General features: G+C 39.4%; 1 protein-coding gene across 2 annotated transcripts; it reads left to right on the top strand.

Moving 5' to 3' along the window:
• The first annotated feature begins 46,893 nt into the window (after positions 1-46,893).
• On the top strand, positions 46,894-184,822 carry PCDH19 (protocadherin 19). 2 transcript variants are annotated; one of them, XM_025431748.3, is made up of 5 exons: positions 46,894-49,115; positions 52,804-53,131; positions 124,352-124,410; positions 134,444-134,613; positions 179,069-184,822. In XM_025431748.3, exons 1-5 carry the CDS (start codon positions 46,969-46,971, stop codon positions 179,656-179,658), a joined length of 3,294 nt encoding a protein of 1,097 aa, XP_025287533.1. In that variant the 5' UTR covers positions 46,894-46,968; the 3' UTR covers positions 179,659-184,822. The 2 variants fall into 2 exon arrangements, with proteins under 2 accessions (XP_025287533.1, XP_025287532.1); XM_025431747.3 differs by having other exon boundaries at positions 134,441-134,613.
• The last annotated feature ends 103,536 nt before the right edge of the window (positions 184,823-288,358 follow it).

Genomic DNA, 288,358 nt, shown 5'->3' with positions numbered 1-288,358 from the left:
GCAGTTCTATACTGAACATCCTTGCAAATTCCTGTTTCTGCTCACATGCAAGAATTTCTCTGAAGAGACTTGAAAGTAGAATTGTTTGGCTGAAGAATATTTTCCATTCAAATTTGGTAGATAACTGCCAAGTTATGTAATTAGAGTTTATGCAAATAGATATAAGAAATTAGTGCTCTCTGAACTCATTGGTCTCTCTGCTCTTGAATTATTTTTTGCCTGTTTCTGTATTGTTTTTCCTTAGTTTCTCTGTGAAGTCACTTTTCAGAATTTTACACTATTTCAGCAAAGGTAGGAAGAAAAATTGCTCTGGTTACTAATAATTTCCAGGAAATTGGAGGCACCGAGGGTGCCCCTAGTGATCGTATGATAGTAATGCAGTCCTGACTGCCTGGGCTCTGCTTGGGAAACCTAACAATGGGATTTGTCAGGGGAGAGTCAGGGTGTCTGCAGTATTTATCCTTTCCAGCTTAGAATGTGCCTACATATGCTTTTCTTTTCTTTGGGAGTCTTGAAGAACGCTTCACCACGGGTTATCCTTTATCATCACCACCCCCAAATCAAAAAAAAAGGGAAACCATGTATTTTACAGAGAATTGAGACATTTTGAAGAGCTAGTGTCATCTAGCCCTAAAACATACCCACAAGGTTTCTTCAAAATTTCGCCATAGATCTCTATTTATTCCTTCTTTTGCTTCAAATTATACCTGTATTTTCTAGAAGTTTGGCAGTCAAAATGATAGAAATAATAAATAAATAATACATAATGTATAATTCATTTGTGGTTCTTTTTATGTTAGAATTTTTAACCAGTCTTAGAGCAATTTTTTATTTTTAGTATTTTTATTTGCATATGCCTGACTACATTAGCATATACTATTCATATATCCCTTAGTGTTTGCAAAGCACTTTCACATCTAACATTTCATTTACTATTTGCAGCAACCACTACTGTCCTTCATCTTATAGAAAATGAGGCTTAGGAGACTTAGGTCACTTGCCTAAGGTCACATAGCATGTAAGTTACAGAGCCATGTTTAAACTCAGGTCTACCTAGATCTATTTTCCTTGGCAATAATATTATCATATGTTGTCCTCTGAGTTTATAAGTTAATTAGATTTTTTTGGCCTGGAAATATAAATGTGATTTTGGTTATCTTTTTTTTTTTTTTTTTTTGATCCTCTAAAGATGAGGAACCTGGGGCTTGCATCTTGAGTTGCCTTGGCCTGATAAGCAATTTCTGGTGAGTAAGAGAAACAAATGGAAGATGAAGAGTGTCTGGTAGCTTGGTACCTGGATTTTGAAAGGAAGATTCCTCAGGTGTGACTGAGAAGACTGAGCTACTGTCTAGGAGTACATTCTGCCATTTACCATTACCGTCAGCATACAAACGGTGCTGTTGGGCAATGCTGCAGCTGTCATTTGTTGAGGCTGGCTTTGTAGGTGACTGCTGCCTGCCTCTCCTGCTCAGAAGAAGGCCTTCCTCTTGAATGGTGGCACACGTGGTGGAACTACTACCTGTGTATTTTTCTTGCCACTCAGAATAATGTCAAACTGAGGCTAAATGCTAGAGTGTCCCTAGAATTTTCTTTTCCATCTCTATAATATGTATAAGTAATATTTACTGAGTACTTACTACATTCTAGGTATTATAGTAAAATTTTTACACATATGAACTCATGTAATCTTCATGATGAGGTAAGGATTATTATTATTAAATCCATTTTACAGATGAAGAAACTGATGCTCAGAGATGTGAAATAATGTTGAAAATCACAGAGCTATTGTGTGGCAGAATTGGGACAAAATTCCAAGTCTATCTAATTTTAAGGCTTTTATTCCTAACTACCACTACAAGCTTCTTAAAATGCTTCCCCCCATTTAAATAACTCCTAAAAGGACACCCAAACTATAACACAAAAGCTAAAATGGAATAGTAACAATGACTCTTTGGCATGAATGCTATTTTTTTGACAATGTATAAATGGCTTCCAATTATGGATTAAAATATTGACTTTGGATTCTCCCACATTTGTGTCCAAATCTCAGTTCTGCCTTTTCTCTCTCTCTTGATTCCCTTAACTGTAAAATGAAGATAATAATAATAGCTACCTTGATAGTGTAGTTGTGAAATAGAAATGAGTTAATACGTGTAAGGCATTTAGAACTGTCCCTGGCCCATAGACAGAGCTATGTGCTATGTGACAAAACTTTGTTATGAAAATCTAAGAGAAATCTAGATACTTTGTTGCTTCCTTGGGTGAAGATGAGTCTTATCTAAATCAAAGGGAGCAGTGGAAATGGCAAAACTGTTTGTCTACAGGAAAAACAACTTTTACTCACTTGTGCCAGTTGAACCAATATGGGGTGTATTTGCAGCTACGCCTTGTCAGTTATGGCCTGGGGCAGATTTATGGACCAATTATGCTTGTTCTCAGGCACTCTGTACATCATACTTTCTTTTTCTCCCCATGCCTCATCCACACCTGTGCCTGTGGAGGGAACCAAATACCCCTCACTTTCACTGAGGAGCCTAACTAGAAAACTTCCTCTGTGCAGTTGCTAACATTTGAACTGAGCCCTAGATATTTAGTCTAAACTCATTGTGGTATTTCAGGCATTGGTCCCTGGGCACAAAAGGATTATTTAAACCTCAAGGCCTCCAGGTATCTCTCAAACCACAGCAAATGGTTAAGTAAGCTGATTCCTTCTTTACGTCAGGCCTATACACGGTTCAGAGTATACATATTGTATGAGGCCCCCAAAGTCTCTTTCCTCTTGAATAGTAAAAAGAGATTTTTCCCTTTGCTCGTAGATGTGGTTCACAGAAGTCAGAATTTGGAAACACAGTCTAATCCATATTATGAGACGTCAAGAGAATGAGATTACATTTGGCTTTGTAATTGTTTTCTTTATTAATTTTTAGTGAAATTTTTCCCTTCATTGTAATTAGACCTAATGATTAGAATCTCTAGAGTTTGCCCTTTAAGTACTAGCAAGTGTAAAAGTGTCTAGGATTGTGAAGAAAGCTGCAGTTTGAGTTGTTGGTGGAAAGGGCAGGTTTAGGCAGGCCCTCACCCTCTAGGGCTTTTGATTTAGAACAGCATTAGGTGCCCAGAGAGACTTGGGAGAAAAGGTGCTTATAGGGGCCATTAATGAATCCATAGGGGAGACTTAATTATTTTTCTAATAATGTGGTCCATTTGTTTTTAAGATCATTTGTGGGTTCCTTATATCTTCTACTTTGTGGTAGAAAGAAAGGAAAAGGAATATTTTTGTCCTTTCTCCTCCTTGGAGTTTGGAAAACTTTGTCTTGATGACATAAAGCCTCCAAAGTACAATAGCACTAAAAGTATGGAAATGACCTTTAAAGACAAATAACTTGATATTATTAATATATAAGGAGCTCTTAGAAATTCATAAGAAAAATATGAACATTACAATAGACAAAAAGACAAAGGAAATGAACAAGTTATACACACACACACACACACACACACACACAAAGACATAAAACAATGAAAGAAAAATGGCCAATAGTCATTATTTGAAGAACAATGAACTCCCATACTCTAATAATACCTAGCACATTGACAGCAATTAAACAATTAAAAACAAATTATCATGGCCAGTGTGGGACAGTTTAAGGGAGAAACAGTTCTAGAGGAGTTATAAATTAGTCTGACCTTTCTAAAGGGCTGTTTGAGCATACAATACCAAAAGTTTTAATATATGCATATCTTTTGACCTAGCATTTTCACTGTTAGGTATTTATCTTATGGAAATAATTAAGAATATGAAAAAAAGATTTAGCTACAGAAACACAGAAGCAAAAACTGAAAGCAACTAAATATCTAAAAATTGGAAACTGGTTAAATAAATTATGGTACAGGCATAGAATAGAGTAAGATACAAAGCTATATATACAAAGTGTGATCCCAATTTCATAAACATATATTAAAAGACAAGAAAAAAATACACTTATATGATTATCTCTGGGTGGTGGAATGACAGATAATCTTTACTTTCTTCTTTTCAGGCTTTTATGTCTTTTCCACATTTCATACAGTGAGTATGTGCTACTTTTATTTTTTTCTAAGATTTTGTTTATTTATTCATGAAAGATACAGAGAAAGGCAGAGAGATAGGCAGAGGGAGAAGCAGGAAGCCCGATGTGGGACTCCATCCTGGGACTCCGGAATCATGCCCTGAGCCAAAGGCTGACGCTCAATCACTGAGCCTCCCAGGCATCCCTGTGCAATTTTTATAATTAGAAAAAAAACAAGAACAACACAGAAACAGTATTTTAAAAAAGACATTTAAACTTATCTCTGAAAGCTAATCTTTAATTTTTTTCTCTTCGAATTTAAACAATCATTTCCTTTAGGAAATAAGGAAAAACATTTTAACTGTCTGATGGGAGAATTATATAAAGGCAAATTTTTTTTTCTGGGGTCTGTGGGGAATATCCCAAGATAAAAGGATTCCAGCGGAGCGTATATATTCCAGACTGACCCTTCTTTGAAAGGTTTTATGTTACTTTTTAAAACTGCTTTATTGAGATATAATTCACATACCATAAAATTTACCCACTTAAAGTGTACAACTCAATGTTTTCCTGAGATATTGACAGGATTGTATAGCCATCACCATCTAATTCCAAACCATTTTTTTCACCCTAAAAAGAAAACTCACACCTATTAACAGTCACTCTCCATTCCCTCCTCTCCCCACCAATGGGCAATCACTAATCTACTTTCCATCTCTACAAATTTGCCTAATGTGGATATTTTGTATAAATGGAATCACATAATATGTGGGCTTTTGTGAGTTCTCATTTTGTCTAAGAATTTCAAGGTTCATTCATGTTTTAGCATGCATTAGTACTTCATTCCTTTTATGGCTGAATACTATGTAATTTTATGGATATACCTGTAGCTTTTGTTTATCCATTCATCAGTTAATAAACATTTGTTTTCAGTTTTTGGCTCTTATGAGTATGCTTCTGTGAACTCTAGAGTACAAGATTTTGCATAAAAATATATTCTATTTCTCTTGGATATACAACGAGGGGTGAAATTGCTACTACACCTTACGGTATGATGTAGTATACCATACTATACTGTAGTATAATATTATGGTATAATCTTATCTATGATTAACCTTCTGAGGAACTACCAAACTGTTTTCCAAAGCAGCTGTGCCACGTTATATTCCCACGTTACCTTCCATCCAACAATTCTTACATATGCCCTAAAGAATATGTACAAAGATGATCATGAGTGATAGCATGAACTAGAAACAATAAAATATCCATAAATGAGGGACCAGTTAAGTCAATTATGGTACATTTAGATTATGGAATACTATGTAGCTACTAAAAAGGATAAGGTACTATATATATTCTTACTAGAAAAGATACCCAAGATATATTAAGTTGAAAAAAAGTTGTAATTCAGTATATATAGTATTATTTAATTGTGTAAAATTCAATTATGACACATACTTATATATGTATAGGAAATTTCTGGAAGTATACCCAGAAATTTCTTAACAGTAGTTATTGCTGGAGAGTGGAACTGGGGTATGTTGGTGATGATCTAAAGTGTGGTATGTGAAAGAAACTTGTTTTTAAACTTAAGGCATTCTGTACATTAAAATTTCAAGTACTGTGTAGTATTTTATAATCATAAGAAAGTCTGCATTAGTAAAATTTAGTGTTTTCATTGGAGTAGATAGTTCATGCACGTTCACTAGGGAGGAAGCACATGTTTAGTAGTCTTGATAGCACTTGATTATAGTGCAGAACCTCCTCTACATCAGTAGCCCAGAGTTATTTAATTTCTTATAGCATACTAGGCCAATATTTAGGAACTCCTTTTGTTTTTATCAATTACATCCAGATGTATAAATTTATGTTATCATAAAACACATTTATAGGCAAAATTTATGTCTTATAAACATTTCAGTAAAAGCAGAGCTCTCAAGATTAAAGTAGGAATGATTCAGGAGGGGATCCCTGGGTGGCTCAGCAGCTCAGTGCCTGCCTTCTGCCCAGGGCCGTGATCCTGAAGTCCCAGGATTGAGTCCCATGTCAGGCTCCCTGCCTGTGTCTCTGCCTCTCTCTCTCTCTCTCTTTCTCTCTCTGTGTCTCTCATGAATAAATAAATAAAATCTTAAAAAAAAAAAAAAAAAAAAAAAAAAAGGAATGATTCAGGAGACAACATTGGGATATATTTGTTGGTGACCAATTTTTGGTAAATGGCATTTTCTAAAAAAGAGTTAGGCAGAACAATTTGTTATATGACAAAGACTTAGAAATTTCTAAAGTCATTTCTAGGTTAGAAAAAGAATTACTTGAACAATGTTAGACCATGTGACTACACACAGAATTTGATCATTTAAAATGAGCCAGCTGTTGACAGAAAACACAGATTTCTGCTTTCTAAAAGATGCTGCATTAAAATCCCCTTGATATGAACCCCTGTGATGGGAGATGGTAGGCACTAGTGATCAGAGTAGTTGCCCTTTCTTTTAATCAGAAAAAGTGGGTGGTCTTGGCTCTCAAATTTAGAGAGCCACATGAGCTCATCCTCACTCTACTTGGGACAGGTATAGAAACTTGCTCTGTCAAATATCTTTACAATGATTGCCTTCACTAATTCCTTTCAATTGGTTTACACACCCTTTTCAATGTAATTATAAGAAACTCAATCGAGTACCTATGGCTGTGTCAGGTATTATGTTAATATCTGTGGTGGATACAATTATGAAAGAGACTAGGTTCCCATTCCAAAGGAACTCATTTTGACGGTAGTTACAGCTAATTTATGCCCTTTTAATTTTAATGCATATCTTATATTCACATAATTGGTTATAGGTTTGTTGAGCTTCTGAAGGCCTAAGATGGATAAAGAAGATGTGGTATATGTATACAATGGAATATTACTCAGCCATTAGAAATGACAAATACCCACCATTTGCTTCAACATGGATAGAACTGTAGGGTTTATGCTGAGTGAAGTAAGTCAACGGAGAAGGACAAACATAATATGGTCTCATTCATTTGGGGAATATAAAAAATAGTGAAAGGAAATAAAGGGGAAAGGAGAGAAAATAAGTGAAAATATCAGTGAGGATGACAAAACATGAAAGAGTCCTAACTCTGGGAAATGAACAAGGGGTGGTAGAAAGGGAGGTGGGCAGGGGGTTGGGGTGACTGGGTGACGGGCACTGAGGGGGGCACTTGACGGGATGAGCACTGGGTGATATGCTATATGTTGGCAAATTGAACTCCAATAAAAAAATAAAAAATAAAAAAATAAAGCCCTAAGATGCAAATGGAACACTAAATATGTGGTCTAATGCATCTCAGGTAAACTGTTGAATTCACCATTCACCAAATGGTTCAATATGGAGCTGAAGAATGTTTTATTATGTTGTAGGCAAGAAAATTTAAGGCTATGTTCCTCTATCTCTGGCTTTCCTATCATAAGACCTGGAAACCCTAATACTTTAGAAGAGCTGTGTTTCAACAAAGTCTTCTAAATGTTAAGTTTTATTATGAGAATCCTATACTCCATTGACCTCTTGTAGTAAAAAGAAAGAAAGAAAAGAAAGAAAGAAAGAAAGAAAGAAAGAAAGAAAGAAAGAAAGAAAAGATGTGCATTTTGACTGAAAAAAATGACCTTCATCTCTAATATTATAATTTTTTAAACTTATGTCAAGGATTACTACTCCTCCCACACCATGTTAATGCTTCCACTAGCTGTACCTAAAATCGATTTTATTTTATAAACAACAACAGCAATAGCAACAATGACAAACCCACTGATAAAGGTAATTTACAGCCAAGAAGGGCTTTAGTGCTCTTCTACCCTCCTTTGCTTCATACACTATTCCTGCTGTAGGAGTATCAATCCTTAAAACTTTAGTACACATGCTGTTTTTCACCAGCCTTCAACATCCTCAGCATTTCTAAATATATATCCAAGATGATTCTATTATTATTTCTGGTACTTTTCACATCACTTGAATTTACATGCCTCTTTACAGATATTTTCTGGTGACACCTATACAGTTAATTAAATTACAGTATTCTTGATTGAGAGAAACTAATAGCATCCACAGGGAGGGACTCCAATATCCCTTCCTTATTTGGCAGTAGTTGCTCAGTTGCAGCTTCTGCTGGGAGGGGGTTACTCATTCTGTAGCTAACACTGTTAACTAGCTACCTTATGAGGGGCTGCAACTGTAGTACCTCCAGGCCATGATTTTTAAATGGCATAGTTAAAGAGATTTAAAGATGGATTTGGCCATTATACCGGGAACTTGGTTTGCTGGGAGACAGCCAGCTTAAGTCAAAATGGAAGAATTACTCTAGGTGAGCACATTTGACTTATAACTTTGAAAAAGTAACAATGGCAGCAATTCTCTGGATCTTGTGTATCTTACAGAAGTAATTTTGCGTTAAGAGTCTTGGCCAATAGCAACATGATTTCTGGCAATCAAATCTGCATGAAAGTTGACTGTGATGGGAATGGTGAATGGAAAAACAATTTTCCTGCTAAGAATTGCTTATAGGCAGCCCCAGTGGCTCAGCAGTTTAGTGCCACCTTCAGCCCAGAGCCTGATCCTGGAGACCCGGGATCGAGTCCCACGTCAGGCTCCCTGCATGGAGCCTGCTTCTCCCTCTGCCTGTGTCTCTGCCTCTCTCTCTCTCTCTCTCTCTCATAAATAAATAAATAAAATCTTTAAAAATAAAAAAACGAATCACTTTCTCTAGGCATGACCCTTCCCAGGTATATAAACTTGGGTAAGTTACCCAAACATCTCTAAGCCCCAGTTTCCATAGAGTGAAGATAATAATCCCTATATTCCAGATGAGACAGGGAAACTGAAAGGACCTCATGAAAGACTGTTTTTTTGCTGCCCCTATTCTTGCTAGTACCTACACTTCCCACCTTATGCATACATACCTTATAGAACAGATAAGGTAGGTCCTCCTTGTAAAGGTCAAAGAGTTAATGGTTTCTTTGGAGTCTTCCAGCACAATAGACAACATTTAAAGAGTGACCAGGTGGGATCATCATGAATGTTTTCCCAGATCACTGACTCCAGATACCGTGATTTCAAGATCCCTGGCTTAAGTGACTTGTGGAGGACACCTAAACACTTGTCTTTGTTTTAACCAGTTCCTTGATGTCTGAGAAGACGTGTACACCAGGACACTGTCCTCAATAAGACCGCAGGCCCCAAGTAAAGACAAGGCTCACTCTTCTTTTTTGAGTCTTTCAAATGCTCTGTCTATATCTGCACTTATTCTATATGTTCAATAAGCTCTTCTCTCAATTTCTCTTGGCTTGTGTTAGGTTTCTGTACTGCACAAAGCCAAGGATCCCCCTGGCAGGTCCTGTGGAACCCCTTCTGGGTCCTCAGACCCAGTCAGTTTTGCATCAATTTCACTTTCACTGATAGCTGTTCAACCTTCTCTATGTATTTTTCCTTACAAACACTTTGTAGTGAGAAATCATATTCTAAGCAAGTAAAGGAGGTTTGAAGCCTTAATATTCACTGTTCCCTTTGCCTGAAATGCAATCCTCCCCTACCTGTCATAACCATGAAGAAAATAAAACTATAGTCTTTCTCTTTTAATCCTTATTTCACTTTCTTTTTCTAAATATCATTTTCAGGAAAAGCCTCTTTAAATGCCAAGCTTCTTATCTTGCCACTCAATAATCTCTATAATCTGCCCACAACTTACCTTTGTACATTTCCAACCTCTGTATGCCACTAACCTCCTGCAGACTGAGCTCACCTCTGTTCCTGGGACAAAGCATATTCACTCCTACATTCACCCTTTCCTGATGCCATCCATCCTGCCCTCCTGGCTTCCTTTTCCTCATTCAAATGCTCCCTATTCCTCAAGGAGAAGTTCAAGTGCATGCCCAGCTGATATTTTACTGGTCTATCTTAGCACAGAGTAATTGTTCTAACTTTTGAATTTCTGGTTCTTATACTCATATCTATTCATATTATAAACCCTTGTAATGTTTCTTGTTTCATTGCCATGCACTGTTATTATATTTATTATGCAGATATGTTTTGAGCATATTCTATGTTCCTGACCCTGTTCAAGGAACAGAGGATACATAAATGAACAAAGAGAGACAAATTGCTGCTCTCGAGGGGAATATATTCCAGTAAGTGGAGATTGACAGATAATTATAAAAGAATAAATGAGATAATTTTAGGTAGTTATTAGTACCATAAAAAAGAAAACAGTGAAATAAGGGATCTCCATGGTTATTATTGTAAGCATGGGGGGACTTGGAAAGAACATTTCAGGCAGAGGAAATAGCCAGTGTTAAGGCCCCAAGCCTCCTGTTTTTGATTAGAATATGGGGTCTTACTAGTAAAGCGGTTAAAAAGAAAAATATACAGAGAAGGCCACCTAGGTATCTGGCTGTTGGAATGGCTAAACTTTATTTGCAGTGATTACTGCACACCTTCCTTCTTTTATTTGCTTTATAAACTGCAAAATACTATGCAACAGGTTTCCAAAACACGTCACTTGCTTATTACAATTATCCTTCAAGTTTGCTAAGCTAGGTATTATTACCCCCATTTTTTTGTGAAAAAACTGAGGAGTTAGATGACTTGCCTTCAATTGTATATTTAACATGTTTGTTGGATGTGTTTCATTTTCGCCACCACAATGGAAACACCTGAAGTCAGAGACCTTGAAGTGAAGGTAGTGAAAAGAGCTCTGAAGGAAGGCAGCCAGATGAGAGTTCCAGTCCTGACTCTTTTACTAGCCATGGAGGCCTGAGCAAGTTATTTTACAGTTTGTGGCTCAGTTTCCTTCTTTGTAAAATAGGGATAAGAAATCTAATGGGGAAAAAAAAGAAATCTTATGGGGGTGCTGTGCAGAATGAAAAAGGTAATGCAGGAAAAGCCACTGGCACAGCATTTGGCATGTTAATAAATGGTCCCACCTAATATTATCATTACAATGAATATAATAAACAATGGTAAAATAATAGTGTTTCCTAAGATCATAGTTCTCAGGGAGCTCTTTGTTCCACTTATGTTACATGTATGGTACCATTAACTATTGACTGATATTTTTCCCTGAACCTAACACAACCTCTATACATTATTATATGCGAACCTGTAAAAACATTTACCACAGAGCTTGGTATATAGTTCTTTCACTAGTGGTTGCCATTATTATATAGACCATTATTTTTATATTCCTATGTTGCCTAGCACTGTGCTGAGTGCACAGGTGTTCAAGTAATAATCAAGTGAGTGAATTAATAAATGACTTTAAAGTACAAAATGGCTTTGTTTAGTTGCAGCCAAAACAGAAAATGATTTAAAACTGGACTTTGTCTATTGTTTCCTTGTATTCCCACTGTTTTTTTTTTTTTTTTTCATTTTTTCCCACTGTTGTTTTGACTAAACTGAGAGGACAAAACATGCCTCCCTTTCCTTTCTATCCCACTCCCACTCTCATTCCCATTAGTCACTGTGCTTAAAGTTTTTTTGCACAAAGTGAGCAATCTATAACTACATGTTGAATGCACCAGTTCACATTGTCTAGAAGCTAATTTCTGTTTCTTAAACTTCCTTTCTTTCTCTCTTTCTTTCTTTCTTTCTTTCTTTCTTTCTTTCTTTCTTTCGTTCCTTCTATTTATTTATTTTAGAGAGAGAGAGCACAAGTGGAGGGAGGAACAGATAGAGAGGGATAAGCAGAATGTGCTGAGTGTGGAGAAGCTCATAACTGATCAAATTCTACAACATCTCAATGACTCACACCTGCATTACTGTCATTGAAGGGAAACTGAGTCCAAGGGTTGTGGAAATTTGTTGATGGGACTTCATGATTCTGGTTTAAATGCAATATCTTGCATAAAGCAGGTACTCAATACAAAGTTGTGGGAAAACATGAGTGAATATTGAATTAATGCATCTTTTACTCTTGCCACTAGATGCTTCTTTTGTCACCATTATGTCCTAGCAGGGAAGTCCAAGCTTTTCGTTTCTTTGTTTTTCCAGTGCTTATTGTCAAAGGCATTGCTTAGGGGCTCCCTTAGGCAATGGCATCCCAGTTGAATGCCATTAGGCAAGTCTCTCAGCAGAAGCAATTTGGCCTTTGGGTCAATCTGATGCCTTATTTTCCAACGACTGTTCTGCCGCCAGGCAGTAAGAAACTATCTGCTCAGCCTTGGCTGAGTAGGCTTTTGTGACTGTGATGCAGCTTACTAGAGATCCAGCGGAGTGGGGCTACACTTCCACCTCCAGAGACAGTAGGCTCTGAAAGTGTGCTGAGATTGAAATTGAGTTCTTTCTTGAAGCAGCAGTGGAACCTGGTTAACCCCATTAGGACTGCAGCTTGAGAACTATAAAATAGAATTTGAGACCCTCCATCTAAAGAAACCAACCATTTGTTGTCAGAATAACTATGTGTTAGTGGCCTGAGTGAGGAGGAGGCAATTCTGTTTAAAGATGTTAAGCATGATTTAAAGGGTTTTCTATTGCTTATAATAGGTTTTCATTTTTTTCTGATTAGATTTATTTACTTTTGAAGCTGGTGTATTAGTTTCTGGTTGGGAGTGTGTGTGTGTGTGTGTGTGTGTGTGTGTGTGACCTTTTTAACTTCGTACCATTATAATGCAAATGAAATTTTGAGGGTGGGGGAGCAAGCAAAACCAACCTAACGACAATGAAATCATTTTCTAAATATGTTTACAATCAAATATCTCTCTCAATAATTTGATTTGTAGGAAATGGCAGAGTGCAGCATTTTATACAGAAGCTTTTCAATAATTCATCCTCATCTCATTGATGTGCAGGACTTTGGCTAGGTTAGTGAGTGCAGTAGGTGCTCTGGAATCAGGATAATTTCATTTGAGCCCTGAAATCAACGTACCCCCTGTCTGACCCACCCATCTAATGCTGCTTTGTCCCTGGAACTAGAGGCTTTTCAATTTTACGATGTTCCTGCTGTTCCCCTTTCCAAGGTATTGGGAACATTTGAAAATTGTGTTTTTTCCTCATTTAATTTTTTTTTTAGAATTTATATTTGTATAATCGTTATCAAGCTAACGATTAAATGTCTCTGTAGAAACTCCTGGTGAATTAACACTCTCAAGTGTTAGCTTTTGGGAGCCTGGGAAAATAAGAAAGAGTGGGAGGTAGCAATTCAGGGTCTCGTACTAGTTGAAAAGATAAGCCTCTCACGGGGGTCACAAGGTCCAATGAACTTAAATACATAGGGAGTGAAGAGTCCAAGAGGCATTTGAAACCTCCAAGCTTGAGCTACCTTCAAAAGTAGCCTTTTCCTTTGGAACTTACCTTCCTGTGGTGTGAGTCCTCACAGGGTGTCTGTAAGATAGACTCTCTGGTTCTTGTGTGGGAGAGGGGAAATCTATATCAAGCTAGTTCCTGGGTTTTTTTTCCCTGGAGAATGGAGCAGGAGGAGGTAGTATAGAGGGAGAAAGTAGATAAGAAAATGGTATGGCACATCCAGTTGTCTCAATTAGAGTCCCAGAGTCTTCAGGCGGTAGTTTGCTGCGGCTTTGGCACTGAAAGAAGCCAGACGGTAACTACCTCCTTTGTAATAACAGACAGGAGACATGAAATTTGCAATTGTGCTGCTGCTGCTGTGCTGCTCTGAAACTTTGTGAAACCATTGATCTGACTTCACTGAACCATAATACTATTGATTTGGTGTCCGATCACTGGTAGGCACTTGAGTGACAGCTTGAGTGGATGTGATGTTATGTTTAAATTGTCCTTTTGTTTTCTTTCTAGTTGTCAAAATCTTTTGATGGAATGTGTGCTGCCAAGTGCCTGCACAGTCCTTATTAGAGCTCAAGTGCCAAGAGCATGTGCTGAATCATTAAACAAAATGGTGGCTCTTGGCCAAGTTCTGTTGGTCAAAAATACATAATATTTGGTTAGCCTGGTTTTCTCTGACTAGTCTAGAAGGGCACAGGGTTGTACCCTCTTAAGTTGGAGAGGGTAGAAGCAAATCATCCTTCACACCTCCCTACTTCCAATCTTATTTGTAGCTGGGATTCATGCCATCTCAGCCACATTCCTGGTTGTGCCAGGACTGAGAAAAGGTTTTAGTAGGCATGAAAATCCAGCAGGTTTTAAGTATCTTGGGCCATCACAAAGGAAGTGGGGAAAGAATCAGTGGAATTACTTTTGACACATTTTCTGAAGGTTATAATGCCAAACCAGGCCTCACACAGGCACAATATATAAAGTAGTACCCCAGTGGGAATATGAGATGGGAAAAATAGAGATGTGTGAATTTGTGGAGAACATTCCTTGGTCGATTTCAATCAGTCATTATTCTTATTTAGTGATTACATATTGAGCACCTGCTAGATGCCAGGCATGGTGCTTAGTACTAGAGATACATCAGTGAACCAGAATGACAAAACACAATTTAGGATGGAGAGAAGGACCAAATAAGTCTAACGAAGAATCCTAGATACAATGATAGAAAAAGGGAGGCAGTGTGGTGGGAAGGACATGGGCTTTGAGTCTAATAGCTCTACCATTGAATTTAAAGGAGCTGTTTGTTGTTGAGCAAATTACTTCTTTTCTTTGAGCCTTAGTTTTCTTCACTGTAAAAAAATAAGGTGCAAATAATAGTGTATACCTCAAAGAATTTGTTGCCAGAATTAAATGGGAATATGCATGTAGAGTTCTGGCCCAGGGTCTGACACTACTAGTTTACTTAATTGCAGTGTGAAGGAGGAATGGAAAATGGTGGTGGAGGAAAACACAGTGAAAAGCATATGAAGATTCATGGACAAAGATGAAGGTTCATAGCCAGTAAAGAAACTATTGCAGTGGGGCACCTGGGTGGCTCAGTCAGTTAAGCGTCTGACTCTTGATTTTGGCTTGGGTCATGATCCCAGAGTCCTGGGATTGAGCACCGAGTCAAGCTCTATGCTCATCAAGGAATCTGCTTATCCCTCTCTCTCTGCTCCTCCCTATCCTACTGTCTCTCTCTTCCTGAAATGAGTAAAATCTTTAAAAGAGAGAGAGAGAGATTGTTGCAGTAATACAAGTGAGAAATAATGATATCCAAGTCTAGAACGGTGGCAATGGGGATGGAGATGAAGGGACAAATGCTTAAGGTATAGAGGTAGAATGGATGAAGATAAGAGTAAGGAAGATGCTAATCTCCAAGTTTCTAGCAATGATAATTGGGTCGATAATGTTTCTCTTTATGGAATAGAGAATAAAAGAAAAGGGGACTTGGGATAAATCAAATATGAAGTATCTGTGGTACATCCGGGTGTGTATGAGATGCCAGTAAATATGCAATTAAATACATAAGTGCAGAGCTTAGTGGAGAGGTCAGGCCCAGAAATCCATATTTGGAAGTTGTCTGCAGAGATTGAAGTTTTAGCTATGAGATATTTCATGAAAAGAGTATGGAGTGAGAAGGGAAGAGAATCAGGGACAGATTCATGGGGAACAATTTGGCAGCCTCTTCCTCCTATGTTTTATACTCTTCCCACTTTTCCAGAAAGGGATTTATGGGGTTTTTATGCCTTCTGAGAATTTTTCTTTTGTGTAATTGATTTAGGAGTCTTCCACAAAAGGAATAGGTAGCTGGCATTTAAATTATATCTGTGTTGTTGTTGTTGTTGTTGTTTTAGCAGATGGGAACACAGAAGTGTAAGGAGCTATCATGAAATTGTCAAGGTCATCAAGCTAGCACCAGACTCAGGACTCCTTCTTGCCCATCTGCCCATGTCAATTCTTTCTTTTCAGTCCTTTGTAATGAATCTGTCCACTCCTCTAAGTCTAGGTATGGCATTGTGAGTTACTCATGCCTTGAGCTCCTTCTCTATAATGACATGTTATAAGATTGTTTGTGTTGGGATGAGGGCAAAAGATAAGGAATGGGAAGCTCTATTTTGAACACAAATTACCACTGTAGACAGAAGAAGCAAAAAGAAGTCTGCGGGAGATGATGACACTATGCAGTTGGGAAACAAAGAAAGAGGAACTGAACAAAGTAGAGTTAAGAGAAGTAGACATGTAGAAAAAGAAGGAAAATACTGTTTAAAGCACTCAGCATGAAGTAAGAATCCCAGGAGTCAAGAGATGAAAGTGGTGGAGGTTATGAATACATGTATGTATGGCAAGAAGCTTGTTTATTTCCCCTTCAGTTTATTCAGTTTGTTTATTTTTAAGATTTTATTTATTTATTCATGAGAGACACAGAGATAAGGAGAGGCAGAGACACAGGCAGAGGGAGAAGCAGGCTCCATGCAGGAAGCCTGATGTGGGACTTATCCTGGGTCTCCAGGATCACGCCCTGGGCTGAAGGCAGCGCTAAACCGCTAAACCGGGGCTGCCCTATTCAGAGTTTGTTAATGGAGGTCCACCAGCAGGAGATGGGCAGTCCATTTAGGAATGACAAGGACCACTAATCTAGGATTTACCTATGCTTGCTGGAGGTGAAAGCCCTTGCTACTAAATTATTTCAAGTGAATGCACCAGCTTAAGCAGGGATCTAGTCATCTGGCTGGGCCAAGTGTTTGAATTAATGCTTCAGCCCATGACAGTGAAAGTAAAGTCCTGAACTGGATTTCCATATTTGTTTAATATGGACTCAGGGAAGAGCCCAGGATGAAGGTTGAAGCCTCTGTTTGTTTAAAGAGGCATGCAGAATTTCAAGAAGCTTCATTTCCATGAATCAGTGGCTGAAATGTGACCCCCTAATCACACTGTGAGGTTGAGTATGTTTTGTACTGACTAGTTTCAGAGGGGAAACTTTAACTTCTTTGGCATTAGCCTATAGAGAAATCATGCCTTACTGCTCCAGTACTTTTTTCATCATCCCCGGTGAATCAAGAACAGCAACAGGAGGTTAAGTACTGGTTGATGGGATTGTTTGTTTGCTTGGTTTCTCTCCTAATCTCAATGCTGGGAGCAGGTGCCTGTTTGGCAGCTCTGGAGCCCTGGACCATCTCACAACAGCTTCAGTCATGAGTCCCCAACCCACAGCCTCTCCACAGGGTCTTTTTGCTTGGCAGACCTGATATGGCCTGGTAAACAAGGCTCACCAGCTAGCATCTACTCTCTGGAAACTAATTTAAGAGTCTCCCCCTCAGTACCCCAACTGACCTGCTGCAGACAGATCCTTCTGGTAGGATCTATGGGTAAGGGCCTTTGTTTGTAGAAAGAATCATTCAGCTTCAGACCCCTAGATTCTGAAGCTCATACCCTCTTCCTTAAATCTCTTTACCAATACTCCCATTGTTAACATGGTAAACACTTTCTTTACCAAGTACTTCAATCCTGGCCAGATTAATACCTAGGAGCTCTAAATGCTGAAAAGCTCTTGATTTTCCCCCATATGTAATTCAAATGTGAAAATACTAACTATAAAATAAATGTAGAAAGTCCAAAAATATTCTGATTTTGACATAATGACTATCTTGCTTTCTAAATAACAAACATAATAATAATTTTAAAATTTTGGGTAAATTTAAATAATCTGGCAGTGGCTCCAGACTGACTCTAACAGAATCAGGGGAGAGAGTCTACTTCTGCAGAGAGACCACTTGAAGTCTATATGTAGACGATGTGGAAACATTGGGGTACAGAGTCAATGGCCAAGAAATAATTCTTAAAACATCTTTGGTGCAAAAAACATGGTTGTATTAAAGCATGGGGACAGGACCTGTGGGCAGAAGGGACTACACTGGGGTTGTGAGGAATGGCTGATTCTATACCTTGGAGTTGGGGGAGATAAAGACAAAAGGAAATTTCCAAAAGGACTTTCATATACTAAAGAAACTCACAGGATCCTGGAGGCCTAGCTATTGTCAAGCTGAGGTTGTTTTTCCCTCTAGAAAAGCATTAACACTAAGGCAATTGGGAGTTCCTGGAGGAATGTTTTACTCTGCCTGCCTCAGGTATTTGTCAGTGGGTTGCAGGTTATAAGAGAATTTAATTTTATCTACATTTCCTATTGCCTTTGTTCCTCACATCTTTCTCCCCTGAACAATTTTGACCCTTAAATCTTTGAGGTTGCTGAGGGTGGAAGGTTTCTCTTCTGTAACTTCTTTTTGCTGAATAGGGGCACAGAGATGTCCCTATGATGTGGGAAACAAAGGCAGAAGAAAAATTACTAAATTTCCTTACTAATTACAGCCCATTGACAAGTCCTTGAAACAGGCAGAGTGACATTCTCCTAGAGACTCAACTGCCTGGATATTGACACTTTGCTAAGGGCAAAAAGCAATCTTATCCTGACCCCCAGGATCCTATATGTCTAGTTTAACATATAAAAATTCCTTTCAGAACTTCTTTATCTCTACCACCCCCACCAAGATATATATTGGCAATCATCCCCCAAAATATGAGCCATCAATATATATCCAAAGGGTCTGAGTGAGTAAGGGACAGGCAGGGCTAGATAGTAGCGGATTACATGAGCAGACACACATAAATCTCAGAAATGCTGAGGTATAACAAAACCAGAGATAAGGGAAAAAACCAGACCACCCTGCCCTGGGCGTCAGAGATGGGGGTCTTTTTATGGCAGTCACATTGTGACCAACAAAGAATAACCAGACCCCCAAAAAGAAGTAAGCCATTAAAGATGTCTTTACTCAAACCAAGATGTCATAAGAATGTTAAGGCCACAAGCTCCCTGATTAGTTCTAAATAAAAGACTTGTCAGTGGAGGCCCATGTTAGTAACCCTATCGGGATCCCTTTCACTCCTGAGAGCTTTTTCTGCATCCTTACTTAATAAAACTCTCTCGCTTTACTCATTCTCCTTTGTCTGTAAGATTCATTCTTAGACTCCATAAGACAAGAACTTCACTCTCCTATTTCACCTACCTATGGGTTAACAATTGTCAGTTGGGGAACTTAATATATAGGAGTTACCAAAGGAGGAGGCCGCCAATCCAACATATATAAACCTCCTTGAGTAGAAAGTATCGTCTGTCAGTTGGAAGTGTGGCAGTGAAGGAGTCTTGGCATTAGGCAGGGAGACACCAGAAAAGACAACAAAATAAGGTTAATATAATAAGAAAGAGAAGCCCAATAAAAACAGCCTTTGATAGTTGACTAAAATCTTTCTCCAGTCCAGGAGTTTAACCAATCACTAAAGGAGAGAGAGTTCATTTAAAATGCCAATTTGAGTATATCTTTTCACAATTCTGTTACATTTTTGTGATATCTAGAATATATACACAGCATCTTGTGTTTATGCTAGCACATGTTCCACCTTGTGCAGTTAAAATATCTAATGTCATTTTGAGAGTCATTTAAGGTGTTAATGATATAGCAAGTGGTGTTAGCCATCACAAATCTCTGTTTTGAGTAGTAAGCAATCAGGTATAATAAGTCATCTTCATGGAAACAAAAGCAAAATGTAGGTTAATGGTTAGAGCAAATTATAAACCCAGTGTCTGAGTCTCAAGTGCTGTCAGTGAGATTTTTGGATGTCAGGCTTGAAGCATCCTCCGATGGAGTGGTAAGAGGCTTCAGGAATCAGATGGGTCTTTCTGGTTTGTAATTCAAATGTCTCTGGTGATCCTTTTGAACGGCCCATTATAAGAAGGAATTGTCAGCTAAGATAGGTGAACAGAAAACAAAGAAAAATATACAAGCTTCATCATTGTTTGAAGAAGACTCTGAGATCCTTTTTCTTAAAGATTTTATTTATTTATTCATGGAAGATACAGAGAAGGAGAGGCAGAGACATAGGCAGCAGAGGGAGAAGCAGGCTCCATGTGGGGAACCTGATGCAGGACTCGGTTCCCAGACCCCAGGATCATGACCTGAGCCAAAGGCAGAGGCTCAACCACTGAGCCACCCAGGTGCCTCTTGAGTTTGAGATCTTCTACAGGTTCACGGGTTCTAATTTTATTGCAGTGGGAGTATGTAATATGATCTGATATGGACCTTTCCATTTTGGATTTAAGTCCCCTGCTGTATTTGATTCCAATCTTTTATTTATTTATTTTTTAAGATTTTATTTATTTATTCATGAGAGACACAGAGGGAGAGAGGCACAGATACAGGCAGAGGGAGAAGCAGGCTCCATGCAGGGAGCCTGATCTGGGACTCGATCCCCAGTCTCTGAGATCACAACCTAGCCGAAGGGAACGCTCAACCACTGAGCCACCCAGGTGTCCTATAATTCCAATCTTTTAAATAAACCATGTCACCAAGACTTACATGGGATGGACTTTCAGTTATTGTTAAATCAGTTTTTGGGAGTATATGATCATTATACTCATTAAATAAATTATGAATTAAACCAGCTTCAAGTGAATAATTTATAGAGCACTATAGTCTATCTATTGATAGGTCTACAGTGAGAAAAAGCTTTTCATATACAATTGTTGGGGGAATCCATCCCATTTTCCAGTTGTTCAAATAATCATATTCCCATGGGATCCTGTTATTATCTCCAAAGAATAACAAGCAAAAAGATAGTCTATATATGCACTATTTCGCTGAAGTTTACCTCAAGTTGTCCAGGATCAGTTCTTAGGGCTTTTAGGAGAAAAGTAGTTTTATTTTTAGTGACTTTAAGTCAAGAGAGTGGAATAAGATTAGAAACCTTAGTTGGAGAGCCATAGCCAAGTATTTGAGGAAACCAGAAAAATTCAGGATCTAGTCTGGTTTATAATAAATAGTACTAAAATTTAATTTCTACAAGGATGTGTTATTGAAACATTTTCTCTCTATAATAGCCCTCATTTTAAATCAGAGATAGCCAAATCAAGACTAATTCATTTGGAAAACAAGTCCAGTTTTAACAAACTTGGCCTAATTATTTATGTAAACTCAGCAAGAATAGTGATTGATCATACAGATCTTTTATTTTTTTATTTTTATTTTTTTATTTATGATAGGCACACAGTGAGAGAGAGAGGCAGAGACATAGGCAGAGGGAGAAGCAGGCTCCATGCACCGGGAGCCCGACGTGGGATTCGATCCCGGGTCTCCAGGATCGCGCCCTGGGCCAAAGGCAGGCGCCAAACCGCTGCGCCACCCAGGGATCCCCATACAGATCTTTTAAAATCTGCTTTGCTGGAACTTTTTATAAAGAATTTCAATTGACCTTTTAGTACTCTCTTTAGGCCAGAAACCAAGCCAAGTGCTTGCCATCAGACATGCCTGCAATACCTGTAGATTTAGGTGAATTCTTCTTCTTGAGGCCCCCCAAATACCCTGAGGTTCCTGCACCTGTCAGGAAGTGACATTATTTACCTGGTAAGGCTGCTAGGAACTCTGTAAGCAAGGTATCAGGTCAACATTTCCAAGGGGCTTTAAGGCTCCGTGTTTTATAAACTTGGCCTCAATCCTTTAAAGCTCTTTGGTCATATCTGAGTCTATGCATGCCTCTCGAATATGACATTCCAGTCAAAGCTTTGGTAAAACAACAGATGTTTCTAAATGGTGCCCTGTTATAAGAACAGATTCTTATTGAATTTATGCAAATAACTACGATTGCCTCGAAAGAAAGAGTGTTCACTGAGAGTTTTTTAATTTCAGAGGGTTTAGGTAGAGAGAAAAGTTAAACACTTCAATTTGTTCACAGAGGAATATTTTATCCTATTTCTGTATATCTTGGATATCCTAATAGAAAATTTTCTTAATCTGGAAGAGCAAACATTAGAGAACCAGCGATGGTTCACACAAGAGTCACAAAAATAAAACCTTTCTCAGTTTGGTTAGTTCTGGAAATTCTTACCAATTTTAAATATACCAAAGGCCTGTATTTGCCAAAAGTCCTTTTTTTTCTTTTATTTATTTATTTATGATAGTCACACAGAGAGAGAGAGAGAGAGAGAGAGAGAGGCAGAGACACAGGCAGGGGGAGAAGCAGGCTCCAGCCCGACATGGGATTCAATCCCGGGTCTCCAGGATCGCGCCCTGGGCCAAAGGCAGGCACCAAACCGCTGCGCCACCCAGGGATCCCTGCCAAAAGTCCTTTTTATAAATCTCCTTGAAGATGAAACATGTTTCACAAGACAATAAAAACAAGAACTATAAATGATGAAAGACTCAAAAATGGACATGGTCAAAGATCTGATGAAAGGTTACAATATAGCTAGCAAGGAAATCTGGACACAGCACTTTAACAGAGTTTGTTTGACAGTGCTTTCCAAGTAACTTAACATACCAAATAAAAAGGTGTAATTAGCCAAAGGGACTTCATTTACAATTTAAATCTTGGGAAGTTTGTTTAAAAACCTCAAAAAGTTACAAAGCACATACCTAAATAGGTTTACAGATCATTACAAAACTTAATTATTTAACTAGAGTGGCAATAAGAGATTCCGAAGGCAAATATGCAGAGTCATATAGTTGTTAGAAAACTTAGTGAATGGGTGACGGGCACTGGGGGTTATTCTGTATGTTAGTAAATTGAACACCAATAAAAAATAAAAAATAAAAAAATCTAAAAAAAAAAAAGAAAACTTAGGTCCTTTAACATTGAGATTCACATATTCAAAGACCTGATAAAGGAAAAACCTAAGTTTTGGTTTTCTGGGAAGACAAAAGAGAAGAAAAAAACTCATTTGTTTATATTTTCTTATCAACAGATCAGTAATCCAAGTAAACTTTGTCTTCTGAACAGAAAGAAAAGCAGAATTTCAATCTTACCAATGTACTTTTAAAATCCATTCACTTCAACTTAGTCCTGACCACATATAAAATTCCTTTCCAAAGATTTCCCTTCATAAACATTCTACAACTTTCTTTGCATTCAGATTTTATCCCAAGCCTTTTCTTTCTAAACAACCAGTCTCATTTAGGACAAAATTACCTTCAACAAAAATATATTCCCCTTCCTTATACTTTTCTTACATATCTCCTTTTCTTCATGCAGAGTTGCTTTCCTTATTTTCATCAGTCTTAATTGCATTTAGTAGGATTTTAACTCTTAGAAAATTTAGTCTCCAGTGAAGACTAGTAACCAATTGTGAACTGTTATACCAGAATTCTTTAGATGGTTAATTTATTAATACATTTCATAATTTTAAAAACATAATTTTCCATAGTACAATCTTATAATTAAGCACAAATTGTATTTACCAACAGACCCAAGTATCCTTAGTTTTCTTCAATAAAAAACCAAAAGCAAAAACCTAAATTCAGTAATCAATGCTATATCTCATTTGGAAAAGGCCTAGATGTCCCATGTATTCAATCTCATTTATTATCCAAGCAAAACTTTAAAGTCTCAGGTTACCATAGATTTTGAAAGCTATCTTAACAATCACCCATGGAAATTCTTAGACAAACAAAATTAATCACAATCTTAAGTCTTTTTTTGCTGACAAATTGCAACAGAGATAACATGAGCTTATTTGACCTTCAGCAAATTTTGATAGAATAAAAGCTTCATATTTAATGTTGATAACTCTAAAGACATGTCTATCTTAATTAAACCAACAGACTTAAATTAGTTTAAATACCAAATTATGTTCCCTTTGGGTCCACTTAAAAGACAATGAATTTGTTCCCCATTGTCAATTTTTACCTGGAGCACCCATGGGGGAAATCTGAAGTGGGCAGTGTAGTCCAAGGGGAATGCTCTTTGCTCCTTGAGAGCAAGGGTAGAAGGAGGAACCAATGCTGCTAGAGGCACCAAGGATGGTACAGTAGCCACTTATACAGGCTGCACCCAAGCTTATGCATAAACAGGAAGACAGAGAGGGGAAAGCAGAAGAAATGAGGTGCTGCCAGGAAGGCTAGAGGCAGATAAAAGCTGGCAGAGGAAGAGATCTCTCAGTCCTAGAGCTCTTCACCTTGGAAGATGAAAAGATAGGCACTCCATGTCAGGTGGGAGCATCAGGGAACTTCTCTGAAACAAAAGGAGTCTCAATAGCTGCTTGGGAATGTTCCTTAAAGTCTCTGTCCTGAGGTAGATTAACCAGAGACAGTTGGCTCTAATTATAGCCTTTAACCAGGGAAATGAATGAGGGAGGAGCCCCCACATACAGCTAGAGTAACCTGAGTCTATTAGGAGGAACAGTGAGACAGAGTCAGCATCACCTTCATTAAGGATGGCCTGTGTTTCCTCCAGCGACCTGGATTTTGTCAGGAGGAGGCATATTTAGATAATTATTATCCAGTATATCAGGAGGGAGCTTACTGGCCTGGTTAGTGGCTGGACACATTCTGCAAGAGGCCCTTAGGTTGGGGGTCCTGATTTAGGGCCATGAAGGCCTGGACCTAAGGTACTTCCATCCATTTTCCCTGTTTTCTACAGAAGAGATCTAATTGATCAATCACCAGTCCTTTCTTAAATTTTCCAATCTGAATTGTTTCTAGTGGGTTAAAATGCATCCCAAGAGAGAGTCCTTGGGAACTGTAGAAGAGGGAAGGCCCATTATGAAAAAGCCCCTCCAACTCCCATGTGGTATCCCATGCAGGATATATCAGAGGTTCTGGGTATTAGAAGTTACTGGAGGCATTCCTTGAAATAAATTGTTATTGATCACCATCCTGCCATAAAAGCTCTATTAGGAGGGATACTAGTATCCCCCCACTTTCCCATTGCATACCAGGCTACAAATGGGTGCTGATGAATATTTCAAAATACTGTGCTCTGCCTTTGCTGTGAAGGTTGTACTGTGAAGGCTAGAAAAACCTGACTTAAGAAAAGTTTTACAAGGAGGAGTTACTCAATTTTGTAATTGAAATAGTCAGTAGAGGGCATTGATGGAAAACAGTAAAAATAGAAATCCATCATAGAGGGAGGAATTAAGATGGTAGGGTAGTAGGAGGATCCTGAACTTGCCTCAACCTTTGAATAGAGCTAGATTGACATTCAGCTATTTTGAACAACAGAAGATGATCTAATGAGTTAGGAAGCAATCTGCACAGATGGAGGGAGAGAACATGGCAGTTGCAAGGCTTATCTTGACAAATAAATCAAAGCACACCTACTTAAAGGCCCCAACACTCCCCACTATAAGCAAGGAGGAACTCTGTAGAGGAAGGACCAGTGGGAAAGAGCAGCCCAAAGACAATAGCAGAGTGTGCACAACACACATCAGAAACACTTCCTCAAGTTTTGTTGTTGTTGTTGTTATTGCTGTTTTGATTTTTCTTTTTCTTTCCTCCATTCTCTTTGGACAAAATGACCAGACAGAGAAATTCACCCCAAAAGAAAGAACTGTAGGTAAGACTGCCAGGGATTTAATCAATACAGTTAGAAGTAAAATACCTGGACTAGAATTTTAAAGCAATGATTATAGAGATACTAGCGGGGCTTGAAAAAAGCATAGAAGACACTAGACAATCCCTTATTGTAGAAATAAAAGAATTAAAATCTAATCAGGCCAAAATTAAAAATGCTTTTACTGATATGCAGTCACAAATGGAGGCTATAATAGCAAGAATAAATGAAGCAGAAGAGCAAATCAGTGATCTAGAAGACAAACAATGGAGAATAAGGAAGTTGAAAAGAAGAGAGGAAGACAACTACTGGATCACAAAGGGAGACTTCAAGAACTCAGCGATTCCATAAAGCAAAATAATATCTGGAATATAGGGGTCTTAGAAGATGAAGAGTGGAATAGGGGGACAGAAGGTTTATTAGAACAAATTAAAGCTGAGAACTTCCCTAATCTGGGGAAGGCAATATGTGTTCAATCCCAGGAGGCACAGAGAACCCCCACAAAATCAATAAAAATAGATCACCTTGACATATAGTAGTGAAACTTGCAAGTGTCAAAGATGAAGACAAAATCCTGAAAGCAGCTCAGAACAAGAGGTCCTTAGCCTACAAAGGTAGAAACATAAGGCTGGCAGCAGACCTGTTGTCCACAGAAACCTGGCAGACCAGAAAGGACTGGCAGGATATATTCAATATGCTAAATGGAAAAAATATGCAGCCAAGAATACTTTACACAGCAAAGTTGTCATTTGGAACAGAAGGAGAGATAAAGAGCTTCCAGGACAAACAAAAGCTAAAGGAATTTGTGAACACTAAACGAATCCTGAAAGAAAAATTAAAGGGATTCCTTTGAATGAAGAGAGACCCCCCAAACTAACAAAGACCAGAAAGGATCAGAGACAATCTATGTGAACGGAGACTTTATGGGCAATACAATGAAACCAATTAATAACAAGATTAAAGAAACACATTGATGATAATACAATAATAGTAGGGGACTTTAACACCCCACCTTACAGCAATGGACAAATCATCTAAGCAGAAGATTATTCACCACAATGAAGTGGTAATTATTCCTGATCTGCAAGGGTGGTTCAGCATCTGCAAATCAATCAATGTAATATACCAGATTGATAAAAGAAAGAACAAGAACCATATGATCCTCTCTATAGATGCAGAAAAAGCATTTGATAAAATACAGCATCAGTTCTTGATAAAAATTCTCTGCTGTATAGGTTTAGAAGGAACATACCTCAATAACATGAAAGCCATATATGAAAAACCCACAGCGGATATCATCCTCAATGGGGAAAAACTGAGAACTTTTCCCCTAAGGTCAGGAATGCAACTGGGATGTCCACTATCACCACTGTTGTACAACATAGTACTAGAAGTCCTAGCCTCAGCAATCAGGCAACAAAAAGAAATAAAAGAAGTAAAAGAAGACATAAAAGACAGCAAAGAAGTCAAACTTTCACTCTTCGCAGACAACATGATACTCTATGAGGAAAACCCAAAAGACGCCAGCAAAAAATTGCTAGAACTGATACAGGAATTCAGCAAAGGTTAGAGGATTGCAGCCTGAGCAATCAACATAAAAGTGTTCCAATAAGTCCATACTCCTTGAAAAGCCCCTGAAATGAAAGTAAAGGAAGAGAAGAGGAATTACTCACCAAGTTTGCACTGAGGCTCAGAGTCCAGATGAAAAGACTCAAAGCCTCATGAAAGTATGCCAAAATGATGTGGAAATGTTGAGGTTCAGAGCTGATGGCCAAGAAGGATTTCTTGAGTTATCTTTGGTGTAAAAAAGATGGTTTTATTAAAGCATGGGGACAGGACCTTTGGGCAGAAAGGACTTCACTGGAGTTGTGAGGAATGGCTGATTATATACTTTGGAATTGGGGGAGGTAAAGACAAAGGGAAGTTTCCAAAAGGACTTTCATATGCTAAAGAAGACTCACAGGATCCTGGAGGCCTAGCTATTGTCAAGCTAAGGTTGTTTTTCCCTCTAGAAAAGCATTAACACTAAGGCAATTGGGAGTTCCTGGAGGAATGTTTTACTCTGCCTGCCTCAGGTATTTGTCAGTGGGTTGCAGGTTATAAGAAAATTTAATTTTATCTACATTTCCTATTGCCTTTATTCCCCACCTCACAGAGATTCCATATCCCAAAGCTCACAACCTCCTTCCCCAACTCATTTTACAGACTGTTCCACACAAATATGTCCTTGTAAGGTACTCTGGACTGATCCTAGTGAGCCTATGTCATCATTCAAATGGACTGTGCTTCTCTTTGGGAAAGTACCAAAGAGATCCCAATTGCACAGACTGGTCCAACTTGTCTGAGCTACCTGATTCTCTCTTAATGCTTGATTAGAAAAATCAATCTGGTTAATTAAAGAGGATCATTCTGGCAACCCCCCAAATCTTCAAATTCACATCTTTCCTTGAATGCATGGCTTGACATCAGCTGTTGTTTGTGGGAACTTCTACCAGAATTTTTGCTTGGCTGCCCAATTTTCATATGAAAGAATTCTTCCTTTCCTTTGAGCAAAGCTATTACTGAGGTGTAGGTGGTTTGGGCTGAAAGAGAGGATGGATTTTCTCAGTTCTGTAGTGTGGCAGAACAATCCATCATTAAGTACACAGATAGCTCAAGGGAAACAATTCAAAGATTAGCCCAAAGGGTTATTCCTTGATTTGTTCTCTGTGCTGTTTTTCTTTTCTTTCATTTTAGCGAAGACAAAATTATTGCTGATGGGAGATACACCTTTTTTCACATGAGCACATGCAACACTGACAGTCAACTTCGCTGACCCAAGTAGAGAAGTATAAAAGCCTCTAGCACAAGGAAGTTATAACCAAGAACATTGTTTATTCAACTGAACCTTAAAGCTTATTGTTGATTAGATTTAAATAATTATAAACCTACTGGTATACTTCCACCTATGTAGGATTCAGAGAAATTGAACAGGGATCACTGTACTATGTGTTCAGTTGCTAAGCAAGTCTTGAATACATAGAGAGCTACTTGAAGTAGCCAGACTTATGTCCTTACTCTAGCCTTGGGTTTATGTCTATGCCAGGGAGACCTAGGGCTGGTGTTTGGATGAATTCTTATTCTGAAAAACACTTTAAAGTCTCTGTTTTACTCATTGTGGCTCAATAAGCTTATTTCTATTTAAAGGATAGCAGATTTTATTTTTCAAAGGTAATTACATCTGAAGAATCTTTTATATTAAATAATGCAATGTCTATGTTGGATTGGTTTATAGAAACATGCAGCATTTTGCTTCCTTATAACTGTTCTTCTTGCAGCAAGCAACCAACCAGAAATATTAGTGAACTTGACTTGCATTTGGAATGGGAAAAAAAAAAACCTACTTATACATCTTCCAAACTGGTTCTGGAATCACAAAAGTGGATCTGTAACTCCATAAGTACACACTATTTCCCCCAAACAAAGGAATATCTTAAAATTGTGTGATAGATATGGTCAGAGAAAAGATCACTAATTTACTGATAAGAAAACAGAGCTATGGCCTCGTTAAGTGACATTCCTAGGTGTAGTGGGTTGAATAGTGCTCCCCAATTAATTTCCACCTAAAACCTGTGAATATGACCTTATTTAGAAAATAGATCCTTTTCAAAAGTAATCAAGTTAAGATGAAGTCATACTAGATTAGGGTGTGCCCAAAACCAATGCCTGGTATCTTTATAAGGAGAGGGAGGTTTGGTGTCAGAGACATAGAGACCATAGGGAAAAAGACCATGTGATGGCAGGCAGAGCTTGGAGTCATGAAGCTACAATTCAGAGAACTCATGGGGTTGCAAACAACCACCAGAAGACAGAAGCAAAGCATGGAAGAGATTCTTCCATACATACAGCCTTCAAAGAGAGAGTGAATGGTTCTGCCAACACCTTGATTTCAGACATCTAGCCTCCTGAACTATGAAAGAATAAATTTCCTTTGTACTCAGGCCCCAGTCTGTGGTAATTTGTTGCAATAGCCCTAGGAAACTAATACATCAGGGTTGCATAGGTAGTAAGTAGTAGGTCCATGGATGGAGTTTGTTTTTTCTGAACTCTAGTGAAGTATTTGTTTTTTCCAAGACACCTCAGTGCCTCCCTGTCAGTGCCTCTTCTCCATCTACTCTCACTGTCCTCAGTAAAAATAAGTTAGGGAAATCATTATCTTTGGGATTTATGGCATTTTGTATTTTAGGGTGTTCTAATTATAAGAAGGTAGGTGACAGATTTGAGTTTTAAGAAGACAGTAGTGTAAAAATCCCATAGATGCTGTCCAAAGGCAAAACTTGCTATAGTAGGTAATTCATGGCATGTGGAGAACGTATTTCTCCTTTCTGGTTTCTCCCACTAAGACTGTCTCAAAACAGAGCTGTAATGAGCACAATCTATCTCTGTTGCTAACCTATGATAAAATTATGATAATGATGAACATTTATTAAGTACCCATAGTGCAAGGTGTTACTTGTTCAAAATGCATAAATGACCTGGTCCCCACTATCATAGTGTTTACCATAGTATTGGCACCGTGTAGGTGTTGATTAATGCTTTGAGCTGATCTGCTTAGAAAACACCACAATCGTTTATACTTCTGAATGTCTTTTGTGAGTTCTTCTGCTGACTCATGTTCTTTCAAGTATACTGTGGTTGGAGACCATAAAAATTATAGACTGGAAAATCTGGAATTTCCATAATCATCAAAATACTTTTGAGTCTACTTTTCTCACCAATTAGGAAACAAGTGTAGACAGATGGAGTGACATTCCCAGGAGTAGTGGATTGAGTAGTGCCTCTTCCCTCAAATTCATGTCTACTTGGAACCTGTGAATGTGACCTTATTTGGACATAAGATCTTTGCAGATGTAATCAAGTTGAGATTATTAGTTATGTTGCTTTGGTTTTTGTTCTGAATAAATGGAATTTTCATAGGTTTCTCTGCTTCTAGATATCCTTGCTATGGCTCCTTTAAGCTAGCAGTAGTTCTGTTATAGGGAAGAGCTGGTGATGGTCCCAGAACCACATATCTTAAAGCTGGAAGGGAACTCAAGATATCATGGTGAGCCACCTGCTTTAGGGTGACTTTCCATTTTACAGATGAAATAATCAAAGAATTTCAATGACTTGATAAAGATAATACATTTGATTAGTAATAGATAAAATCCAACATTTTTGAGTAATTCCTATTGGTCAGACATTGTGCTAAGAATTTTATGTGCATAATCTTATTTAATTTCTATAACAACCTTATGAGGTAGATATTGTTATCCTATTTTAAGGAAGAGAAAACTTAGGCACAGAATGATTAAGTAGTTTTCCCAAGGCAGTAGTGCTAGTATCAAAATCATGTGTCAGCATTTATGTAGCGTAGATAGCATTGTGACCCAAGAAAGTCTGATTCCAGAACCTGAGCATTGAATCACCACATTATACTGTTTAATGGTTAGAGTAAGAATCAAGTTATCTTGCTCTAGAGATTTAGTGAAGTGATTCCCAACCATTGTACAGGATCTATGAATCTATATATATGTTTCAAACATTATCTGTAGACTAAAAAACAATGTGACCAACTAATATTTTAAAATAAATGCTGGTTTTGTTTGGGTTAGCTGTGAATTCATTTAAAAGCATTATTGAATTAAGACTGGCTTCTTGCCACGATTCATTTGATTAAATCAATGACTACTAAAAGAACAACCTCTTTTTGGGGAGTCTAAAACACTTGATCTGGAAAGGAGCCCTTGTATTCATGAAGGGTATTATGAACCACAGGGAGAATGGAAAGAGAGCTCAATTTGGAATCAGACAGATCTGGGTTTGAGTCTTGGTTTCTGTTTACTTCCTAGCTGAGTGACCTTGGGCAAGTCCCTTTATTATCTTGGCTTCATTTTCCTCATTTGTAAGATGATATTCTATAAATTATCTCTTTTTTTAATATTATAGTGTTGATTGATTTTTTATTGGAGTTCAATTTGCCAACACAGAGCATAACACCCAGTGCTCATCCCACCAAGTGTCCCCCTCTGTGCCCATCACCCAGTCACCCCAACCCCCCTCCCACCTCCCCTTCCACTATCCCATGTTCATTTCCCAGAGTTAGGTGTTTTGTCACCCTCACTGATATTTTCACTCATTTTCTCTTCTTTCCCTGTATTCCCTTTCACTAATTTTTATATTCCCCAAAAGAATGAGACCAAATAATGTTTGTCTTTTTCCGCTTGACTTATTTCACTCAGCATAATACCCTCCAGGTCCCTCCATGTCGAAGCAAATGGTGGGTATTTGTCGTTTCTAATGGCTGAGTAATATTCCATTGTATACATAAACCACATCTTCTTTATCCATTCATCTTTCGATGGACACTGAGGCTCCTTCCACAGTTTGGCTATTGTGGACATTGCTGCTAGAAACATCGGGGAATGTTTTTGGCAATGTCAGATGCAACACTTTACATTAAAGTATTTTATATTAAAAATAGAGCTCTGTAGGAATATAGGAACATAAGGTGAGCATTATTATTCCTCTGTGATACTCAAGGAATCAGGTTTGGTCCTGAATACTGCCTTATGTCAATTTTACCCACAGTTGTTCTGTATACTTTGTTTTTAAATCTTTGTCACTAACATGAAGATAACCTAGGGAACAGGTCTATTTCCCAGAAAATAATATTCATTCCTAGTATGAGCTCTCTTCACATTCTAGTCATGCTTAGAATAGTACATCTTTTGTGAGATGAGGATTTGGGGTGGTGAAGAGGAAAATACGGCATGCCAGCTCTTCTGTGGGTCACTATGAGTAGGTCACAGCCATTCTGGGAGACCCTATATCACTTTTTCTGGGCTGAGAACTAGAACTAGTTCTCTATTCTATTCAACTAGGAATGGAGTCCAGCCAAAGAGAGGAAGAACTGTTTCTGTCTCTCTCTGTTTCTCTCATGTCTCTCCTTTCCCAGCTTTCTAATCTCTTCCAGTGGCATTGTTTATTGAAGCAGAAATACAAAAGAACAAATTAGATCTATCTCTAGCCTTTTGAGTAACATGAAAACACTGTTAGACCCTTGGGGTTGGGTCTGGTGATAGCAGAGCTTGAAGGAACCTCATTTATAGCCCTGCATATATCTTAGTCTGATTTGGACACTGCTGTGACTTTTCATTTCCCTTTGATCTTAGTCATTTATAACTGCTGAGCTGCTCCAAGGTTTTGCATGAAAAGTTTAGCCCAAGCTTCTGGAGCTGGAGCTGTGCTGCCACCACCTGGAATTGTGGGGGAGTTCAACAGCAATTGTCTTAACCTTCCTCCTAACAGCCAGTCATCCACAGACAGAACTTTGAATTAATTCTGAGAAAAGTCCTTTTCTCTGGAAGGTTTCGAATTCTTTGGGACTTGAGTATGGAAGGGAGTTTGGTTTCTGAACTGTCGAATGAAATTTACAAGGTTGGAATTAATGAATTCTTAAACAAACTTCTTATATGCTTTACCAGCCACAGCTATCAATTATGATTAATAAAATAGTGCATTAGTAACCTAGGTCTGACCAGTGCTGAGGCACGATTAATCTTGTGGCCCAACTGTTCTGCAACTCTTTTTGTTAACCTCTTGCCTGAAAACACATAGGTCTCAAGAGAGCCTTGGGCCTTCTTGTCAATTATACTTGGAGCCCACAGTTAGTGCTTTATAAGACCTGGGAAGTATAGGAAAACCAGTTGTCTGTTCCATCCTCCTATTATCAACCTATGCAGAGAGTCTTGCCTCTTATGTCCTTGGTTCCATCTACATTGCTGTTTGTGTGCCATCATAGTCTATCTTCAGCTGACTTCAGTTATGAGTCTTGGCAGAAGATAAAAATGAGCTTAAGTGCTTGATCTGCTGCATTCTTTGGGGTCAAGGAAAGAGTAGGGGTTATCTTTTTACAGATAAGTGAAACCTAATGTAAGATGGATAGGTCTTATAGAAAGGAATGGTCCTCTGAACTTTGGAGATGGTCCACATATTAGGCCTAAAGCAATCATATGGATAGCATCAATAGAGCTATGATTTGCTGGGTTCACTCTCAGTGAGACTTGCTTTATGTTCACTTAGAAGAAGTTGGTTATTTGTATTGGTCATCTGACTGCTCTTAGACACATTTAATTTTCATTATGCCAAGGCAAGTCCTAAAGAGAAATGTCATAGGCTTGGAACACACCACAGTTCTGGTGAGGTCATGAGTTCTGACAGAGGTGGAAATTGTGGAAGTACACAGGAGAGTTCCAGGACTTTCTGTCCGCGAGAGTATGCAAACCATAGCAATACATGGTTTTACAGATATACTGCCAGTGTTGCCAGAATTAATAATTTCCATTTCTACCACTAGGTTTTATACTAGCCTCTACCTCCTGATCTTTTCCTTACATTGTGTGATCTTTTGACAAAGCTCTTACTGTTTTTACTAAAACTTTCCTGGTCTAATTGCTAGCAAATATCTTTAAAAATTTTTTTTAATTGGAGTTCAATTTGCCAACATATATCATATCACCCAGTGGCTAGCAAATATCTTGAAGAAAATCAAGTTTGCTCAACAGACCATCTCTTGGCAGTCAGTGAAGTGTCATCAATGTAGACTGCCTTAGGTGGTCTTTAGATCTCAAATTAAATGTTACTTCCCTAGGCCTTTTCTGATCATCTGTTCTTTTTTTTTTTTTTTTTGTATCAACTGTTCTAAAGTCAGTTTATCCAACTTCTTCTTTGGTACAATAGCTAGGAAAACATGCTCTAGAGTCAGACAAATCCATTCCTGGCTCTGCCTACCACTACCTATGTTACCCAAGTTACTTAGCCTCTCTGCATCTCAGTTTCATAGTAAAACAGGCATAATAATAGTACATACTTCAGAAGGTTGCTGTAAGGATTAGTTATGATGCATAAAGCATTTAGAACAGTGCCTGGCTATCATCATCATTATTTCAGCCCATGTTTGAGTCTTAAACATCATTTACTTTAACTTGAAATTGTTGTAGGTGTCAGTTTGTCTTTTTTTTTTCCAGTTTCTCCCTCCCTGTTTTAAAAGTTTCATGAAGGCAGAAACCATGTTTGTATTTTTCTTGTTCATTCGCCTTTCCCTAGTGCTTAGCACACAGTAGAAACTCAATAAATACTGTCAAGTATGCGAATGATAATTTAAGAAAAGTTTCCTAAACTCAAATATCTATTTCCTCCAAGTTCCTATTACAACAAAATCTCTTTATAACAAAAAGATACCTAGATCTCAATCAATAGAGTATTTTATTTCAAGGAACATTTATGACAAACAAAATGCCAGGGCATGATATTCCAAGCAGTCTTTAGTGTCAGTCTTTTTCTTTTCACTATTGCCTTTGTTTTCTCCAGTTACTTATGACTAGATCTACTAATGGGACTCACCTCTAGGTCCAGGCCCAGAGCCTAGGGATATCATTCCAGACATAAGTAAGGTAAAGCGATTGAGGATTTAGTATAGGGTATGAAAATTATAAAGGTACAAACACATTAAATTACTTAAATGTGTTGTATAAATAGTGAAGTCCCTTACCCTGACATGAAAATGAAATGTGTTAGAGATGTATTCAGGGTAACTGTGTCCAAGCCACAGGTTCTATTCACTCTACCCTCTGTCACAGACAGATCTCTAACAGAACTCTATCTGTGCTTATTACCTGGAATCTTCTGCTGATACATCCTGCCCTCTGCTTCCTTAAAACATTTTGGAACTTCATGAATTCCTTGGATACAAGCCAAGGAAGACATCCAGCTGCCGTTACTGATACCAGCCTTCTCCGATTTCCATTACCTCAGGTGTTAGTGTTACTCCCCATTCTTAGCAGCCCTAACTCCTGAACTCACTCTATTCATATGGTTTTGGTATATGTTGTACTGGAATCACATTTGTGTAAAAATTAGCAGAAGGTAGAAGAAGCCATCCTAATTTGTTATTTCCAAGTAAACCACAAATCATAAAAATGTTATTAATTATTAACCAGTTCCAAAGCCTTTGATGACACCACTGACCTCCACTATAAGGTTCTAAATATGTGTTCTAGCAATCAAGGCTCTGCACAATAAATAGTCTCTACCTACCTTTTCAACATCAACTCCCATTACTCCACTATATGAAGTTTCTGTGAGATCCAGGGGTAGAGGCTTTCTCTTTGTTAGTAGCAGCTTGGCACTTTCAATTGTATCTGGCACATTGTGGTGCTCAGTACATATAAGAGGTAAATATCCCTAAGTTCTTTGTGCTATGTTCATGTAAAACATAAAGTACTTTAAGATAGCATCTCACTCTACAGGTGTCATCTCATGTAATTCCCCAGCTTTATGAAAGGGCTATTATATTAATTTGTCTAAGTTCACTCAACAAGGGTAATGGTAAAATCAGGACTTGAACTCAGATCTATTTATCCTTAGAGCTTGTGCCATTAAAAACTATACCACATCACTTTAATAGTGTTTGTAGAATAAATACATGAACCAAACTACTCTTCATTATTTCCCTAAAGCAATGAAATTACCGCAGCTTATGTGCCTTTACAAAGACCCTTTTCCTCCCCTGAAAGACTTTCCCACGGCTTCTAGGTGCTCAGTCGTTCTTTGGACTTAGGCTATATCAATGATGAACACTGCTTCTCTGACACCTGATAAATGCTTCCTTGTATTTGTAGTTTTCCTTTTATGATACCCACAACTAGACTGTAAGACCTTGGAGGGCAAAATCCACATCTAACACTGCTATTTAGTCTCAGTCTTAAGCATCAAGTATAGCCACTTAGAACCATTAAGTTACATTTCCTAAGGGTGATGGCTTAAGTGAGGACAAAAAATAAACTGAAGCTAGGTCCATTTTTAATTACAATTGGTAAGAAACCTATATTACATGAGGATGTATTAAAACATAACATCCTTTCATGTGTAAATATTAGTTACTGGGATGAGAGATTGAAGGAGCAAGGAAGAAATAGTCCTCACCATAACCATCATCTTTACAAGTAAATTTGCTTCAGAGGTTGAATTATCTTGTTATGTATGCCATCTATTTTAGACCGATCTTTTGGGAAATTCCAGAAATCAGAAATTAGTTGCCTAGACTGGACATAGTTATTTTGCAACTATGGAGTAATTTACATTTAAAAAACTGCTTTATGGTAATTATAATGTTCACTGGAGATCAAACAAGACTGAACAGGAAACCTGGGAGGGTCTTCAAAGGCTTCCTGATGACCAGGACTGCCTCTGGTAGGAAATCTTTGGTTAAATTCTATGTAGATCTCTTTTTCTCAAGAGAGGATCAGATTTCATTGATCTCCAGGTTCCAAAGCGGTTCATGAACCCTGCTGTTCTGGATCTGTGACAGCTATTTATTTCTTGTGGGAAAAGGAACTAAATTAAGCATCTTTATTTTACTCTCCTTGGCTAGAAAAATCTAAAGCTATATTGAAACAGGTTAATGGTCCACTAAGTAATATTAAGAGCCCTAAGTTATAAAGGAAAGGAGTCCTATACGTGAATCTCCTGTAATGTACAAGTGAAGATGTAAAATTCAGAGTTGTGAATTCTCTTCTGACTCTTGTAGGTGATTACCTTTGCTGGGGTTTTAATCTGGTGGTTTCACAGACCATGAGATCAAGTATGACGCTCTATTTAAAAAACATATGTATATATATATATGATATTGTATTGTCATGTATGTATGTTGATATGTGTGCTATGATGATGTAACTTTCTATTCCCTTTACATTGGGAAGAGGGGTCTGTGGAAGATGTTTTCATATACATTGACATTGAAGAGAGACTATATAATTTTCCCCCCAGATAGCCCTGATCTCTGCTATGGAGCATGCAATTTGATTACCTTGCTAGGGTTTACTTGTATCGCATGACTAACAAGATTATTAATAGCTATCAAATTATTCAGTTCCTTAAAGATGCAGTCACTGTGCTTCTCTCAATGGTTTCTCACAGCAGCAAATTCTAGGCTTATTAGAAATTGGCCACCAATTTTAATTTTAAGTATATTTCACTTAATTAAATTAAGCCCACTCTTGCTCTCCTGAAATGGCATCGAACATCAGAAGAGCTTTCCTGTCTCTCTCATCATGTCCTCCATGGTTGGAAGAAATAAGGCCCAGCTTTTCTCACTTCTCATCTTTGGGATGAGTCTGTCTTTTTCACTTTACCTTTTATTTCTGAATGACCCTGCTCTTGACCCTGAGCATGCAATCTGAGAGCTGGTTGGGGGTGGAGAGTGGGGAGGATGTTCTGGAGCTCAGCAGATGGATCCCAAGAGCACAATGGTTTACCAGCCCTCCTGTGATTGTTGCCAAAACGCCTTCCTGTTTTCAAAAGTGTCTCGTCCCCTGCTCCTTTGTTTTACTTTGCTAGGAGACTGCAGTTCTGATTTTGCTAGGAACCAAATCTCGTGTTTCAAGGAAATGCAGCTGCTTGTTTTGGTTGGTGGCTCGAAATAGAGAATTTTTCTACCCTTCCTCCCCAACCTCCCACCCACCCGCCTGTGAACCCCGTGGGCTGGCTCATCATCTCCTGAAGCATTGATTTCAGAAGCTGACTATTTGCTTTTGATTGTTTGGCTGGGGCTACAACGAAGTCATTGATGGATCTCATTTTGAGCTATCATCCTGTCTACTCTTTTCAGCCAGCCTTCCAGAACTTATTGCCTGTTCCCCCAAATGCAACTGCACAGCTAGACAGTAAGGTTTTCTCAAGTTCCACCTTTTCCCAGGGTAGAGAACACACAGAGCTCCGTGGGCCTCAAGCTGGGCCCGCTCCTCTCTAAGACTGCTAGTTGTCCTACCAACCCATCATTAGGAATGAGACTTAATTTGATCACTGCTGCCTAGGCTGTTAGCCCTAAGTAGATACCGCCTGGTACTGATGTCGCTGCATTTTGTGATCTTTGCTAACGGAGACCAGCCAAGCTTAGCCAGCTGGTGTCTCCTGTGACACAGGGCGCTCTCACTTCCTACTCTTCCTAATTGCCAGCTTTGGGGAGAAAGGTCATTGGTTCTCTACGGCTGTTTTGGCCCCAGCTGCAGGCAACAGACACAAATTAATATGCTTCCCCTCCCCAAGTCCAGTGTACCAATATGCAAATCATTGGACTCCAAATCAGGATGCGTTCTCAGATGGCAAGTCATTGTTTTCTTCTCATTCAGAAAAGGTACATAACTTCTTGGCTGCTAAAATGATTTTTCTGTCACTTCTGCTCTGTCTGTCCCCTTTGTGGTGCTCTTTGTCTCCTTCTGGGATCTCCCTCTTTCACTTTACTCTCCACTGCCCCAGGGCCTGTCAACCTGAACAAATATTATGCATTATGCTGTTAGTGGCACACGTGACATGCCTTTGGTACTAACATTGCCAGCCCAGGTAACATAACTACATCTGTTAAATTGGCAGCTCGTCATGTTTATTAGTTTCCTTTGTTTTTTTGTTTTTGTTTTTTTACCTTTGTTTCTTTTTTTAAATTGGCATTACCCAACTCATAAGTTTCCTAGTTCTGTGCAAAATCAAGTCAGTGGAGCAGCTGGAACTCCCAGGGAGCTACATAAGGCCTCACCTGAGTTACGGAAGAAGCTTTAAAGGAGCCAAGAATAAACTTAGGCCTACCCTGGGTACCTAGAACTAAAGAGTATACAACAGGTCTGGTGTCCTCACTGAGATTGTCTTGGGCCCAAGATACCTACAGAAGCCCAGGAAGTTGGGTCATCAGACTGACTTTTGTGTTCCTCTGCTTACCAGTTCCTTTGGCTATTATTGTCTATTTGAACCCAATGCAAAAGAGTGTTAAGGCACTAAGTTCATACACTCACTCCAGCTCTATCACCATATATCTCTAAGTTTTACAAGATCTGGCTTGTTTTTTCCAGTCCTGTGGACATCTCCAAAAAGAACTCAGCCTCCAGTAAGACCAGACAACTAGATAGATTTTTTTTTTTTAATTTGGAAAGCTGATCTTCAAGACCTATCCTGTAGGGCTGATATTCTGGTCAGAGGTCTTTCAGCACCCTCAACCATTCCTTCTAGTGATATTTCTGCCTCTTTTTCTACCTTTTTTGCTTCAACCTCTCCAGAAATAGCAGAAGAGACTGTGAGAGAAGTCTAGGATGAGAGTCAAAAGCCAAGCCCTTGTCTGGAGGTCTAATCTGAGGGAGTTACACATGGTACAGAGGTTTCTAGGATCTACCTACTAGGTGGCAGCTAGAGTTTGGGGGAAGCAGTGCAAAAAAAATTGGCTTGCTGTAAATGAGGGCACCCCTAGTCTGTATATTTCCAATCATCTCTCTCTACCTTTATTTTTAGAATTCAATTTGTATTTCAACTGGTCTTTAAGGTCCTTTATTCCGTGATAGTTTTTTTTTTCCGAAAATTGTCAAGAAGGCATTTACTTTAGGAGTATGTGTGGAATATCACTCTTACCTTCCTCCTTGGGATGAGAGAAGCAGCAGTGTGGGAAGGCTGGGCATGATATGATCAGAGTGCCTTTGAAGGGAGAGCTTTCTGTTTTCAAAGTTAGTGGTGGGGAACAATAACAGTTGGTATAAGTTTGCACCTAGAAAGTTAGCATTTGAGATCCACTGGGAGAGAATTCACATGAAAAGGTTGAGGCAATAATGCTGTGAGCCCAAATGGTGCTGTCAAAACATCACAGGTAGTCACTGCAGGGTAGTGCAGAAGGTGTTAGAGACTGGTGTCATTTATTGAAATGTATCTGCTGATTTAGCCTTTGCTAATTAAATGGTCCCCATGATGTGTGTTTATTTAGGGACAGTTATGAGTTTTGCATCAGCAGGGGTTTGGCCCTGTGGGAAGTGCCATTTCTAAAGAGAGGAGATAAGCATGGTGGGGACTTGGGCATAATTTGTTCAGGGATGCTGGCCTTGTCAAACCGGGAAGACTGGGAGTGATTCGTAGGTTTCTGTCCCTTTTCCACCACTGTTCCCCATGTCTCTTGTATTTATTGGAAAGGGCAAGTGACAGGGCCATGGTGGACCATTGTAGCACTTAAGGAGTACTTTTATCTTTGTTTCTCTGCTACAGCTCCCTGGGTGTCACTGTTATCCTTTGTCACAGGGTGGGAAAGGGGGTGGGGCTTAGGAGGAAGAGGGAGGAAAAAGTGCAGGAGACCTCAAAGACTTTTCTTAGCTCCCTTCCCTAGTTTTCCTGGTATTTCAGAATGGTCAGAAACAGCATCCAGGATGGTGGAAAATGCTTCCCATTCCTGCCCAGCAAGTCTACATCACTGGATGCTGCTTTTAATGGCTTTCCTTGTGATGCCTGGGACAGTGTGTGTGTGTGTGTGTGTGTGTGTGTGTGTGTGTGTTTGTGTGTGTGTGTAGCAGGGTGAGGGGACTAACTAGAAATTGGGCAATCACTTTGGGCAGAAGGGAACAGAATTTTAGGAAGCCATCAACAAGATGCACCTCATTCTAGTTCCTCTTCTAGAAAAATCCATAGTACATAGAATTGTGTGCTGCTATTAATCAACTGAATTTAAAACTTTATAAGGGCAAGGACCATTTTTTAAAAAGAATTTTTTTCAGTCCCTAACACAATGCTGGGCACACTGCCAGAATTTGTTGATTTCACAAGGGAAGTGGTTAAGTTTTGTGTAGTGAGGTCATCTTGGCAAATCATTGAACTGCTCTGCAACTTTGCTCCCACATATGAAAAGTCTCTTTACCTCCTAGAGATATTGTAAAGATTAAATAAGATGATGACTTTAATAATGACACATTCCAGTATTGTGCTGTGTCCTCTATTTTCATTTTTCATTTTCGCTACTTTAGGCATTGTAACCTAAGTAAGGAGACCAGATATGCAGGCTGGCAAAAGTTGGACTTTGGCTATTTTTAAAATTTGAAAAATTTTTTATTGTATTCTATTATTTTTAAAATATTTTCTTTTTAAAAGATGTTTTATTTATTTATTCATGAGAAACACACACAGAGAGAGGCAGAGGCATAGGCAGAGGGAGAAGCAGGCTCCATGAAGGGAGCCCGATGTGGGACTCGATCCAGGGGCCTTCAGGATCATGCCCTGAGCCAAAGGCAGATGCTCAGCCGCTGAACCACTCAGGCATCCCAAGATTTTATTCTTTATTCATGAAAGACACACAGAGAGAGAGACAGAGGGAGAAGCAGGCTCCATGCAGGGAGCCTGAAGTTGGACTTGATCCCAGGTCTCTAGGATCATGCCCTGGACTGAAGGTAGCGCTAAACCGCTAAGCCACCCAGGCTGCCCTTGGCTATTTTTTTAAATAAAGCTTTTCTTCCAAAGAGAAGAAGCTTCATCAGACAGCTGGTCAAATTGGTTGGGTAGAATGGGATGCCCATGAGATGCAACAAATGGTGAACTAGAAGATAATCCACATTTTTGCAGCAAAGGCAGAAGGATGTGTGAGGGGGTTGGAGGAAACAGAGAAAATGGAGTTATTTGAAAGCTAATCTCTTTGGAGCTTGAAGCAAACATTTTAAAAGTGCATCTCAGAAAGCTCCCTTAAACTTGTCACTGCTATAGTCTTCATATCTTTATATCTTAGTAATTACCATAAATTTTTACCTTTTTGAACAAAACCTTTTACCCTATCCTTATCAATTTCAGGACAACAAGAATTATCCTCACACATTGGGTCAATTTAAATGTAAGGATATCCCCATTTTGGTCTTCTTCCACTGCCCTTCAGCATTGTTTCGGTGGTGAGGCTGAAATTTTAAACATCAAAAGAATCTTACGGATTTTGACTCTGGCTTTAGTGACTCAAAGGGCTGCCTTGGCCCAGAGAGCTGGCCCAGGGTGCCCAGCCCTATAATTGGTATCCAGGGCCTAGTGTTTCTCAGCAAAAGTTGGTTCAAAAATACTGAGGACTGTCACTAGATGTCCCTCTTGTGTCTCTAAAGAGGCTGAGGAGGCGGGGCTCCCTTCAGGATTGAAAGGAAGCTAAAACTGAGAGAACTTTCTTTTTTATTGTCCTCATCCAGAATGTTTTTATTAAGTTAATTAATAAATTCCTGATCAGGTAGATACTTTTTGCCACTTATTTAGCCAATAGCATTATTGGAGCATAATGATCAAGTGTGCCTATTAAAAAAAAAAAAACCACACATATACTGGGAGCAAGTGGTGTTAGGATTATCTGTAGCAATAGATTGGGAGGATGGAAGAGCTTTATTTTGGAGGGGAGGTGTAACTATTACTTCGAGCTTGAGAGTGATGTGAAAGAAAGAAAGTAAAGGCACAGTCTTCTGCTTCCCTCAGAGCCTGGCTTCCATAAAAGTGGTTTGGTATAGCTGGAAGTACTTGGGGTGCTCTGCTTGGAAAGGAGGGGCACCTGGAGTGTGAACAGTGAGCTGGAAGCAGGGAACTCGATGCCATCTCCTTAGTGAAGAGCACGTTTGTCTCTGCAAATGCAGAACATGTCTTTACAATGTGATTTGCAATTACAAAGGTAATGACATTGTACGTGAATTGAATTCTCCTATTTATCTTTAAAAGACTGCAGAATATAGACATTCTATTAGCACTCCCCAAAGTAAGAGGTCCGCAGCCCTCTTATCTTGTGTGCATCTTCACGGATGCCACGGCAACGTTAATCATTTTACCTGAGTAATTCTTCCATTTCTCATTACCTGGGGGATTGTTAATGGCTGAGACTACTTCTCAGACTCTTTGCTCCCGCTCAATCAAGCCGTGGAGGCGCCAGTTTACTTTTATTGATCAGTGGGTTCCTGACAGCCTTCCCCCCAAGGAAGCAGCATCATCCTTTTTTAACTTAAAGGGGAACAGATCGCCTTAAAGTTTACAGCTAAAAGCTTCTAAGCATAGCATGCAAAAATTTTAGCATGCTGCTAATTGTTCTGTTTAAATAGTCCAAGCAATATTTCAGAAAGCTGCCAAACTCCGAACTCACATCTCGTGATCAGATAGCAAACCCATTTCAAATGCCTTTTTAGGCCTTTTTAATTAGACTAAGATGCACTTCATTCCCACTCCACTCGCTGACCTCAAAGGTAAATAACTGTGATAAATCAAATGAAGCCCTTTCTTTGCGGAGCTTTGAGGTGCGCCCACGCTGTCTGCCATGTTGTACTCTCCCCTACTACTCTCCCATTTCTACAACCGGGTCTGCAGAAAACTGGGAGGACCACTGGGTTCCCTTGAGCCACACCTCTGCTGTCCATGCATCTAAAAGACCAAAATTAAATGATACTCATTGGAGATGCTTCGACTTTTCGTCCTTTTGTTTTGGGCTCAATTGCATCCTAATGTGAAAGAGTGAAAGGATCCCCACACAGAAAGCAAATCAGGTCCCCCCCCCCCACCCCGCACCCTCCTCTTGGTTTCTGATGCATGTTCAGGGGGTTGTAACCTCACTCCTGAAATAATTCCTTTTTGTAGGAGGAAGCTGTCTTCTCCGCCCCGCCCCCTCCCCGCCCCGCCCCCCACCGTAAAGGGTGCTAAACTAGTTCTTCTTGGAAGGAGAAATATTATTTTAAAAGAAGCTGGGTTGCTTTCTGCAAGAAGATGGCATTTTTGAGAAAACCTATTATGTTTCCAAATGCCATTTCCCCTTTTCTTGTTTAATGTTTTTAAAGGGCAACAGTGAATCTCATTTTAGGCCCACAAGCTTGGGCCAATGTCGCTGGGGCTAATTATGGGTTTGCTCACCCAAGACTCCCAAATATCCGAGACGACTCACTCAGAAGGCAGGCGTACTCTTCCAAATATTGTAAATTCGGGAGCCAGTCCCCGCCACTCCCAATCTGTGATGAAACAAAACAAAACAAAACAAAAACAAACAAAAAACCCAACTTGTTCAGCGGGGTGATTTTGCTTCTTCCTGCTGGTGACCTTAAGTAAGAGCCACAGAACGGAGCGCGGAGGAGTCCCCCTCTGTCCTCCCGGCATCTTAGTCTGGAAGCTGAATTTAATGTCAGCCCCCGCCAGGCCGGCCTCCCGCTTCCCGGCACTGGCACAGGCCGTCGCCAGCACTGCCCGAGAGTAGCGGGCAGTCCCCGGGCCTGAGACCCCGCGGGAAGGCCAGGGTGCCCCGCACACCGGCGCAGGCTCCAGCTGCCGGCCACCCCTACGGGGGCTGCGCGCCCCGCTCACAGCTCCCGCAGGGCTGGGGCTCTCCTGGCATGGCGCTGCTCCACGGCGGCCGTTCCACCCTCTCTTCTCCAGCATAGTTTATTTACAGGGAGCTAAATTCTCCAACAGCATGGAGTGAGGGGTGACCAAATTCGTCCAGCCCTCTCCCCGGTTCATTCCCTGCGACACAGACCCCATTTGATAAACAAGCATCAGACAAGAGCGAACCGAACCGGGCCGAGGGCCCTGCTCTGGGAGAATATGTGCTGCGTTTGCCGGGGAAGGAGGGATGGAGGTGACGGTCCGGGAGGATGGCCGCCGCGGTTCTCAGCTGAGGTGAAGACTCACCGGCCAAGAGCCGGAAGAATGACCACCTCGGGGGCGCCTTCTCCTTTCCTTTTTCTTTCCAACATCCGAGGAGAGGAGAGGAAAACAGAGAAGCAGACAAAACCCAGGGTGAAGAGACAAAGAGGGAGGGGGAGGGGAGTGAAGAGAGAAAGAATATGAATATTATAGTCAAGCTATGAGCATATATGAAGGAGATGAACACGCCGAGAGACACAAATCCTCATCTTTCCTGCAATCTGCAAACATGAGAGGTGCACAGCTCCCAGGGATGCTCGGCCGCAACGCCAGCACGTCCGCCTCTCCACTGCACTCAGTCCTCTAGCCCCCGCCTGCCCTGCCCGCCTGGCCTCCTCAGACTCCCGCCCCGGCTCGGCGGGCCGGGGTACCACTGGGTCCCGCCCGTGTGTAAGTTTCCGGCTGACCCCGCCCCGTCCCGCCCCGCCCCCCGCGCCTTGGCCCCGCCCCAAGCCCAGAGCCCGCTGGGCGCCGAGCTGATTGGCCAGCGCCTGGCGTAGCCCGGCTCGGCAGCTCGGGCTCTCTCTGGCTCTCTCCAGACTCCACCGCCAGTAGTTTGCGGCATCGGGAGCAGCAGCAGCAGTGGCAGCAGTAGCAGCAGTAGCGGCGGTGACGGGCGCAGGGGGAGACCGACCAGCGGGCGCGGACGACAGCACAGCTCCAGCACACCATGCCGGACTTGCCCAGAGGGCAGTGGCACTCGCGTCTCTAGCCTGGCGCAGGCCCTTGGTGCGTTGAGCTCAGCGACGTTGCGGCCGAGCGCATTCATCGGAGATCCAAAACCTCCCACCTCTGCTTGCTCACACTCAACACTCACAGTCCCTGCACCACACACTCACTCTTCCTCTCTCACACATTCACACACAGCCAGACAGCAAGATAAACCTCCCGAGTGCGACAGCGTCCAGGAGGGAGGGAGCCCAAACGCAGCGCGGCCAGCTCCTCTCTGGGAGGATGGAATCAAGACGCTCCCGCAAGTAAACTTTGGCGGCGACATAACCGTCGACCGTGGCAGCTGCTGAGGCGGACCTTAGCGACATTCGACTGAGCTAGGAGGATTTCCTCCCATAGCCGCGGCGGCGGCGGCGGCGGCGGCGGCGGCGGCGGCCCTCAGAACGACACCCCAGCCTAGACCAAGGAAGAAGGTGAAGCCCCGGGTATTCGCGGCAGCAGCCCCGCCTCTCCTGGCCGGTACTGTCGTCGCTTTCCTTCCTCTCTTCCCCATTCCCCGCCTCCCACCCCCCACCCCCGACCCCCGGACCTTTAGAAAGAACTGGACTTTGATTTTCTTGGATAAATCACCATCGCCTCGTTTTCACAAACTTGACGTGGAGGCTCGGGCTGCGTTGGTAACTTTGATTTCCGAGACGCAGATGCCTGCAGTCTAACTGCTCTGTGGAGGGGACTCCGAGCCCACCTCCAATCTTGGACAGGCGCCCCCCCCCACCCCGCAGCCATCTGAAGCCAACCTCAGCGCGAGGGAGCGCTCTCTTGTCTCTGCAGCCTCCCCCTCTCCCTTCCCCCTTCTTTTGCGGGCCCCAGGACCGCCCTCCGGCTCAGCTGGATACCCAGGCGCCTGCGGCGCTTGACAGCAACTCAAAGTCCCACCTTTGATAATCCTTTCTCCCTAACAGACCTTGAAAAGGTCAGCGTGCCCCCCCTCCGACCTCGGAGGGCGCGTTCCAGGCGGGGTCTCCCTCTGCAGCGAGCCGGGAGAGCTGGAGGGAGGTCTTTGCGCATGCCAGGTGAACAGAGAGCGCGTTCGCCAGCGCCTGTGCGGGTGCGCCGCGGCGGGCCAGGCAGTGCCTGAGAGGCTGCACCCCCACGGTCCTTCAAGTCTTCGCCCCAAGTGCGATCCAGACTCATCCTCCCGTCTACCAGGCAGCTCAGACGGCGTCGGACCCGCAGCCCTGAGCCGCTGCGGCCAGTCGAGCCTGGCTAACTTTGAAGGGGGAAAACTGAGGAGCCGGGCTGGAGGGAGGGGGCTCGGGGCCGCGCGGCGCTTCCTTGGTCCCCCGGAGCCCCCAGGGCCCCCGACAGTCCCCTCCGAGTCTGCTGCAACTTCAGCGTTGGAGCCGGCGCGGGTGTCTCCCCCGCGCCGCCGGGCCGCCCTGGGCGGGACTCCTCCCGCGGCCTCCGGGGCCCCGGGGCGCGCGCAACAGGCGGCCCGAGTCGGCGGGAAGCTGGAGCGCCGGCGGCGTCGGCCTCGGAGGGGAGTGGAGAGGCGAGGCCAGGCAGAGCCCCGCGCAGCCATGGAGTCGCTCCTGCTGCCGGTGCTGCTGCTGTTGGCTGTACTGTGGACGCAGGCAGCCGCCCTCATTAACCTCAAGTACTCAGTAGAAGAGGAGCAGCGCGCCGGGACGGTGATCGCCAATGTGGCCAAGGACGCGCGCGAGGCAGGCTTCGCTCTGGATCCACGGCAGGCCTCTGCCTTCCGTGTGGTGTCCAACTCAGCTCCGCACCTGGTGGACATTAACCCCAGTTCAGGCCTGCTTGTCACCAAGCAGAAGATTGACCGCGACCTGCTGTGCCGCCAGAGCCCCAAGTGCATCATCTCGCTTGAGGTCATGTCCAGCTCAATGGAGATATGCGTGATTAAGGTGGAGATCAAGGACCTGAACGACAATGCGCCCAGCTTCCCAGCAGCACAGATTGAGCTGGAGATCTCAGAGGCGGCTAGTCCTGGCACGCGCATCCCGCTGGACAGCGCCTATGACCCGGACTCGGGCAGCTTCGGCGTGCAGACATACGAACTCACGCCTAATGAGCTGTTTGGCCTGGAAATCAAGACGCGTGGCGATGGCTCACGCTTTGCAGAACTTGTGGTGGAGAAGAGTCTGGATCGCGAGACACAGTCGCACTACAGCTTTCACATCACTGCACTCGACGGCGGCGACCCACCGCACCTGGGCACTGTTGGCCTCAGCATCAAGGTGACAGATTCTAATGACAACAACCCGGTGTTTGGCGAGTCCACCTATGCAGTGAGCGTGCCAGAGAACTCACCTCCCAACACACCAGTCATCCGCCTCAATGCCAGTGACCCAGACGAGGGCACCAATGGCCAGGTGGTCTACTCCTTCTATGGCTATGTCAATGACCGCACGCGCGAGCTCTTCCAGATCGACCCACACAGTGGCCTGGTCACAGTCACCGGTGCCTTAGACTACGAAGAGGGCCACGTGTACGAACTGGACGTGCAGGCCAAGGACCTGGGGCCCAACTCCATCCCGGCACACTGCAAGGTGACCGTCAGCGTTCTGGACACCAATGACAACCCACCAGTCATCAACCTGCTGTCAGTTAACAGTGAGATGGTGGAGGTAAGCGAGAGCGCCCCCCCGGGCTATGTGATTGCGCTGGTGCGGGTGTCTGATCGAGACTCCGGCCTCAATGCGCGCGTGCAGTGCCGTTTGCTGGGTAACGTGCCCTTTCGGCTGCAGGAGTATGAGAGCTTCTCCACTATCCTGGTGGACGGTCGGCTGGACCGCGAGCAGCATGACCAGTATAACCTCACAATCCAGGCACGCGACGGCGGTGTGCCCATGCTGCAGAGCGCCAAATCCTTTACGGTTCGCATAACCGATGAGAATGACAATCACCCGCATTTTTCCAAACCTTACTACCAGGTTATTGTGCAGGAGAACAACACGCCTGGCGCCTACCTGCTTTCGGTGTCAGCGCGAGACCCCGACCTGGGTCTCAATGGCAGTGTCTCCTACCAGATTGTGCCGTCCCAGGTGCGGGACATGCCTGTCTTCACCTATGTCTCCATCAACCCCAATTCCGGCGACATATATGCGCTTCGATCCTTCAACCACGAACAGACCAAGGCGTTCGAATTTAAGGTTCTGGCCAAGGATGGAGGCCTGCCTTCGCTGCAGAGCAACGCCACAGTTCGGGTCATCATCCTCGATGTCAACGATAATACCCCGGTCATCACGGCCCCACCCTTGATCAATGGCACAGCCGAGGTCTACATTCCCCGCAACTCCGGCATAGGCTACCTCGTGACCGTTGTCAAAGCAGACGACTATGATGAGGGTGAGAATGGCCGGGTCACCTACGACATGACCGAGGGCGACCGCGGCTTCTTTGAAATAGATCCGGTCAATGGGGAAGTCAGAACCACTCGCACCTTTGACGAGAGTTCAAAGGCTTCTTACGAGCTTATTGTGGTGGCCCATGACCATGGCAAGACGTCTCTCTCCGCTTCTGCACTAGTCCTAATCTACCTGTCCCCTGCTCTCGATGCCCAAGAGTCCATGGGCTCGGTGAACTTATCCCTGATTTTCATTATCGCGCTGGGCTCCATTGCCGGCATCCTCTTTGTCACTATGATCTTCGTGGCAATCAAGTGCAAGCGAGATAACAAAGAGATCCGGACCTACAACTGCAGGTAGAGCCAACTTTTTTTCTTTCCTTTGTCTTAGATGAAAAAGGTGTATCTGTGTCTGTGTGAAAATCCCAGTGCTTTTGTTTACTACTTAAGTGCATGCTCTGTACATACTGTGCTTCTTGGAGGGGGAAAGTTTGTGGCAGTCCAAGTTGATCAATTCTTTTGATCTAACAATGTGCTGGAAGACAATCATTTACTGTTCCAGTGGTGGATTCTGTCACATAATGATGATGAGCAGTAAAGCAATGATCATTTTAAAATTTGCGCAGCTGTCTCCATGAAGTTATGTCAGGAAAAAAATGAGAGAGGGAGAGAAGGAGAGAGAGAGAGAGAGAGAGAGAGAGAGAGAGAGAGAGAGAGAGAGACTATTTTCAGCAAAACCACCAAGTCCCACAACTTGATTTGAGGGGCACAGTGTTTTGAGGACAGATACTGAAAGGAGAGGGAGTGCTGCTGGTTGCCTGGTCCTGTTGTAGGGATAAGCTGAAGAGACCTGTAATTGGGTCTCTAAGGTAGGAAACAGAGAGTTGAGGGAAGAGAAAACAGGAATGTGTGGTGAAGCAGGTGACTAGTGTTTTTACAAAGTGTGTTCTTGGCTTGTTTTGTATCCATTCCCCAGACATCTGGCTATGTAAGGTGAAATTCTACCAGTCGCATATCTTTTCAAATATCTGGTTGGTTGGTGGGGGTAGAGACCAAACATCTCAATGAGGGATAGGACTTTGCTTCCAGATGTTGCAGTAAAAATAGCAATCTTCTGGAGCTGATGGTGCTTTTCTGTATTGTGGGTTTATGCTGTGGCATTAAGATCTGGTCCCTACCAGTGGATGTCACTATGCGTTATTGTGTTACACTTTTTCTTGAAGTGTATGCAGGGTGTGTGTGTGTGTGTGTGTGTGTGTGTGTGAGAGAGAGAGAGAGAGAGAGAGAGAGAGAGAGAGAATGAGAATAGAAATGCAGAAATTAGAATGACAAGTAGTATTTTAAAAACAAGATTTCCTGATAAACACATTAGAAGGTCTTGTTGAAGCCCTTCCTTACAGTTGGATAGAACAAATTAACCTAAGTATTTCTGGAGTCCAATTTAGGATAATACATGTAATTTTTTCCAGCAATATCTCATCGAAATGGTAAAAAAAAGAAGTTGTTTCTTTAGTTTGCTGAAATCGAATGATGGTGCTGTTTCCAACCAAGGTGTGCATGTGCTTCCAACACACCTACACATCCAATGTGTCTTTTGTGCCATCTGTGCTTGCACGTTAATCAGTCAAAATATGTTCCTGTAGGTCCAATTTGTATTTGACACCATCTGAAATGCACACTGCTGTGAATTAGAGCCCCCTGAATATGTAACAGCCATGCAATTATTGTTTCCCTTTTACTATTCTCTGCATTACACAAGTTAGTAGACAAATGCTAACCACACATGAATATCAATCAGGTGCCATAAAAGAGCAGCTGCAATGCCTCATAAATGCTTTAATCCTGTTACTAGTGAAATGGCCGTGACTTTTCTTTCCTTCAGATCTGAGTCATTTCAGATGGGAGAAATGGAAATTAATATTTCTCTTACCTTTGAAACCTGTGACTGCCAGTGGCAATTTTTACAGGAGAAAAGATGCAGGGTCTGTAAAATTTTATTTATATGGAGATAATAATGATAGAGTAGACTCTTTTTAAGCCATTTTATTACTGTAAAGTAACTGTATAAGACCCTTTTCTTGATGAAAAACAAATCATCCTGAAATAAAGATAGTGAAGGCTTTGCCACTTCTTGGTGATGTATGACTAGAAGTGAGAGCTCTTTCAGAGAGCTTGTCAGGGAGATCATTAAACAGGGAAGAAAGCATTTGAAATTAGAGAAGGAAAGAGAGAGAGAGAGAAAGAAAAAGAAAATCTCAGTACTCTCCAACTTCACTTACATGTGTATTCTGTAAAGAGCTCTGTTCCCTATGATGGTTTGGGATTAATGGAGTACAGTTTAATTAAATAATTGGTCAATACAGAAAGGGCTGCTCAGTGAATGCCTCAGCTAAGTAATTGGACGGGGCGTTGCCAAACTTAACCATCATGGGTAAACAAAATCATTAAAACTTCCCATTGCTTCTGTAAATAGATTAGAAAAGCAAATAAACCCTAGTCCTGAGGTCTTTGGGATTTTTTCTGCTCCCAAACTCCAGTAGCATCAGCTTGCCATCACTGCAAGTCTGCTGGAACATAGAGTGAAAGGACGAGGGGAACATAACTGCTCAGCTCTAGGAACATCCCAGGGACAGAGTAAGAATTTGCCTCTAGAAATAGGCAATCTCCCTGTATGCTCAGATGTTTTAGAAACGTAAAATTCAAGAGCCTGTCTTTCCCTGTATTAGGCAAGAGGTTTCCTTTTCTCAGCCTCTCCGGAACCTCTTCCTCAAATGCATTCATTTATGAGACTTGCGAGGTGATCTGCAATTGCTGCTGAATTGGGCTCCGTTTTTGTATTCAGACAATTAGCTTTGTTGAGCGAGAACACAGTCACAGTCTTTCCCTTGTAAAGATCAACCCATATAATTTATTAACCCGATTGTTTTGCTGATTATTGCCCAGAAATTGAATTTTCAAACAATAAGGTGAATCATTATGTGCAAAGTAATAAATGACTTTGAGACTCTGTCTACATTTTAATGTATTTCTTTTGACACGTCTCTTAAGGCTTGATGTCTTTGGTGCACATTGCTGGGTCTGTGTCAGTGTTAATTAAATTGAGCTCTTTATGTTCCAGTTGCAGCACAGCTGCTTGTAGGTACACCTGAATGGAGGAAGGATGCTGAATGCACTAACCTTTAAATTCCTTTGCAGTAATTGTTTAACCATCACTTGTCTCCTCTGCTGTTTTATAAAAGGACAGAACAGCAAGTGTCTGCATTGCATCTGGGTTTCTCCCATTAGCAAGAAGCAAGACAAAAGGCAGAGGAGAAAGTTAGCCTAAGGGGAAAGAGGTAAAAAGCATTTCCCCTCATTCGAATGGGTCTGGCTATCAGATATCTCCAGGAGAGGAGGGGGCAGGGTGGAGAATAGAAGGGAGCAGGGCTACGGCAAAGGGAAGGAGGGAGTGGAGGAGAGAAGCTGAGGATCCCTCAGATGATGGCGTCTGATCTCCTGCCCTAGTCCAAAACTGATCAGGTTAATCAAAGGGGAATCTGACTGAAAGTGTTCATTCGCCACATGGCAAATACCTGGAGGAACTGGAGAGGAGGTTTTTGTTTTGTTTTGTTTATTTCCTTCCATCATTTCCTCTTCTGGTAAATTAATACTTGCTTTGGATTTCACTCAAGGGTTCTTTTGGGTTCCAGGGGAGCTCCACATTTGAGCATTCTCATGCTCTCTCTCCCATAGGCTCAACTTTCCATGTCCTCCCCACCCTTTCGAAATAGACACTCACGATGAGAAATTCCACATCCAAAGTATAGAGACATTTTTGGGGGATGGAGGAATAGGAGGTTTGTATGTTTAATGTGAAAACTGTATGGCCCTTAGCTTGTTTTCACATGTAAACAGCGCAGGGAGAAATCCAATGATGTAATGCACCAGAATAAGAAAGAAGCTGGAGCAGAGGTGGGGTGCAACCCTCTAGGGTGCTTAAGATTTATTAATCAATGCATGGTTTGGGAGGGCCTTAGCAATACATGTTGCCTTTTTTGTCACATAGAATCGCTGAGTACTCCTATGGGCATCAAAAGAAATCAAGCAAGAAGAAAAAAATCAGTAAGAATGACATCCGTCTGGTACCCCGGGATGTGGAGGAGACAGACAAGATGAACGTTGTCAGTTGTTCCTCCCTGACCTCCTCCCTCAACTATTTTGACTACCACCAGCAGACACTGCCCCTGGGCTGCCGCCGCTCTGAGAGCACTTTCCTGAATGTGGAGAACCAGAATACCCGCAATACTAGCGCCAACCACATCTATCATCACTCTTTCAACAGCCAGGGCCCCCAGCAGCCAGACTTGATTATCAACGGTGTGCCTCTGCCTGAGGTGAGTGCCAGTGTGGGACTCCATGAGGTCCTCCCAGACCCCTTCTTCTGCTACTCCCTGGACCACTTTGGTCTCTTTGCTGGAGAATTCTCTGGCAGGGATAGGGAGAACTTCTCTGCCTAAGGCCATTTCTGTAGTCTGGGTTTGCTACTGGAGTCTCTTGGGGGCAGAGGGTAACCCAACATATTGGGCCTTTGCAGGAGTGGATGTTGGGAGTGGGAGCTCAAGGGGTCTGTGCCTTTGAAATCTCTGTATAGTCTTCTGGCATAATGTGAATTTGCTCCACCTGTTGCAAATGTGATGCGTTCGCCAGCCATTGGTACCTATACTCCAGTATAAGTGGCAGAGAGATCAACATGTAGTGTTAAAGATGGGTGAACCCTAGAATGCTCAGGGACCAGTTTCCCAGTGTGAGAGTGATTCCGCTCCAGGAAGCCCCTTTTTGCTTTTTCTCTGGCCATGTATATGCTTTGCCAAGAATATGGATGGGTTGGTTAAAGGGAGGCAAATGAAAAAATTAAAAAGCCACTTGGCCATTTCTTGGTAGTTCTTATGGTGACATCTGACAAACGAGGAGGTGGAAAGTGTCACTTATTAATGAACATTTCAGAAATTAACTATGATTTGAGTTAGCTTTGTTTAAAATGAAGCATTTTTTTAAACATTGTGTGGTCCGATGTTTGCCGGCTCTTAAAATACTTCAGGGTAGTAGGGTGATAACACAAATGATGGTGGATGGGTGGGTGAGTGGAAGGCTATAAAGTAACAGTTCTTAAGTTGATTTCGTTTTTCCATGAATTGCTTCAGCCCCTCTTTGGTTGGAAATTTGATGCACTAGAAGGCAGATGCCCTCTTCCAGGCCACTAATGAAAGGAATACTGTATATTTGAAAGGCACTTCCACATTTTTTGAAGCACCTGCACAACCCTTGTCTCTTTTGATATTTGCAATACTTATCTTGATAGATTGCCCTTCAGTAGATGATGAAACAGAGGTCCAGAGATGGTAAAGGAGTTGTTCAGACTCACAAATTAAGGCATAGAGAGACAGAGAGAGAGGAGGGGAGTAGGGAGGGAGAAGCAAAGGGAGAGGCAAAGAGAGAGAGAGATGACAGACAGACTAGATCTCAGGGCTCTGTAACTCTCTGGCAAGTGTTGCTTTGGTGACACCTTCCTGTCTCAGAAATAATTCAGCCTGACATACCTAGGCTATGATGCATATAAAATGGTCTCATAGTATTTGTATCAATTTCACAGGGCAAAGGGTTTTAGGACTACCCGAACCAATCGCTTTTCTTAGTTTCCTGGAAAATAATTCTCATCAGAAATAATTGGACCAAACAGCAGTGCTTCTAACGAGAAACTGATGATATTCTGCTAGCAACAAAAGCACCAATATTTTCAGTCTATAGCTCTATAAATAAGGATTTATTGAAAATCCAATATCATGCTACATAGACACAGTTATAATCATGGATATCAATATATACTACTAGGAACTAGATCATAGACTTTTTGGAGGACTACTTATGGACTACTAAGAGTTCTGCAATGGAGAGGAAGAGATAATTCTATGTAGTGGAATCAGGTAGACCATGATTTTGAATCTGGGAAAACCTTTTGGTATGGAATCCCTCCGAGTCTCTCTTTCCTTATCTACAAAGTTGGTACCCCTATTGTTGTGCAAGGTTGGTCCAAGGAATAATATGACTTTGTGTAATGTAAAAGGTATGACACGTATGTGTTCTCTGAATCGTAGATCTCTTCATTAGACAATAATTGGAGAATCCTTTATAATGGCCTGCACATCAGAGTGTGTCCCTGTAGACACTGTAACTTAAGAGGATTTTAAGTTGGTTTTATATAGATAACACCTACGAAGTGGTGTGGTTGGTATATTCATTTTGGACATTAAACAATGGAGGTGAAAGATAGCAAGGTTATTGGTTCAGGTGCTGTCCTCTATTGCTTGTGGAGATAGACCAGAATAATCATCTGAGTGCTTGGTGATTATTTATGTAATCAATTCAAGGCACTAGAGAAATGTGAACCCTGGTGCTTATGAGATATTTGGAGGAGACGGGAGACATATGACTGTCTGCATGGTTTACCTAAGATCTTGGTGTTCTTTTTGATTTTCCTATAGGCAGAATGAAATGAAATATTGCTTGAATCATTTAGAAAAGCCATTGAAAGTCTGAATTCTGATCCTATCCCCAACTTACAAAGCCACATGCTCTCCTTATGTAACAAAATCATGGAGATATAGTGTCTAGGGCTAGTCAAAGGCCAAGGCAGTGTGTACTAGACATAGTGAGGTTAAGTGTGTATTTCCAGTGTGCAGTCCTGTAGAGTTCAATGGACAAACCCACTCAGAAAGAGGAGAGACCCTCTCACAACTGAGCATAAATCAGGCCATTTAACCTGAATCTGTCACAAAGTTATGCATGGGGAGAATGACACTTCTCCTTTTCTTTCCATACCAGAAGTGCTTGAATGTGGACTAGATAGAATACTTAGGTACAGTGAAATCTACAGAAGAGCAAGAATGGTTGATTCATACATCTATACATTCAACATTTAAAATTTGTTAAAGGTCTACTTTTTTCTGCTCTAGGCTCTGGTGTTCTAGAAATGAAAAAGATGTTCTCCGTAAAGACTGCTAACTCTGGGAAACGAACTAGGGGTGGTAGAAGGGGAGGAGGGCGGGGGGTGGGAGTGAATGGGTGACGGGCACTGGGTGTTATTCTGTATGTTAGTAAATTGAACACCAATAAAAAATAAATTAAAAAAAAAAAGATGTTCTCTAGTCTCAAGGAATGCACATTTTAACAGGGGAGACAAGCAAACAAGTGGTTTTCAGTATGGAATGATTTATGCTACTTTGCGTTCAATAAGATGTTCTCCATTCATAGGATAGTGATATCCTGATATATTTTCTACCTTCTCTTTATATTTTCCTGTTAATTAATTAATCTATCCAAGAAACCGCCATTAATTAAGAAGTTAGAGTGGTAAGAGCTATGATGTGGTAAATATGAGATTCTTTGGTCATTTCTGTATTCAATCTTATGCTGCTTACATTTTTCTTTATATCATTTCATTATACCATTCTTTTATTTGTTCATGAATTAAATCCAATAGCCTTTGTCGCACACTTAGAATGTACTAGACACTGTACTGCGTGCCCAGTATCCAAAAATAAAACACTTGATCCTTGACCCTAGGGAGTTTACAAGGAGACAGACAAGTAAACAGGTCAATTCAATTCAGGATAACATTTCTTTTCTGAGCTTATGTTACATTATTGCTCTCCAGATTGGGACCAAAATACTTACACATTAGGTTTTTCTGCTGGGCTACCTTGTCACAAACCCACCCTTTTTGTTTGCTGCAGTCAGTTACAAGGCTTACAATGACATTGTAAAGGAGTCAGATTTTCTTCCCTGTAGCACTCCATCACACTTTGTCACCATGGCATTAGATATCAGTAAGCATTATTAGAGGATCCAGTGTGCTCAGCTGTGTGGCAGGTACCATGGGGATCCCAAATAAATATGAGATGCAGCATCTGCCCACGGAGAGTTCAGTCTGGTTGGGGAGCTAAGATCATCCAGTGATTTCCCTGCAAGCAATATAAGAAAGTCTCTAACTATATGTTACTTTGTAGACTTCTTAGTACTCCCCTTCTCTTTCTTCCTTGGCAACCCTGCTATCATTTATATGTAGACTTACCATTCAGATTCGGTGCTGCCTTGTGGGTAACTTTTGCATCAGTGTGCAAATTTAGCCACATCTGAACATTGTTGGCTCTAGAAACCAGAGGGAATGTAATGTTAAATGCAGTTAAGTGGATAAGGTAAAGGGAATGGAGCACTAGGCTAGGAACTCAGCCTTTTAGTATCACAGAGACTGTCTTGCCTTGAATAAAGTATCATTATTCACCGGTCTTCTGATGTTGGCCAGGAAATCAGCTATGTGGATTTTGTGGTTTTGTATACAGATTTGAAGTGGGAAAGTGGAGGATCTCTTTGCTGTTTACAGAAGAATTTTGTAGAATTAGTGATGTCAGGTATCCCTTAAATATTTTAAATCAAAGGGTGAGATTTGCATTTCTTGGCAACTGGTATACTTAGTCCATGGATTTAGTATATGCATAAGTGAGTGTATGTGTGGTGGGAGGAGAGTGAGAAGAGGGGAAAAGAGATTGAAAAAGAAAGAATGGATAAGAGGGAACAATAATAGGTTTGCCAGTTTGCTATGATTTTTCTGAAAATATTCCACCGTTTTTAGAGTCTCCTTATTATGGCAAATACTTTTTCTTCCAATGTTATGAAATGGAGACATGCCTACTGGGCACCCCTGGTTGCTGGAAAGTGTTACTCCTTTGTTCATCAGCATCCCTACATTACCCTTTTTGTCACCCAAGCTGAGATCATAGCTGGAAGAAGAAAATGCAATTCATTTCTTCTACTGCTAATGGAGACTTGGGTGAAACCTCTTCCTGCTGTTAGGAGGGGTCAAATGGCCCAGACAGTCTCTTTGGTGAGGCATTTTAAAATTTTAGTTCTCTAATGTTGAATGCTTCTGAGCTGACACTCTGAGAGTGTCATAGTGGGCAGAACCATGCTGAATTCTAGCCATATGTGTATGGGGATTTATAAATTCATTTTTTATTGGTGTTCAATTTGCCAACATATAGAATAACACCCAGTGCTCATCCTGTCAAGTGCCCCCCTCAGTGCCCGTCACCCAGTCACCCCAACTCCCCGCTCACCTCCCCTTCCACCACCCCTAGTTCATCTCCCAGAGTTAGGAGTCTTTCATGTTCTGTCTCCCTTTCTGATATTTCCCACTCATTTTTTCTCCTTTCCCCTTTATTCCCTTTCACTATTTTTTATATTCCCCAAGTGAATGAGACCATATAATGTTTGTCCTCCGATTGACTTATTTCACTCAGCATAATACCCTCCAGTTCCATCCACGTCGAAGCAAATGATGGGTATTTGTCGTTTCTAATGGCTGAGGAATATTCCATTGTATACATAAACCACATCTTCTTTATCCATTCCTCTTTCGATGGTCACCGAGGCTCTTTCCACAGTTTGGCTATTGTGGACATTGCTGCTAGAAACATCGGGGTGCAGGTGTCCCGGCATTTCATTGCATCTGTATCTTTGGGGTAAATCCCCAGCAGTGCAATTTCTGGGTCGTAGGGCAGATCTATTTTTAACTCTTTGAGGAACCTCCACCAGTTTTCCAGAGTGGCTGCACCAGTTCACATTTGTATGGGGATTTAGATTTTGGTTTCAAACTCTATCTTGAGTTCTCTCTGTTGCTCTATCTTTTACTAGCAAATGGTAGCATCTTCAATATGAGACATTCTGAGGGTGTATGTGTGTTCTGCTATTGACACTGAGCAATTTCATAAGTAGCCGTGGAAGAGTTTGCAGACTAAGGAGGTATGTGGCAGACCAAATTGAACACTTCAAATTATCTAATAGGAAGTCTCAATGTGTGTTATCTCAGTGTAGATAATGAAACTAAAACATCAGTTAGGCTTTGAAGAAAAATAAACAGAAAGAAATAGCTCAGCATACTTTGGTCCCTAAAACAGTTTTAAAGTTAGGGATATGCAAGGATTTGAGTGAAACTGGGTTAAGGAACTAGAAAAGCAGCCACAAACCTATTAGATGTCAGATTCAGAAATCTGACATTCAGAGTCAGAAATCACTGGGAAATTAATAGGTTTGATGAGGCTGGTTTAGAGAGCGAGGAAATGACACTGCCTCCAATTAAACCAACAAACAGTGAGGGTTGTTTTTTTTTTTTAATTTTACTTTTCTTGTTTCAGCAGCATCTTGGAACCATCTAAGTCTTATCCCTAAGGGTCAAAATAACCCTCAGGCTGCAGAAGGAAGCAATGGAAAACAGTGCAGCCCACATCTTTTCAAGTGTAGTCACTCCAGTTTTCTTTAAAAATCAAAGGCTCCACTACTACTAGGAGACATTCTAGGGCCACCCATTGCCTACATTGTATCTTATTGGGCCATTCACCTCTACCAGAGGCTGTGTTTCCCAGTGGTGATCTGCTTGCAAGATGTGTTCCAGAATAAACCGTTCCTCTGTCGTCTCCATGCAACTGCCGCAGAACTGAGTTAGTTTACATTAGTATTTGCTAATTTATTATTATCATTCCTTATTGGCAATTAGCTGGTTACCTTAGAGATCACTTCTCTCCCCATACACCTTCACTAAAGTTGAGCTCAGACAGAGTGCTTGCTAATGATCCTGAGATTTCTCTCCTTGGGGGACAGGAGGCAGGACATTTTCCATAGAGGGCTCTGAGGCTTTGGAATTCCTCTTATCAGAGGACCCCTTGTTTTGGGTCCTGGTGGCCCTACCTGGTTGTCAATCAGACTTATAAGGTGGGAGTTGCTGCCTCTCCTTGCTTATTCTGGCCCCAGTCTTTGCTGTGGTTTTGGTATGCTGTGCCCAGAGGCTGAAGGTAGGGGCGTGGGGGATTGCTTGTTAGGAATTAGAGGGCCCCAAAAGGATGTAGTCACCTCCTGACAAAGCTGGAGTCTTTGAATTGTGGCGCTGCAGTGGATCTGAGGCGGCTGCTTGGAGTTTGAGATATTAATCCCTCTGCTTGTGTATCTCAGTTTTCAGGGCTTTGGGGAGACCAAGCTTGGCTGGATCGAGTGTCTCAGATGTGGGTAAATGAAGCCATTTGTACAAGAGGCTGCGTGTGAGAGGCAGGAGGCTGGCTCTGGAGCGGCCATTTTCTCCTCCTGAGAGGAGGCTTAATTTCTTGATGTGTGACTGGCTGGCCTTTAATGTGAGCCTCATTTACTTCTAACAATTGAGATGCTTGAAGTGAAAGTCCCAGAGGATCAGTTGTTTGTAGAGGGAAATGCTCTTCAAGTTACATTTCCTTTTTGGCTGTTGTGGAGTGACTAGTGGTTTTTGTGTGGGCTGTATGGTGAGGGTCGCTCTGCTTCCAGTTGGTGTGCCCATGCTGCGAGCGCCTCCCTGTGTCACCCCAGGGAATGGTGTGGAAAGGACCACAGCTGCCTGGAGAACCGCTCTCTCTGCCAGCTTGAGGAACTTGGGCTCCCATGCCTGAAATCTCATTTGCTATATCATTCAGCATTTTGCTTAGAAATATTGGCTAGGACCACATGGCTCCACAGCATCCCTGGAAGAGATGTGAGAAGGATCCAGGGTTTCTACTCTATAATCATGAAAATGGATTTGCAGAGAGGACACATGGCTCAACCCCGTACACAGCATTTGGGGCCAAACTGGACTCCATTCTGCTTGACCGTTGTTCCTCTGGTACAACTTCGAAGTGCTGTCTGTCACAGAATAGAAAACCTGACTGGATGTCACAAGAGAGCCTGTGGATATACCTTTGAAGGGTAGTTGTGTTCCTGAAAAGCTGTGCAGCAGGTAAGCATTTTGTAAATTAGACCCTGTGTTAATCACAGTGATTGCATTCCATATTAATAAAACCCGGTGGTGGATTCTTTCATAAAAGAAAGAGCCCCATGTAATGTGAATAAACAACTCCTGCCTGGTTTCCTTTGTCAAGTCTGGATTTTTTGCATATCTTGTTTGCTGAAAGTGAGATTCCTCACATTGGCGAGATTTACAAAACCTTTGAAAAATGGGCCAATTCCTTCGTCTCTTAAATTCTCACGGTTTGGCTTTCCTGGTTGAATTTCAACTTAATTAAAATATGTAAGTACATGATATTTAAAATACATAGAGTCCAGAGAAGACAGGTATATATCACCTAGATTTACCAAATATTATGTTTCATATTTGTTCCAGATTTTATTTTTTTAAAGATTTTATTTATTTATTCATAAGAGACATACAGAGAGAGAGGCAGAGACACAGGCAGAGAGAGAAGCAGGCTCCATGCAGGAAGCCAGATGTGAGACTCAATCCCGGGACTCTGGGATCACACCCTGAGCTGAAGGCAGACGCTCAACTGCTGAGCCACCCAGGCATCCCTTGTTTCAGATTTTAAAAAAAATTAAAGGTCACAGCTACCCCCTTCCTGTTCTATTCATCTCCCTCCATTCTTTGTAAGTCTGTGGCTGGAAGAACTGAAGCCCCTCAGGAATGTTCTTGGTGCTTCTTGTTTTAGTCTCCTGAGCTCACTCCTGAAAGATACGGCTCTCGCTTTGTTGCTCCAGGTTCTGAAAGCTCTCCCAAGTCAATAAGTGTTTCTCGGGTTGAGTAGAGCCTGGGAATTACTTTGGAAAATGAAAAGGCTCTCTTATAGTGCTTTTAAATTTCAGCTTTTGGGGAAGTAATATTCTACTTTTCGGAAAGAAAAAAAAATGAGAGAGTTAGATTGACAGACAGGTGTTAGGGTTAGCTATCTTGAGTTTTGTGTAGACCATTTGTGATTGAAGCAGGCAAGAAGCTTGATGTGAAGTCTTCATTCTCCTTGAGCTCAGTGTTCATGGATTAGCACCAGGACTTCTTCATGTCAGATGCTTAAGCACTGCCTTGATGTGCATAGTCTTTGGATGCTCCATTAAATCTCTGAGTGCCAGGGTGGCCAGTTTTCAGCTTCTCCCACTGGGCCCCATCTGGCTGCTGTTCTGTGGCAAGCTGCTCTCCCTCACTGCTACCAGCTCTGGCCTTGGTGGTCTCTGCTTTCTGGATTATTTTTGTTTCTAAATCTGATTTCCAGAGCATGAAGGGCACCTCTTCTCAGATTGTGTAGTTTAGTCTTCTCAACAAAATGAATTCTCTGTGTAAACTGGCGGGAAGATAAATTCAATCCAAAGACCAGACTCTCCTTTTAGGGGAGTGTGTGTGAGTGTGTGTGCATGTGCGTGTGTGTGTGTGTGTGTGTGTGTGAGAGAGAGAGAGAGAGAGAGAGAGAGAATGATCTACTCTCACCCACTTATTCTGCCTCTGTGGTAATTGAGCCTTTGTGGGCTGGGCTGGCCTGATTATATACATGTCTATGAGTTTAGGCCCTCAGAGTCCCCCTCCCCACCCTATGACAGTCTGCTGATTGCCTTCCTGAGGAAAACCTCAGTAGCTCAGTAACAGCAGGGTGTTTTTCCCCCACATGTGAAGGCAGGGCACCCCAATTTGATATAGCCCAGGAATAGATCTCCTGGGGACTATTTTTAATTGAGAGCTCTACTTAGGGAGCAGCCAAATAATCATTGCTATGTGTACAATCCAGCTTAGGAAAGCTTCATAGGGAATTTCAATTCCGTGGAAATTATTTTCTAAGGCTCTGTTTCTCTTTTTGTGCCTTTTGGACATAATGCCATTTCAAACCCTCCTCTAACCTTTTCATTCACTTGGCTTGAGGAAACCTTATTTGGGCTGCCTATGTGTATAGGTACTTAGCCATAAAACCATACCTTTTCTTCTTTTAAATATTTTATTTATTTATTTATAGATTTTATTTATTTATTCACTAGAGACACAGAGAGAGGCAGAGACATAGGCAGAGGGAGAAGCAGGCTCCCCTCAGGGAACCTGATGTGGACTTGATCCCGGGACCCTGGGATCACGACCTGAGCCAAAGGCAGACGCTCAACCACTGAGCCACCCAGGTGCCCCAGCCACATCTTTTCTAAGCAAAATGTATGAGCAGGGATCAGTCTGCATTCAGAAGGATTGGCTTGATCTTTGAACAATTTTTTTTTCAACTAAAGATATCTGTAATCTAGCATACATATTTGAAACTTGACATGTTCGAGGCATGCAGGACATTGAAAATATAGGTCTGAGCAGAGACATCTGGCTATAGGTAATGGTGAATGGCTTGCTGGAAGACTGATTTCCTCCTCTGTGCTGCCAGGTGCAGAGGCCCATGGTAAGGACACAGGTACACTGCATTCAGAAGACTGGCATTGACTATGATCTTGCCATATTGGTCATTTCTTTAACTGGTGCATTTCCATTTTCTCAAGTATAGACTCTTGAGCAGTGGAGCATGCTAATGATAACATTTGTTCCTAAGAGCATAGGGGAAAGAATATATGGCATTAGCATTAAATAAAGGCTTTTTATGGAACTTTGTTTGATTTTTTAAATTATAAGACAATTTGTGATAGCTATGGCTCTTTAGAAACACATCTCAACTGCTGCATAAGAAACACCAATTTTTTATGTGGCCTGTGAGCTTGCTAATGGGGTGTATATCCTTACACCTCTAGGTCATTCTTATAATTTTGCCTCTACTGGGTAATTTTTTAGAGGTGGAAAAAGGCATATGCCTTGTTGCAGTAAGAAATAGAATAAGAAAATGTTTGAAATGTAAAGAAAGTGAAACTGTCTTTACACAAACTATACTTTGTAGAGTGACCTGATAGAGCAAAACTTTATAAAACTAGTAAGCCATAATACCACGGCACTGGGCACTGTTGGAATGGCCTCAGGGGACTCAGTCTTTGCCCATCTGATCACCTGGTGTCCTCAAGAAGAGATCATGGAAGGTAGAAAAAACTCAGCAACTGCAAAGGTTTGTGGCTATTCACGGTGCGATATTTGGAGGTATGGGCATCAAAGAATGTGTGACATTTGCATTACCTTGCTCTCCTCACCCTCTGAGCCTAGCACACTCCATCAGGACAGTTATCTCTAATGTGTGAGTCACCCCAAGTCACTGTATTCCCAAAGGTAACAATCTATAACTGTAATTCTGGGATAGATGAGGAGGTCACTAGCAAAACCAATGAAACGGAGTTAAAAATCTGTAAAAGAAGAGCTTTAGTTCATGGAAATCCATTATTACTAAGGAAACCACTACAGGACATGGAGAATTCTGAAAAATCTGGACAGATGCCAAACTGCATCAACCCTGGAACAATTATGTGAGGAGATTCGATCAGGATATCTCCAAATTCTTTTGCAGCTCTGACTGTAATTCCATGAATTTTATAGCATTGGTTTGAAGGGCTTCATATAGCTGACTGCATTAAGATTTGAGTCCATGTGATCACAACAGCTGCTCTGTAGGTGATATTGAGGGTAAAGGACCTAGCTATGACAGGTGACACAATAGGTATAAGCCTTTAGCTTTTAAATGAGGGCAGCATATTCTGTGTCTAATGTGGGTTGTGTGTCAAATAAGTAGCTTCTCCATTCAAATAGGTTTTCCTGTCCAATGTAAGTTCTGGCATAAAGGTAGCAGTGAGCATACTAACCTTGCTTCAGTTGGTCTGTACTTGTTCTAGGGATGTGTAGCAGAGACACTCCTCTTGCCTGGTAATAAGAACACAAATTCACTTAAATATAAATTATGTTGATTATCATGCTACCTAAAATTTCACAGATCTGGAAGTCACCAAGGTCTCCTTTTTAAGATAGGTATTCTTGAGAACTATTTTTTATATCATGATAAATTATCTAACCTTTCATATGGTGGAAGGCCAACATTATGGAAATAAGCAGCTTTTTATTCCATTCTGAGGTCAGTCTAACCAAATTATGCAACTTCTAATGCAATTGCTTGAAGCTTCCACTTTGAAAGTTTTCTCATTTTAATAACTCACAAGAGATAAATATTTTAGCTACTATTCATGCTTAACAATATTTTTCACTGATTATCATTCTCTTTGTGACATTTGTTGGCATGAGGGGCAGTTAGTTCACTGTGGCTTTGCTCATTTTGTTGTTTGTTATAGATAATCAGCAAAGAGCCAAAATTCAGTAAAACATGTAGTTTTGTTGTTATTTTTAATTTCAGGCCATAGGAGGCTCACTGAGCCCTACAGCATCAATATATATGGAGCACTTGGGGGTTTTGCTTGAGAGCCAAAAATGAGGTAGATTTTCTTTTAGAGTAGATTTGATTCTAGGATTATTAAACCATTAAACTCACTGCATGTTGGAGACTGGTGTTCCAGAATTTGGGCCACTGTCTGTAACAAGGCAATCTATTTCTTGCAAAAAGTGAACTACTATTTCAGGGGAAGGGAAGGTCAGTTGGGGAGCCCTTGGGAAGCTCTCTTTTACTTTTAAGCCCCCTAAAGAATATTTTTCAGGGGCTCCTTGAAGGCAGGGCCAATCCTAATATTCCGTTTGTATGGTGTTAGGTGTTATTAAGTTTTGTTACTTAAAAGTTTCTACAGTGGTTGTTATGCCCTGATCTTACTCTAGGTGAATCCTGCCCCTCCGTGATGATTTGCCTCCAGACTTTAGTGAATGGACTTTCTGTTCAAAAAAAATATTTTGGCTTGAAAACATTCACTCATTCACCCATCTACCAAATATTTGTAGATCATCCTTTACTGACCAGCTCTGTACTCAGCTCTGAGGGATAGAGAAAGTATAAGGTACTTACCCTCATAGTTTATGTATTACTGAGGAGACAAGAGGAGAGGTTAAATACATTAAAAAAAAAACAATGGGGAAAGTAAGGATGATTTACTAAATGGTGCTATGTGATTATATTATTGGAAAAAATGTTTTTATTCCCTACTATATAACAAAGTAAACTCTACATAGATTAAAGAGTTAAAATTTTAAGATGAAAATGCAAATAATTAAAATCAATTGAAAAGGACTTCAGAGGATAAAAGCAATGGAAATGAACACAAAGAAATAGACCAGCAGCTCTATTGAAATTTCGAAAGGTCTATATGTCTAAAAGAAAATAAGCTAAATTAAAAATAAACTATAAGCTGGGGAAATGTTTTAAATTTGTATAGCAAAGAATCTGTATTTATTAATTCTATAAACATTTATATAGTGCTTACTATATGCTAGTCAGTATTCCCGGTGCTGGAGATATAAGGGTGAATAAAACAAAGTTCCTGTCTTCAATGAGTTTATAATTTTATGCATACAGACAAACAATAAACAGATAAATATATAATATGTTAGGTGATGATATGGAGAAAAATAAGGAAAGGTAAAGGTAACTTGTTGTGTAAGGAATGAGGGTTCTCTAGAAAGATCAGGGAAGACATACATCTTGGATAAGGAGACATTTAAGCAATGCCTTTATATATAAAGAGCTCTTTCAAATCAATAAATAAGACAAATACCACCATATAAAACTTATGCAAAAGGCATAAATAGATAATTCATAAAGAGGCTGTACAAATGGCCAGTAGATACAAAAATATTTCAAGCTTAATAACTTAATAATAGCAATGGAATGCCATCATTAATTTTTAACTACAAACACTATACGTACTTATGAAAAAGTCTAACAAATATAGGAGCATATAAAATAGGAGCTAAAGTCTCCACAGCTCTTTCCTTATTCATCCATTACCTCAGGGGAACCACAGATAACAATTTGATGTGCGAGGTGTCTTATTTTTACTTATAGAATTAGGAAAAATTAAAAAAATTATATTCAGCATTGGCAAGGGTATGGTTATCATATACTGCTACATGGAAAATAATTGATAGAATTTAAATTGATATAATCTTTCCTGGGGGCAATTTATCAATACACATTGAAAGCCCTAAAATATCTAGCTGCTTCTTCTGGAAGTTACCGTAAGGAAATGATTTTAAATTTGCCTAGAAATTCATGTTAAGGGCTGTTAAATTTTTTACAATTTATAGAATAAAATATTGAAAATATTCTCAATATCATCAGTATATGAATGAGTATATATTATGATATGTACATTGCTAGAGTACTGTGAAGATATTAAAATAATATTTTGAGGAATATTTAATGATGCAAGAAAACACTCTGTTACATACATTAATTGAAAAAAATAAAAAAATGAAACAACATGTATAGATTGATTCTAATTGTTTAAAAATATATATGCATAGAAAAAATACTGAAAAAAAATACTGGAAGGAAAATTAGCAAAGCATTAATAGTTACTACAAGTTTCAGGAAATCAGGCAATTTTTACTTTTGAAATATACTTTTCTAATTTCCCAAATTTTCTATATTGAACATGCATTATTTTTGAGATCAGAAAAGCAATTACTGGGCACCTGAGTGGCTCAGCTGCTGAGCATCTGCCTTTGGCCCAGGGCATGATCCTGGAGTCCCGGGATGGAGTCCTGGGATCGAGTCCTGCATCGAGTGCCCCATCGGGCTCCCAACAGGGAGCCTGCTTCTCCCTCTGCCTTTATTTCTCGGTGTCTCTCATGAATAAATAAATAAAATCTTTAAAAAAAAGAAAAGCAATTACTTAAAAGAGGTAACTACTATACAGTATATATTAAGGACCAAAGAGGTGGCATAAAATTATAAATTATTCTGAGGCAGGACATATCATGTATGTGTTTATTTTCCTTTTCAATGGAGGTCTCTGTCAGATATAGGTTCACATTTAAAAATATCCCTTTTCTTTACAGTTTACCTTTTAAATATGAGAAATAAAATTATGAAAAATAGTTTTTCCTTCTTCACTTTTCTTGCCCATATGTATACTCTTGTAAAAGTAGATATATCTCACCAGTGTTAGACATCTGGTTCACAAATTTTAGTTTTAGAATGAGAGATTTTAAAATAGTAACAATTAACTGTACAGACTTTTAATACTATGAAAATGAAATAAGCTTTGGTCTAAGGGTCACTTTTGGCAAAATATAATTTTCAGTGTCCTTTTCAGGACCAAATAACCAGTTTGAGGGAGGACCTTTTAAATATTCTTCAGTATTTGATTTCATATTTGGGCTTCTCGAATCTGAGGCATACAATAGTCCCCAAGAATTTGGAACAAAGGAAGGAGAGAGTTAATGAATTGATTGTTACTGAGATGCTCAAAATTTCAAATCAAGCCTTGGCTAAATGCACAATTTTTTCCAATAAAATGAAATGAATTCAGTCTTTCTTTTCTTTCTTTCTTTCTTTCTTTCTTTCTTTCTTTCTTTCTTTCATTTGTTCCTTTTTTTTTTTTGCTTTTTAATATTTTATTGAAGTCAACCTTTTTAAGAAAGGCACATTTATTTGTTGGAGCCCCCATTTAGTAGCTTAACTTTGTACAGCATAAATAAAAAAACCAGCATCCTTTGGAACACCTCTTTAATTGATGGCTGTATAAACTTCTCATATAGTAAATATTGCACTTAAATACAAAATTGTTTATTCAGTGGCCCTGTGTAGATACCAGAACTATTTAGATATTGCAAAGAAGATATGTATTAAAAAACAAACAGATGCTTCACCCCCACTCCATAGCTAATCGAAGAGAATGTCATCTGTACAATGTCATCTTGATTGTAGAAGTGTTTGTCTGCTATAGGAAAACATCTGTGGCCTGATTCTGTAGTCCATCCCTTGGATAAATAAATGGAGATCATGGCCTTTGGTTGGATTGTATTTCTTATATGTGTAATCATTTAACTAAATTGAGTTTCAGTTCAAAGGATATGTTTTTCATGTTATAATGTGGAGTATTTGATAAAAATAAATACCTGCTGCTTTTGTGTGTGGGAGCACAAGAAGAAGGGACTCACAATTAAGGGAAATTAAGGAAAACACCACTACCTTCTTCCCAAATTCTCTATTTTCTTAGTTCTTTAATGTAAAATTCCTCATTTAAAGATATACTGAGAATGCTTACAACTTGGTTATGAAGCAACTTAAGATTCACATTGTCCCTTTGTATGTAGCTTAAAGAGGACATTGTTTGGAATAGAAAAAGAATTTTCAGGAAAATAAAATATTTAATTGATTTTAAGCCAGAATTTGAAAGAAGTTAGTGTGACAGAGTGTTTAGGCTGAAGAAAATAAATTGTAATGCTATGCAAATTCGTATCACCACTTAAATGAGGATAAAACTGCAGAAGGTGATAAGAAGATTAAAAACAAGGAATTTTGTTTATTGAATTCTGATCCTATTGGCAGTTGACAGTCAAGGCTCCGAGGAAGGCCCTATTAAACACATCGTGCTGTGTAGGATGTATGCAAAGGTCTGATTCTGAACTTGTTTATGGGCCCTGAATCGGCCTAAAGACCTTGGTGTTCTCCCTACCTCCACTTTCCATGACTGCTGTTGCTTAGGATCCAAGAACAGAATTGATGTTGTGGCTGAGATGTTCTTGTTTACTAGTGCCATTATGAGGGAGACTGAGCCACCTAGGGAGATACAGATACCCAAAAGCCCCTTGCAACAAGTGATGATCATCTTTGAAGACATGTCTGTAAATGTCCTGATTGTTTGAATGCAGTATACTATCTGACTTTTACTTTAGAATTATTAAGAAACCTGTTGCTCTACGGAGGAAAAGTAGGCTGGGTCCTATTATCTTTTATTATTGTTTTCATTGATTACTTATTATAAAATCAGTTTGTTTCCACTGTGAAAAAATGGAAAAGGGCAGAAATATTTCAAGAAGTTGGAAAGTCATCCATAATTCTCCCACTCAAGGACAACCATCATTAACTTTTTTTATGTGCCTGACACAACAAAAATGCCAATAAAAGTTATTGAATTAATGAAAAAGCATTCATATTTTTGCTGTTTTAAGGATCACTTTATTTGGGATAATTGTTTCTTTTCCCATCTTTATTTTGCATCATAAGAGTTTTTTTGTATCATTAGAAAATCTCCCTAAGCCATCTGTTTTTTGGTGATTGAATTGTATTTTGTTCTATGGATAAAATTTATTTTACTCAATATCTAATGTTCACCTTTTAAGTTCTTTAAATTTTGTCCTATTATAATATCCTGTGATATCCTTATACATAAATCTCATTGTGATCTCTGATTGTTACGTTAGAAAAAATTCTCTAGAAGTTTAATTGTTTTATCTGAAGGTTTACATGTTTTAAGACTTCTGATATATATTTTCCTTAAAAAAGTACCGATGTGCAGTTCTACCAACAGTGTATAACAGCCCATTTCGCTGTATTCACAAAGCATTATTATAATTTTAAGTATAGTCTGGTGAAGCCATAGGGAAACGAGCAGTCTCATATATTGTTTGTGGGTATATAAATTGGTACCGGCCCCATGGAGGGAAATTGAATAATGTCCTTCAAAACTGTGGATGCATATGCGATTTGACACAGCAATTCCATTTTTAGGGTATTCATCTTATAGATATGTTTGACCATGTACAGAATGATGTAAATACAAGGTTATTCACTGATGTATTATTTGATATGACAAAAGTGAAAACAACGTGTATGTCATTTTTAAAAATGAATATAATATTTAAAAAATGAATGTTTCATATCTTGATATGGAATAATCTCTAAATATATTGGTAACTAAACAAGGAGAAGATTCAGAAAAATATGTAGGCATAGTATCATTCAGATGAAAAAGGGGAGAAGAGAGAATACATATTTTATTGGTTTATATATGCATGAAATTGTATGAAAGAATACACAAAATAATTGGAATGTATACCTGTTGGGAAAGTGGCCAATGAGAGGATAGGGAACAAGAGTGGGAGGGAGAATTATTAGTTCCATAGATGAAAATGGGTTATCTAACTTTAGTTTAAACCTGTTTTGAAAAAAAAATCTCCTTTTGTTGAAAAGAATTTTTTCAGTGTGTTGTATGACTTTTAATTCAGTTTATGCTTATTTTTTACAGAGTGTTGTGGAAGGAATCATATACAAAAATTTAAAAATTATTTATATGTATATATACATATTTATGTATTTCACATTTTTCCAGTATCCTTATGAATCTTTTTTTAGGGTTGTAAAAATATCTTTATTATTCAAAGTACTGAAAAAATTGCTTTTGTGAGTTTAGTACTTTATAATCCGTGAATGCTTTCTCCCTATGAATTTTTTATTGTGTTTTTAATTCCTTAGGAATTTATTTTGGCATATTATTAGAAGTGACAATGTAAAAAATATTTTTCTAGATGGTTAGTTGGCTGATTTAGTATCATTTATTGTTTATTTCTCTTCTTTCCTCACTGCTTTCTAGTGCCTTTTTTTAAAGATCTTTATTTATTTAGAGAGACAGCACATGCATGTGCACATGAGTTGGGGGAGGGGCATAGAGAGACACCATGCTGAGCCTGGAGCCTGACCTGGGCCAAAATGAAGAGTCAGTTGCTCAAACAACTGAGCCACCCAGGTGCTCCTTACTTTTTTTAAAGTAGGCTCCGTGCCCAGCGTGGAGCCCAATGTGGGGCTTGAACTCATGGCCCTGAGGATCAAGACCTTGAGCTGAGCTCAAGAGTCAGATGCTTAACTGACCGAGCCACCCAGGCACCCTTCTGGTGCTTCTTAAAAACATCATGAAGTTTTTATATACATGAAGTTTTTATATACACTAGGATATACTCTTTCCCAAGCTATTCTTTTTAATTTTCATTTTTTATTTAAATTCAATTTAGTTAACATCATTAATTTCAGATGTAGAGTTCAGTGATTCATCAGTTGCATATAACACCCAGTGTTCATTACATCAAATGCCATCCTTAATGCCCATCATCCAGTTACCACATACCCCCACCCACCTCCCCTCCAGCAACCCTCAGTTTGTTCCTTAGAGTTAAGAGTCTCAATGGTTTGCCTTCTCTGTTTTATCTTATTTTATTTTTCCTTCCCTTCCCCTGTGCTGATCTGTTTTGTTTCTTAAATTCCACATATGAGTGATATCACATGGTATTTGTCTTTCTCTGACTGACATTTCAAATAGCAGAATACCCTCTAGCTCCACCCACATCGTTGCAAATGGCAAGATTTCATTCTTTTTTCATGACCAAACTATTTTTTCCCACTGATCTGTTTGTCTACTTCTTTACCAATACCACACTGATTTAATCATTACTGGTTTATAATAGATTTTAATAGATGGTAGGGTTAGTTTCTCTTTATCCTTTGTCTTTTCACAAAAAGTTTTTCTGTATTCTTTTAGATAAGCTTTGGGATCATGTTAAGGTTTAAAAATGTTGGGATTTATTTATTTATTTTTTAAAAGTAGGCTCCACACCCAGCATGGAGCCTAATGCAGAGCTTGAACTCACGACCCTGAGATCAAGACCTGAGCTGAGATCAACAGTCAAATGCCACCCAAGCACCCCCCACCCCCGAAATGTTGGGATTTTAACTGGAAATCTGCCAAACCGATAAACAAATTTAGGAAGGATTAACATGTATATAATATTTCGCCTTTTTATCTAGGAATGTGGCATCTTTCCATTTTAGTCACTTTCATTCTAATATCATTAGTAAATTCATATAGTTCTCCTTACATTTTTTGTTAACCTTATTCCCAGCTATTTCATAGTTTTGCTATTATTTTATTTATTTTTATTTTTTTCATTGAAGTTTGATTTGCCAACATACAGTATAACACCCAGTGCTCATTCCATCAAGTGCCCTCCTCAGTGCCCATCACCCGGTTACCCCAACCCCCTCCCACCTCCCCTTCCTTTGTTCATTTCCCAGAGTTAGGAGTCTCTCATGGTTTGTCTCCTTCTCTAATTTTTCCCACTCAATTCCCCTCCTTTCCCTTATAATCCTTTTCACTATTTCTTATATTCCCCATATGAGTGAAACCATATGATGATTGTCCTTCTCTGATTGACTTACTTCACTTAGCATAATGCCCTCCAGTTCCATCTACGTCGAAGCAAATAGTGGTTATTCGTCTCTTCTGATGGCTGAGTAATATTCCATTGTATATATAGGCCACATCTTCTTTGTCCATTCATCTGTTGAAGGACATCGTTGTCCCTTCCACAGTTTGGTTGTTGTGGACATTGCTCCTATGAACATTCAGGTACAGGTGTCCCGGTGTTTCACTGTATCTGTATCTTTGGGGTAAATACCCATCAGTGCAATTGCTGGGTCATAGTTTTATTTTTAACTTTTTGAGGAACCTCCACACAGTTTTTCAGAGTGGCTGTGCCAGTTTGCATTTCCACCAACAGAGCAAGGGGGTTCCCCCTTCTCCACATCCTCTCCGGCATTTGTTGTTTCCTGTCTTGTTAATTTTCACCATTCTCACTGGTGTGAGGTGGTATCTCATTGTGGTTTTGATTTATATTTCCCCAATGGCAAGTGATGCGGAGCATTTTCTCATGTGCTTGTTGGCCATGTGTAGGTCTTCTTTGGTAAAATTTCTGTTCATGTCCTTTGCCCATTTCATGATTGGATTTTTTTGTTTCTTGGGTGTTGAGTTTAATAAACTCTTTATAGATCTTGGATACTAACGCTTTATCTGATATGCCATTTGCACATATCTTCTCCCATTCTGTAGGTTGTCTTTTAGTTATGTTGACTGTTTCTTTTGCTGTGCAGAAGCTTTTTATCTTGATTAAGTCCCAATAGTTCATTTTTGCTTTTGGTTTTTTTTTGTTGTTGTTGTTTTTTGCCTTCATAGATGTATCTTTCAAGAAGTTGCCGTTATTTTAACTGGGCTCTTTTTCCATTACATTTTCTAAATGGATGATGCTGATCGAGTATGTAGGAGAGCTCTTAACATCTGCAGCTATATTTTGAATGTCATCCCTTCTTGTTTCCTTAGACAATGCTTTTCACTTGGGTGCTCTGGGAAAAGGAAGGACTTGGAGTTATCCAGCTGGGAATAGAAAGGACACACTGGTAAGACCTTGGATTCTGGATGCAGACTGTCTTAGAATTCTGAGTACCCTAGTCTTTAGCAGAGTGATTTAGGGAAGTTTTTCTCTGTGCTTCAGCTTCGTCATTTAAAAATGAAAGTAATAGTACCCACCTCATAGAGTTTTGTGAAGATTCAATGTATTAAAGCACCTGACACAAAATAAGCCTTCAACAAATATTAAGTAGGGATACCTGGGTGGCTTAGTGGTTGAACTCTCCCTTCAGCTCAGGGCGTGATCCCCAGGTCCTGGGCTCAAGTGCTGAATTGAGCTCCCCGCAGAGATCCTGCTTCTCCCTCTGCCTATGTCTCTGCCTCTCTCTCAGTGTCTCTCATGAGTAAATAAGTAAATAAAATCTTTTAAAAAACCAAATATTAAGTAGCTGTTAATTATTATCATCTCTTTATGCCAAGGAAGACATAGAAACTGTACTCCTAATTTGGAAGAAAACAGATTCTCTTCTCCCTTAACAGAGTACGGGGTGGGGGGCAACACAATCCAAGTTTTTAAAAAATATTTCATTTATTCATGAGAGACATAGAAAGAGAGAGACATAAGCAGAGGGAGAAGCAGGCTCCCCATAGGGATCCCAATGCGGGACTCAATCCGGGGACCCCCAGATCCTGCTCTGAGCCAAAGGCAGAGGCTCAATGGCTGAGCCATCCAGGCATCACAAGCAATTTTGAAATGAAGGAAAACTTCCATTTGCCTCTATTTAATTGTTACAAGTAAATTCTACCCCAGCATAATTTTTTGCTTTTAGTTCACGAATTCCTTTTTATTTATGTAATTTATTATTTTTTAAAGATTTTGTATATTTATTTATGATAGACAGAGAGAGAGAGAGAGAGAGAGGCAGAGATACAGACAGAGGGAGAAGCAGGCTCCCAGAAAGGAGCTCGATGTGGGACTCGATTCTAGGACCCCAGGATCATGCCCAGCAGATGCTCAACTGCTGAGCCACCCAGGCATCCCACAACCCAAACAAGTTTAAATAAACAGGTAATTTACTGGCTCACATATCTGAGAAGTCAAGCTGTAAGGCTTGAAGCAGGGCCTCAAATGAGATCATCAGTATCTGATTTTCCTCCATTCACAGGCTTCATATACAGGCAGGCTATCCCATCGTGCTCCAGAATGGCTCCAGAATACATAGCCTTTTTCATTCAAACACATAGGATTCTATCAAAGGATTCATTGGGTCTCATTTTTTTAACATATCTTTTTTTTATTGGAGTTCGATTTCCCAACATATAACACCCAGTGTTCATCCTGTCAAATGCCCCCCTCAGTGCCCATCACCCAGTCACCCCATCTCCCCACCCACCGCCCCTTCCACTACCTCTTGTCCATTTTCCAGAGTTAGGAGTGTCTCTTGTTTTGTCACCCTCTCTAATTTTTCCCACTCATTTTCTCTCCTTTCCCTTAAAATCCCTTTCACTATTTTTCATATTCCATATATGAGTGAAAGCATATAATGATTGTCTTTCTCCGATTGACTTATTTCACTCAGCATAATACCCTCCAGTTCCATCCACGTCAAAGCAAATGGTGGGTATTCATCATTTCTAATGGCTGAGTAATATTCCATTGTATATATAGACCACATCATCTTTATCTATTCATCTTCTGGTGGACACCGAGGCTCCTTCCACAGTTTGGCTATTATGGACATTGCTGCTATAAACATTGGGGTGCCGGTGTCTTGGCTTTTCACTGCATCTGTATCTTTGGGGTAAATCCCCAGCAGTGCAATTGCTGGGTCGTAGGGCCCAGCCCTACGATCTATTTTTAACTCTTTGAGGAACCTCCACACAGTTTTCCAGAGTGGCTGTGCCAGTTCACATTCCCACCAACAGTGCAAGAGCGTTGCCCCTTCTCCACATCCTCTCCAACATTTGTTGTTTCCGGTCTTGTTAATTTTCCTCATTCTCACTGGTGTGAGGTGGGTCTCATTGTGGTTTTGATTTGTATTTCCCTGATGGCCAGTGATGTGGAGCATTTTCTCATGTGCTTGTGGGTCATGTGTATGTCTTCTTTGGTGACATTTCTGTCTGTTCATGTCTTTTGCCCATTTCATGATTGGATTGTTTGTTTCTTTGCTGTTGAGTTTAATAAGTTCATTATAGATCTTGGATACTAGCCCTTTATCTGATATGTCATTTGCACATATCTTCTCCCATTCTGTAGGTTGTCTTTTAGTTTTGTTGACTGTTTCCTTCGCTGTGCAGAAGCTTTTAATCTTGATTAAATCCCAATACTTCATTTTTGTTTTTGTTTCTCTTGCCTTCATAGATGTATCTTGCAAGAAGTTGCTGTGGCCAGGTTCCAAAAGGGGTGTTGCCTGTGTTCTCCTCTAGGATTTTGATTGATTCTTGTCTCACATTTAGATCTTTTATCCATTTTGAGTTTATCTTTGTGTATGGTGTAAGAGAATGGTCTAGTTGCATTCTTCTACACGTCACTGCCCAATTTTCCCAGCACCATTTATTGAAGAGACTGTCCTTTTTCCAGTGGATAGTCTTTCCTGCTTTGTTGAATATCAGTTGACCACAGAGTTGAGGGGCCATTTCTGGGTTCTCTATTCTGTTCCATTTATCTATGTGTCTGTTTTTGTGCCAGTACCGCACTGTCTTGATCACAGCTTTGTAGTACAACTTGAAATCTGGCCTTGTGATGCCCCCGGCTCTGGTTTTCTTTTTCAATATTCCCCTGGCTAATCAAGGTCTTTTCTGATTCCACACAAATCTTAAGATAATTTGTTCCAACTCTCTGAAGAAAGTCTATGGTATTTTGATAGGGATTGCACTGAACGTGTAAATTGCCCTGGGTAGCATAGACATTGTCACAATATTAATTTTTCCAATCTATGAACATGGAATATTTTTCCATCTCTTTGTGTCTTCCTCCATTTCTTTCAGAAGTGTTCTATAGTTTTGAGGGTATAGATCCTTTACATCTTTGGTTAGGTTTATTCCTAGGTATCTTCTGCTTTTGGGTGCAATTGTAAATGAGATTGACTCCTTAATTTCTCTTTCTTCAGTCTCATTGTTAGTATATAGAAATGCCACTGATTCCTGGGCATTGATTTTGTATACTGCCACATTGCATGAAGGCCTTTTTACAGGACAACATTTATTCTTTTTATTAGTGGTTCCTCCTAGGTTGCTCATTGTCCTTTATTATGATACTCATCCATAGTTCAGTTGTGAAATGGGATGAGGTCCTACATAAATCAGAGTTGGCTAGAGAGAGCAAGCCAGCAAGAGAGCAGAAAGTCCTTCTCTGATGTTATCCTTTGTGTTTTCTTTCTAGAGTCAGTGGATATCAATTTAGGCCTTAACTGACATTTTCAACCTTTCTCCTTCATGACTCTGTGCTGGGCATCTCCATTAGCTAGGAAGCTCTGGAGATGGCAATTTCATGGACCACTGGCTTAGGGTTGTGACCTACACTTTAATAAATACTGCCCCAAGCCTTTCTTCTCCTATGACCTGCTGCTTCCGCAGACCTGGGCTCTGTTTCAGGGCCACTGCTTTTTCTCCTTTCTTTCATGCAAGTGACTTACAAATGAATTTTAAATAGCCAGTTCATGGTGAGGAACTTTTGAGCTCAGTTTCCTAGGACAGTGCTCTGTCCCATACATGCCTTCCTTCTACCCAGGAAACCTGTTGTTGGTGTCTTTTATTTAGGGATTCCTTTCTTTCTTTCTTTCTTTCTTTCTTTCTTTCTTTCTTTCTTTCTTTCTTTCTTCTTTCTTTCTTTCTTTCTTTCTTTCTTTCTTTCTTTCTTTCTTTCTTTCTTTCTTTCTTTTTTTCTTTCTTTTCTGGATTTTATTTATTTATTCATGAGAGACACAGATAGAGAGGCAGAGGGAGAAGCAGGCTTGATGCAGGATTTGATCCCAGGACCCCAGGATCCCGACCTGAGCCAAAGGCAGAGGCTCAACCACTGAGCCACCCAGGTGCCCCTACACTCTTTTCTGTTTTCTTTTTTTTTTTTTTTTTCCAATTTTGGGATGGAATGTAATGGCCTAGGGCAAAGGCTCCAATTCCACTTTTGCCACTTGGGGACCAATTTATACTTTGGGGGGTTTTAGGGAAGTGCCACGAGGCTGGTGAGAGGTAGGAAGGGAGAACAAAAACTTGATTCTCTATTATGATATTTAACCTGAATGAAATGCATGAATCGTGGCAAGTGTGGTCTCACTGTGAGTCATTGCTGCCAACAAAATAATAGGTATCTGGGTGCCACTATTTCCTAATCAGGTTTTTTTTTAATGACTAGATATTGTTCCCTATAGAGTTAGCAGTTGAGTACCAATCACTCTGTGTTCATTTAAGTACAAGCTGATCCCCCCGACCCCTGCTTTTAGCTTATACACTTATAATCCATGCACGTACAATTAAAATGATACCCAACTGCAGCTCAGGGTTTTCTTTGAATTTGTAGCAGCTTTTGTGCTTTTGTGAGCAGGGAAGGTTGTTGCTTTGCTATAAACCCCAGACCCAGAGTAAACCTCAGCTGTGCTGTAGCTATTTTGGACGACAAGTTTCGAGTTGCTTGTGTGTAATTGCCCATATTACATCATCTTAACCATGGTGAAATGTGCAAAATACAAAGCTTATTTAATGATTCGTTTCAGGTGGACAGTTCCTCTGAAAGCAATTTTATAAGGGTTCCGTGCATGAAACAGATTCTCCCCTTTGTTCTCGCTTTCTTGTTCAGGTGGAAGGTAATTCAGTGATTGATAACAATGTAGCAGAGAGAAGTGTATCATAATACATTGAGCCTCGTAACCTTGACAGTCTACCTAAAACCTTCTATGGGATGTAGTTTCCCTTGGTGCAAGTAAAGAACCAAGGGGAGAAAATTTCCCTTCATGTGAAATCAAATGAGCACTAACCCCTAGTGAAATTTAATTTCTCTATCACTGAGCAGCAGGATTAAAAAAATCTATTTTCAATGACCACAAGAAGCTTGGATACATATCACTCACTGATCTTAGCTGGTTTCATTTTGTCAGGTTTTGCTGTCCTTTGTCATGGCAGATGTATGCCATACCGAAGATTTTAAAATGTCTCTGTTGGTGGATTGCATTAACTCATCTTTAATTCACATATGTGAAATTTCGCTAAGCTAAGACCTTTTGGCATTTTCCTACCAATGTTAAAAATTTGCAGACTAGGTAGTAGGTCATGTCTACTCACCTATTAGTAGGAAGAGGAATTTTAAAATAACATCTATCTTTGGCCATGGACCTTATATATTGCACACAGAATGCAGTTTGGTAAAAGGCCTTATAGATAATATTTCAAAGTGAGAAAAAAAGATTGCTTAGAATCTGAAAAGTCAGACATGGATCAAATAATTCTGGGCCTTTTTATTGCTGAATAATGGACTTTGTAAATACTGTATGTCACTATTAGATCAAATGAGAATGCATAGAGTGCAATACTAATTGGTTCAGTATCAGGTGATGGCCTGTTTGCAGAATACAATGAAATTATGTTATCAATATAATGTTTTATCGACTCCTGGGTTTACAAAATTAACATAATAATAAACATAGCATAAGCACTTGCTGTGTAAGTTGTGGCAGGGAATAGGGTTTTGATTTGGAATTTGAAAACGGAATTAAAGGTGATTGAAGCAGAAAGGCTGTGGCATAAGATTTTTGCCAGCGTTTCTTGAAATAACTAAGTATATCTGGGTGTTTGAGAGGAATAAAATCTAAAGAACAGAGACTTGGGGGATGTGTTCCATAATGCTTTCTTCAGGCTTCTGCCAATATTAGCAAACTCTTTTGTTGAATATTTTAACTTGTTTTGGTATGGATATTAACTTATTTCATTATATACTTTTTCTTCGCGGTGTCTTGGTATTCTAGATGCTGGTTAAATAATGGTGAACAAAAGGGACATAGTCCCTACCTCCATGGAGTGGGGAGACAAAACCCTAATATAAAATTACAGTCTTTGCTAACTCTGGGAAACGAACTAGGGGTGGTAGAAGGGGAGGAGGGCGGGGGGTGGGAGTGAATGGGTGACGGGCACTGGGTGTTATTCTGTATGTTAGTAAATTGAACACCAATAAAAAATAAATTAAAAAAATAAAATAAAATTACAGTCTTGTGAAATAAGACCGTTATACAAGACACAAAAGGGGCAACGTGATCTAGTCTAGGGAATTGTGGAAGTCTTACTTGGGTTGACACTTGAAGGGTGAGCCAGAGTCAGTGATGCAAAAAGCTGTGGGATGGGGTCATGGTTGAGAGCTGAGGAGTAGCATGTGTGAAGACCCTAAGTAGGAAGGAACTTGGTGGAGCCATAGTGAGAGTACCAGTGGCATCAGAGCAGGTGGGCAAGTGGAAAAACCTCACATGCTGTGTGGCTGGTAAGGTATGGATCTGAAGTTAAACTATTGGCCTAATCTCAGGGAGACCTTCCTCCCTCCCCCCAGGTGGTTAGAATCTGAGCACTGAAGTTCTGAACCCAGGCATTGGTTAGAAAAGTGGAAGGGGCTGAGGTAAGAGGGTAGTGGTGGTAGTTCAGAGTCTACTGTGAATTCAGCAGAGAGCAAATTCATTTCAGAAAAGCAGCCATGAGGGACACCTGGGTGGCTCAGCGGTTAAGCCCGTCTGCCTTCAGCTCAGGGCATGATCCTGGAGTCCCAGGATTGAGTCCAAACATCGGGCTTCCTGCATGGAGACTGCTTCTCCCTCTGCCTGTGTCTCTGACGCTCTCTCTGTGTCTCTCATGAATAAATAAAAAAAATTTTTTAAAAAGAAAAGCAGCCATGAAAAGAACTGATTTCAAAGTAAAGAAAGAAGCAGCCTGCAGCCGGCTTCAGATGGATGGTTTATGACTTAAGTGCATTCTTACAGTGTCTGCTCGAGGGCCTTTTGTGGCCACGCAGCACCCACACATGATAGTGGGTGGTATGCAGATGAGCTCTGTAAGATGGTGTTTATGGCACATGCAAGGCATAACTAGTCACATTCACGATGTGGGCAAATCAGTAGTTTCAAGGCAATATTTATGATTTTTATCATCTTTCTTGGCTGCTTTTGATAGAGAAGAAGACAAGATTTTTTTCCTCTTCCTAGTTCCTCTAGATAAACAGACAGCAGGCCTCAGAGAAGAAAGGACTCATTCCTTCCCTATTTCCTGTTTGCAGTCTCAGCTTCTTTTTCCCTCTTCCCTTTCTGCTCCATTTTTTTCCCTGTGAAGTTCTGGTTGATAGTCAGCAGAGGGCGCACGAATGCACCAAAATCCAGCCTTTATTCCTCTGGCCACAGAAATTTCATTGTCTTTCTCTCTTCATCTTTATATTTCCCAGAGACAGAGGTGCATCTTGGCCTTTACTCTCTGTAATATTTGTATCAAGGGAAACCATTCCCCACCTATTTTTAAAAGGTGGGCAAAAGCTACCGTCTAGATGAAAAATAGAAATGGATTGTGTTCTTGAGATCTGGGAGGAAAGTGTGTGTGTGTGTGTGTGTGTGTGTGTGTGTGTGTGTGAGAGAGAGAGAGAGAGAGAGAGAGAGAGGCTGTGATCACAGAGTTGCTAGTACCGTGCGTAACTCGTTTGGGAAGGACTCATTTTGCCAATAGCAAGATAGACTGTCTGGGCTCTTCTTTTTTGCTTTCTCTGGGCCGTTGTCCTCATAGCAGCTGCCCTGCTTCTTGACATGTCCTGATAATGAGGATGATGTGGCCAGGGGGAGATTTATCTTCCCCAATTTGACTTCTTTATTGAATTTGCTCCTTGCTGAAGTCCAAAGAGGATTGTCTCCTCTTAACTGTGTGCTCTGTTCACTCTGCCCAAGGTCAGAGAATCCAGCTGTGGCCTGTCTGCCTACAACATCACTGGTCTTACAGAGCAATCTGCATATGTCTGTGACAGTTCTGTGCCTGATGTGTGAGAGGCAGAGGAAAGCTAGTGTAAGCTCTTGGCATGGCAGTGCTGATGCAAGTGGAGACTTGTTTGTGTTAATGACATAATCAGAAAAGATGACCAGGACCCAGCTGCAGGGAGTGAGGAGGTGTGCAGTTTAGTATGGTCTTCTGACAAACCCCACCAACTTCACATTTGTCTGCCCTTAGTGCCAATCTCCTGATATCTTAACCTGACTTTTGTTCTGGTTTGCTCAAACAATTCTGGTGCCACAGAGAATTGCTCAGCTGGTGGTAGTTATACTGCTAGCACGTTAATATAAATACAGGGCACTTTATAACCAACTAGTCATAATGATAACTACACATGAGGAACAGGCAAGGTTTAGCATATTCTGCCTGTTGTAAAGCATCAGCCACAGTTAACATTCCTCATAAATAATAGTGATGGCTCCAGAAGGCCATTTTTCATGAAAATTTCCTTACTGCTAGCAAGTATGGAAAAAAGCTGTACCAAAGAACAGGTTATTTAGAAAGCAGAGTGATTTCCCAATAAAATGCTTTCCAGCTTTTCCCTTTGGGGCTCAAGGAAGCCCTCCCCCCTCCATTTCAGAGATCCACATGAGTAGATTGCATGTTAATTGGTGAACCTAGTAGCAGTGTTCGTACTTCCCATGCCAGCAAAGTGCTAATACTATAAACACAAAGGACATTTAACACAGTAATTGTTTCTGATGGAGCAAGTGGCACTGTCAGCTTGCTGTCTCATGGATGGCTTCTGTACAATGGGAACAAGATTGGGAGTCAGGCCCAGGCTCCTCCTTGGTTTTGTGTGGCACAAACGAACAACTTAAAAAATAAGTGTTTGTATAGCCAAGGTCATTTCTGCCCTTTCTCAACAGACTTGCAATCCTGGACTGAATACTTATCTGGGTTAGTTTTGTGTCTTTGGAACAAACGAAATTTCCAGTGACCAGTCTGGTTAATCACCAGTGCTTATTCCCTCTTCCCTACTATTTTGTATCAGGTTTCCTTTTACTCCAGTATATTGGATTTCTAATCACATCAAACCCTATTAGGCTGCTTTCCATTCATAGAAGATTAGATTCCCTTATACCTCACTGCCTAGCAGGATTTTCTTCACCATATGTAGCGTATTAGGTTCCCTTACATGGGTTGATGCTTGTTAAGTTGTGTTCCGTGCTGTGTAGTATTGAATTCTCTTTCTCATCTGCAGTCATTGGGTTGTTAATTACATACTTGCAGATTTGCTTCTTCTTAACATGTGTAGCTCTCCACAAGCTCTGACTGAACACTTCAGTCCCCCAGCCAGCCATGTCTGCTCACAGGTTCAGTTCCATTCAGCTGTGTGATATGGGGCACCTCCACCTCCCTGTACGCCAGAGTCGGTGCTAGATCCTGCAGGGTTTATAGATGTGAGTGTGGGATACTCCTCGTCTTCAAGGAGTTTACAGTCTGCTGGGGTCGGGGTAGGGAAGGGCAGTGTATAAGATGAACTATGTGCATGAAGGCTAAGTGTTGGTTATACTACTTTCCTAGTAACAGTTTATTGTTTGGCATACTTAAAACACCTTAGAAGGCAACTTGTTACTTATAATGCCATTATTATCATCTCTCTGTTCCAAAATGAAAAAAAAAAATAAGGAAAGACAATTGTGTGGAAAATGGACATTTTACCAGGTTCCACTGCAGGTTATTGGAAGAATTATGATAAAACTCTGGTGTCTTTTTTTTAAAGATTTTATTTATTTATCAATGAGAGAGAGAGAGAGAGAGAGAGAGAGAGGCAGAGACCCAGGCAGAGGGAGAAGCAGGCTCCATGCAGGGAGCCCGATGTGGGACTTGATCCCAGGACTCCAGGATCATGCCCTGGGCCGAAGGCAGGCGCTAAACCGCTGAGCCACCCAGGGATCCCCATCTCTGGTGTCTTTTAACACAGTCCTGCTTTCATATGATTTCTAATATGCGATTCTAAGAGATACCCATTAGACATGGATAAAGTCATTAAAATTCATATGTAGATTATTCTATTACATGAATGGACATTACATGCAGACAAGGATCTACCTCAATTTTTTTTTCTTTTGACATCAAAATATTTTGCAATTTTATTCATCCCTGGAAAGGAGGGAACCAAAAGTCATGCAAAGGAGTGTGAGTCATGGCTTCCCATAAGCAACAGAAGGGGCATTACTAATTGTGATCTTAATGCTCCAGAATCTCAACTTGGTGGCAAATCTTGTGTCTCACATTAATGTAAATATTGCCTAATTTCTTCTTCACATAGCTTCTCATCCCTTGAACACTTACCATGTGCCAGGCAGCATTCCAAGGGCTTTATTGTAGCATCTCAGTGATTGCTCACCATAAATGAACCTTCTATATATTTGCTGTCATAAAAAAAAACGATCCAAGTTTACTGGCAACAAAGGGATGTGTTTTGTATCTCTTTCTGCCAGCTCAACCAGAACGCTTCACTAATGCCAAATTTCTAATTGGCTGTGAACAGTACTTATAGCATAGTCTGAAGCTTAGAATGACAAATAGTCATCTGAAAAGACATGTAGTTTAGAAAAAAAGACCTTGATAATAAATAAAATTATTTGATATAGGAATGGAATAAAAACCAAGAATTTGGTTCTTTTTTTCTTCAATACCAAAACATTGTGCCTGCCTATATCTATCTATCTATCTATCTATCTATCTATCTATCTACCTACCTACCTACCTACCTACCTATATCTAGATATATATATCTATCTGGAAGGGAGAGAATCAAACATTTTTTTAAAGATTTTATTTTTTCATTCATGAGAGACACAGAGAGAGGCAGAGACACACAGGCAGAGGGAGAAGCAAGCTCCATGCAGGAAGCCTGATGTGGGACTCCTCCCAGGACCCAGGGATCATGCCCTGAGCTGAAGGCAGATGCACAACCACTGAGCCACACCAGGTACCATGGAAGAGAACCAAAGTTAAGGCAAAATAGAAAGAGGTGAGAGGACCAGTACTTTTGGAATGTACTCAGCCTTTTCAAACTAGTCAAATACATAGTGTTTCTAAAACCCAGAGTAATGATAACTGCATTTCCTATTCTTTTTTTAAAAGATTTTATTTATTTATTCATGTGAGACACACAGAGAGAGGCAGACATAGGCAGAGGGAGAAGCAGGCTCCCTGCGGGGAACCTGATATGGGACTCGATCCCGGGACCTCGGGATCACGCCCTGAGCTGAAGGCAGATGCTCAACCACTGAGCCACCCAGGGGTCCCTGTATTTCCTATTCTAATTGTGTAATGTAGAGAGATTTTACTGGCCTGCAACTGTGGCAGCAATATTCAGAATTCATTTTTCAAAAGTGTGTTACTATTCCAACATATGGACTGTAACACTGTTGCATTAGAATAATGAAACGTTGATCTTTCAATTGAAATGCCCTGCCTATTTACTTGACCAAGGTCATCACCAGTTGTCAGGGGGCTCTTTCTTTTCTTTTCTGAGGCTTGTCCTTATTGCATAGGGCTTAACATGCACATCTGGATATAGACGTTATTATTCTCTAACATTGTCCCCTGCTATATGTAATGCAGCATCCTCCTACCCTCACAAACACTCTTACCAGGGATCCCTGGGTGGCGCAGCGGTTTGGCGCCTGCCTTTGGCCCAGGGCGTGATCCTGGAGACCCGGGATCGAATCCCACATCAGGCTCGCGGTGCATGGAGCCTGCTTCTCCCTCTGCCTGTGTCTCTGCCTCTCTCTCTCTCTCTGTGACTATCATAAATAAATAAAAATTAAAAAAAAAAAAAAAAAAAAAAAAAAAAAAAACACTCTTACCAGAGTATATTACCTTCATAATTCAACTAGTCCATATTTCATCTTCTTTTGAATCCAAGACTTGTGATCCTAACTTACAGTTTCAGAGACATAGTCAGTTACAATGTACTCTATTATTCCTTACACGTCTACGGTTTCCACTTTCCCCTGTTGCTGACTATAGTCTATAAAGACTATAGAGTCAGTCACTGCCTCAAATCTAGCTACTCTTTTTCACATGAATAGCATAATGGTGAACATTCTGTACAATGCCTGTGACTCACATAATCACCATGCAAAATGCATCATTCATAAATTGTTTAGTGTGACCTTTTGTACAGTAGCACTAATTATTATTATCACGGAAGCCCAGTAAACCAGACTGGTAATTATCAGGGATTTATTTGAATGGACAGCTAAGCTATTCTTGGCAAGTTAGTCAAAGCAGTTGTCATGACAGCCATACAAATATGTCTTATGAATTGGGTTAATTAGAGTAATTAATAACTGTTAGTTTGGCCCCCTTTCCCCAGGGTATTGCCTCAGCATTCTCAAAAGGGGAGAGGTAAAGTTTAAAACAAAGTTTGCCTCCCTCTTCTAAGAAAGCTACTTTTGAAGTCAGTGAGCGCTACCTAGCCTCCAAAGGTGGCTCCCCTAGAGAAACCCTGACTTTTGCAGGGTTCTTCTCCCCTAGAGAAACTCCTACTTTTGAGGGTTTCACAGTCAGCAAGCACAAGCCATACTGACAAAAATGTAGTTAAAAAGAGGAGCTAAATAGTTTCTGAAGGCTGCTGCTTTCTTTTTAGTCACCTATGAGAGCTCCCAAGGGACCATCCCCCCAGCTTCTACTTTCCGCAGAGCCCTGCTTTGTTTTTGCTCAGCTACAACTTTCTTGCCCTGCTCTCTAGCCTGCTCATTGTATCAATTTTCTTTTCTTATTTTTCCCTCACAAGGAAGTTGTGAGTTTTCCTCACCCAGGTTTCTGCTCTTCTGAGGTTTTCCAAGTTTTAATTCTGTTGGAGGACCTTTTTAAAAAATGCCTTGGGGACCAAGTAACATTGCTTGGTGGCGTTTTTGCTCTTTTTTCAAAGAAAGAAAAAAGGGGCTGGCTTTGAAGAGCTTTTTGTCTTTATCTTCCCTTTAAAAAAAAAGAAGGCAAAGGTTAAAAGTCCAAGTTTCTTCTTTTTTTCTTTTTTAGATTTTTTATTTATTTCAGAGAGAGAGAGAGAGCAGAAGCACAAGTAGGGTAGGGGTAGGAAGCAGACTGCCCTCTGAGCAGAGAGCCTGATATGTGGCTCCATCCTAGGACCCTGGGATCATGACCTGAGCTGAAGGCAGATGCTTAACCAATTGAGCCACCCAGGTGCCCCACCAAGTTTCTTTTCTGTGCATTTATGTGTATTAATATGTTTTCTTTACTATAGTGCAAAGAAAGGGAGAGGTTAAAAATGAAACTGTTTCTTTTTTCAATGAGATTATCCTTTCAGAGGATACTGTCGTTTGCAAAAAGAATTCAAGCCTTTTCATAATGATTTTGAATAGCAAATTGATTTTTCCCTGTGTCTTCCATAAAATAGGGGAAGTGAATACAAGGAGGGAAGGGGACTGAGGACATTAGTTGGACGCCAACTGTATGCCAGTTCCTGGGCTCAGTCAGTGCTTTTCATATATTAGCTAACTTAATCCTCACAACAGCCCAGTGATAATGGAAACGGTATTATCCTAGTTCTACAGATGAAGAAACTAAAGTATGTAAAGGCTAAGTAATTTTTCTGAGGTCACACATAATCAGGATATGTACCTAAGTCTCTCTGACCCAGAGTCTTTCTTCCATACCTCCTAGCACAGAGTTCCCCAGGACAGTGATAGGCTACTAGGCTTCTAGTACTTTACTAATTTCAGATACCTTGTCTACACTCAAAAGGTCCATTGACTAGGAATGCCCATTCTTTCTTGCTTTTCTGCCTCTTTGGCAACTGAAAACTGTCAGGGACTAGTAATATGACTTACCCATAAAATTTCAGTTTGGGGACAATTCTGGTAAAAAGCATTTAGTAGAGGGGAGTAGGCTAATACCTTAGAAGTGTACATAGAACTTTCCTCCCATGTCACAGGGAGGTGTCATGATCAGGAAAAGGCAGCTTCCTGGAACACCTGGGTGGCTCAGTGGTTGAGCGTCTGCCTTTGGCTCAGTGTGTGATGCTGGGTCCCGGGATCAAGTCCCGAGTTGGGCTCACTGCATGGAACCTGCTTCTCCCTCTGCGTATGTCTCTGCCTCTCTCTCTCTCTGTGTCTTTCATGAATAAATAAATAAAATCTTAAAAAAAGGAAAAAGTAGATTCCTTCTCTGTTTTACATGAAGTTGCCCTGTTAGGGAAGAAAGGCTTTGTGTTGTGTGAAGTGGCTTGGTGACAATTGGAGGCTACACAGGACACATGGGAGATGAAGGTGGTTGCGGTCCACTGAGTAACCCTGCCCTAGTGAAACAGGACCAAGTCCGAATACCTTAGGGCTATGCCAGGCCCATTTTTTTTCTGGTGTGCCCTTATACAATTTAGAATTAGTACTGTATTTGTAGTATTTAATATTTTATGTAGCTTTGTCTGGTCCATAAAAAAACATTCATTCAACAAATAGTGATTGAATAACTACCTCATGTCAGGTATTGTTTCCATGGTTCCAGGAAGAGCAGTGAACAAGACAGACGGAAATTTTTACCATCATGGAGTTAACACCCTAGTAGGGGGAGAGAAATAATGAAAAGAATTAGTGAGGGACATCTGGGTGGTTTAGTGGTTGAGTGTCTGCCTTTGGCTCCAGCGTGATCCTGGGGTCCCAGGATTGAGTCCCGCAGTGGGCTCCCAGCGGGGAACCTGCTTCGCCCTCTGCCTGTGTCCCTGTCTCTCTCTCTATGTCTCTAATGAATAAATAAAGTATTTTTTTAAGAAAAGAATTAGTGAAACATGGTATTTTGGAAGATAAGTGCTATAGAGAAAAATAAAGCAGAAAAGGGGGATTGTGATTATTGGAGACATTGTGCAAATTTAAGTAGGATGGTTAGGTAAGGCTTCAGTGGGATCTAATTATGTTCCTTATCACATCACACACAGACTCTTCTTCAGCCAGGCTGATAGTTCATTCATTCATTAGTGCCTACCCTCCCTACCTTTGTATCCTACCAGGCACAGGATACACACATTTAAGAACAAAACAGACATTACTTCTATGTTTATGGAGCTCAGAATATAGTGCAGGGGACAGGCAGTAAAAAAATATTACACAGATAATGACTTGCAATCATGATCAATGTGATGAAAAGCAGTACAAGGTACTAACATGTACCGTGCATGGAGGACAGGGTACACATACTCATTCTGTTAGGATAAAAGCCACAGAGAGACCACAGACAGCATTTAGTCTCATTGGATTATAAGGGGAAGGGCCATAGCAACATGATTACAAAATAAATCTTACTTGGCTGAGGTTGTGTCTTAGGGATCCATGAATTTGTGATTTCAGCTGTCTGCCATAATTGCATATAGGTACCTTTAGCTTCCAACCCAGCAGATTACTGGCAGTTGATTTTAAATGCACAGACATACATGGATATATTTTTCTGGAAAACAAATAAATGACTGAAGTGGTGAATTGTGGGCCTGCTAGAAAACTGACTTAAAAGGAGGGAAAGCATTAATGAAGATAATAGCTGATTTTTAGAGCAGAGTGTCTATTTGTTCTTCTCCTTTCATTGTGCCTCCAAAGCTTCAAAACCCCCTAAAATGAAAGATTGTAGGATAAAATGCATCCATTTAATTTTTAAACCATGGAGAGCAAAGTATTTTAATGAGGAAATATATTATATTATTCTCCTATAAACCAAGGGCTAATAGCCTGGAACTGGTACTTTGGCTCCCTAAAAAGTCCAACAAGACAAGCCAATTACAGACTCTGGAACATTTTTATTTTTAGTTTCTCATAATAGCTATTCATTCTTTGCTATGGTACATTAACTGGGAAACAAGTTCAAATGAGAGTTTTGGCATCTTTAGAATAATTGACTATATTTACCAAACTCTTAATAATGCAGAGAGGTTCATGCAGGGAGGGATAGAAGAGCAAAAGATTAGGTAGGGGAAAAGTGATCCAAGAAGGCATGACTTTCAAATTGACATCTGTGGAATACGGTTTAGCTTCGCCTTTTTTTTTTCCTTTCAGTTTATTCTTCAAGTATACAATAGTTTGGTTATTTATGCTGATTTCTGCCTTTATGTATAATATGGTGTTACTTTGGTGAGCAGGAATAATTAGTTGTTTACAAAGAGTGCAATAGGCACAGCTGTGATATTCTTCTCCATAGCACCATCTCTAGCAGTCCCCAACTGTCCTCTCTATCTGGGTGCATTGGTAACACTGTTAGCTGGCTTGTTCCCTTTCCTTTTTTTTTTTAAGATTTTATTTGTTTATTCATGAGACACACACACACAGAGGCAGAGACATAGGCAGAGGGAGAAGCAGGCTCCCTGTGGGGAGCCCAATGCCAGACTCGATCCCAAGACTCTGGGATCATGACCTGAGCTGAAGGCAGATGCTCAACCATTGAGCCACCCAGATGCCCCTGTTCCCTTTCCTTTGAAGTGGACTTCCTTTTGTTTTGGAGACCTGTTGTTTTTTTTTATCTACTCTTCCTGCAGTGGCTCTCCTTGCCTATCTGGTGGTCTTTTTGGAAGTTGCAAACCAATGTCAATCTGAAGTGGAGCTGATAATGCCAAATGGAAGGAATCTTTGGGAAGTATAGAAATGTAGTGAGGGAAGAAGTTAAAGTTAAATGAACTGCTAAAACAAATATAATCTTAGGCCTCATTAATGAAGTAGAGTTTCCTGATTATGAGATGAATTAATCCCTCTGAACTTTATGCTGCTTGGATACATTGGAGTATTATATTCAATTCTGAATGCCTTATTTCAAGTAGCACACTGACAGTAAGCTTCAAAGAAGGTTAAGAAACTGGTAAAGGGCCTGGAGAACATATCACTTGTGGGACAACATTTGTGTTGGTTAATTATGAGGGAGGCAAAAAGTCAGTAGCATGAAGCCAGCATTATCTATCATTGGGCTGCACTGGGCAAATGTGTTGAACTGAAGAGGCTAAAACTAAAACATCATCAAAGCATAAAACCTTCTTTTTTCATGTTTGGACTGTGATTAGTTTGAGTAAAAATATGCAGACATGCCTCAGAGATATTGCAGGTTAGGTTGCAGACCATCCAAATAAAGCAAATATCGCAAGAAAGGGAGTCAAATCAATTTTTTGTTTCAAAATTTTTTTTTTGTTTTCCTAGTGCATATGAAAGTTATGTTTTCCATTATACTGTAATCTATTAAGTATATAAGAGTGTTATGTATAAAAACATACATATGTCAATTAGAAATAGTTTATTATTTTATTATTTTTTAAAGATTTTATTTGTTTATTCATGAGAGACAGAGAGAGAAAGAGTGAGAGAGAGAGAGAGTCAGAGACACAGGCAGAGGGAAAAGCAGGCTCCATTCAGGAAGCCTGATGTGGGACTCAATCCCGGGCCTCCAGGATCACACCCTGAGCCGAAGGCAGACGCTTAACTGCTGAGCCACCCAGGCATCCCAATTAGAAATACTTTATTCCTAAAAAATGCTAACCATCGTCTGACCTTTTTTTTTTCTGCTGGTGTTGGGTCTTGTCTCCATAATGATGGTTGTTGACTGATCAGGGTGGTGACTGCTAACGGTGAGGTGGCTATGGCAATTTCTTAAAATAAGACAACAATGAAGTTTGCCACATCAATGGACTTATCCTTTCACAAATGGTTTCTCTGTAGCATGCAATGCTGTTTGATAGCATTTTACCCAGTGTAGAACCCCTTTCAAAATCAGATCACATCTCTCGGACTCTGCTGCTGCTTTATCAACTAAGTTTATGTCATATTCTAAATCTTTTGTTGTCCTTTCAACAATCTTCATAGTGCCTTTACCAGGAGAAGAGTCCATCTCAAGAAAACAATTTCTTTGCTTATCCATCAGAGGCAACTCTAATCCATTAAAACCAAGTTTTATCATGATATTGCAGCAATTCAGTCCCATCTTCAGACTCTAATTCTAGTTCTTTTGCTATTGCTACCACATCTGCAGTTACTTCCTTCACTGAAATGGATCTTTGATCCATGGGCTGCAGAGCATATGTTATGTTAGCAGGTATGAATACATCATGAACCTCATTATACATCTCTATCAGAGCTCTTGGGTGACGAGGTGCATTGTCAATGAGCAGTAATATTTTGGAAGGAATCTCTTTTTCTGAGAGGTAGGTCTAAAAATAGGCTTCACATATTCAGTAAACCATACTGTAAACAAGTATGCTGTTGTCCAGGCTTTGTTGTTGCATTGATAAGAGCACAAACAGAGCAGATTTAGCATATTTCATAAGGGCCTTAGGATTTTCAGAATGGTAAATGAGCATTGGCTTAAATTTAAAGTCACCAGCTATATTGATTGCTTACAAGAGAGTCAGCCTAAGCTTGAAGTTTTGAAGCCAGGCCTTGGCTTCTCCTCTTTAGCTATGAAGGTCCTAGATGGCATCTTCTTCCAATAGAAGGCTGTTTCATCTACATTGAAAATCTTTTGTTTAGTGTAGCCATTGTCATTAACGATCTTACCTAGATCTTCTGGATAACTTGCTGCAGCTTCTGCATCACAACTTGCTGCTTCACCATGCACTTTTATGTCAAGGAGACAGCTTCTTTCCTTAAACCTCATGAGGCAACCTCTGCTAGCTTCAAACTTTCTTCTGCAGCTTCTTCACCTCTCAGTTTTCATAGAATTGAAGAGACTTAGGGTCTTGCATTGGATTAGGCTTTGGCTTAAGGAAATGCTGTGGCTGGGTTGAGCTCTCTAGACCACTAAAACTTTCTCCGTATCAGCAATAAGGCTCTTTTACTTTCTTATTATGTGTTTGTTCAGTGGAGTGTGTTCACTGGAGTAGCACTTTCAATTTCCTTGGCTAACTGGCACAAGAGGCCTAGCTTTCAGCCTATCTCACATTTCTATATGTCTTCCTCACTAAGCTTAATCATTTCTAGGGTTTTGATTTTAAGTGAGAGATGTGTGACTCTTCCTTTTGCTTGAACACTTAAAGGCCATCGTAGAGTTATTAATTGGTCTAATTTCAGGATTGCTGTGTCTCAGGAGGCCTGAGAAGAGGGAGAGAGATGGGGGAATGGCAAGTTGGTGGAGCAGTCAGAACACACACATTTATCAATTAAGTTTGCTATCTTATATAGGTGCAGTCCGTGGTGTCCCAAAACCATTACAATAGTAGTATCAGAGATTAGTGTACAGCCAGAACAAAGACAACAATAATGAAAAGGTTTGAAATACTGTGAGAACTTATCAAAATGTGACACAGACATTCAATGACCAAATGCTGTGGGGAAGGTGGCACTGAGAACTAGCTTGATACAGGTTTGCCAGGAGCCTTCAATTTGCAAAAACTGCAATGTCTCTGAAGGGCAATACAGTGAAGCACAATTCTTTTTTTTAAAGATTTTATTTTATTTTTTCAAGAGAGACACAGAGAAAGAGGCAGAGACACAGGCAGAAGGAGAAGCAGGCTCCCTGAGGGAAGCCCGATGCGGGACTCAATCCCAGGACCCCAGGATCATGACCTGAGCCAAAGGCAGCTGCTCAACCACTGAGCCATCCAGGTGCCCCAATGAAGCACAATTAAAAGGGGTAATGCCTGTGTACATTTTGAACCCAGGGCCAGCTAATTATTTGACTAGCACAAGAGCTTTCACATACACAGTGTGGAAAATCAGTTCGCAGTTCTAAGACTGAAACCTGATGGATCATTGGGTGATTGTGGACATTTCACTTCCCCTTGTAGAATGCTCTGTATTTAATCTTCTCATTAGTAATGAACAGATAATCACTACTGCCAGAGGCAGGGTTGTAGAAAGGAAGGACCTGCTGGCTAGTAGGCTGGCTGTCTTCCATTCTTCTTGACCCGCCTTGCGGCTTTGTGGTGGTGCACTTTCAGTGGAGTTAGGAAGGAGTTAATATCTTCCAGAATCCTTCGATGTGCCTTGTTTTCCTACTAGGAATATTGAAAAGATGAACATGTGGTAGGAGATTTTGAGATTTTTCTGGCATTACAGACTCTTTTCCCAAAACGCACTTCTAGTAATAATAAGTCCAAATGATAGAATAAATATTAACTTATAAAAATAAAATTTCAATAAGCAAATTTTATGAAATGGTCGACTGCCATTGTATCCTCATTATTATTAGAACACAGAGAGAGGTCATTCATACCTTTATTCTCTGTCTTCTCATGCCTTATTTATTTTTTAAAGCAGAGCAGAGAAAACTTTGTGAGGCAAGAGATAAAAATTGTCTTTGTTTACAAAGAAACACGGTATGTACATTGTTGGCTCAAGGCCTGTAGTAGACAGTTAAGAGTCTGGCTTCAGAGTGATCCATACCCTGTTATGCAGGAAAAGAAGACATCAGAAACATTGCTTTCAGAGTAGAGACGATGTTTCTGAAAGAGTCAAGATATCCTTGTTTCTTCTTGCGACCTTCCCTCACCTTGGGCTCTGTATAGGGTCAGGCTTCCAGGGATGGCACACATTTAGCTGATAAGTGATGTGGAGGGACTAGAGCCCAGGCAGCACCTGAAAGGCAAGAGGGTTGCCCCAGAACTTCCAGCTTCTGGAAAAAAGGCACAGTGTCAGGTGATCAGAAGAAGAATGGAACAAGCATCAAATACATGTCTTCAGACCCCATGAAAGGTGAAAAAGTACTTCCTTTGCTCCCTACCAAGTGTGTAAATTTTATGGTAATCTTTTTGTACTGCTTGAGAGTGAGTGTGTCTGACGAGCTTAGGAAAATGAAGGTCTCCACCTACAGGCTGCTATCCAAAAGAGTTCGTTCGTTCGTTCTTTCTTTCTTTCTTTCTTTCTTTCTTTCTTTCTTTCTTTCTTTCTTCTTTTTTCTTTCTTTCTTCTTCTCTTTCTTTCTTCTTTTTCTTCTTTCTTTCTTACTTTCTTTTTTTTCCCCTCTAACAAGTAGACTAGGGGAAGTTTTAAGAGGCTAGCCAAGCTAGGGTCAAGTTGCTCAGGGTTCATCTTTATGCAAAGGCTGCAAAAAGAATTTGGAAGTCATGAACATCTGACCACTGGAGAAAACCTTTACTGGCTCAAAACTCAGTCTCTGTGGTTTAATTAGCTACTCACTTGGACATTGATTTTTCTAGCACTTGTACTAATGTAACTTGTCTTCCAAACTTTACAGAAGAGCCAACCCAAATCCAGCTGGATTTGTGGCTGCAGGGAAGTTGCTTGATTTTCTTAAGCATGGCTTATACTCTTTCCCCTGACACTCATATATAACTTGTAAAATCAAGAATTAGAACTAGAGAGAAGCAAATTCTTCCCCCCTTAGATATCATGTGTCTGAAGACAATTCTTCTTTTTAAAAGATTTTATTTATTTATTCATGAGAGACACAGAGAAAGCGGCAGAAACAGGCAAAGAGAGAAGCAGGCTCCCTGCAGGGAGCCCAATGTGGTACTCAATCCCCAGACTCCAGGATCACACCGTGGGCCAAAGGCAGACGCTCAACCGCTGAGCCATCCGGGTATCCTGATTAAAGACAATTCTGATGGTGTTACCTAGAGGTGCCTTCTTGGTTGCTCTCTCCTCCATGCTCCACATGTATATACCATTATAGCATTACAGTGCTACATTATATTTGTGTCTTTACTTGTCCCCAGTGCTAAAATATGGGCTCCAGAACTCCTGGTATCTCAGTGATTGAGCATCTGCCTTTGGCTCAGGGTGTGATCCTGGGGGTCCTGGGATCAAGTCCTGCATTGGGCTCCCCGCAGGGAGCCTGTTGCTCCCTCTACCTATGTCTCTGCCTCTCTCTGTGTGTCTCTCATGAATAAATAAATAAATAAATCTTAAAAAAATAAATTTAGAAATGTGATCTCCTTGAGGGCAGTACTAGAAATCTAATTCATCCCCATATCCCTAGTATCTACCATGGGGCCTGGCACATAGTCTTAACAGTATTTGTTGACAATGAATTAAAGTATTTCTGCCCTTAGCTGTGCTAGCTGCCATTTGTTCTGCAACAGGTGGTCATGGACAACCAGGGAGCATGAGGCAAATCTTCAGTTGTAAGGAGGGCTCTGAATGATCTCTTTTCACTTTTTATTCCTGTCCTTTCTCATTGCTCCCATCCAGCAATTTTCACTACTCTTTAGACGTCTACAGGTTGTGCAAAGAAAGGTCTTAAACACAGCGTAGGGTTTTCTGTGACTTTTATGCCTTTTCACCAGGAACTGATGGCTTTGTCATTGCACTCAGCCTTTATATAGTATGGTCAAATCTAATTAATTGAGACTAACTTGGGCGCAGGCCATTTGGAGTTATAGGTAGAAAAGAAATGCAGTTTTATCACTTGGAAGTTCATAGAGTAATAAGAAGTAGACTAACAAAGCCCTTGCCAGGAAGTTTTACCAAATAGAAGTCCTTGGACCTGCTTTAATGAATAAATAAGAATGGTGTGCAATTAACATATTTATTGATTGTAAATTGCTTCTAAAGTGCTTAAAACGATGTATTCTCTTAAGTAAACACTTCCCTTGTAATCTTGTTTACACCATAATTTGCCCAACAAACTTTTAAAAAAATAGTTATGCAGCCTAGCTCTATGTGAATGATCACCAGATAGGAATCAGTGATCTCTGAACTACAAGCATGAAAAAGCAAGTAAACTTAAGAATGATGCTTTGAGAAAGTGGGCAGAGCAGATTCCTCCCTTATTTAGATGTTGTTGGTGATAGAGATAAGAGCTTGGATTTAGTTCTTCATTCTTATTTAGAGAAGAGAAAGCTCCCTCCCTCAGAAAGAAGCAATACTTGCTATCATTCTAGCCCCCCTCAGTGGTCTAATGCCAATTTCCACTGAGGCAGTGAAATGAGCAAATTTACCTTTTAGATAATTTCTTTATGATCAAACAATCCTCAGTGGGCAAAATTATAGAAGATACTGTATTTTGATTGCAGTTTATTTCTAGCAATTATAGATGAGCAATTTAAGTGGCAACAAAGCAAGTAATTTGCTAGAATGAGGCTGTATTTCACAAAGCTTTATCATTCTACTTTCTCTGGATCACTCAGCTAGAGACAGTCTGTTTCCTTGGGTGTATCATGCATTCTCTTTCTACAATATCCTGAGGAGAAGTTGCTCTTCTTAATGATAGGATATTTGTAAGAAATGATTTACACATCATTTGCACTAAGTTTCACTTTTTCTTCCCATGATAAATCTAGCTGACAGAACATAAAACATTTAGCCCCACTCTTTGGGGACTTCTTAAAGGAGAAATAGCTGGGCAAGTGGAAAAAGATGAGACCTGGCTTGGGTATCAGAAGATGATTTCTAAACCCATGCCTGTGTTTCTATTAACCAGCAGTGTTGCTTGGGGGTAGTTTTGAGGTTCCCTGGGCTCACTTCCTGGTCTTCAAAAAAAAGTGTGTGTGTGTGTGTGTGTGTGTGTGTGTGTGAGAGAGAGAGAGAGAGAGAGAGAGAGAGAGAGAGAGAGAGAGAGAGATTGATAGATAGATAGAGAGAGATGGGGGAGAGAGACTCCCAAAGGTCTTTTTTTTTTTTAATGTTCTCTGGGTATATGGTTTTGTGATGGTCATGAGTTCAAAAAGAAATTTTTCAAAGCCTGCAGTGAACAGCATAGCATTGTTAGATTGCACTAATGATGTGAAAAACCTTTGCAAATGACCATTTTTGCAGTAAAGCAACTGACAGCTCTATCATGATCTGAAGAAGAAATTAATATTGCATAAAATGATTTTTTTTTAATTCATGAAGGCTAAATCTCAGAAGGGACTATAGATTGAAAGAAAAAGCAGTAAGTCAGCCAGTTGGGCTTCTATTTCCTGCTGCCTATAAAGTTAGACTGAGTGGCAGGTCTCCTGGTCCAAGAAGCAGGAGTCTTCATTTCTTGCCCTGACTCTACCAATACTAGGCTATTTGATCTTTAATTCAAAAACTCTGGGCCTCAGTTTTTCCGTCTGTTAAAAAGGGGAAATGATACCCTGTCTATATATTTCTGAAGTCTGCTGTGGTTATTGGAAAAGGGCATAGGTGAAAAACAATTGCCACCTCAATACAAAGTACTGTTTAAGAAAATAACATTTTAAATTGGACCATTGAGATAGGAAGCTCTACAGGTGTTTCTAATTCTGTTAGATTGTAAACATCTCCTTTAAAGGTGTGGATTGCATCATGTTTGATATCATGTATATTACATACCGGTTTCTTAATATTAATAAACATGGATTCTAAATCTTTAGGTATATTATAAGTCATGCTTTGGATAAATAAAAGAGATCAGAATAGAAAGATAGGAAGACAGTTTTTTACTTGAGCCAGTTCTCCCTCCTGTCCAAATTTTTGAAAAATATTTAAACAAATACAAGTCTAGGAAGCACAGGAACCTTTTTTTAAAAGAGCTTTGCAAATCTTACATTTCTGATTCAGTCTATGAAAAAGACAAGTGAGCTCTTCCTATTTCATAGACATGTCTAACATCTGCTATTATTCAATTAACAAACAGTGGGTGAGCACCTGCTGTGTGCCAGGAACAGTGACAGGAACTAAAGATATAGACAGTAAAGATGTGGTCCTTACCCTGAAGGAGTTTCCAGCCTAGTGGTGGTGAGAAATTGGCAATACAATGTGTTACATGATGTGATAGAGATAGTGTACTCATTCTATTTTCCTAGTTCACCAAGTGCCTCCCATTTCAGAACTGGAGAGTCCTAAGTCACAGGCCACCAGTCTTGCTCTAAGGCAGCATTGCTCAATAGAACTTTATATGATGATGGAAATTGATATATCTGTGCTGATAGGGTAGCCACTAGCCACATTTACCTATTGAGCTCTTGAAATGTGGCTACTGTGATCGAGGAACTAAATTTTTACTCTTACTTTTGTTAACTGCAATTTAAATAGCTATATGTCTCTATCCTATTGGACAGCACGGCTGTAAGGAATGGTATAGTGGGCCCACAGTCAGGCTCCAAGGCAGTCCTGAGTTGAAATCTATCTTGTTGTTCTGGATCTTAGAAAGCCCTGGTCAAGCTGTCCCCATCCTTTAATGCTGTTTTTCTATCCACATACTACACTAGTCTTTGTAGGTCTCATTTCCAGCTGACAGCTCTGAATTATGCATGCTAATGTGCTTTACTTAACCCTGGGATGAGGTTTTTTTTTTCTTCCTTCCTCTTCTTTCTTTCTTTCTTTCTTTCTTTCTTTCTTTCTTTCTTTCTTTCTTTCTTTCTTTCTCTTTCAAGAAAAGAGATTCTGTGACAGTTAAGTCATAACAAAGGAAGAAAATGGGGTGAAGGAAAACTAGTTTATAAAGGCTTTTAAAATGTCTCACATCTTGATTTTCACATAATTTCAGATGGTATGAGGTCATTTCAGCTCTCTTTAAGCTGAGTTTTCTCTGTCTCTCTCACACACAGTCACACAGATGCAGACACACACACACACACACACACACACACACACACATTCCAGCTAAGGTGTCTTGTTACAAGATTGGGCTCTTTCTTTTCCTACTGAATCAGCAATTACAAAAAAGATTTTATTTATTTATTCATGAAAGACACAGTGAGAGAGGCAGAGACCTAGGCAGAGGGAGAAGCAGGCTCCCCATGGGGAGCCTGATGTGGGACTCGATTCCAGGACCCTGGGATCACGCCAAAGGCAGACACTTAACCACTGAGCCACCCAGCCCCCCCCCATATATACTTTTTATCTCTCATGCCAAAGCCAAGAATGATTACTGCATTATTTCTTTTTCTAGTAGAACAGATAGGGGGAAAATGAGCTAAAATGCCCTAGTAGGGAACTCCAGAAAGAAAACTCTTCATAATGTTCAATGGGAATTTAGTTGGAAATAGAAATAAATATGCAAGGTATATCAAGTTTATGATTTGATGATCAGAATACCTGTCATATGTCTAGTAATACAGTCCTAGAAAGTACCTTACATATTTTATTCGATCCTAAAACCAATTCTGTAAGATAGTTAGAACAGATGTTATTTCTATTTTATAGATTAGGAAATTGAGATGAGGTTCAGTGATTTCTTAAAGGTCACACAGCTGGTAAGAACTTTCTCTATTTTTACTTTGAGGGCTCTGAATTTGGAGGCTTTCTAGAGATTTCTTTGAATATTCTGTGTTCTTTTCTAAGCTTATAACCATCTGCAAAAACAGTTGCCAGGGTGCAACTGCTGGGTCGTAGGGCAGGTCTATTTTTAACTCTTTGAGGAACCTCCACACAGTTTTCCAGAGTGGCTGCCAGGGTGACTTATGGCCCTAAGGGAAATAGTGTCCACCAGGAACAAGCATTTTATATATCAAAACACATAGGTATAATGTTCTTCCCTCACCAAAATTGTATATAATGTGTGTGCGTGCCCACATATATGTGTGTGAATTAATACATGGCTGCCCACACCTCAAACAAAATGTTTGTTATCAAGTAGACACATTATTGAGCACACCTGGATGAAGAGTGAGTGTGCCAGTTTCCTTTGACAAAAGGGCATATGTATATATAGGAGTTAATGAAGAAAGGTGTCTAAGGGTATTTGAAAGCCCCGCAGGAAGCTGGAGAGGAAGGGACTGAGAACAGGGCAGGGAAAAGAAGGTAGAAATCAATTGCACAGGCTAAAGTGGTATTGACTGCCTGACAGAGAGTACGATGTTATGTTTCTTTTTTTTTTCCAGAAGACAGTACATATTTTATTTTTATTTTTATTTTTTTATAAATTTATTTTTTATTGATGTTCAATTTGCCAACATATAGAATAACACCCAGTGCTCATCCTGTCAAGTGCCCTCCTCAGTGTCCGTCACCCAGTCACCCCCACCCCTCGCCCACCTCCCTTTCTACCACCGCTAGTTCGTTTCCCAGAGTTAGGAGTCTTTCATGTTCTGTCTTCCTTTCTGATATTTCCCACTCATTTTTTCCCCTTTCCCCTTTATTCACTTTCACTATTTTTTATATTCCCCAAATGAATGAGACCATATAATGTTTGTCCTTCTCCGATTGACTTACTTCACTCAGCATAATACCCTCCAGTTCCATCCACGTCGAAGCAAATGGTGGGTATTTGTCATTTCTAATGGCTGAGTAATATTCCATTGTATACATAAACCACAACTTCTTTATCCATTCCTCTTTCGATGGACACCGAGGCTCCTTCCACAGTTTGGCTATTGTGGACATGGATGCTATAAACATTGGGGTGCAGGTGTCCCGGCGTACAGATACAGATTGTATCTGTATCTTTGGGGTAAATCCCCAGCAGGGCAATTGCTGGGTCGTAGGGCAGATCTATTTTTAACTCTTTGAGGAACCTCCACACAGTTTTCCAGAGTGGCTGCACCAGTTCACATTCCCACCAACAGTGCAAGAGGGCTCCCTTTTCTCCGCATCCTCTCCAACATTTGTGGTTTCCTGCCTTGTTAATTTTCCCCATTCTCACTGGTGTGAGGTGGTATCTCATTGTGGTTTTGATTTGTATTTCCCTGATGGCCAGTGATGTGGGGCATTTTCTCATGTGCTTGTTGGCCATGTCTATGTCTTCCTCTGTGAGATTTCTCTTCGTGTCTTTTGCCCATTTCATGATTGGATTGTTTGTTTCTTTGCTGTTGAGTTGAAAAAGTTCTTTATAGATCTTGGATACTAGCCCTTTAAATGATAGGTCATTTGCAAATATCTTCTCCCATTCTGTAGGTTGTCTTTTAATTTTGTTGACTGTTTCTTTTGCTGTGCAAAAGTTTCTTATCTTGATGAAGTCCCAAAAGTTCATTTTTGCTTTTGTTTCTCTTGCCTTCGTGGATGTATCTTGCAAGAAGTTGCTGTGGCCGAGTTCAAAAAGGGTGTTGCCTGTGTTCTCCTCTAGGATTTTGATGGAATCTTGTCTCACATTTAGATCTTTCATCCATTTTGAGTTGATCTTTGTGTATGGTGCAAGAGAGTGGTCTAGTTTCATTCTTCTGCATGTGGATGTCCAATTTTCCCAGCACCATTTATTGAATGGTGTTATGTTTCTGGCAGGGTTAATTTTTTTTTTAGGTTAAGTTTGGGATTATTCCTGATCTTTGCTGCTTGGAGTCTGGTGGTAGAGGGAGAGGGAAGTATTCCTTTTCATTTTTTTCTTTTTTAAATTTCCCAGTTTTAATGAGAAATAATTGACATAGGTCACTGTATAAGTTTAAGGCACAGAGTGTGATGGTTTGATTTACATATATTTTGAAATGATTACCACAGTAGGTTCAGGTAACATCCATCTTCTCATAGATACTATAAAAAGAAAAGAAAGAAAATAAGAAAAAATATTTTCTCCTCATGATGAGAACTCATAGGATTTACTTAACAACTTTCCTAAATATCCTATGGCAGTGTTACCTATAGTTATCATATTGTACATCACATCCCTAGTACTTATTTATCTTATACCTGGAAGTTTATACCTTTTGAACATCTTCCACCAATTTCCCCTCCCCCACTCATTGCCTCTGGTAACCTCACATCTGACCTTTATTTCTATGAATTTGGTATTGTTTTTTTTTAAATTCCATATATCAGTGAGATCATACAGTATTTGTTCTTTTCTGACTTATTTGACTAAGCATAATGCTTTCAAGATCCAACCATGTTGGGACACCTGGGTGACTCAGCAGTTAAGCGTCCTGGAGTCCTGGGATCAAGTCCCGCATCAGGCTCCCTGCATGTAGCCTGCTTCTTCCTCTGCCAGTGTCTCTGCCTTTCTCTCTCTGTGTGCCTCTATGAATAAATAAATAAAATCTTAAAAAAAAAGATCCAAGAAGGTTGTCAAAATGGTAGGATTTCCTTGGTTTCTTAATGGCTGAAAAATATTCCATTTCTGAGAGGAGGGGCAAGATGGCAGAAGAGTAGGGTCCCCAAATCACCTGTCCCCACCAAATTTCCTAGATAACCTTCAAATCATCCTGAGAATCTACGAATTCGGCCTGAGACTTAAAGAGAGAACACCTGGAATGCTACAGTGAGAAGAGTTGGCGCTTCTATCAAGGTAGGAAGACGGGGAAAAAGAAATAAAGAAACAAAAGGCATCCAAGGAGGAGGGGCCCCGCGAGGAGCCGGGCTAAGGACGCGGCGAGTGTCCCCAGGACAGGAGAGCCCCGTTTTTTTTTTGTTTTTTTGTTTTTTTTTGAGAGCCCCGTTTTGGAGAAGAAGGAGCTGCACCAACCTTCCCGGGCGAAAAGGGGCTCGTAGGGAGTTAGAGCAGGACCCCAGTAGGGCGGGGAGGCCCTCAGACTCCCTGGGACACTAACAGACACCTGTTCCCCGGGGAGAGCGCCACACCCCGGCGGCCGAGCTCCCTAAAGGGCTGCAGCAGGCACGGCGGGACCCGGAGCAGCTCGGAGGGGCTCGGGCGGCGGCTCCGCGGAGGGGGCTGCACGACCTTGGGAGCAGCTCGGCGGCGACGGCTCCGGCAGAGGAAGAGGCTCCATGTGGAGGCGGCTGCGTGGCCGGGAGCGCGATCCCAACAGGGCAGACCGGGAGCACAGGGCGCAGGGACACAGCCCAGGATCCAGCCTCCCCTGGGACAGGCAGAGGCCGGGAGGGCCCAGGACAGCAAGGACGCTCCTGCCCCAGCTGAGCACATCAGCGGCCCCGCCCCGGAGCCTCCAGGCCCTGCAGACGGAGTTCCTGCCTGAATCCAGGTTTCCAGAGCTGCCCCAGCCACTGGGGTTGTTCCTTCAGGGGCCTCACGGGGTAAACAACCCCCACTGAGCCCTGCAACAGGCAGGGGGCAGAGCAGCTCCCCCAAGTGCTAATACCTGAAAATCAGCACAACAGGCCCCTCCCCCAGAAGACCAGCTAGACAGACATGTCCCAGGGGAGTCAAGGGACTTAAAGTATACAGAATCAGAAGATACTCCCCGTGGTTTTTTTTTTCTTTTTGATTTCTCATTGCTTCCCCCACCCTTTTTTTCACCTTTCTTTCTTTTTCTTTCTCTTTTTCTTCTCTTTTTTCCTTTTTTTCTTCCTTTTTTCTTTTTCTCTTTTCTTTCCTTCTCTCTCTCTCTTTTTCTCCTTTTCCCAATACAACTTCTTTTTGGCCACTCTGCACTGAACAAAATGACTAGAAGGAAAACCTCACCTCAAAAGAAAGAGTCAGAAACAGTCCTCTCCCACAGAGTTACAAAATCTGGATTACAATTCAATGTCAGAAAGCCAATTCAGAAGCACTATTATACAGCTACTGGTGGCTCTAGAAAACAGCATAAAGGACTCAAGAGACTTCATGACTGCAAAATTTAGATCCAATCAGGCAGAAATTAAAAATCAATTGAATGAGATGCAATCCAAACTAGAAGTCCTAACGACGAGTGTGAACGAGGTGGAAGAACGAGTGAGTGACATAGAAGACAAGTTGATAGCAAAGAGGGAAACTGAGGAAAAAAGAGACAAACAATTAAAACACCATGAAGATAGAATAAGGGAAATAAACGACAGCCTGAGGAAGAAAAACCTCCGTTTAAATGGGGTTCCCGAGGGCGCCGAAAGGGCCAGAGGGCCAGAATATGTATTTGAACGAATCCTAGCTGAAAACTTTCCTAATCTGGGAAGGGAAACAGGCATTCAGATCCAGGAAATAGAGAGATCCCCCCCTAAAATCAATAAAAACCGTTCAAAACCTCGACATTTAATAGTGAAGCTTGCAAATTCCAAAGATAAAGAGAAGATCCTGAAAGCAGCAAGACACAAGAAATCCCTGACTTTTATGGGGAGGAGTATTAGGGTAACAGTAGACCTCTCCACAGAGACCTGGCAGGCCAGAAAGGGCTGGCAGGATATATTCAGGGTCCTAAATGAGAAGAACATGCCACCAAGAATACTTTATCCAGCAAAGCTCTCATTCAAACTGGAAGGAGAGATAAGAGCTTCCAAGACAGGCAGGAACTGAAACAATATCTGACCTACAAACCAGCTCTGCAAGAAATTTTAAGAGGGACTCTTAAAATTCCCCTTTAAGAAGAAGTTCAGTGGAACAATCCACAAAAACAAGGACTGAATAGATATCATGATGACACTAAACTCATATCTGTCAATAGTAACTCTGAATGTGAACAGGCTTAATGACCCCATCAAAAGGCGCAGGGTTTCAGACTGGATAAAAAAGCAGGACCCATCTATTTGCTGTCTACAAGAGACTCATTTTAGACAGAAGGACACCTACAACCTGAAAATAAAAGGTTGGAGAACCATTTACCATTCGAATGGTCCTCAAAAGAAAGCAGGGGTAGCCATCCTTATATCAGATAAACTAAAATTTACCCCAAAGACTGTAGTGAGAGATGAAGAGGGACATTATCTCATACTTAAAGGATCTATCCAACAAGAGGACTTAACAATCCTCAATATATCTGCCCTGAATGTGGGAGGTGCCAAATATTTAAACCAATTAATAACCAAAGTGAAGAAATACTTAGATAATAATACACTTATACTTGGTGACTTCAATCTAGCTCTTTCTACACTCGATAGGTCTTCTAAGCACAACATCTCCAAAGAAACGAGAGCTTTAAATGATACACTGGACCAGATGGATTTCACAGATATCTACAGAACTTTAGATCCAAACTCAACTGAATACACATTCTTCTCAAGTGCACATGGAACTTTCTCTAGAATAGACCACATACTGGGTCACAAATCGGGTCTGAACCGATACCAAAAGATTGGGATCGTCCCCTGCATATTCTCAGACCATAATGCCTTGAAATTAGAACTAAATCACAACAAGAAGTTTGGAAGGACCTCAAACACGTGGAGGTTAAGGACCATCCTGCTAAAAGATGAAAGGGTCAACCAGGAAATTAAGGAAGAATTAAAAAGTTTCATGGAAACTAATGAGAATGAAGATACAACTGTTCAAAATCTTTGGGATGCAGCAAAAGCAGTCCTGAGGGGGAAATACATCGCAATACAAGCATCCATTCAAAAACTGGAAAGAACTCAAATACAAAAGGTAACCTTACACCTAAAGGAGCTAGAGAAAAAACAGCAGATGGACCCCACGCCCAGCAGAAGAGAGTTAATTAAAATTCGAGCAGAACTCAACAAAATCGAGACCAGAAGAACTGTGGAACAGATCAAGAGAACCAGGAGTTGGTTCTTTGAAAGAATTAATGATAGATAAACCATTAGCCAGCCTTATTAAAAAGAAGAGAGAGAAGACTCAAATTAATAAAATCATGAATGAGAAAGGAGAGATCACTACCAACACCAAGGAAATACAAACGATTTTAAAAACATATTATGAACAGCTATAAGCCAATAAATTAGGCAATCTAGAAGAAATGGACGCATTTTTGGAAAGCCACAAGCTACCAAAACTGGAACAGGAAGAAATAGAAAACCTTAACAGGCCAATAACCAGGGAGGAAATTGAAGCAGTCATCAAAAACCTCCCAAGACAAGTCCAGGGCCAGATGGCTTCCCAGGGGAATTCTATTAAACGTTTAAAGAAGAAATCATACCTATTCTACTAAAACTGTTTGGAAAGATAGAAAGAGATGGAGTACTTCCAAATTCGTTCTATGAGGCCAGCATCACCTTAATTCCAAAACCAGACAAAGACCCCACCAAAAAGGAGAATTCCAGACCAATATCCCTGATGAACATGGATGCAAAAATTCTCAACAAGATACTAGCCAATAGGATCGAACAGCACATTAAGAAAATTATTCACCATGACCAAGTAGGATTTATCCCCGGGACACAAGGCTGGTTCAACACTCGTAAAACAATCAATGTGATTCATCATATTAGCAAGAAAAAACCAAGAACCATATGATCCTCTCATTAGATGCAGAAAAAGCATTTGACAAAATACAGCATCCATTCCTGATCAAAACTCTTCAGAGTGTAGGGATAGAGGGAACTTTCCTCGACATCTTAAAAGCCATCTACGAAAAGCCCACAGCAAATATCATTCTCAATGGGGAAACACTGGGAGCCTTTCCCCTAAGATCAGGAACATGACAGGGATGTCCACTCTCACCACTGCTATTCAACATAGTACTAGAAGTCCTAGCATCAGCAGTCAGACAACAAAAAGACATTAAAGGCATTCAAATTGGCAAAGAAGAAGTCAAACTCTCCCTCTTCGCCAGTGACATGATACTCTACATAGAAAACCCAAAAGCCTCCACCCCAAGATTGCTAGAACTCATACAGCAATTTGGTAGCATGCAGGATACAAAATCAATGCCCAGAAATCAATGGCATTTCTATACACTAACAATGAGACTGAAGAAAGAGAAATTAAGGAGTCAATCCCATTTAAATTGCACCCAAAAGCAGAAGGTACCTAGGAATAAACCTGACCAAAGAGGTAAAGGACCTATACCCTAAAAACTATAGAACACTTCTGAAAGAAATTGAGGAAGACACAAGAGATGGAAAAATATTCCATGCTCATGGATTGGCAGAATTAATATTGTGAAAATGTCAATGTTACCCAGGGCAATTTACATGTTTAATGCAATCCCTAAGAAAATACCATGGACTTTCTTCAGAGAGTTAGAACAAATTATTTTAAGATTTGTGTGGAATCAGAAAAGACCCCGAATAGCCAGGGGAATTTTAAAAAAGAAAACCATATCTGGGGGCATCACAATGCGAGATTTCAGGTTGTACTACAAAGCTGTGGTCATCAAGACAGTGTGGTACTGGCACAAAAACAGACACATAGATCAATGGAACAGAATAGAGAACCCAGAAGTGGACCCTGAACTTTATGGTCAACTAATATTCGATAAAGGAGGAAAGACTATCCATTGGAAGAAAGACAGTCCCTTCAATAAATGGTGCTGGGAAAATTGGACATCCACATGCAGAAGAATGAAACTAGACCACCCTCTTGCATCATACACAAAGATAAACTCAAAATGGATGAAAGATCTAAATGTGAGACAAGATTCCATCAAAATCCTAGAGGCGAACACAGGCAACACCCTTTTTGAACTCGGCCACAGTAACTTCTTGCAAGATACATCCACGAAGGCAAAAGAAACAAAAGCAAAAATGAACTATTGGGACTTCATCAAGATAAGAAACTTTTGCACAGGAAAGGATACAGTCAACAAAACTAAAAGACAACCTACAGAATGGGAGAAGATATTTGCAAATGAGGTATCAGATAAAGGGTTAGTTTCCAAGATCTATAAAGAACTTATTAAACTCAACACCAAAGAAACAAACAATCCAATCATGAAATGGGCAAAAAACATGAAGAGAAATCTCACAGAGGAAGACATAGATGTGGGGAACAAGCACATGAGAAAATGCTCCGCATCACTTGCCATCAGGGAAATACAAATCCAAACCACAATGAGATACCACCTCACACCAGTGAGAATGGAGAAAATTAACAAGGCCGGAAACCACAAATGTTGGAGAGGATGCGGAGAAAAGGGAACCCTCTTCCACTTTTTGTGGGAATGTGAACTGGTGCAGCCACTCTGGAAAACTGTGTGGAGGTTCCTCAAAGAGTTAAAAATAGACCTGCCCTACGACCCAGCAATTGCACTGTTGGGGATTTACCCCAAAGATTCAGATGCAATGAAACGCCGGGACACCTGCACCCCGATGTTTATAGCAGCAATGGCCACAATAGCCAAACTGTGGAAGGAGCCTCAGTGTCCATCGAAAGATGAATGGATAAAGAAGATGTGGTTTATGTATACAATGGAATATTACTCAGCTATTAGAAATGACAAATACCCACCATTTGCTTCAACGTGGATGGAACTGGAGGGTATTATGCTGAGTGAAGTAAGTCAATCGGAGAAGGACAAACAGTGTATGTTCTCATTCATTTGGGGAATATAAATAATAGTTAAAGGGATAAGGGAAGGGAGAAGAAATGTCGGAAGTATCGGAAAGGGAGTCAGAATATAAAGACTCCTAACTCTGGGAAACGAACTAGGGGTGGTGGAAGGGGAGGAGGGCGGGGTGTGGGGGTGAGTGGGTGACGGGCACTGAGGGGGACACTTGACGGGATGAGCACTGGGTTTTATTCTGTATGTTGGTGAATTGAACACCAATAAACAATTATTTTATTAAAAAAAGTAAAGAAAATCCATTTCTGTGTGTGTCTACGTGTGTGTGTGTGTGTGTGTGTGTGTGTGTGTGTATAAAACATCTTCTTGGGCACCTGGGTGGCTCAGTGGCTGAGTGTCTCCTTTGGCTCGGGTTGTGATCTGGGGCCTGGGGATCGATTCCCATCCACATCAGGCTCCCTGTGAGGAGGCTGCTTTTCTCTCTGCCTATGTCTCTGCTTCTCTCTGTGTGTCTGTCATGAATAAATAAATAAAATTTTTTTAAAAAATAAAACAACAAGTGTTTATTTACCGATGGATACTTAGATTGTTTCCATGTCTCGGCTATTGTAAATAATGCTGCTTTGAACATGAGGGTGTGGGAATATTTTCAACTTAGTTTTCATTACCTTTGGATATGTTCCCAAAAGTGGAATTGTTGGATCATATGGTAGTTCTATTTTTAATTTTTTGAAGATCCTCAATACTGCTTTCCATAGTGGCTATGTATTAATGTACAGTTCCACCCATAGTGCACAAGGGTTTCCTTTTCTCCTCATCCATGCCGGCCTTTGCCGTCTCTCGCCTGTTTGATGATGGACATTCTAACAGGCATGAGGTTATTATATCTTATTCGGGTCTTAACTTGCATTTTCCTAGTGACTAGTGATGTTGAGTATCTTTTCATGCACCTGTTGGTCTTCCATATATTTGCTTTGGAGAAATGTCTATTCAAATCCTTTGCCCATTTTTTAATTGTGTCATTTGTATTTTTGCTATTGAGTTGTGTGAGTACTGTATATATTTTGGATATTAACCTTTTATCAGATATATGGCTTGCAAATATTTTTCCCACTCCATGGGTACTTTTTTCTCATTTTGTCGATGGTTTTTCTTTTCCCCTTTGCTGTGCAGAAGCTTTTTAGCTTGCTCTAGTCCCACTTTTTAAAAAAATTACTTATTTATTTGAGGGAGGGGGTAGAGGGAGAGAAAGAATCTCAAACAGACTCCCTGCTGAGCATGGAGCCTGACACAGGGCTTGATCTCATGACCCCGAGATCATATCCTGAGCCGAAATGAATATTTGGAGGCCCAGTTGACTGACCCATCCAAGTGCCCTGAGTCTCACTTGTTTTTTATTTTGTTGCTTATGTTTTAGATGTCATATCCAAAAAATCATTACCAAGACCCATATCAAGGAGCTTTGTTTCTTTGTTTTCTTCTAGGAGTTTCATAGTTTCAAGTCTCATATTTAAGTATTTTATTTATTCATTTTGAGTTAATTTTTGTTAGTGGTGTATGATAGGGGTCCAGTTTCATTTTCTTACATGTGAATATTTAATTATCCCAGCACCATTTATTGAAAACAATGGTTTCTTTTTCCCATTGAGTATTCTTTGCTCCTTTGTAAAATATTAGTTGACTTTATATACTAGTCTTTGTTTCTGAGCTCTCAGGTTAGTTTCATTGGTCTATTTCTATTTTTATGCCAGTCCATAATATTTTGATGACTATAGTTTCATAGTATACCTTGAAATCAGGAAGTGTGATGCCTCCTGCTTTGTTCTCCTTTTTTAGGACTTCTTTAGCTATTTGGGCCTTTTGTGATTCCACGTAAATTTTAGGAGTCTTCTTCCCCCTGCTTCTGTAAAAAAAAATGCCATTGGAATCTTGGCAGGGATTGTATTGAATCTCCCCGCACTATTTTTTAATCTTCCTGCAGGAGGAAATTGCTCTAGCTGTGTTCACCACCTTTGAACTTGTCGTGTTTAAGCAGGCTAGGTTATTTTTTTTCCCCTCTCAAATAGTATACCCAGTTAGCCAGGCCTTTTTATACTTCTATTTCATTGCATTTTCTAGAATCTTAATGAGATGTGGCCTAGTGGTATGAATGAAGGATACGGAGTGAAATGTCTTGAATTCTAGTTGCCAATGTGTCACTGCTTCTCGCTAGTAGAGGGCAAATCTCTTAACCTCTTCTATCTGGCCATTAATGGGGTTAATAATATTTATTTAGCTCCTAATAGTAGCAGGAGAATTAACTAGTTAATGTTGGTTAAAAGGCAAAAAAAGGAAAAAAAGGGAAGAAAGAAGTGGCAAGTTTTTGTGTATTGTGTCCATTTCCAAATGCTAATTCTTTTTTTCAGGATGATATTAACAGGTGGCATCTGCTCTGCTGCAGTCATTAAGGACTTCATGGAAGTCTTGCTGGCTGGATGAGAAGCAAAATTCTTCAGTTCTGTGCCTTGAGCTCTGTACAAAATGCACCTGCCTTCAGCCCCAGTTTCCAACTTGGGTGTCTATTTTCTGCCCACCTAAAAATATTCATTTCCCTTATGGCTTCTCTAAGGTTTAGTAATTTTTCTTTCTCCTGAAAGCCTTTTTATTTACTGTTACCAGTGCAAAATGACTATTTTGTTTCAGCAGTGGGAGAAAATGATCCTTTTTATAAAGGCTTGCTAAACATTCTGGAACACTTTGTAATATAAAGTTCCATATACATGCGAGATGCTTTAGTGATTGTTGTTCTGTTGGTGCTTTGCATAACCACATTACAGATTTCTAATACTCTGACAATTTCAAGCTGCTAATGGTATTAGCCACTTTGTGAGGTGTAATTACGGCTTTACTGTGCATAGTCGCCAGCACTCTTATGTCAGATGGTAGCCCTTTGATTAGTCTCTGTTTTCAAATTAGGTCAAATTCTAACCTGCCCTTACCTCACACCTTGGATAAAATGAGAAAGTGTATTAGGATTTGGGAGGAAAGTTAGGGGCTTTAGGAGAATGAGTAAACATTTCCATTACTTTCTTGAATTCTCTTCCTATTGCTTCTCAGTTATTGTTCATGAAGTGAAGCTAAGTTTTGAGTGCTTTCTTGCCTCCAACAGTGATTTGCTGCGGTGCTTGTTTAAGTTGCTAGAAACTTGAGGCTAGTGTCCAATGCCCTTCATTTAAACTGCAGACATAATTAGAGCGTTGCCACTGTTAAGCAACCATGGAATCTGATTTTGAGAAATATTTATTGTGCCTCATTAAATTTGAAACAAGCGCTTAAAAGATCAGAAAGATCTGTTTTTATTTTTTTTGTGACAGCAAATATAAGTGGATGCTGTGTACACATATCTTTGACTCTACACATTCTGCCGAACTGAGACATGCCTCTGTTTGCCATGGTAGTAATCAGAATAGCTGCACCAAAAAGAGGACTATGGAGAATTTCATTGACCACGAACAAGAAAACAAGCTAATGTATTGTATCTAATTAGAAAACATCAATATTAGAAGGGAACACAGTCACAATTTCTAAGATTGTATATTACTTGACTGGTTTTGGTCAGCATGATCACATATTACAAATTCAAGCAACAAGCTGGTACCAGGGAAATGAATTTAGAATGATGTGCTAAAGCTGTTATTCCTTCAATCTTAAATGAGCCTGTGGAGGCAACTGTGTTTTAAGTGATATATAGTATAAACAGTGAGATTAGGGTTGGAATTGGATTTGGGGGTGGTGTTTTGGCCCACAGGCACAGGCACAGGGCTGCACAGTTTTCCCTCCAAATATTTTAAGTCTTGGGATGCCTGGTCAGTGGTTGAGCGTCTTCCTTTGGCTCAGGGCATGATCCCGGGTCCAGGGATCGAGTCCTGCATCGGGCTCCCTGTGAGGAACCTGCTTCTCCTTCTGCCTATGTCTCTGCCTCTCTTTGGGTCTCTCATGAATAAATAAATAAAATCTTAAAAAAAGAAAGTCATTCTGAGGAAAATCGGTATGAAGCAGACTAATCACTTCCTCGATGTCATCATCTTGTGTTTGCTTTCTATCTCAGTAGTTGGTAATGCCAAGAACAGAGCTCCTGAGAATTTTTCTGGTTTCTCCTGTTTTTGTGACCTGTTCTAGCTGAGTCAGTATTTAACATGGCTGTAGTACTTAACCTGTGTGTTTGTTTTCTTGGCTGTTTAAGGAGGGAATAATAGTTGGCACCTGCTTGTAAAGAACTTTGATATTTGGGGATGAAAGGCACTCTGTGCCTGAAAAATAACTTTAATATGTTGTAGTTACATATTTGGGGATGGTGATTGGACTTCAGTGTTTGTTCCACTGGCAAATGTGATTGATAGCTTTTTACTTCTCAGGGTGAATTTTGTTTATGTGGGATGAGCTAGCATGGCTCACGTGATTGGATTCATTTTATTTACTCTTTAGCTACTTTTTTTAAATAATAAATTTATTTTTTATTGGTGTTCAATTTGCCAACATACAGAATAACACCCAGTGCTCATCCTGTCAAGTGCCCATCACCCATTCACCCCCACCCATTCACCCCCACCCCCCACCCTCCTCCCCTTCCACCACCCCTAGTTCATTTCCCAGAGTTAGGAATCTTCATGTTCTGTCTCCCTTTCTGATATTTCCTATCCATTTCTTCTCCCTTCCCTTCTATTCCCTTTCACTATTATTTATATTCCCCAAATGAATGAGACCATATAATGTTTGTCCTTCTCCGATTGACTTATTTCACTCAGCATAATACCCTCCAGTTCCATCCACGTTGAAGCAAATGGTGGGTATTTGTCTTTTCTAATGGCTGAGTAATATTCCATTGTATACATAAACCACATCTTCTTTATCCATTCCTCTTTCGATGGACACCGAGGCTCCTTCCACAGTTTGGCTATTGTGGACATTGCTACTATAAACATCGGGGTGCAGGTGTCCCAGCGTTTCATTGCATCTGTATCTTTGGGGTAAATCCCCAGCAGGGCAATTGCTGGGTCGTAGGACAGGTCTATTTTTAACTCTTTGAGGAACCTCCACACAGTTTTCCAGAGTGGCTGCACCAGTTCACATTCCCACCAACAGTGCAAGAGGGTTGGTTCCCTTTTCTTCGCATCCTCTCCAACATTTGTGGTTTCCTGCCTTGTTAATTTTCCCCATTCTCACTGGTGTGAGGTGGTATCTCATTGTGGTTTTGATTTGTATTTCCCTGATGGCAAGTGATGCAGAGCATTTTCTCATGTGCTTGTTGGCCATGTCTATGTCTTCCTCTGTGAGATTTCTCTTCATGTCTTTTGCCCATTTCATGATTGGATTGTTTGTTTCTTTGGTGTTGAGTTTATCCAATCTTCAGCTACTTTTACTCACAATGAGGTCTTGTTGATTTTGCATTTGTACATAGAATAGGCATTAACTGGCTCTTTTATTTATTTATTTTTTATTTTTTTATGATAGCCACAGAGAGAGAGAGAGAGAGAGAGAGAGAGAGAGAGAGAGGCAGAGACATAGGCAGAGGGAGAAGCAGGCTCCATGCACCGGGAACCCTATGTGGGATTCGATCCCAGGTCTCCAGGATCGCACCCTGGGCCAAAGGCAGGCACCAAACCGCTGAGCCACCCAGGGATCCCCTTAACTGGCTCTTGAAAGTTTTTTATAAGCAGATACTACTTAATAGCTCACAATACTCCCACAGAACACTTAGAAAAATATCCCAGAGCCTTATTCAGAAGCCTTTGCTCATCTATTTAGTGGTATGGTGCTTAGCCTAGTCTTTCAGCAGGCTTTTGCTTCTGAATTACATGGATTCCTGCAGAAAGCTGATGTGTTTCTCAAGGTCTTTGTAGTAAAATTTGCAACTTGGTTGCTCTTCTAAAGGCAAAACTTTGACCCAGTCAATGATGAAGGCAGAGAAAAGCACTTTCCCTGGGCTGATAGAGGTAGTCTGACCACATTGATGGTGCTACTGAAATTTTAGGAATGATGATGAAAGGCTTCCAAAAGGGGAACTCTTTCAACTTGAGTTGTTGGATGTTAGTTAACCACATGGCCTGTATTTTCCATAGATAGCCCTTTCTTGAAAGCCACTGGAATCCCAGAGTTCTGTTTCACATGTAGAAAAGTAGCTGCCATGCTGTCAATCTGTGACTCAGAGAATTGCAATCTGGCAAAGCCTTATCTTCCTCCAGAAATTTTATCTACTTTGGTTTGGAAACACTATCTTGTGTCACTGCTGCCATTTCCAGTGATGGGGTAGGACTGATGGATTTAGATGGGTAGAAAGCACCAAATTGTGTCAGCTTATCCTTGGCAGTTATATCCAGACTACTGTATATTTATAATGTAGTAGTTGGGAGTGAGGACAGAGAACAAATTGTAACTACAGAAGGCAGTGTGTAGAATGGATGCTTTCTGAGGAAATAGGACCACTTGGCCTGATAGAATTGGTCATCTGCTTTAATGTGATAAGTAGCCTCATTATTAATTTCTTCCATGTCTTCTCTGTTCATTCATTGATACATTTTATGAGTACTTGCTAGGTGTCCAGCCTTGTGACATTGAGAGCTCAAAAGGGAGCTTCCAGTCCAGTTGGAAGATGAACTGACATAGTACACATGAAATAATCATAGAACCTAAGGAGATGCATAACTATGCTGCATAGTCTGTACATAGTGCTGAGAAAATGCCAAGTAGTGTGGCATGACCAGTGATGTGGATATATTAAAAATGAGGGAAATGAAATATGGGAGAAGTAGAGGACTGATCCTGGATGACCACTCAACTAAAGATTTGATTTAGATTTAATGCCAAACCCATCGAGAAACCCCTGTATGTAAAGTGTCCCTTACACCCCTAGAAAGAGAAGTGCTATGATGAAAATAGTAGGGGAGGAAGATTATCCACACAGCGTTTTTTGTACATTGGGCTAGAGTAAAAGGCAAATACAGATGAGGAAATGGAGGCACAAGGTGAAGAAGGCTGTGGAAATGGAGCTAAAGGAACGTATAGACACACTATTTCTAAAAACTTTAAGAATCTTATAACCCATTTGATAGGAGAGAGAGTTTGCCTTTATTTATGATGTGAGTTTGTACATATAAGAAATATAAAGGCCAGATCCTCCTATGTGAGTCACCTACCCTCATCAAGCCATTATGGTGCTATTTGGCTCTATGAAGTAGCAGTATAATTCTCAAAGTTGTGCTCTAGCAGCCTATGTATAAATATATACATAAATCTGCAGGAGAATATGTGCCACTCTTTGTGTGTGAGAGTTATGTGTGTGTGTGTGTGTGTGTGTGTGTGTGTATTTTTCATGTTTTTCTGAATGGTTGACATTTTAACCATCCCTGATAAGAAGTCCATTAGTTTGTGGCCTCCTTGGAGCTGCAACCTATGTCATTTTTTTTCATCAGCAGGTTTTGGTGCATGTTTATTGAATGGATGGATGAATGAATGAATGAATACAAGCCTTTTGTTTTAGAATCCTAGAATTTTTGGAGCTTAAAGAGAACAGTGACATCATTCAGGTTATTCTCTTCATTTTATAGATAGGTGAATTAAGGCCTGAAGAGGATTAAGGAGATTTATTCAAGGCCATCAGTGGCAGTGACAAACATGGGAAGGAGATCCAGGTTGTCTCACTATACTATATTGCTCACTCTAGTATAAGTGGATGTTTGTGACTATGCATTTGGGAGAGAGAGAGAGAGGAAGAGAGAGAGAGAGAGAGAGAGAGAGAGAGAAAGAAAGAAAGAAAAGAAAGAAGAAAGAGAGAAAGAAAGAAAGAAGAAAGAAAGAAAGAAAGAAAGAAAGAAAGAAAGAAAGAAAGAAAGAAAGAAAGAAAAAACGAGAATTAGGCATGAGAATATGAGAATTAGGCTTGAGATATATGTAGGCATAGATACTGGGAGCTTACTTACTTGGCTTGTTTTCCAGTTCAAGGTAAATATGAGCTTTCTAGTGATGGCAGCTTTAGGGATGGTGCCTTTTATTCCATCTTCACTAATTCCTGCTTCAGCTGCTGCTGTCTGGATGAATGAGCCTTTGAATATACATTCTAGCTGGAGGCATGTTGGCTTTGTTTTTATATAGAATTTACATTTTTATTTTTATGTGTTGCGGATAGGAAGTAGGAAAAAGTCATTTGTCAATTCATTTCCTAAAAATGCTTTTGTGAAGAGCTGTCATTTGAACATCTAAAACAGCAATTGGTTTTAGAAAAGGTTATGGGTCTTTTCATCGTTGATCAATAAATACAATTACCATTATTAGACATCAGCAGTTTAAAAAGGACTAGCATTTTAAAATCAGTTTGCTGTGCATCTGATTTGGGATTCCAGTTTTCCTGTTTGTATTGCTAAAATGATTAAGAGTTAAAAATTAAAATAATTAGATAGCAGATTGCAATTAGGATGCTTTTCAGTTTGATGGGACTTTTAAAGCATTTTTAAAAATGGCTATTTATTTTAAGTTGAAAACTTTAAGGTTTGAGGAATATCTGTTTTAATCTCAGAAACCTTTTTTAAGCTTTGTGTAGTGACCTGGGGAGTTGTGCCACTGGGCAAAAGATTCTAGTTCTGGATATTTGCATTTATTAGTTTCTTTCTCAGTCGGGTTGAAGTCTCTCCTGGTGATAAATGTGGTGCTGAGGCAGTCACAGTCACTCTTTGAGAGACTAGGGTAAAATTCAGTGAGCTGTAAGAGTAATGCAAAATGACAATTAAAGTAGGGCATTCTGGTACCTTGGGGGCCTGACAAAATGGAAGAATTTGACTTCTGATGTGCCAGACTTATTAACATAGAGACATAATAGCATACCACCTACCCAAAAGTCTTGCTTGGAAACCTCACATATCCAGAAGGGAGCTCAGAATAGAAAGCAGTAATCAAAAAGAAGCGTCTGAAGCAGGTAAAAAATAAACAAGAACCAAAATATTACACAGAAGTCTCTATATTTATTTTTAAGATTTTATTTATTTATTCATGAGACACAGAGAGAGAAGCAGAGACATAGGCAGAGGGAGAAGCAGGCTTCATGCAGGGAACCCAATGTGGGACTTGATCCTGGATCCCGGGATCAAGCCTTGAGCCAGAGGCAGACGCTTAACTGCTGAGCCAGCCAGGCGTCCCTAAAAAGTCTCTATATTAAAGATCATGTAATTTCCCTCTTAGAACAACAGTATTTCAGCTGTCTGCCCAGATCTGAACTCTTATTTTCTAGACAAATGGAGTTTCTTAAGAACATGGTAGAGTAGAAGTATCAAACTCTACTGTAATGGAAGAGGAGTTGTTTTTGATTTTTGATAGCACTGAGAGGTAATAATACTGTGTGTTTGATAGCAAGGTGATGAAGGACATATGTTAAAAATTAAAGGCAAGAACTCAAAAAACAGAACACTTTGAGGTCAGTGAATGTACCATCAAAACTTGCATGGTACAGTGATTTATGTTTAGAAGGGTGCTTCTAAGTAACCAATAAACAACTGTACAATACCCTTCAGAAACAACGCAGAATGATTAGGATTTTAAATCAAAGTTTTGGTTCTCGCAGAGGAAAGCCCTAAGGTATCTAAAAAACTCAGCTATCCAGAGGTACTTATTCATCAGGTTTTCAGAAAATCAAGGTTTTATTAAACCTAAGCCAAATGAGAAGTCTGTTCTCAATGAGTTCCTAGGATAAACACTTCTAGATAAAGAAAGGATTTGGGAGACATATATGGGAGACATATATGAGTCTTATTTTTCCATTCCAACTGAGATTGGAAATAGAAGTTTGCTCTAGACTCATTTTTTAATGTCAAAATTAGGTTTTTCAGAAACAAATGTTGTTCTTGTTTTCTTTACTGTGTTCCTGTGTTAACTTGGCTGTCTCATTAGAGATGGGGACATTTCCTAGTGAAATTAATGTGACATTTAGAGAAAATTTCCCCTCTCAAATGTTTCATGTTATTTGCCATTTAGAATACTTAGAGAGGGGATTGGAATAATGTCAAGCAAATTTTGATAAAATAGGGCTAACCAGGAGCCAATAAATTCATGCAAAAAAGAAAAGCTCTTTTATTATTTCTTTAAAAAGTGTATTTTTGCTCTAGTTCTTTAACCTATGTTGAGATAACCTTGACAGATAATCTGGCAGGAGAGATGCCATCTTCTAAACAACTGGGATTGCATTAGAAAACACAGCACATCATGTCAAAGCCTGTAGTCAGTCCTTTGCTCAGGACAGTTCTCTCCTCTGAATGTACATTTGAAGTATCTGGGAAGCTTTAAAAAATACCAAAGGCTGGGCCCTATTATAGACCAATTACTTCAGAATCTCTTGGAGTGGGACCTTGGCAACAGTATTTTTAAAACCCCCGAAGATTCCAATGTGCATTAGGGCTGAGAACCACTGGATTAAGATGTGCAAACTATTCATTAAGAACAGGTTATTTCGGGGACACATGGGTGACACCTGCCTTTGGCTCAGGGTGTGATCCTGGGATCTGGGATTGAGTCCCACATCCGGCTCCCTGTGAGGAGCCTGCTTCTCCCTCTGCCTGTGTCTCTGCCTCTCTCTCTGAATGGAGAGATGAATGGATAAATAAAATATTTTTTTAAAAAAAGAAAAGATTATTATTTTTCCTCAGGCTGGTCTGAGTCTCATTCTTTGCTCCATCTGAAGTGCAGGAAAAGTGTAGAATGTCTTTCAATGCACAGAAGTTGGGTTTGAGCACATACCTTGAATCAATATGAACAAGAACACTTGATGTGAATATACACAGACCCATAATAGGCTATTTGTGGCCAATTAGCTCAGTTGTTTGGAATGTAGTATTAATGGGGCCAGAATAGTGTATGCTATCAATTAGAATAATTCTGTTTCATAGTTTGCTCCCGTAACTCCAATCAAGTGGCCTCACAAAAAGACCTGAGACAGATTACAAAGACAAAAAGACAGTGGGATGACTCAACATAGCAACATCCACTATGGGAAAATTGGTTCTAGAAATCTGCTGCATGCCTAGTGCTTCTAATTTCATGAGGATGCAGCATAGGGTATCTGCCTATTATGGTCTGTGCTGGTTTTAGGAATGGAATATTTATTTACATATGGACCCACAAGAAGGGGTGGTTTACTCTTTTAGAGCAAAAAAAAGAGGGAAGAAAGATAGGAAGCTGACAAACTTCAGTGATACTCTTTTCTACCTATAGTGGCAGATCATACCTGGCGTGTTTGCCCAGGTTACCCAATCTGGATCTCAGAGTAAGGGAAAGGGAATTTTTTAAAAAAGATTTTATTTATTTATTCATGACAGACACACACACACACAGAGAGAGAGAGAGAGAGAGAGAGAGAGAGAGAGAGGCAGAGACACAGGCAGAGGTAGATGCAGGACTCAATCTCGGGTCTCCAGGATCACACCCCCAGGCTGAAGGCGGCGCTAAACCGCTGAGCTACCAGGGCTGCCCGGGAAAGGGAATTATTAAGATCTTCACAAGCAAGCCTTATAGACTTGTTTCTTCTTTTACTCAGTGCCTGCAAGAGGGAATCCACATGGTAGATATATTATTTCATTAGGATCAAGACATAGTATAGTCACTGGGGATAGAATTTGAATGGCTTTGTTTATTTGCCCATACCCAGAGTTCTGGCGCTATGACTGGAGGTGAGGTCTTTGCAGAGGTCCATACTGCACACAGTATGGATAGTACACACAGGTTGGATGCCTTTTATGCAAAGCTATGCAAAATACTCTATTTGAAAACTGGCTTCTATCCAGAGTGGCTGCACCATTTCACATTCCCACCAACAGTGCAGGAGGGTTCCCTTTTCTCTGCATCCTCTCCAACATTTGTTGTTTCCTGCCTTGTTAATTTGCCCCATTCTCACTGGTGTGAGGTGGTATCTCATTGTGGTTTTGATTTGTATTTCCCTGATGGCAAGTGATGCAGAGCATTTTTTCATGTGCGTGTTGGCCATGTGTATGTCTTCCTCTGTGAGATTTCTGTTCATGTCTTTTGTCCATTTCATGATTGGATTGTTTGTTTCTTTCCTTTTGAGTTTCATAAGTTCTTTATAGATCTTGGAAACTAGCCCTTTATCTGATAGGTCATTTGCAAATATCTTCTCCCATTCTGTAGGTTGTCTTTTAGTTTTGTTGACTGTATCCTTTCCTGTGCAAAAGCTTCTTATCTTGATGAAGTCTCAATAGTTGATTTTTGCTTTTGTTTCTTTTGCCTTCGTGGATGTATCTTGCAAGAAGTTACTGTGGCCGAGTTCAAAAAGGGTGTTGCCTGTGTTCTCCTCTAGGATTTTGATGGAATCTTGTCTCACATTTAGATCTTTCATCCATTTTGAGTTTATCTTTGTGTATGGTGCAAGAGGGTGGTCTAGTTTCATTCTTCTGCATGTGGATGTCCAATTTTCCCAGCACCATTTATTGAAGAGACTGTCTTTCTTCCAATGGATAGACTTTCCTCCTTTATCGAATATTAGTTGACCATAAAGTTCAGGGTCCACTTCTGGGTTCTCTGTTCTGTTCCATTGATCTATGTGTCTGTTTTGGTGCCAGTACCACACTGTCTTGATGACCACAGCTTTGTAGTACAACCTGAAATCTCGCATTGTGATGCCCCCAGATATGGTTTTCTTTTTTAAAATTCCCCTGGCTATTCGGGGTCTTTTCTGATTCCACACAAATCTTAAAATAATTAGTTCTAACTCTCTGAAGAAAGTCCATGGTATTTTAATAGGGATTGCATTAAATGTGTAAATTGCCCTGGGTAACATTGACATTTTCACAATATTAATTCTGCCAATCCATGAGCATGGAATATTTTCCATCTCTTTGTGTCTTCCTCAATTTCTTTCAGAAGTGTTCTATAGTTTTTAGGGTATAGATCCTTTACCTCTTTGGTTAGGTTTATTACTAGGTATCTTATGCTTTTGGGTGCAATTGTAAATGGGATTTACTCCTGTTTGGAGTTCCTCAAAGAGTTAAAAATAGACCTGCCCTACGACCCAGCAATTGCACTCTTGGGGATTTACCCCAAAGATTCAGATGCAATGAAACGCCGGGACACCTGCACCCCGATGTTTCTAGCAGCAATGTCCACAATAGCCAAACTGTGGAAGGAGCCTTGGTGTCCATCGAAAGATGAATGGGTAAAGAAGATGTGGTTTATGTATACAATGGAATATTACTCAACCATTAGAAACGACAAATACCCACCATTTGCTTCAACGTGGATGGAATTGGAGGGTATTATGCTGAGTGAAATAAGTCAATCAGAGAAGGACAAACATTGTATGTTCTCATTCATTTGGGGAATATAAATAATAGTGAAAGGGAATATAAGGGAAGGGAGAAGAAATGTGTGGGAAGTATCAGAAAGGGAGACAGAACATGAAGACTCCTAACTCTGGGAAACGAACTAGGGGTGGTGGAAGGGGAGGAGGGTGGGGGTGCGTGTGAATGGGTGATGGGCACTGAGGGGGGCACTTGACGGGATGAGCACTGGGTGTTATTCTGTATGTTGGTAAATTGAACACCAATAAAAAATAAATTTATTATAAAAAAAAGAAAAGAAAACTGGCTTCTTCAACATGACGGTATCTTGAGATGTTCCTCAATGCTTTTCCTGCAAAGCCACTGTGCTCACAATTTCCTTTTTTGCTTTTTGTGTCTATTAACTTTCTTGAAAAAATGATTTTTTAAAAGATTTTATTTAATTATTCATGAGAGACACACAGAGAGAGGCGCAGACATCAGCAGAGGGAGAAGCAAGCTCTCCACAGGGAGCCCAATACAGGACTTGATCCCAGGACCCCAGGATACAACGAAGGCAGAGACTCAACCACTCAGCCACCCAGGTGCCCCTCTTGAAAAAAATGTTTTAGTACGTTTGGAGGCTGAGATGAAATGTGTTCATGCTATTCTTTTATTCCTTGAATGAGGTCAAATTCTTGATCCTATTTGGGGTTTCAGGTTCCGTGGAAAGCGGGATTAAGTTAACGATTTCCAGCATTTCCACCGTGAACCATGAAAAATTCAGTGGAACTTTCTCTTTGGATTCATGTCCCTATTCTATATATGAGGAAAGTGAGGCATGCAGAAATTAGGTAATTTACCCAGGGTTGCACTTTGAAACTAGTCATTGAGTACTTAATCCATTTCCTGTTTTAATTAGATAGCATGCTTTCTAACAGGTGGAGACTTCCACTTGTTATATTATATATTGTATTGAATATTATAAAAGAGCACATTTACCCAGGACAATTTTTGCCTATTATGTTGGGATAATAATTTATTCAAGAAATGCTTGTTGATCGACTTACAGATGGATGACTTCTTCCAGCAATACTTCCAGCATTGTATTCCCAATGCCGCTTCAAGTCTACCTCATCTTCCTGTAATTATATTTGCAGCAATTTCAGCATCCATTTTCTTTTATTTTCATTATTTTTATTTTTTTCAGCATCCATTTTCTTATGAACAGATTCGAAATGAACTGACCTTTTTGATTTTTTACTCTCCCAATCCATTCCTTATAACAGAACCAAAAATCATTTGTGGTTTACATTAAAGGGGATTTTATCCCCTAGATAAAAGCAGTGTGAGGGGATATTACAGAGGCCATCATCAAATGAGGAACATGTAGAGGGCATGAGCATGCCTGAGTACAAGACAATGGTGGTATGTAGTTACCTTCTCAGCACTCTCTCCTACTTGCTCACTGCTGTCATCCCCAGCTACTCTAGATACTTAGGGTCCCCTCTTCCCCAACTGTTAGCTGTTTGGTACTCACGTGGTAGTTGGATTTGCTAGCACCTATCCTATTTTTTCTTCTACCAATCTCTGAGTTCCTTGAAACCAAAAGCATCTAAGAGCCTAGCACTGTTAATGTCTGACGGCTAGTCATCTGAAAGCTATCTGCTATTTTGTTAGCTAGATAGCTGTTTTGTTTCCTTTTTCAGGTACTTTTAGTCAGTGATTTCAGAAGGCCCTAAGGCATGGTGAGAATGGTGAGGATTTCTGGTGGAATAGCAGGAGGGTGGAGATGTTATTAGGCATTTTCCAGTAGATACAATGGTTCAGTGAAAGTAGTACTTTAGTGTTGGGGTAAGGTTCACCTTCCTAGGACTTTCAGTTACTTCCGTGTCAATTTTTCTCTTCATTCCCACCTTCTAAGGCTGCCCCCTTTGGGTGCTCATTAACGGTTTCCCATCCCATATGGCAGGTGTTCTGCATTTGCTTTTGTAAAGCTGTTGCTCAGGCAGTCTACTGTAACCAGATTAGGCAGTAGCGTTTTAATGATAGGAGCTGAAACAGGGTTTGCTTGCAAACTTCATGTTTCACACAAAAGGTTTTGGCACCCCCTGTGGACTGCCCTTCACCCAGTTTCAGGCATAATACTTGTTTGCCTTTATATCTGTTAAAAAAAAGGGGGGGGGCTTCCTGCATAACCAATGCTGAGCAAAATGCCTTAAAGAGAAGTGCAGAGTTTAAATCCACAGTAGGGGATTACCTTGCCTGCATTTCCCTATCCATGGAATAAATATTTTAACTTGTTAATTATCTACTACTAATAAAAAATACCTTTGAACTTCCAGTCAATTTGATGGGCACAGAATTATATCCGCTGGGAACGGGAAGCAATTAGTTTCTGTAAAGATTGTGCGTCATGCTGTATCTTCCTCCAAGTGGTTGTATGGTCAGTAGTCATGGTATTCTAGGGGATGTTTGTATCAATTTCATCTTGGCCTGCAGTTGAGGGCTGCCTCCACAGAACCCCCAGGGCCCTAAGAAAGCGGCAGAAATTCTTGAGGCTGTTTTCCCACTATGGCCTTGGTTTCTGATTCATTCATTGCTTCTCACACAGCGGAAAAACTCCCCCCTAAGTAGAACAGTTTGGCTCTCTTCATGAATCATCTATGTAACCTTTTTAATCTTTTTTTTCCCCTTTGCAGACTGAAAACTATTCCTTTGATTCCAACTATGTGAACAGCCGAGCCCATTTAATCAAAAGGTATGTTGATTTGCTTGTCTATTTCTATGACAAAGCTTCACTTAATAGAAAAAGCAAAACAGATTAAGCTTTTTAAATGATGCCTTTGGGGGATCCCTGGGTGGCGCAGCGGTTTGGCGCCTGCCTTTGGCCCAGGGCACGATCCTGGAGACCCGGGATCGAATCCCACATCAGGCTCCCGGTGCATGGAGCCTGCTTCTCCCTCTGCCTGTGTCTCTGCCTCTCTCTCTCTCTCTCTCTCTCTGTGACTATCATAAATAAAAAAAAAAAATTAAATGATGCCTTTGTTTTTATGTCAAGATTTATTTATTTATTTTAGAGAATGTGCACGAGTTGGGGGGGTAGGGTGAGGAGCAGAGAGAGAGACTCTCAAGCAGATTTCCTGCTGAGCGGGGTGTCTGACTTGGGGCTGGATCTCATGACCCTGAGATCATGACTGGATCCAAAATCAAGAGGTGAGTGCTTAACCAACTGAACCACCCAGGTGCCCCATGATGCCTTTGTTTTTGGATTTTAAAATGAATGCCTGTTTTTGGATTTTAAAATGAATGCCTGTCTGCTTATTGTAAGAGATTTGAAAAATTCAGAAAAACATAGAAAAATAAAAATCGCAGTAATTCCACTACCCGAAAATAATCACTGTTGGCATTTTACCATTCTCCTTTACATCAAAATGTATGCATAGACACAAATTTTAAAAAAACTGGGATCATATTAAAATAGTTTTATATGATGATTTTGATATCTGATATTAGAAAACAGATATTTTCAAAATCATGTTGATATCAAAATTCTTGTTGCTCTTCGCTTTCAATGGAGAGAGGCCTTAAACAATTTCTCATGTGGAACTTTCAGTGAATTTCAAGATTGCTGTGCTTTTGTTTACTTTGGAATCATTTTAAAGATATGTTAATGGCAATAAACTAATTTCTAATCTTTTAAAAACGTTATAGGTAAGACTGGAAAAGAAAAAAATCTTTTTTTAAAGATTGATTGATTGATTGATTTATGAGAGACACAGAGAGGCAGAGACATAGAAAGACGGAGAAGCAGGCTCCTCACAGGGAGCCTGATGTGGAATTCGATCCCCCTACCCGGAATCATGCCCTGAGCCTAAGGCAGATGCTCAACCGCTGAGCTACCCTGGTGTCTCAGAAAAAAAAAAAATCTTTGCGTGATTCAACACTTCTTAAGATATTTGGAAGTGTTTCAAATGTAGCATTCAAAGTTAGGATTTGTGGGGTACCTGGGTGGCTCAGTTAAGCATCTGCCTTCAGCTCAGGTCATGATCTGAGGGTCCTGGGATCAAGCCTGGTATGGAACCCGATGTCGAGTCCCACAGTGGACTTTCTGCTTGGCAGGATGCCTGCTTTTTCCTCTCCCTCTGCCATTCCCCCCACTTGTGCTCTCTGGTTCTCTTTGTCTCTCTGTCAAATAAATAATATTTTCAAAAAACAAAAATACAAAAAAACCAAAGAGGATTTGTGTGATTGGTTAGTCATAACTGTTATCCATATAGCCACAGAATACCGAGCTGAATACTGCCAAGGAAGATTCCATCTGATGCAGTGGGTACCAAGGTTCAGGGAGCCCTCTAAGGAGGGAGCACTAAACAAAGTGGAGAACTTACTGGGCTGAAAAACCAGTACTGACTATTCACATGATGCCTTTATTACTCTTCATGCAAATATCCTCTTGAATGGTCCAGTGGTTATTCTGCAGCTAAAATGGAATCAGAGTGTGTTTGTTAAAATAATATAAATAAAATAAAGAGAGAAGCAGGGTCTATTGGAGCTACAGTAGAGAAGATGTGAAAATTCTATTATTTTGCTGGCTCCAATCCCATAAATTTATCTCACCAGATGAGTATGATTTGAAGAATAAACTGGCTTGTTGAACAAGTCACTTTAATTCATATTTAATTTAATTCATGATGCTGCAGTAACCCCTGAAATCATGCTAGGTTTATCTGTATTGGTCTGGAATTGCTTGTGAACTTAAGTGATGACCATTAATTATTGTTAATTAAAATGAATAGCCCAGCATTACTGGTCATAGCAGTTTGTAATTTTCTTGAGAGGTTGGGAGAAATCTACTTTGAATATTTTCTTAGCTCACAGAATAAACTCAAAATGTAAGGAATTCAAAATTACCTGACTCATTTGTTTTAGGAGAAAAAAGGCCCCTCTTTATGTGTGCTGTTTAGAGTAACTTTGCAGCAGAAATCTACTTTATTTTTATTTATACTTTATTTTCTGCTTTAGGACTGTTATTTCAAAGCTTCTGATAAAAATTCTGGTAAAAGCAGATTTTTTTTTTTTTTATCTTCACCTGTCCCTTGGGCTAGCTCTGGGTCCCTGGGAATTCTATGACCAGGTTAAACTTTTGCCGTAAGTCTGATTTTCAGAGCAAGGCAGAAAGCCTTCTCCTAGGGACCCTCGCTGTCTTAGGTCAGCCCCGAATATACAGTGCCCAGGCTGAATGATGAGATGAAAACTTAACATTTAAACATTTAGTTTTTGGGATACATGTATTTCCACAGCAGCTTTGGGACTCCCTAGAAACCTCTGATTTTGGTTAATTACTTTATATGTTTTGGTTTACACACAAAATGCACAACCTGGACTTAACACAGGCTTTCAGTGGAAAAGTCTCCTGATGTTGCCTGAAACCTAAAATAGTGACTTTTTACCAGGGACCACTTTGATTAAGAGGAAACATCTGAAAACTCAGGGACACATGCATTTTTGCCAGATTCTGTTTTTGGAACATTGACGGCTTTGGAAAACCACAAAGGCCTTGGAATTTACCGGATCCATTGAGTTTAGACAAAGCACAATACCTGGAAAGATACAGGAAATCTCGTGTGCTATGCTTTTCTGGGGACTAACCATTTTAAATGTAAAATGTGTGGAAAATGTTAAGAGAGAGTTATAACACCAGGTGATAAAAACCATGCAAACTATGTTCAAATAGCTCACAGTGATGTTTGAAAGGGGTTTCACTGTATGTGGTTTCTTGAGGATCCATTTATATGCATGGAAAAATCTCCCAGCCAGGAAATTCTGAATCTTGTTATCAGTTTTAATTTTACCACCAAGTCCTGTTTCTTTGAATCCAATTTCAGGAGAATTTTGAGAACTTCTTTTCCTATCCATTTTCTTTCCCTCTATTTATTTTCTACTTACCCAAGGATGCTTCTTGGACCCTTCTCTTCGGCATTCTCTAGCAGTTGTTAACTGTCTCGTCCAGACAGTTTACACACAGGCTGCTTTTCCACTCTCACATCTGTTTACCTTGGGTAAACCAATGGAAAGACAGGGAGCAAGGGGGTTCCCTTAAGCACAAATCAAGGTTGAAAAGGGTAGAGAGTGGATCTGGAACAGAAAGGGAAGATAAATGTCACATCATCTTTGCACCCCAGAATCTGGTGTCATATTTATGTAGTTTTGTTGTTGTTTTCAGAGCATCACCTGCAACCTGCAGGTGTACCCACGGCTTATGTCAGAATTCCAGATTAATGAGCCAAGATGGTTTAGAAACTTTTTTGGATGTGCTTCCTTCCTGCTGTGTTTGTTTCCCTGGTATCTTCTCAGAACAAGGCAAGCCAGCAGTTGCACTTTGCCCCTGCTGCAACACTCTCTTTCTTCATGCTTGGTTTCTCTGCTGCTATCTAATGTCTACTCCCACAGTGCTTTTGGAGCAATATCAAGCGGGGCATGAGGCTGTAGCTCAAAGAAAATGAAGCAGGAAATGAACAAGATAGTGAAGCAGGGTGGAAGGGAAAATGACCATTGGCTTCTAAAGCATACATAGTGCTTTCCTTTTCCACCCGATGTGTTCTGGAGTTTTGCTGCACCTGGTATAATATCTTGTCTATAACAAGTGCTGGTACATGTTTATTGAATGAATAGATGAAAGAAGTTGAAGAAAATCTCAGCATTTTATCAATGGAAATTGGCACGAAATATCCCTCTAAACCAGTAATTTCTGACCTTTAATATGCATTAGAATCACCTCGGAGGGGATGCCTGGGTGGCTCAGGGATTGAGCATCTGCCTTTGGCTCAGGGCATGATCCCCGGTTGGGGGTTCGAGTCCCGCATTGGGTTCCCTGTGAGGAGCCTGCTTCTCCCTCTGTCTATGTCTCTGCCTCTCTTGCTGAGTCTCTCATGAATAAATAAATAAAATCTTTTTTTTAAAAGAATTGCCTGGGAGGTTTGTTAAATGCAGAGTCTTTTAGCTCCATCCCTAGAGAATCTCCAGTTTTCATAGGTTCCAGACGTGATTATGATGCAGGTAGGAGGTCCAGGAACCACTGTAGAATCATCCTTATATCCTCTAAATATAGTTACAATACTTTTACTTTCTTCTCATTCTTACTCTTACGTGGCATTCCTTGGGCATGTGGTCTCACCTGCTAGGAAGATATGACCTGTTTCCGTTCAGATTATTCTGTCTCTGGGAAAGATTTCCAATATTTTATTTTATTTTATTTTATTTTATTTTATTTTATTTTATTTTATTTTATTTTATTTTATTTTTTTTGATTTCCAATATTTTAAAGGGTAAATATGGGTCAGAATTGGAATAATGTTTATTCATTAAGCATTTTCTATGTAACTCTCATGTTCAGAGTCTTGCTGTAGGTGTTTTCACACAAATCTGTTCCTTTGTTGGCCACCAGCGCAGTAATAGAAACATTTGCATTTACAATACCATTGCAAATGGGTACCCCTAATTTATTGTCCTACAAAAGTTGGTTTACAAGTCTTTCATTTCCCAAGAGGTACACAGGTAATAAAACAAGTGAAATCAGCATTTTTTATGCCTGGCATAAATTGCTATTTGTTTTGGGTGAGTAGCCATTTACCAGGCTGTTTTACAATTTGCAGCATCTTGCTCCCAGGGCCTTAAACTGCCTTACCCAGATCCATTCATTAAGCCACTAAATGTCCTGACAAGATTAGAATAAGTGGTACTTAGTTCGGCAGATGGGAAAACTGATCTTTTAGTGGGTTCCAGGGTTTGGGGGAGGGGAGTTACACCCCTTGCATTTTTTTTAAAACATCCTATTATTTATTTTTTTAAAGATTTATTTATTAATTCATGAGAGACACACAGAGAGAGGCAGAGACATAGGCAGAGAAAGAAGCAGGCTCCCTGCGGGGAGCCCGATGCAGGACTCCATCGAGGATCTGGGATCACGCCCTGAGCCCAAGGCTGATGCTCAACTGCTGGCCACCCAGGCATCCCATCCCTTGCATTTTTTTTTTTTCAGAGAATACATGACTACCTTTTTTGGAGTCTTTTAAACAATTTTTATTGAGTTTAAAATCTTAATTCCAGTAGAATTACCATACAATGTTATACTAGTTTCAGATGTACGATATAGTGATTCAACAATTCTTTTTTTTTTAAAGATTTTTATTTATTTATTTATGAGAGGTATAGAGAGAGAGGCAGAAACACAGGCAGAGGGAGAAGCAGGCTCCATGCAGGGAGCCCAATGTGGGACTCGACCCTGGGTCTGCAGGATTATGCCCTGGGCCGAAGGCAGGTGCCAAACTGCTGAGCCACCCAGGGATCCCAGTGATTCAACAATTTTATACCTTACTCAGTGTTCATCAGGATACGTGTACTCCAAATCCCCATCACCTCTTTCACCCATTCCCCCACCTACCTCCCCTCTGGTAACTATCAGGTTGTTCTCTATAGTTAGAAGATTTTTCCTTGGTTTGCCCCTCTCTCTCCCTCTCTCTCATTTTGTTTTGTTTCTTAAATTCCACATGTGAGTGAAATCATATGGTATTCATCTTTCTCTGACCTATTTCACTTAGCATTATACTCTCTAGCTCCATCCATGTTGTTGAAGATGGCAGGATTTCATTTTTTTTGTGGTTGAATAATATTCCATTTTATATATAAATATGTATATTTACATATATTATCTTATATATCATATATATTATATATTATATTATACATATTATGTTATCACCAAATGTATGTATAAATGTCATATATATATATATGTATATATATATATATATAAAACCTCTTCTTTATCCATTTATGTAGCAGCAGACACTTGGGCTGCTTCCATAATTTGGCTACTGTACGTAAATAATGCTGCAATAAACATAGGGGTGTATATAGCCTTTTGAAATAGTGTTTTTGTATTATGGGGATAAATGCTCAGGGATGGGATTACTGTATTGTAGGATAGTTATATTTTTATTTTTTTGAGAAACCTCCATACTATTTTCCACAGTGGTTGCACTAGTTTGCATTCCTACCAACAGTGCATGAAGGTTCCTTTTTCTCCACATCCTCACCAATACTTGCTGTTTCTCATGTTTGTTATTTTAGCAAAGAATACCTGACTTTTTATACTCACACTACCAGTCCCAAATAGCCAATCCTTAACTATTTTATTATTTCTCTCATTTCTATAAAAAAAAACCAAAATCTCTGAGATGGTTTGTAATATTTAGATACATATAAAAAAAGGTGATCAAACTTTAAAAAGGTGATCAAGCTTTAAAAAGATAGCCAATCCTTAACTATTTTATTATTTCTCTCATTTCTATCAAAAACAAAAAACAAAATCTGTGAGGTGGTTTGTAATATTCAGATACATATAAAAAAGATGATCAAACATTAAAAAGGCATACTTCCAATTGGGTGAAGCTAAATAGTGATCCTTGGCATCCAAATCACTGCAATTAAACATTATATTTATCATGAAGCTTTTGAGAAGCCAATACAAAATGGTAAGTACACCAGGGCATATAGTTCTCATTTTTCAATAAACAAAGGACACACATTTGACAGGAGACTTTCTTTTCCTGTTCCTGAATTCTAGGAGAAATTAATATAGCATACAGTGTTTGACTATAGTTTATGGAAGATATAGAGACATTATTTAAATACCCATTTCCTATATCAGTTAGAAAGAAAGACCACAGGTGTAATATTTAACTATAAATCAATGAAGACATTACCATATGGAATAATGATCATATTAAACAATTACCATTTATTGAGCATTTGTGTGTACCCAGTACTTCATGTACAGTATTTCATTGAGTCATCCAAATGACCTTGTGAAGAAGGTTTTAGAAAATGCATTTTATAGACAAGGAAATTGAGGCTCAAAGACATTAGATAACAGGCCCAGTCTCCCATAGATGAAGTGGGATAGTACGATTGTCACTTATTCTAATGACAGTGCTCTTTCCTCTATAGTCTGAAAATCTGGTAGAAAAGAGTTTGAAAGAACCTAAAGCAGTGATTTTCAGCTGAGTGTGATTTGGCAATGTATGGAGACCTTTTTGGTGTAACTTCTGGAAGAGGCCCTACTAGCATCTAATGGGTAGAGGCCAGGGATGCTGATGAACATTCTACAATGTGCATAAAATATTATGCTAAACATTCTACAATGTGCATAAAAAATTATGCAGCTTAAAATGTCAGTAATGCCAAGGTTGAGAAACCGTGGTCTAAGGGATGGTTAATTACATTGTCCTTATACTCCTTAACCTATGTCTCCAGCATATTTTGTCAACTGCTGAAATGCACCCAATTCAGGGTTGAAGTCTCTGGCTTAAAGCAACAATTTTGTGTTCTAGATTAAAGAAATTTTCATGTGCTGCAGATACCAGAAATGCAAGTCAAAAATTAATATTTGGTATAAAAATATATGAACAAGGCAGGTCATTTCCCTTCTTCTGAAATACAGGAGTCCATATGGACAGGACCAATTTTTTTTTCTAAAAGACAAACTTTGAATCTGTTCAAGCTATGGGATTAGTATTTACAGGACGCCCCAACATCTGTGCGGTAAAGCTAGAAATTGTTACACGCTCTAAAGCCTGTACTTCCAATTGGTCTTCTTGACCATAAAATAATTTTAGGATGATTGTTTTTTTTTAATGATAGTCACACACACACACACACAGAGAGAGAGAGAGAGAGAGAGAGAGGCAGAGGGAGAAGCAGGCTCCATGCATCAGGAGCCCGACGTGGGATTCGATCCCGGGTCTCCAGGATCGCGCCCTGGGCCAAAGGCAGGCGCCAAACCGCTGTGCCACCCAGGGATCCCGGATGATTGGTTTTTTAATAGAACTGCATACTGGTGGGTCCACAGGGCTGAGTAGCTGCATGACATAATTTTGGAGGAGCTGAGTGAATTGGCTTATTGAATGATTTTAGTTTTAATACAGGTGATGCTCAGTGATCCTTCCTGAAAGTAATTAGCAAACAGGTCAATGTTTTACTCTCTCCTGCTCTTCATTTTCTTATAATTATGGCTTTCCAGTTACTGCCCTTTTGATCTTTTCCTTTTCATATTCATGGCAGCAAGCATTCTACATCTAGATTGGTTATATATTAAAAATCTGCTGTGATTCCTTTTGACCAATGTAGAGAATGACAATGTATCTATTGTGTCCATGGCATAGCTCTTCATCATATATACCGAATGTTCTTATCAAAGCCTCAGAGATCCAGGCCTGTGGATATTCAAGGTTGAGGACATCAAATGAGTTTACACTATCATCTCTACAGGCTCTCTTTTCAGAGGTACAGTAGGTCTGTTGAGACTTACCCTAATTCACAAGCATGACACTCTGTTATTAAGACGACAACACATTATCTTGATACTTCCTCACTGATTGGGGAATGGATTCACCATTCCACTAGGTATTTCAGATGCATAATTTATGGTCCTTAGTGTTGCATATCCACAGATTCTGTCAGGACATACAAAGTGTTAGAAAAAACAGGTGGGGCCTCTATGGATGTACCTTATGTATTATTCTCTATTTTTGTGTGAGGTTCTTGGATGGCATGTTTAGTGCACTGTATGGTGGACTGATTTAACAAATGCAAGAAAAATTGGCCCATAAACTCCTCAGCTGAAAGTTTTCATATTTTTAGCTTAACTACACTCACAGTTTTATTAGAGCTCAACTCTCTGCTTCTCTTATATCTTACTGTGCATGCACCAAGGCTCTCCTCTTCTCAGCGCCTGCCTCTCTTTTCCTTTGAATCTATCTCTCTGAATTTCTCAGCTAAAACTGACCTGAGTTCTCTGGTCCTGATAATCCTTTCTATTTTAATTGCATTACTTTAATTTCTGCCACTTCAATTTTTGCAGTTGATTAGTAGACCTCTTTGGAGAAGCAATTTACATAGTATTTAAGGGCCCAGGCTCTGGAGCTAGACTGACTGGATTTGGCCTTAGATCTGTTACATTTCCTCAGCTATATGACCTTGGGCAGGTTATTTAACTTCCTTGTGCTTCTGTTCTTTCATCTATAAATGGCAATATTAATGGTACCTTTCTCTTATATAGTTGTGATGATTAAAAAAGTTAATTCATGTCAAGCACTTAGAACAGTGCCTTATGTGTAGTAATTGCTCAGGAAACATTAGCTATTATTTTACTTTGATTACATAAGAAGAGAGAAAACCTTCTGAAATGGTAATATTCTTTGCAGGTGGTTGTTTCAAATTTCTATCTTCTTCCACCTTGCCTGTAGTAATGCATTGAAGATAAGTGAATGAAAGTATTAGCTACATCAGCATTCAATACTCGGAACCTCTCTGCAGTGTTAAGTTCCATTATCTTTGTTTTTTAACAAAATTATTTATTTGTTTGTTTGTTTATTTATTTAAGAGAGAGAGAGAGAGAGAGCACAGAATCCTGTGAGAGGGGCAGAAGGAGAGGGAGGGAGAGAATCCCAAGCAGACTCCCCTCTGAGCACAGAGCCCAACACAGTGCTCGATATCACAACCCATGAGATCAGGACCTGAGCAAAAATCACAATTTGGATACTCAACCAACTGAGCCACCCTGGTGCCCCAACTTCCATTATCTTTAAACAGAAATTTCTCTTTTATCTACTCTTTTTGACAGTCCAGTCACTGTTGGCCTCACCACAGAGATGATATCATCCTGGCTCTGAAAGATTTTAAAGATCAGATTATCACAGTTGTAAATTATCATTCTTTCTTCAACCCAGCAGCTCTACCTTCAAGGACTTAGAGGGCAACAGCCTGAAGGATAGTGGTCATGAAGAGAGTGACCAGACTGACAGTGAGCATGATGTCCAGCGGAGCCTGTATTGTGATACTGCTGTCAATGATGTGCTGAACACCAGTGTGACCTCCATGGGATCTCAGATGCCTGACCATGGTAAGGGCTGATTGGATGTAAGTTGCAGCTATGATCCCAAAGAATCCAAATATTTGTAGGTACATTGTACTACTTTACTGTAGTAAGTGTCATCAAGGTGTGTACTGTGCTTATGCCTGAATAGCATCTACAGAGTTTTGAGATGTTCTGACACTTGACCAGGTTCTTCATCCTCCCTGAGTGGATCTCCTAGGTTTGTATAAGGTTGCAGGCAGTTTAAAAGCTAACTACTTATTCATATTGTGTACATTCTTTTTAATAATAACTGCACTGAGCACATAGAAAATGAGCAGATACTTTCTCACCAGGAATAAATGCCTCATTTTACATGAAATTTAACTGATCAGTTGAGTTGCACAGAACATAGCACTAATGACACCAAAGGGGTGGATTTTATTTCTATATCAGGCTGGTTAACATTACCCAGAGAGAGGCTCTGTTCTCTGACCACAGATTGTATACCCTTTACTGAAGAGAGAAAGTACCAAACTTCCCATTTTGTTTATGGGGTGGGTATGCCAACTCCCTCTAGCTACCACACACATGGATGCCATTCATTGTAGGAGAGACTAGTGTAAGAAAACATGGCTTATCAAAGTAATATTCTGTGCATATGAAAAACATCTCAAAGCAAATCTCAGGAGTAGCATTCTCATGTATGAAAAAGAGTCTATTTTTGTGAATGCAGCCACACATGCTTTAGCAAGAGGAGCTATTTAAAGCTGTGGTAGGCATAAACCAGGGTATAAAAACATTAGCAGAGTTCAGCAAAGGCAGAATATTCAAATGGACTTGGGCACAAATGTCATTTTCAATGTTTTACGGATGCAAACATGCTAGGAAAACAGCCTGTCTTTTTCAATTAAGAACTATGAATTCAGCTTGGTGTTTAGGCTCAGTGAAGCTTCAGAATGCTTGGCTATGTCTTGAGAGAAGCTAGACGCAAGCTCAGCTGGAAGCCCTACTGCTAAAAGACTTAAAGATGAGAAAACAAAATATGGTGATTATGTGCTGGTCTTCAGCTGTTTCATTTCACTGTAAACATCATTAAATGCTTTTTGTTTTGGTCTTATAAATGAATCCAAAGGAGAATATTACACAATTCAAAAAGGGAAATGTTTTTCATAGAAAAAGGTTTGTCACTGTAGATTCTGTTAAATTGTCTAATCCATCCCCTCCCCAGCAGACCCAAGTGCCAATGTCTGTAATATATAGAGGTCACTACTGATTGTGCACTGCTGTTTTCCCTAATTGGCAAGTGGTGACATCCACAGAGATAATATACTTTCTGGGCAACCTTTCTAAGACTAAAGATGAAAAACTAGACATTTATATAACTGAAACAGAGACTGTTTAATTCTCAGAAGATTAGTAGTGTGTCATAGGATACAGACGAGTATTATCATTTACTAGTCTTGTATCTCAAAAAAGTGATTTTTCACTATATCAGAAAGGGTTTTAGTTAGACGCTTTTAAAAATGAAGTGAATCCAGAAAAGGAAAAGGTCATAATTGATTCTCACTTTATACCTGGATAGAATAACTCTGTTTAAATTTTTGTCACATTTTTCTAGGAAAACAGTATTGGTGGAGTATGCTTAATTTTTCTGAGGGACTCTTTCTTCCAAATGGGATGTATTATATGTGTATATATATAATACATTATACATTATATATATATATACACATAATGTATTATATATACAATGTATTATATATGTTATATACTAATGAGAGTATTCTAAAGCAAATGTGTGGCATTATTCCAAGACTCTCCTACATAAAAGATGATTACATACACACACACACATACACACACACGTGTACCCAGACACCTTTTGCTGTTTAATTTTGGCAACACTTTCATATTTTTTCTCAGTATTCAGGTTGCTTTTATGTATCTTATTTTTTTCCCCATCATTCAAGCAGTGGCTAAATCTTAAGCCAACCCTTGAATTTGCTTTTTTCAATTTGGTTGAGTCATTAAGCTTTAGGTACAGACAGAATTCTGGTCTTGCTTACCTCTCAGGCTCTACCTTATGATATCCCCATACTTCTGAGCTTTCCATAATAGTACTTAATTGTTATATCCCAAATCAACTCTAAGCTAAACACATAAATTGTGTCACTTCAGTTATTGCTACCTCAAACAACAGCAACAATCTCAACAATTAACATTTTTTTAAAGATAGAGCACAAGAGAGAGCGCATAAGCAGGGGGAGCAGGAGAGGGAGAAGTAGACTCCCCACTGAGCAGGGAGCCCAATGCAGGGATGGATCCCAGGACTCAAGGATCATGGCCTGAGCCAAAGGCAGATGCTTAACTGACTGAGCCACCCAGGCACCCCAGCAATTAACAGTTTATAGCATTTTACTATCTCTAATAGTAAAATGGATGCACATAATATTTCTCATTTTATCCTGAAGCAGAATAGTTGAAAGACAATCATGGAGCAAATTTACCACGTATGCCTGATCTTGTAACCATTCTAACTAGAACAGTTCTAGATATATTCATTCCAGGGCAATACGGTATTGTTGCTTCTGGGGACTACCAATTTAGAAAGATCATGAGGGAAAATGGAATTTCCTCTGGACTCAGACCTGCACTGAAAGTCTCAAGGATTCCTTGAGGGAAAAAAAATACCAACAAAATAAAACAAAACAAAAATACAGACCCAAGTCTCTTTGATTCATTGATACTGTAATAGACATTTCAAACCCAACTGCCCTAAAATCCTGGTGGTTCCAGAGATGGACAGTTCTTGAGGTTTTAGTAAATGACTCTCGAGATAAAGGTTATAAAGACCTTGTCAGACTAACTCTGATCCTGACAATATTTCTTCTGGTCCTGTCAGAACCATTCAAAGTTGGGCCAAATATATCCAATAGAGTGTATCTTACACCTTTGTTTTGGCTTACCTTGGATTTCATGTCTGTAGTCTTCTGTGTTTTCTGAATTGAATATTAGCACAGCATTTTTCTTTGCACATATATGGACACATGATTGATAGGGAGTGTCAGGATTTTCAAAATAAAGATAATTTTATGCATCTGGTAATTTTTTCCTTGAGCAGGAATGGGTTGTTCAGTGAGCTATTATTCTTTTGCCAACATTTGAGGAAAATGTACAAATTATATTTGCTCCCCACTTTCCCAGACACCTGGGCCCCATGCTTCTTCACACTGCGAACGTTTCTTTGGGTTTTATTAACTGTTATAGTAGAAGGACGCTTGGTCTGAATGTCAAAGGTGCTTCATGACTTTCAGAGTAAAGGCCTAAATCCCTTAATTTTCAGCAAACCATCTTGAGAACATTCCTAGGGATGGAACCCAGAACCAGTATATTCAACCAAAGAAGGAGAATATCTGGAAGGCTTTTGCACCCAAAGGGCAAAGCCAGGGAGGGGTTTAGCCACTTGAGTTTGACTTGTGTTTTGACTACCCACCCTAATACATTTGTGAGCTGGGTCAGGCTGGAGATAAGAAGGAAGGACAGGAATCTCTGCTTTCTGGATTATTATCAATCCTGGTATCCCTCTCAACATGCCTAAGACCAGGTCACTTGGTTGATGAACTGGCTGAGCTGAATTTCCTTGTTTCCAGGTGATTGAATTACAAATTCATTTATCATTTTGGTGCCCTTAAATTAATATGTCTCAGCGTGTCCCAGTAATTCAGCTCTTATTGTTATGGCTTCCCAGAAAAGAAGGTGATGGAGAATTGTTTATCCTGTACTTCCTACTCACATATAGCATTTTTGGGAATGCTATCTCTTTGGAGCTCTCAGAGTGCCTTGAGAATAAGTAAGTGTTGTCACTCAGAATATTTTACCACCTGATTTGGTTCTTGAGGTGATTTGGTGCTGAGCTTGGGAGTCACATTCAAATCCTTTAACCAATTCCTTCCCTTCCTCAATTTGACGAATTTGGTAAAATTACCAAATTACCAAATTCAGGCAGGGCCAAGAAATTTGCCTTATGCATGCAGCAGTCTCCAAGAAGAGTAACTGACCGTTATTAGAGAGGTCAGAGGTGCCAGAGGTTCATGGTTTTGTTGCAAAATTAGGGGTATCACTGGGCTTGAATCTCCTCCTTTCAGAGTTATTTCTGGGCTGAGTAGTGCTGGGGTTAATAGGCTTCTGTCTCTTCTATGCTTCTTTGCATGACCATTTGTGATGACTTGGATATACAATTATGCTTACTTAAACTATGTAGTCCTTTTGGGAATCATGTCCCAGAACTATACATACTCATCCCAAGCTCAACTTATTTGTTTCAAATCATACTCAGTCTCTCTTTATGATTTTAATTATTGATTATAAATTCATCAGCTGAAAAGATGACTCTAATTGATCTAATGTGGACCTAGTTTAGAGTTAACTACAACACTGAGTTGGTTTTCCTCCCCTGCTAATTGATACCAAATGGAAGCAACATACAGAAACTCACAATAACATCTATCTGCTTTCGTATCCAAATGCAATATAATGATTGCTTTATTTCTGGAATTGTAAATCCTTCTGCATTTTAAACTTGTTTATTTGGTAGTTCATCACCTGAATATCATTTAACAAATTTTTTTTTGTGTAAAATATGGTTTGGAAGAACTTGATCTGTGCCTGATGCAACTGCTATTACAAATTAGCCATGAAAATATTCTGTAGGTTTCATACTATGCATAGTCTAGTTTCAATCAGAGGTGTATTAAGGCGTTTACACTTCCAACACTCTACTAGCATTGTGTAATTTTATTTCCTCTAGCCTTTTATTGAAATTATGATTTAGTGACTGAACATCCTTTGCTTATCCTTTTACCTATCCCCCTGACTCACCTCTCACCTTACTAAATTTCTAAGCATTCATTTCAATTAGTCTCTTGGCAAAAGAGAGTTCTCAGTGGAGAATATTTTGTGACATTGCAAAGCAGTGTGCTACTGGGCTCCAGAAATGGTAGCATGGGCCAGATGTTTATAAGAGTAATTGAAAATTCCATCTTATCAGAATAGCATTTGCTGTCAAAAAGTTTTATCTTTACTTCAACAAAGAGGTTGATTAGATCCCCCTGGACCTGAATTAGCATCTTTGAGGCTAGATATACTGTGCTGCAATTCATGTGGTTAGTTCTCCCCTGGTTTTGTTCATATAGAATCTTTTAAAAATGTCTTCAGCCTCATGAATATATATGCCAGGTGAAATGTTAAATTACTTGAACAATGGAATGTATGTGTATATAATGAATCCATATATGTGACTTTCAGCTGTTTTCATCTATCTTGGATATACAGTATTCTAATGCCAGGTGGGAACAATCCACGAATAGTTACATATATTTCACCCATTCATTTAGCAATATTTTTGAGTGTCCACTGTGTGTCTGGCTCTGGAAATTGAATGTGTCAATTGCTGCTATTATGGACTGTGAAAGTTCTCATCATTTTAACTTTGCTTATATCTGGCATTTGCTGAATTGACCAAGGTCAGCTCAATGATGAAACTAATTTCATCAATGATTTTAGAAATTGTTATAAGAATAGATCCTGGTACTATTAAAAACTTTATTAATATTGTGTCAACAAAGCAAGAGAAATAATGAAAGGAGACTTACAATCAAGACCATATTTTTAATAAGAATATCATGAAAGACTCTTCCTTGATGTCCTAATTTGAACAATGTCACAATGATAAACATTTTCTTTTTAAATCCATCTGCTATGAGGCTGAACTACTTGCTTACTTTTAGTTAACTTCATTATAAAACGATAGGTTTAATCTCTAACATGCCCAGTTACCTTGTTGGTTTAGAGGCACTCAGTGGTACTCAATGCCCAGTCTGCCTTTTTTTCTGATGTTCAGGAACTTTTATTCATTCTCAGTCTCAGCAGTGGCTGGGCAGGTGGGAATAGAGGGACAGATGGATACTTTTGTTTATTTCAACTACATTGCTGCACCAGATAATTGGCTCCTTTCAAAGCATTATTTACATTTTATTGGCAAGACAGTTGCTGGAATAAAAAGTTGTCTTTAACTAATGGAAACATGCATGCTGTTAGCAGTTGTTTGCTAGCATTATTTTGGCATGGACCTTTTGGTCAGAGAATTTTTCTAGGGCAGTTCTCTTCATCTGCTTTGAAGTAGAAACAATGTGCTCCCCTGTTTTTTTTTTTAATAAAAATGTTTTCCTGATCCACTTGGAACTTTTAGTTGTCTCATATTCAATTTCTATTTTAAAATTTATTATTTATAATTACCTGTGGAAAGGGATTCATAATTCATCAAGAGCATAAACGTCAGGGTCTTTCTTGACTGGTTGACACTAAAATTTTCTATATTTTTAAGTACTTATAAAGCATTGGAGGATGGAAATTATACAAAGGAAGCATACTGGACAATTAAGACTTATATTCTCTAGGAATTTTTGGCCCAGTAGCACAAATAGACCAGAATGGAATAGACTGCATAGGATCAGTGAAGAAATTAATTATTTGAGCTGGAAAGCAATATACATTTCAAAGGACACATTGGTGTAATGGGATCCCTTTGGAGGAATAGTGGAAGTGAGGCCCAATATAGTAGGCTAGATAAAATTATGCTCTATTTGGGTAATTTGCTAGGTGAATGTTTTCCAATTGCTTTATGATAAAGCAAGTTCTGTAGGCCATGATAAATAGGGACACTGCCAATGGGATAACAGATGAGAAGCAAAGTAAGTTGTTTTATAGGGCTGGATCATATGGGTTGCTTTGCATACTCAAAGTCCATTGAAATGTCAAGATCATCATCTACTTTGGGTCTTTCTATTTAACGACATTTTTGTCCTCTCATAAGATGGTTAAGAACCAAAAACTCCATCAGGATGGGAAAACATAAATCTAAACTTGTCATTTAAATATTTATGAACTTGTTATTCTGTTTGTTTTCCCTTAACCAGTTGATTATGAAATAAATATGGGGAACCAAGTCCAACCATAATTTAAAAGGCAATTTTAAGAATACCAAAACCATGTGTTATTTCTTTATTGTATGGCAATATACGCGTGAGATGGTTTTCCTCTTTTATAGATACTTTTTGTCATCCAGAATTATGTCTTAGCCCTAGGTATTTTTGATCTCCGTCTTTACCAAATGGATGATTGCCTGTTTACTTTGGGCCAAGGAAAGGTAATCTCACACATCTACTTTGGAATTGTGGCTTTTTGAAAGAAAGTCTTTTCCATTTCTTTTCCTCCATGACTTATCCCCAATAAATCCCCAAACGTGGAAAAATCAATAAGCTCCAGACTGGAAAATGTTTGAGTGGCGCTTAGAGCCATCATTAAAATTGCTTTTTTGAGACTTACAGCTCAAGGTGGGCAGACAAAGCTGATTCTTTTGCAACTGGGCAGAATGGAGTCCTATAAACCAATTATTCTGCCACATAGAGAGAATACAAAGCAGTTATCCATAGCTTGGTCTAAAGAGATTATCAGTGAGATACCAGTCTCTAGAGTTGTTTTGGAGCAAATCATTGGGGGTGGACATTTGTGTGCAGGTGACAAAGTCAGAAAGGTGTTGTGGGATTTTAGGTTTTATGGTGAACCTTGAAATTCACTCAGTCTAAATTCTACTCCATCATTGGAGAATTTTGCGAGATGGTGTGTGACAGAGGTAATATGAAAGGCACTGAATACAGAAATGGCAAAAGTAGTTTATCAGAAAACAAGCTCTTTGTGGCTGAATTCGTTCATGAGAGGCATTTTGTATTTTGAGGGATCCTGGTAATCAGAAATAATAGTTCTACTCCATTATTCTTTGTAATAGTACAGACAACAAACTTGCAAACTGTTAAATCTGAAATAATAGATGATATCATTTTATCATAACTTAGTTTTTTATTATTTTTGTTTATTTGAGAAAGAGAGAGCACACATGTGAGTGGGGGGAGGGACACAGGGTGAGAGAGGAGAGAATCTCAAGCAGGCTTCCTACTGAGTGTGGAGCCAGATGCAGAACTCAGTGTGGGGTTTGATGCAAGGCTTGATCCCATGATCTTGAGATTATGACCAGAGCCAAAATCAAGAATTGGTCATTTAACTTACTAAGCCAACAAGGTGCCCCATCAGTTAGTTCTTTGAAACCTTAGTAATATCCATGTTAGTGGCAAATGGGGCACTTTAGGTTCACAATTTAGTTTAACAGAAAGATTTTCAGTTTGGTATAAGTTAGAAACTTAAGAACACATTCATCCTCTTCTATCCCAGTTAGCTAAGCCCTAAGTTCTTGCTAATTCATGGTCTAGTATCTAGACTCCAAGTGATGCAGGGGGGTAACTGTTATCTGCCTTAAATAAAAGCATAACTCATTACATTGACATTTTAAATACATACCTCTGTAAACACTGCTGTAATCACCTGGAGAAATTTGGTAGCCTTAGTTGATTGCAGCAAGGCAGCTTTCCAGTTATGAGTTTGAAAATTTGAAGCCACTGGGAAAGATATGTTTTCCAATTTGTATGAGGCCACTTTCTTCACCTTTAAACTCATATAGTTTCTCCTGGATAAGAGGAATACTACAGATTCCAAGATATTTAGACTGGTCAAACTGTACCAAGGCATCAGTTAGTAATACAATTCCTGGATCATATGATAGTTTTGTTTTTAACTTTTTGAGGAACCTCCATATTCTTTTCCAGAGTGGCTGCACCAGTTTGCATTCCCACCAACAGTGCAAGAAGGTTCCTTTTGCTCCACATCCTTGCCAACACCTGTTGTTTCTTGTGTTTTTTATTTTAGCCATCCTGACAGGTATGAGATGATATTACATTTTAGTTTTGATTTGCATTTCTCTGATGATAAGTGATACATCTCTTCATGTATCTGTTGTCCATCTGGATGTCTTCTTTGGAGAAATGTCTGTTCATATCTTCTGCCCATTTTTAACTGAGTTGTTTTTCGGGTGTTGAGATTTATAAGTTCTTTATATATTTTGAGATACTAACCCTTTATTAGTTATATCATTTGCAAATATCTTCTCCCATTATGTAGGTTGCCTTCTAATTTTGTTGATTATTTCCTTTGCCATACAGAATCTTTTTATTTTGATGAGTCCCAATAGTTTATTTTTGCTTTTGTTTCCTTTGCATCAGGAGACGTATTTAGAAAAAAGTTGCCCTATTGTTGATGTCAAAAAAAAAAAAATACTGCCTGTGTTCTCTTTTCAGATTTTTATGGTTTCTGGGGTGCCTGGGTGGCTCAGTGGTTGAGCATCTTCCTTTGGCTCAGGGCATGATCCTGGGGTCCTGGGATCGAGTACCACATGGGACTCCCTGCAGGGAGCCTGCTTCTCCTTCTGCCTGTGTCTCTGCCTCTCTCTCTGTGTGTGTCTCTCATGAATAAATAAATAAAATTTTTGAGAAAAGAATATTTATCTGGTTTCAGGTCTCACATTTAAGTCTTTTAAAAAAAAAGAGATTTATTTGTTTATTTTAGAGAGAGAGTGGGGGAGGGGCAGTCAAAGAGGGAGAGAGGATCTTTTTTTTTTTTTTAATTTATGATAGTCACACAGGGAGAGAGAGAGGCAGAGACACAGGCAGAGGGAGAAGCAGGCTCCATGCACCGGGAGCCGACGTAGGATTCGATCCCGGGTCTCCAGGATTGCGCCCTGGGCCAAGGGCAGGCGCCAAACCGCTGCGCCACCCAGGGATCCCGGGAGAGAGGATCTTAAGCAGACTTTGCCTGAGCATGGAGCCCAACTTTGGGCTCAATCTCATGACCTTAAGACCTGAGTGGAAACCAAGAGTCTGAGGCTGAACCAACTGCACCATGCAGGTTCCCCTCACATTTATGTCTTTAATCCATTTTGAATTTATTTTTGTGTATGGTGTAAGAAGGTGGTCCAGTTTTCTCAACACCATTTGTTGAAGAGACTGGCTTTTTCCCATTGGGTATTCATTCTTTCCTGCTTTGTTGAAGATTTATTGACCATATAATTGTGGAATTATTTCTGGATTTTCTATTCTTTTTTTTTAATTTAAATTCAATTAGCCAACATATCATTAGTTTCAGATGTAGAGTTCAGTAATTCAGTTGCATATAACATCCAGTGCTCATCACATCATGTGCTCTCCTTAATGCCCATCACCCAGTTATCCCATCCCCCCTCCCCATTCCCCTCTAGCTACCCCTAGTTTGTTTCCTATTGTTTAGCATCTTCTAGATTTTCTATCCTGGTTTATTGATCTATGTGTCTGTTTTTGCACAAGTACCATACTGTTTTGATTCTCTCAGCTTAGTAATAAAACTTTAGGTATGGGATTGTGACACCTCCAGCCTTGTTCTTCATTCTCAAGATTGTTTTGGCTATGCAGGATCTTTTGTGGTTCCAAACAAATTTTTGGATTGTTCTAGTTCTGTGAAAAATGCTGTTGATATTTTTGGTAGGATTGCATTAAATGTGTAGATTGCTTTGGGCGGTATATATATTTTAAAAATATTTGTTTTTCCAATCCATTAGCATGGAATATCTTTTTCATTTCTTTGTGTTGTCTTCAACTTCTTTCATTAGGGTTTTTTTTTTCATTAGTTTCATTAGTTTTTTATAGTCAGTATAAAAACTAACCTCTTTGGTTAGGTTTATTCTTAGGTGTCTTATTATTTTGGTGCAATTGTTTTCTTAATTTCTCTTTCTGCTGCTTCATTATTTGTATGTAGAAATGCTATAGATTTCTGTACATTGATTTTGTATCCTATGACTTTGTCTATCAGTTCTAGCAGTTTTTGGTGGTTTTTTGGGTTTTCTTTTTTTTTAGATTTTATTTATTTATTCATGAGAGACACATCTGTGTCATCTGTAAATAGTGAAAATTTTATTTCTTCGTTGCTGATTTGGATGCCTTTTATTTTTTGTTGTTGTGTTTGTTGTCTGAGTGCTGTGGCTAGGACTTCCAGTACTATGTTGAATAAAAGTGATGAATGGACATCCTTATCCTGTTCCTGATCTTAGGGGAAAAGCTCTCGGTTTTTTCCCATTAAGGATGATGTTAGCTGTGGGTTTTTAATATAAGGCCTTTAATATGTTGAGGTGTGTTCCCTCTAAATCTATTTTGTTGAGGGTTTTTTATCATGAATCGATGTGCTTTGTCAGATGTTTCTTCTGCTTCTATTGAAATGATCTTACGGTTCTTATCCTTTCTCTTATTGGTGTGATGTATCACATGGATTGATTTGCAAATATTGAACCACCTTGCAACCCAGGAATAAATACCATTTGATCACGGTGTAGGATTTTGTTAATATATTGTTGAATATATTCAACAATTTGCTCATATTTTGCTCATATTTTGCTCATATTTTGTTGAGGATTTTTGCATCTATGTTCTTCAGAGATATTGGCCTGCAGTTTTCTTTTTTTAGTGGTGTCTTTACCTGGTTTTGTTATCAGGGTAATGCTGGCCTTTTAGAATGAATTTGGAAGTTTTCCTTCCTTTTCTTTTTTTGGGAATAGTTTGAGAAGAATAGGTGTTAACTCTTCTTTAAATGTTGGGTAGATTTCACCTGTGAAGGCATCAGGTTTTTGTTTTTGGGGAGATTTTTGATTACTGACTCAGTGTCTTTGCTGGTTATTAGTCTTTTATGATTTTTTTATTTCGTCCTATTTCAGTTTTGGTAGTTTTTATGTTTCTAGGAATTTATCCATTTCTTCTAGGTTGTCCAACTTCTTGGCATTTGGTTTCTCATAATATTCTCTTATGATTGTAGTTCTGTGGTGTTCATTGTTATTTCATCCTTCTCATTTGTGATTTTATTTATTTGAGTCTTTGTTTTTTTCTGCATAGAGGTTTATAAATTTTATTTATCTTTTCAAAGATCCATCTCCTGGTTTTGCTGATCTGTTTTATTGTTTTTTTTTTAATTTTTAAAAAATATTCATTTATTTTTGAGAGGGTTGGGGAGGGAGGAACAGAGAGAAAGGGAGACAGAGACAATCTCAAGCAGACTCCCCACTGAGCACAGAGCCCAATGCAGGGCTCGATATCATGACCATAAGATTCTGATCTGAGCTGTAAACAAGAGTTGGATGCTTACCCAACTGAGCCACCCAAGTGCCCCATGTTTTTTTAGATTCTATATCACTTATTTCTGCTCTAATCCTTATTGTTTCTTTCCTTCTGCTTGTTTTAGGTTTTATTTATTGTTCTTTTTCTAGCTTCTTTGGGTGCAAGGTTAGGTTGTTTATTTGAAATTTTTCTTGCTTCTTGAGGTAGGCCTGTATTGACATAAATTTCCCCCCTTAGAGCTGCTTTTGCTGCATCCCAGAGGTTTTGGACTGTTGTATTTTCATTTGTTCCATGAGTTTTTAAACTTCTTTTTTTATTTCCTGCTTGACCCAGTAATTGTTTAATAGCATGTTGTTTAACCTCCATGTATTTGTGGTATTTACAGATTTTTTTTCTTGTGTTGACATGTGTCATAGCATTGTGGTCAGGAAGTATGCATGGTATGATTTTGACTTTTTGAATTTATTGAGGGTTTTTTTGTGGGCTAATATGTGATCTATTCAAGATAATGTTCCATGTGCACTGAAAAGAATGTGTATTCTGCTGTTTTAGGATGGCATGTTTTGAATATATATGTTAAATCCATGTGTTCCAGTGTGTCATTCAAAGCCGTTGTTTTCTTGTTGATGTTCTGTTTAGATAATTTGTCCACTGAATTTAGTGGGGTGTTAAAGTGCCCTAGTATTATTGTGTTATTATTAATTAGTTCTTTTATGTTTGTTATTAACTGTTTTATTATTTGGGTGCTCCTATGTTGGGTGCATAACTATTTACAATTGTTAGATCTACTTGTTGGATCGTTCCCTTTGTTATTATGTAGTGTTCTTCTTTTCTCTTATTACAGTCTTTGTTTCAAGTCTATTTTGTCAGTTATACGTATTGCTATTCCAGCTTTCTTTTCACATGCATTTGCATGTTAAATATTCCTCCATCCCATTACTTTTAATCTGCAAGTGTCTTTAGATCTAAAATGGGTTCCTTATAAGCAACATATAGAGGGTCTTGATTTTTTTTATTCATTCTGACACTCTGTGTCTTTTTTCTTTCTCCAAATTTTTATTTAAATTCCAGTTAGTTAACATAGAGTGTAATATTAATTTCACATGTAGAATTTACTGGTTCATCACTTACATACAATACCCAGTACACATCACAACAAATGCCCTGTTTAATACTCATCACCAATTTAACCCATCCCCTTGCTCACCTCCCCTCCAGTAACCATTAGTTCATTCTCCATAGTTAAGAGTCTGTTTCTTGGTTTGCCTTTCTTTTCCCCCTCATGTTCATTTGTTTTTTTGTATCTTAAATTCCACATATGAATGAAGTGGCATGGTATCTTTCTCTGACTTCTTTTGCTTAGCATAATACTCTCTAGCTCCATCTATGTTGCTGCAAATGGCGAGATTTCATTCTTTTTTTATGGGTGAATAAGATTCCATTGTCTTTTGATTGAAGCAGTTAGTCCATTTACATTCAAAATAATCATTGATAGATATGTATTTATTGCTATTTTATTGCTGTTTTATTACTTGTTTTGTGGTTGTTTCTAAAGATTTTCTCTGATTCTTTCCTCTCTTTCTTCTTTCATGTTTTGCTGACTTTTTTAATTATATATTGGATTTCTTTCTCTTTATTTTTTGAATACTTATTATTGGCTTTTGATACATGGTTACCATAAGGTTTGTTCATAACCTCTTCTCATATAGCAGTCTTTATTAAGCTGATGGTCATTTAAGTTTGAACCCATTCTTTTCCCCTTTCCTCCTTAAATTTTAGGTGCATGTTACTATATTTTATATCCTTTATTTGTGACTTATTGACAAATTTTTTACAGGATTATTCATTTTCACTAGTGCTTCCTATCTGTATACTGTCACTTTTGGTCTTTCCTTTCCACTTCACATGTTCCTTTTTAATGTTTCCTGCAGATCTGGTTTAGTGGTCATGAATTCCTTTAGTTTTTGTTTGTCTGGGAAACTGTTTATCTCTATCTATCTCTAAACTGTTTATCTCCTTCTATTCTGAATGATAGCCTTGTTGGATGAAGTATTCTTGGCTGCAGATTTTTTCCCATTCAGCACTTGGAATATATTATGCCACTTTCTTCTGTCTTACAAAGTTTCTTTTTTTTTTTTTTTTCCTTACAAAGTTTCTATTGAAAAATCTCCTACTGGCTTTATGGGTTTCCCTTGTAAGTTAATGACTTTTTTTTTTTATTTTGATGCTGTTAGAATTTTTTCTTTATCACTGTATTTTGCAAATTTAATTACATTATGACTTGGTGTCAGTCTTCTTTTATTGAATTTGATGGTGGTACTGTGTGCCTCCTGGATCTGGATATCTGTTTCCTTCCCTAGATTAAGGATGTTTTCAGCTATTATTTTTTCATATAAATTTTCTGTCCCCCTTTCTCTCTCTCCTTCTTCTGGGACTTCTATAATATGAACATTATTATGTTTGATGGAGTCATTGAGTTCCCTAATAGTATTCTTGTTTTGCATAATTCTTTTTTCTCTCTTTTGTTCAGCTTGATTACTTTCCATGGCTCTGTCTTCTAGATCACTAATTCATTCCTCTGCTTTTTCCATCCTGCTGGTCATTCCATCAAGTGTGTTTCTCCTTTCATTTATTGTACCCTTTATCTCTACTATGTTATTCCTTATCGTTGTGTTAAGGGTCTTATTCATGTCTTCCACTCTTTTCTGAAGTCCAGTGAGTATCCTTATTGTCATTGCTTTAAATTCTCTATCATGCATGTTACTTACATTTGTTTCATTAGATCTCTGGCTCTGGGCTTGTCCTCTTCTTTCATTTGGGATAAATTTCTCTGTCTTCTCATTTTCTCTGCCTCTCTCTATTTCTCTGTATTAAGAAAGTCAGCTGGGTCTTCTGCTCTTGAAAGTAGCGACTTTATGAAGAAGAGGTCCTGGAGTGCCTGTAGTGCAGTGTCCCTTGTTCCCCAGAGCCTTATACTTCAGGAGAGTATCTTATGTGTGTTGATTATGCTATGCTATTGTGCCTGAGTCACTTTTCATTTCCATGTAGTCATCTTCACTGACTCTCTGCCTTTTGTGGTGCGAGCTTGCTCTCTGTGGTTTTAGTAGGACCCAAGCAGTCCAGCTCTGGTGGGACCTGCCAGCTGGAGAAGTTGGGAGCGGGGTAGTGGTTTCAGCAAAATGTGTGCTGGGCTTGTAGTCCAATTCCAGGTCCTCTGAAGTGCTCTAGTGCCTGAGAGCTAGGTGTCAGGAAAGCCAGGGACATGAGGCTAGGTGCAGTGTGCAATGCTGGCTGGGGGCATGCTGCTGAGCACAGTGTGGTTTGGCTTGGTGTGATGGCTGGGGTGGGTGTGGTGGCTATGCCCAATGTGCAAAAATGGCCTAGGATGTGTGGCTTGGCATAGTGCAAGACAGTATCTATAGATACCCGGCTGGGAATGGCATGAGGCAGCTTCTGGGGATATGTGGCTGGGTGATACACACAAAGGTGTCTTGGGTGCACAGCCAAGTGTGGCACTGCAGATGTGCATGGCACTTGGTGGCAGCTGTGCACCAGGCAGCTGGTAGGGGGCATGTTCAGCTTTAACAAAATTTGCCCTGAGCCCAGGGCTGAGGCCAGCAGGGTTGGGGTGTACAAGTCTTCAGGAGAACTTGTGCATGTGGTGCACTGCTAGGTGGTTAGGTAGCAAGTGTCTGTGCAGCCCTACCTCCGGCATGTGTCCCTGTGCTTATGTTATGGGATGGGGAGGAAAAAGACTCCTTCTAGCTCCTTTGTTTTCAAAGTCCCCCAAGGTATTCAGAAATCAGCACGAACAGATCTGTCTCTCATTTGCCCTGGTGTCTTATAAACTGGTTTTTGTGTTGCCCCTCTGCACAGGCTGCTGTATCTTTAAGGGCAGTGACTGGCTATCACTGGTTCTCTGGGCTCCACCCCAATGTTGAGTTTGCTGACCTCTAAAGCTCCAGGTTAGAAGCCCCACTGGTTTTACAAGTTCATATTTTCAGCTCTTCTGGTTTTAGAGCCAAACTCTATGGGGATTAGTCTTCTCTTTGTGAACTCTGTGGTGGAAGGGCTGGTTTTTAGGCTCTCTCTGAGCACACAGCTTTTACCTCCAGTGGGTGGTCTCCCTCTGCCTTTCTGTCCTTACTAACCTTCTAGATGTAGCTTCTTCTCAATATTTAGTCATAGAGTTTGTTCTTCTTCCAGTCTTCAGATTGCTGTCCAGTTTATCAACTTGGATGTGGATGATATCTCTTTGAAAATGGAGCGATCTCAGGGTCTTCTTACCCCACCATCTTCCCAAAATCTGAGAATTTTGTCCTTTTAATTCAAGGAGCCATTTTATTCTAGATACATGCTTCATATAAATATCTGTTCCATTTCTTTCTGGAAGAAAAACGGATGCACTGAGGGTTTAAAGACTTCATTAATGTCAAAATGCAAATCAATGGCAAAGTCCAGAGTAAAGACCTAAGTGAGAATTCTTTTGCTTGACTCACTGACCATCAAACTGCACGTTTTAGAAGTTGAATGATTATCTGTGAGTAACCTATTAAGTCTGAGTTTCCCTATACTGGATGGTTTTGCTGAATGGCAAAATGAGCATTCAGAAATACCATTGTCTATGCACAACGTGGATTGTTAAGACCTGGCGCAAGACCTTTGTACCAACTGTCAACTTAGAAGGTGTTATTAGGCTCTCAGAGCTCACCGAACACTTTAAGATTTATAATTGATATCAACTGAAGTTGAAGGCAAAGATAACCTTCCTCCTTTGACTATAAGAGGGCCCTAGTTAGCTGTAGGGTAGGTATATTGAGTCATACTAGCCTTCTGCTGACATAGCAAGTGAGCACTTCCTGAATTCAGCTGATAATCTATGCAACTAATGAGTCTGCAAACACATTGAGGTGCTGGAGCTGGCACCAGGAAATCACCATTCCAAACTAACCATCTCTTATTAACCTTTTGGTGTTTCCTTTGTGACTCTAATTAGAGACCCCTAAAAGTATCTGCTTTGGATCTTTGATTTAAAATACAGTTTTCTAAGAGACACAGTCCACTTTAAGGCTTCCATTAGGGGATCCCTGGGTGGCGCAGTGGTTTAGCGCCTGCCTTTGGCCCAGGGCGCGATCCTGGGGACTCGGGATCGAATCCCACGTCGGGCTCCCGGTGCATGGAGCCTGCTTCTCCCTCTGCCTCTCTCTCTCTCTCTCTCTCTCTCTGTGTGACTATCATAAATTAAAAAAAAATAAAAAATAATAAAAGGCTTCCATTAGTATGGTGTCTCTCCTCATGAAGGAAAATGACTGACTTGTCATTCAAGAAAAGTTTGTGTTTAATTTATAATGTCCAATAATTTAAATGCCAGAAAAAGTTGCTTCTGTAGTTGGTATAATTTATGATGCTCTCCAGGTTCCAGTGGTACTGAAGTGGGTGGCAGATGTTTCTATCAGCATTGTGTGTTGACAGTCTGAAGGTACCCATTCCCAGCTTGTAGCCTTGCTTGTCAGACTGCCTGTCTGCCTTTTGCTTTGGACATAATGCCTTTAGGGCTTAGGAATGTTTTTTGCTTCCTTTTTGCAAGATGATGATCCAAGGAATGAGCATTGTACTGTTGGATGAAGGGAAGTCTTCTGTGCTGTATAAGAGCTGTGTAGTTCAAAATGATAGCTTATCAAATGGGCCTACTTAACATTGAAGCTATTACATTTGCATGGCAAAGATGAAGGGGCAAACATTTCTTGCTGCTGTAGTGTCCTATCTCATTCCATCGTTGGTAGTTTTCACACCCAGATGTAAAGTGCATCACTGAGCAAAGGGCGTTGTGACATAAGTGTTCAAAGTATGTTGGACCCATGTCTTCATCCTGTGCTTTTGTTTATCCATCTCCAGCACCTTTAAGTGCCTCATTTCTCTTAAATAAAAATTATCTAAAATAAATGACTTATATGACCCTTGAGGACAGAGTCTCTGGATGAGGAATTGGCTGTTTATTAAATAAGTGAGATTTGTGATGTTAGACATTATTTTATTTGATTTAGAAAAGGGTATTTCTTCCAGAAGCTTAATATTAATCATCTTGGATCTTTTAGAGATTAAAATATCAATACCAGAAATGTAGGCACAGAACTAATACTCTACTTGCAGCATTACTTAGAGCCCCTTTGATATCTTAAGTTTTCACTGTCATCAACATAGAATGTTTAAAGTGTTGAAACATCTCCAAAATAATTGTGTCAGGGAGTTCATGTTGTAATATATTATTTATCCCTTACAGCAACCCTGAGAGGGAGACAAACATAGAATTCCAAAAAGTTAACAGAGGAATGACAGCTATTTAAGCTTAGACTCAAAGTCAGAATCTTAATTGATTAACTAAGAAGAGGAAATTAAAATGAGGAGTTATGAGAGAAGAAAGATCCAAATATCTACAGTTGAAACTCAGGTTGACAGGGACAGGAGGGGCATAATCCAGACTTCCCTTAATAGGTACTAGCTAATCTTTATATGTACTGAGAATTCTAATTGTCATTAGAATCTTCTGGATAGATGATCTACCATGAATTCAGGCTCTAAATAATATGAGCAAGTCATATTGAGTCAGTGCAACTGCTTCTACTTTATTCTATTCTCAAGATTGACATCACTTGTCTGCCTGTAAATCCAAAGGCAAGCATAGAATCATGGTGACTAGGAGTAGAGATTTTGGAATAAGACAAATCTAAGGTCCACTCATATCTTTGGCACTTAATAGCTATTGACCTTAGTCAAATTACTTATTTTTTTCTTGAATCCTCAATATTCTCATCTGCAAAATGGGGATAAAATAAGTTACTTATCAGGGTGGTTGTGAGATGATCCAGGTAGGATACTTAGTATACTTCCTGGTGCATAGTAAGTGCTCAAAACATAGAAAGTGCTGTACTATAGAGATTCAGTTAGTAAAATACCCTCTTTGCGTGATTTCAGGGACACCACCATCCAAAACCTCTTACCTATTTGCTGCTGTCTATGATCTGTTTAACAGAGGGCCAGGCATTTCATTTTACATTAACGGTTCAAACCTCAAGCAACCCTTGGGAAGAGGGAATGCATTTATTCAAATTTACACTAAGTTGTTAAATGACTATTAGATTGTTTCTAAATTTAGAATTTAGCCTATATGGGGAGATGGTTTCTAGAATATTGAACATTAAGAGTCTCAGAGGGGGGAAGCACAGAAAAGAGGTGCTAAAGGTGACAACCTTCTGAGTTTTCCCAGAGCCATCAATGTCTAAAGGAACATTGGGTAACTGTTACTTGATTTAGTCACTGTCAAATGTCTGGATGCTGAAAAGCTGCCTTCACTTTTCTGAATTAGCCCAGATTCTGGTTTGAGGAATTATAGGATGTCCACCAAAGGTTTTTATGAAACTTGGAAGAGAGGTTTGTGTTAATGTACATTATACAATGCACATACTCTTGAGCACCTGTGGTGAGGCAAGCAAAGCTATAATTCTTTTCTGGTGGCATTGACTCTGCTTTGCTCTCTCTGTGTAAAAATGTGCATGCTCCAACCCCCAGAGTTTCAGTCCTTCTTTCCTCCTCTCCCTTTCTTGCTTCACTGCTCTTAAATGGCTAATGGATGGCAGATAACATTTTGATTCATTTTTTTGGTTCCTACCTCATGCCAAGACTTTCATTAAGAAATAAATAAGGAGATATATTTTTCATTTCTAGTGTTCCTTTATAAAAGTTACCTTGCAAAGGATCCTTTCTATTCTTTTTTTTTTCTTTTCTGCAGGTGGACTGAAAAATGCACAGCTTTTACCTGAAAGGTCATATCTCCTTGTCATATGAATGAGCTCACAGCAGGTCCATAGTGACAGTGTCATCTAAGTAATGATGGGAACTTATGTGTCTTTGGATTTCTGCCCTTTTTTTTGTAGTGGAAAGAATGAATTTGTTAATGATAGAAAAGTCTCAACCAAAGTCTCTTATAAGATCCTTTCTATATAAATCTCAGGAGAGAGGCACTCAAATATACAGTTGATAAATGATTTTTTTCACTACTGACTTGTTTAGAGCTGATTGTCTTAAGGTAAGTTACATGGCTCATCTTCTCTGGTTATAGTGTGTTGAATTTAGCTGGCAGGGTGTGGTTTTGTAGCATAAAATGTTTTGGCTTGTAAAAGACCTTATGACATGTTTGTTTGGCAACAAATGGAGGTGGAGAGGGGGAGAAGAAAGAGGGTGAGGGAAAGGAAGTAGGGACAGATAGAGAAAAAGAGAGAGGGACGGAGAAAGTGAGGGAGAAGAAGAAGAAAGGGGGCACAAATACACAGAGAACTGTGTGGGAATTAGGGATATTAAAAAAGAATTTATAGGGACAAGCACTGTGTTTTTGAACAAAATTTTGAAAAACTTTCATAGCTTGAAACATTCCATGATCAATGTAACTAAGACTGCATAATTTTTGTATTCCTAAAAATCCAAATCTATGTGCTATATGCAAAATGCTAAAAAGATAATTACAGCCTTAAAATAATGCCATGTTTCCCAGGGGAAACTGAGAATTATAGTTTTCACTCTATTATTTATTCATCACAGAGCCCCAGATAAGTCACTAACCTCTCAAAATCTCAATTCATATATTTATAGATGGGCTGATGAGCAGTGTCGCAATAATGTTGCTAAGACTAATAACCAAAATGATATTTCTATTTGTATAATACCTTTTGTTAGTACAGTATATATGTGAATCGGATAGCTGGTTTTTTTTTTTTCTTCTGTGTCATTCTCCTCCCTGGCCTGTTGACCTGAGCACTTTACTTTCAGCACAATCTAGTTTAGCAGAAAGAGAGCACTGACCTGAGAATCTGGGGCTTTCATTTCTCATCATATTCTGCAAATTAATAGCTGTGTGACTGTATACAAGTTACTTGTCCTGTCTAGTTTTGGGTTTCTCATCTGTAGAATGGAGGAGTCTGGTAGTACTTACGTTATAGAGTGGCTGTAAGGATTAAATGAGATCATACATACAAGGCACTTAGAAAAGTGTTGATTCTATAGTAGACAGTCAAAGAATGATAGTGATAAGGTGAGGCTGATGAAGTCATTCTTCATTTGGCTTATTTTCCTTCTTCACTTGTCCATATCTTTTTTGTATGTTAAAATCTTGGGCAAAATTGAAGTCCTAGAAGAAAGAAATCTTTCTTGACTAACACTTTGCCCTGATTTCTCTTCTACTTGGCACATCTTCCACACCTATATACACAGTTTATATCACATTAATTTACTTTTTACCTATTTTTAATGTAAAAGGAGGGGATTGATAATTGTTAGGAGCCTTCAACTTCTAAGCTCTTTTATTCTACATTTTTGGTTCTGGGCACAATTTTTTTAGATTCCTGAGCACACAGCCATTTGCCAGTGGATCTGTAATGAGTGCCATACTCAAGTTAACAGATGGTATGGTGTGCTTGCTTTGAGGGGTAATTGCTCTTTCATCTTAATTTCATCCCTTTGGCATTCCTTTCTCTTTTAAAAAAAAGATTTTATTTATCTATTCATGAGAGACACAGAGATAGAGAGAGAGGCAGAGACACAGGCAGAGGGAGAAGCAGGCTTCATTCAGGGAGCCCAAGGTGGGACTCGATCCCGGGTCTCCAGGATCACGTCCTGGGCTGAAGGCAGTGCTAAACCGCTGAGCCACCTGGGCTGTCTGTCCATTGGCATTCCTTTCTTGAAAGCTGCTCAATGGCAATGTCATGAAACATGGGGTAAAAATCAAAGTGAAGTCTATTTTAGAAAAAAAATACAGTTAAAAAAAAAAACTAAGGACCAGTGAAGTTCTTCCATGGGAGGGGCGTTTCACCCTAGTATTAGGAGCCAAATAAGTCAAAGGGTACAATGGACTTAGATTATCTGTTCATTCCTTTTATCCTAAGCAAAGTGGCTATTTCTAGTTGTTAATTATCTCTATTTTCCATAAATAAAATTTAAGACTTCTCCTCCTCCTTGGCTAGCATGTTACAGTTTTGCCTGTTCTTCTTAAAGTCTAACACTCTAAGCCAAATCTTGAGTTCTTTCTTCTATGGGGTCAATTGTAAACTGCTAACTTTACTACAGACTTTTCTTCCATCTTTTCTTCTCCCTCCCCCTCTCTCCACACACTTTTTCCCTTGATATATCTTGGAGATATTTTCAATGACATTAAGTGAGATTTTTTTTTTTGGTGTAGTAGTTCATCATTCCCTTATAGAAGGTTTTTATGGCTTCTTTTCATTTGGTACAGTTTTCTTTATCACTTTTTTCCCTCTTCCCACATAGCTCATAGCACACTAGTATGAGTAGAGAAGACTTTCAGTGAACAAATCTTGATCAGTTCATTGCTGTGAACACTACTGAACAACAAATGCCATCCACCAATGTTTGATCCTCGGGGCAGTTCTCATCTACCCCATTTTACAAATGCCAGAGATGAAATGACTTATTCTTAAGATAGGGCAAGATGAAAGAGAGTTTGTGTTTACCAGCTTTGTTAATGTTACTCCAGGGCATTGTTCTATTTTTTCCTTTTTTTTTTTTTTGGTATATTTTTTATTGGAGTTCAATTTGCCAACATATAGCATAACACCCAGTGCTCATCCCGTCAAGTGCCCCCCTAAGTGTGTTCTATTTTTCCATTTGAAGTCTCAAAGCCTACTGGACTAGCAGGAAGTTCTGAAAGGACTACCTCCTCCAGTTTAGAAAGGATGTTACTTGGGGAAACTGCAGCAGAATATAACAGTGAAGCCAGAAAGATTGGAAAGTCAGAAGCATATATTATGAGATAGAAGGAAATAACTGGTGTGCCTAACTATCCCAGGAAGCATTTTTGATAATACCCAGGTGTATCCACAGTGGTGGCATCTGTATGGATACTGGCCTTTCACTTTGTTTCTTACATTTTACTCTTTGAGTGGGCCTGCTGTGTTATCTGTGTCACTGGCAATTCTGTTGACCACAACACTTCAATTGAATCACAGCTTGAGTGTTCTTGGTTTCATTTCCTCTAACCTTGCTGGTTTCTTGTTTGTGTTAGGGTTTAAAACTTTTTATTTCAAAAAATACTTGATGAAATTCAAGTCTTTAGCTTCTGTTCCACTCATCATTTCCTCTAATCTGGGCTGTTTTGTATCGAATGTTTTCACTAAGATAAATGCTATATGTTTTGTCAGATGGACCAGTCATTCTAGACTGTGGTGTGATATGAGCATTTTGGTGATGGCCATTTCTCAAAGATGATCTAAAAGATATCTTCCATATTGTTAAAACCCCCTGTGATCACTCTTTACTTGCCAATGGCTATTGAAAAATTCTTATTTTCCCCTTTTTATTGGGATTCTTGTGGTATAGGGGGGAAAGCCCTGATTCCGGCATCTGGATTCAAGTCCTGGATCTGTTACTAACTCCATTTGTGATCTCGAGCAACTTACTTTCTCTCTTTGGGCCCCAGATTTCTCATCTGCAAATGAAGAGAGTTTGGACTGGGATGATTTTTATATATAGGGGCTAATTACTGTTGATAGTTTAGGACTCTTTATTTTTCATTTAGTCTGAAAAGATTATTGGGGAACTGGAAGGGATTTTGGCTGGATTTTCCTCTGTATTTCTAAAGACCAAAGGAGGATGGGAAGTCTTAGTCATGGGGTTGTAAAAATCATTCCATTGTAGTGAGGGAAGTCAGTATGAAACACTGGTGAAGCTAGCTTGTGTTAAACATTCTGATTTTCTTTTTCCTCTTTGACTTTTGTTTGCATGTGTTTGGCTTAACTCTGCTTTTAAATGTGTGTATTTTTTATGGAAATGGTCCTCCTTTCCTTTTACGCCTGCTTCATGTTCTCATCTTCCTTCTCCCTTACTGAATCATTAATTTCTGAATAGTTTGCAATTTTCAACTTAATTAGGTCTTTCCCCTAAGTGAAGAACACAGCTGTTTCTTCCCTGTTGCTTTGGCAGCTGCCTCCTGCCTTTCCCAAGATGGAATCATTAGCTCTTTCCTTTGATTTCTTAGTTGGTCATTAGTTCAGGACTACTAGCCCATCTCCTGGTACTAGAACTCCCAAATATCATGGCTAGAGTTGCTCTGATAGCCTTTGGTGCCCTTCAATCTTTTGGGGGTTTAATTCTAAAGAAAAGATATTTAGCAGTCTTTCAAAGTTTCATTTGCCTCATTATCTCCTGTGATTCCATTCTTCAGCCTTTTGAGGTGCTACATCATCTATGAGGAGAATGTAACCTAATGTCCATGATGTGGTTTTGATAGAGAAATAGAGGATAAGAAGATCCTAAATGTACTTTGTCTCTGAATTAAATGGCCCCTATTTGTCCACTTCACAGATTTTTCACTACAATTCCTAAGAAGCCCTGTTGCCCATTGGTCTTTTCATTTTGCTTTTATGTACCTGTGTTTCAAAAAGTGATTGATGTTTTTCTCTAGATGCTTTGGCTTTATTTGCCCCTCTGGCCTTTAATTTTGTGATTACTCACTTTGATGGTTAATTGTTGGGATGTTGCCCTTACATCTAAATATCAAGTTAGTTTCCGTACTCTACTCCAACTCTCTTCTCACATTATGCTTCCTGTTAATCAACCAAAAGCCTTCTGGATTGTTGGTTTAGCCATGTGGTTCCAGATGTGTTTGGTGAAGGCTGGTTTTGCTTCCTCACCTCAAGTGCCTCATTCAATTGAATTCTTCATACTCAGCATATTAGGTATCTTGTCAATATTTCCTTCTTAGGTCTAGATTTTAAATTTGAATACATTCTCTGTGTGTGGTTATTTTTCTCAAGTGATGAGATCTGTTGCAGCAGAGAGTCAGAATTAGCTCTGTACCTGGGAGAGAAAAAAGCACAGAGAGAAAGAGCACTGCTCACATTCTCAGAAGGAGTATTCAAGGGTGAACCCTTGGTGAAATTGTGTCAATGGTGTGACCATATCTATTTGCCTGCATCTTCTCCATTTGAGATCCATTATAGGCATCCAATGCTCCCCTTGGGTTTTCTTAGTTTCTGTCACCATTAACCTTTCTGCTAAGGGCCCTGCTTTCTCAGACTTTCTTTGCTTGTTTTCTGCTTCCCACATATAAACTTATCTGTTCCATGTTCCATTTCCCCAAGGTCCTAATTATTTGAAGGGACCTGTTGAACTTTCCCTTTGCAAATAGCATTTAATATCTTTTTTTTAATTGAAGTTTAGTTGACATACAATATTACATTAGTTTCGGGTGTACCACATAGTGAATTGACAATTCTATACATGATGCTATGCTCACAATAGTGAGTGTAGTTACCATCTGTCACCACATGATTTTATTATAATATTTTGACCATATTACTATGCTGTATTTTCATCTCCATCATTTATTTTATAAGTGAAAGTCTGTGCCTCTTAATCCTCTTCACTGATTTAATGGATGATAATACAAAGAAAAATTAATGGTGGCAAGTGGGCCACCAAAGCAGCCCTGATGAGGGTGGCATTTGGGTCACCAAGGCAGCACTGATGAGGGTGATGTCTTTAACATGGAGTCTCTCCCAGCATCTCATCCTTGATATCTCACCATCATTGGCTACATGGTCTAAGGATAAGGCCAGCTTGGATGCCATCTCTCCCAAAGAGTCAGAGTTTCCTGATGAATAACAATACTTAACATGTGGTGAGTTCTTTCTTTGTGCTGGGCATTCTTTAGCTTGGCCTACATACATTTCCACTTTAAACCATCCCATCAAACCCAGAAGGCCAGTGATATTATTCCTATCTTATAGATGGAAAAAAAACCCCAAGCTGCAGAGAATAACTAAGTAACTTCAATACAATAGGGGTCTTAAGTGGTAGAACTGGGACTTGAACTAGGCAGTGCTGCTCCAGATCCCATAGTCTCAGACCCTATGCTACCCTGCCTCTGGAAGAGAGATGGTGCCCTTTCCAAATGTGCACTTCACTGAGAAGAGCTGGATTCAGATGTGCTGTAGGGTAGTAAGTTTCCCTTTGACAAGGAGCAGATTAGGTCTTGAATTGCTCCAGTAGAGGTGACTTATGTATATGTCATTTTTTCTTGAGAGAAGCTTGCCTTTGGATCCATTGCTGCAGCAGAAAGTTTTGCTTTTGCTTTTCTGTACCCCCCAAATTAGCAGTGTTAAAAATTTTCTTCACCAGTCCCTATAACTTTGGGTCCTCAGTGGGAATGGTTGCCAGATGCCTAGGGTCAAGCTTACACTCTATTTCCCCCTACTTTTGGAGCTGATGGAGCTGTTGGGAGGTCTCTCCATGGTGTTGGTGAACAGGAACATGGCAGACTCATGGGGTGGGGGTTCTATGAAGGGGAGAGAAGACTCACCCATGCTATCAAGGGCCAGAATGGCCAGAAACCCTGCCTCACTGAGGTAGTGCCAATATTTTCATTATAAGTAGCTTTTCCATCTAGTTGTATAATGAATTGTTTTCTGAGGTGGATGGTTGGGCTCCCTGTTACTACTGCTTTTCCTTCTGGGCTGAGCTTTTATTGGCTGTTGCTTGCTTACCAGCAGACAGAAAGCTTCACCCCGTGGGCTGCTGTAATCATGGTAATGAACACTCTGCTCAGGAAGGGAGCTTTCTCTTTCTTTCCCAGTAGCTGTTACCCCAACACTGAGAATGTAATATATTCGCTTATTCATTTATCAACAGGATTAAATCCAGAATGAAGCAGGGAGCAGTCTTACCCAATCTGTGCTTCGCATGTTTTCAAGGTCTGCACGATTCCAGCTGTGTAAACATGATTGAAGAACTTAGGAATTGCCTAACAGGGGATTGCAGTTTGGGAGAGGCCCATCATGGCTGGGCTGGAGCCAGAAATTCTTCCACCCACTCCAATCCACACCCTGTGAGGTTGGCTTGCTCAGCTTCTAGAGTCAGAAGTGAAAATGGGGCATCTGCCGTTAATTATACTGTCTCACTGCTTCTTATCAGTAGGGGATGAGAACTAGGTAAGGGCTAGGAAAAACTAAAGCCATATCCTCAAAGATGCTCCAGTTGTGGTGCTAGGAAACAAACCAAGGGAAGGCATTGGACAAAAATAAGAAAGCCCTAGGCAGCCCGAGTGGCTCAGCAGTTTAGCGCCACCTTTGGTCCAGGGCGTGATCCTGGAGACCGGGTTCAAGTCCCAGGTCAGGCTCCCAGCATGGAGCCTGCTTCTCCCTCTGCCTGTGTCTCTGCCTCTCTCTCTCTCTCTCAAGAATAAATAAATAAAATCTTTTAAAAAAATAAGAAAGCCCCAAATATTAAATATGACAATAAAAATAAAATATCAAAGTTATAGCTGCATCTATATTTCATTTGATTCTTTCTATGATCACTGGAAGCAAGAGCAGAAAAATACCATGTCCAGAGAGGACCAATTTGTTCTGATATCTGAACTCAGCTTTGTTACTGAGATTTGTTTACATAATGACTAGCTCAGTAATGCTAAAGACTTTTAATATATTAGCACTATTATCGTGGAAGGAGTTGTGATTTCTCCATAACAAATACAAATATTAGAGATCATCCATCTCATAGAGCCTGAGATCTGTCTAGTAATTATTCTGTTCCTCTAAAGAGGCATATGGGCATGCATATTCCTGAGCTCCAAGGTATGGACTTTCCGATTGGGGAAGGTCAGTGTTAAGTAAAACTAAGGCAGATGGCTTTCCACTGGGTGTGGATGCCAGGAAGAAAATAGAACATTACCTTTTAAATGTAGTGGGATGCTATTGCATTTAGGGATAACCTAATTGGTTATATTCACACGCAATACAACTGACTATTGAAAAACTATCTTCTGAGCAACTTATTTTATTTTTTAGCCTTTTTATTATTTTTAAGTTATTTTTTGCTTTTGTATATTTTTATTGAAGTTCGATTTGCCAACATATAGTATAACACCCAGTGCTCATCCCGTCAAGTGCCCCCCTCAGTGCCCGTCACCCAGTCCAGCCTGCCACCCACCTCCCCTTCCACTACCCCCTTGTTCATTTCAGAGTTAGGAGTCTCTCATGTTCTGTCTCCCTCTCTAATATTTCCCATTCATTTTCTCTCCTTTCCCCTAAAATCCCTTTCACTATTTTTTATATTCCCTGTATGAATGAAACCATATGTTTGTCCTTCTCCGATTGACTTACTTCACTCAGCATAATACCCTCCAGTTCTCTCCACGTCGAAGCAAATGATGGGTGTTCATCGTTTCTAATGGCTGAGTAATATTCCATCGTATACATAGACCACATCTTCTTTATCCATTCATTTTTCGATGGATACCGAGGTTCCTTCCACAGTTTGGCTATTGTGGACACTGCTGCTATAAACATTGGGGTGCAGGTGTCTCGGCTTTTCACTGCATCTGTATCTTTGGGGTAAATCCCCAGCAGTGCAATTGCTGGGTTGTAGGGTAGCTCTATTTTTAACTCTTTGAGGAACCTCCACAGTTTTCCAGAGTGGCTGTGCCAGTTTGCATTCCCACCAACGGTGCAAGAAGGTTCCCCTTTCTCCATATCCTCTCCAACATTTGTTGTTTGTTTCCTGTCTTGCTAATTTTCATCATTCTCACTGGTGTGAGGTGGTATCTCCTTGTGGTTTTGATTTGTAGTTCCCTGATGGCAAGTGATTCAGAGCATTTTCTCATGTGCTTGTTTTCCATGTCTATGTCTTCTTTGGTGAAGTTTCTGTTCATGTCTTCTGCCCATTTCATGATTGGATTGTTTGTTTCTTTGCTATTGAGTTTAATAAGCAACTTATTTTAAAGCAGTGTCTCTGAGACACAATATTCTTTTTTTTAATGATTTTATTTATTTATTCATGAGAGACAGGCAGAGAGAGAGAGAGAGAGAGAGAGAGGCAGATACATAGGCAGAGAGAGAAGCAGGCTCCATGCCGGGAGCCTGATGTGGGACTCAATCCCGGAACTTCAGGTTCACACCCTGGGCCAAAGGGAGGCGCTCAACCGCCAAGCCACTCAGGCGTCCTATGGGACACAATATTCTTTTGCAGAATGGAAAGCCTCTGGTTTGAGAAGAAAAGCCAGTTTGGTAGAGTGCTGAGTTTTTATCATATGGGAAGTGTTCAAGAATAGGATGGGGAAGAAAATTCAATAAATTACCTTTCAATGCAATTTTGGGATGTCAGGGAAACAAGAGACTTCCTGGAAAGTTCTAGGCTATGATGTATACACATACATTCTTTTGTTCACAAGTTGTGGGAATCTGAAGAGGCATAAACAGGCCTCTATATTACCAGCAGGGCATATGGGAATCCTTACATCTTCTGTCATATCTAACCAGAGAGGGGGCCTGTCAATACCGTCCATGTGGTATGCCTGGAACTTAAGACTAGGATGCCTATTAGTGTTATGCTGAATGCAATGCTGTAATTGTAGCATGTGCAGAGCATCCTGTAACACTTAGATCCTGGATGCTTTTTTGAATCATTAGGTATGAGCACTATGGGTGCCATAATAGCACTAGAATTCTGCAGCTGAAGAGGAAACACATTTGGCTTGTACTTCATCTACAATCACTTACACTTAAGCTATTGATACTTGATTGGGATCTGTAGACTGCTGGGCTTGTGCTACGGGACTTCTAAGCATATTTGATGGATGGAACAGACAGGGAGGCTATAGATTTTGGCAAGCTGTAGTTCCCATTAGTCAGGATGACTGTATCTGACACTAGAGATTCCAGCTCACCAAAATGAAGCTTATTTCTCTAGGCTTTGGCTGATGGCCCAATGATATTAACGTGAAGAACAGGAGAGGACCAGTGTCACATTAGACTATGAATTTCCAATGAGCAAATAGTTGAGTAGTTTACTGAATACCCTGTTGATTTTGGGGGCGGACATAAATTCATGGCAGCTTTTTTAGAATTCAAAGGAACTGTAAGTTTTACATTTTTATCTTATTATAAATGTTAACCATTTACTCTCCTAATAGGGAAATGTGGTCTCTTTTCTTACAGGGTGTGCAGAGTATGTTTGTAGTTGTGCAGTTAATATTCATCTCCAAGTTTTTCTTGTAAGGGGTGCTGGGAACATAGCTTGATAAGGACATTCCAGACACAGCTGTTTCTAATATTTGGTGGGGCCCCCACAGAGGCATTAGGCTTATTGTGAAGGTTCCTTGGTGGGAAGGAGGAAATGTCCCAGAGAACATTTTTTTTCCATATTGGTGGATTTTCTGTCAGACTTGACCATTGCTATTGCTTCTGATTGCCTCCCTGTAGCTTCCCTGGAGATGTGAGTTTCTAGGCAGAAAGATTTGATGTGATGAGGAAAGGGCTACAAAGCTGACAGAAAAGTCTGAACAGAATGGTGAAACAAAAGGCTATTTTGGGCATGGCAGAAACAAGTTAAATACTATGAAATGGAGAAAAGGGAGATGAGATGAAAAAAGAGGGAAGAGAATTAATTCATGGGAGCACTTATTTCTAGGTGGGAATAAAAGGTCCACTGAACTCCAGGGGAACTTTCCTTTATGCAATGCCTGTGAATATGTTGAAGTTCTGTAAAGGCAATTCCATCTTAAATGCACTGGGGGAGCTGATAAGCTGCAGTTCGTGGATTACACTATCTAGTGCATAATCAATGTACTATTCCCATGCCCTGGAAAATCTGCAGGGTGTGGTCAGGAGAAAGGAAATAGAACAGATGGAAGATGTCCTCTCAGAGTTTAAGAGCTTCCTTAAACAAAGGCAAGATGTGAGCCTCCCCTTTTACACCTCCAGCAACCTTTCTGAAAACTACCTTTGAAATTGTCTGGCTTCTTCCCAGTTCCTCAGTAATTTCTGAAACATTTTAGGTACTCTGATTAGTTTTGCTTTTAAAAATAAAAGAAAGTTGGTTTGTGTGTGCTAAAAAAAGAATCATCTGGACAATCTGTGCCTATTTGGGTGGTGCACAAGAAAGGCGAACTCTTGTATCAATCTTTATTCCCTCTGTAAACACAGATGACCAAAAGCAAAGGCTGTTATTAATGGTAATGCAGACCAGAAAAAAAGGCTATTATTTTCAGTCTGTTGAACAATACAAAAATGCTTCTCAAGCACTGTGTTCAGATGTTTCTTTTTATTAGTCGTCACACAAGAAATTAGACTAATTTTAAACAGTTCATTTTCCCACTCTTGTCTCTGTAAAATCATTACTCATGAGTGGTTTCTTTGTTGAAATACCGCTGACCTCCCATATTGGAATGGATAACAAGGTGTTAAATGTATAAACCTTTCAATTTGCATGAACTCTGGAAAAGGTGGGGGAAGCAAAGATTCCCCAGGAGAATAAAACCATTTGTCAATGTCCTATATAAGCATCTTATCCAGGAATCTATGTCAGCATTGCAATTCTGTGTTGTGTTGTGGTCTGTGTGTGTGTGTGTGTGTGTGTGTGATTAATAACAGGAAAGAGCTCTTTGAATGCCAGCAGGAGGTTTAGAAATATAATTCTGCATCTGCCCCACTCCTCTCCTTTCCAGTATTTTTCTACCCCCTGCCTCCAATCCAAGACCATTAGGATATTGATAAAGGAGTTGGGCCATGTCTTAATATATGAGCAGATGATGATCCTTAGCTCTTCAGCTAGGCGCTGTTTGCATTTTGCCAAAGCTGATTATTTTATCTGCAGTTTTAATAAGAAGCCAGATTATTTTCTGTTCACTAACTGATAGAAGCAAATTAAAAAAATATTGCAAAGTAGAATCAAGATAAGAAAGCTCTAGGGCCAAAGAAGGCTTTTTCTTTAATTAATAATTTCAGTTTACTCTTAGAATATTTCTATGCTAGAATCCAACATTTATACTAAACAAGTCTGCACCCTCCCTCTCTGTAACTGCCAGATTGGAATCTCAGAATAGAAATCATGCAGGCTTGAATGAAGCTTCAAATTCTCTACTCTCGGTGCTGTCTTGTTTTCTGAACATAGAACTAGACTCCTCAGGGCTTCTCTAGACACAGCATGGTGTTTCTTCATTAGGTACATGTTTTGCAGACCTAGTCATGAGAGATTGGCATTTTAACCGACAAGGGGCAAAACACAATAAAATGGAGTTCAGGAGATGTAATGTCTTGGAAAAACAGAATATTATTCCAAGGGTGTAAAGATACATGATCTGTACTAAATGGACAGTGCATTTAAATTTCACCAAACTCGTTTTAATAACCTTTTTATTTGTTCCATTGATATATTTTGCAGCTTTATTGAGATATAATAGACATATAATGCTCCCTTGTTTTAACTTGTGAATGGAAATGAGTATTCAGAATGATGAGGACTGATGGTGGTGTGTGCACGTGTGTGTATGTCTGTGATATATTTCTGTGGCTACAATCTAGGCTTACTATGCATCAATACTTACATGGATTCTACTAGAATTGTGTCAGAGTGTCTTAACTCAGGTCATCTCCACCAAAAAGCCTTTTGCTACTCTTATATTCAGAGATGGGCCAACTCAGAAAAAGCCCTCACAGCTGTGGCCCAAAGACATTCCAAAACTTCTTTGATGCTTCAGCCAGAGCAGCCATACTTTCTTTCTTTCTTTCTTTCTTTTTTTTTTTTTTTCCATACTTTCTTTCAAAGAAGAGTTGGACAAGCTATGGGCCAGGGGGTCATACAAGAACTGCCATGTGTTAAAGGTGTAAAGGATTTTTTTTCTCCCTAATAAGAGCAGCAGGACAAGCATAGGATGCCTTCAAATGATCAAGCTTCCCCAAAGAATAGATTAATTGGTCTCACTTCTGAATTTGTCTAATTGCTTTTGAGGCAATACCCTGAAAAATGGAACTTGCTCTTTCCTACTAGTATGATTTTTTTTAAAGATTTTATTTATTTATTCATGAAAGACACAGAAGGAGAGAGGCAGAGACACAGGCAGAGGGAGGAGCAGGCTCCATGCAGGGAGCCCGATGTGGGGATCCTGGAACTCCAGGATCACACCCTGAGCCTAAGGCAGTTGCCCAACCGCTGAGCCACCCAGGTGTCCCTCCTACTAGTATGATTAAGTGGACACCTGAAAAAAGAATAATTATGAGTATTTCTAAGGAAAAGAGCAAAAGAGTCAAACTGAGCATTGTCCATGAAAGATAGAGAATGACAAGTAAACATAGAATGTGGTGTTTGATCCCTTCAATTTTAGTATTCATTATTCATAGTTATTATTCAGAAATCCCAGCACAAATGTTAGCCTGCACCCCAGTGACACATTTGCATTTTATTTTAAGTTGATTTCTACCTGGTTTTGCAAACAAGGATTTAATGGTTTTGCCTGTCTCTCTCCCTCTCCTGCTGTAGCTATAGCTCGTCTTTTTCATCGACTGACTTCTATCCCTTTCACACTCTTTATCGCCATCATCTGTTTCATTCCCTTATCCTAGATTCATTCATTCCCCACACCCCCCATCCTCCCTCCCTCCCTCCCCCTAATGTTCTAGGAGAAATGATTTCTAACACGTAAAAGTGATATTTGAATAGATTCCCCTAAGGCAATCAATTTACTTTTAATTTGTCTGGAACTAAGCTTTTCTTTGTTGCAATGAGGAAGGATTGAAACTGCTGTAAAATTTATTAGCTTCCAGGAAGATATTTGAAATGAATTTTTTTAATGATTGTGCTGTTTGCTGTACCCAGAAGCGGTGTCATAGCAATTACAGTATTCCAGATGGTTGCTGAAGTTACACTGCAACATGAAGATAATGCCAGACTTTTCGCTGAGGCTTTTGTTGGTAATGAATAGTCAACCTAGATAGTTAATAGATATTAGTCTTTCTGACATTCCCGTGTGCCTCCAGAGTCTGTTTCTAGTGACTCCTACCTAGCTGATGTCATGACATACACTATCTTTTTGAATCATTGCAAGGGACAGTTATTGGTTTACTGAACACTTTATTTTCCAAATGTGAAAGAAGTGATTGGAGAATTGCAAATGTTGTTTCTTAGTTTTGTCACTCAGTAACAGGAACATTTTGGCAGTCAGGAATCTTCAAAGAATTTAGAAATCACGGTTGCACCATTTTGACTCATGTATAGTATTGCCTGAATGTCCTGGGACTTGACTGAAGGAAGTGTCAGTTTCTGTGAAGAACACCAGACTTTTTCTCCCTCCAAAATTAAATTTTCTTTTTTTAAAAAATTTATTTTAATTTATTTTTTTTCAACATTAAATTTTCATTAAAAAAGGGAAGTTTTTTTTCCTCCTGGCTAACCTACCCTGTCACTCCTGCTTTTTTTTTTTAAAGATTTTATTTATTTATCCATGAGAGAGAGAGAGAGGCAGAGACACAGGCAGAGGGAGAAGCAGGCTCCATGCAGGGAGCCTGACGTGGGACTCTATCCAGGGTCTTCAGGATCACATCCCCGGCTGCAGGCGGCGCTAAATGGTTGAGCCACCCGGGATGCCCTCCCTCCTGCTTTTTTACCAGTCTTATTCATGCCATCCTCACTGTGTGTTCTGTCTAATCCCCTGAAGCTCATGACCAACATAAGAGTGGCTTTTTTTCTCAAGCTAATGATCTGTTAGCAATTTCCTTATTTTCCAGGAAAGAGTAAAACCAAGTTGGCAGCGACTTTAGTTCAGGGCTACTTATACACATCATATGAAGGCTCTGTCTTGCCAGCAGCAGCAGAACTACCTGTAGGATGTGTGAAACAGTCTGGCTGTTTTTAATCTACACAAAATCAAACAACTGGTTTGAACTCTTCACAGAAGTGACTAGGTGTTGTAGGTGTCCAACGGATATAGGCTAAGAGGCTTAATTCTGTGGATGTTTTAGAATGAAACATTAAAAAAAAGGTTCCACTTTGCTCAGAGTTTCAGTATTTCAGTGTTCCTCCTTTTGGGGGAATTGTTCAATGGCCTTCTTTAACACCTCATATTTGACTTGTAAAAATACTTTTTCAAGGCACCAGGGTGGCTGAGTGGTTGAGCATCTGCCTTCGGCTCAGGTCATGATCCCCTGTCATGGGGAATCAAGTCCTGCATTGGGCTCCCTCAGGGAGCCTGCTTCTCCCTCTGCCTAGGTCTCTGTCTTTCTTTCTGTTTCTCCCATGAATAAATAAATAAAATGTTTTTTTTAAGATACATTTTCAAATAGTTTCTAAACACCCAGGTGAAGGCCAGCACTTTGTCACATGATTTTCTTTACCACAGAAGCCAAAATACAAAGATTCCAGTTTAGTCCATTTCTGCTTATCTTGGTCACCATGAATACCTCTTATTTCTTAGTCTCAATTTTCCAGGCAGCCTTCTGCTTCATTTCCTTGTTCCCCATGCATCAGCACAAATGATGTATACTTACATGCATCTTGAAATCTCTTTTTTGTGGGTTGAATGGAATTGAGTCCTAGTAGAAAAATGAAAACTCCACAAACTATTGTGATTGTACCAATTGCAACTTAGAATTGTATGACTTTACATGCTACACTCTCATCTGCCATAAATATTCAATTCTCAAGCACTTCTACTTCATTATGCTTTAACTTTCTCTCTTTGACCAGCTCAACATTGAAGATGATTCAATTGCTTTGAATTCTGGAAGGGGCATCTTTTAATGTATTTTCCAGTTGCACTGGGAGTAAGTGATTTCAGATGCATAGATGGTGAATGAGAAGAGAGGCTTATATGCCATTTGGCATCACAGAGGCCAAGTGATGGGTGGCACTTGCTGATTGATGCTGATCTGTTAAATGGTCTAGGACAAGATTGGGGTCCATCAGTTTTTGGGTTTGCTGGGTTTTTTTTTTTTTTGCAGCCATCCATTCCATCCAAAGCTAAAACATTACTTTACAGATTCCTGCTATATGACTAGTTAGCCCTCCTGAAAATACCACGCTCTGCCAATCAGGGCTGCCTTTTTTCTTTGCCTATCTGCTGTCTTTTGGCAACATCCTTTTGGCGGGCTCAGGAACTTTGTTCCTATACCCTATCCCCACCATGCCTTTCCTAGGTATCTCTCCCTCTAGACATTTGCAGCCTTTTTTTTAACCCCACAAAATCTCTCCTATCCTGGGTTCCCTTCACCCATGATTTTGCTAGATGACCAAAGAAAACCCAATGATCTCAGTTTGGCAGTGGATTCCTTTATTTTCACAGGGACCTTAATGCTTGTACCCAACTGAATGAGAGATGTGAGAATTTCTTTCTGTGTCAGAATGGCTGGTCTTTGGATAGCTCTTCTTTGGCATCCATCAAATAATGCCATGTAGGTGTTTTGAATACCAATCACAGTTCTGGCGTCTTACCCCTCCTGCCTGTTGCCTGTCAGACCATAGTGCTGTAGGAAGGGCTGCTAACAACGAGTAGAATGCTAGAGAACAGGACAATAAAAAGAAAGCATTAGGGAGGAACCAAAATGGCAGAAAATTCTGAAAGAAAAGGAAGAAGGGCGTGAGAAAGAGACAAGCAATTGTTCATAGCATGATTTGTGATTTACTTATTACACTAGAGTGGCTGCAGAGTAGCTTGGTGTCATTGGTTCATGAATCTCTGGGAATATCTCAGCCTTCACTGATGTGCCCTTGAATATTTTATAGATGGAACTCCCAACTTTTCTTGCCAAAACTTTGGGTCTGTTAGAAAGTGAGTGTAAAGTCCAGATAGTGCTTCCAGCTCCCCTTCCTCCCTCCCTCTCTCCCTTCCTGGCCTTAATTTTGCCATACATATTTTAATTAGTTTTGCCAGAAAGAGTCAGCATCTGCAATTGGTCTACTAAAAGGCTCACTATAGGGCCCAGTTTGGATTTATATTTTATAGGAATTAGCAACAGTTTTGTTTGATGCCAAGAAATAATGCTTGATCTTTGAACAGCACATTCATTTCCTCAATAGATGCTTCTGCTCATTTATTGTTACCTTATCAGAGTACAGGTCCTATTAACTATTGTTAGAATTGAAAACTCCAAGGCGGACATCAAATCATGACACATCTCTTTAAAATCTGCACATAGTGTTTAGGAAACCACTGAGAGGCTAAGATGACACTTGACTTTAACGTTTCTCAAGTGCTATATTTATTTTATTGTTTCTGACACAGCTACCTAGTGTTCTTAAGTTTTTGTAGTTTCTACCAAATAGAATAGTAATTTCCACTTTTAGGAGTTGTATCAGTAGCATAGTATCTGGTGTGTTGACCAAGGTTCTTTGTTTTATTGCTATCACTCATATATCTTTTGTAAAAAAGATTGTTTTATTCATGAGAGACAGAGAGAATGAGAGAGAGAGAAAGAGAGAGAGAGAGAGGCAGAGACACAGGCAGAGGGAGAAGTAGGCTCCATGCAGGGAGCCCGATGTGGGACCCGATCCCGGGACTCCAGGATCACGCCCCGGGCGGAAGGCAGGCGCCACACCATGGAGCTACCCAGGGATCCCATCATATACCTTTTTTTTTTATCCAATTAAATTAAACTGTTACAGAGTACCTGCTCTATGCTGGACACTATGCCAGCTTCTGTGGGTATGGGAGGGATCAAAATAGATATAATCTTTGCTCGTTTTGAATTTATATGCTAGCACTGGATATAGATACTAGACAACCATAAGGAGTGCTATAAAAAGAGGTGGTATACAACATACCCTAGTCTATCTAAGAGATCAGGGAAGGATTCCCTGAGAAAGTTAAATTTAATTTGAGGTTTCAGGGATAATATATCAATTATAAATAGTGTTCAACTGCTGGTAATAAAGATCCTCCTCTCCCACGAAAGAAAATGAATCAATGGCTAAGAGGGAGGCTTATTTTTCTGCTTATATGAAAGAACTTCAGGTCTAGTGAGGTGAATCTACAATATCTTTGATATCTCAGAGCTCTTCTGTCTGTCTGTTCTGCTTTCCATAGCTTCAATCCTCAGAGTTCCCAGTAGTAAGATGGATACTGTAGATCTAGCCATTGTGTCTCCATTCCAGACAGGACAAAGCAGGATGGAATAAGGACAAAAGGGTCCCCCAGCTACATCACCCCCTCCTCCTTTTAAGGAGTTTTTTTTTTACATCCTGCCTTCATAACATCAATCACATGGCCACACCTATCTATAAGAGAGGCCAGGAAATCCAGTTTTTTAGCTGGCATATTGCCAATCCTAAGAAAAGAGTGGTTCTATTCCTAGATGTTAAATGGAGGTATGGATATTTGGTGGGCAGTTCATTATGTGTGCTTCAGATGAGTAAGAGTTAGGTAGGTCAAGAGGGGATATTTCCTAGCAGTTATGTTTTCTTGATTATAGGCATACATGACAAATTTTGACAACACTTACCTGTTCATAATTGGCGCTCCCATTCCTTCAACTATATCTTCCAAAACTTGGCCCTGCTTTTGTTGTAGATTATTTTGTTCAGAGAATGATGCAGATTGAGCTAAGTGGATACATATGAGTACAACCTAGGAAGCTTTTCTGATTTACACATCACTTGGCTTGTAGGTTATGTTACCACTGCTACTTAGAAGGAACTAACTACTTGGCTCTTAGGAACTGGAACTCACTTTTACTTTCCTTTTCTGCCTCATTGACTGCAGATCACTTCTGAGGAGGTGATACATTGCTCTTGTAACTGATACCTTGAACTATTTTAGTGTTAGAGTTTTGTCTCTGATCATTGGGATCTTTGAGTTAAATACATCCAAACTCTGAATCACAAGAAAGAGCTGCAGCATTATTGAACACATCCATTGTGTCTGGACATCTATACAAACCCAACAGAGCCTCTCAGCTCTTCTATTCCATCAGGTCTTTGAAAGTTTTAGCAGAGTCTGAGATGATGTTTTCATCATTTTCTTTTTTTTACTTTGGGGCCATGTGTAGGCTTTTTCTAGTGAGGAAGCACATTGTTTGCCTCCATCTGAAGAGACAGTGGTTTTATGAGGAGGGTAACAATTGCCCCAAAAAGTTTTCCTAATATTTGCACAAAATAACATATTCTCTTCTTTTGCTATTTGAACTACTTCCTTATCCATCATATCTTAATCATTGCTCTTATGCCTTTTATTTAAGATGTAATTTTTTTTTTGCCAGACGTTTAAGGTTACTCTCACCAAGGTCCCTAATGACAGATGACAAATACATATGACCACCTACATTGAGGAAGCTTTATTTTCTCTCTGTATTTTCTTTTTTTTATGAATTTATTTTTTATTGGTGTTCAATTTGACAACATATAGAGTAACACCCAGTGCTCATCCCATCAAGTGCCCCCCTCAGTGCCCATCACCCAGTCACCCCTACCCCCCACTCACCTCCCCTTCCACCACCCCTAGTTCGTTTCCCAGAGTTAGGAGTCTCTCATGTTCTGTCTCCCTTTCTTATATTTCCCACTCATTTTTTCTACTTTCCCCTTTATTCCCTTTCACTATTTTTTATATTCCCCAAATGAATGAGACCATATAATGTTTGTCCTTCTCCGATTGACTTATTTCACTCAGCATAATACCCTCCAGTTCCATCCACGTCAAAGCAAATGGTGGGTGTTTGTTGTTTCTAATGGCTGAGTAATATTCCATTGTATACATAAACCACATCTTCTTTATTCTCTCTGTATTTTCAACTTTTTGTCTAAATTTGATTTAAGGACTGGCTTTGAGATGTGTGTCCCACTTCCAAACGTATACATTTTATTCATTCATTCATTCGTTCGTTCATTCATTTATTTTTGCAAATCTTAGGGACAAGTTCAGAATTAGAGAAGACCAATTTGCAAATTCCTCACTGACCCCTAATTTTACGTACATTTAAATTATAGACACCTGCCGCCATTTATCTGTACCTGGTAATGTCTTTGAATTTCCACAACTGTGTGTGGATTTTAGAGGTTTACATTTTGCCTTGCGTAGGCTCAGGTCAAGATGTAACAAGGTATAGAGGCATAAATAAGCATATAAGAGGAATCTTAGCAGGGAACTAGTGAATTGTTAACTGACCTCTGTTTCAGCTGGAGCCAGGATCTTGACAATTTTTTTTGACAGCTAATTTTTACAAAATGGTTCAAAATGGATACAAAATGGTTCCTCTCTACTCTTATGCCTCCATCCCTAGCCACTATACTACATGATGGCAGGCAAATAACCTCTACCGGTTCTGTGCAATTCCAGAAGTAGTTTCTTCACATTTTTACATCTGGTCTGTCTTCATTGCTGTTCTTAGGGGGCTTTGTATTGTGACTTTCTCACCTTTAATATGCAGTTTCCTTACTAAACTGAAGTTTTGGCTTTTGAAAAAGTAATTTATCTGCAATACATTTATGAATGTAGATTACCTTTGGCTGGGAACACATTCTTCCTGTCTGTCTATATTCAGCATGCTTTCTTTCCTATTTTATATGGCTATAAATACTAAAGTTAGGTTAGATTTTGTTTTAATTGAATTGACACAAATGTCATCAAGTGTTGTTCAATACTAAAAATGAGAAGCAGCAAGTCACTGCCCTTAGTAAGAATTTCAGGAAATAAAGATATCAAATCTAAGCCAGGGGTGAAACATTGTGAGTAAATGAGTCTCTAAGATTCAAGTCTTTGCTCACATTGAGGCAAGAGCAATGAACATATAAGTTCACATAATTAATCCAAAAAAATTCCTATTTTTTAAACCTCATATAGGGCTGATATAGGCTTAGTGAGATTGGTGGGTAGGCTTATTATCACATTCCCGGAGGAGCGGAGTTTATCTTTTCCTCTTCCCGGAGGGTTATTTATCCATGTAGGCAGTGGGTAAGTTGAAATCAAGTACTATCTTTGCAGAGAAGCTTCTAAGACTGAGTTCCCTGCTCTGGTCTTCCTAAATTCATAAGATCTTACAGGTATCTGTTTCTAGGACCTCTGCTCTTCTTTTGTGTGTGGTGGGGATCCAGGTCTTCCCATGCTATTTATTTGAAGCAGTCTAATATGGGGACGAGCACTGTGCTTGCCTTCAGTGTAACACATGGATGGCGTTCTCCTACTTAATTGTGTTGAAAAAAAAAAAAACTGCATCTCCAAATTGGAAGGCAACTACTTGATACTAAAAACTTAAAAGGAAATGAGAGCTGTATGTTCAGTTCATTGAGATGATCTTGCTAGATTATAATTCACCACTGTTCTACTTGAGGTGTGTGAAAGTGGCCTGTAATATCAACCTGAAGGTCGCCTGAGGTTTTTCTCTTAATGGCTTGTCGTATGTCCATGGTTCTAGGGTTCAAAGACCAAGTTCTTCATGCTTTTGTGCTGTAAATTAGGGGAAAAAAGAACAGGGATCTCATAGCCTTCTGGACATTTTTTTTTTCCTTTTTGCTGACTTCCAGGAAACTCTTACTCAGATTTATAGAAATAAAAGCTAATTATTAAAATGTTCCCCCGCTTGCACCCCCTTAATCTTCACCTCAAAACAAATACACTAATTCTTTAGAGTTTTTACCTTGGAAGTTATATGGATTTCAGAGGAGATGGGGAGGATAAAACATCTTTTTGGGGGACTCTGAACATGGTATTCTGTCCTACTGGAGGGATCTTGGGGCTTCCTAGGAAAACACTGCATTTAGATGAAACTGATTATGGGTGGATCATCTGTACACTCTTCCACAAATGTTTGAGTCTATACAAAGTAAACGTTTCTTAAGTTTGTTCCAACATGTTTTCCTTACTTTCGTACTTTCTGTCTCCTAGAAACATACGCATTTTGAATGATGATAGGCTATCAGATGGCAACACTGAGAATTTGCAGGGAAGAGGCAGAGAAAAGGCTTTGAAAACTATTTTGTAGAGGTGGTCATGCAACCCACATGTGGAACTATGCTGGAGTTTGCAGAAGCATTGCCCTACCTATGGTGGAAGGCACTTATCTTATTGGTGATAATGCTCATTTGTTATTTGGCTTCGTATCTGCAAAATTCTGAGTGTTTTATTCTCCACCACTGAAAAGGAGCATAAAATGGCCATCTTAAAGATAAATTGGCAAATTGTGTCCCAGTACACTGAAAGGGTCTGAACTTTGATTGGCTTTTCAGTAGTTTAAAGTAGGTCAAAGGCCATTTTGTGTTGTGTTGAAATCTGGACTCAGCCTGGAGTAGGCCATGATATTTAGCTGCTTCCAATGCCTTTTTTCCAAATGATAAGGTATACATCCAATTCAACCATTATTTCTTGAGCCTCCCATTGTATGTGCCCATTTACCAAAATAACCTTTGGTAGATGAAACAGAACATTGCCTCTTTACTATCCCATTTTCTATTTAAAAATAAGAAACAAACAAAGAAATACAAGTGTATAAAGAAAGATGTGTTATATATAGACTGTATCAGGCAAGACCCTGAATTTCAGACTTCTTCCCCCAGCAAAAAAGCAATCACAGCAATATCAACTTTATTTTGTCATGCTTTTTTGTTTTCATCTTTACAGTCTCTCCTTATCTCCCTACCTCCTCCAATTCTGCCCCAAGGTTTTCTGTAAATGTTAAACTGCTCGTATCTTGATGCACTATACAATGTAATAAAAATTTTGATTAGGTAATCCTCATACAAGAATGTAATATACATTTTCTTAATGTACTGTTGGATCCTATTGGCTAGTATCTTGTTGAGAATTTTTGCATCCATGTTCATCAGGGATATTGGTCTGTAATTCTCCTTTTTGGTGGGGTCTTTGTCTGGTTTTGGAATTAAGGTGATGCTGGCCTCATAGAACGAATTTGGAAGTACTCCATCTCTTTCTATCTTTCCAAACAGCTTTAGTAGAATAGGTATGATTTCTTCTTTAAACGTTTGATAGAATTCCCCAGGGAAGCCATCTGGCCCTTGACTCTTGTGTCTTGGGAGGTTTTTGATGACTGCTTCAATATCCACCCTGGTTATTGGCCTGTTCAGGTTTTCTATTTCTTCCTGTTCCAGTTTTGGTAGTTTGTGGCTTTCCAGGAATGCGTCCATTTCTTCTAGATTGCCTAATTTATTGGCGTATAGCTGTTCATAATATGTTTTTAAAATCGTTTGTATTTCCTTGGTGTTGGTAGTGATCTCTCCTTTCTCATTCATGATTTTATTAATTTGAGTCTTCTCTCTCTTCTTTTTAATAAGGCTGGCTAATGGTTTATCTATCTTATTAATTCTTTCAAAGAACCAACTCCTGGTTCTGTTGATCTGTTCCACAGTTCCTCTGGTCTCGGTTTCGTTGAGTTCTGCTCGAATCTTAATTAACTCTCTTCCTCTGTGTAATATACGTAAAAATAGATGTGGAAAACTAGGGCTACAAACCAGACATTGAGATGAACAATTTTCCAATGGATAAGCAGAAATTAACCCTGGGTCCATGCTTTGATGAAACCCATGTAGAAAGCCTCTCTGAGAGTCAAATTAAAGCCTTATCATTAAATGAACCTGATTTGAGAAGAGAAAAAAATGTCTCACCAATAATTATGAATTCTAACTGCTGAGTTCTTCTATGTTAGGGTTAAAGTAATCCAGGAAAGCTATCTTTAAGAAATATGACCGTAATAAAACTGCAGATGAGAATAAGGAGGGATGGCTAGTGGAGTATAATTAAATGATGCTCAGCCTGTGAGTGATATGTGCATAGGGTCATTTGAAACTTATGGGTCGGTTGAAAGGAAAAGATCTCAGTATATTCCTTCTAATGGGAAATCAAGTCATGTAAATAACTTCGTGAAGATATTGGCTGGTAGAACTGATGGTCAAAAAAAAGTAAAGTGATTGGGTTTTTGAAGAACATACCAATCTTTTTTTTAAGATTTTATTTATTTATTCATGAGAGACACACACAGAGAGAGAGAGAGAGAGAGAGGCAGAGACATAGGCAGAGGGAGAAGAAGGCTCCCTGTTGGGAGCCTGATGCAGGACTCGATGAGGGACTCAATCCCAGGACCCTGGGATCACGCCCTGAGCCAAAGGCAGATGCTCAACCACTGAGCCACTCAGGCATCCATCCTGCGTGATACCAATCTAAAATTAAGTAGGTGGAAGCATAGTTTTCAGTGCTGTTGCTCAAAAATATGGCCAAGGCTTCTCAGATATACTGACTGTTGGATTCTCTGCTCTGCCCCCATTCCCTATTCTGTTGGAACCAATTTCAAATGCAATTGAGTTTTAGCAGGAGTTGTTGATAAAAATGCTGACTCTCAGCATCTTGATACTTCAGGATAACCTTTCTTTAATATACATTTTTTTTTCATCATAACGTGTTTCCCTTTAGGTTAGTTTTGTCAGCAGTAGGAACAACAACAAAAATAATAATAAAAGAGAAGAGTATACAGGGGGAGATCTACAGCCTTTAAAAAATCCAATTCTTCACACTTGTCCCAAAAGGCAATAAAGGACTATCTAAAAGTGTCATTTCCCAAAAGGGCCTGTGGGTACCTAAGAAACCAGAACACTGGGGAGTAACAAAGATTCCTGGGAAAAGCTGATGTAATTGACATTTTATTTTCTCCCAACAGATCAGAATGAAGGCTTTCATTGCCGGGAAGAATGTCGGATTCTTGGCCACTCTGACAGGTGCTGGATGCCCCGGAACCCCATGCCCACCCGCTCCAAGTCCCCTGAGCATGTGAGGAATGTCATCGCGCTGTCCATTGAAGCTACTGCTGCTGATGTTGAGGCTTATGATGACTGCGGCCCCACCAAGCGGACTTTTGCAACCTTTGGAAAAGATGTCAGTGAACACCTGGCTGAGGAGAGGCCCACCTTGAAAGGCAGGAGAACTGTCGATGTGACCATCTGCAGCCCCAAGGTCAACGGCGCTATCCGAGAGGCTGGCAATGGCTGTGAGGCTATTAGCCCTGTCACCTCCCCCCTGCACCTCAAGAGCCCTCTGCCCACCAAACCCTCCGTGTCTTACACCATTGCTCTGGCGCCCCCGGCTCATGATCTGGAGCAATATATCAACAATGGCCCATCTCGTCCCTCTGAAGCTGAGCCTCGTGGAGCTGACAGTGAGAAAGTCATGCATGAGGTCAACCCCACTCTGAAGGAGGGTCGTGACAAAGAGTCTCCTGGTGTGAAGCGTCTGAAGGATATCATTCTCTAAAGCAGTCTCGGGGAAGAACAGAGAGAAACCATGCTGGTTATCGAAGAAGCAGTGGCTGGTTGTTTTAATTGCTCACCAATGGTTGGTTCTTGAGTGGCTGTTATTTCAGAGCTTTCCCTAAATGTATTGTTTATAAGTGACTATCATTCTGTGACAATCCCTCTCGTTTCAACAGGCAGCAGGGGTGTTCATTTGGAGCAAATTAGCTTTGGCTTGAGTTGTTCATGGGGCCTTGATGTTGGGGAAACAGAGACAAATTCAGTTGGGAAAAGTATTATGTATTAAGTGTTTGAATTTATATATTTTTCTATGTCAAATTATTATAAATTACCATTGTGGAGGATTACATTTAAAAAAAAACAATAACAAAAAGAAAGCTCTGGACACCTTTAATAAGCTTGCCACTGTTTTGTAGTGTAGACAAGTTAATGGTCATTTATAGTGTACTATTCATTGATTCAGTGATGTGAAATTGAGCCCCCAAAAGGTTGTTTCTGAACCTTGAGTACTTTCCAATGCCGCTACTTTGCTGTGGACACCCCTGCTTTAAGAACCCTTTTGCTAGCTGTGCTATTGTTGTATTTGATATTGCAAATTGCTATGTATGTGGTGATGGCAAAAGGCTTTTAGAAGTTGGTGTTTTTTTTCTTAGAAAAAATTAAAACTACAGACAAAAACAAAGTGCAACAAACTGAGATGGCAAGTGAATGAGCAACACCACACATATAGATTCAACACTTGGAGGACACTCACTCACGGAGGCTACCCACATAGTGGTTACTCACCACCTTGCAGAGTATTTCTCCTGCCTTTCAGTCTTCTGCCGAGATCAGTGATAGATCATCACAAAAAGTGGTTTTTGGATATTCTGCTATCTACTTTACAGTTGTCAGAACTACTATGCTGAAAGTTTTATGACATCAGTTTTTTAAATTTTCAGGCCCTAAATGGGAAGTTATCCATTTCCAGGCTTAGAAATTCCCTGTATCCAATCGTCTAAAACTCAAAAAGACTGAATCTATCTTGAGATCTAAATTAGCATCTTTTCAGATGCACTCTTCCTGATTCGGTGTTTCCCAATCACAATTAGAATTAGACTGCAAAGCATGTCGGGGGCTGGAATTGAGAACTCCGTGTTGTTCTATATTGTAGGATTATAAATAGGAATAGAGTAAGCAGTACAAAGTGTACATTTAGGAAAAGACAGGTAACCAGTAACAGCATCACTAATCCAATTACTGTGCCTTCTAAATGGAGACACTTGGACACTTGAACTCGTCTTTTTATGACTAATACTTTTTTAAAATTAAGAATGTGAACAGGAAACTATTAACATGAAAATCCTTTAGATTTAGCTAACTCTTTGCTGTAGGCTAGGAATACACCTTTTATTAGTAACAAGTTTGTTATGCACATTCTTTTTTTTGTTTAACATTTCTCCAAGTCCTCCATTTATTGTCTATTAATATTTAGTAGTCAACATAGTATTCTTGCAGCCTAAGAGTTCATTATTTAAAATTAAACAAAATAGGTCACCTTGGCTCTGCCTTGGTCTTTAGAAAGTTGTTTCTAGAGAAACAAGTTTTGTAGTTCTGTTCTCATTTGTTTTATTTTTTTTGGAATTCAAGAGTACCCAGGAAAAAGGCTTAGAGGTTAGAGCACTAAAATGCAAACAAGGATTTATTTTCTTAAGTTTAGTTGGATAAGTGAGCTCTTTTAAATGTTTTAATTATTTTTGTCTGAGTTCTTGGCTGTATTTATAGGAATATTTTCTTTTATGGGGGGGAGGGTTTTGAGGGAGGGTAAGGCAGTAGGGATGGGGTTAAGTAGGAGAGAATATTTCTGAAAAAGAACCTATAATGAAGCTATAAATTCATCCTTATTTCTTATTCAGTGCTGAATACTACTACCTCATGCAAAATATTGGTGTGGCTGCAGATTTCCCTCTGAAACCAATACCATTAGAGATCAATTACAATAACATCTTCATTTCAGCTCATTTCATTGTCTCTCATACACTTTTTTTCTCCCTCTTTGATTCATTTCATCTTAGTAGTTTTGAATTAGGTATTTGTGTTTTCAAGTGACTATTTGATGAACGCATTAAAATTATTTTTTTCCTTTAAGTTATGATGGCTGCCTGTAGAATTTAGACTGTTCTTCACCTGATCCATCCTGATGTTATATTGTTAGCTACCACATCAAGGTCACTTTCAAGTCAGATTTGACAATTTTTGTTCAGGTGTATTTCCTGCTATGCTCAGTGGGAATGAGGGAGAACTTGAGAAGATTGTGGCAAGTGGGAATATTAAATGTTATATGGCCACTGTGCCAGAGAGGGCACTGGCTGCCATGTCTCTTACCAGCCAAGTTTAAAATGGTTAGAGTAGCAGTGGCATAGATTTTGCTCCCCCCCCCACCTTTTTTTTTTCCAGAATTCAGTTTCAAACTATAGACCAATTCTTTTTCCTTATCAAAATACTTTTTTTTTCCTCAGTGGGAAGTCAGAGTTTTTTTGGCTCCCAAACCCTTTACTGAGCATGTTTAGAGAAACATTAATGAAAAAGAAGCTTTTTCATTAAGAAAGTATCTTTTTTTCCCCCTCTATAACTGTCTGATGTATACATACTCCTGGAAGCACAAGGGCATCCTAGGAGGGCTAGTTTTATAGACAGGCTATGCCTGCAAGCAGGAATTTTGTGCATGGATCCTAGATTTCCCTTTGGCTCATGTTCCACCCTCCTCCTTTTCAGTATGTCTGATGAAAAGCCACATAAGGCCAGAAGGCCAAATATTCTTCCTTTTCCCTCTCCAAACATGTTACACATTTAAATCTGAGGGAGAAGTTTCAGTTCCTAAATCCTAGGGAGTTCTATTCCATCTATTCTGATGTCCCTTTTGGGAAGGAGTTGGTGTTGAGGCATGACTTGCTTTTCTAACAGCTACATTGGGCACATCCCTGGGCAGGTAAACTTTTTCATGCAATATATAGGATTTAATTTACATTGATTGCTTTTCCCCAAATAGGGAATATGCTATATACAAGGAATTGGAAGAAGAAGAGAGCCATGCTATGTGGAATCTCTTTTCTCTATACTGACTAATCTTTGAACCTGTCCAGAATGAAACTTACCATATCTTTGATCCTCTTAAAGCCAGGAGAGTAAATTGTGGTCCACCTTATTGCCCAGATAGGTAATGAGCCAAAGTATCCTGCAGTTCCTGAAGGGCAGTTTTTCTCAAACTGTAGTCTTTGAACCGGCGGCAACTACATCACTGTGGGAACTTCTCAGAAATGGTTAATTCTCTGTTCTCATCCAAACCAATTGAAGCAAAGCTCTTGGCAGAGAGGCCTGGTAATTCCTATGTATCAGATGCCCACTAAAGGCTGAGGGCTTGTTAAAGCATGGGTTGATTGGGCCTCACGCTTAGAGTTTCGGTAGGTCTGGGATAGGTTCTGAGTCTTTGCCTATTTAAAAATTCCAAGGTGATGCTGATGCTGCTGGTCTGGGGACCACACTTTTGAGTATCACTGCTCCAGAGTAAACCTGCTTAATAGAGCTAATTGCACCTAAGGTGCCCATCTAAACTAATGTGTTGACATGGTGACCTATTGATCATGAATAAGAGATGTTGGAATATAGTGTAGAACTCTGAAAATTAGCAACACCCAGGGTATCGTCTCGATAGTGTTCCTTCAAGAACAGCATACAACTGATCGTAGGATGGGAATTCAGTTGAACTTTTTATGTTACTCTATCATGTCATTAACAAGCAAAGGAAAAGTGGTCAAATTGAGGCACCAAGGACAGAAGACAGTTTGGGGAGAGGCAGGGGTGTAGGAGAAGCTCAATCAGGCATCCAGGGTGGGAAAAGGATTATTATTGTACATAATAGCAATTCTGGCTAGAATTCCAATGCCCTCTGTGGGGTCATTTTGATGTTTGAATGTTCCCCAAAGCATCCTAACAAGTCTGGTCCACTTGGCTCTTTACCCAGGGTAATAAGACCCTAACTAACTTTGAAAACCTGGCATACATGACCTTAAGAAGTCCATTGTATACAGTCCTAGTGTTTGCCTTCTCAGTAAAATTACATTTAAGGATGTCATTTCATGAGTCAAATTGTATCTGCTGACACTGAAGTGTATTGAGATGTTGTTCTTTAGTTTAAGTATGTAACAAAGTAATATTCAAAGGGGATGTGTGGGGGTGGGGCTGGGACCGGGTGGCTTTATATTGATAATGAAATATTCCAGAGCAAAACACATTGTCCTAAAGAAGTTGTTGCAGCTCTCTTTGTTTTCTTGTGAGGCTGGAATTGGCCTGTGGGTCACTTATTGTGCAAAAGTGAATTAATTTCTAATAGAACTCATATTGCTTTTGTAAAACAAAGAAAATCAACCACCTTGTCTGAAATGTATATTGTAAGGCGCTCTTGGTAAAGAATAACCCACGAAAACCTGATCTTGATTGGAAAGCACTGTAGGTCATTAGGGAAAACTGATGATGCTGATTGTTGCTCCAGCTGTGTTGGCAATTAATTGACCTTGTTACTAACTGTAAGTTGCTGTTGACCTTAGCAAACAAACGGGCTAACACCGTTACAGCACTGGTTAACTAGATTTTTACTGGCACTGGCTGGCGTTCAAATGAGGAAGGCTAGGATACAGACTTTAATGACCAAGAGCCAGACTAGCTCAAGCTAGAAATTAAGCAACAAATACCTCCTTGTGCTATTTGAATGCTAAGGTATTAGTTGCAAAAGGCTTACGCCTTCGCTCCTCTAGTGAGGGGAATGAGCCTGATGACACTATTACTGTTTACCTGTCAAACCAGGGTGGAAATTTAGAGGGATGCAAGTACAGTACGTCTCATTAAGCAGTCTCTGTTGCTGATTATATGAAGATGGAATTGTTGTATATGCTGATTTGTATGTTATGTACATTTTCACAGTGATTGAATCATTGTAAAAACACAGAATCACCACTCTGTTTTATGAAGATGATAAAGCAGCTTTATTAAATTATTACAGTTATGTTTTAAATGGTGTTATCTGCCACATTGTTTCCTTTTATCTGGTGGTTCTCTGTTTCCCCCTTAAATGTGTTTTCTCTGCTTCAAAAATTCAATGCATTTTAGTATTAAAGGCTATTATGGAAAAATTGTTGAGTGTTTGGTGAGATGCGTCTTAGCATTGGTTGGCTGTAGGATGTGGTAATTTTTAGGCCAAGGAAGTAACCAGCCCTTGGTGGGGACACTGGTGTTCAGGCCCAAAGGGTTCCTCTTGCCTTTTCCACTTCACTGGGTTGCCAAGTCTCCAACTAAGGGGGGGCTTCTTCCTTCGACCAGGCTCTAGTCATTTCCCGTGTGCCTCTCCCCCTTCCTATCCTAGTTAATACCATTTTCTGAGGAGAGAGACCCATTCATATCTAGAGTGGCAAAGACTTTTCTGGGTGGTACTTTAAAAAAAAAAGATTGATTTATTTACTCATGAGAGACACGCAGAGAGAGAAGCAGGCTCCCAGGGGGGAGCCCGATGTGGGACTCGATCCCGGGACCCTGGGATCACGACCTGAGCCAAAGGCAGACGCTCAGCCACTGAGCCACTCAGGCGCCCACTTTCTGGGTGGTACTTTAATTTTAATTTTTTTTTTAATTTTTATTTATTTATGATAGGCACACAGTGAGAGAGAGAGAGAGGCAGAGACACAGGCAGAGGGAGAAGCAGGCTCCATGCACCGGAAGCCTGACGTGGGATTTGATCCTGGGTCTCCAGGATCGCGCCCTGGGCCAAAGGCAGGCGCTAAAGCGCTGCGCCACCCAGGGATCCCTGGGTGGTACTTTAAACAAGAACACTAAAACCATTCTTTAAGAATCACCATTTCAGGCCAACTTCACAGTGGGACTTCTCTGAGGAATCAATTTTTTAGAAAGGTGAGAAATAGTAGACGCTGATAGCAGAAGAGAGTTTGAAACAAAGATGACGTGGCTGCCTCCTTGATGCCTTCCGATTTGAAAGTGAAGCAACAGGAGAGGCTCTGACTTTGTACGTAACAGGGCTATGGTATAAGTCCCAATAATCTTGCTTTATCTAAACTGTTATTCTCTGGGGCTTAGCACTTCGGCTGTAGGTATTCATTCTGGCAGAAATGGGCAGAAAAAAAAAATCCTGGTAGAGTAAAAAAAGGGGCATGGCAGAACATTCCCAAATAATGCCTTTAGTGGTTAAAGGCTAAATTGCTTCAGCATGACCTGGTATCTCTGGACCATTAAAAAAAAAATCTCAAGGAAATCCACTGTTTCCCTTGATCTCCAGCTTTCTGCTATCCCTGCCCACCTGTATTAAATTGAGATTGCATCTCATCCCCCCAGAATTAGCTTAAAGCTGTAGCAAGAGCCAGATATTTGATGCTGCAGTTTAACAGATGTTACATCAGAATGCGAATGCAGACATGCTGGGACAAATGAAATCACATATGCAGATGTATATACAGATGTTTACACAGACTCACAGATGTTCCTAAAGGTGTATTGGAAGGAGGCTGATCTGTCACTGTCTTGGAGGCCATTAAGTCACAGGAACCCATTTTGAGTGCTTATGTAATTAGTCCACACCAAAAGTGCAAAGTAGTTTCTCTGACCCTCTTCCATTTACCTTTTTTGGGGGGGGGGTCCTCAAAAAGGAATGGCAACTCCTCTTTAAAATAAGATCCTTCAGGGCAGCCCGCGTGGCTCAGCGGTTTAGCGCCACCTTCAGCCCAGGGTGTGATCCTGGAGACCCAGGATCGAGTCCCACATCGGGCTCCCTGCATGGAGCCTGCTTCTCCCTCTGCCTGTGTCTCTGCCTCTCTCTCTCTCTCTAATGAATAAATAAATAAAATCTTTAAAAAATAAAATATCCTTCAGGGATACCTGGGTGGCTCAGTGGTTGAGCGGCTGCCTTCAGATCAGGGCGTGATCCCGAGTCCCACAGCGGGCTCCCTGCGGGGAGCCTGCATCTCCCTCTGCCTGTGTCTCTGCCTCTCTTTGTGTCTCTCATGAATGAATAAATAAAATCTTAATTAAAATAAGATTCTTCAAAGAATGAGCAAGAGAAAAATAAGTAGTCACAAGATGAAGGGCATTCATACATGCAACACCAGTACATCCAAGGTCATGGACAACTACTGAACCTCTGCCAAAAGTGGGAGAGTTACTAAATCAGAGACATCATGTCAAAGCTATTAAAAGTTGTAAAACAAAACAGAGCAAATTATTTAAATTGCACACTTCTTCATTTTGGTAACTTGTGACTCACCTCATCTGTCATTGATTTTTGCTGTGTGTGGGGTCAAGAAACCATGGTGGGAAACTGCCCAAGAAGGCAGATTCTGATAAGAAGTGACAGCTGCTTGAGGGACACATAAGACTACCCATTTTCATTATTTTGGTTTTGGGGTATAGATATGCCACCACTTGTAAGGGGATGGGACCCTTAACCTGCAAAACAAAATTCTCCAGGATGGGATCAGAGAGGTTTTCTCTTAGAGTTCTAGGTCCTAACTTTCCTTTTGTTGGCAAATGACCTACTTGTATGTCTCACACTTCCATCATGTGCTGCTTTGGATGTGGAGGAGAATGAGTGACAAGCGACACAAGATTTTCTTGGTTATATGCAATTACTGGCTCACTGGCTATAACCCTACCTCATTCTTTCAATGATCAATGCTCTGGAGGGAGTCCACAGAGCCCTGGTGGGAACCTCTGCCGTTGCTGCCCAAAGGTGAGGGGGAAATTGTGCCAGTGGCCCCAACACTTCCCCGCTTTCCTTCTCCCTGTGTGTCAGTGTCTCGACTTCCCGCCAGGTGCCCAAAGCCTTAATTTTCCTTAGATGTCCAGGTTTCCAGTATGCTCCCCTCTCCCCAACCGGAGTCTTCTCTCTTATGATTGTCTTCCCCACTTCCTTTTCTATTCCAGATTATCTCTAAAATTTAGCTGTATCCCATCCTTTCTAGAGTTCTCTACTCTGCTAGGGTTTAAGGGAGCCAAACTTTTTAAATTGACCATCTACTATGTGCCATTTTACAAATATCATCTCATTTCCTCCTCATAGTAACCTTATGGATGGATGATGATATCTCCATTTTATATACACATAAATTGAGGCTTAGAGAGCTTAGGGGACTTACCCAAGGTCACATAGCTACCAAGCAGCAGAGATAGGATTCAAAACCATGTCTGTCTACTTAGAAATTATTACTCTTTTCAACTACTCTTAAGAGACAGGTAATCAACCTGATATGTTCTTCCTTACTTAAATATTAACCAATGGATGCTAATGTCCCAAGGCATTTATCCACCTTGAAAACATATTGACATTTTAACTGAGGTCTTTGAGAACCCAATATCGTGCCCCAAAGAAGTGATTATAGCAGTGTGATTTTCTAGCCAGAGGGCTTTTGATCAGCCTCATAGGCATCTCACTACTCTCTCTATACCCAGTGCCTGCCTTTCAAGTTGCATTAGTCATGCATGACAGGACTATGGCTTCTTTTAGAGTCTGTGCACTCTAGCTAGTCAACAGCCCTTGAAATGAAGGTCTGGTAACCCCATATTCATCTGTCCCTCTGGGTTTCAAGCAATCTGTCAAGGCTGTATTCATGTGTGTTACAGGTCAGCACAGCTGGAGTCAATCCCAATATATGTTCACAATAGGCCCTGGTGACTTTTTAGATCCAGAAAGTTGGTTGAAAATGAGGGAGGTTGAGGGCTATAAAGCAGGGTGAGAGTGGTGGTGGGGAGGGGAGGCATATTTGAAAACTAAATAGAAGCCCCAGACTATTGGAGAAGAATATCAAGGAGTTAAAAAAAAATAGCTGGGAAAACTGACTGAATCATTTGTGAGCACTTGGCCACCAGAGGCCTAGGAATCGGTTGGCATGCCTGCCTCATAGCTCAGGTGTGATTGAAGAGATGTTGATAGGCCCCCAAGGGACCGTTATCTGGTCCTTCTCAGTCAGGAAGGGCCCTGACACAGAGCTAAGCCTAGAAGTGAGGTCAGACAAGGAAAAAATGGGAAGGGAGGAATGATTTCGATGCTTAAAGTCTTTGGTGATGAATTCATCAACTTCCCCAAAGGAGGCCTTGATATAAAGAATTTAAAGACTAATCTATTTAAAAATTCCTGTTGTTGAATGGTTCTTGTCCAGTTTGCCTTGGTGGTCCAGCACTTTCTCAGTCTGGGATGTAGTTCTCAGGGTTTTGGGAGGCCAGACCTGAGTAACATGCAGAGCTAAGCACTGAGATGCTTTGCCAACACTATTCTAGCATTCATTTTTTTTTCTTTAGCAGAAAATTATGGAGTTTCGGGGATGCCTGCATGTCTCAGTGGTTGGGCATCTGCCTTCGGCTCAGGGCATGATCCTGGGATCCTGGGATTGAGTCCTGCATTGGGCACCCTGCAGGGAATCTGCTTCTCCCTCTGCTTGTGTCTCTGCCTCTCTCTGTGTGCCTCTCATGAATAAATAAAATCTTGACAAAAAGTATGGGGAGTATCAGAGACCAAGACAAAAGTATTTTATGTCCCAAAATTAACATATAGGAGCTTCTCAGAAAGTTTCTGATAAACTTCCCTCATTCCCACTGCCACCACTTACCTGAATGACTGAAGTCATCTCCTAATTTGCCTCCTCTCATCTACCCTTGCCTCTCTTTATCACATCCTTCACACTGCAGCAGGAAGGATCTTACTAAAATACAGTGCTGGTTAAATCACAATTCTGCTTAAAACCTGTCAATGGCTTCTCTGAAGATAAAGTCAAACTCATTAACATGGACTAAAGTGCTTTTCCATTTTTTGAATTGTTCCCCATAGTAAGGAATGCATTTTGCATCATGACTTGATAACACACACATATAACTGAAACAAACATTTCACAATACTCATCCTTGTTACTCTGAGTGCACTCTGAGATTTTCTATTCAAAACTGTATGCCAAGGGTAGCAAACTTTTCGTGCAAAGGGCCAGATGGTAAATATTTTAGGTTTTGTGGGCCATAGTCTCTGTTGCAACTGCTAATCTTTACCATTGCAGTGGTGTACACAAATACTTTCATTTACAATCCCCAGGACTTTGGGGATCTCCTGAAGATTCCCCAGTTTTCAGATGCAAAGCACCCCACTCTCTGTCCCAGGTAGAAAGCATTCTAACTAGAGACATTTCAGTATCACACAGTGCTTTATTCACAGGGCCAGATCTTGAGCACCTCCACACCAATGTCCCCTTTATATGTAATATTTAATTTTTTTTTTACTATTTCTTCTCCTTGAAGTATTTATGAATGAAGTATTTATCTGATTTTGATTAGCAGGCAACGAGAAAAAATAATTTTCATGATCACCAGAGTGGGGAAAAAATTCAGTGAGTCACAAAACAAGGTCTATCCCCTTTCTCTTCTTCTTTCTCAACATATAAAATGCTTATATGTATGTACTTATTTACATACATAGATATGAGAAGTAAAGCACAGTTAACATAAATTTAATCTCTATCCCAATTTCATAAAATGAATCTTTTCAAAGAATGCAATTTAGAGGGAAAAAGAGGTACCCTTTTTTCATAGCATATTAGTTTGAGGTTTTAGATCATGTTGTCTACAGACCGTATGCATTTTGAGGGAGAAAGCTGAAGCTCAAATCTTATAGTCAGCTCTAGAGTTGTTTCTTCATACAGTTTCTTTCCTGACTTCTTATTCTAGTGTTTACCATGGTGTTTGAGAAGTTGGGCCAATTATTTTCCTCTTTAGCCTGCCTCTTTCTCCTATTTTCAAGCATTAATCCACATCTGAACTTCCCAGGAAATCTAGCTGTGTCCAACTGCCTTCTACACTGAGCTTCATGTATTATAATTCTACCCCTACAACCTTGAGCCCATTGCACATGGCCTGAGCTTTGAGGGGCCTGGGAAAAGCCTTACTTCTGAATGCTTGCTGAATACCAAACTTTTTGAAGAATGGATTGACAGTGGATTGGACACTGGGGAGACTAAGTAGAAAACTCTTACTATAATCTATGCATGAGGTATGAGGACCTTAATTAGGATAGTGATAGTAGCACTAGAAAGAAAACTGGATAGGTCTTATTATGTGATTAGAGGTGAAAGGGCAAGAATGAGAGAAAAGAGTTGGCAAATGGGAGAATTTATAATAGTCTGATTTGAGAAAGATGATCATATAGTACAATTTTCTACCTGATCCCTCAATCTAAACAGTCCTACCGACACACACACACACACACACACACACACACACACACACAGACTTATATACCTATGTGGTTTCTAATTCATTTGTTCTTCCAACAAGCATTAACTGAGCACTTACTACATGATAGGCAGTCTGTTAGGTGTTGGGGATGGAATAGTGAACAGAATAGGCAAAAACCCTTGCTATCATAGAGTTTATATTCTATGGGGAACATAGACAAGATAAATGAGTACAATATATATTATGTCAGATTGTGATACATGCTAAGGAAAGGAAAACAGTGAGGCAGAAAAGGGGGATAGTAAATGTCTAGGGGGCTACTGAAGCTTTTGTTAGGACAGTCATGGAAGGTGTCACCAAGAAAGTAATTTTTGAGTAAAACCTAAAGAAACTGATTTAGTAGCCACATGGGTATCTAGTCCAGAGAGAAGAGGGAGGCCTTTCTGGGTTTTGAGCAGAGCAGTAATCTGACACAAAATTTAACAGTATCACTCTGACCAATGGATTACAGAGGCTCAAAGGCAGAAGCAGGAAGACCGATTGGGAAGCTCCTGCAGTAATGCAGGCTAGAGAAAGTGGTAGTTTGAGCCGGGGTGATGGTCATGAAGAGGCTAAGAAGTGATCCAAGCTGGATACATTCCTTATTGCTTCCTTGTAGCCAAAAGTGGGAATATCATTATCAATAGAGAATCAACACTAGAGAGTGGAGAGAACAATTGTAAAATGCTAAGGGAGAAATGAGGACCTAGGGGGTAAGTCAGAATAGGGCCACATGGGAGAGAAAAAGCAGGCAGTTAGAATGTTTGAAATCAATTTTTAGGATCAGGTGTTTCTGACTCCACAGAGCAGATGATATAGGCATGTTCTATGCCTTTCACAGTGTTTATCTCTCCATAAGGTAACATGATTTGCAGCATTTTGAAATAATAAACTGGCTCTTTCTTATGTGTATAAATTAGGGAGATACTTGTTCTTCTACAAGCTAAATGAGGCAAAAGGAAATTCTAATTGGCCCTGGGAAAAGTAATTAATGGGTCAGAACAGCCCTACCATTTTTTTTTTTTTTTTGAGGAGTACTCCCTGTAAGAGTGGGCTCTAGGCAAATCCTCTATCTTTTCTGCTCCCTGATTAAGTGTGGGATGCTACTTCTGGGGTTTGGGACCATCTAAACAACTTAGATGGTAGAAGGCTGGAAGCAGAGTAAGGAGTATCTGCCAATTGTTATGGCCTTGAGGGTTTTTTATTATGAAAATATGCAAATATATATATATATATATATATAGTAGCCGAGAGAATAGTATAATAAATGTGATATCCCCATCATCCAGCTTTGGTAATTATCAGTATACTTGGGCTTTGTATTTCATAGAGAATGAAGGGAAATGTGAATCCTGGGTTAAACCTTGTCTTTTGGAGTTTTGACATTTTGATCTCCCTGTGATCAGAAGACTCAGCATATGATTAGTCTGGTCCAGAAATAGGAAGCATCTCCAGGTTTTGCAGACTGAAGAACAACTGAGGGCAGAGAGAGGGGGAATGCTAACTTTTAAAATTGGAAAAACTCTACAAAGGAAAAGTACAAAACTCTGAGCTTTTGATGGAACACAACTCTCCAGAGGTTACGGAGTTGGTATGATTAACTTCTTTATCCCCGAAGTTGTCAGCTTTGTTGATTAATTCTACTTGGGCTTTTCCTCTTTTCCTTTCGATGAAACACTAATTCACTGTTACATTTTAGCATTGAAATCCAGGGAAAAAATAATATGGTTTCCAATAGCTATTTTTGGTCACTATTTTTTATGCAGTACATTGGCTTTTTAAAGTTCTAGGTCTAGGTTTCTTGAAAGACGGAACATCTTTACAGTTTTCCTGTAATATTTTCTCATATAATAAATCTCAAGATTAACTTTGCACCATATTCACTACTCTCGTCTCTGAATTTTTATTGTGTTGGGGCCAAAAAAGTTGTGTGTGTGTGTGTGTGTGTACTTGTGTGTGTGTGTGTGTACGGGGAAGGGTGCTTAGGAGGTTCTGGGTTCAGGTGAGAGAGAAGAGGGAGTATTCACAAATGTTTCCACTCTTTTGGTCAGCGATTCTTGCCAATAAAGGATCAAACTTAAACATGGGTATAATTCTGCTTAGAAAATAGCTATTATGACACAAAGAACTATCTGGTGAGGTTATATCAAGGAAAGTCATTCTCATTTGCCATAGACCGGGGTAGTGGTATAGAGGACTAGGCTGGATGCCAGAACCTCCACCCAGGTGGAGCTTGAGTTGACCATATGGTAGGTTTGTTTTTCACTTGCTTAGTTTCAGATGGCAGGTCAAATATTTGGCCTAGACCAATCCCTTCTGAAGTCTCCAAAGGCAGCTGAAGATGTTTTAAATCCCTCCCAACACTGTCAGGGAGCTGCACCTGGCTTTGATAAACCATGGAGTAATGTGCCAAAACAGCAACCTCAGTCAGAAGGCAGTGAACACAAGAGGGCTTTCCTTCCCAGGACCACATAAGAAAGAGAAGTGCACATTGGGAAACTGAAAGTTGTCACTTAGTGGTGGTAATACTTCTGAAACAAGTATTCCCTGACTATCCTAACCGAAGTTTTTGTAACCCTCTAGATATTTACTATCCTCTTTCCCTGCCTGGGTGCTCTGTTTCTCCTTAGCATTTATCACAATCTGACATGATATACAGACACTGACTGCCTAGCAATGTGACACAGGTAAGAAAGCTTTGCTGAGACCGAGGGCTTTCATTTTTCCATCTGACAACTCAGGCCCAACCAAAAGGAGGTGAGATTCAAAGACATTTCAGAAAAATAGAAATGCTATCCAGATTGGCCCTATTTAACATTTATAGATACAGCTGGCCCAATGGGGAGCAACTTCCCACATAGGGCCCTATGAATGGCACATCATAGAGAAATAGAGCTTAAATAATATTAACCACTGTTCAGCATTTAGTAGGTGCCAGGCACTACCAAAATAAAACATATATATTGTTATTTAGTCTACCCAAAATGACAAGATAATTCTCTTACCGGTATTCCCATTTTGTAGGTGAGAAAACTGAGGCTTGGAAAGCCTTTATGTGATTCAGGTTCAAACATCTAAAAACTACCAGAAATGGGGTTCCTATACAAGTAGCCTTATCTGAAAACCCATAGTTTTAGCCAGCATGTTATTTTTGATTTTTTAAATTTATTCTGTTTAGATATCTTGAAGTCATTTTCTTTTTTTAAAAAAGATCATTTATTTATTCATGAGAAACATAGAGAAAGAGGCAGAAACATAGACAGAGGGAGAAGTAGGCTCCTCACAGGGAGCCCCATGCGGGACTCTATCTCCAACGGGATCACGCCCTGAGCAGAAAGCAGACAACCCCTGAGCCACCCAGGTGTCCCGTTATATATAATTTAGGATCTGGAAGAGACCTTTGTGGTCCATTCAACTCCCTAAATTTACAGATGAGGAAAATAAACCACAGGGGAGGGAAATGACTAGGCTGTAAGATCCACAGATCCGTGAAGGCAGAGATCATAACTATTTTGCTTACCATGTGGGTCCCACTACTAATTTCAGGATCAAGCCTATAATATATCATGGATATAGAATAAATTAGCAAAATGGAAGGTGTGAATCATGGATACATGAGATCTTACATGTCTGACATTCTATTTCATTTGAGCCTCAGAAATTTTTCTTTTTTAAAAAAATATTTTACTTATTTATTTGAGATAGAATGCAAGTGGGGGTGGGGGGGAGAGCGAGAGAGAGAGAGAGAGAGAGAAGCAGACTCTCCTCTGAGCAGGGAGCCTGACGTGGGGCTTGATCCCAGGACCCTGAGATCATGGCCTGAGCCAAAGGCAGATGCTTAAACGACTGAGCTACCCAGGCACCCCAGAAATTTTTCTTAATTACTAAAGGTATGTACACAATATTTGATGCCGATGAGGGAGGCAATGGGCATGAAAGGTCAAACTTCAGTAGCTTTACAGTTTCGCATGATGGAGGGCTGGTACAGACTCAAGGAACAACATTCATTTATTCATTCTACCAACAGTTTTTGAGGTCCTAACCTGTGCTAAGCACTGCACTAGGCCCGGTAGTACAGCTGTAAATGATAGCTAATTTTCATATATCTGTATAGGGTCTGTTCTAAGTGCTTTGTGTATAAGCAGTCAGCACATTTGTATTGAACACTTATTGTATGCCAGGTATGTTCTGGGATGCATAATTGAACAAAACAGACAAAAATTCATGTCCTCATGGAACTTAAACTGTAATCTTCATGGCACATTTATGAGGTTGATTCTATTTTTAGTCCCATTTTATAGATGAAGAAGCTGAGACAGATAACTAACCTGTTCAAGATCTCACTGGCAGGAAGTGGCACAGCCAGGTTTACACTAAGGTAGTATGGTTCTCAAGACTACTTTTAACTATTGCATTCTATTGCCTTTCCAAGAGGAATAAGAGCCTTTGCACTCGAGTGCCTGAGGAACTATTTGGGTGAGAGTAGGCAAGAAAATGAACAACTGTATAACAAAAACAGCAGTAGCTAACACTTACTGAGTGCTTACTCTGTTCCTGTCTTTGTGTTAAGAGTTTGATGTATTTTCTTCCATTTCATCCTCCTAACAGCCTGAAGGACAGGTAACATTATGGCCTCCATTTTACAGATGAAACAATTGTTGGGCTCCATATTCCCATACCTGTAACTACTGTAATGGAGGGCTCTCCAAATAAGTTTTTAAAATACATTACCCAAGTTCATGAGCACAGTCTACCTAATAGAATAACAAAATGGTAACCTCCCCACCCACAGCCTTTGTTTTTACTTACTGTCAAACCACTAATATCATAGTTTGATCTTTGGTAGCTTGTCCATACTGTAGGAGCTATACATGCTTTGCTGTGACAGTCTTCTCTGAAAGGCCACTTAAGTTTGGTTCTCAGTTTCTGAGATGTTGCTGGCCTGATGTCTCTGGAAGTTCGGCCAGATTTTACTAGTTCTGCAGACTTCTGTTGTAACAGCATTTTTAGGGAATTTAAAAAAATGGGACTGTGTCCCTTGGTGAAGAAGCAGCTCCATGAAGAAGCAGCATGGTGTAGTGGCTGAACTTCTTATCTTTAGACTCTTATAGCCTAGAATTCAAATCCAGTCTACTACCTCTTTCTAACTTGGCAAGTTACCTAACCTTTCTGTACCTTAGTTTCCTATTACTTAAGGCAAATTCTAGAAGCTTTAAGAGGAAGACAAAGTGTATATTTAAAAAAGTATTAGAATTATTTATTTTTTCAGTGTTGTGTGTGTTGTGTGTGTGTGTGCACGCCATGAGTATGAAAGTAAAGACGCAATTTCACTGTCCCCAGTATTCCCAGCCCAACTAACTACGATACAAAGAAGTATTCTTCCCATTCATTCAGCCATCCTCTACGATTTTCTCTTTAGAAAGTGCTATATAATAGAATCACATATAAAACTGTATTTCATATCTATCCTAATAATAAGAGTTCACTCTTGACCACATTTGTTAAAATGAATATTAAATGATTTTCCACTTATTGTCAAATGTTAGCCAACTTTCTATCTACCTCTAGTTATCATGTAACAGTTGAACATTAATATTTATTACTAGATGTTAGCAATTTTATAGAGCTTTGCTTCAAATGTTTGGTGCCTCACAATCTGTTGGCACAGAAAGTATAACAAAGCAAATGACAGAAGAGCAGATTATAATGGGGTCTGATGGTTCATTTTTAAACGGGAAACCTATTTCCAAGGAGAACATCTGCTCTTAATGTGGAGTGCAGGGCCATCTCTGGAGCTATATACTTTCAGCAGATGGAAGTGCGTGAACTGGAAACTCATAGAGCATGAAGTTTGTCACCTCACCAGATTTCTTCCTAGATAGTTCCTTGTCTAGTAGCCTTGAACCTGAAAATGCCAAATGAGTACACATTGTCTTCTGAGTAAAAAGATCTTCCTGTGTGTCAATTTCAGCGTTACTCTTTGTTGAGAACCTCATGGCTCAGATTTACATGTTTCCTTGTACTGTATACATGGGGAGATCACTGTCCATTTGTTTGTGGATGCATTTGTGAGAATTGAATGATAAAGTCATGGCTGTCACATATGGAAAGAACCTATCAAGTCAGTTAACTTCCCCCTAATCGTGGCAGCACTGTTCCCTCAACAATCAGTCTGGCCTTTGTCCAGTTTCTCTTTAAAGAAAAAGTATTTGCAACATTCTCTTTCACATAAGACCTTTACCCTCCTGAGTATAATGCTTTCTTCCCTCTCCCCACCTTTTTTTAGTCAATAGTTCTCTTAAGACAACGAAATCTATACCGTGTTAAATTACTCAACGATCTAAAAGTAAAACCTTATTATAATATGGCAGGACAGTGCTAAAAGAATATCGTGTGTTAGTAAATTTCTGTTATGTTAGCTTCCTATTGTGCCGAGAAGTGAAAAACACAGAACCTTTAACAGAACAACTGGCTTTTTAAGAGCCTCACTACAACATAGGGTAGCTGCAGTCTGAGGGTTACATTTAACACAATATATTTACATTTTGAAAATGACAGTCAAAATGTGATCAGGAAACTCTAAAACTTTGTGCCAAATTGTCATTCCTATCTGTAACAGGAAACGACAATATATTTGATATATTTGGCTTAGTACCTATGGTTGATGGGCTAATGGACACTAGAAATATGTAGATGGATAGGTTTAGATAAGAGAAGCTAGTAATTTACAATCACTTATCAAATAACATTTCATTCAGAGTTATGAATAAACCATAATAAACACAGTGCTATGATTTGTAGTTGAGCATCGATAAAAGAAGATGAATAAGAGTAGTGAAAAAAAAGCGATAGGTAGAAGAGTTAAAAAAATCACTGTAAGTAAAAGACTTTTCATCACTTACCCTTTTGTGTCTCTGGGAAGAAGAGTTTTTTTAACTCTTTAATTTCTGAGCAATAAAAATGAAAACAAAGGCATTGGCAATAATACTACATACACATTGCACCTTAAATATGTGTAAACCCTCCTAGACCTACAGAGCACTTAATACTATTCAACGGCACTATGTCATTCAACAAAATCCGAATTGACTACCTACTCCATGGAAAGCCCTGTGCTAGGTGCTATAGGAAGAACAGAAGGGTATATCATTAACTCTTTGACACATAAAATGACAGCTTTCAGAGCCCTGTCCAATATGCTTTCTTCTCCACATCCCCTTTATTATATTTTGTATTTTTAACAATCCATCCACATGTGGCAGTCTGTAGTACCCAGGCTGACTAAAGAGGCTGCTTATCAGTGAGAGGATTGCAATCTAAAGAGACAAGTATTGGTGCATAATTTGTGAAGCTTAAAGGGCATGTTTCAGGCAGTAGCACTTCCATGAATCTAGCCCATCCTATAGGACTAAGGACTAGAAGACATCAGAAGTGCCACATGTGTGTGAGTTTGCAGATGCCTAATAACCAGTTATTAGATCTGGGTTTGAGGATGAGACAGACTTCTAGAGTGTTATTTGTTGGGTATATATAGTCACGTGTCCGAATACTCTGACCATTTGGATGTTGGGCTCTTTTTTTCTTCCATTTGCTGTATGACCTTTTAGTGATGTGTGGCTGCTCAAAACTATTTAGATGTAAAGTTTGGAGCACTGAAGCCTTTGGCATTTTGCATGTGCATGCATTAACATTTTTCAAAATAGAAAGTATCAGATTTCTTCAGAGGGTTCTTTTCACTCATTTTTCGGCATTTCTGATTCTAAGCAAAACAAAAGATCCATCCTGCCTTGTACTGGACCTACTTTAAAACTGGCCCTGGGATTTTCCCTTTCTTCTGTAGAATTTTTTTGGTGAAGCATCTGGAAGTCAATCAACAATGTCCAGGGAAAAACTCGGTGGGCAAGAGTAGGAGAATAAATCTTAGCGTTCTTATTAGAGGTTAAGAATGGCAGTACTCATCAGCAAAAGTCGTAGCTAACATGAACAGGTACTTCCTGTGAGCCAGGCTTTGCTTTAATTACTTTACATGAATTCTCTCACTATAACTCTGTGGTTTAGGTAATATTTTTGCAGTTGAGGCAACTGAGGCCCAGAGATTAAATAACGTGCCCACCAACTCCCAGTCTTAATCAGCAAAGCTGGGTGTCATACTCAAGCAACCTGGCTTTGGAATGCAAGAAGAAGAACCACTAGTGTCCCACCCTGGGACAGACCTGAGAGTGGTGTCCCCTGGTAATTGGCATTAAAAGAAAAATTCTCTGGGGATTCTGATGAGCTTCCAAGGTTTAGAAGTTCTGTTTGAAAGTATGCTGACCTTACTTTGAAAAAGAGCCAGTGCCCAGGTCTGAGAAGAAAAGGGAGGCAGACAGTAGAGATACTCATGAGCCATAGGATGATAAATACCCACCATATGGTCAAAATGACTCCCACTGCCTCCCATTGAGGGAAGCAGACACTGCATATGAAATGTACTGTTTATTTTCTTGTGCAGTGGTTTCAGTTGGAATTAAGTGTTTCACATCAGACAAGGAATTAATAACAAATGATCTCCTTCCTCAGTGGTGCAGTAACAAATATGTAGTAATTTGAAGGCTGGAAAGAAAATGATTACTCCCAAAGATGCAATAAATATACGATATGCTTAGAGAGTCCTTGGATGAAATGAACACTGAAGGTGCTGCTAGCTGTACTTTCTGCTTAAAGAAAAAAAAGTATAGTAAAAAAAGCGACATTTAAAAATGCTGTCTGATCTGTCAACATTTTGTTAACGTGTAATACCTTAAGGACACAACTTAGAAGTAGAATCTTCAGTGAAGCAAAAACTGATTCCTTCTTCACATCACAGGAGAGGAAACTAGAACAGCCAGGCATAAAATGTTGCAGTTTAAAAGCAACTTGGTAGGATAGGCTACTTCTGCCTCTTTTCTTTCTCTGCTTGGTCTCTGGAAAGGGCAATGGCCAAATGCTATGATTTTCTTCAGCAAGGTACCCTGATACCTGCCCTCAAGACCCATTTCCATTCTATTGTCTTAGCGCTTACAGTACTCTGGGAGATCTGTTGTTTTTCCTCCTCCCTCTGCCAAGCTCCTTGTTTTAAGGACTCCAAGGAAACCAGTCTTTATATTCAGTTGACCCTGGCCTTGGCCTAAAAGCAAGAAGCAAGAAAGAAGTCCAAGGCCAGAACCAGCTGCTGCTGCTGCTGCTTGTATTATATTGTAGCTTGTGTCCAGTCCTTGGGTCTCTTCGAATGGCCCTACCTGCTTAATGCTCGCCACAACCAGCCTTTCTCTTGCTGGATCCTAGTATGCAGAGCGCTACAGTGGGAGGCAGTAGCACCCCATGTTGGAAATGAACTTTCATCGTCCATTGAAGACATTTTTTGAAATACATTTAGACACATAAGAAGTTGCAAAAGATGTGCAGGGAGGTTCATACACTATTCACCCCTCCTTCCCCAATGTTATTATCTTGCATGACTATAGCTACAGTATCAAAACCATGATGTCAGTGTTGGTATGATCCACAGAGCTTATTCAGATTTCACACAAGTCAGAGTCACACCTATTTGTGTGTGCTGCTGTGTACGTACATATAGTTTTATGTAATCTTATCACGTTTATCTGTCTTGATTGTTGTAGCTATGTAGTATGCCTTAACAGCAGGAAGAGTAATTTCTTCCTCACTTTTTAAAATAAAGATTTATTTATTCATGAGAGACAGAGAGAGAGAGAGAGAGAGAGGCAGAGACATAGGTAGAGGGAGAAACAGGTTCCCTGTGGGGAGACTGATGCAAGACTTGATCTCAGGACCCTGGGATCATGCCCTGAGCCAAAGGCAGATGCTCAACTACTGAGCCACCCAGGTGGCCTTCTTCCTCACTTTTTTAAGAAAAAAAAAAAACCTTCCCTTTATTATTGCCTCCTTTCCCTAATTCCATTCAAGAGTGACTCATCAGCAACTTTTCCTACCCCTAAATTGGCTATGGCTAAGAGTTCACGCTATCTAGTCTGAATGGAGCTAGTGCATTCTGGGAATGGACAGAGGAACCAATTTCCTTGGGAGGATTTCCAAGGATTACACAGCTTAGATTTTCCTTGGGGAAGAGAATGAGGAAATTGGAAGATATGTTTGGTTTGTTTTACTACTAACTCTTAAGAAATGCACTCCCAACATCTTAGCCCAGGTGTATCACCTAAAAGAGGTGTCTGATTATTGCCTCTGTGTTTATTTTCCATTATGGGGAAACTGTAAAACACAGGGGTCAACCCATTGGCCTAACTGAAAAAATAAATCAGAGCAGAACAAAACACCTTTAATTTTCCAATATAGTCAAGTGAAAATTTGAGGAAAAATTATATCCTGGTGATGTGGTATAATTTGGGGTGTACACCAAAGTGTCCTTAATTTTCAGTGTTTCTCCCCATCTGCTGACTACTGATATAGTACTTCATCCCTTTAGCATAAGCTTTTAAATCCCTATAACATGCAGGTGTTCATGGGAGGGCTGATGCTTTCAATAGTTTTTGATAATTTGCATCTTAGTATGAGCCTGTGTATTTTATCTTTTCTTGAGACAGATTTTTATGGGGTAAAGCCTATGACAATGCTAGTACTGGAAGCTTGAGAAAGCCAGAGAAGGGCCCAGAATAGAGGGGTTGATGGCTCTGAGGACAAATTTTGTGCCGATCATTGTATTTGCTGAAGCAAATTTTGCCTTAGACTCTCAGATTTCTGAGCCAACTGTGCAAATCATCCTTCTCTTTTACTTAGATGGTTATCATTATAAAAACAAAACAAAAACAAAACCCAGATCTATCTTTGTTCTCCCTATTCTCTATGTTCTATTGACCATTTGGTTATTCTCAGATTGTTTGAGGAAGTTTGAAATTAAGACACTTAGAATACTGCCATATATGTGAAAGGAGAGACCCCATTTAATACATCCAAATCATTTGAATTCTATTTTAATTCAATTTAATTATATGTGGTTCAGTTCAATTCAACATTTATTGCATGTTAAGCAAATGCCAGGCACCAAACTCTGGTGATGAATGTGTGTGTTAAGCCAATACAGAATCATTTCTGTGACATGATATTGATACCGAAACTAGTCACTCACTTTCACCAGGACACAAAGTGACATTTTAAAAAATAAAGACAAAAGGCAGCTAGGTTATGAACTGAAGATGAAAAATGGATTTCTGAATGGAATTCACATCTCTGAGTCAAACTGAGACATGCTCCCTGGAGTATGAGTCCATAACTTCCTGGCTTTACCTGGTCTGACATGTCAGCAGTGGATCAGAGGGCTGCTGAGAGGAAGAGTGGGCTGGGACATAATAGACCAACATAGTGTGATACTGATACATTCAGCCACAGAGCTAGCATCTATTATTGGGATTTATTCCTAAAAATGGTTGTGGGTTGATGCCTCCATTACAAGCCTCACACTCTTGATTTCAGTGAGCTGCATACCAGGATTCACATTATGTTTGAAAAGAGATACAAGCTTGTGCTGACTTTATGTCAAGCTGGGTAAGTGCAAATGGGTTTGAAACTTAAAACACTTTCAGTTGCTCCTCCTGTTATGTTGACCTATTGTGTTGCCTGGCTAACACAACAGTAGCCTTGCTTCAGAAAATGATGCTTAGCTAGTTCTTGGATCCAATTAAACTTTGGAAGCTGAGAAGGGAATCCAGATCAAACAGAAGTGAATTTCTACATCATACACCAAACAGCTTCAAGTTGCTTCTCAGGCTGATTCTCAGAAGTGAATACCCCCAGGTAGAGACTTTTCAGGCAAAGTCATCTTCTTCATGCAGGAAAGTCATGTAGCTAGCTGAGCCTGGATGAATAGCCACTGTGACAATCCTGGCTAGAAGGTGTCTAAAACTTCTTAGGTAACTGCAAGGTGTTTCTCATGCTATACAGGCAGAACTGGTGTAGTGTGTGTAGGGTGTCCAGGTCTCTTTCTTGGCCCTCAAAGCACAATCACCTGAGAGAATCACTCATGGGGAAGCTTCACATCTTCCTCCTACCCCCAACTCTTCTGATATACAGTGGTGAGCCAGTAAGGTCAGCCTATCACACTTTGGGACATGCCACTGACAACTGCATGAATGTGAGGGAGGTGAGGTGAGAGGCAGGCATGAGAAATATGTCAGATCTTGATGTACAAAGACTTATAGCATGCCCTTCACTTCTTGTAAATTGAGAGGCCTTTTAGTGGTAAGGAAAGTTAAAAGCAGGCGTGATGACTGATTTAACTGCCTATTAAGCAAGATCTTCTAAGTTGAGGCTTCCAAAGCAGGTTCTTCTTGTTTGTTCTTTAATGAGCTGCTTATAGGTAATATTAATGAATTGAAGAGGCAGTGGGAAAGTACTTCACTCTTTGCCTGCCTCAGGTGTCGCTCAGTCAGTAACTGGAATCTTTGTGGGGGACAGACTTGGAGACAGGAAACACTGTGGGAAGGAAAACTTCTGGCCAACTATTTGTAAAATCAAATCAAATTATTTAGAAGCCATCTTGAACTTTTGAGGCTTTTCCAGGTCATCGTTTTTGCCTCCTTCTCACTTCTGGGGATTGCTTCCAGGGTAGGAATAAGGGAAGTGTGAATCAGTAAAATCTGTAACATGTCAGCATCACTGGTCAAAAGGTTCACTGGGAACATGCAAAAAATGTTTAGCTTTCTGATAATCAAAGAAATTATAATTAGAATCTTAAGAATTTCCCCCCATTAAAATAGTAAAGAAGGCGGGATGCCTAGGTGGCTCAGCGGTTGTGTGCCTGCCTTTGGCTCAGGGTGTGATTCTGGAGTCCTGGGATTCAGTCCGGCATCGGGCTTCCAGCATGGAGCCTACTTCTCCCTCTGCCCGTGTCTCTGCCTCTCTCTGTCTCAAATAAATAAATAAATAAATAAATAAATAAATAAATAAATAAATAAAATCTTTAAAAAATAGTAAAGGAGGGGAAAGGGAAATATTAGAGCCGACAAAAGGTGTGATGAAATAGAAACACTCAAATGGTGCTGGTGGTTATAGAATTTGGTACAACTCTTTTGAAGATAATTGGACAGTTTATACCTTTTGATGTAATAATTTAATTTCTGGGAATCTATACAATTTAAGTGAGTGATATTAAGAGATAAAGTTTTAATCACATATGTGCTTATTGTTATTTATTTATTTTAGTCAAGTGGAGGATATAACCAAAGTGTATGAGAGTGTGGGAATATAATTAAGTACATTGTGGCATATCCACACGATGCACTAGACAGTCATTTAGTCATTTAAAAATGTGCTTATAGGACACCTGGGTGGCTCAGTCAGTTAAGTGCTCAATTCTTGATTTTGGTTCAGGTCATGCATGATCTCAGAGTCATGAGATCGAGGCCCACATCAGGTTCCATGCTGTGCATGGAGCCTGCTCAAGCTTCTCTCTCCCTCTGCCCCCCCCCCCCCGCTTTCTCTCTCTCTCTCTCTCTCTCATTCTCTCCAAAAAAATGTGTTTACAAGGAGCTTTTAATAGCATGGGAAAATACTTATGTTATAATATTAACTGGATAAAAAAGCACAAATTTTTATATAGAGAGTAAACAGCCATATGTAAAAATATGTGTATAAATGCACAGTAGAAAGGATGGAAGGAAATACAACTGAATGCTAACAATGGTTGAATTTGGGTGGTGGAGTTATGATTGATTTCTCCTGATTTCTATTTTTTCATTTTCTCAAATTCTCTACACTGAACATGCACTATTATTATAATTGGGAAAGAATTTTATTCAAAAAATGTTCAGTGGAGGTCTGGATGGGAATCGAAAATATTGACAAAGACAAATTTGGGAGGTTATCCAAGAGTTCTATTTAGCTATGTTCTTTCTATTTTTGTTTACCCAAGAGAGTTGAAAAGTAGTTATATTTAAGTCTCAGGCTATGTGGCCCTGCACAGATCATTTTATTCTGCACATTATTCTGACTCTTTAAATGACTTTGTCCTAGGCCCTATATGGGAGAAAAGAAAAATACTGTTAGCTATCTTTCATTGAATGCTTACTATGTGATGGGCATTAGGCTAAGCTCTTAGCATTGATTATTTCACTTAATCTTCACAAAGGTAAGTTAATGTTATTATTATAATACCCATTTTATAGACATGAAAACTAAGGCTTAGAGAAATTAAATAGCAATGTAAAACACACAAATAGTCAATAATAGACTAAAAATTCAAACCCATGGCTCAATTACTATATTTGACAAACTTGCTTTCAGTAAGTGGGTAGATAATAACTACAAAAAATGTTTCAGATTGGGGTGCCTGGTGGCACAGTCAGTTAAGCATCTGACTATTGGTTTTGCTTAGGTCATGCTCTCAGGGTCATGAGAACAAGCCCCATATTGGGCTCCATGCTCAATGTGGAGTCTGCTTGAGACTCTCTCCCTCTCCCTGTTCCCCTCTCCCTAGCGTGCTCTCTCTCTCTTTATAAAATAAATAAATAAACAAATCTTCAAATAAATGTTTCATAGGTGCATGAGTGGCTCAGTTGGTTAAGCATCACTCTTGATTTTGGATCAGATTGTGATCTTGGGGTTGTAGGATTGAGCCCAGTGTGGGACTCCATGTCCAGTGCAGAGTCCGCTTGAGTTTCTCTCTCTCTTCCCTCTGCCCCTCCAACCCCTTGCTCTCTGAAAAGAAATAAATAAAATATTTTTAAAAAATGTTTCAGATTGGACACTTTAGCCTGAAAGTATCAGGAAATTCTATTAACAGTTTAAGCTACAAGGCTGCTATATTTTTATTTACATGCAAGCCTAGAAAAGTAGGTTATTCCTGGGGTGTTCCAGAAACTGTGTGATTCCTGGGGCCTGGATAGCCATCCCTGAGATATTTTTTGGTCTCTCTTCAGAGTTTTAAGATGGCCACAGAAGTATTAATGCATCATGTGAGCATCATGTCCTCACATGAAAGTGTTCTAGGAAGGAAAAAAATGGGAGAGGATCTATTTTTGCAGATTTTTCTTTTTATTATGGAGAAAAATGTTTCACAAAAACCTCTACATCAAATTTCTTTGGGAGACAATTCTCTTTTGGGAGGCAATTCTCCAATGGCTAATTACATTTCAGTATGTCTTATGAGCAGAGGCCATGACTGTCTTTGTTCTGGACTATTTTTCCAAGGATATTTGTGTAGTGAATAGCCTTAGAAGATAGAGATAATGTTTTCTTCCAGGGAAAGAAGCAGGCCTGTTTACTGCCTATTTTTTTTTTTTAATTTTTATTTTTTTATGATAGTCACAGAGCGAGAGAGAGAGAGAGAGAGGCAGAGACACAGGCAGAAGGAGAAGCAGGCTCCATGCACCGGGAGCCCGACGTGGGATTCGATCCCGGGTCTCCAGGATCGCGCCCTGGGCCAAAGGCAGGTGCTAAACCGCTGCGCCACCCAGGGATCCCCTGTTTACTGCCTATTATAAAAGATTTGTGCTTGCTAAACTCAGGATTCCTTTCCTATAATCTATTGTACTAAGTGCACAGTTGTCATGTGGCTCTCTTTGTATTAACCGATGGGAACTAGGGATGAGAAAAGAGGCTCAAGAAAATGTTGATCCTCTGGTTACTAATGCTGCTGTGGGTGGAAAAGTCTTTTTGTCTCTGGCTCAAGATTTGTGCATCTTCTACCAGCATCCGTAACACTATGGCAGGTTAATCTGTTATCTAGTAAGTAGGGTAAAATCTCAGACACTTCACAGTTCCTGAAAGTTTTATTGGTTATAATATATTTCATTTGGTCACTTCCAGCTGTGAGGAAAACAAAGATAGAGATTGTATAGCAAGGAAAATGGAATAATCATATCTGGCCTAGATAAATTAGAATTCATTCCTGAGGCTTGGAACATTGCTCCTCCAGCCAAGGTTTCTTTTGAAAGAAAGTAGGGAAAATGGTTGTTGAGGAGGCAACCAACAATGTTTACCATAAAAATGACTGTCATAAAGGGATAATGTGACCTGTAGTTTAAGACAATGAAACTGAAGAGTGTAGCTTCAAAGGAAAAAAAAAAGTTTGTTTGAGGGCTTGGAATTAGAGAAGGCTTCATAAATGAGGAAATAATTTATATTTTAAATTATATTTAAAGATCTTTATTATTTAAAGATAGAATCTTTATAGACTATGATGAGAATGGCCAGACTGGTAAGAAGATGTTCCAGGCAAAGGAATGGCATCAGTCAAGGTATAGTGTGAAAAAAACCACATGGCCTATTCAGGGAGTAGAGATGAGTTAATTTGTACCCTAAAGTCCATTTTTCTTTTCTTTTTTTTAAAAAAAGATTTTATTTATTTATCTGTGAGAGGCACACAGAGAGAGGCAGAGACTTAGGCAGAGGGAGAAGGAGGCTCCCTCTGGGGAGCCTGATGCAGGACTTGATCCCTAGGACCCTGGTATCATGACCCAAGCCAAAGGCATACGCTCAACCACTAAGCCATCCAGGTGCCCCTAAAGTCCATTTTTCTAAAGTATTCCCCAGAGTAAAGATGGAATACTGTGGTTTATAACGAACTCTGTGAATTTTGAAAAATCATTTAGTCATTGTCTCTCAGTAGTGTCACATATAAGATGAGACTGGTATTTACTTTGCAGAGTCATGGTAAATAACAATATGGATAGTGGCTCTGAAGTCACATGGAGGCAAAATGGCCAAAAAGATGTCATTACTATAGTTTATGCAATTTAAGGGCAAATCAGTTGAGAACTATCATTAAATAGCTTATCCTCTTGAAGTTCACATCCTGTAGACAGCATCAAGATATATATGAGGATCCAGAAGTTTGGCTTTGAGACCTAATTTACTCCCTCTTGATTTATTTTTCTCATTTATAGAAAAAAGGCTATGAATTAGGGTTTTCAGTCTTATATTTTATATATTTCTAGATCAGGATAATTACTCCCAGTCATATACAAAGAGTTTGTTCTTGATATCCCCCACTTTCTCCTACTTAGCACACATAGATATCACATGCTGGCAGTATGATGCATACACATACTAAGACGCAAACTTTGATCCTACTAAATATTTTTGTGTCAAACTGATGTTGAAACTCTAGCTCCCTTAAATCATTCTGTAGTAGGTTAGGTCAGGATGGGACTAGGAACTGAAAGACTCTTAGTTTTGATTTATGTTTATTTATTTATTTCTTTGTTTATTGTGTATAGTTGACATGAAATGTTGCACTAGTTTCAGGTGTACAACGTAGTGATTCAAATTATACATTATGCTATGCTCACCACAAGTGTAGATTTCTGTCACCAGACAATACTATTATAATACCATTGACTGTATTCTCTATGCTGTACCTTTTATTCCCATGATTTATTTATTACATAACTGGAAACCTATATCACCTACTCCCTTTCGATCACTTTGCCCATCTCCTTAACCCTTAGTTTTAGAACTGGCATTTAAGTTAATACATGTTAGATTAGTTTCTTGTTCAATGAATTCCATTAGAGTGAAAGCTTATTTCTAGAATTTTTTCTATCTGCTATTTTTAATGCCCTATCAAATACATTATCAATTTGTGTGACCCATGATGGCTCCATAACTCAGCTCACAGAGGAATTAGAATGAGACCAACCTCATGGAGAGAAATCTCCAAGTCATCAGTTTTCAGCTTTCATTTTCGAGCTTCCTTTGTCATATCCTTCAAAAACCTGTCACTATGGAGTGGCCCTTTAGTGCAAAAGGGCAGGAAAGAGCTCAGCCTGTTTGGTCTGTCATTCTTTATGCACTCCTTTGTGATGGATAGAAAAAGGCAGTAGGCAAGGAATCTTGTTCTGAGAGCCTAGAATAGAAGGCCTGTGAGAAATTCATCTAGTACAGAAGTCAGATGCAGAGGAGATTCTTATGTCTTGGTGCTTACTGCACTCTGGTTCTCATGAAAGACTAACAAACTCAACAATTAGCAGTGCCACTCATGGCACTGAGCTCCTACTGTATGCATACTTCTTCTAGGCACAGCTGAGGAAGAATAGGATGCATGATTACAAGGAGTTTGCCATGAACTTGGGGAAAGAAATATTTTTTGGGGGTAGCCAATGACTTATAGTAACATCTGCAAAACAGTAAACAAGTGAGTGCTAATTAATATGACACAACTAGAATAAGCCCAGAATTAAGAGGTGATCATAGTGGAGAAGGGCTAATAAGGAAAGGCTTCCCAGAGGAGGAGAATTTTAAACAGAATTGAATGAAGGAAGTCCATGACACATACATGTAGTGCTCCTGGCACCATTATTTCATGCAGCAAGTATTTGGTATCTGTTGTAACATGGCACGATGGAGGGAGGATACTTTGGGGGATACATGGAGGTTCAAAACTCCACCTCTGCCTTCCCTCAGGAGTTTCCAATCTGTTAATGAGGTTCACTTCTTCCTCACTCCTGATGTTTCCTTCTATATAAAATGATATCCCATTAACATAACACTCTGGTCTCTCTCTGCTCCTCATTCCATCCTCTTTTGAGGAGAAGGTATAACTGTTCTGATTAGTGAGTTTGAGAGAGGATGCTCGGCAGGTATAGCTCAGTAGTGCTCTATGCTTTGCTTGAGAGTCTTGTAGCTTATGTCTTTTGAGATACATTTTAGTCTGCTCCTGAATGCCTTAAGTCATATATGTGGAGGACCCCACATGGGAGGCCTGCTGACTTACACTGCCACTTATGACAGGGAGTTAAGTCTATCTAGTTCTGTTTTTTTCAGATTCAGGAAGCTCACCTAAGCTATGTCCTTAACTCTAGACCTCAGCAGTAAAAAAGAAGGTGATATTTTATTTTCTATCATCTGAATTGTTTATCTAGAAGTCAGTTGACTCAGAAGTCAAAGGAACACTATTTATTTGGGGTACCTATTCTACCCCCACCAAAGTATAATAGGAGGTATGAAACAAATCCATATGTAATTATAAGAAAATGTAAATGTGGGCAGCCCTGGTGGCCCAGCAGTTTAGTGTCACCTTCAGCCCGGGGTGTGATCCTGGAGACCGGGGATTGAGTCCCACGTCGGGCTCCCTGCATGCAGCCTGCTTCTCCCTCTGCTTGTGTCTCTGCCTCTCTCTCTCTCTCTGTAAGTCTGTCATGAATAAATAAACAAAATCTTTTTAAAAAGATTAAAAAAAAAGAATAGGTGAATGTGATATGCAGCATAAATGTGGCTTGGACCCTTTAATATTTTTCTCTTGACTCTGCAGAGGCTGTCACCAATATACGGTCTCTTTTGAAACTCTCAACATTTACAGAATGTTGCTGACTGGCCACTTTTCACTTGCTTCCAACTGTCTCTTGACTTTCTGATTGTTGATTTCCAACTCTTCCTCTCATTTCTAGTCCTGGTCTCTCTCCTGAGTATCTGACTTGTATATTCAGTTGCCTACTTGACATCTCCATTTGGATGTTACATAGCTTTACTCCAATTTAAACGACAAAAATTGAACTCTTGGGGTAGAATTCTTGGAGTAGAATACCCCAACCTGTGTCTCTCCCAGTTTTCGTCATCTCAGTAAATGGCACCATCATCCATCCAGGTGCTCAAACAAAATATCTTTGTGTGGTCTATATCGGTGTGGTGGTTTGATCATGCTTGCCTCTTGGGTATCATATTTCTCCTTTTTTGTGTGTATTATAACTACTGTGGTTCTCAGGGTATCAGGCACAGGGTGGGCACTCAATCGATATCTGTTGAATACATCTCTTTTATTAATTACACCTGATTATAGCCTTTTCAACTTGTTGTGGCAGTTTCTTTGTCTTTGGACCTTCCCCTGCCCTTGAATTCTAGCATCATCTTGCCCCTCTTTAATCAAGACTAAAATGTGCTTTTGTCCTAGTGCAGTGCAGATAAATTACTTTGAAAATTCAGAGGAGGGGACTAGGATGGGTGAATTATGGAAAGTTCATGGAGGAAGAATAATTTGAAGTAGACCTTGAAAGAAGCAGGATTTTGATATGTGGAAAGATGGAGGCAACGGAATGAGACATTACTAGTGAAGAATTCACTAAGGGGAAAATGTGGAGAAAGGTAGAGAAACACGATTTTGGGAATATAACCAATAAATTGATCTGTGAAGAGGTATATTGGAAGCTACAATTAGAAAGGTAAGCCACAGGTAGTTTGTGGAGAGATCTAGGAAACAAATCTACTTGGTAAAACTTTGCAAGATAAACTCTTCAATAAAACTGTCAAACTTTAAATGAAAGCTACATAGACAGAGTATGAAATTAAAGTCTGTCCCATTAGGTAATGACCAATTTTCCTGTGAGATAAATGTTGGTTGAGTTTTGGGGAATTTCACAGAAATATGCTACTTTTGACAATGTTAATATTTCTTGCAAAATTCTTCACATCCTGAACATTCTCTTGGATTTGCTGTGAAATTCTGCAAGTACAATTATTCTCCTTGTCATCTCTTGAAAACAAATGTTTCAGGTTCATCCATTCTGTGGATACTCCAATTCTCCCCTGGATTCTAAGGGCAAGCTCTGGCCTAAGACAGTAGAAATACAGTGTTGGGAGGGAGTATTTTTCAGTTAAGGAGCCTCCATTGGCCTCAGCATCAGGGAATAATTAGTGTGTAATGTAGAACAGTGTGAGAAATTGTTCAATTTCAGGAAAAACAATTGTTGAAGAGAAAATGGATCCATTTCCCCAGTTCCACACTTGAATACATTTGTGCTGGCTGCCTGCATTTGTGAATTGGAGGCCACCCAGCAAGTTGCTGTTTTTAGCAGTGATTATTTCACCAGACTCATTTACATCTCTATTTTTGTAGAAATGCTTTCTCTTTGGGGTGGGCTCCACTGGGACAGGGTGTGTTCCTCAGACTACTGAGCATTGGCATGTATATAAGTGCAAGGAAGGAATGTTTTCCTCACTTCAGTCTGACTTAAAAGAACTGAAGAACTACCTTCTAAAGTGGGAAGAGTCCTCATATAGGAAAGTGAGTAGACATTCTTTGAAGCTTCAGAGAACAGATCTAGGACTAATTGACAGAAGTTCTAAAGAGGCAGACGTTGGTTTAGCATAGGAGTTTTGTCACAATCAGCTGCTCAGAAAGGATGAGCTGCCTAGTCAGTTAATGACTTTTGTATCCCTGAAAGTATTGAAATGATGTGGTAGAGAAAATTCCTGCACTGGGTGGTGGGAGGTAGGATAACCTCAAAGATCTCTTTCTAACCTCTGTGGTGAATCTTACTGCCTGTATATCAAATTCTACACGTTTTAAGATCAAGCCCTAATCTCATTTTCTGCAGAAGGTCTTCTACAGCACTTGTCCATTTTCCGTACTTGACACCAATCATTTATGGCCTTATGTTGTTAGTCCAAGGTGTCAAAAACAGCTGTCCCAGATATAGAGAACACAAAACCCCCTGCCTTTCTTACAGATGATATATACAACAGCCTTCTCTAACTTTTAACCTATTTCTAAATTTTACCCTAAGCTTACTCCCTACCCCATCAGTTTGGCAATCCAGGATGGGGTGAGATCCAGAGAAGGGATGAGGATATTGATTTTATACATTATGTATTTTGCACTTACCTTGTAAGTCTCAGGGAATAAAATACATTAGTGAAGAAAACAGAAAAATATTCCTGCCCTTATGGAGCTTACATGTATATCAAATACCAGCACATAGGAGGCATTCAATATATGCTAACTTCCTTTCTTCTCACATCTCCTCTGCTTATTGGACATCACCTGTGTACTGTGTGCTTACACATGGTTGAAACAACCCCCAAAAGTAGATCTTCTCATCTACATTCTTATGTCAGAATAATGGAAGATCACAAGATTAAGTATTTTATCTAAATTATAAGTAGTGTAAGTATAAGTTGAACATGGGTCTGTCTGATTTCAGACTCATGCTTGTGCATTAGGCTGCTTCCAAGGAGCATAATGTTTCTTGGCTATCCTGTGGGTGGTAACTTCCTACATAGCAGAAGATCATCTTTTGTAATATTATTATTTATTTTTATTTTTTTTTTAAATTTTTATTTATTTATGATAGTCACACACAGAGAGAGAGAGAGAGAGGCAGAGACACAGGAAGAGGGAGAAGCAGGCTCCATGCACCCGGAGCCCGACGTGGGACTCGATCCCGGGTCTCCAGGATCGCGCCCTGGGCCAAAGGCAGGCGCCAAACCGCTGCGCCACCCAGGGATCCCATCTTTTGTAATATTAAATTATGGTCTCTAAAGGCATGACCCTCATACTTTAGGCTGAATAAGAATCACATCGGAAGCTTGATAAAAACAAAGATATGAGAATTCAAATGAACCTGGTAATCTTCACTTTAATAAGTATCTGCCTGCAAATAGCTTTGATATTCATAGGCCATAGAGCATACTTTTAAGGACCTAAGGTCCTTTACAGCTTTAACACTTTGTTTTTTTTTTCTTTTTTAAAGATTTTATTTATTTATTCATGAGAGACACACAGAAAGAGGCAGAGACATAGGCAGAGGGAGAAGCAGGCTCCATGCAGGGAGCCCCATGTGGGACTCGATCCCGGAACTCAGGGATCACACCCTGAGCCAAAGGCAGACACATAACGACTGAGCCACCCAGGCGTCCCAACTAACACTTTGTTTCTATGAGATTTTGACTAATTCCAATATTGTTATTTATAATATGTAAGAGCAGTTGTGAGATTCATTAGCAGTCAGTGTAGTTGTATTATCAACTCCAGGACCACCTTCAGCACCATCAGATAAAGTTGTCACCCATATGTAAGCCACCTTATGGATATTTTGTTCTTCCTGGGGAATACCTATGCAAGGGGTAGCCTTTTCTCCTCTGCTGGGACTTCCTGGCTGGCTGGCTGGCTAGCCCATACAAAATCAACAAAACCAAACAGTTTGAGGGTGGGCTTTATAAAGCTATTAAAGTACAATTAGTGACTTGTTTTTAGATCATATACCTTGAGGATAGTCAGTGTTATGGATTTGGACTATTCAGCCCTACTGAAGGTCTGGTTTTTTCCACTCACTGAATTTACTTTTCATGATCATGATGCTATCTCCCAGCACCTTTTGAAAATACTGCCTTTAGTGGACCCACTGTTGATAGGAGAAGTTTTATGCTTTGGGGCTTAAGTGCTGAACCTTTTGTTTTGAGAGTAAGATTGATTGGGTACTGGCAATGGGCAATATAGGGTTTCAATACCTGAATCTTGGAATTCACATGCTTTTCCATTCAACAACAGTATAAGAGGTTAGAGTCTCTCTCACATTGTGTTAGCATGGTTCTGGGCCCTCAATCTGCAGTTGATTGATTAGTCACAATAATAATAGCTAACATTTATGGGTTATTGACCATGTGTCAGCCACTATAATAAATGTTTCACATGCTAATCACTTTGTTCAATTCTCCTGACACTTCTTGTCTGTACTTTTATGGTCTTCATTTTACAAATGAGGAAACTAGCTGGAATTTAGAGAGCTTAAGTAACTTACTCAAGTGTACATAGCTAGGAAGTGATAGAGCTAGAATTTAGATCCAGTCTAATGGCAAAGCTTTCCCCTCTATTTTCAACCTGTGTATTCTATGCTTTATAAAAATAAAAGGGCAATATATTCGAGGAGCTTGAATATTTGGATATGAGATTAAGGGTTTACAAGTTAAGCTGGAAAAGAAAGGGATTCAATCATGTTTGATTTTCTCAAAACATAATTTTTTTGCTAACATGTCTGCTTTCTCTTTTTTACATTAATAAATCTTTTCTATATGTCTGTGCTCTTAGTAAATAGCTAATGATAATGGCTGCCACCTGTATTCCTCAAAAATGGATCGAAAGTTAGAATGCAATTACAATTAATGTGCATGAAAATGAAAATTGTCAAATTAACACGGAGTATTACAGTGCAGAATGTAATGTGGCAACATTTTCAGCGTAGAAATAAACATGGACTAATTAGGCATCACTGCTCCCCACTGATGAGTCCAAAGCCACACAGCTACTTTGTCCCTTATCTCTCTCTATATGGGAAGTATCTCTAAAAGTAGCCAGAGAAAACATAGCTCAGTGCTTGCTTGGATCCCAGCCTTCTCTCTTCCTCTCCCCTTTACTTCTCTGTACTTATATTGTAGAGCCCTATTCCTCTTGGTATTTCTTATTGTTGCTATTATTCTTATTATTTATTTTCATTTAAAAATAATCTCTGTTCTTGTAAAAATTCAAACTGTAAAGAAAAAGCAAAAGAAAAGTAAAATCCTCTTTTTTCTCTGCCTCTACTCTGTAGTAGCCTGTAGTCACTTAAGTTCCTCATACATCCTTCTAGAAACTTTGTATGCATACAGGTATTTATGCACATACACAAAATCATATATAATTTTTACAAGTGTTGATGTTATCATAGTCTTTGTCAATCTGATAGGTAGAAAAAATGGTATCATATTGTTTTATTCTACATTTCTCTAATTACAAGTGAAGTTGAATATGTATTTGTATGTTTGTTGGTGATTTGGAATTTTATTTTGTGAGCTGCTCATTTTCTATTTTTTCTCATTAAGTTTTAATAACTCCTTGAATATGAAAGAAATTGGCCTTTCTTCTGTCACATACATAGCAAATATTTGTTCATAGTTTGTCATTTATCTTCTGCTTTTTTAATGGTTACTTTTTTTGCATACAGACTGTTTTAAGTTTTATGTAGCCAAATTTATTGAATATTTTCTTCACAGATCCCAAGTTTTATATCTTTTTTTTTCCAGGTTTTATATTTTCATTTGAAAAGTATTTCCCATTCCAGTATTACTTTAAAATTCCTTTCATGCTTTACTTATCCCTCTTTTAAAATAAATTTAAAATTTTTGTTTTAAAAGTAATATTGAGAGATTTACTGGAATTAGATACCATGAGAACGCTCCTAGAGGATTCCTAGAAATACTAGATAAATTATAATGTGTTCTATTAAATATGTAACTTAGCTCTCAGGAAAGTAAAGCATATTGTTAGGATTCAGAAACAGAGAGGTGGAAGCAGAGAAGTGAACATATATTTTACAATATGCCCTAGAGGAAGGTGCAAGAGGTATCAGGCTTAGTAATCTGAAGGTTCATGTTTTAACATCTGTATGAGGATAAAAAATAAAACCGTGGGTCATTGCAAAGTGCCTTTTATATAAAACCAGGAAGCCAAAGGGCTACAACATCAATGAAATGATGGACTAGAAAAAAATTACATGCAATAATACAGAGAAATAACAAGGAAGCCTATCATTGTCTGGCATCTGAGTGAGGAAGAAGTCTTTCCTGAAAATTTGCAATAATAGGTCATATTTCTCATAGATTTGGAATTTGTACTTACACTACCTTCAGGGCTAGGAACTCTCAAGCCAGGTACTAACATAAAATTGGTTCCCAGTAACAGATTTGAAGAACTAAGATTGTTAAAATGTCCATATTACCCAAAACTATCTACAAATTCAATGCGATCCTTGTCAAAATACCAATAGCATTTTTTCACAAAACTGGAACAAATAATTCTAAAATTTGTGTGGAACTACAGAAGACCCCAAGTAGCCAAAGCAATCCGAACAAATCTGAAGGCATCACAATACCAGATTTCAAGATACACTACAAAGCTGTAATAAAACAATATGGTACTGGCACAAAAATAGATGCATGGATCAATGGAACAGAATAGAAAACCCAGAAATAAACCCACTTTTCTATGGTCCATTAAACTATGACAAAGGAGACAAGAGTATGCAATGGGGGAAAAGACAGTCTCCTTAATAAATATATAAAGCTGGGAAAATTGGACAGTGCATGTAAAAGAATGATATTGGACCACTTTCTTACATCATACACAACAATAAACTCAAAATGGATTAAAGACCTGAATGTGAGACCTGACATCATAAAAATTCTAGAAAAGAGTACACCAAGTAATTCCTCTGACACTGGCTATAGCAACATTTTTCTAGGTATGTCTCCTAAGGCAAGGGAAACAAAAGCTAAAGTAAATGATTGGGACTACATCAAAATAAAAAGCTTTTGCACAGCAAAGGAAACCACCAACAAAGCATAAAGGCAACCACAAATGGAAGACGATATTTTCAAATGATATATATGATAAAGAGTTAGTATCCAAAATACATAAAGAAAAAAACCCAAACAATATGATTGAACAATGGGCAGAGAACCTGAATAGATTTTTTTTTCAAAAAAGACATACAGATGGCCAACATACACACAAAAGATACCCAACATTACTAATCATCAGGGAAATGCAGATCAAGACCGCAATGGGATATCACTTCATACCTTTGAATTGATAACATCAAAATGACAGGAAATAACAAGTGTTGGAGATGATGTAGAGAAAAAGGTAACCCGGGAGGAGGGGGAGGATGGCGGAAGAGTAGGGTTCCCAAGTCACCTGTCCCCACCAAATTACCTAGATAACCTTCAAATCATCCTGAATATCTATGAATTTGGCCTGAGATTTAAAGAGAGAACATCTGGAATGCTACAGTGAGAAGACTTCGTGCTTCTATCAAGGTAGGAAGACAGGGAAAAAGAAATAAAGAAACAAAAGGCCTCCAAGGGGGAGGGGCCCCGCGAGGAGCCGGGCTGAGGCTGGGGCGAGTGTCCCCAGCACAGGAGAGCTCTGCCCTGGAGAAACAGGAGCTGCACCAATCTTCCCGGGAGGAAAGGGGCTCCCAGGGAGTTAGAGAAGGACCCCAGGAGGGGCGGGGATGCCCTCAGGTTCCCGGAGACACTAACACACACCTGCGCCCCGGGGAGAGTGCGCCGAGCTCCCTGAAGGGCTACAGCGCGCACGGCGGGACCCAGGAGCAGCTCAGAGGTGGCTCTGGCAGAGGAAGAGGCTGCGTGCAAAGGGGGCTGCGTGGCCAGGAGCGAGAATCCAGCAGCACAGGCCCGGGAGCACTGGGCACCGGGACACAGCCCAGGATCCGGCCTCCCCCCGGGACAGGCAGAGGCCGGGAGAGCCCAGGACAGCAAGGACACTCCTGCCCCGAGCTGAGCAGATCAGCGGCCCCGCCCCGGAGCCTCCAGGCCCTGCAGGCTGAGAGGTCCGCAGTTACTGCGGGAGCTGACTCCAGGGCTCCAGAGCTGGCCGCAGCCACTGCGGTTGTTCCACCTGGGGCCTCATGGGGTAAACAACCCCCACTGAGCCTGCACCAGGCAGGGGCAGAGCAGCTCCCCCAAGTGGGAACAGCTGAAAATCAGCACAACAGGCCCCTCCACCAGAAGACCAGCTAGACAGACAAGTTCCAGGGGAAGTCAAGGGACTTAAAGTACACAGAATCAGAAGATACTCCCCCGTGGTTTTTTTGTTTGTTTGTTTGTTTTGGCTTTTTTTGTTTGTTTGTTTGTTTGTTTTTGTTTTTTAATTTGTTTCCTTCCCCCACCTTTTTTCCCTTTCTTTCTTTTTCTTTCTCTTTTTCTTTTTTTCCTTTTTTTCTTCCTTTTTTCTTTTTTTTCTTCCTTTTTTCTTTTTTCTTTTTCTCTTTTCTTTCCTTCTTTCTCTCCTCTCTTTTTTGCCTTTGCCCAATAGTACTTGCTTTTAGCCACTCTGCACTGAGCAAAATGACTAGAAGGAAAACCTCACCTCAAAAGAAAGAACCAGAAACAGTCCTCTCTCCCACAGAGTTACAAAAGCTGGATTACAATTCAATGTCAGAAAGCCAATTCAGAAGCACTATTATACAGCTACTGGTGGCTCTAGAAAAAAGCAAAAAGGACTCAAGAGACTTCATGACTGCAGAATTTAGAGCTAATCAGGCAGAAATTAAAAATCAATTGAATGAGATGTAATCCAAACTAGAAGTCCTAACGACGAGGGATAACAAGGTGGAAGAACAAGTGAGTGACATAGAAGACAGGTTGATGGCAAAGAGGGAAGCTGAGGCAAAAAGAGACAAACAATTAAAAGATCATGAAGACAGATTAAGGGAAATAAACGACAGCCTGAGGAAGAAAAACCTACATTTAATTGGGGTTCCCGAGGGCGCCGAAAGGGCCAGAGGGCCAGAATATGTATTTGAACGAATCCTAGCTGAAAAGTTTCCTAATCTGGGAAGGGAAACAGGCATTCAGATCCAGGAAATAGAGAGATCCCCCCCTAAAATCAATAAAAACCGTTCAACACCTTGACATTTAATAGTGAAGGTTGCAAATTCCAAAGATAAAGAGAAGATCCTTAGAGCAGCAAGAGACAAGAAATCCCTGACTTTTATGGGGAGGAGTATTAGGGTAACAGCAGACCTCTCCACAGAAACCTGGCAGGCCAGAAAGGGCTGGCAGGATATATTCAGGGTCCTACATGAGAAGAACATGCAACCAAGAATACTTTATCCAGCAAGGCTCTCATTCAAAATGGAAGGAGAGATAAAGAGCTTCTAAGACAGGCAGGAACTGAAAGAATATGTGACCTCCAAACCAGCTCTGCAAGAAATTTTAAGGGGGCTCTTTAAAATTCACTTTAAGAAGAAATTCAGTGGAACAATCCACAAAAACAAGGACTGAATAGATATCATGGTGACACTAAACTCATATCTCTCAATAGTAACTCTGAACGTGAACGGGCTTAATGACCCCATCAAAAGGCACAGGGTTTCAGATTGGATAAAAGAGCAGGACCCAACTATTTGCTGTCTACAAGAGACTCATTTTATTTTATTTATTTATTTTTTAATTTATTTTTTATTGGTGTTCAATTTACTAACATACAGAATAACCCTCAGTGCCCGTCACCCATTCACTCCCACCCCCCGCCCTCCTCCCCTTCTACCACCCCTAGTTCGTTTCCCAGAGTTAGCAGTCTTTACGTTCTGTCTCCCTTTCTGATATTTCCCACACATTTCTTCTCCCTTCCCTTATATTCCCTTTCGCTATTATTTATATTCCCCAAATGAATGAGAACATATAATGTTTGTCCTTCTCCGACTGACTTACTTCACTCAGCATAATACCCTCCAGTTCCATCCACGTTGAAGCAAATGGTGGGTATTTGTCATTTCTAATAGCTGAGTAATATTCCATTGTATACATAAACCACATCTTCTTTATCCATTCATCTTTCGTTGGACACCGAGGCTCCTTCCACAGTTTGGCTATCGTGGCCATTGCTGCTATAAACATCGGGGTGCAGGTGTCCCGGCGTTTCATTGCATTTGTATCTTTGGGGTAAATCCCCAACAGTGCAATTGCTGGGTCGTAGGGCAGGTATATTTTTAACTGTTTGAGGAACCTCCACACAGTTTTCCAGAGTGGCTGCACCAGTTCACATTCCCACCAACAGTGTAAGAGGGTTCCCTTTTCTCCGCATCCTCTCCAACATTTGTTGTTTCCTGCCTTGTTAATTTTCCCCATTCTCACTGGTGTGAGGTGGTATCTCATTGTAGTTTTGATTTGTATTTCCCTGATGGCAAGTGATGCAGAACATTTTCTCATATGCATGTTGGCCATGTCTATGTCTTCCTCTGTGAGATTTCTGTTCATGTCTTCTGCCCATTTCATGATTGGATTGTTTGTTTCTTTGGTGTTGAGTTTAATAAGTTCTTTATAGATCTTGGAAACTAGCCCTTTATCTGATATGTCATTTGCAAATATCTTCTCCCATTCTGTAGGTTGTCTTTGAGTTTTGTTGACTGTATCCTTTGCTGTGCAAAAGCTTCTTATCTTGATGAAGTCCCAATAGTTCATTTTTGCTTTTGTTTCTTTTGCCTTCGTGGATGTATCTTGCAAGAAGTTACTATGGCCGAGTTCAAAAAGGGTGTTGCCTGTGTTCTTCTCTAGGATTTTGATGGAATCTTGTCTCACATTTAGATCTTTCATCCATTTTGAGTTTATCTTTGTGTATGGTGCAAGAGAGTGGTCTAGTTTCATTCTTCTGCATGTGGATGTCCAATTTTCCCAGCACCATTTATTGAAGAGACTGTCTTTCTTCCAATGGATAGTCTTTCCTCCTTTATCGAATATTAGTTGCCCATAAAGTTCAGGGTCCACTTCTGGATTCTCTATTCTGTTCCACTGATCTATGTGTCTGTTTTTGTGCCAGTACCACACTGTATTGATGACCACAGCTTTGTAGTACAACCTGAAATCTGGCATTGTGATGCCCCCAGATATGGTTTTCTTTTTTAAAATTCCCCTGGCTATTCGGGGTCTTTTCTGATTCCACACAAATCTTAAAATAATTTGTTCTAACTCTCTGAAGAAAGTCCATGGTATTTTGATAGGGATTGCATTAAACGTGTATATTGCCCTGGGTAACATTGACATTTTCACAATATTAATTCTGCCAATCCATGAGCATGGAATATTTTTCCATCTCTTTGTGTCTTCCTCAATTTCTTTCAGAAGTGTTCTATAGTTTTGAGGGTATAGATCCTTTACATCTTTGGTTAGGTTTATTCCTAGGTATCTTCTGCTTTTGGGTGCAATTGTAAATGGGATTGACTCCTTAATTTCTCTTTCTTCAGTCTCATTGTTAGTGTATAGAAATGCCACTGACTTCTGGGCATTGATTTTGTATCCTGCCACGCTACCGAATTGCTGTATGAGTTCTAGCAATCTTGGGGTGGAGACTTTTGGGTTTTCTATGTAGAGTATCATGTCATCGGCGAAGAGGGAGAGTTTGACTTCTTCTTTGCCCATTTGAATGCCTTTAATGTCTTTTTGTTGTCTGATTGCTGAGGCTAGGACTTCCAGTACTATGTTGAACAGCAGTGGTGAGAGTGGACATCCCTGTCTTGTTCCTGATCTTAGGGGAAAGGCTCCTAGTGCTTCCCCATTGAGAATGATATTTCCTGTGGGCTTTTCATAGATGGCTTTTAAGATGTCGAGGAATGTTCCCTCTATCCCTACACTCTGAAGAGTTTTGATCAGGAATGGATGCTGTATTTTGTCAAATGCTTTCTCTGCATCCAATGAGAGGATCATATGGTTCTTGGTTTTTCTCTTGCTGATATGATGAATCACATTGATGTTTTACGGGTGTTGAACCAGCCTTGTGTCCCAGGGATAAATCCTACTTGGTCATGGTGAATAATTTTCTTAATGTACTGTTGGATCCTATTGGCCAGTATCTTGTTGAGAATTTTTGCATCCATGTTCATCAGGGATATTGGTCTGTAATTCTCCTTTTTGGTGGGGTCTTTGTCTGGCTTTGGAATTAAGGTGATGCTGGCCTCATAGAACGAATTTGGAAGTACTCCATCTCTTTCTATCTTTCCAAACAGCTTTAGGAGAATAGGTATGATTTCTTCTTTAAACGTTTGATAAAATTCCCCTGGGAAGCCATCTGGCCCTGGACTCTTGTGTCTTGGGAGGTTTTTGATGACTGCTTCAATTTCCTCCCTGGTTATTGGCCTGTTCAGGTTTTCTATTTCTTCCTGTTCCAGTTTTGGTAGTTTGTGGCTTTCCAGGAATGCGTCCATTTCTTCTAGATTGCCTAATTTATTGGCGTATAGCTGTTCATAATATGTTTTTAAAATCGTTTGTATTTCCTTGGTGTTGGTAGTGATCTCTCCTTTCTCATTCATGATTTTATTAATTTGAGTCTTTCTCTCTTCTTTTTAATAAGGCTGCCTAATGGTTTATCTATCTTATTAATTCTTTCAAAGAACCAACTCCTGGTTCTGTTGATCTGTTCCACAGTTCTTCTGGCAAGAGACTCATTTTAGACAGAAGGACATCTACAGCCTGAAAATAAAAGGTTGGAGAACCATTTACCATTTGAATGGTCCTCAAAAGAAAGCAGGGGTAGCCATCCTTATATCAGATAAACTAAAATTTACCCCGAAGACTGTAGTGAGAGATGAAGAGGGATACTATATCATACTTAAAGGATCTATCCAACAAGAGGACTTAACAATCTTCAATACATATGCCCCGAATGTGGGAGCTGCCAAATATATCAATCAATTAATAACAAAAGTGAAGAAATACTTAGATAATAATACACTTATACTTGGTGACTTCAATCTAGCTCTTTCTATACTTGATAGGTCTTCTAAGCACAACATCCCCAAAGAAACGAGAGCTTTAAATGATACACTGGACCAGATGGATTTCACAGATATCTACAGAACTTTACATCCAAACTCAACTGAATATACATTCTTCTCAAGTGCGCATGGAACTTTCTCCAGAATAGACCACATACTGGGTCACAAATCAGGTCTTAACCGATACCAAAAGATTGGGATCGTCCCCTGCATATTCTCAGACCATAATGCCTTGAAATTAGAACTAAATCACAACAAGAAGTTTGGAAGGACCTCAAACACGTGGAGGTTAAGGACCATCCTGCTAAAAGATGAAAGAGTCAACCAGGAAATTAAGGAAGAATTAAAAAGATTCATGGAAACTAATGAGAATGAAGATACAACTGTTCAAAATCTTTGGGATGCAGCAAAAGCAGACCTAAGGGGGAAATACATTGCAATACAAGCATCGATTCAAAAACTGGAAAGAACTCAAATACAAAAGCTAACCTTACACCTAAAGGAGCTAGAGAAAAAACAGCAGATGGACCCCACGCCCAGCAGAAGAAGAGAGTTAATTAAGATTCAAGCAGAACTCATCGAAATCGAGACCAGAAGAACTGTGGAACAGATCAACAAAACCAGGAGTTGGTTCTTTGAAAGAATTAATAAGATAGATAAACCATTAGGCAGCCTTATTAAAAAGAAGAGAGAAAGACTCAAATTAATAAAATCATAAATGAGAAAGGAGAGATCACTACCAACACCAAGGAAATACAAACGATTTTAAAAACATATTATGAACAGCTATACGCCAATAAATTAAGCAATCTAGAAGAAATGAACGCATTCCTGGAAAGCCACAAATTACCAAAACTGGAACAGGAAGAAATAGAAAACCTGAACAAGCCAGTAACCAGGGAGGAAATTGAAGCAGTCATCAAACACCTCCCAAGACACAAGAGTCAAGGGCCAGATGGCTTCCGAGGGGAATTCTATCAAACGTTTAAAGAAGAAACCATACCTATTCTCCTAAAGCTGTTTGGAAAGATAGAAAGAGATGGAGTACTTCCAAATTCGTTCTGTGAGGCCAACATCACCTTAATTCCAAAACCAGACAAAGACCCCACCAAAAAGGGAGAATTACAGACCAATATCCCCGATGAACATGGGTGCAAAAATTCTCAACAACATACTAGCCAATAGGATCCAACAGCACATTAAGAAAATTATTCACCATGACCAAGTAGGATTTATCCCCAGGACACAAGGCTGGTTCAACACTCGTTAAACAATCAATGTGATTCATCATATCGGCAAGAGATAAACCAAGAACCATATGATCCTCTCATTAGATGCAGAGAAAGCATTTGACAAAATACAGCATCCATTCCTGATCAAACCTCTTCAGAGTGTAGGGATAGAGGGAACATTCCTCAACGTCTTAAAAGCCATCTACAAAAAGCCCACAGCAAATATCATTCTCAATGGTGAAGCACTGGGAGCCTTTCCCCTAAGATCAGGAACATGACAGGGATGTCCACTCTCACCACTGCTATTCAACATAGTACTGGAAGTCCTAGCCTCAGTAATCAGAGAACAAAAAGACATTAAAGGCATTCAAATTGGCAAAGAAGAAGTCAAACTCTCCGTCTTCGCCGATGACATGATACTCTACGTAGAAAACCCAAAAGACTCCAACCCAAGATTGCTAGAACTCCTACAGCAATTCGGTAGCGTGGCAGGATACAAAATCAATGCCCAGAAATCAGTGGCATTTCTATACACTAACAATGAGACTGAAGAAAGGGAAATTAAGGAGTCAATCCCATTTACAATTGCACCCAAAAGCAGAAGATACCTAGGAATAAACCTAACCAAAGAGTTAAAGGATCTCTAACCTAAAAACTACAGAACACTTCTGAAAGAAATTGAGGAAGACACAAAGAGATGGAAAAATATTCCATGCTCATGGATTGGCAGAATTAATATTGTGAAAATGTCAATGTTACCCAGGGCAATATACACGTTTAATGCAATCCCTATCAAAATACCATGGACTTTCTTCAGAGAGTTAGAACAAATTATTTTAAGATTTGTGTGGAATCAGAAAAGACCCCGAATAGCCAGGGGAATTTTAAAAAAGAAAACCATATCTGGGGACATCACAATGCCAGATTTCAGGTTGTACTACAAAGCTGTGGTCATCAAGACAGTGTAGTACTGGCACCAAAACAGACACATAGATCAATGGAACAGAATAGAGAACCCAGAAATGGACCCTCAACTTTATGGTCTAATAATATTCATCAAAGGAGGAAAGACTATCCACTGGAAGAAAGACAGTCTCTTCAATAGATGGTGCTGGGAAAATTGGACATCCACATGCAGAAGAATGAAACTAGACCACTCTCTTGCACCATACACAAAGATAAACTCAAAATGGATGAAAGATCTAAATGTGAGACAAGATTGCATCAAAATCCTAGAGGAGAACACAGGCAACACCCTTTTTGAACTCGGCCACAGTAACTTCTTGCAAGATACATCCACGAAGGCAAAAGAAACAAAAGCAAAAATGAACTATTGGGACTTCATCAAGATAAGAAGCTTTTGCACAGCAAAGGATACAGTCAACAAAACTAAAAGACAACCTACAGAATGGGAGAAGATATTTGCAAATGACCTATCAGATAAAGGGCTAGTTTCCAAGATCTATAAAGAACTTCTTAAACTCCACACCAAAGAAACAAATAATCCAATCATGAAATGGGCAAAAGACATGAAGAGAAATCTCACAGAGGAAGACATAGACATGGCCAACACGCACATGAGAAAATGCTCTGCATCACTTGTCATCAGGGAAATACAAATCAAAAGCACAATGAGATACCACCTCACACCAGTGAGAATGGGGAAAATTAACAAGGCAGGAAACCACAAATGTTGGAGAGGATGGGGAGAAAGTGGAACCCTCTTGCACTGTTGGTGGGAATGTGAACTGGTGCAGCCACTCTGGAAAACTGTATGGAGGTTCCTCCAAGTGTTAAAAATAGACCTGCCCTACAACCCAGCAATTGCTCTGGTGGGGATTTACCCCAAAGATACAGATGCAATGAAATGCCAGGACACCTGCACCCCGATGTTTATAGCAGCAATGTCCACAATAGCCAAACTGTGGAAGGAGCCTCGGTGTCCATCGAAAGATGAATGGATAAAAAAGATGTGGTTTATGTACACAATGGAATATTACTCAGCCATTAGAAATGACAAATACCCACCATTTGCTTCAACGTGGATGGAACTGGAGGGTATTATGCTGAGTGAAGTAAGTCAATTGGAGAAGGACAAACAGTATATGTTCTCATTCATTTGGGGAATATAAATAATTGTATAATTGAATATAAGGGAAGGGAGAAGAAATGTGTGGGAAATATCAGAAAGGGAGACAGAACATGAAGACTCCTAACTCTGGGAAACGAACTAGGGTTGGTGTAAGGGGAGGAGGGTGGCGGGTGGGGGTGAATGCGTGATGGGCACTGGGGGGGGCACTTGACGGCATGAGCACTGGGTGTTATTCTGTATGTTGGTAAATTGAACACCAATAAAAAGTAAATTTATTTTTAAAAAAAAAAGAATTAGGGATCCCTGGGTGGTGCAGCGGTTTGGCGCCTGCCTTCGGCCCAGGGCGAGATCCTGGAGACCCGGGATCGAATCCCACGTCGGGCTCCCGGTGCATGGAGCCTGCTTCTCCCTCTGCCTTTGTCTCTGCCTCTCTCTCTCTCTCTCTCTGTGACTATCATAAATAAATAAAAATTAAAAAAAAAGAATTAGAAACCAAAAAAAATAGTATATAAATTCTCATCTTTCACTGTTTTTTCTTTTTCTATGATTTTGTGCAGAATTAATAATTGTATTTAATGTGGAAACAAAAAAAAGATGATCAATAATAGTCAATCTCTATATACAGTACTACATTGACAGTAATAAACTTCAAAATATCCTAGAAAATGCTGTATGTGGTGAATGCATTTGTGGGTATTGGTGTATGTGTGTTCTAAATCTATACTCAAAAAGTCATAAAATATTTTATTGGGAAATAAGCCCTTCAAATTTGCTTATATTTTATTGTTGAGAATTTTAGCATATTCATTGAGGATATTCTCTAGTTTTCTTTTTTATATTCTTTTCCTTATTTTAATATCACGATAATGCTGGTCTCATAAAATAAGTTTCCTCCTCTTTAAAGTTTTGGCCCATACAGTTAATCAGATGGCATAAATAACTCTTTAAATATCAATAATCACTCTAAATGTAAATGTACTAAATTCTCCAGATTCAAAGCAATCCCCAACAAAATTCCAACGGCATTTCTCACAGAAATAGAAAAAAGATTTGTGTGGACCCACAAAAGATGCTGAATAGCCAAAACTACCTCAAGAAGGAAGAATAAAGTTGGAGGCAGCACACTGTGATTTCAAACCATCTACAAAGCTATAGTAATCAAACTAGTATGCCTCTTGCATAAAAGACACATAGATGACCATTGAAAAGAACCAAGAGTCCAGAAATAAACCCTCACATATGGTCAAGTGATATTTGACAAGGACATCAAGAATACCCAAAGGGGAAAGGATAGTCTCTTCAGGAAATGGTGCTGGGAAAACTAGATAACCACATGCAAAAGTACGAAATTGGACCCTTATCTTACATCACTAACAAAATTAACTCAAAATGGACTAAAGACTTAAGAACTGAAATCATAAAACTTCTTGGGAGAAAATATAGGGGAAAAGCTCATTTACGTCAGTCTTGGCAATGATTTTTGGACATAATGCCAAAAGCACAAGCAACAAAAGGAAAATTAATAAATGGGACTTCATCAAACTAAAATAAATTAAAAAAAGCTCTGCACAGCAATAGAAATAACCATGAAATAAAAAAAAAACAATCTAACAAATGGGAGAAATATTTACAAATAATGTGTCTAATAAAAGACTAATATCTAAATTCTAAAAAAAAAAGAAAAAGGGAAAAAGGTAACCCTCATGCACTGTTGGTGGGAATGTAAATTGGTACAGCCACTGTGGAAAACAATATGAAGGTTTCTCAGAAAATTAAAAATAGAAATATCAGATGATCCAATAATTCCACTACTGGACATTGATACATAGAAAACAACAAGAAAAAAAAAACTGATTCTAAAAGATATATGTGCTCCTGTTTGTTGCAGCATTTTTTACAATGGTCGAGATATGGAAGCAACCTAAGTGTTCATCAGTAGACAAATGGATAAGGAAGATGTGGTATATATACAGAATAAAATATTAGCCATAAAAAGGATGAGACCATGCCATTTGCGACAACATGGATGAATCTAGATGGTATTAAGATGAATGAAATGAGTCAGACTAAGAAAAATAAGTACCATATGATTCCATTCATTACTGGAATCTAAAAGAAAAAGAGAAATGAGTGAATGAACAAACAAAAATCAGAACAATCCTGTAACTACACAGAACAAACTGATGGTTGCCATGGAGAGGAGGAGGCACTAGGCAAAATGGGTGAAGGGGAGAGAGAGATGCAGTCTTCCAGTTATGTAATGAGTAAGTTACAGGAGTAAAAGTCACAGCATAGAGAATCCAATCAATGATATTGTAATACTGATGTAACAGAACAGATGGTAGCTACACTTGTAAACTTAGAATAATGTATAAACTTGTCAGATCAGTAAGTTGTACACTTAAAACTAATGTAACATTGTGTGTCAACTATACTCAAATAAAAAAATAAATAAAAATTGAAAAAAGAAAGAAAAAGGTCAAAAGATCTGCATGCACATACCACTAAAGAGAAAATCTAAATGACCAACCACATTGGAAATAAGGGAGAAAAATTAAGCCTTAATGAGATACTACAAAAATGGACCAAATTAAAATTTTACATTAACTATTGTTGACAAGGAACAGTGCAACAGGAATTCTCAGGGCTGGTGAGAACATAAATTGGTACAATCTTTTTTTTTTTTTGGTACAATCTTTTAATAAAATTGTTTGCACTATGTAGCAAAGTTGGTTATATGGATAGCAGAGTGTAGGTCAATTTCAATCCTAGATATATACCATAAAGGTACTTGTGCATAAGAACATCAGGATATATATAAAAGAATGTTCAGGCCAGTAGTGTTCTCAATACTCAAAACTAGAAACCATCCAAGTATCCGTCTACTGATAAAGGGATAATGAAGTGTGGTATATTCACATAATGGAAAATTAAGAATGCTGTAAAAATAAATGTGTTATAGCTAAACAAAAAATGAATAGAGGATTTTACAGCAACATTGAGTGAAAGATGCAAGATATAAAAAGTATATCAAATGCAATTCATTTTATATAAATGTAAATTGGTACAAATACTGTAGAACGCAATTTGGCAGTAAGTAGTAAAGATTCACATGCTCTATAACACAGCAAGTCCACATTTAGGTATATATCATAAACCTCTTTAGATAAACACAGAGAGATCTTTGTAAGTTTGCTCACTGAAGCATTGTTTTAATAGTCAAATATTAGAAACATCCTAAATATACATGAACAAGAGAATAGTTAAATACATTCTGATAAAATGACACAATAGTGTAGTGTGGTCAGAACCAAAAACTAAAACTTCATTGAAACTGAATACTCGGGATCCCTGGGTGGCTCAGCGGTTTGGTGCCTGCCTTGGGCCCAGGGCATGATCCTGGAGTCCCAGGATTTAGACCCACGTCAGGCTCCCTGCATGGAGCCTCCTTCTCCCTCTGCCTGTGTCTCTGCCTCCCTCTACCTCTCTCTACCTCTCTCTCTCTCTGTGTGTGTCTCTCATGAATAAATAAATCTTAAAAAAGAAAACGAATACTCTAGAACTATATGTCAAACAACAATATATCAGAAAAAAGCCCTCTATTATCTATCTATCATCATCTATCATCTATCTATCATCTATATCTATCTATATCTATCTATCGAGAAAGAGACAGCAGGGATGATATCAGCAATAAGGCAGAATAAAAGGCCTTACACCCTCCTCTCCCTCAACACACCAAATCAACATTAATACTTGAACAAATTCCCTATGTGAGAAATCCAGAAACTAGTTGAAGGGCTTCTGTACCCCAGGTGAATGCAAAACCAGCCACATTGAAGCCAGTAGGTATATTCAAGGCATTCTTTCATTATAATCCCTATCACTGAAACAGCACTATATGATTGGAGGGAAATTAACAGCCCCCAGCATTTCTCTGGAGAGGGAAAGAATTAGACCACATGTCTAACATTCCAATTTTCCAAGGGTGACCATGGGACTGTCTTCTGTTTCACCTGAAAGCATGGACAGGACCTGGCACACTCCTAAACCCTTGGAGGCCAGTGAGAACAAAGACGGTAGTTTGAATGAGTACATGAAATCATTTGCCATTGCCCCTCCTCCTGATCAGCACAGAATAAGTGGGTGAAAAATGTCCAGATCCCAGATTCTCCTGGAGAATTGAAAAAGTTGGAACACATGTCCAAAGTTCCAGCTTTTTCAGGAGTTTTCCAAGAAATAAATTTCTGCCTTGCCTGTCTCAGAGGGTTGACAAGGACCTGGCATACTCTAGAAACCTGGGGCTACTAGAACAAAGATGGTAATTTGGACTAGTAGAAAGAGGCTCTCAGAATCTGTGGCAGGGCTAATTGGTGTGTGTGTGTGTGTGTGTGCGCACGTGTTTGCACATGCGTGTGTGTAGCAGCAGTAAGAAACTGCCATGCATTTGGTGACTTAGTGACTTAATACAAACCTATTATGTTTAGTTGTGACTTAATACCAACCTATTATGTTAAAAGTTCTGTAGGTCAGAAGTCTGAAATGAGTCTCATTGGACTAAGGTCAAGGTAACAGCAGGACTGTGTTCCTATCTAGAGACTCTCAGGAAGAATCCGTTTCCTTGCTTTTAGAGGCTGCTCATGATCCCCTTCCTCCATCTTTCAAGACTGCAAGGTCACATCCCTCCGACAATTCTTCTATAGTCATGCCTACATGAGGACTTGTGATTTGATTGGACTTATCCGAATAATCCAGGATAATCTCCCCATGTTATGTTGCTTGATCACATGTTTTAATCACATGTACAAAATTCCTTTTGTCACATAAATATATTCACAGGTTCTAGCATTTAGGTGGACATTTTGGAAGGCCATTATTGTGCCTGCCACAATACATCCATACTTCTCTATGTATCTATATCTATCTATCCACACATTTATATATACATAAACATTTCTTTACATTTAATGATAGGTCATGAACTTTTTTTATGATTTCAAATATACTTGAAAACATACTTTTTAATGACTACATAGTACTTAATTACATGGATTATAATATTTTGTTCAATTAATTCCCTTATTTTAACACTAGTATTTTAAGAAGTAGTTCTGCAAGAATATCTTTTTGCATATATCTTTGGGTATCTCATTATTTCTTCTGAAATTACTTGGACAAATCTGTCATATGTCTCACTCATCTTGAATGCTAATAACTTATTTTTAAGAGACTTTCTTGAAAGTATTTACCAATATGTATTCTCACCAATTTCAATGAGCATATCCATTTCCCCATCCCTTTACCAACACATTATACTATTCAAAAACAAACAAAAATCCTCATTAGTTTTGTACGTCGTACCTCCATTCTTTCTTTTATCAACAGCTATTTTTAGAAATTTGCTCAGGAGTTTTGCAACTATGTGTTGTCATTGGGCTGGTCCGTAGATTCATTAGAGCAGAAAGACAACTCCCAAAGATGAAGGGAAATAGTTTTTTTTTTTTTTACTTTGGAGAAGTCAACCAATTTACACCAAGAACTTCCTATTAAATCTACTAGACAGATTTCCCACTTCTTTCTTTGTTTCAACAAACGGCAAGATATTTGCAAATGTAAAGGTAGGACTTTATGAGGTTTGTTATATTTGACAGTTCTTCAATGAAGGATCATTCAGGTTTGGGCAAAGAAAGCTTTCTGCTTAAAAAACTGATCTGGACCTATATTATATTTTAGAATGGTTATTCCTGCATTAAAAAAAAATGAAAGCAGCATATTAAGAAATGTGTATCCAGAAGGATGGAGTAATGTAATGAATATTTACTTAGCACTTACATGATAGTCAGGGTTCTAGTAGGAAACAGATTACACACTCAAAGGACCACTGAAAAGACACTGATGAAGGGAACATTTACAAAGGTGTGAACAGGATTATGGGAACCAACAAGGGATGATGAAGTATCCTGAGACTAGTAACAGTAGAAGGTGATCACCATCCTAGACTTTAAGGGACAAAAGGGAGAAAATGATGCTACTATAAACTGGAAAGGGGATCCATAATGAGAGAGCCACATGAAGGGAACTGCCAAGTCACAACCTGACAGAGAGGGGAGTGGGTGGAATAAATAATCTGAGCTTTCTCTCCTATCTTATTTCTTGCCAGTACTGCTCATTAGGCGGACTCAATTGAAAGCCCAAGGGAAAAGGCACCCAGCCAACATAGTCAATAGAATTTTTCCTCTTAAGGCCCAGAGTGGAGCACAGAGAGGAGAATGAATATGGAAGCATAAATAGAAAATATCCACCAAATCCTATATATCAGACATTTTATGAATGTTAGCAGACATAAGCTTTATAATAGCCTTTGAGTTACATTTTATCCACCCCCTCCTTATTTTACAGATGAGAGATGTGATGCTCAGAAAGGTTAATATCTAAGGTAGCATAATTATATGGTAAAACTAGGATTCAAACCCAAGTCTGTCTAACACAAAATGCTATGCCCTCAATCTACTATGAGACACTTCCTCTCACATCTTTATTTAGGACTTCTACGTGTCAGACATAGAGCTGCAGATTGCTGCAGGGAATGCAAGGAAAAAAGTCCCTTCCTTTTAAGAAGTTAAATCATTCTTCTTTATATGCATTATCTCATTTAATCTTTTTAACAACTCTATGAAGTAGAACAATTATCACCATTAAACAATTTTTAACAAATAAAATTACCATATTTTTGTACCTTTTATTCTGTTTAATAATCTTCCTTGGAGATGGATTCTTAGCATTTCATATAGATCTACCTCTTTCTTTTAATGATTGTATGGCAGATGATTAGGTAGATATATCATTTATTTAATCAGTTCCCTATTAAAGGACATTTGAACTGTTCCAGTTTTGTGCTAGTATAAATAATACTTCAGTGAACAATCATATACATTTCTCTTGGCGTACTTTTGTGAATATTGCCTTAGGTTAAATTTCTAGCAGTGGAATTGCTGAGTAGGAACAGTTACAATTTTGATGGATTTTGCTAAATTGTCTCCAAATACTTTGTATTACATTTCCTCCAACAGAGTGTAAAAGGCCTTTACTTCTATATGACAGATGGAGAAATTAAGGCTTAGAGAGGTTAAGTAAACTGCTCAAGGTCATAAAGCTAGTAAATAGTAGATGTGGTTTTGCACACTATCTGTTTAACTCTAGAGCTCTCATTTTTACAGACTACATTATAAATAACAGCAAAGAGAAATTGTTTAGTTGTAAGTATTTTAAGTTCATTTACTGATCATAACCTTTAATAATGTGATTGTTTCCATCTGATTTTCTCTTTTGTATCATATGATCTAGAACAAGACTGAGCAAACTACAGTATATTGGCTAAATTTGGCCCACCACCTGTTTTATTTGACCTGCAACCTAAAAATGGTTTTTGCATTTAAAAATGATTGGATAAAAACAAAAGAATACTATCTGTGACACATAAAATTTTCATAAAATTCAAATTTTAGGGTCCATAGATAAATTTTTATTGAAACACGGCCATCCATGACCATTCATTTATATGTCATCCAATGAGGCTACTTTAATGCCATAATGGCAGAGTTGAGTGTTAGTGACAGAGACTGAATGGCATACAAATCCTAAAATATTTACACTCTGACCTTTCCTAGAAAAAGTTTGCTGGTACTTGTTTTAGAACTACAGAATCAGTCATCTAACAAATATGTACTTATTCTTTATCAGACAATACTCAGGGAACAACTTGGTTCTATGATTTTCAAATTTTCTTTCATTTGTTGAACCCCCTTTTTGAGTGAAATATTACCTAACCCCAACTATAATATAGATAAAAGCAGAACTTCTCTGATCGGTGTCATGATAGGGACAGGTGTCCAAGATTCTTACATGACTGGCTTTCCTGTTGGTCTTTCCTTTTGCCTTCTCTCTTGGCATTTCTTAAGGAATTCATAGCTCTATAGGCATATGAAATCTAAGGCCTCCATGGAATGTCATTTGAAAATTACTGGTACAGGTGCACCTGGGTGGTTCAGTGGTTGAGCGTCTGCCTTTGGCTGTGGTCATGATCCCAGGGTCCTGGGATCAAGTCCTGCAACAGGCCCCCCTCAGGGAGTCTGCTTCTTCCTCTGCCTATGTCTCTACTTTTCTCTCTCAGTGTCTCTCATTAATAAATAAATACAATCTTAAAAAAGGGAAAATTACTGGTATATTTCATTTCTTTACTTTTAAAGAGAATAATAAAGACGCAGAAAAGTTAAATGATTTACCCAAAATAATCCAGTGACATGACTGAAGTTATAACCCAAGTATCTGGATTTGAGTGTATGTGGGCCAGGGTGGTCCTAATGTCCAAACAAATAAAATTTGTAAATAAGGTCAGCCTTCTTGGTAGATGAAGTTTCTTCTGATCAAAGTTTTTATTTCTTTTCAAATTTTTATTTAAATTCTAGTTAGTTAACATATAGTTTCAGAAGTAGTATTTAGTGATTCACCACTGACATATAATACCCAGTGCTCAATCATACCCCTCCTAAAAAACAAATCAAAACAAAGAAAACCCAAACAAAAAACAAGTATCCTCCTTAATACTCAACACCCATTTAGCCAATCCCCCACCTACCTCCCTCCATAAACCCCCAGTTTGTTCTCTATCATGAAGAATCTTTCATGGTTTTCTTACCTCTCTCTTTCTCCTTCCCTTATGTTCATCTGTTTTGTTTCTTAAATTACACATATGAGTGAAATCATATGGTATTTGTCTTTGACTTATTTCACTTAGCTCAATCCATGTCATTGAAAATGGCAAGATTTCATTCTTTTCTCAGGCTGAGTAATATTCCATTATAGACACACACTCCACAGCTCCTTTATGATATAAACATCAGGGTGGAGGTGTCCTTTTGAATCAGTATTTTTGTATCATTTGGGTAAATACCTGGTAGTATAACTGCTGGATCATACAGTAGTTGTATTTTTAACTTGTTGAGGAACCTCCATTCTGTTCCCAGAGTGGCTGTACCATTCAGCATTCCCACCAACAGTGTAAGAGGGTTTCCCTTTCTCCAAATCCTTACCAACATTTGCTGTTTCCTGTGTTGTTAATTTTAGCCTTTCTGACAGGTGCAAGGTGGTATCTCATCGTGGTTTTGATTTATTTCCCTGATGATGAGTGATGTTGAATATCTTTTCATGTGTCTGTTAGCCATCTGGATGTCTTCTTTGGAAAATATCTATTCATGTCTTCTGTCCAATTCTTACCTGGATTATTTGTTTACTGGGTATTGAGTTGTATAAGTTGTTTATATATTCTGGATACTAACCCTTTATCAGATAATGTCATTTGCAAATATCTTCTTCTATTCTATAGGCCATCTTTTAGTTTTATTGACTCCTTTGTTGTACAGAAGATTTTTATCTTGATGAAGTCTGAATAGTTCATTTTTGCTTTTGTTTCCCCTGCATCTGGTGATAGGTCTAGTAAGAATTTGCTATGGCTGTGGTCAAAGAGGTTACTCTCTGTGTTCTCCTCTAGGATTTTGATGGTTTCCTGTCCCACATTTAGGTCTTTCAACCATTTTGAATTTCTTTCAATGTATGGTGTAAAAAAGTGGTCCAGTTTCATACTTCTGCATGTTGCTGTCCAGTTTTTCCAACACCATTTGTCAAAGAGACTGTCTTTTTCCCACTGGATATTCTTTCCTGCTTTATCAAAGACTAGTAAACCATATAGTTGTGGGCCCATCTCTGGGTTTTCGATTCTGTTTCATTGATCTATGTGTCTGTTTTTGAGCCAGTACCATACTGTCTTGATGACTACAGCTTTGTAATATAGCTTGTAGTCTGGAATTGTAATGATTCCAGTTTTGACTTTCTTTTTCAGGATTGCTTTGGCTCTTTGGGGTGTTTTTGTTCCATACAAATTTTAGGATTGTTTGTTTGAGCTCTGTGACAAATACTGGTGGCATTTTGATAAAGATTGCATTAAATGTGTAGATTACTTTGGTTAGTATGACATTTTAATAATATTTATTATTCAAATCCATGAGGATGGAATGTTTTTCTATTTCTTTGTGTCCTCCTCAACTTCTTTCATACATATTCTATACTTTTCAGAATATAGACCTTTTTCCTCTTTAGTTAGGTGTATTCCCAGGTATCTTACTGTATTTGGTGCAGTTGTAAATAGGATCAATTACTTGATTTCTTTTTCTGTTGCTTTATTATTGGGGTATGGAAATGCAACCGATTTCTGTGCTTTGATTTTGTATCCTATAACTTTGCTGAATTCATCCATTCATTCTAGCAATTTGTCAATGGAGTCATTACAGTTTTCTGCATTAGTATATTTTTTTTTCTGCATTAGTATATTACATCTTCTGCACATAGTTAAAGTTTGACTTCTTCCTTGCCAATTTGGAAGCCTTTTACTTCTTTTTGTTGTCTGATTGTTGAGGCTAGGACTTCCAGTACAGTGTTAAATAGTAATGGTGAGAGTGAACATCTGTATCTTGTTCCTGAATGTAGAGGAAAAGCTCTCAGTTTTTCCCCATTGAAGATGATATTAACTGTGGGTCATTCATATATGGCCTTTATGATGTTGACAAATGTTCCATCTATACCTACTTTGTTGAGGGTTTTATTAAGAATGGATGCTGTACTTTATCAAAAGTTTCTTTTGCATCTGTTGAGAGGATCATATGGCTCTTATCCTTTCTTTTATTAATGTGGTGTATCAATTTGATCAATTTGTAAATATTGAATCACCCCTGCAGCCCAGGAATAAATCTCACTTGATCATGGTGAATAATTTCTTTAATGTACTGTTGGAGTCAATTTGCTAGTATCTTGTTGAGAATGTTTATATTTATGTTCATTGGGGATATTGGCCTGTAATTCTCCCTTTTAGTGGGGTCTTTGTCTGGTTTTGGAATCAAGATAATGCTGGACTTGTAGAATGAGTTTTAAAGTTTTCCTTCCATTTCTGTTTTTTTGGAACAGTTTGAGAAGAATAGATATCAACCTTTCTTTAAATGTCTGGTAGAATTCCCTCTGGGAAGCCTTCTGACCCTGGACTTTTCCTTATTTGGAGATTTTTGATTACCGATTCAATTTCTTTGCTGGTTATGGATCTATTCAAATTTTCTATTTCTTCTTGTTTCAGTTTTGGTAGTTTGTATGCTTCTAGGAATTTATCCATTTCTTCCAGATTGCCCAGTTTGTTGGCATATAATTTTTCATAATATTCTCTTATAATTGTTTGTGCTTATGTGATGCTGGTTGTGATCTCCCCTCTCTTATTTGTGATTTTATTTATTTGGGTCCTTTCTCTTTTCTTTTTTATAGGTTTGGCTAGGTGGTTATCATTTTTATTAATTCTTTGAAAGAACCAGCTGTTTGTTTTTTATCTGTTCTATTGTTTTTTTGTTTCTATATTGCTTATTTCTGCTCTAATCTTTATTAATTCCCTTCTTCTGCTGGCTTTAGGCTATATTTGATGTTCATATTCTGGCTTCTTTAGGTGTAAGTTTGGGTTGTGTATTGAAGACTTTTCTTGCTTCCTGAGTAGGCCTGTATTGCAATATACTTCCCTCTTAGGACTGCCTTTGCTGTATCCCCAAATTTTTGGACTGTTGTGTTTTCATTTTCATTTGCTTCCATGTATTTTTAAAAATTTCTTCTAAAATTCCTGGTTATGCCACTCACTCCTTAATATGATGGTCTTTCATCTCTTTGTATTTGTGGTCTTTCCAAATTTTTTCTTGTGATTGACTTATAGTTTCATAGCATTGTGGTCTGAAAATATGCATGGTATAATCATTATCTTTTTGTACTTGTTGAGGGCCAATTTGTGACCCAGTATGTGATCTGTTCTGGAAATTGTCCTAGTACATTCAAAATAAATGTGTATTCTGCTGCTTTGGAATGAAGTGCCCTGAATATATATCTGTGAAGTCCATCTGGGCCATTATGTCATTCAAAGCCATTGTTTCCTTTCTGATTTTCTGCTTAGATTATCTGTCTATTGCTATAACTGTGGTGTTAACGTCCCCTATTGTTATTGTATTGTTATTAATGAGGTTTTTTTTATGTTTCCTATTAATTGGATTATATATTTGGGTGCTCCCATGTTGGGGGCATAAATATTTACAATTGTTAGATCTTCTTGATGAATAGACTCCTTAATTATGATATAATGCCCTTCTTCATATCTTGTTACAGTCTGGTTTAAAATATAGTTTGTCCTGGGTGCCTGGGAGGTTAGCAAGTTAACCCTCTGACTCTTGGTTTCTGCTCCGGCTGTGATCTCAGGATCCTGAGATCAAACCCTGTGTTGGGCTCTGCATTCAGTGTGGAGTCTGGCTGAGATTCTTTCTCCCTCTCTCTCTGCCCCTTCAGCTCATGTGCTCTCTCGCTCACTCTCTCTCTCTCTCAAATATATAAATATATATTTAAAAAATGAAATAAAATCTAGTTTGTCTGATATAAGTATGGCTACTCCAGCTTTTTTGATATACATTGTAATGCATGATAGATGGTTTTCCATCCCCTCATTTTCTTAAAGGTTTTAAATATTTATTTATTTGAGAACATGTGAGAGAGAGTGTGTGAACATGTAGGGAGGGGGGGAAGAGGGAGAGAGACTCAGACTCTCCATTGAGCAGGGAGCCAGACACAGGGCTGAGTCAAAGGCAGACACTTAACCATCTGTGACACCTAGGTGTCCCTCTATCCCCTCACTTTCAATCTGCAGATGTCTTTAGGTTTAAAATGAGTCTCTTGAAAAAAAAAAAGCAAAAAAAATAAAAATAAAAAATAAAACGAGTCTCTTGTAAGCAACATATTGGTGGGTTTTGTTTTTTATCTGTTCTGATACCCTATGTCTTTTGATTGGAGTATTTAGTCCATATACATTCAGAGTGATTGTTGATAGATATGAATTTAGTCCCATTATATTACCTGTAAAGTTGGTGTTTCTGGTGATGTTCTCTGCTCCTGTCTAGTTTTTGTTGCTTTTGGTGTTTCCCGCCCCCCAAAAGAGTCCTCTTTAATATTTCTTGCAGGGCTGGTTTAGTGGTTACAAAATTCTTTAGTTTTTATTTGTCTGGGAAATTCTATCTCTCCTTCTATCCTGAATGACAGCCTTGCTGGATAAAGTATTCTTGGCTGCATATTTTCCCCATTCAGCATGTTGAATATATCATGGCACTAGTTTCTGGCCTGCCAAGTTTCTGTGGACAGATCTGCTGTAAATTTCATCTGTCTTCTCTTGTAGGTTAAGGACTCCCCCTCACCTTGCTGTTTTCAGGATTCTTTCCTTGTGTGTGTATTTTGTGAATTTGAGTCCAGTATGTCTTGGTGTTTGCTGATTTTTGTTGAATTTGACGGGAGTTCTCTATGCTTCTTGGATTTTGATGTCTGTTTCCTTTCCCACCTTAGGTAAGTTTTCAGCTATCATTTGCTCAAATAAACCTTTTGCCCCCCCCCCCTTCTTTTTCCTCTTCTGGGGCTTCTATGATTCAGATGTTATTACACTTTAAGGAGTTACTGAGTCTACATTCACAATCCAATACCTTTCTTTCTCTATTCTTTTCAGTTTCATTGTTTTCTATAATTTTACCTTCCATATCACTGATTCATTCCTCTGATTTGTCCATCCTCATTGTTATTGCATCTAGTCAGCTTTGAAACTCACTTATCAATTGTTTATTTTTGCATGACTAGTTTTGAGTTCTTCTATCTTTGCAGTAAGGGATTCTCTAATGTCTTCTATGCTTTTCTCAAGCCCAGCTAGTATCCTTATGATTGTTGTTTTAAGTTCTGGTTTAGACATCTTACTTATATCTGTATTGATTAAATCCCTGGCATTTACTTCTTTCTGTTCTTTCTTTTGGGGTGAATTCCTCCATCTTGTCATTTTGTCTAGGTATCTGTGTGTGTGTGTGTGTGTGTGTGTGTGTGCGTGCGCGCGCGTGCGCTTGTTAGGACAGTCTGCTATATTCCTGCTCCTGAGATTAATGCTTGTATTAAGAAGAATACCTATACCAGTCTTGGGCCTGGTGCTTCAGGAGGTTTTTCAGATTTTCAGAATGTGCACTCTGCTTTTGTGTTTTGGCTGCTCCTTCTGTCAGGTCAAACCTTTGCAGAGATTCTCTTTACCCGCAGTGGGGGTTGTTCAGACCTTGTCCACCATGTGGCAAGTTTTAACTAGCTGTGTTTTGGTCTGTTTGTTTAAAGAAGCCAGATCTCTCCAAAAAACAAAACAAAACAAAACCCAAAGAATCTAGATCCTATTCCCCCTAGAGCTGAAGCTCTGTAGCACTCTATGATTAGTAGTCTTGGTGCATGTGAGGGGTTTGTGCTGATCTTCTGAGGGAGGGGACTGCTACACGGATTCTCAGGCAGACTTGCCTCAATAGAGATACACCTGCAGGGCACAGTGGGGCAAGACTTGGTGTGAGCCTCTCCAGCCTCCACTGGGAGGTGCTGTGTTTTTCACTGAATTTGGTCAGTGCATATGGGTGGAGGAAGGAAATGGTGCCACCCTGCTCTCTTGTCCTGGGAGTGGGGAGTTTGTGCCTGCTACTCTTCATGAAGCCCTCACAGAAGAGCAGGCAATCATCCTGCTTGTCCCAAGCTTCTGTCATGTCCCTGCCTTCACCCTGCGTCTGAGCTATCTGCCTGCCAGGTGGCATAGTACTCCTTTGTTTTTTCTTAGGTGCGTGACTGGGTTTCAAAACTTCAGATTTTAGGGACCTGTGCTGATCCTCTTGTGGAAGGGTCTTGTGCTGTGGCTGGGTCTGATTTGTCCCAGAAAAGTGGTTGCATGTCCCACAGTGGTTCAGAGTTTATGGTAAGCCACAACAGAAAGCTAGCACCAATGTTTGCTGCCCTCAGCCAGTGTCTTTGATCCTATGCTAGTCAACAGGGCAGCACATTGGCACCACCAGTTTTTTTGTTCCTGGAGAGGCTGTGCCACCTCTCCCAGATGCATTCCAAGCAGGGGAACTGTTTCTCCCTATGTGACCCAGGGGATCCTCAGACCATACTGCCCACTCCCAGGCCTCTGCACTCCTTCCCCACTGGAGCACCGCTAAACCCACCAGGCATGTACCCAGTGATGACGCAGATTTCTAAACTTCAGACTTTGAGCTCTGTTGCTTATAAAAACCACAAGTTTTTTTTTTAAAAAGTTTTTTTTAAAGCCTCTTTCCTTTTCCCAGCCAATGGTTTTGGGGAAGCGTTTTCTAGTGCAATCCCTTACATGCTGCTTTCACTTTTTCTTTCTCATATTTTCTCCCTTTGTACCCTCAAAGCAACTCTTCACAGCTCCTACCTTCCATCATGTGGCTGTTTTTTGTTTTTGTTTTGTTTTGTTTTTTTACCTGTAGATGTGAAGTTTGTTCTCTTAGTCCTCAGATTTATTTCTTGGGTGTTCAGAATGATTTAATATTTATCTAGCTGTATTTGAGGGATTATGCAAGTTTAGCGTCTCCCTACTTCACTACCATCTTAACTCCTAGTCTCTTCTGACCAAAGTTAATATAGACTGTCTATACTGGAAGTGTAGTTATAAGTCATTTAGTTCAAAACTTCCATTGCTTCCATTGAGAAGAAAATATGAGAGAAAAGTAACTTTCTCAAGGTACATCAGTGAGTTGCAGATAAAGCTAAATTTTTGGTTCATTTTTAGAGACATTTACTTAAACTAGGCTATCTCCTATCCCACTATTGGTGTGCTTATCTTTGAAGGTAAGTTGTCCACTAAAATCCTCTTTCAAAATATTTCAAAATATGCAGAAGTAGAGAGGTAGTATATTAGCATTTAGTTAATCAGAAATGAAAAAGTCTTTAGCATCTTTATCATAGCATCAAGTGACTGGGTGAGAGTCTGGCTAGAAGAAGAGAATTAAAAAGCTAGTTAAAGTTAGTCAGGAGCTGGCCTTACATGTAAAGTTATAATCTATGAATGTTTAAGCCAGCTTTTAATTACTTGGGAATAACCACCCAGACTTCTGACTAGCCAGACCACACCTTGTTTTGCTGCTTACCTTCTGGGTGTTTTTTTTTTTTTTGGTACTTTGATAGTTGCTCAATATATGATAAAAGTGTTGGTGAGAGGGGTTATAATAATTAGCTCAATACATATCTCATGACCACATGTTGATATATCTTTTTTTCCATTAGTTTAGTCATTGAAATGTTTTAGTTTCCATTAGTTTAGCCATTTGGTGTTTTGCTGAGATGCTATAGGGGTAATTTAAGTATTTTCTTTACCAATAATCTTTTTTTACAGCATAGAGTTGAAGACGTTTTCTGGGTGTACAGATGTAGGTGCATTTTTCTATGTCCTCAGAGTTGTTTGAACAACATGATTCATTGACGTTAATAAATGGTAATTTCTTCTCCTTAAGGGATCTGGGATAGCCAACTCCAGTTTCATTGGAACTGTAAGTATTCTCTGATTTTATAATCCAAGAGTAGTATTGCTTCCAGCTATTCTGGAACAAGCCTTGAAATGTTGCCAAGTGGCTGCTTGATGGTAAAGTGGACTTTGCTGGCATAGTAGATACTTTGATCAACCTGACTGACAAGTTTCTTTTCTGAGGAAGCTGAAAAGATTACTTAAGAAAAATCTCTATTTCATGACTGGATGGTAGACTCTTAACTCAGAAAGATTTTTATAGGATATATCCTGAAAGAGGGTCAGATGTTATAAAAGCTGTATTATGGGTCCATTGCACTTTTCAGTTTCTTATAAGAAGGGCTGGAAGGACCCATCCTTCAACTTGAGCAATCAGGTTGGGCCTGAAAACTTGATTCATGGATATTCAATAAGAACCACTTACATTTTGTTATAAGTTAGCTTATGGGCAGTGGATTGATCTGTTTGGCAGGGTTCCTGTGGGAGAAACAATTCTCTTGTTCTCTTGAGATCACTGGATCTTCAATGGAAAGTTTTTTTTGTCTGTTATATACTCCTGGTAATATGATAATACAGTCAAGTTGTTAACATGCTTTTTATTCTTTGCTGCGACAGTTGTCTTTCTTAATCAGTAGTTTTGCATAATTAAAAACATTATAAACCTTAAATTGGAGACACAATCAGACATACTTGAGCTCTCTTTGGAGAACACTGGCTATCTCTGAACAATAACCTGACTTCTGAGTCAAGCAGTAGCCCCCAACCTGACTGCACTCTATCTATAGACTGTTATAGCCTTTATTTAGTCACCAATGTCTGAAATTAAATTCACTTTCTGAATTAGCTACAGTGATCAGACATGCTAGTTTGCGTGGGGACAGTTAATACTGTGCTGGCTGATATTCTATAGGGCCACCTTGTAACAAAATACCCTGTTGATTCTGGTTATTCTTTCCTTCACTGTATGGCAGAAGGGAGCAAAGAATGAAAAGCTGACAGGTTGCAGTCACTGGCAAGAAACTCTACTATTCACTAGCTTTTAAGATAATCTTCACTGCCTCAGAACAGGGTAATTCATGGAAGCTCTTTCTTTTATAATATTGCTTCCAACCTGAAGTGCAATTTTGGTTTCAAAGGCTCTGCATTAAGGAGACTCCTGATCGTTTCAAATGTCTTTGAAACATGACATCAAAGAGCCCCTTTTTCTGCCAATTTCACTCCCAGTATTACCTCATTTCAGGTTTCTTTTCTTTCTTTTTTTTTTTTTAAACTCCTTGGCCCATCCATGAGCCTAATGTTCTCCAACTTTCTAGAAATTCTCTTTGGGAAAAGTATTCTCAAAAACAAAAAACATTCAGGCTTAATTTGTCACCAATACAGCCAGGAAAATCTTGACCAGGAACTATGTTTTTAAAAAATGTGCCATGTCACACATACATACACACACATGCAAACACACATGAACCAAACAAATACACACACAAAAAAAAAACTCAATAAAAACTCATTATCTTGGGCATTTTTATAAAGACTACTTTAAATCAGGATAATATAGACTCTTTCTGTGTTAGTAGTTACTATTTTTTGATTTTATGCAATATATTTGATGCCAATGATCTGTCTTCCTCAGGTAGTAATCTCAGCTTATATAGAATAGCTCTAAATAGATGAAGTCTAGAAAAGGTTTCTGAAAATCACAAACCTTTGCATCTACATGCGGTAGTGGCATCACTGTGGATTAAAAGGGATCTGTGATGACAGCAGTGAGGGTAGCTTGGGTAAACTTTTTAGATTGGTACCAAGAAAGGCAAAGCTTCATGTTGCAGGGAGGGATGCCTGGCATCCCAAAATCTCTTGGATAGATGGAATGTGAATTTCTTGTTTGTCTTCTCTCCCTCTCCATCTCTCTCTCCCGCTTTCTTCCTCTCCTTTCACTTTCTTTCTCCCTCTCTCAAAATAACATTAACCACAGTTGGATCCTCAAATATTGAAAGTGACCAACATTTGGATATTATAGATTGAAGTTCATTGGGATTTGGCCTGAGGTAGTAAACAAGATCCACCAGGTTTTAACAAATTCCTCTAATATCTCTTAGAAATACTTCTGAAATGGGTACTCAATAGTGTGGATCCTAAGACAAAACTTGAATGTGGCTCTAAAGAGATGGCAAAGTTTGGGCAAGAAAGGATTATAGGAAGCATAATCCTAGGAATTTTAGAGCTTGAAGGAATTTTAGATACCATACAATTTTTTATTGTAATATACCAACAATATTAAAAAATCAAAACATGAGAACTAAGAAGTTTTGCTAACTTTGAATTTTTCCAACTAGAGACATTATTAAAGAAAAATATTACCATTTCTATTATCACCAGGTAAAAAAAATAATGGCCTTATGTGGTCCTATACCAATAAATGCTTAAGTTCAGAATTTTAAAAATTGAATAAATTTATCTTAATGAAAAACTTACTTCGTTGTCTTTATCTCATTTTTGCTCAGGAATGACTGGTAAATATTCCATCACTGACTGGTACCTGTCTATGGACTGCTACTTGGGAACAGTTGATTTAATCCAACTATATTCATTTTACAGTTGAATAAATAAATGGGGGCCCAGAGAGGGAAAATAATTTGCTTTGGGACCTGCAACTGGTTTGTGATAGAGGTGAAGCTAGAATAGGGATCTTGTAAGTTTGGTTCATGATTCCCTACAGTCCTACCATAGAACATGAAATGAGAAGGACTTTTTTATATCACAGTCCATATATTATGACAAGACTTTAAAATATGATTTATGGCAAAATTTTAAATGAAACATGATTTTTTTTCTCATAGCAGATGCTACTGCAAACTCTAGCTTAATAAATTTGTCTGGAACAACTTATGTAAGTTTAGGGCTGTGCCTGTCTATATAAAGAGATGAATGTGATTTGAGGTATATGACTGGTTGCATTGATTTAATTTATTCTTCCATTATCTATTTGACTTTAAAAGAATAAGTGGAGGGAGAAGTTAAATACAAAGAATGATTTCCTAAGTCAAATGGTTGTGAAAATTGTTTAAATTGTATTAGTGTCTAAATATGAAACCTTGCCAGGGGCTTTAGCACAGTTTTTAATTTTTAATTTTTTTAGCACAAAATTTTTGTGAAGAGGTTGCCTCTTCACATCACTTTAAATATTTTTGTTGAGTTAGAGTCAGTCAGAGAATCCAGTTACTATGTGGAGCCTCAAATGCACAAATTTACATTGCATAACAAATGACTCAATATGTGCCACCTTTACCTAGGAAAATCATGAAGAGGAGGAATTGAAGGGGCACACATCCTCACTTTATTATCAGTATTCACACCACAACCTACAGATCCCTGGGAACTCAGTGCTATCAGCTACCTACTTTTTCAAGTGCAAGACTGAATTACGTGGCCAACTATGTACACCTAATCACAGATTAAAAGGTGACTGGCTCACAGAGCAGAGATGGGCAGGAGGAGGCATTTCTTTTCAGAATAGTCTGTTGCCTAAGTGAAAATATGTGAAGGATTCCATAAAGGGTTCAGTATCCCCAAATAATGGTAATTTTATACCCCAGTAATTCATTCCTTTGAGATAATAAGGTGTTTGTTTCTTATCTTCTCTCCCAGGGAAGGAAGGGGAAGAGACACAGTATCAACTTTTAGCACTTTAGTCCAGATTTTGTTCACAGAATTTTAGGGCAATAGTTATTCAGAAGCCAGCTGAAAAAAGTAAATTACTGAAATAAAGAGGAAGGGGAGTGAGGCTCAAGGGGGCTGTTTGAGAGAGGAAAGTTGTGGGATGTTGTAATGGCTGTCCTCATTACCATAGAGGTAGGAGGAAGAAATTTGGGACCTTGGCTAGGAGTTAAGAGGGTAGGAAGGTAGGAAGGAGTTCTTAAAAGGCTACAAAGGTTACCTAGGTACCAGCCATCTTCCATTACCAAATGGTTTCTATTATCTCAAAACACTGTTAAGAGGTTCCTTGTGCTCATATTTACAAGCAGGGAGAATAGGGCCTCATAGGAAGGTCCAAATGGCATCAGAAAGGGTTATGTACTCTTGGAATGAGGGTGGGAGGTGGGCGGTATAAGGAGTTATGTTGAGAGGGTGCGGCAAGATGGCGGAGGAGGAGGGTCCCCAAGTCACCTATCCCCACCAGCTTACCTAGATAACTTTCAAACCATCCTGAAAACCACGAATTTGACCTGAGATTTGAAGAGAGAACAGCTGGAACACTACAGAGAGAATAGTTTTCGCTTCTAGCAAGGTAGGAGGCAGAAAAAAATAAAAATAAAAAAGAATTAAGTGGGGGAGGGGCCCTGCGAGGAGCCGGGCTATGGGCGGGTGGTGAAAGCCTCTGGGACAGGAAAGCCCAGCCCCGGAGAAGCGGGAACTTTAAAAAATCCGCACCGGATTCTTCCCGGATGAAAAGGCGCTCAGCAGGGAAACCGGGCAGAACCACAGGAGGGGCAGGGGAGCCTCCAGTCTCCCGGAGTCACTAATAGAGGAAGTGCTGCCCCGGAGGAGAGCGCGCTGCACTCCTTGGGCCGATCTCGGTCAAGGGCTGGAGCGCGCCCCAGGCGGGGCCTCAGGATCTCGGGAGGGGGCTCCAGTCGGAGGTGGCTGCGCCCTGCTGCCTTCGGGAACGGTGGCCCGGGAGCGCGATTCCAGCAGCACAGGCCCCGGATCCCAGGGCACCGAGGGGACGCAGCCCAGGATCCTGCGCTCCCCACCGCTGACAGGCGGAGGCCTGGAGGGCACAGGACAGTGAAGACTCCCCTGCCGCGGGGCACCCCGGAGCTGTGCAGATCAGCGCACCCGCCGCCCGGAAGCATCTAGGCCAGTGCGGACTGGGAGACTGCGGTAGTTGCCGTGGGAGCCGACTCCAGAGCTGGAGACCTGGCCGCCATCTTTGTTGTTCTTTCTCCTTGTTTCACCCTGTGCCTGGGAGAGGCAGGGCCTCCAGGGAACAGGGGCCTCACGGGGTCAACAGCACTCACTGCGCCTGGCACCCGGCAGGAGTGGGGCAGCTCTGTCCAGGCACATATACCTGAGAATCAGCACAGCAGGCCCCTCCCCCAGATGACCAGCTGGAAGGACAGGGGAAGAGCGAGTTCTTGACCAAACAGCACTGGAAAGCTCCAGGGGAAGTTGAGGGATTTATAGTATGTAGAACTAAAGGGTACCCCCACTTTCTTTTTCCTTTTTCCATTACAACTCATTTTTATATTAGACTTAAAATTTCTAATATTTTTTCTCTTTTCCCACCTTAACTACAATATTTTACCACATCTTCATTTTTAAGTTTCTTCCTTTTTGACTTTCATATTTCTATATTTACATGTCTTACATATATTCTCCACTTCTAGATTTCCTTCAACATACTTGATTTAATTTTGGGAGATATATGAAATCTGTTTTGTTTTGTTTTGTTTTTGTTTTCTCTGCCTCATTTTGTTCTACAATGGCGGAAGTTAATACCTTCTAAAACATGACCAGCATGCACCCAGAAACAAGTGGTATACCGTGCTGGTTCATTCTGTGAGATTATATTCTCTCTTCATTCCCATTCTGCCCCCCTCTTTGATCTCTTTTATGTTTTGGTGGTCAATGGTGGGCCTTTCTACAAGTATTGCTGGTTTATATAAAGTTGGGACTGAGCATCTAACATACAGAAGTCATACACTCAGAACCAAGAGGATCACCCTCTAGGACACCTGAGGTAGACTACATTCTCCCTCCACTACAACTTCTACACCACCACCACCCACAAATCTGTCCCCTCTTTTTCTTTTTTCGTCTTTTTTCTTTTTTCCTTTTGCCTTTTGCTTTTTTCTCTTCTTTCCTACTTTTTTTCTTTATCTTTGGGATTCTTGGACTTTTATTTTTTACTACTTTGTTTTAAAATACGTTTTTCACTTTAGTGGTCCTTGTGTTTTATTTTGTTCTGATCTTTGTTTTCATTATTTGGTCTCTGCCCTCATCAGAATCACATAGGGTGAAATTTACTTAGGTCATGGTTGATTTTCTTGACTCAGCCAACTTATACAGCCACTCTGCACTGACAAAAATGACTAGAAGGAGGAATTCACCACAAAAAAAAGCAGAAGCAGTACTCTCTGCCACAGAGTTACAGAATGTGGATTACAACTCAATGTCAGGAAGTCAATTCAGAAGCAAATTATAGAGCTACTGGTGGCTCTGGAAAAAAGCATACAGGATTCAATAAACTTCATGACTGCAGAATTTAGATCTAATCAGGCCAAAACTAAAAATCAATGAAATGAGATGCAATCCAAATTGGAGGTCCTAACAATGAGGGTTAATGAGGTAGAAGAAAGAGTGAGCAACATAGAAGACAAGTTGATGGCAAGGAAGGAAGCTGAGGAAAAAAAAAAGAGAGAAATCATAATACGTATAATGTGAGTTCCAGAAAATGCCGAGAGGGCCAGAGGGCCAGAAGGATTATTTGAACAAATCATAACTGAGAACTTCCCTAATTTGGGGAGGGAAACAGGCATTCAGATCCAGGAGATAGAGAGGTCTCCTCCCCAAAATCAATAAAAACCATTCAACATCTTAATATTTAATAATGAAACTTGCAAATTCCAAAAATAAAGAGAAAATCCTTAAACCAGTGAGAGATAAGAGATTCTTAACTTATATGGGGAGAAATATCAGGTTAACGGAAAACCGCTCCACAGAGACCTGGCAGGCCAGAAAGGGATGGCATGATATATTCAGGGTACTAAATGAGAAGAACATGCATCCAAGAATACTCTATCCAGCAAGGCTCTCATTCAAAACAGAAGGAGAGATAAACAGCTTCCAAGATAGGCAGAAACGGAAAGAATATGTGACCACCAAACCAGCTCTGCAAGAATTATTAAGGGAGACCCTGTAAAAGAAAGAGGAAGCCCAAAGAAATAATCCCACAAAACAGAGACTGAATAGGTATCATGATGACATTAAATTCATATCTTTCAATAGTAACTCTGAACATGAATGGGCTAAATGATCCCATCAAAAGATGCAGGGTTTCAGACTGGATAAAAACCAAGACCCATCTCTTTGCTGTCTACAAGAGACTCATTCTAGAACCTAAGGACACCTGTAGCCTCAAAATGAAAGGTTGGGGAACCATTTAGTATTCAAATGGTCCTCAAAAGAAAGCAGGGGTAGCCATCCTTATATCAGATAAATTGAAGTTTATCCCAAAGACTGTAGTAAGAGATGAAGGGGACACTATATCACACTTAAAGGGTCTATCCAACAAGAAGATCTAACAATCATGTCTATTTATTCCCCTAATGTGGGATCTGCCAATTATATCAATCTATTAATAACCAAAGTAAAGACATACTTAGATAATAATAAACACTTATACTGGGAGTCTTCAACACAGCACTTTCTGCAAATGACAGATCTTCTAAGCACAACATCACCAAAGAAACAAGGGCTTTAAATGATACACTGGACCAGATAGATTTCACAGATATATACAGAACTTTCCATCTGAATGCAATGAACACACATTGGAACTTTCTCCAGAATAGACCACATACTGGGTCACAAATCAGACCTCAACTGATACCAAAAGATTGTGATTGTCCCCTGCATATTTTCAGACCACAATGTTTTGAAACTTGAATTCAATCACAAGAAGAAATTTCAAAGAAACTCAAACACGTGGAGGTTAAAGATCATCCTACTAAAAGATGAATGGGTCAACCAGGAAATTAGAGAAAATTAAAAAGATTCATGGAAACTAAGGAAAATGAAGATACAACCATTCAAAATTTTTGGGATACAGCAAAACCAGTCCTAAGAGGGAAATACTTCACAATACAAGCTTTCCTCAAAAAATTGGGAAAAACTCAAATACACAAACCAACCTCAGACCTAGAGGAACTGGAGAAATAACAGCAAATAAAACCTACACCAAACAGAAGAAGAGACAGTAAATATTTGAGCAGAGCTCAATGAAATAGAGACCAGAAGCGTTGTAGAATAGATCAACAAAACCAGAAGTTGGTTTTTAGAAAGAATTTATAAGATAGATAAACCCCCAGCCAGCCTTATTAAAAACAAAAAAGACTCAGGGATCCCTGGGTGGCGCAGCGGTTTGGCGCCTGCCTTTGGCCCAGGGCGCGATCCTGGAGACCCGGGATCGAATCCCACATCGGGCTCCCGGTGCATGGAGCCTGCTTCTCCCTCTGCCTGTGTCTCTGCCTCTCTCTCTCTCACTGTGTGCCTATCATAAAAAAAAAAAAGACTCAAATTAAGAAAAACATGGATGAAAGAGAAGCTATCACAATGAGTACCAAGGAAATACAAACAATTTTAAAAATGTATTATGAGAGCTATACACCAATAACTTAGGCATCTAGATGAAATGGATGCATTTCTGGAAAACCATAAATTACTAAAACTGGAACAGGACGAAATAGAAAACCTGAACAGGCCAATAACCAGGGAGGAAATTGAAGCAGTCATCAAAAACCTCCCAAGGCACAAAAGTCTAGGGACAGATGGCTTCCCAGGGGAATTCTATCAAATGCTTAAAGAAAAATAACACCTATTCTACTAAAGCTGTTCCAAAGGATAGAATGGGTCGGAATACTTTCAAACTTGTTTTATGAGGCCAGCATCACCTTAATTCCAAATCCAGACAAAGACCCCCCAAAAAGGGACTTATAGGCCAATATCTTGATGAACACAGGTGCAAAAATTCTCAACAAGATACTAGCTAATAGGATCCAACAATACATTAAGAAGATTATTCAGCATGACCAAGTGGGATTTATCCCTGGGATGCAAGGCTGGTTCAACACTCTTAAAACAATTGATGTGATAGATCACGTCAACAAGAGAAAAAACAAGAACCATATGATCTTCTCAATAGATGCAGAGAAAGCATTTGACAAAATACAGCATCCATTCCTGATCAAAACTCTTCAGAGTGTAGGGACAGAAGGCACATTCCTCAGCATCTTAAAAGCCATCTACAAAAAGCCCACAGCAAATATCATTCTCAATGGGGAAACACTGAGAGCCTTTCCCCTAAGATCAGGAACAAGACAGGGATATCCACTCTCACCACTGCTATTCAACATAGTACTAGAAGTCCTAGCCTCAGCAATCAGACAACAAAAAGAAATAAAAGGCATTCAAACAGGCAAAGAAGTCAAACTCTCCCTCTTCACAGATGACATGATACTGTGCATAGAAAACCCAAAAGACTCCAACCCAAGATTGCTAGAACTCATTCAACAATTCGGCAATGTGGCAGGATACAAAATCAATGCCTAGAAATCAGTGGCATTTCTATACACTAACAATGATACTGAAGAAATTGAAATTAAGGAGTCAATCCCATTTACAATTGCACCCAAAAGCATAAGATACTTAGGAATAAACCTAAGCAAATAGGTAAAGGATCTATACCCTAAAAACTTCAGAACACTTCTGAAAGAAATTGAGGAAGACACAAAGAGATGGAAAAATATTCCATGCTCATGGAATGGCAGAATTAATATTGTGAAAATGTCAATGTTACCCAGGGCAATTTACACGTTTAATGCAATCCCTATCAAAATACCATGGACTTTCTTCACACAGTTGGAAAAAATAATGTTAAGATTTGTGTCGAATCAAAAAATACCCTGAATAGCCAGGGGAATATTGAAAAAGAAAACCAGAGCCAGGGGCATCACAATGCCAGATTTCAAGTTGTACTATAATGCTATGATCATCAAGACAGTGTGGTACTGGTACAAAAACAGACACAAAGATCAATGGAAGAGAATAGAGAATCCAGAAATGGGTCCTCAACTCTATGGTCAACTGATATTCGACAAAGCAGGAAAGACTATCCACTGGAAAAAGGACAGTCTCTTCAAAAAATGGTGCTGGGAAAATTGGACAGCCACGTGCTGAAGAATGAAACTAGACCATTCTCTTACACCATACACAAAGATAAACTTAAAATGGATGAAAGATCTAAATATGAGACAAGAATCCATTAAAATCCTAGTGGAAAACACAGGCAACACCGTTTTTCAACTTGGCCATATCAACTTCTTGCAAGATACATCTATGAAGGATAGGGAAACAAAAGCCAAAATGAACTATTGGGACTTAATCAAGATAAAAATCTTCTGCCCAGTAAAAGAAACAGTCAACAAAACTCAAAGCCAACCTCCAGAATGGGAGAAGAGTTTTGTAAATGACACATCAGACAAAGATCTAGTATCCAAGATCTATAAAGAAGTTATTAAACTCAACACCGCAGAAATAAACAATACAATCGTGAAATGGGTAAAAGACATAAACAGAAATTTCTCCAAAGAAGACACATATGGCCAACACACACATAAGAAGATGCCCGCATCCCTTGCCATCAGGGAAGTACAAATCAAAACCACAATGAGATACCACCTCATGCCAGTGAGAATGGGGAAAATTAACAAGACACGAAACAACAAATGTTGGAGAGGATGTGGAAAAAGGGGAATCCTCTTGCACTGCTGGTAGGAATGTAAACTGGCACAGCCACTCTGGAAAACTGTGTGGGGGTTCCTCAAAGAGTTAAAAATAGAGCTACCCTATGACCCAGCAATTGCACTACTGGGGATTTACACCAAAGATACAGGTGCAGTGAAAAAAACAAGATAACTGCACCCCAGTTTTTATAGTAACAATGTCCACAATAGCCAGACTGTGGAAGGAGCCTCGGTGTCCACCGAAAGATGAATGGATAAAGAAGATGTGGTTTATGTATACAATGGAATATTCCTCAGCCATTAGAAATGACAAATACCCACCATTTGCTTTAACATGGATGGAACTGGAGGGTATTATGCTGAGTGAAGTAAGTCAGTCGGAGAAAGACCAGCATTATATGGTTTAACTCATTCAGGGAATATAAAAAATAGTGAAAGGGATTATAGGGGAAAGGAGAGAAAATGAGTGGGAAAAATCAGCAAGGGTGACAGAACATGAGAGACTCCTAACTCTGGGAAATGAACAAGGGGTGGTGGAAGAGGAGGCGGGTACAGAGATGGGGTGCCTGGGTGACGGGCACTGAGGGGGGAACTTGATGGTTTGAACACTGGGTGTTATACTATATGTTGGCAAATCGAACTCCAATAAAAAATATACATATTTTAAAAAGGAGTAATTTTGGTATTGATATCAATGAAATCTGAAAGAGGTAGTTAACCATTTATTCATAGGCCAGTGGGTTAAATGGTGCCTGGTTCTTAGTTTTTGAAATACTTCTACACCTTACAGTTTATCATATTCTGCTTCATTTAATTATTACTTCATGTGATAGCTAAGGTAGTCATTATTATTATTATTCTACAGATGAAAAAACAGATATTACTTAATTTCTTAAATGACTTTCCCAAGGACAAAAGGCTAATATATGATTGAACTAGGTCTAGAATCCAGGCATTCTTTTTTTTTTAATTTTTTTTATTTGTTTATGATAGTCACACACACACACAGAGAGAGAGAGAGAGAGAGAGAGAGGCAGAGGGAGAAGCAGGCTCCATGCACCGGGAGCCCGACGTGGGATTCCATCTCGGGTCTCCAGGATCACGCCCTGGGCCAAAGGCAGGCACTAAACCACTGAGCCACCCAGGGATCCCCGAATCCAGGCATTCTTAATCCAAATCCTGTATTTTCCCAGTAAATGTTTTTAACATTTGATTTTCTGAAGCCTTAATATTTTTTACAATTGAAGGATTCATTTACTCAGTAAATATTTGACAACATACTTTGCTTCAAATTGTATGCATAGAATCCACTCTCACAAAGTTCTTATATAAATACTGTCTGGGGAAATGAATAGTAATTGCCAGAGGAATAGGATAAGCTAGATGATTTAGGAACTCAGAGAAGAACATAAAATCATAGTATCTTCACAACCTGGAGGCATTATTCAGGACATCTCCAACATCTGATTCTAAAAATTACTTTGGTTTTTAACATTCTTGACAGTGGGTGTCCAGTTTCTGTTTAAATTTTTCCAGTGATGCAGTAGGGGGTTGAGCAGGGGATTCAACTATTTATAGGGGATGGGCATGGTAGACTGTGTGTGTATTAGATTCATTTGTGGGACTTATTGAAATTATATATCCCCTCCCCACTCCTTACGTCTTGTTCCTATCCTTCTGCCCAGAGTTTCTACATTCCTTGATCCCATATTTTCTGTTCTCAGTGCAAATGTCCCCAGGTCCTTCACCTACCTATCATATACTGTGTTTTCTGTACTCTTTCACCACTCTAGTTAATTTATTCTGAACTTATTCTTGTTTGTACATGTTTCTCTTAAAATGTTGAAAAATAATACCACAGATGTGGTTGTACTGGAACAAGGTAGGATGGGACCATTGTTTTTTGTGAACTGGACAAAATACTTAGTGTACCTTTAGATTGCGCTTGCATCTTTAGCAGTCACATCCCACTGCTGGCTCATATTGATCCTGAGGCCAACTAAAATCCCCAGGTATATTTGTTGGGACCAGTCTCTCTCTATCCTATACTTGTGAAATTGTTATTTTGAATCTAAATCTGGATTTAATACATATTTCAGTTCAATTGAGTCTTTCTGGTTTAGACATTTTATCTGGTTTGTTGAGATCATTTTGAATCCTGATTTGGTTGCCTATCCTATTGACTATTCCTTCTAAACTTCATGTAGTACTCACATTTTATAGGTTTGCCTTCTGTATTCATTTGGGTTGGGATTAAGCTTTCTGTTTAAGGGCATAGTGGGGATTAAAGGAGGGTTAATGGAGGAAGTAAATTTTTTGTGTTAGGATCCTAGTGGAGATTATCTTACACACAAAGGACATGAGATTTTCCTGATTGGGAGAAAGTCTAAAATGAGAGCTATTTGTTCATTCTTTCATTCGTTCATTGATTAAATATTTACTGAGCTCCCATTGTGTCTTCAACACTAATTTGCTGGGTATATGAAAGTCATGGTAACTGCTCTTAGAAAACTTATAGTGTAGTTGGCTAACTCTACAATCTAGCTCATAACTGCAACATTATATAGCCAGAGAAGGCTAAATTTCCAAATCATAAGTTTACTATTTTTGTATCTATGGAAGTTCAAAAACAATTATTTTCAATTTGATTCAATAAATACTTATTTACTAGGCATTGTGCTAGGTACTGAGATACAATGGTGAAAAAGAAACACATTGTCTCTATTGTATTGAGCTTATAGTTTAATACAAATGATTAAGCAAGCAAATAAACAATTATTATCAGTGTAATATGATATGTTCTTTGACAGGGATGGTTTTCTTTTTTTTTTTCAGGGATGGTTTTCTAATCACATATAGCAGTATCAAACAACCAAGATTTATGGAGAGGGGGCAGTCAGGGAAAGCTTTTTGACAGAATGACATTTTAGGTGAGAAAGATGATAAAGAGTAAAACAAATGAAATAGCAGGATAAGAATATTGTAGGCAGAGGGAATAGCTAATGTGAAGTCTTGGATGAATAAAAGAGTACAGAACATTGGAACAACTGAAAGATGTTCTTTGGGCTGGGCCAGAGAGTGAGGTTGTGGGGATTCCCATTAAGTAAATTTGGTTTGCCTACCACTTTTAGGGTACCAAAGTGTCATATGACGCCCCCTCTTTATTTCTAGGGAGCTGCTATGGAAAACAGATCACTACTTAAATGGTTCTACAGCTTTGAAGGGGTGGTATCATAAAATGACTTCCCCTTTCCTAAAGACTTAATGTCTGGTTCCAGCTGTAATAAAATTAGAGAAATCCTTCACTTTTCCAAGTACTTTACATTTCTTCTTATGTTTCCTTTAACATGTGGGATATTTTTAAAACATATTTTTTAAACATAAATTGGCCGTTTGACTCTATCTTGCTAAGCTGTTTGACCCTGGGGATGGAATTAATTCTTTATAAGCACTGCTTCTGCTTACCTTATTGAAATAAAAGCTACAATTGCTTTATAGCAAAAATAAGCCTATTGTGATTAAAAATAAATGATAAGTATGACTGTGCAGTACATGCACACTAAATATTTCAGTGTGGGGGCGAGAAACTTGGGTGTTCATACAATATGAGGTAAGTTATCTAACCATTTGATTATTTGCAAAGTGTTTGAAATGGAACAGAGTTTCATAAAAACAAAAAAGGCTAATGTGAAGGGGACTTTAAAAACCCATTTTAGGTATGACCAAATGAAGAGGTTCTCAGGGACCATGGCTAAAGTAAAGGATTCTGGAATTTAAGTACATGCCTAAGGCAGATGAATTGAAGGGCTGATGAGGTGAATTTGGTTATTTTGGGAGAAAAATCTTATGTTCAGTTAAAAAATCTGAGACTTGTTTTTCTCCCCTGGCATGGCACATTTGAAGATCTTTTAGAATCTGAGGCTTATTACCTCTGGTAAGCCTTATACCTGGCATATAGCTTGTGACTACAGCTTGTGTCTTATAGTTGGAACATAGCTCGTGGTGTGCTATGGGTAGAGGCCACAGCTGCATTTTTGCTAGAGTGCAAGTCATGCTTACCTCTAAATGGAGGATAGAGAATTTCTTTACTTTATATGTGAAAATATTAAATAATATGCTAATAATGATAGCAAAGATCTATTGAGATGTTTTTTTAATTTTTATTTTTATTTATGATAGTCACAGACACAGAGAGAGAGAGGCAGAGACATAGGCAGAGGGAGAAGCAGGCTCCATGCACCGGGAGCCCGACGTGGGATTCGATCCCGGGTCTCCAGGATCACACCCTGGGCCAAAGGCAGGCGCTAAACTGCTGCACCACCCAGGGATCCCAGCAAAGATCTATTGAGCACTTGGTATATACCAAACACTATGTCAGATAATTTACATGTATGATCTCTTTTAGTTCATACTATAATTTTATGAGGTATTTACTAACATTATTGCCCTCATTTTACAGGTGAGAAAACCAAAGACCCAGAGATAAGTACGTTATCCAAGATCCCACAACTAGCAGTGATAGAAGTGGGGCTTTTCCAGGTGTTTCCAAAGCTGAGCTCATGTAGGTAATCATTATGTTGTCCTTTCACCACCCTTTCATCCCAGAGGAAGGGATTCTTGAGATGGTGTGGAACCTTCTTTTAGTCTATAGGTCAGCAGTATTGCTGAAAGTTGTCACTTCCTGTCTCTACCTCTCACACAGCTGAGAGGCAGCACTGGACATTGGAAAGGGCATAGGTTTTATATTCACACAGACCTGGTCCAATCCTTGCTGTACAATTTAAAGCCATGTGATCATAAATAAGTGACTTAACTTCCCTGTCAGTTGCCAAATCTATAAAGTAAAGGTCATAATATCTACTTTGCAAGGCTGTTGTGAGGATTAAATGCAATAAAAAAAGCAAAATGTGTAACATAGTGTCTGTTGGATCATAGGTACCCAATATTGGTGGCTGTTTCAGTAATTAGAAGTGGTCCAATTAGATTATTGAGTTGTCAGATATTCTGGTGATAGGTACTTAACATCTTCATCTGGAGCCAAGGGGATAAAGACAGCAACTGTAGGTAGCTCTTTATGCAGGTCCAGTTCAATGTGTGGCTTCTAATCTCTCCTTCCTCTAACTGCTACATCCAATAGATTAGTCTTAATGTAAGTAATAGAATTTGATATTCCTAAGTTGTGGTATTAGCCTAAACTCAATTAAAGCACCATATTGCATTGCTGCACTCCTTCACCCATTTGTGATTTCACACCACTCAAATAGATGCCAGTTTCCATGGCTTTGTTTCAAAGCAACACTTTCCATACATGGAAATGAAACTGTACTGCAGAGGGAGACATGATAAGAAGTTATTTGTAGGTTCAGAAAAAGCAGAGTATTTTTAATTTATACCCCATTCATAATACACAACCATTTTTTCAGCAAAAATCTCTGCTGCATTTACACTGTAAATTATTTGCTGGGAATCTGAACTACAGAAAAAGCTGAATTCAATTTCTTTGAATTCAGTAGCAGCAAAGCCACTTTTCACTCTTTTGTCTGGGAAAGTAAATCCTTAGTATAGTGCATTTCCCACACAGTCAGTGTTTGTTGGTTATTTATGATTCAATGGTTGAATTTTTATCTCCCTGCTTTTTATCTGAAGCAATTATGAGGCTACAATTATGAAAATAATGAGCACAGATACATGGTTCAACATGTCTGCATTACAGCTTTTCTGCTGATTCAAATAAAGCTCTAGGGTTAATATCTTTACATGTAGTTTGCAATTTGTCCTCTTTGGCCCCATGTATGCTAAGAGTCAGTATTGTCACACAGCCCTGCTTTCAATGTCCTCTGAGGTTTGAATATGATGAATAAAACAAAAGGGTGAGAAAAAACTGAAGGTAGAAGTTTCCAGGAAAAAGAACCTCAAGGTGATTCATACAGCTGAGCCTCAGAGGAAGAACCTGGCTCCCACCTGCACAAACACTCACAATTGTTTGGAAAATGTCACCAATCAAGGATATTTAGAAAGGAGGCTGAGGAAAGGTTCATTTCTACCAGCCAACAAAAGAACTTGGGAAATTCTGAAATTATCCTCAGCTATTGAAATTAGTCTCAACAAACAGGACATGTTCCATTTTTCAGTAGAATTATATGCCAGGAAGCATAAAATCCATCAACAAACAAGAAATAGTTATGAGACTTCAAGGGGATAATGCATTTGAGTACCCAGCATAGTGCCCGGCCAAGCACACACTCAATGAACGTTAAAAATCTAATTAAATGAGAACTTTGTATTGGCATAGCATTGTTCTAAAGGGTTATAGAGAAGTTTACTGTATAGTCTTAGTCCTTACGATAAGCTTTCGCTTGTTGTAAACTGGGTGAGATAGGACCCAGAGATGAAGAGAGAAGCAGCAATATGAGGCAGTGTAGGTAATGTCAAATGATGGATGCAAACAATGAGGAAGTAAACCAGTGTTTTCTGAGCATTTACTACATGCCACTGATTCCTCATAACAATCATAAGAGGTTAGTGCTATCATTATTTCCCTTTAATGACGAGTAAACTGAAGTTCAGAGCAGTAGAGTAATTCTGTCCTAGTCACATAGGTAGTAACTGACATATGTGGGATTTTGCTTTCTGCTCCAAATTCTATATTCTTCTATGGTATGTATTATACTTTTTCCTGTGGTCAAACACAGTGGGGCCCCTTTATCCCTCTCTATCACACATTATTTGCTAGACTCCTTGTTAAGTCTTGTACATATAGCATATCATTATATGTAGAGGTTAAGGTTGTGGACTTCCTAGATTCAACTCTTCTCTCCACCCATCAGCTATGTGATCTTAACCTCTCTGTGCCTCAGAAGTAAGTGAGTTAATACATGCAACATATTTATAAAAGAGTTTGGCACATTGTAAGTCAAATATAAGTGATAGTTGTTACTATTTTTGTTAATACTTTTAAATCTTTATGAAGTAGGGACTGTGGTTATGTTCACTTTACAGATGAGGGACGTGAGCTTCAAAGAGATTAAATGACTTTTCCAAAGTTACCTGGGTAGTAAATTCTGAATCTGGCATTCATGTATGAGCTTGTTGACTCTAAACTTTTTTTCTCACTATGCCACATTGCTCCCCTAAGTGCCATAGCTGCTCAAGAGAGGGGGAGATGTCTATGTGAGCTCAAGGCTTCATTATGGTTGTAATACTTGAGGTTGAAAAAGAATAATGAAAAAAAGAATGTTTGTAGGAAGCTAGGATAAAGAAGGAAGGGTAGTGTGTGTTTAGGGGCCTAGGAGGGAGGGCCAAGCATTTTCCTTCTAGAAGACTCTTACTCTTACAGAGCATGAAGAAATTCAATCCTGCTATTAGTGACATGAAAGCAAGTGCAGGCCTGCTCAAAGAAGCCTGTCCTACAGCCCAGTCACAAGAAGGCCCTGGGGGTAGGAGGCAGCCTACAACTTCCCAAGAGGAATAAATCTGAGGAAAGTAGTAAACAAATCTCAAAGTAATCTCCTACAAGGGTGTGCCTAGAATCCTAAACCTGCTTACAGCAGTCCTATCTACCTCCAGGTGGCTCCTATAGTCATGGCCCCTACCGACAGACATATGGCAGAAGAATTTCCAGAGGAGAAACTAGCACTTGAAGAGTACCAAATTGGGAAGCAAAGAAACCAGTTGCTTAATTGAAAATTTGTAAAAATATGTACAATTTTAAGTGCACTACATAGTGCAGCACAAACCCCCATTGGAGAATGATTTAACTGCTATTTGCTTCCTCCTCTGCATAACTGAGTCTCCTGGGAGCCTTTGCTCTAGTAGTTTGGCTATCTCAGCTGCTACTGTGCCTCATTTTCCTCTATTCCTGAGTCTCAAGAGGTGTGACTTGGGGAGCCAACCGTGTCTTTTGTAAAGCCTGGCAGATTGCCGATGTAGCTGGTAAGAGCTGATGATTTATGTCTGGGAGTCTGTTTAACTGAGGTTTCTGCCTGCCTAAAGCTTCCAGTGGTAATAGCCCTCCTAATTAACTCTGTTATTCTTTACTCCTCATCCTTTGAAACTCTCCCAACTTTGGATGACTCCAAGCTTTAGAGAAACATTTTCCTGTGGAGAAATTTCACTTAAACGCCATCCAGTCCTTCAAATCTTACATCAGCACCTGTGCCGGCATGCACTTTGTAGTGAACCCCAGTGTTCCAGTAGAAAATTGTCTCGATGTATCACAATTACACAGGCTTGAGCTAAATGACTCTGTGGCAACCTACTGGGAAAGTTCATTGGCTCAAGAGCTTATAAATGGACTTGATTTACCCTGCTTAAAGGAAGTGTACCTGTGCCTTTGGATGGTGTGCTGAACAGTGGGATTCCAAATAAAAAATTCTTTAAGAGCAAAGGGGGAGAGTTCCAACTGGCTTTGCAAACAAAATGTATTCCTACATTTTACTACATTTAACTACATCCTCTGAGATGCAGTTAACAGCTGATTTGATGTAGATCTGGAGAGACTTATTCCATATCCTTCTCAGGCATGATTTCCTGATTATTGGAGTTTTAATAATTTACATATGTAATAGATGCTGTTAGAACTTCAGAATGCTCTAGACTGACATGACAGAAAGCAAGTAAACTTTCATGTAAGTTATTCCAGGATACTTTCCCATTATTATTGGTCAATGAGCGGATGAAGTAAGATAATTCTATTGTAACAAAACGATCAAGGGAAATCTGGAGATTTTGTTGCTTTACTGAGATCTTGGTAACATGGCTAAGTGAAGCAAAATGCATTTCCAAGCAGATAAGACTAATTTTCTCTGATTGATTAGGACTCAGAACTCATGCCATAATTGTATTCTTTTAATCTGGCTCTGGTCACTCCCACTAGGTGTTGGGAGCACAAACTAAGAAATATAAGGCCCTTTCCATTGTTTTGTTCTCCATCTGTTGTCCCAAAACATTGACATATTTGCTGAAGCTCATGAAAGGTTCACATACTCTGAGAAAGTCACATCTCTTCTCTTGGTCTCCATTCACTATTTGATAAAATGTCAGTGAGGTCCACTGATACTATTATGCTATACTCTGAAGGACAAAGAAATTTTGGTTCTTGCTTTCAAGTATCATGAGCAAAACAGAAGCTGTTTCTGGGGACGAAAGTGAGATTGTGGCAAGATGAAGGGTTGTACAGGAGGTGAAAAAGTAGAGATGGTAACTGTTGTCTACTTTTTAAAGAGGTGAAATTGTAGACAAGGGACATTTGGGAGGATTGTTTTGTACCTGCAGGCATATCTATTAGGGCTTTCTTTTGGAGACTATGGGTTTTCAGAACACAAGACACATGCATTTGATTTTTTAAAAAATCGAATTATGGAGAGGAAGGGCAACATGGCCGAAGAGTAGGGTCCCCAAATCACCTGTCCCCACCAAATTACCTAGATAACCTTCAAATCATCCTGAAAATCTACGAATTCGGCCTGAGATTTAAAGAGAGACCAGCTGGAATGCTACAGTGAGAAGAGTTGGCGCTTCTATCAAGGTAGGAAGACGGGGAAAAAGAAATAAAGAAAAAAAGGCATCCAAGGGGGAGGGGCCCCGCGAAGAGCAGGGCTAAGGCCTGGGCGAGTGTCCCCAGGACAGGAGAGCCCCGTCCCAGAGAAGCAGGAGCTGCACCAACCTTCTCGGGCGGAAAGGCGCCCGCAGGGAGTTAGAACAGGACCCCAGGAGGGCGGGGATGTCCTCAGGCTCCCTGGGGCACTAACAGACACCTGCGCCCCGGGAGAGTGCGCCGAGCTCCCTAAGGGCTGCAGCGCGCACGGCGGGACCCGGAGCAGCTCGGTGGGGCTCGGGCGGCGGCTCCGCGGAGGGGGCTGCGCGGCCGGGAGCACGAATCAAACAGCGCAGGCCCCGGGAGCACTGGGCGACCGGACACAGCCCAGGATCCGGCCTCCCCCCGGGACAGGCAGAGGCCGGGAGGGCCCAGGACAGCAAGGACGCTCCTGCCCCAAGCTGAGCAGATCAGCGGCCCAGCCCGGAGCCTCCAGGCCCTGCAGATGGAGAGCTCCGGAGTTCCTGCGGGGGCTGAATCCAGGTTTCCAGAGCTGCCGCTTCCACTGGGGTTGTTCCTCCAGGGGCCTCACGGGGTAAACACCCCCACTGAGCCCTGCACCAGGCAGGGGGCAGAGCAGCTCCCCCAAGTGCTAACACCTGAAAATCAGCACAACAGGCCCCTCCCACTGAAGACCAGCTAGACGGACAAGTTCCAGGGTAAGTCAAGGGACTTAAAGTATAGAGAATCAGAAGATACTCCCCGTGTTTTTGTTTTTGTTTTGTTTTGTTTTGTTTTGATTTCTGATTGCTTCCCCCACCCTTTTTTCCCCTTTCTCTTTTTCTTCTCTTTTTTCCTTTATTCTTCCTTTTTTCTTTTTTCTTTTTCTCTTTTATTTCCTTCTCTCTCTCTCTTTTTCTCCTTTTCCCAATACAACTTGTTTTGGCCACTCTGCACTGAGCAAAATGACTAGAAGGAAAACCTCACCTCAAAAGAAAGAATCAGAAACAGTCCTCTCTCCCACAGAGTTACAAAATCTGGATAACAATTCAATGTCAGAAAGCCAATTCAGAAGCACTATTATACAGCTACTGGTGGCTCTATGAAAAAGCATAAAGGACTCAAGTAACTTCATGACAGCAGAATTTAGATCCAATCAGGCAGAAATTAAAAATCAATTGAATGAGATGTAATCCAAACTAGAAGTCCTAACGACGAGGGTTAACGAGGTGGAAGAACGAGTGAGTGACATAGAAGACAAGTTGATGGCAAAGAGGGAAACTGAGGAAAAAAGAGACAAACAATTAAAAGACCATGAAGACAGATTAAGGGAAATAAACGACAGCTTGAGGAAGAAAAACCTACGTTTAATTGGGGTTCCCGAGGGCACCGAAAGGGCCAGAGGGCCAGAATATGTATTTGAACAAATCCTAGCTGTAAACTTTCCTAATCTGGGAAGGAAACAGGCATTCAGATCCAGGAAATACAGAGACACCCCCCCCCCAAAAATCAATAAAAACCGTTCAACACCTCGACATTTAATAGTGAAGCTTGCAAATTCCAAAGATAAAGAGAAGATCCTTAAAGCAGCAAGAGACAAGAAATCCCTGACTTTTATGGGGAGGAGTATTAGGGTAACAGCAGACCTCTCCACAGAGACCTGGCAGGCCAGAAAGGGCTAGCAGGATATATTCAGGGTCCTACATGAGAAGAACATGCAACCAAGAATACTTTATCCAGCAAGGCTCTCATGCAAAATGCAAGGAGAGATAAAGAGCTTCCAAGACAGGCAGGAACTGAAAGAATATGTGACCTCCAAACCAGCTCTGCAAGAAATTTTAAGGGGGACTCTTAAAATTCCCCTTTAAGAAGAAGTTCAGTGGAACAATCCACAAAAACAAGGACTGAATAGATATCATGATGACACTAAACTCATATCTGTCAATAGTAACTCTGAACGTGAACGGGCTTAATGACCCCATCAAAAGGCACAGGGTTTCAGACTGGATAAAAAAGCAGGACCCATCTATTTGCTGTCTACAAGAGACTCATTTTAGACAGAAGGACACCTACAACCTGAAAATAAAAGGTTGGAGAACCATGTACCATTCAAATGGTCCTCAAAGGAAAGCAGGGGTAGCCATCCTTATATCAGATAAACTAAAATTTACCCTGAAGACTGTAGTGAGAGATGAAGAGGGACACTATCTCATACTTAAAGGATCTATCCAACAAGAGGACTTAACAATCCTCAATATATATGCCCCAAATGTGGGAGCTGCCAAATATTTAAACCAATTAATAACCAAAGTGAAGAAATACTTAGATAATAATACACTTATACTTGGTGACTTCATTCTAGCTCTTTCTACCCTCGATTGGTCTTCTAAGCACAACATCTCCAAAGAAACAAGAGCTTTAAATGATAAGGACCAGATGAATTTCACAGATATCTACAGAACTTTACATCCAAACTCAATTGAATACACATTCTTCTCAAGGGCACATGGAACTTTCTCCGGAAGAGACCACATACTGGGTCGCAAATTGGGTCTGAACTGATACCAAAAGATTGGGATCGTCCCCTGCATATTCTCAGACCATAATGCCTTGAAATTAGAACTAAATCACAACAAGAAGTTTGGAAGGACCTCAAACACGTGGAGGTTAAGGACCATCCTGCTAAAAGATCAAAGGGTCAACCAGGAAATTAAGGAAGAATTAAAAAGATTCATGGAAACTAATGAGAATGAAGATACAACCATTCAAAATCTTTGGGATGCAGCAAAAGCAGTCCTAAGGGGGAAATACATCGCAATACAAGCATCCATTCAAAAACTGGAAAGAACTCAAATACAAAAGCTAACCTTACACCTAAAGGAGCTAGAGAGAAAACAGCAGATGGACCCTACACCCAGCAGAAGAAGAGAGTTAATTAAGATTCGAGCAGAACTCATTGAAATCGAGACCAGAAGAACTGTGGAACAGATCAACAAAACCAGGAGATGGTTCTTTGAAAGAATTAATATGATAGATAAAGCATTAGGCAGCCTTATTAAAAAGAAGAGAGCGAACTCTCAAATTAATAAAATCATGAATGAGAAAGGAGAGATCACTACCAAAACCAAGGAAATACAAACGATTTTAAAAACATATTATGAACAGCTATACGCCAATAAATTAGGCAATCTAGAAGAAATGGATGCATTTCTGGAAAGCCACAAACTACCAAAACTGGAACAGGAAGAAATAGAAAACCTGAACAGGCCAATAACCAGGGAGGAAATTGAAGCAGTCATCAAAAACCTCCCAAGACACAAGAGTCCAGGGCCAGATGGCTTCCCAGGGGAATTCTATCAAACGTTTAAAGAAGAAACCATACCTATTCTACTAAAGCTGTTTGGAAAGATGGAAAGCGATGGAGTACTTCCAAATTCGTTCTATGAGGCCAGCATCACCTTAATTCCAAAACCAGACAAAGATCCCACCAAAAAGGAGAATTACAGACCAATATCCCTGATGAACATGGTTGCAAAAATTCTCAACAACATACTAGGCAATAGGATCCAACAGCACATTAAGAATATTATTCACCATGACAAGTAGGATTTATCCCCGGACACAAGGCTGGTTCAACACTCATAAAACAATCAATGTGATTCATCATATCAGCAAGAGAAAAACCAAGAACCATATGATCCTCTCATTAGATGCAGAGAAAGCATTTGACAAAATACAGCATCCATTCCTGATCAAACCTCTTCAGAGTGTAGGGATAGAGGGAACATTCCTCAACATCTTAAAAGCCATCGATGAAAAGCCTACAGCAAATATCATTCTCAATGGGGAAGCACTGGGAGCTTTTCCCCTAAGATCAGGAACAAGACAGGGATGTCCACTCTCACCACTGCTATTCAACATAGTACTGGAAGTCCTAGCCTCAGCAATCAGACAACAAAAAGACGTTAAAGGCATTCAAATTGGCAAAGAAGAAGTCAAACTCTCCCTCTTCGCCGATGACATGATACTCTACATAGAGAACCCAAAAACCTCCACGCCAAGATTGCTAGAACTCAGACAGCAATTTCGCAGTGTGGCAGGATACAAAATCAAAGCCCAGAAATCAGTGGCATTTCTATACACTAAGAATGAGACTGAAGAAATTGAAATTAAAGAGTCAATCCCATTTACAATTGCACCCAAAAGCATAAGATACCTAGGAATAAACCTAACCAAAGAGGTAAAGGATCTATACCCTAAAAACTATAGAACACTTCTGAAAGAAATTGAGGAAGACACAAAGAGATGGAAAATTATTCCATGCTCATGGATTGGCAGAATTAATATTGTGAAAATGTCAATGTTACCCAGGGCAATTTACACGTTTAATGCAATCCCTATCAAAATACCATGGGCTTTCTTCAGCGAGTTCGAACTAATTATTTTAAGATTTGTGTGGAATCAGAAAAGACCCCCGAATAGCCAGGGGAATTTTAAATAAGAAAACCATATCTGGGGACATCACAATGCCAGATTTCAGGTTGTACTACAAAGCTGTGGTCATCAAGACAGTGTGGTACTGGCACAAAAATAGACACATAGATCAATGGAACAGAATGGAGAATCCAGAAGTGGACCCTCAACTTTATGGGCAACTAATATTCGACAAAGCAGGAAAGACTATCCACTGGAAAAAAAGACAGTCTCTTCAATAAATGGTGCTGAGAAAATTGGGCATCCACATGCAGAAGAATGAAACTAGACCACTCTCTTCCACCAAACACAAAGATAAACTCAAAATGGATGAAAGATCTAAATGTGAGACAAGATTCCATCAAAATCCTAGAGGAGAACACAGGCAACACCCTTTTTGAATTCAGCCACAGTAACTTCTTGCAAGATACATCCACGAAGGCAAAAGAAACAAAAGCAAAAATGAACTATTGGGACTTCATCAAGATAAGCAGCTTTTGCACAGCAAAGGATACAGTCAACAAAACTAAAAGACAACCTACAGAATGGGAGAAGATATTTGCAAATGACCTATCAGATAAAGGGTTAGTTTCCAAGATCTATAAAGAACTTCTTAAACTCCACACCAAAGAAACAAACAATCCAATCATGAAATGGGCAAAAGACACGAAGAGAAATCTCACAGAGGAAGACATAGACATGGCCAACACGCACATGAGAAAATGCTCTGCATCACTTGCCATCAGGGAAATACAAATCAAAACCACAATGAGATACCACCTCACACCAGTGAGAATGGGGAAAATTAACAAGGCAGGAAACCACAAATGTTGGAGAGGATGCGGAGAAAAGGGAACCCTCTTACACTGTTGGTGGGAATGTGAACTGGAAAACTCTGGAAAACTGTGTGGATGTTCCTCAAAGAGTTAAAAATAGACCTGCCCTATGACCCAGCAATTGCACTGTTGGGGATTTACCCCAAAGATTCAGATGCAATGAAACACCGGGACACCTGCACCCCGATGTTTATAGCAGCAATGTCCACAATAGCCAAACTGTGGAAGGAGCCTCAGTGTCCATCGAAAAATGAATGGATAAAGAAGATGTGGTTTATGTATACAATGGAATATTTCTCAGCCATTAGAAACGACAAATACCCACCATTTGCTTCAACGTGGATGGAACTGGAGGGTATTATGCTGAGTGAAGTAAATCAATCGGAGAAGGACAAACAGTGTATGTTCTCATTCATTTGGGGAATATAAATAATAGTGAAAGGGAATATAAGGGAAGGGAGAAGAAATGTGTGGGAAATATCAGAAAGGGAGACAGAACATAGACTCCTAACTCTGGGAAATGAACTAGGGGTTGTGGAAGGGGAGGTGGGCGGGGGGTGGGGGTGAATGGGTGACGGGCGCTGAGGGGGGCACTTGACAGGATGAGCACTGGGAGTTATTCTGTATGTTGGTAAATTGAACTCCAATAAAAAATAAATTTATTTTTAAAAAAAGGATTAGGATTAATATTTAAATAATGAAGCCTTGTCCTGATAGGCATAAAGTCATACATGCACCTTAAGGAAAAATGCCTATACATACATTGCATGTTTTGTAAATGAGGCTGATGCTCCTCCTTGGGTGGAGAGTTTAGTAGCATAATGAGGTAAAGGCAATTGCCAGTCATTCCAGGGGTCACTCCATCATCCATCTGCATAGGCGTGATTCAGGGGTTTAGCTCAACCAGTCTGGGTGTTCTGTGTCAACTAGAGGTCATGTCAGGGCGGTAGCCATCACCTGATGTTTGGCTTCAGGTTTCATTTGCCTGAGTTAGGAGGTAAGCCGGAAAGAAGAGGTTAAGGAAAAATTAAATGAAAGGTTAGTGAGTATATGCTTGTGGCTGATACAAAGGTAGTACTTAAAACTTATCCAGAGCTTTTTGTTTATTTGAAAAAAACTGAAGCAAATAAAGTAAAATCTGCATAGTGAAAAAAAAATCCAATTGTGGTCAATGGCCTGGATGTAGGAACAGAGAAGGTAAATGGATGGGTTAATTAAAGGCTAAAGATTTTCCAGACAATTTTGGTAGAATTGCCTAAGGAGATAATGGATTTGAAGGTATTGGTTAAAGAGTGTTTCAGATTAGATCACAAACTTGAAGCTGGGGAAGGAAGAAAGTGAAGCCAGAAATGGACCAATAGACTGATGAGAATGGAAGGCACAGAAATGGAGAACTCAATGAAAATGAAGAACAAAGGAAGTGGGAGTAACAGAGTGAATTTAACAATCATGAGATAGTGCTCAAAGAAAGAGCTATTGGCATTTAAGAGTTATGAAATGGAGAAGTTCTGGTGGGAGATGAAGTCTAATGTTTGGCTCTGGGAGCAGGTTTTTAAAATGGAATGGAGGAGAAAGTCCTTGTAGTAAAAGAAGTCAAAGAACCTCGGGCAGCAATGTGGGTTTGCACCATGATTAAGACACACGGGTTAATGACTGGAGTGGAAATAGACAAACTGAGAGTGTTGTGCCAAAGACCTTGGAGAATGTGGGTGAGTGGCCTAGGGGGTAAGAGAAGAAAGTGATGAAGAAACATGGAAAAATATATATCCTTATCCCACAGAAAGGAAGGTCTTCTGTAAAAGAGTGGAAAGCCAGCCCCGTGAGGTTAGGGTAATTAATTGTTAAAATATTTTAGCTACTTTAAGGGCCAGAACAGAAACTTCTGATTTTTTAAATTATTTTTTATTGGAGTTCAATTTGCAACATATAGCATATCACCCAGTGCTCATCCCGTCAAGTGCCCCCCTCAGTGCCCATCACCTTTTAAATTAAGTAATTGTGAGATAGGGAAATGATTTGGTGGCTTGTGAGAGCATCCTTGGAAAAACACTAGGTTTGATGTTCACACTATAAAGCAATACAATCATTATCCTTGCAACTATTAATGTAGAATGTAACAGTAATTTGCAATGATTCTTCATGCTGGTCCCGTGGGATAAGGGAGTTCAATTATTCCTATTTGCAAAGGAAGGAATAGACAATGGTTCTGTGGTGAGGCTTAAAACAAAGTTATTGATTGAGCTCCCTTTAATTGGCTATCACTTTCTAATTGGCTGATGATGTACAGGCCACTCAAAACTCCCAAGAGAATTCGCAGGAATCCAGGCTGCACAGTAGTGGTAAGTGATAACTTGAATAACCTTGTTTATTGGCTAAGGGCAGCCACTAGGCTAACTCTATAGGACTGTTACATGGGCCTTTTTCTAGTACTTCCAATTAAGGACATTGAAATATTTGCATTATCAGTCATTTTGATCACTAAAGCTCAATTAACATATTGTTTGTATTTGGTTCTATGCTTATTCATATCTAAGGATACTATGCATTGAGATGCCTGGATGATAAACATTTATATTTGGTATATATAAAATGGTGTTATCCCTTCTGTGTTTATCTATTTATCACCTTCGAAAGTATCATATTCCTCCCTTTGTTGAATTATCAACATTGGCTTATGCTTTAAAAGAAAAAAATTCATTTCCAGAGTTCAATTTGGACTTTACAGTCAGTGATGGTTTTGGGCACTGTCAGGATCAAGCTATTTTGGAAGAATAGTATCCTGGACAATTAGTAAGGCAATATAGTTGCGATACTGACATATGTATAGGGAATGCTGGAATGGAGTGTCTACTCTAGGGGTTTCTATGTAGCCAGCTATAGATAAAGTTTTTTCTTCTTCTCTAAGAGGGAAACTTGTTTTGATCTGTTTCCAAGAATTCTTTTCTTTCCCTTTTTTTTTCTTCCTTCTATTGTCCTTTAGATAAGAAAAACAAATGGATAGGATGGAGCTTTTGTTACAAAGTTCCCTTCAGAGAGGCTAAGAGACATAGTGAAATGTCTAGGTGTGCTAGGGGCCTTAGGGACTGATGGGCTGGATCAGTGTTTGCTTCTTACATTCAGTCCTGTCATGATCATGAGACTTAATGGGCTTGTATTTGGATTGGTAGCTTGGACCCTTTACCAACATCAGAACAAATGCAGGCAATGTCATGTGCTCTATGCTGAATTTGACCATTAAATATCAATTTGAATCAACTTGCACTTCTAGGTCAAGTTTCTATAATATTGCCTTCTGTGCCTTTTGACCTTTCAGAGATAGCTATTTACTGTTTTGTTTGCTAGGTCTTTATTCTGTTCTAAGACCTGTGCCCATAACCACATATATCCCCATTTCATCAGGTGTCCAAGGAGTTTCACTTTTCTCCTGCAACACCTTTAAACATTTTTTCCCTCAATTTACTCTTCTTGATGTAAAAAAATACACTTTAAACGTAATGATAATTTTAAACAAAAATATTTGCTTTGACAAATTGATGTTGTGCTCAAATACATTGCTAAATTGTAGGTTGGACAACCTTATTAAAAGTTATAAAATTGAATGTACTCTTTTCTCTCTACCTTTTTTTTGGTTTTGACTCATTTCCCCCTTTGCTCTCTTACTTTCCCCTCTTCCTACCCCCTACTCTCCCTTTCTTATAAGTTTTCAGCTGGATCTTTTCCACATTTTTTCTGATTCTCTTTGTTGTGAAAAGATTAAATTTGTTTGACCAGGTTCTGAGTCAGCAAAGTTGTAAAGCTAAAGATAAATGCATGTCTTTTACCTGCATTGTTCCAGTAATGTTTCTCTATCCAGAATTTTTTATTATTCTTTCTAAATGTCTGTTATTTTACATTGGTGGTTTCCTTGGTATTTTTCTTATTTTGACACCTTCTCCATGGTGAAATGTTGACTGCACCACTGCTCTCTCCTCAGAGCCCTCATGTGTCTTCTCTTCATTTCTTTCTTTCTTTCTTTTCCTGCAGTTTAACAGGTGACCTTTAATAGTACACCAAACCTAATAATTCCAAGAATTTTATGCTTTATTTATCTTTTCAATATTTTCCCCTGGATTGCCATGAAAATCTAGACTTTTTTCAACTAAACGCAGGGCTAGATTTCAAAGGACTTTAGCCTTAAGGGAATCATCAGCCTCTAAACAGAAGTACCCACCAACCTTCTACATTTTATAATATGAATTTTGTTGTGGATAATATTTTATGTATCCAGAGGTAAGTGTGCACTGAAGAGATATCATCTGCTTTCAATATTAAAAAATAAACGTAATGAGCAGAAAAGAAAATCCTCTAGTTCTAATCTAATTGATAGTCTAGTGATTTTTAAACATGTTTTTACTTCAGAGGGGTTGGTTTCTTAATATGTCTGGCTAGACAATAAGGGATAGAGTATCTCATAATAAAATAGAAGAGCCTTGGGGATAAGAATGTGGATTTCTAAGTTACCATAGGTCTACATTCAAATCTGAACTCAGCAACTTTCTAGGTATGCAGCCTTGTGTAAGTGAGTTAACCATCTTCTCTTAGTCAGCTTGCCAATCTGTAAAATGGAAATTAATTATAGTATTTAATTTTACAGGGTTGAGAGTTATATGGGTGAAAATATATAAATGCCTATGTGTGGCACATATATACTTGATACATTTTAGATATCATGTTTCTGATAATTTTATAGATTCCTCATGGAGGTAATAATACATTATAATGCAATTAAAATGTGCTGAAATTTGTAATTGAAATTACAATTCAGATTTCAGTAGAATGTGTCTTTCTTGTGAACGTGATAATAAAATTCTCGGATGGCTGGTTGCCTGTGTAACAGATTTTTTCCACCTGATACTTCTTACTTTATGATCTTGGGCTTGTTAACTCAATATGGTTTCTAGATGCAAATTTCCAACCCTTAATCTCTCTTAGACTCTGTTAACATTTTAGGGTGAGAAGAACCTTCTCTCCACCCCCACCTTCCTTGTATATATGTGGAAGGCCTAACATTGACAATTATTTCTGGATGGTCTGCAGCATGGTCCTTCAAGGGGTTGCTTTAGGGAGACTAAAGAGCTTAATATTCATCACTGCTTCTGATTTTGTAGTCCAATAGACATTTTCTCATTATGATGCATTGTCTAACATCTTTAATCAGATTTGGATCAGAATAACCATCACCGTGGAAATGGTGTATTGAAGAAACACTTATTATGGTCTTCACTAACTCTCTGTTTGGATAGTCTTGAGTGCTAAAGCTCCAGGCAGCTTTTAAGCAATGACCCTATACCCTTAACATATTAAAGCCACAGGAGCCAAACTGTGGAAGGAGCCTCAGTGCCCATCGAAAGATGAATGGATAAAGAAGATGTGGTCTATATATACAATGGAATATTACTCAGCCATTAGAAATGACAAATACCCACCATTTGTTTCGATGTGGATGGAACTGGAGGGTATTATGCTGAGTGAAATAAGTCAATCGGAGAGGGACAATCATCATATGGTCTCATTCATTTGGTGAATATAAAAAATAGTGAAGGGGAATAAAGGGGAAGGAGAGAAAATGAGTGGGAAATATCAGTGAGGGTGACAGAACATGAGAGACTCCTAACTCTGGGAAATGAACAAGGGGTAGTGGAAAGGGAGGTGGGCGGGGGGTGCGGGTGACTGGGTGACGGACACTGAGGGAGGCACTTGACAGGATGAGCACTGGGTGATATGCTATATTTTAGCAAATTGAACTCCAATAAAAAAATAATAAAGCCACAGGAGTCTTATCTTACGAGTACCTCTGTTGGGAGGGGCACTTTTTTCCTGTTGAAGTTTGTCTATGAAATTTTAGATTTGTTGATTTGACAAAGGGTGTTAGTGGACAACAGAGAAGGGATTTCTTAGTTAGAATTTCAGAGGACTGGGCAGCCCGGGTGGCTCAGCGGTTTAGCACCACTTTCAGCCCAGGGCCTGATCCTGGAGACCTGGGATGGAGTCCCACATGGGGCTCTCTGCATGGAGCCTGCTTCTCCCTCTGCCTGTGTCTCTGCCTCTCTGTGTGTGTGTGTGTGTGTGTGTGTGTGTGTGTGTGTGTCTCATGAATAAATAAATAAAATCTTTAAAAAAAAAGAATTCCAGAGGACTTTTGTTTCTTTTGGCTAAAAATTGTACTTTGATACCCTTGATTTTATTTTGAGAGGTTTGCAACTATCTTTTCTCAATCTCTCTCTCTCTCTCTCTCTCTCTCTGTTTTTCTCTCCCCCTGCCCACATGTGCTGTACCATCATGGTTCTCAAACTTTAATATGCGTAGATCTGAAGTGGGGTCTCAGATTCTGCATTTCTCAAAAGAACCCAGTTTATTCTGATGTTGTCCTCAATGGGCAACACTTTGGTCAGTAAGGGTGTAAAAGAGCTTGCTGGTGACCCATCTGTGTTTCTTGACACTCACTTCTATGCATTGGAGATTGCTTACTACTAATACCTTTGACTCTCTGAGGGTTTTCAGTTGTTGCTGTTGTTGTTTTGTGTGTGGGATCACTTATTTGTATGCAGGGAAAGACTGAAATGCCAGAAAATTAATGGTCCTGGAAGCAATCCTTAACCAAAGTCTGATGGGAATTTTTGTGGATAAATATTCCAGTTTCCTTGTCTCTCAGTCAGAATAAATTTCTTCAGAGTTTCACACCAAGATTGAGCTCCTATTGCCATCCTTTATGCTCTTTGTTCCCTTCCCTGCCTCACTTCTCCATTCTTCTATGGCTGTTTTTTGTGGTCAGCTCTCCAAAAAACTTATTGTATTTGAATTTTATCTCAAGATATGCTCCTGCGGGAACTCAAACCCTAGAACTTTTAGAGTTTGAGTAACTTTGAAAATACATATATATTTTTTTAATTTTGTTTCCCAGGCTACTTGAGAGATACATCTTATACCTTAAACACTACTGTATTTGATTTGATCAGTCAAATTACGTTAACTGATCGTTTGTAGGTTTGACCTTCAAGTGCCTGAAGGAAATTCTCCATACTAAGGAACATAAGGAATCTCTGAATTAGAGTTCACTAATCCTACCAATTCTGTAGAAATGCACTAATACTAATTTTCAGTACTTGATATAACCTTCAATCAGCTTCATGACATCAGTTTGGGGAGATTTGTTTGGAAAGAATGTTTAAATGCAAGGGAATGATTATTTTTATGTATCTAAACTCAGTGAATTTCATGTCAACTAGGATACTCATGAATTTAATACATTGCACACAGTGGAAAAATAAAATCCTAAATGAGTCTTTAAGGGTAAACCTTGGCCAGCTGGACTGTCACTCACAAAGGTGACTTTTGTACTAAAAAGCCCATTTGAGGCCCAATTTAATATTAAATAGTCACTAAAGTCACTAACAGTGCAACTGCATAGCATCTTCATAGAACAGCTTCTTTAGTCTAACGGGAGTTTGATAATTAAACATTAACATTCTGCAGAGGCGGTCTCCCACTTTGGCCATTTGGAGATCACTGATATATTATACTGCAGAGTGGTTGGGAGTGGTAGATTATTAAGCTTTGGATGCATAGCCCACTTTATTTTGCCAAGGGTTGTCTAAAGAAGTACTCAAATGCATCTTTTGACCATCAATGCTAATATGCAATAAAATTGTGTGGACTCCTTAAAATACTGTTTATGGCAAAGCTATATGTAAAGTTGTAAAAATAAACCTTTAGCTTTGTCTAATAATTTTTCACTTTCAAAGTGTATTCTCTAGTATTTCTTTTTATTCTCTAGTATTATCTGATGTAAAATACCTTGATATTTTAGACAATTCAAAATTCATTGAATGTTGAGGTTCACAAGAAATAAATGGCCACTTTGAAACTGTACCTAGCATCCTCCCATTCTATCTTAGTAAGTTGAGGCCTCAGGATAGCAAATTCAATGAGGCATCAGGGACAAAGTTAAAGGTCATGCTTAAAATTTGGTTTAGATCTCTCTTGTGGCTGCCATTCATCTAATTTTATGCAAACCAGGTTTATCAAACCCTAGTAACTTTAGTGAAACCTTATCCCTAAGCCTACCCCCACCTTCTAGCTCTCAACCTCTGTGGGGCTCCAAAATTTCTCTATAGGAATTGCTAAGGAGCAATTGGTTGTGGGTCTAGAAGTCTTGCCTTAAAGCTGTGTTTAGCAGTATACTCTTTTTATTTAGATTGTATGTATATCAGTTTTAAAAATTCCCAAGTCTTCTAAAGGCATTTTCATTCAAATGATATGAGATTTTCTTCTTATTTTTTTCTAATTTTATTTGGAGTGCCTTGGGGAATGACTTGCCCAACCCATTTCTTTGGTGATATCATGGGCATCCTCAAACCTTAATTAGTTTGCTAGAACTTGCTTTGTATTATAGCTCCATGTGTGGATGGACAAGGTTTTTAATCCCTTGACTTCTGCTTCCTGTGAAACCTGATACTACTACTCTTTGTAAAGTGATTGTGTTAACACCCTACTGAGTATGCATGTATGTCTCTCTATTCCCCTTTCTCATCAATTTTGGCTTTTTGGTGGAAAGGACCCGTTTTCAAAAGATCATTTAGAGCCTCCCTGTTTCTTTGATTCTTAGGCTGGCCTCCTGTTAAACTTTCGTAAAAGTACACACATTTTGGGTGCCCCTGGGTGAGCTCAGTGGTTGAGCATCTGCCTTTTGGTCAGGTCGTGATCCCAGGGTCCTGAGATTGAATCCCACATTGGGCTCCCCATGGGGAGCCTGCTTCTCCCTCTAACTATGTCTCTGCCTCTGTGTGTCTCTCATGAATAAATAAAATCTTTAAACACACACACACACACACACACATTTTGGAAAGCCTAAAAAGGAAACTCTTCCGTGCCCATGTGCAGGTTTTCCTTACATCACCAACTCCAGAATTTGATGAATATTATGTGAATTAAAATGAGAAATATGTCTTTCTTTCACGGATTCTTAAGACACATTCAAAAAGACCTGATTACACAAAGAGAACTGCTGTCCAATTACCTTGCTTGCAAGGACAGATGCTTATAATTATTTGTAATACCAATGTTACAAGAAGAAAATAGATCTAAGAAAATAGATCCATTTACAAGTATATTAAAAACAGTGCTCTCTGTAACCAATGATACTGTTAATGAAGAGTCGCAGAATCTTTTTTTTTTTGAAGAACCTTATTTATACACAAGTCCCAGTGAATGGTTTGTGTGAGAGTCATGATTTCAACTTGCCTTCAGTACTAATCACTTGTATAGGAAGTTGGTACATTGCTGGGTAATGGAACTTGGGATATCCCCCCCTCTCTTATGTGGGTGAAGGAACAAGATTGAAGAAAGTTCTTAAGATCACATTATTAGGGACTCCTGGGTGGCTTGGCAGTTGAGCATCTGCCTTTGGCTCAGGGTGTGATCCCGGAGTCCCGGGATCGAGTCCTGATTCTGGCTGTCTGCATGGAGCCTGCTTCTCCTCCCTCTTCCTATGTCTCTACCTCTCTCTCTGTGTCTCTCATGAATAGATAAATAAAATCTTAAAAAAAGATCACATTATTAAAAGGCCAATTTATTGAGTACACAGTTGGATCTTAATAGCTCCTTGTTGAAATGCAAGAACTTGCTTTGCAGTTGAGAAATCCCACTGAATAAATCCTTTTCTTTTGTACCTGTTCCATTACTCAGAGAAACAGATTTGTAGCTGGACACATTTTTAGTAAGTGTATCCTTATGTTTCAAATACGTACAACAGCCAACTAAAAATATTTCCACAAAAACAACACCAAAGTTAAGAGTTTAGAACTTCATCTGTGTGAAAACTGACATTATTGTGATTATACTTTTCAAATAATTTTGAAAAGGGGCAGGGAAGAGAGTGCATTGATAATCACATTTCTTGGTTTCCCCTTGGTTGCATGCCCTTTTCTGTACCCCAAGAGTTAGTGGAGGAACCATAATTTTGCTCTTTTTTATACCACAATTTTCCTGGCATTCTTCACAGGTCACTGCAGCCTCCTCCAATAAGAAGCTATTGATTTGGTATCATATAAAGGATAGAAGCAACAAACTAGTTTGGGATAGGTTTGGGAGGGGGGACTGAGGGAAAGCTACACTTTCCTGGAGTGATAGTAATAAACAATATGTTCCCTGTTTTTTGACAGAGTTCAAAGGAGATCAGACCAGGGTAGTGACCCTGTGTGAGTTTCAGAAAATGTGCCCCGAGTTGATGAATTACCATGGTTTTATATAACATTATGGATTTGTAAAAATTTGATCATTTTGCTGCTCTAAGAATCAAGCAAACCACTATCACAATGAACAGTCCTTTTGAAAGCAGAGATGTTCTTGACAATGTAAACAGGTGCAAGGAGGGCAAGGTTTTTTGGCAACTCCACTCCTTCTAGCAGTCAAACAGATACATTACCTACCCCAATCTTCCTATGTTCTTTTGTGCTATTCTGAGAAGATCTGGGACTGGCTAATGACATAAATGGTTAAACTTTAACATTTTCATGGAATATTGTCAACAGGGCAAGGAAGACTCCTCTGCTGCAGAAAATGAGGTAACAAAATGAAATGCTTTATTTCATGTTCAGCATCCTTTCAAAAGAAAGAGAATATATTTTTAAAAAGTCCAACAATAGAAATTATAATGAAAATGAGAAGTATCTGGAAGAGGGAACACTCTAGACTGTTTCCATTTTGAAAAGAAAGGAGAATATGGGCGAGTCATGTGTAAACACGAGTAACAATAGAAGGATGGCAGAGTGGCACCTTTATTTACACATTCCTATGTTATGGGAATAAGAGAATGTTTTGTGAGGTTAAACAGTAACCATTATGAAAAAAAAAAAGCTCAAAGTCTATCTTTTTCCATGTGTCATGTAAAATAAATGAGAACATCCATTACATTTATGTTACATTTATTTAACATAGCATGTCAACATATTATTTTCCTTTTGGTAGGCTTTTCTTAGGTAAATTGAATGCCATGAGCAGGTACAGTAGCTGGGCTAAACTTACCAGGGCCATTATTCTATCCTCAGGGTGGTCAATTCATCCTTGAAGTGGTCAAACCAAACAATTTCCCCAGTGGACTCCGTCCTCTCTAGGAATATTTCATCTCCCTTAGGAACTTGTAACAGTGGGCCCCTGCTTTATTTTCTTCTATAGTATTATCCACAGCTTGGAATTACTATGTTGTTTACTTGTTAACTGTCCATGTTTACTAGATTAAAAGCTCTATGATTTATGGATCATAGCCCTGAGATCCACTGCTGATTCCCCAGCACATAGTAGGCTCTCAATAAGTATTTACTGAAAATGTGAATAAATGATTGAGTGACCACTACCCATGGTGGCACAAGACTGCCATTGTATTACATTGCAGTAAAACACAGCCATATTTATCACCTTTTAGGTGCACCTGCTCAAAATATCCTGAAATGTTTTAGCAAGAGGCACAAAAAAGTACTTAACACCTGTACAAGTGCATCTTAGAATTAATAACGTATAGTGAGGGAACTGTCATCACACCTCTTACAATCATATTTTCACCTGTCTCATCTGTTGGCAACTGAAGGCTGGTAGAGAATACTTACCAATGAAGAAACTCAGCACCAAACTTGTTTTGGACAATCTGTTTTGCATCTTCAGAAATAGTTTTAAAAGAGACACACATCTGCATTAGTTCATTCAGCTGTAATTCTCTTTCACTGGGCCAGGTTCAATAAAAGGGTAATGGGGAAATGTTTTTGTTCTTTGAATTTCGATGATTAAACGACCATTTCTATTGTCTCCTTTCCAGTCTTAACAAACATTGTAGCTACAGCCATAATTACTAGATTTTGTTTTTGTTCTGCTGAACCATTTTTATTGAAGAACGCCAAGCACAGGGAAGATTACATACAAACATTGAATTTAAATAAAATAACTCCAGAATGCAGTAGACAAAAGAAAGACATTAATAATGAAAAAATAAGGCAACTGATTTTCCCCTTGGCATTTGCATTTTGCCACTCACATTCTCATTCTAAAATCATGCCAAAATTGTCATTGTTTTGCCTGTGTTAATATGAGAGTTACTTGATTTCCCAATGAAAGATTTTAATGATCTACTTTCATTCTGTTTCATTACAAAGAAAACTAAGAACATTTGTTGTGCATGCTCACTCTCTTGTAATTTCCTCCTCCTGCTCTTTATTCCAAATGCCAAAAAGGTGAGCCTACCTATTCTGACATCAACCTGAAAGGGACTGGACCACATGACAAACACAGTGGCCTCAGTTTCTTCCTTTACCTTAGGAGATTCCTAATATTGTTGTTGGAGCGACTCCTGGCTTAAGACTTGCCCTCTGCCCTATCTATATACCCCTTTTCCTGAATCTTCAAGGTAGAATACTTATGTAGAATTGGCAGACTAGAAGGTGGATAATAAATACTATTTATTGGCTGCTTACTATTGCATGAATACTTTATATAACATCTCATTTAAAGCTCACAGTGAACCTATGGGATAGATACTATATCCATATATAGATGAGAACATGAGGTTTAGGGAGGTAAAGTGACTTGTCTAAGGTCATAGTCAATGCATGGTGGAATAGGTATTAAAATCAAAATTCATTGCCAAAGCTTGTGCCCCTCACTACTATGATAGCATGGATTTTATATGTCCTGGGAAGCCAATGCCTAGAAGTAGGTCTCAGGAACAGGTTCATAAATGGAACTTACAAATATAAATTTTAAGCAGAAGAACCTTTCATCATCACTTCTACCTTCCTGCCCAGATAGGAATTATTCAGCTGTACAAACATGTGGATTTAACTTTTGGCTTGAAACTAAAGTAATTCAGTTAAGGAATTCCCTCCATAGCTTTATAATCATAGTCACCAATCACTAAGGGAAAAATCCGGTACACTATGACTCTTGTTGATTAAGTGCTCTATACAAGCTGAGATGTAGCAGAGTATGAAGTGCTAACGTTTATATTTAGACGCCTAAAACAAATGCTCGAGTACACAAGTGCCTATTTCAGAGCCCTGTGAGAGATTGTCATTGGACTTGCATGGCTGAAAGTGGAAGAAAAACATGGATAATACGTTCATGGGTTCATTTGTAAGAAAAATTCTGTGGTACCAGGTAGCAAGAAGAAATATGAAGGGCAAGGAGGTAAACTCATCTTAGGAAACCTATAAAAACACACATGAAACATGGATCAAGTTTTATAAAACACACTGATACCATCAGGGCATTAAGACCTCAAGAAAGGTCAACATAAGAATTTGAGTTTGGGGACAGAAAGCAGAAAGAAGCTCTTGTCAGAAGATAGGGAGTCAAGATGACAGAACAAAACTGATAAAAGAAAAGTATCCTCTGGGAGGAGAAAAGAGGAGTAGAAGTAAAACATTAAATTTTCCTCAATTTAAGTGGAAGAGATGGTATAAGTTTCCTTATTAGTATATGTGCTATATTGTCTTAATGCTTCTGTGGATACGTAGTAAGGCACTATACCATCGTACAGATGTGGAGTGTGAAGAGGGGAGAAGAGCGTGGGATCTAGAAGTATAGTCCCTTAGATCAAACCCTACTTTTGTCATTGACTAGCTGCGTGACCTTGGACAAATTCTATTTTGGGCCTCATTTTCCCAATCTGTAAAATGAGAACATCGGTAGTTTTTACCTCATAGTGTATTGTTATAAGGATTAAAATAAATAATGCATAGTAATCTGTTAACAGTGTATAGAACACAGTGAAAGCTTAATAATAATAATTGCCAACTGTTTCTATTTTGTTTTTTTAATATGATGCTGTTTATGTGTCTGTGTCATTGTTAACCGTAGTAATGTATTTTGATGATAAATTCCTTGAAGGCTGGGCCTGGATGAGTTGCCTATTGTTGCAAAATGCCCTTTTTGTGAACTTTCCTTTGAGCTTTGGTGAATAGGTTTTATTTGCTCTGAGGGTGGAAAAGGGTGTGACTATTAACATGGAGACTTTCAGGTCAGAAAGACCTGGTATTCTTTTGTGATTGTTTACATTTTTAAGTACCTCAAAAAAGTCCCTCCTTGCATTCTTAACCCCTACCTTGACCCTAGGCCAGGTTATATTTCCCTTATTACATCTAGGTATTGAGAAGGGTTTTGAGAAGTGGACATGGAGACAAGAGAAGCAAGCCAAGCTGAGCCCACAAGGCTGGCAGGGAGCCATGGAGACATTGGTGACTTCAGCATGAGAGGAAAACTGCAGTTCCTCTCACTGTTTGATGGCTTTTTGCATGTTTGAAAAATAAAACCCAATCTGTCATATAACTAACTGAACTCCTTTTAACTGCCTAATTCCATGCTCTGTGAAAACATGCTTTTTTTTTTTCCTTCATGACAGACAGCTCACTAAAAAGTGAATTAAACAATGGTTTTCCATATTATTGATTGGCCACTGAATAGCTATCAGCAACAACCTGGGAGTGAGGGATAGGGGAAAAAACTTACGTGCAACAATATTTTGCTTTATATAAAAGCCTCTTTAGCTACTACATGATATCTGGGAGCCGTACTACCTTAATGTCTTTGCATTGTTTAACATAGAGTCTCAATGAAGAGTTTAAAAAAATACATTCATGCTGTGTTTTTTCAATAAAAAGTTGATATTGAATTGTCTTCCAAGCCTAACATGCCTTATTTTTCTAAAATATTTGGAAAGCTTGTGAAATAATTTGTGTGAGTGCTTTAAATAGCACTGGCAATGAGAATAAAAGCCCACATTTATGTTAGTAAAAGCCCCACTCCTATACTAGTTTTAGGAAGATAAAATTGCTATGTACCCATGAGTTAAAAGTTGGGAATAATACTCCACCCATGGGTGTAACTGGAAATTAGAAGCACTAAGTGTATTGATAGGGCTGTGTGGTTCTTTTGGAATGCTGGAATCAATCACCTGGTTTCACAATAGCATTGGTCCCAGAAACCAAATACTTTATATAACTAGCCTGACTATGTGTTTGATCCTGGAGAATAATTATTTTCTTAGTATCCTGTATACCCATGATACTGGTGCTTTCTGCAATGATAACAAAGTATTCTGGAATATATGTGGATTGTGATTTGTCAATGACAAAATGGTGATTATCCAATCTAATATAGGTTTCCCTATTATTGCCTATGAGAGATATCTTTTTTTTAAAAAAAGATTTTAAAAAAATAAAAAAAAATAAAAAAAAATAAAAAAAGATTTTATTTATTTATTTATGAGACACACACACAGAGAGAGAGAGAGAGAGAGGCAGAGACATAGGCAGAGGGAGAAGCAGGCTCCATGAAGGGAGCCCAATGTGGGACTCCATCCCGGGACTCCAGGATCACGCCCTGGGCCAAAGGCAGGCGCTAAACCGCTGAGCCACCCAGGGATTCCCCAAGAGATATATTTCTTATAGCACTTAAAATTATCTGATACTGTATTATATGTCTATTTATTGGTTCATCATCTTTCTCATTCACTAGTATTTAAGTCATATGAGGGCAAGGGATCCTGTATGTTTTGTCTTCCATTGTCTTTTTAGCACCCAGCACAGTATCTAGCTGGAGCTGTAGTGAGTGCTGACTGGGGGTGTCTACACTGGTGTACATCACTCTGGGGTTGCCTTGGTGGAATGACTGGAGCTAAGGTGAGGTAGGGGCACAGGGATCCCTGAGGCAGTAGGCCAGCTAGCATCCTGGACCCTACTCCCAGCCATACTATCAAGGTGGAAGCAAAGTGTAAACCATGATGTTCACCAGGTCCTTTGACCCAAAGAGTGTCAGCAGCTGTCCCACCATTTGGCAGAGTTTTAGGGCTGGATACTTTATATTCTAGTTTCCCTTTTAAACCATGAAATTTGTTCTGTGCCCCAGGCATCTGGAACTGGTATGATATAGCATTCTCAGGGCTCACAGAGGCAGCAGGCCAGCTATGGCACCTGGACCTTGCTCCCATCTGTGCTATCAAGGCAGACAGGGAAAATAAACCATGGTGCTCCTGAGCCCCTCCAACCTGGAAGAGTGTTCCAGGCGTTCCTCTACCATTTGGTATGGTTTTAGGGCTGGTTCCTTTATTTTCTAGTTGTCCTTTTAAACTGTAGCTTTTTTCCTGTGCCCCAGGGCAGACAAATCTGTTCCTGGTCCGTCAGCACTATCCCTCCTCATTATACTTTGCAGCATTGGGTGTGAAGGTTCCTTTACTTACTGAGTGTCTATCTCTCTAGTCTATCTTTTGTTATGCAGAAGCTGTTTAGTCAGCCCTCAGTTCTTCAGGAGGAACTACTCTATGAATAGGTATAGATTTAGTGTTTTCATGGAGGAGAGGAGTTCAGAATCTTCCTATATCACCGTATTGGGCACTCTGGTACTTTATAAATATCAGTTTTTTCAAATATGCATCAATAAAACTAAAAAACCCTCCCAAATCCCTAATTCTGTGGCAGTAACATGAAGTATTTAAAGGCATGAAAATCAATAAGCAAATACTGAATTATGTACTTGTGGTAGGCTAAATAATGGCCTCCCAAAGATGTCCCCATCCAAATTCCTGGATTCTGTGAATATGTTAGCTTACACAAGAAAAATAGTTTTGCAAATGTGATTAAGTTAAAGATCTTGAAATGAGGAGATTATCCTGGATTAGGCCTGAGATAATCACAAGGATGATTGTAAGAGGGAGGCAGGAGATGAGAATGAGTACTAGGTGATATGAGGACAAAAAGCTGGAGTGTGGGTGGCCTTTAGAAGCTGAAAAAGGCAAGGAAACATTTTCTCCTAGATTCTCCAGAGGGAATGCAGGACTGTTGATACCTTGATTTAGCCTAGTGAGACCTATTATAGACTTCTGAACCTCCAGAACTGTAAGATATTACATTTGCATTGTTTTAAAACAGTATGTTTGTGGCAGATTATTATAACAGATATGGGTAACCAATATAGTACTCATTATGTGTCCAGCACAGTGAAACATGGTATGCAATAGAAATGTTCCTTCTCCTTATCTCCAAATATTCAGGATATACCTACTTAATCACTGCAGTTCCAATTTAATTACCATCTTCCTTAGGAAGTCTTTATCTCAAACATCTTTACAATTCTTCAACTTAGCTAACATTTTATCTAAAAGATTTTTATGGCTCTTATTGCTTCTTACATTGTATTCTAGTTATTTGTATATATGTTTTATCTTCTCAATTAGATTGTAAATTTTCTGAGAACAGTTGTTACATTTTATATATTTTGTAGCCTATATTCCCCTGCCCCAAACCCAAATTGTGGCTTGCATATAGGAAATTCCTGGTAAATATTAGCTGCATGAGTGTTTGTAATCTTATGACCTCCTAGAAAATCCAGGATGAAATATTGTCAAGGGAGGGATGTAGAAATAACCAAATGAATATTCAGTGCTTTAGTATATTTGAGGCAATGTATTACAACCATTTTTATAGGCTGGTTAATGGAGAGATGTGTAAAGCACAGAATTTGTCCTTAAGGAGCTTATAGTCCTAATGGGAAGACAAAATTTGGTTAACTTCACCTCAATGTTTATATCTTTTAATGTGCTTCTCTACAATAGGGTCATTTAGAAACCCTTCCTTTTCTTGCTTTCTGAACTGGAGGCAAATTAAATTGTTTATGCTTCCAAAAATTCTTACCCTCAACTAAGCTAGCACATTGAGTACTCAATGTTTTACTAAAAAACTATTTCCTTAAAAATAAATGAAGAAACTAGACTTACATAATAAAATCTTTATTTACAAAAACTGGCTTCTGTTGTGTTTGAGTTTGTTTTGGGACTCCAAGTGGAATAAAAGGGAAGGGATATTTAACTTCTACATTATACCCTACAACAGAGCTAGTCTAAAAGAAAGATGGTGGTATAGTATATTAGAGCTTTGGGATGGAATTTTTGTCTATTAGCATTTGTTTTACACTGATTCATCCTGTTTAAGACTTTAAGGTTTTACTAAGGCTGATTATAATACTACAAGGTAGAGAATGTTAGTTCACAGAACCAAGAGTAAGCCTCTCCATCCCATGAAATGGGTTTCTATATACCCAAAAGCAATTGGTCACTATGTTTTGAGTATCAGTGAGATGTTTGTCCTGTGACACTGATAAAATATTCAATTGTATCTGTTGTTCCAAGTATAAGAGAAAACAATAAAAAAGGTAAAGCCTAGAAAGTATATAAAAGTTTTGTGAAGGAGAAGAAGGAGGAGAAGGAGAAGGAGGAGGAGGAGGAAGAGGAGGAGGAGGAGGAGGAGGAGGAGGAGGAGAAGAAGAAATGAAGAAGAAGAAGAAGAAGAAGAAGAAGAAGAAGAAGAAGAAGAAGAAGAAGAAGAAGAAGGAGGAGGAGATCATTTTTATGGGGACCTGTGTGGCTCAGTGGTTGAGTGTCTGCTTTTGGCTCAGGTGGTTATCCAGGATCAATCGAGTCCTGCATCGAGCTCCCTGCAGGGAGCCTGCTTCTCCCTCTGCCTATGTCTCTGCCTCTCTCTGTGTCTCTCATGAATAAATAAATACAATTTTTTTTAAAAAAGAATATCATTTTTACTTAAACATTTTTTGTGTAGTGTTATATATAAAGAACTGTGTTAGGTGCAGTTAGTAAGGCAAAGGTGAAGAAGCCCTAGCATGTAAGAAAAACCTGGATCCAGAGGGCTAAAACAATGACAATACAAAGTCATATGCTAAGGGCCAAATGAAAATTGTCCTTCTATGTTGTAAGTTTAAATCTATATACCTATATGCCTAATTTTTGGTCTTAAATATGAACAAGGTTTTCCTTCTTCATGGTCAACATAATTATACTTGTCTTTCTTAGATCAACTTGATTTGGATGTTCTGGATTTTGAAAAAATACCAAGTCAATCTCATAAGATAGAGATGAAGAAAACAAGAAGTAGAGGTATTATTCAGGGTCCTCCAGAGAAATTGAGCCAATAGGATGCATATAGATAAAAAAAGAGGGAGATTTACTATAGGAATTGGCTTATATGGTTATAGATGGCTAGAAGTCCCCCAATCTTACATCTGTAAACTGGAGAACCAGGAAAGCTAGTGATACAATTCAATCTGAGTCCCAAAGCCTGAGAACCAGGGGAGCTAGTGGTGTAACTTTCAATTTGAAGCGGAAGTCCTGAGAACCAGGAGTTCTGATGTCTGAGGTCAGGAAAAGATGGGCATCCCTGCTCCAGAAGACAGAGTAAGAATTTGCTTTTCCTTTGCATTTTTGTTCCATTTAGGCCCTTAAATAATTGAATGATGTCCACCCACATTGGTGAGGGCCAATCTCTTTACTCAGTCTATCTAATTGAACATTAATCTCTTCCAGAAACACTCTCACAGACACTCAGAAATAATGTTTAACCAGCTTTCTGGCCATCCCTTTGCCCAGTTAAATTGACACATAAGTTTAACCATCACAGTAGGTAAGTGTGCCCCTGGAGACCAAGCTTTAGAAAAGAACTTAGGTCTTTAGGGAGATGTACTATGTGTAGGATAGCCCAGTGTGAATCTATGGACAGTACCTCCACTCTATCACCTGAGAGTATCCTAGGTGGTATTTTCTTTTGTGTCCTAGTTTTTTTCACTATCATTGCTAGATAAAAAGGTACTGGGCTAAGAATCCTGTATAATTCATGATTCTCTTTTATTGTCAACCATTTAATAAATTTTATTATAGAATTTCAAAATGTATCTGTGGTTATTCATTTGTTCTCAACTCATATTTATCCATGGTCTAATGTAAAGCAGGCAATGCTCTAGGAACTGAATATAAAGGGAATTGAATAGGTATTATCTCTGCCCTGTGGAAGCTTAAAATCTAATAACAGGGATATATATTTAGAAAATTAACTCACAAATAAATGCATAATTACAAACTATGGTCAGCACTTTGAAGGACGAGTATGCTCTGAATGAGTAATGATGAAGGTTGTGGTACCACTTTAGACAGGTTGAGCAGGAAAGCCTATTTTGGGGAAGTAATATTTCAGCTTAGATATGCTACAAAGTAGTCTGTTAAAACAAAAGGAAGACAGAGCTAGGGATATCCTAGGCAGAGAAAATATGTGTGAAGCATGTGAGATGGGAAAAGCTTGTTATGGTCTAGGACCTGAAAGGAAGCCACTATGACTGGATCAAGTGAATGAGGTTTTATAAAAAGGCTAGAAAGATAGGCAATGACCAGATCACATA

Source organism: Canis lupus, chromosome X (genome assembly GCF_003254725.2).
Source record: "Canis lupus dingo isolate Sandy chromosome X, ASM325472v2, whole genome shotgun sequence".
Taxonomy (NCBI): Eukaryota; Metazoa; Chordata; class Mammalia; order Carnivora; family Canidae; genus Canis; species Canis lupus.
Note: the sequence above shows the minus strand (reverse complement) of the source record. Positions and strands in the feature narration are given on the sequence as shown.

Coding starts and splice junctions, on each gene's coding strand:
- PCDH19 (XM_025431747.3), top strand. CDS start 46,969: ATGGAGTCGCTCCTGCTGCCGGTGCTGCTGCTGTTGGCTGTACTGTGG. Junction 53,132..124,351: donor ACGGTGTGCCTCTGCCTGAG/GTGAGTGCCAGT, acceptor TCCCCTTTGCAG/ACTGAAAACTATTCCTTTGA. Junction 134,614..179,068: donor ATCTCAGATGCCTGACCATG/GTAAGGGCTGAT, acceptor TTCTCCCAACAG/ATCAGAATGAAGGCTTTCAT.